The sequence below is a fragment of the Heteronotia binoei genome, chromosome 19 (assembly GCF_032191835.1).
Source record: "Heteronotia binoei isolate CCM8104 ecotype False Entrance Well chromosome 19, APGP_CSIRO_Hbin_v1, whole genome shotgun sequence".
Taxonomy (NCBI): Eukaryota; Metazoa; Chordata; class Lepidosauria; order Squamata; family Gekkonidae; genus Heteronotia; species Heteronotia binoei.
In genome coordinates, this window is record NC_083241.1 from 1,783,885 (window position 1) to 2,025,262 (window position 241,378).

The 241,378-nt window shown below is 49.9% G+C and overlaps 3 protein-coding genes and 2 non-coding genes across 8 annotated transcripts; all 5 read right to left on the reverse strand.

Annotated features, from left to right (window-relative positions):
• Positions 1–29,762: 29,762 nt before the first annotated feature.
• On the reverse strand, positions 29,763–63,634 carry KIF23 (kinesin family member 23). 2 transcript variants are annotated; one of them, XM_060260151.1, is made up of 24 exons: positions 63,559–63,576; positions 59,983–60,052; positions 57,556–57,678; positions 56,978–57,083; positions 56,146–56,282; positions 55,566–55,675; positions 55,319–55,489; positions 54,745–54,786; positions 54,322–54,434; positions 50,564–50,685; positions 49,617–49,719; positions 49,132–49,211; positions 48,932–49,051; positions 44,802–44,961; positions 43,957–44,121; positions 42,933–43,090; positions 42,484–42,657; positions 41,815–41,994; positions 41,257–41,535; positions 38,123–38,353; positions 37,247–37,329; positions 36,595–36,670; positions 36,145–36,215; positions 29,763–30,147 (listed from the first exon to the last, which is right to left on the reverse strand). In XM_060260151.1, the coding sequence occupies exons 1-24, from the start codon at positions 63,570–63,572 to the stop codon at positions 30,132–30,134; spliced, it is 2,904 nt and encodes a 967-aa protein (XP_060116134.1). In that variant the 5' UTR covers positions 63,573–63,576; the 3' UTR covers positions 29,763–30,131. The 2 variants fall into 2 exon arrangements, with proteins under 2 accessions (XP_060116134.1, XP_060116133.1); XM_060260150.1 differs by lacking the exon at positions 54,745–54,786 and having other exon boundaries at positions 59,983–60,049; positions 63,559–63,634.
• Positions 63,635–66,966: 3,332 nt separating this feature from the next.
• Positions 66,967–106,122, reverse strand: PAQR5 (progestin and adipoQ receptor family member 5). 2 transcript variants are annotated; one of them, XM_060259887.1, is made up of 8 exons: positions 106,056–106,122; positions 80,579–80,751; positions 78,315–78,442; positions 75,236–75,441; positions 74,047–74,173; positions 69,821–69,917; positions 69,331–69,472; positions 66,967–67,931 (listed from the first exon to the last, which is right to left on the reverse strand). In XM_060259887.1, exons 2-8 carry the CDS (start codon positions 80,627–80,629, stop codon positions 67,687–67,689), a joined length of 996 nt encoding a protein of 331 aa, XP_060115870.1. In that variant the 5' UTR covers positions 80,630–80,751; positions 106,056–106,122; the 3' UTR covers positions 66,967–67,686. The 2 variants fall into 2 exon arrangements, with proteins under 2 accessions (XP_060115870.1, XP_060115869.1); XM_060259886.1 differs by lacking the exon at positions 106,056–106,122 and adding an exon at positions 85,898–86,228.
• Positions 83,753–83,824, reverse strand: TRNAT-GGU (transfer RNA threonine (anticodon GGU)). The gene has a single exon. It is a non-coding gene; the product is annotated as a tRNA-Thr (tRNA).
• A 21,278-nt stretch (positions 106,123–127,400) lies between the features above and the next one.
• Positions 127,401–223,270, reverse strand: GLCE (glucuronic acid epimerase). 2 transcript variants are annotated; one of them, XM_060260156.1, is made up of 5 exons: positions 223,170–223,270; positions 189,742–189,809; positions 140,523–141,112; positions 138,147–138,392; positions 127,401–129,056 (listed from the first exon to the last, which is right to left on the reverse strand). In XM_060260156.1, the coding sequence occupies exons 2-5, from the start codon at positions 189,771–189,773 to the stop codon at positions 128,032–128,034; spliced, it is 1,893 nt and encodes a 630-aa protein (XP_060116139.1). In that variant the 5' UTR covers positions 189,774–189,809; positions 223,170–223,270; the 3' UTR covers positions 127,401–128,031. The 2 variants fall into 2 exon arrangements, with proteins under 2 accessions (XP_060116139.1, XP_060116138.1); XM_060260155.1 differs by lacking the exon at positions 223,170–223,270 and adding an exon at positions 191,180–191,200 and having other exon boundaries at positions 127,519–129,056.
• Positions 168,927–168,998, reverse strand: TRNAP-GGG (transfer RNA proline (anticodon GGG)). Its single transcript has one exon. It is a non-coding gene; the product is annotated as a tRNA-Pro (tRNA).
• Positions 223,271–241,378: the final 18,108 nt, after the last annotated feature.

The following is a 241,378-nucleotide window of genomic DNA, read 5'->3' on the forward strand; positions in this document are numbered from 1 at the left end:
CACTTGCCTCACAGGGTGTCTGTTTTGGGGAAAGGAAAGGAAGGTGATTGTGAGCCGCTCTGAGACTCTGAGTAGAGCCAGTTTGGTGTAGTGGTGAAGTGTGCGGACTCTTATCTGGGAGAACCGGGTTTGATTCCCCACTCCTCCACTTGCACCTGCCGGAATGGCCTTGGGTCAGCCATAGCAATCGCAGAGGTTGTCCTTGAAAGGGCAGCTTCTGTCAGAGCTGTCTCAGTCCCACCCACCTCACGGGGTGTCTGTTGTGGGGGAGGAAGATATAGAAGATTGTAAGCGGCTCTGAGTCTCTGATTCAGAGAAAGGGCGGGGTATAAATCTGCAATAATTCTTCTTCTAAAGGGTGGGGTATAAATTCACCACCTCCTCCCGCTTGTATTTCTGAGCAACCCAGCTGGCCCCATTTTGGCACCCCAATGGTGGTGGTCATAATTATTTATGATGTGGCATACGCGACGGTAAAATTAAAAGCAGAGGGTCTGAATATCAGGCTGCATTAAGAGTCAGAGAGAGAGCTTTACATAAACTAGAATAATTTCCCAAACACAGTTGATGTCATTTGACAAGTTCATCGCGGTGTTTGGGAAATTATTACAACTTACGTAAAGCTCTCTCTGACTCTTAATGCAGCCTGATATGCAGGCCCTCTGCTTTTAATTTTACTCTTGTGTACACCAAATAATAAATATTAATTTTGATAATATTTGCTCGATTGTAGCTTGACCCTTGCAGCATTCTCAGTATATTTCAGGTTGAGTTTTGTTCCCCCCTTCTATCCTTTTTTGTAGCAAAAAATACCCTGAAGTCACAACCAACCTTAGAAGAAAAGAAGAAGAAGAAGAAGAAGAAGAAGAAGAAGAAGAAGAAGAAGAAGAAGAAGAAGAAGAAGAAGAAGAAGAAGAAGAAGAAGATATTGGATTTATATCCCGCCCTCCACTCCGAAGAGTCTCAGAGCAGCTCACAATCTCCTCTCCCTTCCTCCCCCACAACAGACACCCTGTGAGGTAGATGAAGATATTGGATTTATATCCCGCCCTCCACTCCGAAGAGTCTCAGAGCGGCTCACAATCTCCTTTACCTTCCTCCCCCACAACAGACACCCTGTGAGGTAGATGAAGATATTGGATTTATATCCCGCCCTCCACTCCGAAGAGTCTCAGAGCAGCTCACAATCTCCTTTACCTTCCTCCCCCACAACAGATACCCTGTGAGGTAGAAGAAGATATTGGATTTATATCCCACCCTCCACTCCAAAGAGTCTCAGAGCGGCTCACAATCTCCTTTACCTTCCTCCCCCACAACAAACACCCTGTGAGGTGGGTGGGGCTGAGAAGACTCTCACAGCAGCTGCCCTTTCAAGGACAACTTCTGCCAGAGCTATGGCTGACCCAAGGCCATTCCAGCAGGTGCAAGTGGAGGAGTGGGGAATCAAACCCGGTTCTCCCAGATAAGAGTCCGCACACTTCACCACTACACCAAACTGGCTTTGGTGACCCCTCATGGGGTTTCCAAGGCAAGCAACGTTCAGAGGTAGTTGGCCCTTGCCTGCCTCTGTGCAGCAACCCTGGACTTCTTTGGCGGTCCCCCAACAACTACTAACTGCGGCTGACCCTGCGGAGCTTCTGAGATCTGACAAGGTCAGGTTAGCTTGGGCAACCCAGGTCAAGGCTAGTGACAAACACGGGTGGTTTGCCCTTGCCTGCCTCTGGGTTTGGGGAGGGACGGTGGCTCAGTGGTAGAGCATCTGCTTGGTAAGCAGGAGGTCCCAGGTTCAATCCCCGGCATCTCCAACTCAAAAGGGTCCAGGCAAGGAGGCATGAAAAACCTCAGCTGGAGACCCTGGAGAGCCGCTGCCAGTCTGAGTAGACAAGACTGACTTGGATGGACCGAAGGGGGTCTGATTCAGTAGAAGGCAGCTTCAGATGTTCACGCGTAGCAATCCTGGACTTCCTCTGTGGTCTCCCATCCAAGGACTTAAGCAGGACTGACCCTTGTTTAGCCTCTGAGATCTGACGCTGTCCCTTTCAACCAAGCCCCCCCCCCACCAAACTACATTTTCTTCCTTTTCCGCATCCTGGCAGCACGAGGGATGGGTGGTTTGGGGCATCGCTGGTGCAAGTTCTGTTTTGCAGAGCATTTGTTTGGGGGGGGGGGGGTCTAGCCAAGGAAGAGGGGTTGCTTGGGGGTTCTTGTCACTCTCAGAGACGCTTCGCCTACTTGGGGGTATGTGGAGCTCGTGAATGGAAGGAGGCCTTTCAAATGATTTGTATGCTAATGCATATTTATGAGATAGTCACAGATCAGGAATACCTCTCCTCCTGTATATGTTAAAAAAAATGCAATTATCTTCTAAAAAGTTTTGCTTTATTTTCATGCTAATGAACACATCGTTTTAAAGACAGTTAATTGGCTTTCTGTCTTCTCAGGCAACGGCTGCCGGCTCATTAGGAGCGCCTCCATTTGCAAAGAGGCAAATTCAAAAGGGCGTCTCTTTGCTTCAGGTGGAAGTTGGTCTCACTTCCAAGGGATGCGTCGCCCCCTCCTAGAGAAAACATAAATGCTTTCCAAGCCCCCGCACCAACCGTTCTTTGCCGGATGAAACAGCGTTTCACTCTCGCTGGAAACTTCTAAATATTAATTTAGTTTTAGTATGCAAGAACAGCTCGCTGCAAAGATAAAAGAGGACTGAGGGGGGGGGGATTTGGAAACGGCAGGTTACTCATTACTGTAGGGAACCCAACTAGAAAGGAGACATGTCACTGCAAAGAAATAAGGAGCGCAGAGTCCTCTTTGGCAAGACAGGGAGTGAAGGATGCCCACTTTAGTGGTATGCCACTCTTTTGAAGTTTGGAAAGACTTAAAGTTGTCCAATCGGGAGTGGGGAAGGAAGCTGTTTGTGGCATCAGCCTCTTACTTCCCACCAGTGCCGGATTAAAACCTGTGGGGGCCCCTAGGCAGTCAAAATCTCAGGGCCCCCCTTGCAAATTATCTCTGAGCTGGAACGACCGCCCTGCTTCTCAGGGCCCCCGCTGCAGCTGGCAGACCCCTTCTCAAAAGCCCCTTTGACAAAGCTGGGGGGAGATTCAGAGAGAGGCAAACTTGGTGATGACGCCAGTAGCAACCGCACCAGGCAAGTCGGGCAAAGAGCGGCTCAGTTGCTAGCTGCACTTGCAGGCTGGGAGGGCTGCAAGCAGGGGGGAAATTGGGGGGGGAGTCAGCCCGGGGCCCTTAAAGGCATGGGGGCCCATAGGCGAGTGCCTATTTGGCCTAGTTGTTAATCCGGCCCTGCTTCCCGCCATAGAGTTCAGGGTCTCCAGCTTTTTTGAGCCTATGAAACCTTCTGACAAAATTCTGACAAAAGCCAGTGGGCAGAATTACAAAATGGCTGTTGCAGGAGGCAGAGCCAATCACAAAATGGCTCCCATGTTGGGTGTCCCTGGCACACAAAAGCTCTCTTTCTGTGCAACATCTGCTTTGAAACAGAAGCCAAAGCTGAAGGGCTAGTACAGATGCAATGGTCCAGTTGAGGGACAGCCATTCCTGTATCTGGTCAGGAAGACACACGTTTAGGGTTGCCAATCCCCAGGTGGGGGCAGGGGATCCCCCGGTTTGGAGGCCCTCCCCCCGCTTCAGGGTCATCAGAAGGCAGGGGGGGGGGGAATGTCTGCTGGGCCCTCATTATTCCCTATGGAGACTAATTCCCATAGGGTATAATGGAGAATTGATCCGTAGGTATCTGGGGCTCTGGGGGGCTGTGTTTTGAGATAGAGGCACCAAATTTGCAACACAGCATCCAACACCTCTCCTCAAAAGACCCTCCAAGTTTCAAAAAGATTGGACCGAGGGGTCCAGTTCTAGGAGTCCCAAAAGAAGGTGCCCCCATCCTTCATTATTTCCAACGGAGGGAAGGCATTGAAAAGGTGTGCAGGCCCCTTAAATGTGAGTTCAATTATGCTTGTGACAACCTTTCTCCTGGCTCCATCCCCAAATTCTCCTGGCTCAACTCCCAAAGTCCCCAGATATTTCTAGAATTGGACTTGGGAATCCTACACACGTTTCCAAACATGGATCCATGTGAAGAAGACTGTACACACTCCGTTCCAGACCAGATTCATTGTGGGGAAGTCTGCAAATAAGAAAGACAGGGCCTTCCCTTCCTCTGGTTCTCTCTCCTGTGCTAAAAGGAACAGCTGGCTGAGGTCTTAGACTCACTCCGAGAGGACTGTATGCACCTTAGTTATATGCAGTAACTAAGGGGTCATTTATTCCTCCACACTATAAACTGGAAGCTGCGACCCTCAGAAGCTCCCAAAGTCTTGTTCTCTATGGTGCTGCTGGACTTGAATCCAGTTTGGTGTGGTGGTTAAGTGTATGGACTCTTATCTGGGAGAATCAGGTTTGATTCCCCACTCCTCCACTTGCAGCTGCTGGAATGGCCTTGGGTCAGCCATAGAGAAGGTAGAGAAAGAAGTACCTTTTCTCCCTTTCTCACAATACAAGAACTCGTGGGCGCTCAATGAAATTGCTGAGCAGTCAGGTTAGAACTGTTAAAAGGAAGTCCTTCTTCACCCAAAGGGTGATTAACGCATTGAATTCACTGCTGCAAGAGGTGGTGGCGGCTACAAGAATAGCCTGATTCAAGAGGGGATTGGATAAGCATGTGGAGCAGAGGTCCATCAGTGGCTATTAGCAACAGCGTATTGTTGGAACTTTCTGTCTGGGGCAAGTGATGCTCTGTATTCTTGGTGCTTGGGAAGGGCATAGTGGGAGGACTTCTAGCCCCACTGGTGGACCTCCTTATGGCACTTGGATTTTTTGGCCACTGTGTGACACAGAGTGTTGGACTGGATGGGCCATTGGCCTGATCCAACATGGCTTCTCTTATGTTCTTGTGTATGGGGCAGTGATGCTGTCTTCTTGGTGCTTGGGGAGGGGGCCACAGTGGGAGGGCTTCTAGTGTCCTGGCCCCACTGATGAACCTCCTGATAGCACTTGGTTTTTTGGCCACTGTGTGACACAGGGTGTTGGACTGGATGGGTCATTGGCCTGATCCAACATGGCTTCTCTTATGTTCTTATGTGACACAGAGTGTTGGACTGGATGGGCCACTGGCCTGACCCAACATGGCTTCTCTTATGTTCTTATGTGACACAGAGCGTTGGACTGGATGGGCCACTGGCCTGATCCAACATGGCTTGTCTTATGTGACACAGAGCATTGGACTGGATGGGCCACTGGCCTGACCCAACATGGCTTCTCTTATGTTCTTATGTGACACAGAGCGTTGTACTGGATGGGCCATTGGCCTGACCCAACAAGGCTTCTCTTATGTTCTTATGTGACACAGAGTGTTGGACTGGATGGGCCACTGGCCTGACCCAACATGGCTTCTCTTATGTTCTTATGTGACACAGAGTGTTGGACTGGATGGGCCACTGGCCTGACCCAACATGGCTTCTCTTATGTTCTTATGTGACACAGAGTGTTGGACTGGATGGGCCACTGGCCTGATCCAACAGGGCTTCTCTTATGTTCTTATGTGACACAGAGTGTTGGACTGGATGGGCCACTGGCCTGATCCAACATGGCTTCTCTTATGTTCTTATGTGACACAGAGTGTTGGACTGGAGGGGCCACTGGCCTGATCCAACATGGCTTCTCTTATGTTCTTATGTGACACAGAGTGTTGGACTGGATGGGCCACTGGCCTGACCCAACATGGCTTCTCATATGTTCTTATGTGACACAGAGTGTTGGACTGGATGGGCCACTGGCCTGACCCAACATGGCTTCTCTTATGTTCTTATGTGACACAGAGTGTTGGACTGGATGGGCCACTGGCCTGATCCAACATGGCTTCTCTTATGTTCTTATGTGACACAGAGTGTTGGACTGGATGGGCCACTGGCCTGATCCAACAGGGCTTCTCTTATGTTCTTATGTGACACAGAGTGTTGGACTGGATGGGCCACTGGCCTGATCCAACATGGCTTCTCTTATGTTCTTATGTGACACAGAGTGTTGGACTGGAGGGGCCACTGGCCTGATCCAACATGGCTTCTCTTATGTTCTTATGTGACACAGAGTGTTGGACTGGATGGGCCACTGGCCTGATCCAACATGGCTTCTCTTATGTTCTTATGTGACACAGAGTGTTGGACTGGATGGGCCACTGGCCTGATCCAACATGGCTTCTCTTATGTTCTTATGTGACACAGAGTGTTGGACTGGAGGGGCCACAGGCCTGATCCAACATGGCTTCTCTTATGTTCTTATGTGACACAGAGTGTTGGACTGGATGGGCCACTGGCCTGACCCAACATGGCTTCTCTTATGTTCTTATGTGACACAGAGTGTTGGACTGGATGGGCCACTGGCCTGACCCAACATGGCTTCTCTTATGTTCTTATGTGACACAGAGTGTTGGACTGGATGGGCCACTGGCCTGATCCAACATGGCTTCTCTTATGTTCTTATGTGACACAGAGTGTTGGACTGGATGGGCCACTGGCCTGATCCAACAGGGCTTCTCTTATGTTCTTATGTGACACAGAGTGTTGGACTGGATGGGCCACTGGCCTGATCCAACATGGCTTCTCTTATGTTCTTATGTGACACAGAGTGTTGGACTGGAGGGGCCATTGGCCTGATCCAACATGGCTTCTCTTATGTTCTTATGTGACACAGAGTGTTGGACTGGAGGGGCCACTGGCCTGATCCAACATGGCTTCTCTTATGTTCTTATGTGACACAGAGTGTTGGACTGGAGGGGCCACTGGCCTGATCCAACAGGGCTTCTCTTATGTTCTTATGTGACACAGAGTGTTGGACTGGAGGGGCCACTGGCCTGATCCAACATGGCTTCTCTTATGTTCTTCTGTGACACAGAGTGTTGGACTGGAGGGGCCACTGGCCTGATTCCAACAGGGCTTCTCTTATGTTCTTCTGTGACACAGAGTGTTGGACTGGAGGGGCCACTGGCCTGATCCAACAGGGCTTCTCTTATGTTCTTATGTGACACAGAGTGTTGGACTGGAGGGGCCCACTGGCCTGATCCAACAGGGCTTCTCTTATGTTCTTATGTGACACAGAGTGTTGGACTGGAGGGGCCACTGGCCTGATCCAACAGGGCTTCTCTTATGTTCTTATGTGACACAGAGTGTTGGACTGGAGGGGCCACTGGCCTGATCCAACAGGGCTTCTCTTATGTTCTTATGTGACACAGAGTGTTGGACTGGAGGGGCCACTGGCCTGATCCAACAGGGCTTCTCTTATGTTCTTATGTGACACAGAGTGTTGGACTGGAGGGGCCACTGGCCTGATCCAACATGGCTTCTCTTATGTTCTTATGTGACACAGAGTGTTGGACTGGAGGGGCCACTGGCCTGATCCAACAGGGCTTCTCTTATGTTCTTATGTGACACAGAGTGTTGGACTGGAGGGGCCACTGGCCTGATACAACAGGGCTTCTCTTATGTTCTTATGTGACACAGAGTGTTGGACTGGAGGGGCCACTGGCCTGATCCACAGGGCTTCTCTTATGTTCTTATTTGACACAGTGTGTCTGGACTGTGAGGGGCCACTGGGCCTGATCCAACAGGGCTTCTATTATGTTCTTATTGTGACACAGAGTGTTGGACTGGAGGGGCCACTGGCACTGATCCAAACAGGGCTTCTCTTATGTTCTTATGTGACACAAGTGTGGACTGGAAGGGGCCACTGGCCTACAGGGCTTCTCTTATGTTCTTATGTGACACAGAGTGTTGGACTGGAGGGGCCACTGGCCTGATCCAACATGGCTTCTCTTATGTTCTTATGTGACACAGAGTGTTGGACTGGAGGGGCCACTGGCCTGATCCAACAGGGCTTCTCTTATGTTCTTATGTGACACAGAGTGTTGGACTGGAGGGGCCACTGGCCTGATCCAACAGGGCTTCTCTTATGTTCTTATGTGACACAGAGTGTTGGACTGGAGGGGCCCACTGGCCTGATCCAACAGGGCTTCTCTTATGTTTCTTATGTGACACAGAGCGTTGGACTGGAGGGGCCACTGGCCTGACCCAACATGGCTTCTCTTATGTTCTTATGTGACACAGAGCGTTGGACTGGATGGGCCACTGGCCTGACCCAACATGGCTTCTCTTATGTTCTTATGTGACACAGAGCGTTGGACTGGATGGGCCATTGGCCTGATCCAACAGGGCTTCTCTTATGTTCTTATGTGACACAGAGTGTTGGACTGGATGGGCCACTGGCCTGACCCAACAGGGATTCTCTTATGTTCTTATATGACACAGAGCGTTGGACTGGAGGGGCCATTGGCCTGATCCAACATGGCTTCTCTTATGTTCTTATGTGACACAGAGTGTTGGACTGGATGGGCCACTGGCCTGATCCAACAGGGCTTCTCTTCTGTTCTTATGTGACACAGAGTGTTGGACTGGAGGGGCCACTGGCCTGACCCAACAAGGCTTCTCTTATGTTCTTAAGACGGACCAGCAGTGGTGGAGGGACTGCCTCCTACGTACATTTTATAAGGAAGCTGAACAAGTTGGTTTGTGATTGCTATGAAAAAAAGTAGGTTAGAGATCCAGGACAGATACAGTCATACCCTGAAGTCAAATGGATATAATAGGCACAAAATGGAGAGATCAACATCTTAATCCTCCAGGATTACAAGAACAGTCACTCCGACTATGTCACCCTGATACCTCCACAGTTCACTCACGGGACACTCCCCTCGAAACTCCCCTCCCTCACAGAGATGTTCAGCGTCCGGTCCTCGCTCCTGGTGTAGGAAGAAAGCTCAAAGAAGGTCAAGGGGCAGAGACATGAGTTCAGCACCCAGAAATCAGCCACCAAAGGCCTTCCTGTTCCCTCCCAGTTGAGGGGGGAAAAAGAGAAATAGGGCAAAGTTTAAATTCACCCCCACCCCCAAAATACAGCTGATCAACAGCAAGCTAGAAGACAGGTGCAGCATTAGAACTCACACCTAGAATCCTAGAGTTGGAAGGGGCCTCCAGGGTCATCTAGTCCAACCCCCTGCACAATGTCCTAGGCACAGGGGGCATTTGGCATTAGCAGGGACGAGATGCTCAGGCTGATGGGCTGCCCCAAACCCAAATCATTCTGCTTTGCTCCTGAGCCAGTTTGGGTGAGAGTCAGTTTGGTGTGGTGGTGAAGTGTGCGGACTCTTATCTGGGAGAACCAGGTTTGATTCCCCACTCCTCCACTTGCAGCTGCTGGAATGGCCTTGGGTCAGCCAGAGCTCTCTTTTCTGGGAGAACCGGGTTTGATTCCCCCCTCCTCCACTTGCACCTGCTGGAATGGCCTTGGGTCAGCCACAGCTCTCTTATCTGGGAGAACCGGGTTTGATTCCCCCCTCCTCCACTTGCATCTGCTGGGATGGCCTTGGGTCAGCCAGAGATCTCTTATCTGGGAGAACCGGGTTTGATTCCCCACTCCTCCACCTGCAGCTGCTGGAATGGCCTTGGTAGATCCAGGTGGGCAGCCCTCTTGGTCTGAAGCAGTAGAACAAAATAGGATTCAAGTAGCCTTGGATTAGCCATAGCGCTTGCAGAGTTGTCCTTGAAAGGGCAGCTGCTGTAAGAGCTCTCTCAGCCCCACCTACCTCACAGGGTATCTGTTGTGCGGGGAGAAGATATAGGAGATTGTGACCGCTCTGAGATTCAGAGTGTAGGGCGGGATACATCAAATTTCTTTCTTTTCTTCTTCTTCTTTCCCTCTGCTACTTACCATTGCCTGCAATCATTCATCCCAGCAATCCTTGTTCTCCATGTCCCCCCGCACCGCACCGCTGGAATGGTTCACCATCCTCCCCCCACCCCCCAATGACCTGGCAGTGTGCTCTGAACTGGAGCCTTTCTCTTTTGCTAGAGTATCACGAAGTCAAAGGGGGACCCTTTCAGTCCTCTCCCACTGGGAAGACAGCTGTGGTTACTAAAACAGCTGAGAGTCAGTTTGGTGTAGTGGTTACGTGTGTACACTCTAATCTGGGAGAACTAGGACTAATCCCCCCCCTCCTCCTCCACACGCAGCTGCCAGTGTGACCTTGGGTCAGCCACAAGTTCTCAGCAGAGCTGTTCTCTCCTGAGCAGTTCTCGAAAGAGCTCTCTCTGCCCCGCCTTCCTCACAGGGTGTGTGTTGTGGGCAGGGCTTTTTTTTTTAGAAAAGCCCAGCAGAAACTCATTTGCATATCAGGCCACATCCCCTGACATCACCATGGTTTCACACAGGCTTTTTTGGTAGAATTAATCCAGCAGGGACTCATTTGCATATTAGGCCACATCCCCTGACATCACCATGGTTTCACACAGGCTTTTTTGGTAGAAGAAGTCCAGCAGGGACTCATTTGCATATCAGGCCACACTCCCTGACATCACCATGGTTTCACACAGGCTTTTTGGTAGAAAAAGCCCAACAAGAACTCATTTGCATATTAGGCCACACCTCCTGAAACCAAGCCAACCAGAACTTTGTTCCTGTGTGTTCCTGCTCAAAAAAAACCCCTGGTTGTGGGGAGAGGAAGGGAAGGGGATTGCAAGCTGCTCTGAGTGAAGGGCGGGGTATAAATTCAATCTCTCCCTCCTCCTTCGAAGCAGATGGGCTGGAACCCAGGTGACGGCACAGAGAGGGGGCAATAGGCACCCACTGGCAGCAGTGCCTGTAAGCATTGCCATAGGGACTTGGCTTACCTCTGGCCTCCAGTAGCTCTCTAGGGCAGGTGCACGCCAGAAACTTTCCAGGTAAGTTAAAAGGTCAATCTCTCCCTTGACGGCCTTTTAAAAACACATCTGATTCCCCAAAACTGCAATTACGTATTAGTTTGATATTTCAGCAGGATCGTCCCTAGGAAACGTTTTCAACCTAGGAGCAAGATCAGAACAGAATAAAATATTGTACAAATATTTACATCAGTTCTGCCTTGACTTTCAAAAAGGGCTGATTATTAATATCGTCGGTGTGCATTGCCAAAGTAGTTAGCTGGCAAGGCTTGGGAAAATAAGAGTGAGAAATCGCATTTTTCCTGTAGGATATATTCCTTGCCAAGCAGTTTGTTTATTTTTCCCAGGCCTAGCCCAGATTCCGTCATTTCCCCTGCGTAAGAAATCCCATCTGTGCCCAGAACGTTCAAACAAGCAGGTGAGGGAGCCGCACACATGGGGCAAATCTATCAAAATTAAAGGGGATGGGGAAGGCGGGCGGGGCGTGGGTGCCTGGGGGAGATTGGGTTCGAGCCAGAACGCATTGCAAAGAATTTATGAGATGCGTTGGGTGGGGCACGCGGCAACAGGCCAGCGAGATTTAATATGGATCTGCATCCCACGAAACCATCTAGTTCTCCATAATGAATATTTAATTGGGCGTGGATCAAGCCCTTTCTGCCGAGGTAATTAAAGGCTTGCTTGTTTCTCCAAATTACAGGTTTCCTCACAACCTGCTGGGCGAGGAGGAACTGAAGGTTACCTGCTGACACGGCGTTATTAGAGGAGGATTCAAGCCAATTTCCCTCCCCCTCCTTGGTTAATAGAGCTGAAGATCTCTTGTCTTATTGGCCTATGGCGGGGAGGGTGAGTTCTCCCCCACCATGGAAGGAGAGGCCTTCAACATATGAATTTGGAAAGCCAACAAGAACATAAAATCTCCTTAAATACACAGATGCTCCTGGTTAATACAACCTGGACCAGGGGTGGCCAAACTGTGGCTCAGGAGCCACATGTGGCTCTTTTGCACATCTTGTGTGGCTCTTGAAGCCCCCAATGCCCTGTCAGCCAGCTTGGAGAAGGCATTTGGCTCTTTAAATCACTTCTTCAAGCCAGTTTGGAGAATGCATTTGTTCCCTCCTCCTTCCCCCCACCTATTTAAAAAACAGCACAAATATCTTCACAGTTGGGCTGAAGGTAAACTGGGTGTGTGCCAAAAAATAAAAACAGTTTTAATACGTTCATTTAAAAAGATATCCTGTTAATCGGAACTTAGCATTCCCTCCCTGGCATGTTGTGGTTGGCCCCGCCTCCTGCAGCAGCCATTTTGTGGTTGTGCCCACCACCCCTGTGTCAGAATCCCAAAGGTGCCTGCAGCTTCGTGAAGGTTGGAGAGGCTGACACGGTGCATTGCGTATTGCATGGCATTCAACAGAAAACTGTATTCCTCAGCTTAGCAATCAGGTTGAACCTGGGGCCAAATGCTACCTCTTTTTGCATGTTTCTAGTGCTGAAAGTCAGTGTATTTCCTTTCTGTAACTGGCTGCCTAAGTACCGCATTTTTTGCACCATAAGGCGCTCCGGACGATAGGACACACCTTCCTCCTGGGGGGCGATCCGCTGCCTCTGCCTTCGATCCGGCGCTTCCCCCGCGCCTCCCTGCCTGGCTCCATCTTCTTGCAGCAAGCGCTGGGATCGCTGCACGTGGCCCCACCGCAAACCCAGCGCTTCGCGAGCGCCGGCTGCGGAGGGGGCAGCGTGCTTCCTCCTTGCCTGTGTGCCTGGCTCCACCTCTGATGCTTAAAGCAAGCGCTGGGATCGCTCCCTCCGCCCTCCGATCCCAGCGCTTGCTTTAAGCATCACAGCTGAAGCCAGGCACACAGGCAAGGAGGAAGCACCCGCCCCCTCCGCAAACCCAGCACTTCGCGAGCGCCAGCTGTGGCGAGGGCAGTGTGCTTCCTCCTTGTCTGTCTGCCTGGCTCCACCTCTGATGCTTAAAGCAAGCGCTGGGATCGGAGGGCAGAGGGAGCGATCCCAGCGCTTTAAGCATCAGAGGTGGAGCCAGGCACACAGGCAAAGAGGAAGCACGCTGCCCCCTCTGCAGCCGGCGCTCGCAAAGCGCTGGGTTGCGGTGGGGCCACGTGGAGCGATCCCAGTGCTTGCTGCAAGAAGATGGAGCCAGGCAGGGAGGCGTGGGGGAAGCGCCAGATCGGAGGCAGAGGCAGCAGATCGCGCCCCCCCAGGAAGGTACGTACCTTTGCTCCATAAGACGCACACACTTCCCCCCCACACACTTTTTTTGGGGGGGGAAAGTGCGTCTTATGGTCCGAAAAATACAGTATATTCTGTTTTTAAATTGGAGGTCACTTGGATGGGAAAAGCTGGACAACTTAATTTGGGCAGAGGTGTCAATCTGCACAACTATAGGCCACAAAATGTTATCTCTATTGGGCATAATGACTTGCCTTGAGTCTCAAAGGTGGCAGATAAAGACCTCGATGCATCCAGAAGACTGTGAAACAGTGACACCTAGTGACAGAATTATGCATTAGCTCTCTGTGAAATTTTTTGCTTCGTTTCTACCCAGCCTTTGTCCCCAGTGGGAAACCACAGTAACCCCACATCATTCTCCTCTCCTCTGTTTTATTCTTAAAACAACCCTGTGAGGTAGGCTGGGCTGACAGTGTGACTGACCCAAGGTCAACTAGCAGGCTCCCATGGCAGAGCGGGGAATTCTAATGTGGGTTTCCCAGGTGCTGGTCTGATGCTCTAACTGCTACACCACACAGTGTCTCAAGGGCCAAGAAGAGAAGCCTCCAAACGTCTGCTTCCTTCCAAAACAAACCACAGTTAAGGCAGAAGAAAGCTTTCTTATCGAAGAACAAGGATATCTTTTTCCGTCACACGGCATCAGTCACACAGTCTTAGCCACAGCATATTATTGGAACTGTCTGGGGCAGTGATGCTCTGTATTCTTGGTGCTGGGGGGGCAAAGTGGGAGGGCTTCTAGCCCCACTTGTGAACCTCCTTTTTTTTTTTTTTGGCCACTGTGTGACACAGAGTGTTTGGCTGGATGGGCCATTGGCCTGATCCAACAGGGCTTCTCTTATGTTCTTATGTGACACAGAGTGTTGGACTGGATGGGCCACTGGCCTGATCCAACAGGGCTTCTCTTATGTTCTTATGTGACACAGAGTGCTGGACTGGATGGGCCATTGGCCTGATCCAACAAGGCTTCTCTTATGTTCTTATGTGACACAGAGTGTTGGACTGGATGGGCCACTGGCCTGATCCAACAGGGCTTCTCTTCTGTTCTTATGTGACACAGAGTGTTGGACTGGATGGGCCATTGGCCTGATCCAGCAGGGCTTCTCTGATGTTCTTATGTGACACAGAGTGTTGGACTGGATGGGCCACTGGCCTGTTCCAACAGGGCTTCTCTGATGTTCTTATGTGACACAGAGTGTTGGACTGGATGGGCCATTGGTCTGATCCAACAGGGCTTCTCTTATGTTCTTCTGTGACACAGAGTGTTGGACTGGATGAGCCACTGGCCTGATCCAACAGGGCTTCTCTTATGTTCTTCTGTGACACAGAGTGTTGGACTGGAGGGGCCACTGGCCTGATCCAACATGGCTTCTCTTATGTTCTTCTGTGACACAGAGTGTTGGACTGGAGGGGCCACTGGCCTGATCCAACATGGCTTCTCTTATGTTCTTCTGTGACACAGAGTGTTGGACTGGAGGGGCCACTGGCCTGATCCAACAGGGCTTCTCTTATGTTCTTCTGTGACACAGAGTGTTGGACTGGATGAGCCACTGGCCTGATCCAACAGGGCTTCTCTTATGTTCTTCTGTGACACAGAGTGTTGGACTGGAGGGGCCACTGGCCTGATCCAACATGGCTTCTCTTATGTTCTTCTGTGACACAGAGTGTTGGACTGGAGGGGCCACTGGCCTGATCCAACATGGCTTCTCTTATGTTCTTCTGTGACACAGAGTGTTGGACTGGATGAGCCACTGGCCTGATCCAACAGGGCTTCTCTTATGTTCTTATGTGACACAGAGTGTTGGACTGGATGGGCCATTGGCCTGATCCAACAGGGCTTCTCTTATGTTCTTCTGTGACACAGAGTGTTGGACTGGAGGGGCCACTGGCCTGATCCAACAGGGCTTCTCTTATGTTCTTATGTGACACAGAGTGTTGGACTGGATGGGCCACTGGCCTGATCCAACAGGGCTTCTCTTATGTTCTTATGTGACACAGAGTGTTGGACTGGAGGGGCCATTGGCCTGATCCAACAGGGCTTCTCATGTTCCTACCAACGTTTTGTTCTCAAGACAAAGAGCAGAACATCAAACCCTCCACAGGAAAACTGTATTTAAGCCCAACCACATGATTTTAATCATGGGAAGAGAAATGACACGGCTGCGTGAGAATGACTCAGTTCATCTTATATCTTATCTGGCATCTAATTCTAAGCCGGCTCCTCCCCCCCGGCCTGCAGACCAAAAAACCCACACCATGGGGCTAGGCGAGCCCCGAGGAAAGGGTTCTGCAAGCCTGCTTTTCATATGCACTAGATCTGAAAAATGATTTGTTGGTTTCCTCTCCAGTGTCTCAAAATGGGAATTTCCCAGATTGGCTCATCCGTTATCACCTGCAGTGCAACAGCTGCACCCGTGTGGGTCCTTCCATGGCTGAAGCCGGAAAAGTGGCAGCCGTTGCGGCCTTGAAGCGAAAGGCCTCTGACAGTCAGGTGCCGAATTATACCCATCTGGGCAACTGCCCCACCTCCTCCCACTGCAAATATTAGAACAAGAAGATATCAGCGTTGTTTGGCCAGAATGGCTTACAGGGGACTTTGAGGGAAAGAACCATTTGAGGCGCTCTCTGTGCCGTTCGGCCAAACCACGTTATCTTATGTATGCAAACGTTAACTCTGGTCACACAATGTAATTAAGATACGCATCCGGATTTCTAAGCCAAGCGCAGCTTCCTCAAGGTCAAAAAACAGGCCTGCGCCCATCCATTATCTCCAGTGTCATCACATCGGATTGCTTCATCTGCATAAGAAATGAAACATAATTAATATTTGCCAGTCAACGGCCTCCCCCCCCCCTTCCTCCCAGCCCCGCTCTGTTAAGAAGTATCTGGCCAGCTGCACAGGGCCTGATGGTGCTCCGTTCTCCCCTTGGAAGACTGAGAGGGGAATCCGTGACCTCACTGCAGACGCACTGGCTTAATGAGGAGAAAATGGCTTTCCGCTAGATTGGGTGGTTAATGAGTAACACCAGAGCAGGTCGAGGAAGCAGGTTTTTGCATGCAAGGAAATCAAGCAAAGGGAGCAATCCCCACCCCCCCCCCATCACACTGACATAGGGGTGCCATCCTCCCGTCTGGGTTATCAGATTGCCAGCATCAGCGTTTGGACTAACGCAATATAACAACAACAACTATCATCATCATGAGCAGTGACTCCAACTTTAATTGAGGGTGATTTGAAGACGGGAGGGCCTCTTGAAACACATCCTACATCAAACCTGGGAGATGTGCCATCACCTTTCTAAGCTAAAGTGCAAGAGAAATTACCACTGGAAATTGACCATTCTTGGAAATTGAGTAGCGTCTTCTATAGAGATTTCTAATATTGAAAATGTGGCTCTAGTCTGTAATACGACTCTGGAAAATGTAATAATGCATGCAGAGCTGCATAAATGAGTGAATACGTCCATAACACGCAATTACAAGCAAGTTATACAGTGTTGTTTTTCTGTTGTTGTGCAACCTGTACACTCAGGTTTCATGCGTTGCTGAGCCTTCAGGTGGGGGCCTGGAGACCTCCTGCTTTTACAACTGATCTCCAGCCAGCAGAGATCAGCTCCCCTGGAAAAAAGAGCTATTTTGAAGGGCAAACTCTCTGGCCTTGTGCCCTGCGGAGGCCCCTCCCCCTCCCCAAGCCCCGCCCTCTCCTGGCTCCACCCCCAAAGTCTCCAGGTATTTTCCAACACAGAGCTGGCAACCCTGCACTGGTACTGAAAGGAAGAAGGTTCACCATCCCATTCAGAGCCAGCCGTTCTCTTGCCACCCCGAAAAGAAACTCCTTTTTGTGGGACACACAAGTTACTTGCCGCATTTCTCCAGTTTTCTAATGATAAGAAATGAGAATGAATTCTGAGCCCCTCTGTTGGTGGAGCAGATCCCAGGGTCAGGGGTCATTTCGTTGAAAAAGAGGCGCCAGAGCTCATTAGCACAACTCATTGGCATATGCCACACGGCCCAGCCATCGCCGGAAGGTGTGCTAAATTAGACCAGCTCAGTATCTACCTTAAAAGGCTTCTTGAATTATAATGGTCATCCTAAAACCTTATTCCCCCTCAGATTTTCAAAATTCCTTTCTCCTATGTGGCCACAGTGGGATGATGAAGATTTCCGTCTGTCTGCTGTATATGTTCTGATTATTTCCCCAGTAACACGTGACTGTTCCACCTTCTCCATGTTTCTTAGGGCTCCAATAAATACATCCAAATTTTGCAGGCCGAAGGTCTTTGCGCATTTCAGAACCACTGTGCAGCTCTCGCTGGACAGCATCAATGGGGCCGCTGACCCACCCAGAAGGAGTCTGGGGGCAGGAAGGATGAGCTCAGGGGTTCCCAGGCACTAGTGACCTAGAGAATCCTTCTCTCTCACAACCCCCCCCCCTCATTTTTCAAAGCCTGGCGCCACACTGACATCTGCTGGTGGAAAGCCATCGTTGCAAAACTGAAAGGACCAGGAAGTCAGGAATCTTGTTCTCCCCCCCCCCCCCCCCGCCCCTAACAAGTGGGGAGGTCTGACTCAGGGGGGTGGCCGTGTCGGTCTGAAGCAGCAGGACAAAGGTTGACTCCTGTCAGGCACCTTTTAAGACCTGCCAAGTTGTATTCCGGGGATCAGCTTTCTCGTACCTGCACGTTTCGTCAGTTACTTCAGTGGAAAGTCTGACATCATTTTCCTTTGGAGAGGCACTTCTGGGCCCACAATGATATGGGTGGGTGCAAAATCTGCACTCCCAACTGCCTGGATGTGACTTTGGGCTATGCAGACCTGCTCTTCCAGCGCTTCCGCCAGACTGGAGTTGGCAACCCTAGCAGCAGGGCACCTTAATTTACGACTAGTCTCCCCCCCCCCCCCCCTTCAATCCTATGCATATGTAACTCAAAGACAGTCAGTTCTGTATTCAACAGGATTCACGCTAAAAAAAGTACAGGGCCGCCCTGCCACTAGGCAAAGTAGGCCACTGACCTTCTGGGGGCGCCAAATTGGGCAACCCCCCATGTGACTTGGTGATGTTATCAGTGCAAGGAGCTCCAGCAGTTAGCTTTGCCTTCCCCAGGGCGCCAGACGGTCTAAGGCTGGCCCTGAATAAGTGTCTGCAGGATCGGGCCAGGAAGGGTATGTTGGGATGGGAAGAAGGGTTGCCAACTTTGGATCTGGAAATTCCTGGGTATTTGGGGGGGGGGGAATAAGAGATTTATTCCCTAGCCTTCACTCAGAGCGGCTTACAATTTCCTTCCCTTCCCTTCAACAGACACCCTGTAAGGTAGGCGGGGCTGCGAGAGCTCCGAGAGAATTGATCTTGGCAGAACTGCTTTGTGAGAACTTGTGACCGACCCAAGGTCACACCAGCAGCTGCATGTGGGAAAGGAGGGGGGAATCAAACCTGGCTCTCCCAGATGAGAGTCCACTCCTTGTAACCACTTGTAAAGAATAGCCCTCATTAAGCCTTGGTGTTATTTAGGTATATTCGTTATCTTAGCCTGTAAGTCTTTGCAGGCCCCCCAGTCTGGCCTGCTAGAGGCAATGTGTTTGTTTTGACCGTATTCATTTGTGGCTTTGGGCTGCTAAGAGAATAATCCTCGGGAGTATCCCTAGCTTGTTTTCAACTCACTGGTGCCAATTAGCTAGCCGTGTCTTGACTGGCTGATCTGTTCACAAGCAGGGCCAGCTCGCCCACTAGGCAAACTAGATGGTTGCCTAGAGCGCTGGGAGGGGGGGCACCAAATTGGCACCCATGACAAATGCCTAGCTTGCCTGCCTGCCTCCCCCCCCCCACATTGCCGCCACCCCCTCCCTTCCTTTGTGCTCTGCCTCCCTGCCCCCTCCCCATGACCACAGGAGCACGCCAAGGCTTGGCCCTACCGGCTTCAACGTGGCCAAGATCTGATCCTTCTTTGAAGAGCACACTGGAGGAGGCTTCGCTCCCCCTTCACTTCCAGTTCCGTAGGTAAGTAATAAAATGGCACAAGCACAAAGATACTTTGACAATTTTTAAAACTTAAAACATGCTTTAAAAGACTAGCACTCTTGCTATGTTTTGTGTAACAGTCCCTGATAACTGACACCTCTTGCTCTGGATTATTGCATCACCATCTGGGGACAATGTCTGTGCTGTAGCAATCCTGAGTATGCTGTTCAGGCTTGAATCTGTAACTTGCAAACCTACTTGTGATTTATTGAATTCATTATAAAAATCTCGTGGTCAATGCTTTGGGTCTAAGACTCAGAGGAAAACATGAAAAGGCTGGGCATTGCAAGCTTTTGTACACTGTGCTGGTCAGCCAATGGGGGAAATGGAGGCTTTGCTTCTGTGTGATTGAGCAAGCCTGGCGAAGCAAGCAGTAATGCAGAAGGAAGCGAGAGAGGAAGAAGGAAGCAAAAGGCAGTGAGTTGCCCATGGGCCTGATAGGAGCCCCCCTGGGGGCCTGATCTAGCCCCCGGGCCACATGTTTGACAGCCCTGAGCTATACATTCTCTTCCTCTTAATTCCAGTTGACTCGCTCAGTCAGATGACGGATCCCTCTTCAGTTGCAGCTGGGGCTAGTTTGAGTCAAAATGCATAAGCAACTGGCCAAGAAGTATAGCTGAGAATGGATTAAATAATATGGTAAGGTCTGTGAATAGGAGCAAATTAGCTTATAAGAGTCAACAGACAGATGTGAGAACTAAACTTGAACTAACTTTGTAACTAGCTTTGTGGGTCTTAAAGGTGCCACTGGATTCAAACTTTGCTCTGTTGCTTCAGACCAACACGGCTGCCCACTCGGATCTACTTATGGAATTTTTATGAGGGAATCAGAACAGGGCAGAACTATGACCGCTTTGCTGAGAGCTAGTGGGACTGAGGAATGCGGAAAGGATCCCTCTCAGCTCCGGGAAAAGCTCGCTTTGACCCAGATCAGCCACCCCTGCCCCCTCCTTTTGCATACAATCTCTGCAGTAGGATGCTGCCCTTGAAGACCAGACCCAGCCCAGCAAGGCCTGCGGGGCAGGGCAAGGCAGGGCAGCCGCTTCCATCCAGTGGCGGCCAGCTAGAAAGGCAAACAGAGAGGACAAAGGAGGTGCTCTCCGGAGCGTGTTTGATCACAGGCCTCGACAAGCCGTCTGGAACATGCAATCTGGCTTGTTAAAGCACTTAGCAGCTGTCGTGTTACCAGAGAGAACAAAGCGAAGGTGTTCCAAAGTCAATATTTTTACAAACCAGCAGCAGGGAGAAGGGCCAGAGAGCTCCACAGCAAAAAGAGCTGTACCGCTCAGGGCCAAGTTTAAGGGGTCTCAGCTCCGGATTCAAGGCCCAGCTGTTGCGGGTGGGGGGGAGGGCAACACCCTCCATGGCAGAGACTGGCCAGTACACAGCCTCCTCTTCTTTTGGCTGAAGTTCAGTTAAGATCCAAAAATCATTTTTGGAAACTGGCCAAATGGGCAGAACTAAGCTCCCACATCAGAAGAGAACGCCTGTGTGAAGTCACATCTTGCTATTGTCTGCAAAGAAGACTGAGGCAGCTCTCTCCCCCCTGCCCCACAATTTCCGGGCACTACCTGAAAATGCAGGTGAAAATGAAGGGCTCTGTGCATAAGCAGAGTGCCTGCCTCTTCCCCATCCAACAAAACAGCTCCAGCTGGGGGGGGCAGGTAGGGGCTGTGGCTCAGTGGCATGCAGAAGCTCCCAGGCTAATGTGAAACACCCCTGCCTGAGGCCCTGGAGAAATGGGCTGCGATAGGGTCTGATTCAGTAGAATAAGGTGAGAACATTTGAATATCAGACTTCTTGTCTTCAGGTTGTTTCCACCACATGGAAACAGCAGCTTTGGCTTCAGCCATTCATGCTGAGCAACGCTGGCCACGATTTCCCATATCTCCTTTGCAGTCTTCCTCCCCAGCATATATATATATTTAAAAGCACCCAGACTTTCCGAGAATGTGAAAGCTGCACTCTCTTAAAAGAAAGCACATTTTTCTTTGACTGATGCAGTTATCTGGCAGACGCTCCATCCATGAAGAGCATTCAGCAAGAGCAAAACCAGCCCAAATACGCAGGCAAGAGTGCAGGAGAACAGATTTCAGAGAGGGAGGAGACTGTCAGGATGTGACCAAACCAAAATTAGGGGGCTCTGCCTTTTCACGACCAGGCAGCCATATGTGCATTCAGTCCACACAGGTTTCCTCGCCTCAGTTCTGCCCCTTCTTGCCAGTGGGCTGGCGTGACTTTCCTGAGTTGCTTAGCTCAGCAGCAGGCCTCTCGAGGTGCTCTTTTCCGGCACTGCTCTGCCCTCTTCTGGGCTCCAGACCGACTTTTATCTCAACAGCAACTTCACCATGTTGACATGGTTATAGCCTGCCGTGTCAACATGATAAAAAGTTAATTACATTTGGAGTACTGCTTCGCTTTGCAGATGGAAGCGATTAATAAGCTGGGATTGCCTCATCATTGCCAGGCTAGAGTTCTGGAAGCAGCGCTAGAAGAACAAGCCCCTGCAGATCCCGGGGCGTGGAAAGAAGGCAAAAGGAAAGGGAGCAGATGTCCTCCGCTGGGAAGGGAGGCTGCTCACTTGGAAGGACTCAGGGCCAGCTACTCACCAAGGGGCCCGGTTGCACCAGTGGGGCTGCACCAAGATCTCAGCCGGCCTGCAAAGAACCCAGCTGGGTCATAAAAACAGAAATGCCTGCAGCTCAGTCCCTTCTGAATGCACCCAACAACCCGGCAGAGGCTGCCTACATTCCCCTCACTTTTCACAATCACAAATCCACCAAAACACCGGCACCAGCACAGCTGTTTTGGGACATTGTCTGAAGACTGGTGGCCCGTGGAGCCCTCAATGGAGCAATTTGGTTTTGAAAGGAAAGCGCAACATACGAGGCTGCAGCGATTCAAGTCTGGCCCCGACCACTAACCCCCACTGACAGAAGACAGCCTGGTACATCACAACACAGTCCGCACGCTTCAGCCTTGCCCTAATGCGCTTCCTCTCTTCTTTGCCGGTCCTGCCCCCCCCCCCTTAATGCTTCTCCCTCCGTGTCAACAGAGAGAACAGACCAGGCAACAAGAGATAAGAACCCGCCCTTGTTAGCAGTCAGCTGTGTTTAGCTTGTGCCTTACAAGAACCGTTGCAAAGCAAACACGCATGCAATGGTCTTGCACTCCAAGAGGCCAGACTTGACTTTAGTGCTCTGCTGTCACAGGTGGAGACAGCCACAAAATAGCCAATGCTCCCTTCTAAGCTGCAGTCTTGTGAGCAAAAGTTCTACCTTGTGAGCTGCTGCATAAATTCTTGTGCTCTGGGGCCATCCTTCCTGAGCTAAGACAAAAATGTGTGAGCTGAAGGCTAAAAATCTGTGAGCTGGCTCACACTCACTCAGCTCAGAGAAAACACCGAAAACGGCAGCTGCAGTTTACCTTCAGTCACACAGTGCAGATCCTTTATGCGCTGGCAGAGTAACTGTCAAGTGCCCTGCCAATATTGAGTTAAATCTGGTACTGGCTTTAATGTTTCCTTTTCTGGAATGCAGCTTCTCACCCTCTTATCTGCCTTTCTCTGCCTGTCCCTTTTCCAGCCTTCTGTGGTTTTCGCACCTGTTGTTTTGACTTAGTATAGACTGGCTCAATTGCAACAATGTATGTCAAGATCGTAGCCTTGGGAATGAATGCTGTGTTCTTAAAGTATTGCCTCTCAAAGTAAAGCGACTAAGGGAAATGTAAGAGAAGGGGCTTGCAAATATTCCTGTGCTGTTTACTGTAATCGTAGATTACTGCCTCTATGCTCATTCATGTTCATGCTAACTCGGACCAAGTCCGGGCTGGTTACTCGCCTGGAGCTTTGAATAAACGGAACCTTTTGAAATAAATGGGCTCAATTGAGTGAACAGTTACCTGTAACTGATGATCTTCGAGTGGTCATCCGTGCAGTCCCACACATGGGTTTTCCGTCTGGAAACGAACTCGACCTCGGAGAATTCAAAGCTAGCCTAGGCGTTTTATTTTGGCGCGCGTCCCCCCTTGATCTGGGGAGCAGGCATCCACTGCGCATGCCTGGAACGAGGGGAAGGCGATCCACCCACTCAGTTTCTTTTAGCCTCTGTATAGAGAAGAATTTATATTAGAGAGAAGAATAAAACAGCAGCGGGGAAGGCTGGGTGGGCGTGTGTGACTGCACAGATGACCACTCGAAGATCATCAGTTACAGGTAAGCAACCTGTTTATCTTCATCGTGGTCTCTGTGCAGTCCCACACATGGGTGACTGGTAAGCTGGAGTGCACGGTTGGTGGGTGCTGGTTCAGGGATGAAAGAACACCTGTTAAGCATGCATATAAATGACATGAAATATTGTACTTACAGGGCATGGAGCTGAAGGTGTCAGTCAAAAATGGAGCGAAGTACAGCCTGCCTGAAGGATACGTCACACTGTGCACGAACGTCTAGGGCATAGTGCGTGGCAAACATAGATGGAGAAGACCAGACCGCAGCGGCACAGATGTCCTCCATTGGTACGCCTCTGCAGAAGGCTGATGATGTGGAAACGGCTCAAGTGGAATGAGCTTGTAAATGTCCAGGTAAGGGTTGTTTAGCCAGCTGGTAACATAAGGCAATTGCAGACACAACCCACTTCGAAAATCTCTGAGTTGAGATCTTGTAGCCCTGCTTATGTGTCCCATAGGCTACAAAAAGTCTAGAGTCTTTCCGGAAGGGACATGTCCTATCAATGTAGAATGCGAGGGCTCTACATACATCGAGATTATGTAGAATTTTTTGTCTTGCATCACTGGAGTTCTGAAAGAAGGAAGGAAGTGTAGTAAACTTCCTAGGTGGTAATGTGAAATCACCTTTGGGAGGAAAGTAGGGTCCGGACGTAGCACCATTCTATCATGGTGAAAGACAGTGTATGGGGCAGAAGGCACGAATGTCACTGGCTCTCCTGCAGGATGTAAGTGCCACCAGTAATGCCGTCTTCCATGACAAGAGATGCAGTGGGATGGATGCCATTGGTTCAAAGGGAGGTTTCATCAACTGGCTCAGGACAAGAGAGAGACTCCACGTTGGTTGAAGTTGACTGATTGGAGGGTGAAGATGCAGAATGCCCTTTAGTAAGGCTTTTGTCGTGGAATGAGAGAAGACAGTGTGTCCTTCAATATGTGGATGAAGAGCTGAAATAGCCGCCAAGTGAACCTTTAGGAAGGAGTAACTGAGACCAGAGTCTGATAGAAACAAGGTGTACGACAGAATTTGAGCTATAGAGGACGACTCAGGGAGGAAGTTGTGTTGAGCAGCGTATGCTGAGAAACGCTTCCACTTTTGTGAGTACGATTTCCTAGTGGATGGCTTTCTGGCGTTGAGGAGGACTCGTCGGACTTCAGGGGGGAAATCTAGAAATTGATTTTCCAGGCAGTCAGTCACAGAAGAGTTGGGTCGTGGTGCAGGACTTTCCCTTCTTGTTGGGAGATTAAGTCTCGAACTGGAGGGAAACGATGGAACACATTGTGTGAGAGGAGTAGGAGGGTGGTGAACCATGGCTGACGGAGCCACCAGGGAGTGATGAGCATACAGTTGGTCCGATCCAGTTGGATTTTCTGAAGAGTTCTGGTTATCATTGGAATTGGAAGAAATAAGTAGTGGAGTAGTCCCGACCACAAGTGGAGAAAAGCATCTCCCACAGATTGTGGAGACGGAGGGCCTCGAGTGCAAAAGCATGGGCATTGTGCGTTGGCCGGAGAGGCAAAGACGTCTATGGCCGGAAACCCGAAAGCCCTGAAGACTCTCTGAAGGTAGGTGTGGTTGAGGGCCCATTCATGATTGTTCACAAGGTGCCGGCTAAGCACGTCTGCTTGAACATTTTGGATTTGCGGCAGATGTACAGCTGTCGGGAATATGTTGTGAGCAATGCTCCAATGCCAGAGGGATAAGGCCCGTCTGCAAAGACGGATGGAAGCAGTGCCCCTGTCGGTTGATGTGAAATACAGTGGCCACATTGTCTGAGGTGACCTTAATATGCAGACCACGAAGGGACAGTAGAAACGACTTGAGGGCTCTGTGGTCCGCCAAGAGTTCTAGACAGTTGATATGTAGAGACTTCTCGTAGTCTGTCCACTGCCCTTGCACCGTCAGAGTTCCAAAGTGGGCTCCCCAACCCCACCTCGAAGCATCGGTCATGACAATGGCCGACAGAGGTATCTATATGAACGGTGTTCCTGCCAAATGATGTTCTGTTTTCCACCACTCAAGGGATGTGAGAATGTGGTGTGGAATGCTGAGTAAAGTCATTTGGTGTTGTCGATGAGGGCGGAAAGTCCGCACAAACCATAGTTGCAGAGGTCGCATGTGGAGTCTCGCAAAACACAGGACAGAGGTCATAGCAGCCATAAGTCCCAGCATGCGCTGGAAAATGAACGCTGTTTGGGTAGGGTGTGATATGATGGTAGAGGCCAGAGACCGAATGCGACGGGCTCTGTCTACAGGAAGGTAAACCTTGTGGGATATTGTGAATAGGCATGTGCCTATGAATTGAATGTCCTGCGTTGGAATCAGATTGTCAAGTTGACTTGAAGGCCCAATGAGGACAGGAGAAGCAGAGTGGTAGAGATGTCTTGTTGGAGTTGCTCTCTGGATTGTGCCACAATGAGCCAGACGTCTATGTAAGGATATATGGAAATTTTTTGTTGCCGAAGTGTCGCTTCCACCACCGCCATGCACTTTGTGAAAACTCTTGGTGCAGTAGAGAGACCGAAGGGGAGGGAGCAAAACTGGTAGTGTTGATCCCCAATGGCAAACCTCAAGAATTTTCTGTGATGGTTGATGGTGAGATGGAAGTAGGCGTCTTGAAGATCTATCAACACCATCCAAGCATTTTTTGGGATCAACGGAAGGACTGACTGTAGGGTAATCACGCGGAATTTTTTGTACTGTACATGGCAACTGAGTTTGCGAAGGTCCAGTATTGGATGTTGCCCTCCATCTCTCTTTGATACCAGGAAGTACCAGGAGTAGAACTCTGTGCGATGGAACTGTGGTGGAACTGGTTCTATGGCTGCCTTGTCAAGCAAGGTGCAGATCTCCGATTGAAGTGGAAGAGATGGAGGGGTACGTACAAAACAATGGAACTTCGGTGGAGAATCGAACTCTATGGAGTAACCTCTGCGGATTATCACCAGGACCCAGGAGTCTGAAGTTATGGATTCCCATACAGGGTAAAATGGAAACAGTCTTGTAATCTGATGTTGTGATGGGGTTGGAGATAGTGCCAGGAAGTCAAAGGGACTGCTTTGAGGCAGGAGTAGTCTTCTTTGTGCACAAGACCGTTGATGGAAAGGTTGTTTGGTTGGTGGAGCTTTGCGCTTCCAGTAGTCGGCCTGTTTTGGTAAGCGGGGACGTTTATAGTAGGACGGTTTCCAAACTCTCTGCCGATTGGGTTGAGCTTGTTGGTGACTGACTTCCGATCTCCTAGCCCTTTTTCTGCTATCATCGACAGTAGTCAGGATGTTGTCGGTTGCTGCATTGAAGAGGCCCTGACCGTCAAAGGGCAGGTCCTCGATCTTAAATTCAATGTCTGGTTGCAGTGAGGAGGATCGAAGTTAGGCATGGCGACATAAGGCGATAGATGTGGCCATGGTCCTGGACGAGCAAGTGACAGCATGACGGACCGTGTTAATCTGTTGTTTGCTAACCCGAGAAATTTCTTGTAGGAGTTGCGATGCTTGCTTCTGCGCAGAATCAGGTAGAGAAGGAACCAGCGTAGTTAGCTGTGAAGTTAAATTAAAAGTATAAGCCGAAAAGTATGCTAGATAATTATGAATTTTAGAGGTAGCAGTAGTGAGGGAATAAATATTTCTTCCTAGGGTGTCGAGTTTTTTTCTCCTCTTTCTCAGGTGTAACCAGATGTCGTGTCTGTTTGGACTTCGATGAAGAGTGGACAATCGAGTTGGGTGCAGGGTGATTGAACAAGAATTTAGAATCCGGTGCATGGATTTTATATAATGATTCGACCCTCTTAGATGCAGGAGGAACCGATGCAGGCTTATCCCAAGCTTTTTTGAGGCCCTCAAGGTGAAAAGGGAGCATTGGGAGGAAAGATCCAGCAGGTAAGTCAGCGTGGACTAGATCATGGACATCTGATATTCTAGGCAAATCGGTAGTGAGCTTGATATTTAGAGTGTTAGCCATGTTGGTTCGCAAGTCTAAATAGGCCTTGGAGCCCTCTGATAGTGAAAGATCTGCCGGTTTATTGATGTCAGAAATAGGCGATACAGGTGCAGATCATACAGATCTTGAAGAGTCGGAGTGTTCAGAGTCAGAATCTTCAGGTGCGTCCATAGGTGTAGTTGGACAGTCATGTGAAGGTTTGGCTGATATCGATATGGCCTTTTCTGGATGGATAAGTTGGCCAATTTGTTCTATCTGTTTAGATGGAGCAGACTGGGCAGCTGAAGTTGAAGCCACTGGTGATCGTGGTTTCGAATCCTGGCTGTAATGCCTTTGTCAATGTGGAGATAAACCCTCATGGTATTGGGAGTAGTAGATTTCCTCACGGTACCAAGGCAGATAAATTTCCTCACGGTACCGAGGCTGATAGGTTTCCTCACGGTACCAAGGTCGATGAGACTCATAGGAAGGTGATCGAGAAGTCCTATAATGCTGCCGGTATCTACATGGAGGCGAAGGTGATCCGGACCACAATGGACTATAATAGCGATCCGTGCGTCGGCTTGGAGACTGTGGGTCAGTATAGACTTGTGTGGAGAAATCTCTGTACGTTGGTGACCGGTGCAGCAGGGATCGTGAATGTCGATCATGAGCTTGGGCTGTAGGCTCTTGATATCGCGGAAAGACGGCTGAGTCCTTAAAGGTGCGGGGCGCCGATACTTCTTGGAATGGAGTTCAAGAAGATTAGTTCACTGTCCTCAAGGTCGAAGTGGTAGGTCGAAAGATTCAGTGGCAAGGATCTCATTTGGTAGTGATTCGTGGACAGAAGGGGATCGCGATAGGATGCGAATGACTTTGTCCGTTATTACATTGGTGGGAGCTGAGAGTTCCGCTGGAACATTAGGTTCCGATACCGCAGCCGTGGCCACCGACGTTGCTGAGTGTGAAGTCAATGCCATGGTATGGTCGGAGGGTCTTGAATCCGAAGACTTATGGTCGGTCTTCAGCTTGGATTTCGATGTTGTCGAACCCAATCAATGTTTGGAAGACGATTCCGGTCAGTGTTTTTTCTTGAAGTCGTCAGATTTCTCGGAGTGCTTTTCGGACTTATGCTTGCTGGGAACCGATGCCATGGAAGCTGATCGAACCACGTCCCTTTGTGTAGATAGGGAAGGTGGTGAAGTATGAGACTCAGAATCGGGCATCACAGGTCGCAGAGAAGATTCCAAAAGGTGGCTTTTGAGTCTAGCAGCTCGATCCTTTTTGGCCTATTTTCCAAATTGGCTGCAGTGAACACAAGTGTCGACTCTGTGGGCCTCCCCCAAACAAAATAAGCATAAAGAGTGTCTGTCGGTAGAGGGGATTTTGGTCCCACACCAAATATACTTTTTAAAAGTTGTTTTGCTGTCCTTCCCTTCCATACGCCCGGGGGAGGGATAGTAGTAAAGCAAAAGATAAAGTCTCTCTTTTTTTTTAGGGAGTAACGATAGTACGAAGAATTAAGATTAACGATACCAGTTGAAGAATAAAGATAGAAGAGGTTGTTGAGAGAATTGAGGAGACGCAACGAGGTAGGTCTATTCTGAGCGGCGGTTAAGAAACTGGGTGGGTGGAGCACCTTCCCTTCATTCCAGGCATGTGCAGTGGATGCCTGCTCCCCAGATCAAGAGGGAATGCATGCCAAAATAAAACACCTAGGCTAGCTTTGAATTTTCCGAGGTGGAGTTCGTTTCCAGGCAGAAAACCCATGTGTGGGACTGCACAGAGACCACGATGAAGATCTGACAGTAACGTTTAAAAAATCTGCACAGCCCATCCAATTTCTAGTGCCCAATCCCTGTTTGGCTCCACCTACTCTCAAAAAACACTTGGTGGGCACCAAGCGAGGTGTTGGCAGGCACTGTGGTGGCACCCATGCTAGGGAGCCCTGAGCTAGAGGAACACCCCGCCATTCGCTGAGGGGCACAACATGACCCACTGCTTGCACGCGGGAGAACAATTCCAGCCAAGGACAGAAAAGGGGCTATTTCTAGAACACCAATGTAACAGTTGATGCTAAGTCAAAAGAGTGTGCAGACAAGGCCATGCAATGTGTGTGTGAGCACAGTCCTTGCCCAGTGCCATTCTGTGAGGACTTCCTTTCCCTGCTTGGTGCAGATGGCACTCTCGGTTTCGACTCTATCTAGAAGACTGGGCTTCCTCTACCACCTTCAGGAAACGTATTCTCAGAGCCGAGGACCACACAGGCGGGTTCTGAATCGCTGCAACTTCTCTTCTCCTCAGGGGAGTGAGTCAGAGGGGTCGGGGTAGATGAGCAAGGTCCCAGAAAGCAAGCTGCTGTGTGTCAAGTTTTTATTTGCCATTTGAGACTTCTAAGAAGCAGAGATTTCTTTTCCTTTATTGCCGCAAGGTGTGTGTCGTATCTCACAAAGAGGTGAAGAACGGAGCCCAAATGCTGGCGGCTCAACATTGCCATAGCTCCGAGAAGCGGGGGACCAGGCCCCCGCCCGAGCAGGAACGGCCACACTCCCACATGGCCCCACAAGGAAGTTCAGGCAGGAACTAATGGAGACTGCAATTCTAACCGATTTATTTATTTGAGATTTAGCCTAGCACCCAAGTATTCTTTTAAAAACACTTCAAGAGAACTAAATAAATAGCATATTTTGATATAAAGTTTCTCAAAGGGACGTGGGGAAGGCAAGAGGAAAAAAAGAAGGTTGCGCTCATCTAGAAGAACACGTGTGGGGAATGAGAGGCGAGAGGCGGCTTTACTAAGTCAAGAGGTAGCAGCAGAAGCAGGCCCTCTTCCTCCACGTCACGATGGGCAGCGAGGCCACAAAAAAAGCTCTTCATTAATGTCTCTCCCTTTAGCTGCTGCCTAGCAGAGCCAGCTACGCAGTCTGAAGAAATCCCTGGGACAACGGAGCGGCTCCAGCAAAGGAGCTCATGGTTTCCTGCGCCTGCAAAGACAGAGAGAAAGTTTACTTTTGGGATGCTCCATCTCTCCCGGGAAACATGTGGACTTCCACCCAAAGCAAATCTCACACACCCCTCCTCTGCCTTGTGCTCTTTTTGGAGAGAACACACAACTTCTCTTTTTGGATCACAGAAGAACTGGTGCCCAAAGGCAGAGAGCATTCTTTCCTGGCAGGCAACACACTGCTTTTTCGACCCCACCCCTAGCAGTTCATCTGATGTCATCACAGAAGACAAGCCAATGGCTGGCTAGGAAGGAGTCGTACAGGGAGTGAGCACCTAGTGGTCTGCTTCGGCCAATTCCAAAAACCTTTATTGGTGTCGCGCTCTGGGTACCTCCCCGGGTCTCCCGGCGCCGCCGTCGCCCCTCCCGGGCACTCTGGGGCGTTCCCCGGAGGTCTCAGAAACAGGGGTGGGAGCCAGGTTACTTCACCTCAGGCCCCCCGTTCCCCTCTGGCTGTGCACGGACTCCTTTCTCTCTCTCAGGAGGCAGCCCCACTGTGCACTTGCCAGCTTCCTCCCCGACCTCCTCCTTGCCTCCCTTTATCCCCCCGTCTGAGTCCTCCCCCCTCCTGGGTTCTGCCCCTCTCTGGCTCCTCCCCCCCTTCAAAGCCCCAGACGCCCGGGAGAGGCGCGCCGGGGCTGGGCTGCCTGGGCGTGCCTCGGGCGTCTCGGACTTCTGCAGCGTGCTGGGGTGTGGCGTCTCTCGCCACCACGGGCCAGGCGGCTCTCCTCCTCTTCGCCCAGCGCTGGGCTCAGCTTCTCCCTCCTGCTTCCCAACGTCTCCCTCTGGCTGGGCTCCTTGGACCCGGAGACGGGCGCGGTGGCTGAGAGGCACCGTTCGGGTGGCTGTTGGCACTCCGTCAGCCCAGGTGAGGGCGGGGGCCGCCGCAGGGGCTTGGGAAGGCGTGGGAGGCTCTCGGGGCGGCGGCGGGGGCCGGGAGTGGCTGGCAGGCGCTGGGGGGTCCCCCTTGCGTAGTCCTCGCCCGGGCTGGGCGGGACAATTGGCATAACAGTTTGCTTAGGCAAGATGTCTGTGGGTAAGGGCAGCAGCCAGTATTCCGAGGATATGGCGAGAAAGCAAGCAAATTCCTCGCTTTTATAGCTGCAAATCTACTTTCACTTGCTGTATTTATACCACACCCTTCCCTCCAACGGGGATCCAAAGCAGCTTATAGCATTCTCCCTTCGTTCTGTTCTCACAACAACCCTGCGAGGTAGGTTAGGCTGAGTGACTGACAGGTCCCCAGCAAGGTTCTATGGCAGAGCAGAGATTCCACCCTGGGTGTCCCGCCTCGTAGCCCGACACCCTAACCAGCAGATGCCACTGGTTCTCTAGACTCGCGCAGGGCAGAAAGGCTCCAAGCACGGAGGGAGGGAAAGTCTTTGGTGGCCACCCACATCACTTGTCCTCTGTGCGGCTGGGGAACGGATCTACCTATCAGATTCACGTGGACACACGTGTGAAACTGCCTCCTACTGAATCAGACAGTTGGGTTCACGAAGGCCAGTATTGTCTACTCAGACTGGCAGCGGTTCTCCGGGGCTTCAGGCAGAGGTCCTTCACATCATTGACTGCCTGGTCCTTTTAACTAGAGATGCTGCTGCGGATTGGACCTGGGACCTTCTGCATGCCAAGCAGATGCTCTATCACTGAGCCATGGCTCTTCCCCCTGGATTCCAGAGCCAGACTCTCACCCACCAAATATACCTTTCAGGAACTTTTTTCTTTTCTTTTTATTACCCTTCCTACCTGTTAACATGCCTGGTAAAACTGCCCGCTTTCCCGATTGCTTCCACAGACTGGCCGCCACCTATCTGCAAGAGGCCAAACCTTGAGGTTTACTTAGCTATCTTTTGAAGAATTGGATCCTGCATTTGCCAAAATCTGCCTCAGACGGATTAAACGTCATTTTGAAACGAAAACAGAATTAACATAATCCAGAAGTTCTTAAAACTCCAAATCCACAGAGCTAGCATAATCGAGAGTAAAATTCAATTAAAACCAAGTGTGAGCAAAAACGTTTTGGCCTGACACCCAGAAGCTGGCTAACACAGGTGCTGACTGGACTTCAGGACAGAATCATGGAGTTGGAAGTGGAAGGGACCTCCAGGGTCATCTAGGCCAAACCCCTGCACAATGCAGGAAACTCATAAACGCCTCCCCCTATATTCACAGGATCTTCATTGCTGTCAGATGGCCATCTAGCTTCTGTTTAAAAACCTCCAAGGAAGGGGAGCCCACCACCTCCCAAGGAGGAAGCCTGTTAGAATCATAGAAGAGTTGGAAGGGACCTCCAGGGTCATCTAGTCCAACCCCTGCACAATGCAGCAAACTCACCAACACCTCCCCCTAAATTCACAGGATCTTCACTGCTGTCAGAGGGCCATCTAGCCTCTGTTGAAAAACCTCCAAGGAAGGGGAGCCCACCACCTCCCAAGGAGGAAGCCTGTTGGAGTGCACTCAAAGATGGGGCCACCAGCAAGGAAGCCCCACCTGTAGTTGTCACTTCCCTCCCCTCTGCAGGTACAGGGACAGAAAGGCTTGAGAAAAGGATCTTAACTAGCCAGCCGGACAGTAGGGGAGGGGGTGGTCCCTGCACGTGCCCCCAGCCCCTCAACCCAGTCAGAATAAAGTCCAGCACTCTGAATCGAGCCTCACGCCAAACCCACAGATGGGTCGCTCAGAGAGATGTTAAATAACATGGAGGCAGCCTTGTCCCCTAGCGTCACGACTGCGGCTCCTTCCCCAAAGCAAAGACCCAGCCTTGGCTTTCCTCTGCTTCCGCAATTAAGTCCCTCCAGCCAAGAGGAAAGGCAGGGGGTGTTTTATTAAGTGGGTGTAATAATAAACAAGAAGAACCCAGGAGACATCATGTCTACATCTGCAGGGAGCACATGTTTGGAATACGGCTGCCGCAGTCATAGCACTGATGTTTTTACATGCAGCAGTAGCCACAGACACAATTAGAAGAATTGCAGATTTATACCCCGCCCTTCTCTCCGAATCAGAGCAGCTCACAATCTCCTTTATCTTCTCCCCCCACAACAGACACCCTGTGAGGTGGGTGGGGCTGAGAGGGCTCTCACAGCAGCTGCCCTTTCAAGGACAACTCCTGCGAGAGCTCTGGCTGACCCAAGGCCATGCCAGCAGGTGCAAGTGGAGGAGTGGGGAAGAAGAAGACTGCAGATTTATACCCCACCCTTCTCTCCGAATCAGAGACTCAGAGCAGCTCACAGTCTCCCCCCGCAACAGACACCCTGTGAGGTGGGTGGGGCTGGAGAGGGCTCTCACAGCAGCTGCCCTTTCAAGGACAACCCCTACAAGAGCTATGGCTGACCCAAGGCCATTCCAGCAGCTGCAAGTGGAGGAGTGGGGAATCAAACCCTGTTCTCCCAGATAAGAGAGCTCTGGCTGACCCAAGGCCATTCCAGCAGCTGCAAGTGGAGGAGTGGGGAATCAAACCCGGTTCTCCCAGATAAGAGAGCTATGGCTGACCCAAGGCCATTCCAGCAGCTGCAAGTGGAGGAGTGGGGAATCAAACACGGTTCTCCCAGATAAGAGAGCTCTGGCTGACCGAAGGCCATTCCAGCAGCTGTAAGTGGAGGAGTGGGGAATCAAACCCGGCTCTCCCAGATAAGAGTCCACGCACTTCACCACTACACCAAACTGGCTCTCCAGTTTGAGATTCATGGAAGATAGGCAGTGGTTACTAGCCATGGTGACTAAAGGCAGTCAGCCTCTGAACCCATGCCAGAAGGCAAAATCAGGGGAGGTCCTCAGCCTCTGCCCCGTTGGCCCGTCACAGGAACTGGTTGGCTGCTGTGCGAGACAGGAGGCTGGACTAGAGGGACCCTCACTGGTCTGATCTCATGAGCTTATGGAGGGCTTAGCCTCTATGCCTTGTTGTTGGCTGTCTGGAGGAACTGGTTGGCCACTGTGTGACAAAATGCTGGACTAGATGAATCACTGGTCTGATCTAGCAGGGCTCTTCTGATGTTCATATGTTCAGCTAGTGCAGGGGAGGGGAACCTTTTTTCTGCCAAGGGCCATTTGGATATTTATAACATCATTCGCGGGCCATACAAAATTATCAACGTAAAAACAGTGCTCTGCCGAGGGAGAATGATTCAGGCTGGCAAAATTAATAAATGTTTTTCAATCTGAAGTCATGTGGGGAGAGCCTAATTTGGCACACACACACCTGGCCCGCCACCCTAGGCAAATGCTTAGGTCCAGGGCTTTTTTTTTAGAGGCCGCCACATGGCTCAGCTCGGCCCAGCAATCCCCCAGGGCCTGACCAAGTGATCTTGAGGGCCATAAACGGCCCTCAGGATGGACGTTCCCCACCCCTGGGTTAGTGGGACCTCCTAACATTCTAAATGCAACTTTTTGCAATCGAAGGGAGGTCTTGCCAGGACCGCTTTGTCATTGGCCCCCTCCCGCATCGCAGGCGGCTATCACCTGTAAAACCCTTCCTGGCCTTGAACTCCCATAGGCTGGGGGCCTCCTCTTTTGCTGTGCTCCCGAGAGAGCTTTGCTCATCCAAGCAGAGCCTTCTAAAGGTGCCACTCTGCAAAGGAGCGAGACCGGCAGCTGCCTGTTCATCTGTATTCTCAGGGGTGACTCGAGAGACTCTTGCCATCAGTCTGGGAGGACTTTCACTTTCCACTATCTCTGCTTTGCACCGCTCCTATCTCTGCGCAACAAGTGAAGCATTCTTTCTGCCGAGTTTTGGGGATGGCCAAGGTCATCTGTCTGATTATGTTCGCACCTGCAAGGGGCCTGGGAAAGGAGTATCAGAGGAGGGATTGTCCGCTTCACGCTTTCCTTAAGATTTGAATGTGTAACGGTTTAATTCTGAACTATAAGTAGAGGGCAGTTTTCGCAAGGACCATCTTGCTCTGCCCTGTCGTGTATCAATAAACAGCTATTCTCGCAATGGGCTGTCGTTGATCATTGAACTGTTGGGGACTTGACACCTTGCAGAAGAGCCTGCCTAGAAAGTTCAAGAGGTCTCCAAAACAGAGACAGGGGTCACTTTTTAGAAAAAGAGCTGGACTGCGGTTGAGAGCCACGAACCAGGAGGGCACCTTGATGGAACAGAATGGCAGTCTGCAGCAGTGATGACTGCAGGTGTCACGGAGTGGTCTTTAAAGCCTAGTGATTCCACTTGGCATGAGATCAGCCGTTCCCAAGCTAGAGGGCCAGGGATACCGGGGGGCGGGGAGCTTGGAGTTACTTTCACAAGAGCCCTCAGCATTGGCATTTTGATACTTTTGTCCTTATGCATTTTCTCAGTCAACAGATATGAACTATGCAACTACCCTCTCTCTTTGGGGGGGGGGGGGGTTTCAGACTTCTTTTAATATAAAAAGGGACCCTCGTAGAGTTGGTAACCCCTGCCTTGATCGCTTGCTGTTCACAATGTTCTCTAACCCTGGGAAGCTTAGCAGGGTCAGCCCTGGCTGGTGTTTGGGAGACCGAGGCTGGCCAGGGCTGGGAGGCAGAGGCAGGCAAGGGCAAACCCCACACGGTCGCCACAAGCCGGCTGCAACTTGACAGCCACAAAAATAAAATAAAAGCCCTATTGGAATTTTTGGTTCTCTTCCTGCAATCTGCCTCGAGCCTCAGAGGCAAGAAAAGCAGCCTTATAAATAAAGGCCCTGAATCCCACCCCAAACCCAAGCCTGAACTGACCTCAGTCGAGCGTCCCGTCTCCCCCAAGGTCTCCTGAAGCTACACAGCGGTCACAACCTCAAGCATCTCCCCTGGCCAGAGGGCAGCCTTTCTTGGGGTCCAGGGATGCTCCCAGCAGCCAGTCCACGGCATCAGGGCTCACCCACTGAAAAGGCATCCACGGAACTTGGACTGCGGACTGGCCTGGCTTCGATGCAGAGTGGAGGCAAATCTGCAAAGCGCCTCACAAAAGAATGACAGCCGGCCTGTCTGTTTTGCCTGGCCTGAAGAAGGGACTTACTTGGGCTGAGCGTGATGCTGGTACCCGGGTCCAAGGCCTGAGCCTGCCTTCATCTCCACCGCAACAGAACACTGGAAAGGAACACACACATTCCCTGGGGTCAAGAGCCAACCCTGCAGAACCTCCCTCCCTGCCCCCTTCCACTTGAGAAGACAACGACTGCAGGTTTATACCCCGCCCTTCTCCCTGAATCAGAGACTCAGAGCGGCTCACAATTCTTTTAGCTTCTCCCCCCACAACAGACACCCTGTGAGGTGGGTGGGGCTGAGAGGGCTCTCACAGCAGCTGCCCTTTCAAGGACAACCTCTGCCAAAGCTATGGCTGACCCAAGGCCATCTCAGCAGGTGCAAGTGGAGGAGGGGGGAATCAAACTCGGCTCTCCCAGATAAGAGGCCGCACACTTAACCACGACACCAAACTGGCTCTCCTCTCCCCGTTCTTCAGACTTACTCGGGTTTCAACATCCGTCCATTCTGACTCAGCAGCATCATTTGGAGGATGGGAGGGAGACGATCGCCGCTTTCGCCTGGAAGCAGCAGAGAACAGTCAGGGCCTGCATCCAACTGCGGTGGTTGGGACAAGCCACTATGAGGGGCTGAAGAGGGCCACCCACAGACCCCAGGGCTGAGGTCTCCCATGTCACCCTCCTGTCTCAAAGCAGCTAGCTGGCAATGGCAGGGGAAATGCCTCTCAAGTCAGCCAGGTTGTACCTGACCTGGGTAGCCCAGGTGAGCCTGATCTTCTCCGATCTCGGAGGCCAAGCAGGGGCGAGCCTGGCAAGTTCTTGGATGGGAGACCTCCAAGGAATACCAGGGCTGGGAGGTGGAGGCAGGTGATAAAAGCCACTTCTCCGAGTGTCCTCCAGGCCCCATTACGAGTTGCCAGAGGTCTTTGGGAGTTCTAGGAACCGGGGCATGTGCATGCAAAGGCGGCCACTTTAGTCAGGACTGAATCTGGGTATTTCTCGTCATGTCTCTGGATCTCTTGAAGAGTTTTTTTTTTCTTTTATTTGGAAAAAGGGTGGGGGGGGAGACCCTTAATCCCAAACGACCATCCTGGACTTTGAACCAAGCACTGGCAGTCTCTGCTCCTCCCGACTCACCCAGTTGGCGATTCCTGCTTCAGGGTCTCGACCTCTGTGAACTGGACTGCCTGGCCGCCCCCCCTGGTCTTGAAAACGTCGCCCTGGAAGCAAAACACAACTCAAGCTCTCACAGCAGGCGGGGCTTAAAGTAGGATGTCGTTCCAGCATTTGCAGGCTGTCTTCAACCAGCCTCTTTTCTGTTTAGACATTGCAGGCCAGGCCCAAAGGAGTTGTTCTCTTCTCTGAACGTCCAGCTAAGTTGTGCCAGGCCTTGGAGAAGATGGTCTAGCTCAGGGGTGGCCAAACTGTGGCTCAGGAGCCACATGTGGCTCTTTCACGCATATTGTGCGGCTCTTGAAACCTCCACTATCCCATCAGCCAGCTTGGAAAAGGCATTTGTCTCTTCTTCAAGCCAAGCCGGCTGGCAGCTTGGACAATGCATTTAAAGTTAAAGATGCTTTCTTTCCACCTCTCCCCCTCCTATTTGCTTCCCTTCCTCCCAGTCTTGTGGCTCTCAGACAGTTGACATTTATTCCATAGGGCTCTTACATTAAGCAAGTTTGGCCACCCCTGGTCTAGCTCAAAGGTAAGGCCCGCAGGAATCCCTCCTCAGCTGGTTTCTTCCACCCCTTGACCACTGGGAGACTACACACCACACTGCTTAGCACAGGTGCCCACCACCCCCTTCACCTTTTGACAAGACTGGAAGCACAAGCACGGCTGCTGCTTGGAGGCCAGATTCCCCACCACTGCCACCCAAAGCTGCTTGAGGCTGCATTCACTCTCTTCCACGTACAAGACAAACCTCCCCATTCTTTGCTTTCCCATCTGCAAGGGCTCGTGCTTCCCCGCCCCCCAACCCCGAGCACCGTGCCTGAGAGTTCCCCTTTCTACCTTGATCAGCCTCGTCTCGATCTCCCCGTCGGAAGCCAACTCCTGGTGGGTGAGCATGTACTTGTCGCACTTGGCCAGGGCCTTCTCGCTGGCAGCAGCCACGGTGATGGCGTTGGGCACGTGCGGCTGCATGACCGTTTCTGTCTGCAAGTTGGAGGGCGGCTTGTGGTCCACCCACCTCTCCCCAGCTGAACGAGAGCGCCTGTGCCGGAGACGGACTGGCAGGGCATTCTAGATCAGATGGCAAAAAGAACGGCAAGAGGCACTTAATGAAGGAAACCCCACCGACACAGGACAAAGGAGCACCCTTAAGATCAACGAAGCTTAATTCTGGGCATAAGCTTTTATGGGCACACTTTGTGCATGCACACAAAACCCAGAATTGACCTTTGTTGGTCTTATAGGTGCCACTGGACTCAAAACTTTGTTCTATTGCTTCAGACCAGCACGGCCACCCACCTCCACAGAGACTATGAAGCTGCATTCTAGCACAGCAGGCACCCCAGTAGATGGAGGTGGTCTGTGATGTAGCTAGCCTGAACAGCCACACTACACCGTGTGCCCCAGACACGACTTCATCGCATTGGCTAGACTTTCCACCAAAAGTTATGCTTGCTCTTAACACAGCAGTAACATGGGCTTAATGTCAAGTTAATCTGCTCTCATATTACACAGGCAAACATGAAACATGGGCTCTGCTTTGCAGCCATGATAGATCTTTGGGGTTTGTAGAATCTTTCAGGCTCAAGTGCCGTGTTCTACTAGAGAAAGTTTTTCTTCCAGACGTTTCGTTCTCGGCTGCGGAGAACATCCTCAGTGGCGATGCAACCGGAGCAGGCGCTCTGACCTTCTTGGCTGCTGTGCATTGAGTGAGGCCAGGGCTGCTGGAGAGCTGCTATTTCTAGGCTGGAGGGGGTGTGGCGAGAGGGCAATAGGTTTGTGGATGTGCCCATTGTTTGGTGGGGCTTCCGTAGTGATAAGGAAACTGGCTGTTGAATGTGACCATTGTTCTGGAAGAAAAACTTTCTCCAGTAGAATACGGCACTTGAGCCCGAAAGATTCTACAAACCCCAATGATGTTACCAGCCGTGAAAACCTGAAATCTTTCATGATAGATCTGATTGCCCAGATGAAGAACTCAGTTCCTAAAGGAACACATGTCCAGAGCTTGTGGTAGGCAGCAGGTTCAGACAGGCACGGAAGCCAACCACACAACAAGGGCTTTCATTTAAACTACGAGTTGTGAGCCACAGTCAGAATTAAACGCCAACCCTGCATTAATAAAGAAAGAGAAGCAGGAGGCAACAGAAGAGCCCTGCTGGAGCAGGCCAGTGAGGGCCCATCTAGTCCAGCAACCTTTTTCACTCAGTGGCCACACAAAAGATGCTTTGGGTATTTTTAATGGGGGGAAAAACGCCAAGAGTTTAAGTGGTTCAACTGAAGCCCTGTTAGACACAAACACAGAAGACTCTGCAGTGCTTGGATTGGCAAGGCTTGACAGCTTCCGTTTGTACCGGGGTTTAAGTTTTGACCAACAAACCCCAAACAAACAGCAGCTAGCTGTTGGAACACCCAAAGACTGTAACAGCCTCAGTTTTTCCTAGGCCAGAATTCAGAGCTACCTGCTTTTCTGACCCCGCTCAACAGAAAAGAGCAGAGGGACTCTCTGCACCTGTCCAAAGGGGACCAAGCAACAACTGCTAGCTGCCAAGCAGACAAGACAAAAGGAAGGGAACACAAAGCCTGAAGAAAAGGCAGCTTCCGAAGAAGACTGTACTAGAGAGACAGACAGACAGCGTATGTGAAGGGTTTGACTTCAGAGCAGCACAAAGGCCCAATTTGGAGGCATGAAGCTGCCCTAAACGCAATTAGATCCCTGGCCCGTCAAGATCAGTATCATCTACTCAGACTGGCAGCAGCTGTTCAAGGTAAAGAGGTCTTTCAAATCACCTCTTACCAGGTCCTTTAACTGGAGATTAACAGAACCAGGGGCTTTCTGCCTGCCAAGTAGAGACTCTTCCACTAAGCCACAGCCCTTCCCCAACTGCAGTAAAAAAGCCCCCACCCACATCCTGGTTTCAGATGCCTGCCGGATTCAGCAATCTCTTTGGAAGGTCTGAAGCTGTCACATAAGAACATAAGAGAAGCCATGTTGGATCAGGCCAGTGGCCCCTCCAGTCCAACACTCTGTGTCACATAAGAACATAAGAGAAGCCATGTTGGATCAGGCCAGTGGCCCATCCAGTCCCACACTCTGTGTCACATAAGAACATAAGAGAAGCCATGTTGGATCAGGCCAGTGGCCCCTCCAGTCCAACACTCTGTGTCACATAAGAACATAAGAGAAGCCCTGTTGGATCAGGCCAATGGCCCATCCAGTCCAACACTCTGTGTCACATAAGAGAAGCCCTGTTGGATCAGGCCAATGGCCCATCCAGTCCAACACTGTGTCACACAGTGGCTAACAAACCCAAGTGCGATCAGGAGGTCCACCAGTGAGACCAGGACACTAGAAGCCCTCCCACTGTGCCCCTCCCCAAGCACCAAGAATACAGAGCATCACTTGCCCCAGACAGAGAGTTCCAACAATTCACTGTAGCTAATAGCCACTGATGGAGCTCTGCTCCATATGCTTATCCAATCCCCTCTTGAAGCTGTCTATGCTTGTAGCTGCCGCCATCTCCTGTGGCAGTGAATTCCACATGTTAATCACTCTTTGGGTGAAGAAGGACTTCCTTTTATCCATTCTAACCTGACTGCTCAGCAATTTCATTGCATGTCCACGAGGTCTTGTATTGTGAGAAAGGGAGAAAAGTCCTTCTTTCTCTACCTTCTCTCTCCCATGCATAATCTTGTAAAACTCTATCATGTCACCTGCTCAGTCGACGTTTCTCCAAGCTAAAGAGCCCCAAGTGTTTTAACCTTTCTTCAAAGTATTCCAACCCTCTAATCATTCTAGTTGCCCTTTTCTGCACTTTTCCCAATGCTATAATATAGAACCGCCATTCTCAAGGAACAAGAAGCCAATTCAGCTTCTGAGGCATCACAGCCTCTTCTGCTCCTCTTCGGGCCAGACTCTGCACCCATTCGCCACCGGGAGCAGCTCTGACCCTGCGACGGAGGCCCTTGCCTACCTCGAGTGCCTCTCTACCGCTGGGGGCCATGAGGGCTCCAGTCCAGTGCATGCCCCGCCTCCTCTCCGCCGCAGCACAGGGCCTCGCCCGCTCTGGCTCTTGCAGCCTGCTCCTGGCTGCAGGCGTGCTGCCGCTGGGGCCAGGCCTCCTCTGCTCCCACTCCGAGATGCAAGAGGCCACGGAGATGCTGTCGCAGGAGTTGGAGCGCCTGTGCAGCTGCGGCTCGACTGCGGCGGGCAGGTGAGCAGGCAGCTGAGTGATGACACAGTTACTAGAAGACTGAAGAGAGGCGAAGTTAGTGGACGTGGCACGGAGAAAGCCAGGCAGCCACACAAAACCAACACAGCCACGGGACGCTGAGGCAGCAGAAGTTGGGTGCAGACTGGGAAGACTCAAGGGAAGGAAGGAAGGAAGGGGGGAGGCACGGGAACCTGCTGCCAGGTATTTGGGGAGGGGGAGCAGATCCACAGGCAGGACAGATTCTCTGCAGACGCACAACCAAGGGCAATGCCCAGCCCCTCAGAGTCATTTCCCCCATGAGAAGGAGAGGTTCCTTACGGGTACAGGTGGAGGCGACATGGACCGTGGCAGCACTTTCTCCCGGTCCTTCTCCCGCGAAGGCCTCTCTAGCTTGCTCCCTTTTGGTTCTGTGACGATGGCCTTCAGCTGCTTCAGCTTCTCGTCCTTCACCCAAAGCTTGTTCTGCATCTCCAGCTGCTTGGCCGCCACCCGCCGCTCCTACAAGGGACGAGGGGCGATCGGGCGCCAGTTGTCAAAAGACAGAGGCAAGAGCGCGCCAGCTGCGAGGGTAGCGCATGAAATGGACACGTGCCGGAATGCGCCAGGAGGCAAGCGAGCCCCTGTGGCAGGACAGCGCGTCAGACTTACAGCAGAGGTCCTGTCTGCACAGTTAGTAGGGTGGGGTGAATTCCTTACTCAAAAAGCCAGATCACCCATCCTGCCAAGGAATCTGACGCAAGGATGCAGACGACACTCCCAGCAAGCAGCCCCCAAACACTTATTTTTAAACTGACCATGCTGGGTTTTGGAAGCTCCTGTCAGCCGCTTTGGGTCCCTTTGTGGAGAAAAGCGACTTAGGAACACCTTAATCAAAAAAGCCTCATTGCGGGGGGTGCAGAGCACTTGCTCTTCCACTAGAAAAGCTTCTCCCTCCGGGCCTGAGAAGCTGGGCACCACCCACACTGGGACACACACACACACACTCACGCATTCCTTCTCCCACTTCATCGTGGTCTCCGTCACCACGCCCTGCAACCGCGCTTCCAGCCGCCGCTTTTCGGAAGTCTGGCGCTGCAGCTTCTGGTTCCTGGCATCCAACTCCTGCTGCAAGCCGCGCTTCTCCTCCTCATAGATGCCCGTCGTTTTCTCCAAGATATCGATCTGTTGAGGCAAACGGCAGCTGCTTTCCCCTGCATTTCTCCACGTTGTACACAACCAGCAGCCGCCCGCATTCCAAAGGATGTTCCAAGCCATCCTCTAGGGGCAGCAGCTCTCATCATTTAAGCCTAGGACAGAACGCCCGTTTCAGGTGAGCCCACCTTCTCAAACGGAAAGCAGAGCAGTCAGGCTACAGATGGGGCATGAGCAATGAGGACAGGCGGCCACCCTTTAGACAAGTGAGGCATGTATGGTTTCAACAGCCACTGCACACAAACCTTATATTCCAGAGTTTTGGCTTTCTTCTCCAGTCGCTCGATTTCCGATTTTTGTCCTCCTATTATCTTGTCTTTTTCGGCCATTCTCGCCTGAGCATAGTTCTCCTTGGAGACGAGGTTGGCGTCAAAGTCCTGCATCATGCTCCTCAAGGAGAGCACTGCAACGCAAGAGGAAAACTCTGCCAGGTCTCACCACCAACAGGGCTGACGGGGCTACTACAGCTAGACCAGCTGATGTTCACTGGAAATACCCAGCCGGGGCCAGTTATTCCTCTCCAGTCTGTACCCACATCTGTAAAACGGGGATCAGTGTGGAAGCCTAACTCAGATTTCACAAAACAGATTAGAAATGTCAAAGAGCTTCTTATGGCAGGGATGAGTGACCACAAGCCAGTCCAGGATCAGACAGCTTCAGCCCCATCAAGAAAACGAGGAAGCGACGGGATTTATACGCCTCCCTTCACTACTCGAAGGAGTCTCAGAGTGGTTTACAATCTCCTTTCCCTTCCCCTCTCCACAACAGACACCCTGCAAGGTAGGTGGGGCTGAGAGAGCTGCTCTGTGAGAACTGTAACTGACCCACGGCCACTCCAGCAGCTGCAAGTGGAGGAGGGGGGGGGAATCAAACCCGGTTCTCCCAGATTAGAGTCTGTGCACTTCACCACGACACCAAACTGATCAACTTTATCACTGGGACATGTTGAATTCTCTCCCACAAAAGGCTCAGGGAAATAAAATGTACAATTTCTGGCCAGACAGGGAATTATTCAGACACGTACAGTGAGTGCTGGTTGAAAAAAAGTCCTCCAAATGCCAGAAGCTAGCTGTGCAACAGAATGCTGACTGTGTCTATTGAGCAGAGGGCAACATCGCCATGCTGCCGTGGTCACCAGCAAGGCGAGAAGCGAGTCCCCACGGCCCAGGCCAGGTTCTCTAGAAAGCACTCCAGCTGTGCCACTCCTAAGAGAGCAGTGAGGCCACAGGTGGTGAACACAGCCTCCGGGGGGGGGGGGGGGGGGCTTACCGTTCTTGTTGAACTCTGCTGTTAGCTTCTGCCGGATGCTGTGGCGGGCCTCGAGCACTTCGATCAGCCGAGGAAGGGTCTGGTCATCGCTGATGTCCAAGAGCTCACAGGAAGGCAGTGGAGGGAAGCTCTGCATGAGCATCTCTGTGACGGCCCGCTCCCGATCTGCAAGAGGAAAAGCGGGTGGCTGCGGGGTTGGCCTCCCTTCCCTGCCATAAGGCTGAGCTGCCAGTGCCAATCACACCCTCACTTCCCCTGCTTGCCACACTAGCTTTGCCCCAAACGGCTGCACTGCACCCTGCTGAGTATAAGAGGGGTAGGAAGAAGTGCCCTCTGCATGGAGTCGCTCAGCATTGGAATCTGCATAGAACGTGACACTCCTGGTTGAACGGACGTCTGCAAGGAGGCCGCAGCTACCTCGTGGCATTGCTGAAATCACTCAGGGCAAAACTACATATCAGGGGTGGCCAAACTTGCTGAACGTAAGAGCCACATAGAATAAATGTCGGATGTTTGAAAGCCGCAAGATATGAAGGTCAGATGTTTGAGAGCCGCGAGACGGACGGAAGGAAGGAAAATGGGGGAGAGGTGGAAAGAAAGCAACTTTAACTTTAAATACATTCTCCAAGCCACCAATTGGCTTGGCGAAGTGATTTAAAGAGAGAAATGCTTTCTCCAAACAGGCCGATGGGGCAGTGGGGGCTTCAAGAGCCACACTATATATGTGGCTCCCGAGTCACAGATTGGCCACCCCTGCTATATATCATGCCGCAGCCACGTTTCAGGACAGGCTCCTCTGAGTTGTTTGTCAGCATTCGAGACACAGAAAGCTTCTCGGGACTCACCCCCGTCAATTGGGCCGCCTCGGATTTCCAGCTGCCGCGACAGCTCCTCCCGGAAGGCCTGATTCTTGAAGCGGCGGCCGGGTGTCAGCCCACACAAGGGCTTGTCAAGAGGCCTGGCCACCTCCACTTCCTGGGTGATCTCTGCAAACCTCATCACTTGCTGCACGGGAAGAATTTGCCAAAGTGAAAAGGACGCCCCCATGGGCTGGCGACATTTAACAGGGCACACTCAGGCTCAGCTGTATTAGGGGCCGTGACGGACGGTGCTTTCAAACCTCATAGGTGCTGTGCAAACCTGTGACGGACTGAAGGGCTAATGCCTCACAGAGCCAGGAGCCTTGGAGCGACAGGCTGCTCAAAGGGAACTCTGGGGAGAGCATCAGTGAAGAAGAAAGTGCTGGGAATTGACTGAAGAAGAGAACGCAGTTTAGCCGTTCGCTCAAACAGGACTGGGACTCCATCCCAGAAGGCAGATTGAAATGTTCTCCACTTTATCTGGGAATGAAGGACCCAACTCAATTTGATACGCCTCAATATGCAGGCAGTTCCAAAACAGGCCATCATATATGATCTCAAGTTGCACTGCACTGCCAACAGCCCAGATGAAGGGCGGTTTCCTCAAGATACCTTCAGATCATTGCCCTGTGGCAGCGGCTGAGTCACTGTCCCAGATCTTTTTCTACTGCCCAAAGTATCCCAGATCTTTTTCTACTGCCAGAGAGACATTTCTTAGAAAATGGCTAATTTTTAGCCACTTCTGACACCTCAAGATTAAGATTACTTCTGAGCAGCTTCTGCAAAAGCTACACTGTGGACATGGCAAACATCTGTTTTGCCATAAGGTTTAATTCTTAAATTGTGCTTTGTGGTGTGTGGCCTGTGGGCTCCTAAACTTGAATAAACTTGAGAGAAACTTGAGTAACTGACGGAGGACGGGAAGGCGGCAAGCGGGAGGATTGCTGAAGACCCCTGTTCAGAACAGGAAAAGGGGCAGAGCTCTAAAGAGTGAAGTGATTCCTCAGGAGAGAAAGGTTTTAGGGTACTTGGCTGTGTGTCCCTGTCTTCGAGGACTGGAAGAGTCTGTGAAGCTCAGAAATTTAAAATGAAGCGTTTAAACAGACAAGCCTCTCTCCTCAGAGATTCAAAGACTTTGAGGAAAAGCCAAAACTCTTACTTATTACATATTAACAGGAGTTTGTGAAACTACTAAGTTATCTCTGAGTTACTATTGACTGTTATTGATTCACCTCAGACATTTTACCTGATTCCACCTGACCTTTTCCCCTCTACAAGGAATAAAATATTTTATTTTTGAACTTGCAAAAGCCCCTTGTATGCCATTTTCAGAAGTATAAGCTGGTGAGTTTTGGCTTTTCCCTCAAGTCACTGGGTTGAGCTGGCATGAAAATATAATAATGTGACAGGGTAGAACAGCCATAAAACCTTCAAAGAAAAGAAATAAAGGGGCTCTGGACAAAGGGGATATTCCCAGCTCGCTGTTTTGTAAACGCACCAACGGCTGAACCACTCCTGACTCTCTCTAAAATAAAGAAGTTTTCCAAGTCCCAAGGAAAGCCAACAATTCCAGAAGTTGCACAGCTGGCTACACTCAACAGAAAGTCCCTGATGGGTCTCGATAGAAGGACTTCAGAGATTCCAGTGGACAAAATGTTCTATCTCTCAACTGTGTCCCATTGGAAAACTCTATTGATATTGATCTACGCTCTTGGGAGACTGGAACTTACTAAAAACTGTTTCCAATCACTTATAGAGACAGCAACTTGCCTACTTATCTCTAAGGATAATCCAATCCAAAATGGACATGGAAGTTTTACTATGGGAAACTCCCTTACTGAGACAAATTTAACTCAGCCTCCCAGTGAGCAGGCAGAGGAACATTCAGAGCAACCAGGTTTTTTAAATGCCAACTCCTCACCCCAACCTTCTTTTTCCGACTCATTCAACATGGACACAGTGACGGCCCAGCCTGAGACGCAGTCCTTGCAACGCAACGGCTGCATCTTCAATGATTCGCAGAAGTCATTGTATCCGATAACATGGATAGTGTGACTAACAAAGGAAACAGGAACTGGGAATTTACGATGTGTTTCCTGGAACACAGCAGGCTGGAGAAACAAACTGTCTGATTTAGATTCTTAACTTCCTAAAATCTTTTAATTGTATCTTTTTTTCAGGAAACATGGTCTACAGAAATGCTAAACTTTTGCAGATTTTAGAGTTTTTAATATTCCTGCTTACAGAATTCACTCAAAAGGCCGATGTAAAGGGGGTCTAGCAATTTTGGTGAAATCCCATTTACAAGTCCAGGTATCTGCTTTTAGTCCCTGTTCACCTGTAGCCCATGCATTGTTGCTGTCATTTACTGCACTTCATCTAATCATGGTTAAAGTGTACATTCCATCCTCTAATGATGAACTTGAGTTAACTGCTTATTGGGAGAAACTTTCTGAATACATTTTGTCTATATCCAGGAGGCACTCTTTAGCCCAGATTATGATTGTGGGTGATCTGAACGCCTGAATTGGCTCCGATAATAAAAAATGGATCTCCTCCTTGGGCTACGAGGACATAGAGACCTTACCTCTACAGCTTGGGCTGACGTACCACTCCAAGGATACACTACTTCACAAAGCTGGTTTAAGCCTACTAAAATTTTGTATCAAACATGATGTCCAAATACTTAATGGACTCCCCCATTTGTATCCTCTCGTGGTTGCAGTGTGATAGATTATTGTCTATGCTCACCAAATCTATTCCCATTTATTTACAACATTTCCATAGAACCGCGTACTGAAAGTGACCATCTTCCCTTAGTTTTTTCCTTAAAGATGAACCCAAGGAGAGTTCACTCTATACCATCTCAAAATGAAAACGTTTCTTGTGAGGTCATGAAAAGGATAAAGTGGTCTTTATCTCAAGAAAGAGATGTCATTGCTTTTTTTAAGTCTGGGAGGTTCAAAAAATTAGGAATGGCAGTTACAAATTCAAACACAGTTGCTGAAGCCCTATTTGAACTTGCCTTGCTGATTAATCTTTGCAGCTCTAAAGCTGAGGTGGTGAAATTAGGTAGTCCTAATATGTCCAAATGGTTTGACCAGGACAGCTGTTCTTGGAAAAAGAAATTAAGGGTCTTATTTAAGAAAGCCCAATATGGTAGAGATCCACAGAAGCTATATGACTATTTAGAATGTAAGAAATCCTTCTTAGAGGTAATTGCAAATAATAAGAAAAAGCATTTTCAACATAATTGGGACCAACTCCTTTATGCCATAAAATCTAATTACAGTAAATCCTTTTGGAGATTAGTTTCAGACAGCATGAAGCCTAGAGCATTTGCCAACCCTAACATTTCTCCACAAACATGGGTTGACCATTATTCAATGATTTTTGAAGATCAGGTCGTCCCCTCTACTGTGACAGGGTAAAACCTTCAAAGAAAAGAAATAAGGGGGGAATTCTGCCTATGAGGGAGGAGAGAGGGCGAGATCACCATAGGGGATTTTCCGTATCTTTATTCTACTTGCTTATAAGTTCCTGTTTCTTTGGGGGGGGGGTCTGTTCTGTGTATATTTTGCTCCCTTTATTCTACTTGCTTATAAGTTCCTGTTTCTTTGGGGGGGGGGGTCTGTTCTGTGTATATTTTGCTCCCTGAAGTGACTGATTTGATATCACACTGGTTAATGTCCAGCTTATCTCCCTACAGATTCAAACTGCAGGTTTTTACGCCACACACAAACCACTGACTGTAATATTGAATTGACCACTGGGGGGGGGGAGCAAAATATGCATGGCACAGAAAAAAATGCTGAAGAAATAAGCAAGGGAATGAGAATGCAGAAAAGCCCTAGAAGTTGTGAGTGCTGAAGAAGGCTCCTTTCTTCCAGTGCAGCTAAAGTGCCACAATAAATGAAGCATTCAGAATGTACAACCACACTGACACCTGCAGAGTTCTGCTCACAGGACTTCGTGACTCTTCACTGGATACAGTCTTCACACACACACACACACAAAAGCGCACTAACCCAACAAGCAGCACAATTTTCAAGTGCTCTTTGTTATCAAAAGCATGGGAATTTTAACCCTCCAGATTACAGTGAGACCTCAATTACCAAACTCTCATCGTAGTCTTCAGCCTTTGGGTTGACGCAGACAATCATCCGCACTTTCCCTTCGCCATCGAAGTAGTTCTTGAAAAGATGGGTTAGTTTAGAGTCACGATAGGGGACCATCTAAAGAAAAAAAAGTTTAATTAGAGCCAAAGCTGCAGGAGTGGACCATAGAAACGCCACAGAAAAGCCACGCCACACACCTTGTTGGTGCCGTAGGTCTGATTCTCTCGCAGAGCCTCGATGCAAGTCCTCAGCGTCATCAAGGACTGATTAATATTCCCTGTAAGAAAGAGCTGCTCTTAGAATCAAAGACCACCGCTTGCCTCCCCCCAAACACACTTTGAGGACACTGGTTTCCATGAGGACACCGTAAGAATTCCACAGCACAGCAGAGTACTCTGCCTCTGAGGTCAGTTGGCTGCGTAAAGTGCCGTTACATCACAGCTGACTTTCAGGGCAAGAGATAAGCAGAGGTGGCTGCTTCTTTCCTCCTCACAGCGACCCTGGACTTTCTTGGTGGTCTTCCAATCCAAGGGCTAACCAGGGCCGATCTGGCTTCATTTACGAGATCCAACAAGATTGGACCGACCTGAACCATCCAGGCCAGATGGCTGGCTCTATGATTTTGCTCCAGGCAAGAGTGGCCAAAAGGGAAGCCCCCACCCCAGCCGCATGCAGCACCTGCCTGCTTCGCGTAATCGGCTGCCTTCCGCTTTGGTTCGGTTTGTTCTTTCGCTTCCTGCCAAGTCGACCAGGGAAAGCTGGCTCAAGGTGATCAGCTCTTTATCCTGGGAGAGGAAAGAAGAAGATATTGGATTTATATCCCGCCCTCCACTCCAAAGAGTCTCAGAGCGGCTCACAATCTCCTTTACCTTCCTCCCCTACAACAGACACCCTGTGAGGTGGGTGGGGCTGAGAGGGCTCTCACAGCAGCTGCCCTTTCAAGGACAACCTCTGCCAGAGCTCTGGCTGACCCAAGGCCATGCTAGCAGCCGCAAGTGGAGGAGTGGGGAATCAAACCCGGTTCTCCCAGATAAGAGAGCTCTGGCTGACCCAAGGCCATTCCAGCAGCTGCAAGTGGAGGAGTGGGGAATCAAACCCGGTTCTCCGAGATAAGAGAGCTCTGGCTGACCCAAGGCCATTCCAGCAGCTGCAAGTGGAGGAGTGGGGAATCAAACCCGGTTCTCCCAGATAAGAGAGCTCTGGCTGACCCAAGGCCATTCCAGCTGCTGCAAGTGGAGGAGTGGAGAATCAAACCCGGTTCTCCCAGATAAGAGAGCTCTGGCTGACGCAAGGCCATTCCAGCAGCCACAAGTGGAGGAGTGGGGAATCAAACCCGGTTCTCCCAGAGAAGAGTCTGCACACTTAACCACTACACCAAACTGGGAGATCAAACTTGCACTTTCAATTAAGAGCCACTCTTAAACTCTCCGCCTCTCTCCCCACGGAAACGGTTCTCAGTCTGCAAGCTAGAAACAGCAGTAACTTGTCCAAGGCTGGTTGAGAGGACAAAGGAAAGGCTGCATCTGACACCCCAGCCATCAAACCACCCTGTATGCTGCGGGGGAGAGGGCAAGGAGGGTGCATGCAGGGAACACAGGTGCAGTGCTCGCAAGCCCCTCTTCATTTCACCTGTAGAACATTGTCTCCATCTGCATCCAGTGGAGCCTGGGCTAATTTAATTAGAAACACGCTGTGCGAACGGCTGGATTCCCGATTCAGCTGAGTGTTGGCGATGCGTCTCTTCTTTTGGCCTGTTAACAAAGAAGTTTAAAGAGGCCCTGAAGAAGTGTGCTGAAGACAAAACACCCAGTGTCCTTGTGCCTCTCACACACACACTGATGGTATGGTCACCCATGGAGCAGTAGGTAGTCCAAAGCCGCAAAAGCTACACAACAGGCAAATGAAAGGATCCAGAAGGTGGGACTTAACACCTGCAGAGCTTGTGGCTCTGAAGCTTTAAAAAACCCAACTAAGTGGAGACTAGCATAAAGGGGGCAAAGAAATGGATTATTCTCCCCTTCTCCACCAGTACTAGAACTCACAGTTACCCAGAGAAACTGGTCAGCAGGAGGTTCAAAGCAGACAAGCATTGCTTAATTGCTCTGCCTTTCCTCCATCACACCCTCCCATCAATCTTGTGAGACCTGCTAGGCTGAGACAATTGACTGGCCCAAGGTGAGGATCTGAACCAGCCTCCCCAGCCCCAAGCTAAGTGCTGCATCACACGGATTCTCTCATAACTGACAGAGTGGGCTAACGCAAAAATGTGCCAACGGCCACCGGGTCAGACAGCTTTAAAAAAGAAATTTATAGGCTCTCAGTGGCAGCTAGCCATTAATAGATCCAGTAGCTTTGCGAATCAGCGTAACAGTGAACTAGGAGAAGGAGAAGAAGAAGAAGAAGAAGATATTGGATTTATATCCCGCCCTCCACTCGGAAGAGTCTCAGAGCGGCTCACAATCTCCTGTACCTTCCTCCCCCACAACAGACACCCTGTGAGGGGGGTGGGGCTAGAGAGGGCTCTCACAGCAGCTGCCCTTTCAAGGACAACTCCTGCGAGAGCTCTGGCTGACCCAAGGCCATTCCAGCAGGTGCAAGTGGAGGAGTGGGGAATCAAACCCAGTTCTCCCAGATAAGAGAGCTCTGGCTGACCCAAGGCCATTCCAGCAGCTGCAAGTAGAAACCATTATCAAGGACAGAATGAGTAGGCACATTGTTGAACACGGGTTATTGAGGAAGACTCAGCATGGGTTCTGCAAGGGAAGATCTTGCCTCACTAACCTGTTGCATTTCTTTGAGGGGGTGAACAAACATGTGGACAAAGGAGACCCGATAGATGTTGTTTACCTTGACTTCCAGAAAGCTTTTGATAAAGTTCCTCATCAAAGGCTCCTTAGAAAGCTTGAGAATCATGGAGTAAAAGGACAGGTCCTCTTGTGGATCAAAAACTGGCTGAGTAATAGGAAGCAGAGAGTGAGTATAAATGGGCAGTCTTCGCAGTGGAGGACGGTAAGCAGTGGGGTGCCGCAGGGCTCGGTACTGGGTCCCATGCTTTTTAACTTGTTCATAAATGATTTAGAGTTCGGAGTGAGCAGTGAAGTGGCCAAGTTTGCGGATGACACTAAATTGTTCAGGGTGGTGAGAACCAGAGAGGATTGTGAGGAACTCCAAAGGGATCTGTTGAGGCTGGGTGAGTGGGCGTCAACGTGGCAGATGCGCTTCAATGTGGCCAAGTGCAAAGTAATGCACATTGGGGCTAAGAATCCCAGCTACAAATACAAGTTGATGGGGTGTGAACTGGCAGAGACTGATCAAGAGAGAGATCTTGGGGTCATGATAGATAACTCACTGAAAGTGTCAAGACAGTGTGCATTTGCAATAAAAAAGGCCAATGCCATGCTGGGAATTATTAGGAAGGGAATTGAAAACAAATCAGCCAGTATCATAATGCCCCTGTATAAATCGATGGTGCGGTCTCATTTGGAGTACTGTGTGCAGTTCTGGTCGCCGCACCTCAAAAAGGATATTATAGCTTTAGAGAAGGTGCAGAGAAGGGCAACTAGAATGATTAAAGGGCTGGAGCACTTTCCCTATGAAGAAAGGTTGAAACGCTTGGGACTCTTTAGCTTGGAGAAACGTCGACTGCGGGGTGACATGATAGAGGTTTACAAGATAATGCATGGAATGGAGAAAGTAGAGAAAGAAGTACTTTTCTCCCTTTCTCACAATACAAGAACTCGTGGGCATTCGATGAAATTGCTGAGCAGACAGGTTAAGACGGATAAAAGGAAGTACTTCTTCACCCAAAGGGTGATTAACATGTGGAATTCACTGCCACAGGAGGTGGTGGCAGCCACAAGTATAGCCACCTTCAAGAGGGGTTTAGATAAAAATATGGAGCACAGGTCCATCAGTGGCTATTAGCCACAGTGTATGGAGCACAGGTCCATCAGTGGCTATTAGCCACAGTGTATGGAGCACAGGTCCATCAGTGGCTATTAGCCACAGTGTATGTGTGTATATAACATTTTTTGCCACTGTGTGACACAGAGTGTTGGACTTGATGGGCCGTTGGCCTGATCCAACATGGCTTCTCTTATGTTCTTATGTTCTTATGTTCTTAAGTGGAGGAGTGGGGAATCAAACCCGGTTCTCCCAGATAAGAGAGCTCTGGCTGACCCAAGGCCATTCCAGCAGCTGCAAGTGGAGGAGTGGGGAACCCAACCCGGTTCTCCCAGATAAGAGAGCTCTGGCTGACCCAAGGCCATTCCAGCAGCTGCAAGTGGAGGTGGGGAGTCAAACCCGGTTCTCCCAGATAAGAGAGCTCTGGCTGACCCAAGGCCATTCCAGCAGCTGCAAGTGGAGGAGTGGGGAATCAAACCCGGTTCTCCCAGATAAGAGAGCTATGGCTGACCCAAGGCCATTCCAGCAGCTGCAAGTGGAGGTGGGGAGTCAAACCCGGATTTCCCAGATAAGAGAGCTCTGGCTGACCCAAGGCCATTCCAGCAGCTGCAAGTGGAGGAGTGGGGAGTCAAACCCGGTTCTCCCAGATAAGAGAGCTCTGGCTGACCCAAGGCCATTCCAGCAACTGCAAGTGGAGGAGTGGGGAATCAAACCCGGTTCTCCCAGATAAGAGAGCTCTGGCTGACCCAAGGCCATTCCAGCAGCTGCAAGTGGAGGAGTGGGGAATCAAACCCGGTTCTCCCAGATAAGAGAGCTCTGGCTGACCCAAGGCCATTCCAGCAGCTGCAAGTGGAGGAGTGGGGAATCAAACCCGGTTCTCCCAGATAAGAGTGCTCCGGCTCACCCAAGGCCATTCCAGCAGCTGCAAGTGGAGGAGTGGGGAATCAAACCCGGTTCTCCCAGATAAGTGAGCTCCGGCTCACCCAAGGCCATTCCAGCAGCTGCAAGTGGAGGAGTGGGGAATCAAACCCGGTTCTCCCAGATAAGAGAGCTCCGGCTGACCCAAGGCCATTCCAGCAGCTGCAAGTGGAGGAGTGGGGAATCAAACCCGATTCTCCCAGATAAGAGAGCTCCGGCTCACCCAAGGCCATTCCAGCAGCTGCAAGTGGAGGAGTGGGGAATCAAACCCAGTTCTCCCAGATAAGAGAGCTCCGGCTCACCCAAGGCCATTCCAGCAGCTGCAAGTGGAGGAGTAGGGAATCAAACCCGGTTCTCCCAGATAAGAGAGCTCCGGCTCACCCAAGGCCCTTCTTCCAGCAGCAGCAAGTGGAGGAGTGGGGAATCAAACCTGGTTCTCCCAGATAAGAGTCTGCACACTTAACCACTACACCAAACAGATTCAGATGAACTAGAAGGCCTTTCATCCACCAGGAAGGTGAGAATCCTGGGACAGCACACCACTTTGGTAGCAGGAGCATAATTACCTCTCCAGAAGACTTCAAAAGCTTCCTCTGTGGATTTCACTTCCACTTCCGTGCATCCCGCTACATACATGTTGTGATTCTGATCCTCCCGGAGTATTTTGGACTGGGGGGGCCTGCAACATGGAGGGTTCTCAGTGTACACCTTGGCCAGCACCACTTGCTATTTTGAGACGGCCACAGGACAAGCTACCAGACAGCGCTAACATTTAGATAAGCGGCAAGAGCTCGAGAGAGGTTAGCCACAAGTCATGTTTTACATATGGGAGGGAGGCAGTTGCTCTACCATGCACCAGCAGTCAATGGCAAGCCTCAGCACGAGAGAAGCAGAGAGAAATTCACAACCACGGGGGGGGGGGGGGGGAATGCCGGCTCCACAAATTATCTCTACTGCTAGTGAGAGGGAAAGAGTTCGTGTGCACATACACAAAGTCAACGGTTCGCACTGGGGTGCCACAGATGTTCCACCTACCAAAGGAACACAATTAAAGCGTTACACACTAGTCACCTCTCCCCTCCTCTCACACTTAGCTCTACAAACTGGAGAACACGTTCTAAAGAACGTCATACACAAGAACCGTGTTTGCGCTTCGAGAAAATATTTCTGCATTTGGTCAAGTGGGTGTATTCATCTGGCCTATTTAGGAACTGTCTCCCTATGCACTGGCAAGCAGAAAACTACCAGGAGAACAAGGTTTGGTTCTACTTAAGCTACGTCAGCCTCTGCAGCAAGTAGTGTCTGATGCTTCTAGGTAACCCTAGGAAAATGGATTTCCAACCTCTCCAAATCAAGTGAGGCTCAGTTAGGTACGAAAGCTAGACTGAAACCCGGCCGGCTGCTGGGGCAGACGTTAAGATTCCAAGCAAACTTTAGCAGCTCTACTCTGACAAAATTAACAAATATCCCAAACTCCCAAGCAGACAAAAACAAACCCCAAAATCCCAGGTAGACTTCAGTAGTTGTATTCTGACAAAATTAACAAAAACATTCCAAACTCACTTTGGTTTGATAGGATCTAGGGGCGCTTCATCCAGCAGGTCATAGATGTAGTTGTTATAAATCTCAATGTAAGAGACAAACACACTGTAAACGTTGTCTTCGTCAACATCTTCCAGCTTGCAATTATCTTGAACGTTGATCATGTCAGCAATTTCAGGGTCTATTGGCTGCCTGTGTAGACACACGCCAGAAATCAAGCGGGAGCATCTACAGTCTCACCCCCTTCTCCACTCCGGCAGCCACTTACTTGCCAGACGCAGTTTTTGGAACGGGTAACGCTTCCCTCTTCTGGCGTTCAAGTAGCGCATCGACCTCACACTGGATCTCAACCCCATTCTTCTCATCAAGCTTAAAAACCTGAAAGCGAGCACATCCCACTATAAGAGCTCTACCTCACGCATGAAAGCAAAGGGGGCAGCAAATCCAGGCTCCGGTGGCGCCCGAAGATTTGGAGGCGAAATATTTGCAATCCGAGAAAGAACAGTCTGTGGCAAGGTTTGACCAACCCCATATAAAAGGCTTGCAAGTTGTAAACCCTCTTCCAGCAAATCATTCTTCTGTCTACATTGCACATACCTAGCACAACACATGCATGTTGCTCAGATCAGCAGCATTTCTTTGGTGCCAAGTATCAAGGAGGAGGAGAAGTGTTGGTGTTCTCCCCTGCCTTTCACGACCCAAGGGAGTCTCAGAGTGGCTCACAATCACCTTCCCTTCCTCCCTCACAACAGATACCCTGCGAGGTAGGTGGGACTGAGAGAATGCCAAGGAAACTGAGCGGCCCAAGGTCACCCAGCTGGCTTCAAGTGGAGCAGTAAGAAACTTACATATCGTTTGGCCTGGAGAGGCCCTATGCTGTTGAAGATCATGTCTAAACACCGGGGAAGGAGTCCGCCGTCGCCTGGGGAGCCTGTCATCGTGTGGGTTTTCCCGCTCCCCGTAACACCATAAGTAAATAGGAGACCTAGGAGTCAGGGAGAAAGCCAATGCCAGAATTTAAGAGAACTTCACACAAGCACATGGCAATCAAAAAGAAGTTCCCTCTTTCACCTCCTATTTGCACCTCTTAACTGCAAAAGCTTGAAGGCTGTAGTGTTAATACCACAGAATAAGGGGCAGGACCACACTGTGGATCTGCAAGAATAAAATACTTCTCTAGACAGAGATATTCATTTATAAACACGCTTACAACATCACAAAGAATGTCCATAAGACTGGGAAGAGAAGTACTCAATCGATCACACCCATGAGAAACAGCCAAATTCAAAAAAGGAATTAGCGTGCTTTATTCTGAAGAGTCCAAAGAGGACTGACACACAGCATTTGGGCCTGTGCTTTGAGCCATGCGGATCAATTAACTGGAATGCTGGCCTCGTCAGGGAAAGGCAAGTTACCAACCGTATAACGAACTCGGTGATACAGCTTGCATGCATTCCTTTCAAGGTGAGCAACCCCACAACAGCCTACTTCATTCCAACTAGACATGTTGATTAGTTTTTTTAATGCACTCTGCCCTGGCAGCATTTCTCTCACCACCAAATAAAACAGATCTCCGACAACCTTAAGCAGCCAGTGTGGCAGAAAGTACAGTACGTACAAGAAAAATAAAAGGGCCAACAGGATCTAAAACACCAAATAATTCCAGCCATCCAAGCATACCATTTTTCCCACGGATGAGGTCTTCTACGAGAGGTCTAGCGACTGTCTCAAAAACCCATCTCTGAGAGACGTTGGTGCCAAACACTTCTTTAAATGAATACTGCATCTGAAGAGAAAGCCAAGGAGATGGTTTGGAAGCAGGACACAGGTATCTGGCCACAAGTTATCACCTCCCTCAGCCTGAGCAAATCTCGCGTCGCTTCAAGTTAAGTCAGGTGCTCTGGTCCACAACTTTGCTATTGCATAAAGCTTTCTGCCCAGCAGCTCTTCCTATTCCAAATCATGAAGGCAGATGTGGCACTTCCTCCATCCCGTCATAGCCCTTGCCAGCCCAGCTATGGACTGTCACTATTGCAGGAAGTCCATGAGCTCAACTTCTCACAGTCCATGAGCTCAGCTCCAGCAACATCAAGCTCTGGGCCTTCTCCCATGGCCCTGGCAAAATGAGCACACCTGTCCTTCAGCTGGTTTGGCGACCTGCCCAAGATCTATAACCGGCCTCCTCCATCTGCAGACCCAGACCTTCACTCCTCAGTTCTGAAGCAACCAAACATCTGGGTTTTCCCAGCATACCTCACCTCTTTGTACTCCCCATTGCGGCTGCAGCGGTATCCATCGGGCAGGTGAACCTGGACAGTCGTGCTGCTGATCACTTCGATGCAGCAATCTTGATCTGGCACCGGGCGCAACCGGCAGTACACCTAAGGAGTAAAAACTTGCCGTGACATACCTACTAAACCCAGATGCGCTTCTCTTAGCTGCTGTAGAAAGTTCATCAGCCGGTCAGGACAAGTACAGGGTTTTTAAAAATATATATTTTAACAGCCAGTTAACAAAGCTAAAGAAAAAAAGTAGAATTACCGGTAAAGTTCTAAATCTAGCCTTTTAAAATCTTGCTTGAGCAGTTAACGAGCATTATCAGATACATCAGATACACTGGCTACTAATAATGTAGCGGATTCGCTTCAAGGTGGTGGTCTTAACCTTTAAAGCCCTCTATGGCCAGGGTCCTACATGCCTGAGGGACCACCTTTCCCCGTATATGCCCCAGTGAGCACTTTGGCCCGGATCTCAAAGTCTGCTGGGAGTCCCCAGTGTCAAGGAAGTGAGGCTTCAGTCAAGTAGAGCCAGGGCCTTTTCCGCGGCTGCACCTAGCTGGTGGAATGAGTTGCCGGAGGACGTTAGGGCCCTGCAAGAGCTCCCACAGTTCCGCAGGGCCTGTAGAACGGCACTCTTCCACCTTGCTTTTCCATAAGCATAACTTACAGCAATGGACTAGACCCATAAATCTGAATTTAACATCATTCTGGACTTCCCACCACGCTATGGCGATTTGGGGTCCTATGGAACATCTAACACTGACTATCCAGCCATACAGCCGCCATCGAAACTTAATTGCATGATGAATCATTGTATTAGCATCTACTGTTATATTGTTCTTCACTGATATTTTAATACTGTTTTATGCTTTATGTATTACCAATGTTTTTATCTTGTTAGTCATTTTTTACCCTAACCTGTGAGCCGCCCTAAGCCTGCCTTCGGTGGGGAGGGTGGGATATAAATAAAATAAAATAAATAAAACATCTGCCTTTTGGAGACTGGACTAGATAACCCTGGAGGTCCCTTTCAACTTTATGATTCTATAATCTCATAACGTTATTTTGAGAACCAATTGCTTCTCTATAGAATCAAACACATGATAGTTATCATTTCTTTAAGGCAGCAGCTGCCACTTTCCCAATAAAAACATCACCGAGAGCTGCTCAGGTTTCCTGCAAAGGGGCTGTCCGGAAGAGGCAGGCTTCCAAAGCTTTCCGAAACATTCGGAGATAATTATTCCATTAGAAAGATATTTACTTTAAAGCATATTTATTAAATTATGTTTTAGAAATATTACAAAATTACATTTGGGGAACATTTTTTAAAAAATGTTCAGGTTTCTTTAGGGTTAACTTGTTCCTGCCTCTTATCATCTTGCCTAATAAAAACATTTATTTCTTTTTCAATAAAAGTTCATAGACTCACTGGAAGTTCATCTGGTTTAATGGCAAAAGGCCAAATACAGAATCCACTTATAAGGATTGTCCTATTGTAGATAAAGTCCCCTCCCCAATGGGTCTTATCTACGTAGATCCTTCTCAAGTCCCTGAAATTACTTGACAAGTAATTTTCAAAAAATAAGTGGTTCAGACCTTTAATAGAATACAAGATAACTCTCCTGTTACAAAACCATACTGCTTAGAATGCCAAATCATAATAATAAATTTATAGCCTTATGCAAGGAGAATACTTTCCCCTATATAAAAAAAAAAGTGGGATTAGCTTCCAGCTGTGTTCAGGTCCAGGGTACCAGTCAGAAAGCGATCTGAAACAGTTTTTTTTAAAAAACAAAATGAGACAAGGAAAGTTGAGCTAAGAGGTTATTGGGGTTTTTTGTCACATAAGTGCTGCTTATTAAACTAGAAAATAGGGCATTAGTGTTTTACCCAAATGTTTTAAATTTTCAGGCCTTGCTAAGCCTCAAGACTAACAAACCATTTCTATATCATCAGCGAGATGTCCAGCTACAACATAACTGAGGGATAGCATCAGAAGATCAGCCAGGCCGGCCAAGAGACACTGCTGACCGATATAATTACACAACAGAAGGAACCCAGGTCAAAAAAGGGAGGGGGTGCACATTCAATCCCAGGCATCTTCAGTTCACAGGAGTTGGGGACAACAGGAGGGAAAAACAGTTTTATTCATAAATTGCTTTGAGAACCTCAGGACCAAACACCAGGATATGAAATCAAACCGGTCTATCTTGCCTCAGAGGCTGGGAAGACCAATTTGCTTATCAAGCTCAGCTTGTGGTTGCTGTCAGAGAACTATTGTCAAGTACGTAGGAAGATGCATTGTATAAAACACTTCAAGTCTGTCCTTCTGTTCAATGGATTAATCTTAACAGGGACAGAGAGGCAGAGCAATGTGCTAACAAGGTTAGTCCTGAGCCCACTTACCCCAACAGGGTCCTTCTGATTGTTCCCGGAGACTTTCTTCAGCACGTTCCTTCTGGGGGTCTTAATTCTACTAGGAATAAAGAATCAAGATTCAGGCACAGGTTATACAACACATTCCTGCCCTGAAATCAGTGTGAAACAAGGGAGAAAAGAGTCCAGAACAGCTGCCTAAATCTCAGACAGTTGACAACAGTTAATGTAGCCCGTACTATAATTCATAACAATAACGAAGTCTGTTCAGTTTCAGAACATAAATAGCATCTCACATGCTCCTTCTCCTCTTCAAGGTTAAGACCGTAAGAGGAGCCCTGCTGGATCAAAACAAGGGTCCACATAGGCCAGCATCTCCTCCACTGGCTAACCAGATGCTGCACAGCTGGGGCAAAAAGGCCCAAACTTTCCCATATAGCTGCTTCCCATTGCTGGGAAGCACACCGACTCCAAACATGGACATTCCATCTACCAATTAATCTCTGCCAATCATTAGGGTTTGTAGAATCTTTCGGGATCAAGTGCCGTGTTCTACTGGAGAAAGTTTTCCTTCCAGACGTTTCGTTCTCAGCTGCGGAGAACATCCTCAGTGGTGTTGCAGCCGGGGCAGGCATTGAGCCAAGAAGGTCTGAACGCCTGCTCCGGTTGCAACGCCAGAGGATGTTCTCCGCAGCTGAGAACGAAACGTCTGGAAGGAAAACTTTCTCCAGTAGAACACTTGATCCCGAAAGATTCTACAAACCCTAATGATGTTACCAGCGGTGAAAACCTGAAATCTCTGCCAATCTCTCTCCTTCAGCAAGTTTCCAGTACAAACACTGGCTGATATTGATAATATGCATTTTTGTGCTGGGCACTAAGAACAAATTAAGGGTTGCTGCTGCCGCTTCACCATCTACCTGCCTAGCTTAACTGCACATGTCCTGGCTGAGCGGGCATGCTTGATACGCCTCTGGGCATAGAGCAGGGGGTCATGAAGGAGGGTGCCTGGGAATTTCCTGTATTGTGCAAGGGCGGTTGGATTAAATAACCCTGAGGGTGTCCCTTCCAGCTCTAGGTTTCTATATCTGGCTTGGTGTTGAGGATAATAATAATAATATAATAATACATTTTATTTATATCCCGCCCTCCCCGCCTAGGCGGCTCAGGGCGGCTAACAACAATTCAACATTAACATAAATAGGTAAAACACTGGATTTAACAATTAAAGTTAAACATATAAAAACCAGTTAAGTTAAAATACATAGTTTGAGGATCCCAAAGATGACTGTCCCAAGGAGTTTCAGCATCCACAGTGAGTCCAAGGTCAAGACTTCCTGGATGCCATGAAGACTATGGGACTGTCCCAGCCTGTTCTGTACTAAGTACATGAAAATGGTCATACAATGAATCATCTTTAAAACAACAACAGAGCGAGCTTTCAGTGATCTAGTGTCTGCAGAATATGTGTTGAGTCAGACAGGGCATGGCATAGAGCTCATTACAGGGATTATGAAGCATGAGTGAGCGAAACAACTACCACGTCTGCTGAACTCCACCTAGGGAACGTTTAAGAGAGCGCGTAGCTCAGTGACTCCTAGGATAGGGTCAGCTCGAGATAGGGATCTCAACAAGATCCTTTGCAACCAGAAATCTCTCAGACTCAAGATTAAGAGCAATTCTGGAAGCGGAGGTGTTGACAGCACCGTCTTGTCAGGCTGTTATCTGTTTTGCAGACAGCTGCTACCAAGGCTCTTGTGAAGACCCACCCCCTGCATTTTGGATCTCTACCCTTCCCAGTTTGCAAAACTTTCACTGGAAGACACTTAGAGCCCCATGGATTGCAATAATTATATGGCCAGAAATCTACACATATAAAGAAATGGGGTAGGCCAGCTCCACTGAGCATGCTAACTTCTCCATACCATTTGTCTCCTACAGCAGTCAACACTGCAGTGACCATTTGAGGGTTGTTTTTTTCCAGGGACAGACCTGGATTTAATTCACATTAACGGGCAGCCAGGGATCCAGGGCAACAACTGTATTGGTTTTAGACCAGCAGTTTTAAGACATCTGATGGAGCAGTCTGCTCACATTTCATATACTAGCTTGGGTTCCCTAGAAGGAAGGAAAGGTGGTATAATGCTATTCTAATGACTACATCTGTTTACTTCATTTATCTTTCCCCCAGCGGAGATCCAAAGCTCATATTGTTCTTCTCCATTTCAATCCTCACAGTCTAAGCCAAGTGTGTGCGTCTGGACTGAGATCACCCCAGCAAGGTTCCAAATCAGAATGGGGGACAGGAATCCAGGTCTCTCAAGTAAACAAAGAAGAGACTGGATTTATACCCCACCCTTCACTACCTCAAGGAGTCTCAGAGAGGCTTACAATGTTATCTCCCTTCCCCACAAAAGACTCCCCGTGAAGTTGGTGGTGCTGAGATGGCTCTGAGAACTGCTCTTTTGAGAGAACAGCTCTGCGATGACCGTGACTGGCCAAAGATCACACCAGCAGGACCCACCAGCCTGTGGAGGAGGAATGGGGGAATCAAACCGGGTGCTCCTAACCATTAGATCAAACTGGGCAGAGCCAGTGGGTGGGAGTAGGGTTGCCAATCCCCAGGTGGGGGCAGGGGATCCCCCGGTTTGGAGGCCCTCCCCCTGCTTCAGGGTCGTCAGAAAGCGGGGGGAGGGGAGGGAAATGTCTGCTGGGAACTCTGTTATTCCCTATAGAGATTTCTTCCCATAGAAAATCATGGAGAATTGATCCGCGGGTATCTGGGGCTCTGGGGGGGGGGGCTGTTTTTCGGGGTAGAGGCACCAAATTTTCAGCATAGCATCTAGTGCCTCTCCCCAAGATACCCCCCAAGTTTCAAAAAAGATTGGACTAGGGGGTCCAATTCTATGAGCACCAAAAGAAGGTGCCCCTATCCTACATGATTTCCTATGGAAGGAAGGAATTGAAAAGGTGTGCCGTCCCTTTCAATGTGATGGCCAGAACTCCCTTTGGAGTTCAATGATGCTTGTCGCAGCCTTGATCTTGGCCCCACCCCTAATGTCTCCTGGCCCCACCCCCAAAGTCCCCAGATATTTCTTGAATTGAGGTGGGAGTCGTCGAGGTCCCTGCTGGGGCCGAAGAGCTGGCTGGGCAGCGGAGCCCCGCACCCTTCTTCTTGCCTTCGGAACGCAGGAAAAAGCCCGAGGGCGGTCTCCGCCGAGCTGGCTGGGAAGGGCGGGGTATAAATCTGCAGCCGTCTTCCCTTCCTGCAGCCTGCCCCAGGCAGCTCACAGCAGACATCAGTTTTAAAAAAAACCCAAATTATTAAAACCCCCAACCCAAATACGGCTGGCGAATTCCTGGAAATCTTTCTTGGGGGGGGGGCGTGGTTCGCAGCTTGCAGAGGTCGGGGCTGGGGAGAGACCCGAGCAGGGCCTTACGCCGCACAGCCCCTCTCCAGGGCAGCGGATCCCGGGAGACCTCCCGGCCCCACCGGGAGGCTGGCAACCGCAAGGCAAGCGAGGCCCGTCAAGCCAGGAGGAGGCCTCAGCCGCCGCCCCACCCGGGCACCCCCCGCCCTGGGAGAGAGCCCGCGCCGCCACTCACGCCGCCGCCTTCATCGTGTCCCGCCGAGGCTTCGGGGCGACTCCCGCCCGCCGGCCGCCTCGCGAAGGAGAGATTCGGGTTTGAACGTTCCCTCCCGCTTCCCGGCATCCCCCGCGCGGCCGGCTGCGATTCAAATCCGACCAATCAGGAGGGAGCGGGGTTGGCAGGGCGCCTCGCGACCCTTTCCTTTTCGCCGGCGTCATCAGCGCGCGCCGGGGGCGAAGCGAGAGGGCAGGGGCGTCGCTCTGTTGCCGCGGCAACCCTGCGGCCTGGGATGGGTCCTGCAATATTCTTCGTGGGCGGAGGTCGTCTTGAGCTGGGGACCCCCGGGCTGAAGTCTGGCCTCTCAAGCCTGCGGCTCTCACCTCCGAACGCGCAAGAGATGTGCTGCTGCTAAGGTTGCCAAACACCAGGTGGTGAGGCAAGGAGAGAATGACGGAAAAATCAGCAAGTCGAAAGAAAGAAACCCGTGCAAAATTTACTAATGCAAATTAAAGCCACAATTCATATAAATGTCAAAAATTTATGGATGAAAGACCACAATGATTTTGTCACAATAGCTTCACAATACGCAGAAGCGTTTAGAGGTAAGTTTTACATAGACAAAGTGCTAGTGCAATACTGAAAAGGCTTCAGACATTTCCCAAATTGTGTACAAAAATATCAAAAATATTGTGCAAAAACACACACTCTTGACTAGTTTATACAAAATTAAGTAAATTGTATTATATCATATAATGAACAGCCTACAAAAGTGGGCATACATTCATACAGTAGAAATTAAAGCCAAACAAGAGTCTCAAATACAATATTACAGGGAGAATTACACAGTCTCTTAATTTTCCAAGCAAAGTACTAAGACTGAATAATAAAGTTCCACAGGAGTCCTTCCGTTGCTTGTTGGCTTCTGAAGGAAAATTTGAGACTCTTGTTTGGCTTTAATTTCTACGGTATGAATGTATGCCCACTTTTGTAGGCTGTTCATTATATGATATAATACAATTTACTTAATTTTGTATAAACTAGTCAAGAGTGTGTGTTTTTGCACAATATTTTTGATATTTTTGTATTCTATATATTGTGCTGCCATTGTTCTTTTGCATTTCCCAAATCGTGTGCAGACGTCCTGGAAGACCCTCAGCGTGGATAGCCAGTGTTTTCTTCACGTTTCAGTGAGACCACACCTTCATCGAGGAGGGATGCGCCAGTCAGTCCACCAAAGATTTCAATAATGATTTTTTATAGAGTATCCAGCACAGTGTCTCAGCAGTAGAGAAAGCTCATTGAACATATGACATTGAACATATGAAGCTGCCTTATACTGAATCAGACCCTGGGTCCATCCAAGTCAGTATTGTCTGCTCAGACTGGCAGCGGCTCTCCAGGGTCTCCAGCTGAGGTTTTTCACACCTATTTGCCTGGACCCTTTTTTGGAGATGCCAGGGATTGAACCTGGGACCTTCTGCTTACCAAGCAGATGCTCTACCTCTGAGCCACCATCTCTCCCCATGAACATATGAAGCTGCCTTATACTGAATCAGACTCTGGGTCCATCCAAGTCAGTCTTGTCTGCTCAGACTGGCAGCGGCTCTCCAGGGTCTCCAGCTGAGGTTTTTCACACCTACTTGCCTGGACCCTTTTTAGTTGGAGATGCCAGGGATTGAACCTGGGACCTTCTGCTTACCAAGCAGATGCTTTACCACTGAGCCACCGTCCTTCCCCATTGTGCTAGATACTCTATGAACAATCTACTAACCTTCAGGCGGTGGCTGGAAAACTTCTTCAATTGCCAGTGATCTCCAGGGGACAGATCCCCGTGGGCAGCCGTGTTGGTCTGAAGCAATTGAACAAAGCAGGAGCCAAGTTTCACCTTTAAAACCAACCCATTTTTTTTTTAGAACGTAAGATTTCGTGTGCTCTTCAGATGAAGTGTGCTTAAGAGCACACAAAAGCTTACGTTCTAAATAAAAATGGGTTGGTCTTAAAGGTGAAACTTGACTTCTGCTTTGCTCAACTCCAGAGGACAGAAATCCTGGAGAAAATGGCCACCTTGGGCTCTATGGCATTATGCCAACCCTTAGGCTCCACTCCCAAATAGCCAGGGAGGGGAGGGCTGGGTGCTGCTGGCCTGTTCTGGGGCAGGGCTTAAGGACCGCGGCTGGCAGTTTCCAAGAGAGCCGTGCTCATGCCGGCTGAAGCAGGCACAGCTGTCTTCATGGAACTGAAGCTGTGGTTCTTGCATGCACAACAGGCCAGGGCTGAGATTTGGGAGAAATGGAGCCCTCTGCTGGCCCACTGACACAGCAGATCCCTTGATGGTCAGAATGACTTCAAGGGACTTTGGTGGGTCCCCCTAGGGCTGAAGTGCCTCCCCATGGGGTGGGAGGGGAGCTGAAGGAGGCTGCAGGCGTTGGGGCACCCACTGGAGGCTTGCTCTCTTTGCAGATGTGGATTTGTCACAGCCCTCTGCTCTCAGGTTGTGTATGAAGGCCTGATCAATGACACCTTCCGCATCAAGTGTGGTAAGTTCCTGAGCCCTGCGGGCTGCCTTCCCATTGGCCAGCCTGACTCTTTGGGGCCAACTGGGGGTTGAGCTGCCTCCTGGAACAAACACTCAATGGCTAATGGGTCACTCAACTGGAGGGAAGGGGCCACCTGCAAGCCAATAATAGGTGTTTGGGTGGGGATAGCATCCTGGCTCATTTTTGTTCTCTGTAGGGAGTGTGGATTTTGGCCCAGATGTCATCTCCTCTGAGTGGAACATCAGAGTCCTGCTGAATGCCCAGGATAAAGTAAGTCTGCCTGCATCAAGCTTGGCTAGAAAGTTAAAGGACTTCTATGTGCCCAGGTGACTGTCTGGTGAGGATGGCGGCTTCCCTGGTGGAAGCTGCAGCTTCTTGAATGGGTGAGTGCTGAGGGACAGGTGCGAATTTGGCTCCCTGTGAAGAGACTGCTGCTGAAGGCCTGGTGACTAATCAAACCTGGGCATACCTTTTAGATACCGTACTTACTTCATTTAAAGGACGCAGTTTTAATCCAGTGGCATCTTTAACATGAACAAAGTTTTATTCTGGGCTTGTGCGCATGAAAGCTTATACCTTGAATGAAACTGGACTCAAACTGTGGAACTGAAGCTGTGGTTCTTGCATGCACAACAGGCCAGGGCTGAGATTTGGGAGAAATGGAGCCCTCTGCTGGCCCAGTCAGGCCTTGAGTCCAGATGCCTGACTGGACTCAAACTGTGTTCTGCTGCTTCCGACCCCCCTGAATGGACTTCATTTATACTTTGGCTTTTAGCCATGATTGCTCAGTGGGTTGTCAAGCCAATCAGGAATCTAAAAACTGAACTCATGCTAAGCGTAAGTATTATTGCAACACGTTAAACGATGCAAAAAAAAAAAATCCATCTTTATCCCAAAATTGACTTTATTTTTTCATTATTACTGAACAGTGACTGTGCAAAACCTCAGCAGAGGCTATTTACAAAAACATGAGCTAATACAGTTTTGAAGAAGCTGGGTAATGCTTCATGGCAAGGTTGTGTCTTAGAAAACCATATCAATTATTATTTATGCTCTAGACACGTTGCATCCAGGTATGCTTGACAGTGCTGTGTCTTCCCAAGCATGGAAAATGGAAGGTTGTGGCATCTCTTTGGTATGAGCCAGGCTTTATACTTTGCCAGTAGAAACTGGCTCTTGATCAACGGCCACTGGTAGAGTAATTAAGGCTGCTGAGATGGCCAGTGCTTGAATTTCTTTGGAGGTCCCCGGCTAGCAATTCTTATTTGTATTTGAGGAAGTGCGCTTGCACATAAAAACTCATACCGTGAATTAAACTTTGTTGGTCTTAAAGGTGCCACCGGGCTTGAATTTTGTGCTCGCAATTCTTAAGGCGTTACAAAGAGGTCAAATCCTACCTAGGCATTTGAAAAGCCGCTTCCCCGATTGTGTCTTTAATTTCAGCTAAAGCGACAGAAAAATTACAGTACAAAATCTCACTAATAAAAAGCCCTTGATTCAGAAATTTCTCAAAGGATAGTTTCAACACCTTCATCAGAGAGTAATGAGTAGCACCCGATAACTTCTATACATGTGAACAAAAGTATGGGTCTTTTTTTAAAAAAAATTAGTCCCTGTGTTTTTCTCTCCTGGAGAATTTTGGCACTGAATAGAGTGTCGTTGAGAAAGCCGCGATGATGAGCAGACTGATGGTCAAGGAAGTCACCATGGGGCCCACAGTCTGAGAGAAGGAAGGAGTTGGGGAAAAAGCCAGCAGCCGGTCCCGACGATCTGTCATGTCTAGAAGGAGCGACTCCATTTGGAAGTGTGTCCCTGTGATCCCACAGATGTGGAAAAGCTGGTGGCTGTGCCCTGGAAGAGAGAGGGAAACCACAACATTCAGCAGGTGGTCTTTGGACTCTTGGGAAACATCCAGCATCCAAGCCATTTGGAACTGAAGCGAGCTAGATCGTGCTCTTCCATAGCTCTTGCGTATGGGGCCTTGGCTTGTACAGAGAGTGAGTTCCTGGAGGCTGGTGCCCCGGGACATGAGAAGGAGAGGTCAACAACTCTTTAAAGAGATGGTGCAAACCACAGCATAAACTAGGGTTGCAAGGTCCGAGTCAAGAAATACCTAGGGACTTTGGGGGTGGAGCCAGGAGATTTTGGGGGTGGAGCCGGGAGCAAAGTCGTGACAAGCATAATTGAACTCCAAAGGGAGTTCTGGCCATCACATTTAAAGGGACTGCGCACCTTTTAAATACCTTCCTTCGTTGGAAATAATGAAGGATGGGGCAATTTTGGGGGGGACTCATAGAATTGGACTCCCTGGTTCAATCCTTTTGAAACTTGGAGGGTGTTATGAGGAGAGGCATTGGATGCTATGCTGCAAATTTGGTGCCTCTCCCTCAAAACACAGCCTTACCAGAGCCTCAGATACCTGTGGATCAATTCTCCATTATACCCTATGGGAATCTGTCTCCATAGGGAATAATGAAGTGGCCAGCAGATATCCCCCCCCTTCCTGCTTTCTGATGACCCTGAAGCAGGAGGAGGGCCTCCTAACTGGGCGATCCCCTGCCCTTATATGGAGATTGGCAACCCTAGCATAAACAGCTTTTATTTAGAAATGAAAACTAAGTTCCTAGCCCTTATGAACACAAAAATGTTTTTGGAAATGCACTGGTTAAAATTGCTGAAGAGTCTGAAAGAAGAAAATGTATGAAAAAGCTTGCAAATTCATTTACTTAATCTGCATTCCTTTGTTGCATAGTTGTATATATCGGCAGATGTCCGGTATAGCCATGGCTAAGCCATCTTTTTTTAATATTTCAAGATATTCCCTTCTTGAAATAGAATTGCGTATATGAGGTTTACCAGCTGTGCATTTGCATCTCTGGGTACCTTAAAGCCTATAGGCGAAGTCAGAAACTTTCCTTCTGTCTGTCTTATCCCTCAAGCCGCCCAACTTCAGCATCGCAGCATTTATTTTGTTACTTTCCTTCTATCCGACAGGAGTCAAGGCATCTCACAAAATATTAAATACAATACAAATTTCCCAACTGGCACAATAGCCTAGCAAAAGGCAACCTTTAGATGCAACATCTGGCACAATTTCCCTTTCGTTGTGTCATTTGGTTATTCCCACTGGTCATAACAACACTTGTCCCAAAAGTTTCCAATGAAAGAGACCAAAACGCTGTGCCGCGTGCATTGGTTTCAGTGGCATTGGCAGGAGAAACCCTGTCCTGTTTGTTTGTTTTGTTCTCACCAAAGTAGTCGAAGAGGCCTGGTACCAGTCGCTCTGGCAGGTGCGTAGCGTAAATGAAGCAGGTGAGGAAGGCAAAGAGGACGTGGCTGTAGTGGGTGGGGATGACGCTCTCCGAGCAGCCCCTTGTGGTGCACAAGTAAAGCTGCAGAAAAGAAAAGAATGCGGTTGCAAGGAGCTGACCCCCAAGAAAGTCCAGGGTTGCTACGCAGAGGCAGGCAACGGCGAACCACCTCTGAGCATCGTTTGCCTTGAAAACTGTATGCGGGCCCCATAAGCTGGGACCTTTCCCCCGCACCAAGTTTGCAGCCACGATCTCTGTACTGCAGGTGAATTCTTCCTTCCTGGTGTGTTTTGTCAAATATTTAGACGCGCACGTCTCCCCATTCCATGCTCAAAGTTCCAGTCTTTCAAAACCCGCATTATGCTAGCCAATACACCAATATGCACACAAAAAACACAGTCTGGGAGGGAAATAGTTGTAAATCCATACCCGGTAGAAGAGTGGCAGGCTGTCAAACGCATAAGGATATGCAAAGGCTACAATACGAATCGCTTTGGTGAACCTGGGCCGCTCTGCTTCAGTGAACCTGAATAAAACAATAATAAATCCCAGTGAATTGACAAAGAACAAGAGTTTTGCTTGCAGAATGCCTGAAGGCCGGTGCGTGAATTGCTGGTGGTGCCGCATGTAAGCGAAAGGAACTGCCCGCTGGAGAAGGGAAGCAGTTAAGTTGATTTGTATTTAGAACAAAAAGCCTATTCTGCTCCTGCAGGTTCCTGAATGTTCAGCTAAAATAGACAAAACAGATGGAAATGGCTGACTGGAAAAGTGACAGCGTTTGTCCATGTTGACAGCAGATGGTTGAGCGGGGGCCAGAATGCCCAGTGTCAGCCTGGGCGTGTTCACAATAGTACCTTGGCACCCTGTCCTTTACCTGAGATATAAGAACATAAGAGAAGCCATGTTGGATCAGGCCAATGGGCCCTCCAGTCCAGCACTCTGTGTCACATAAGGACATAAGAGAAGCCCTGTTGGATCAGGCCAGTGGCCCCTCCAGTCCAACACTCTGTGTGACATAAGAACATAAGAGGAGCCCTGTTGGATCAGGTCAATGGCCCCTCCAGTCCAACATTCTGTGTCACTTAACTTAAGAGAAGCCCTGTTGGATCAGGCCAATGGCCCCTCCAGTCCAACACTCTGTGTCACATAAGAACATCAGAGAAGCCATGTTGAATCAGGCCAATGGCCCCTCCAGTCCAACACTCTGTGTCACATAAGAACATAAGGGAAGCCCTGTTGGATCAGGCCAATGGCCCATCCAGTCCAACACTCTGTGACGCATAAGAACATAAGAGAAGCCCTGTTGGGTCAGACCAGTGGCCCCTCCAGTCCAACACTCTGTGTCACATAAGGACATAAGAGAAGCCCTGTTGGGTCAGACCAATGGCCCCTCCAGTCCAACACTCTGTGTCACATAAGAACATAAGAGGAGCCCTGTAGGATCAGGCCAATGGCCCATCCAGTTCAACACTCTGTGTCACATAAAAACATCAGAGAAGCCATGTTGGATCAGGCCAATGGCCCCTCCAGTCCAACACTCTGTGTCACACAGTGGCCAAAAACCCAGGTGCCATCAGGAGGTCCACCAGTGGTGCCAGGACACTGGAAACCCTCCCACTGTTGCCCCCTCTCCAAGCACCAAGAATACAGAGTATCACTGCCCCAGACAGAGAGTTCCATCTATCCCTTGTGGCTAATATCCACTGATGGAGCTCTGCTCCATATGCTTATCCAATCCCCTCTTGAAGCTGTCGATGCTTGTAGCCGCCATCTCCTGTGGCAGTGAATTCCATGCGTTAATCACCCTTTGGGTGAAGGACTTCCTTTTATTTGTTCTAACTCGACTGCTCAGCGATTTCATTGTGTGCCCACAAGTTCTTGTATTGTGAGAAAGAGAGAAAAGTACTTTCTTTCTCTACCTTCTGTATCCCATGCATAATCTTGTAAACCTCCACTCACACTGTCTAGTTTTGACCCAGTCTGTACTTGGACTTCACCAAAGATTTCCTTTTTTTTTTGCTGAAATCTTTACACATTTGAGCTGAGTTTGTGCAGTCAAGGAGAATCAGAGCAGGAGTAGCCGATCCAAACACCTAGATCAAGAATAAATGTTCTGACGCGGTCGGTGGTCTTGCTGTCCTCCCCAAACAACATATCGAGAAATTCCTCAAGCAACCAATTGTCCAGATGTGCTTAAGTGCTGAGATCATCTTCAAGGCTGTAAAAAACAAACAGACCCAAACCTCCTGCACTGTCAGATTCTCCATACTGATTGCACATCAGAGAGGATTGGGAACAGCCAGTGCATGTGCCCCGCAGGAACAATTCATCCGAGCGCTCCTTAGATTGATCGGGGGTGGGGGGGAGTCTAAATGTGAAGAACTGTCAGATGAGGAGACCCTGACTTAGACTCAACCTTGGTCAAAAAGGGAGGTTTTTTCAATAAGGCAGCTAGACCTGAGTCCAGGAGCACTTTAGAAACCAACAAGATTTTTGGGGTATCAGCTTTTGAGAGTGAGGGATCCCTCTGTCAGCTTTCAAGCTTTGACTTTCAAAAGTTCATACCTTGAAAACCTTGTTGGTGTCTCTTGTGTCTATCTATGAGAGCCAGTTTGGTGAAGTGGTTAAATGCGCAGACTCTTATCTGGGAGAACCGGGTTTGACTCCCCACCTCCACTTGCAGCTGCTGGAATGGCCTTGGGTCAGCCAGAGCTGTCTTATCTGGGAGAACTGGGTTTGATTCCCCACTCCTCCACCTGCAGCTGCTGGAATGGCCTTGGGTCAGCCAGAGCTCTCTTGTCTGGGAGAACCGGGTTTGATTCCCCCCTCCTCCACTTGCAGCTGCTGGAATGGCCTTGGGTCAGCCATATCTCTCGCACAAGTTGTCCTTGAAAGGGCAGCTTCTGCGAGAGCTCTCTCAGCCAAACCCACCTCACAGGGTGCCTGTTGTGGGGGAGGAAGGTAAAGGAGATTGTAAGCTGCTCTGAGAGTCTGATTCAGAGAGAAGGACGGGGTATAAATCTACGGTCTTCTCCTCCTCCTCTTCCTCCTGGACTCGAATCGAGCTTTTCTACTGCAGAACAACCTGGCTGCCCCTGAATTCTTTTCCAGGAAGGAGGGTTATAGCCAGATGGAGCCGCATGACCTTTTACTTTTGTAATTTATTAATTTACTTGTGAAAATATACCTCGTCTATACTCTTAAGAACATAAGAACATAAGAGAAGCCATGTTAGATCAGGCCAATGGCCCATCCAGTCCAACATTCTGTGTCACACAGCGGCCAAATATATATATATATATATACACACACACAAACACACACTGTGGCTAATAGCCACTGATGGACCTCTGCTCCATATTTTTATCTAATTATCTAATTTATCTAATTATCTAATTTTATCTAATTTGGCTCAAAGCAGCTTGCAAGTAGCTAGTAAAATATCTCTGATCTGTGCTGCCGGGCTTACATCACTTAGCAGGGCAACGACACCAGACAAATGCGTTCCCGGTGGCTCATGCAGCTGCCACCGAATGTCACAGATTTAATTGGAATGTTGCTTCAGTGTTCTGGAATGAGCACATCTGTCGGGATGTGCTACAGAAGAGGGTGTGGGGATGCCACTGTGATAAAGGGCAGCCTGAACCAGTTGCTTACAGACATCCAGTAAATGCACAAGGGATGCATCAACCTCTTAACAGACCAGGTGTTTTTTTAAAAAGTGCATCTGTCTAAGCTGCTCAGTGTTTAGGGGCAGACATTCTGCTCCTATGTAGGGCTTTTTCCTTTTCCTTTTTTTTTTTAGCAAGAACTCCTTTGCATATCGAGCCACACACCCCTTATGTAGCCAATCCTCCAAGAGCTTACAGAAGGCCCTGTAAGAAAAGCCTTGTAAGCCGCAGGAGGATTGGCTACATCAGGGGTGTGTGGCCTAGTATGCAAAGGAGTTCCTGCTACAAAAAAAACCCCTGCTGCTATGTACAGATTCTTTTCTAAATTCCCAGTTCTTTTCCCTTAGTAACATCAGCCTTGCCCATTGGTAGCAGTCACACACCAAGATCCATTTATAGCTACTATTTTGAGGCATGAAAAGCCGGTTTGGTGTAGTGGTTAAGTGTGCAGACTCTTATCTGGGATAACTGGGTTTTATTTCCCACTCCTCCACTTGCACCTGCTGGAATGGCCTTGGGTCAGCCAGAGCTCTCTTATCTGGGAGAACCGGGTTTGATTCTCCACTCCTCCACTTGCACCTGCTGGCATGGCCTTGGGTCAGCCATAGCTCTGGCAGAGGTTGTCCTTGAAAGGGCAGCTGCTGTGAGAGCTCTCTCCAGCCCCACCCACCTCACAGGGTGTCTGTTGTGGGGGAGGAAGGGAAAGGAGATTGTGAGCCGCTCTGAGACTCTTCGGAGGGGCGGGTGGGATATAAATCCCATATCTTCTTCTTTTTGGCCTTGTTACCCTGCAAACCGCCAGATGCCCAGATGTGTTTCAACACACTATTTCACATGCTCTGGGGGCAGGGAAAGAACTCTCTTTCTAGTGCAGTGGTTTCCTTTACAGGCTTTTTGAGTCTGCGAGCACCTTTGGCATTCTGACACCGGCTTCCACAAGTTCCAGGGCTCCCCTTTGCACACTAGCGACAAAGCCCACAATACCTGGAATAGCAGGAGAGACTTGTGCTCAGAACTGCGTTAAGCACAGCGATAAAGATGTAGCCCTGGTGGAAGGCGCTGTCAATCCATTCCTCTGGGAAGACGTAAGCAGAGTAAGCGATTGCAGAGCCTAGGAAAACACCAAAGGCATGCCCTGGTTAGGTAACCCAAGCTCCCACCCTGATTTGATGATCATGATTCACAGCCATCAACGCAATCTACAAACAGCTCGGGGCAAATGTGCTTTTCGCCCTTTCCTTCCTTCCTGGGGCTATAATCCAGGTCAGAGCAATATATGCTTTTTTTCCTTAGGTCTTTTCAGACCCCAAACAAATTTCTCTCATAGAAAAGAAACGTTGAGCAGCCAGGGCAGCTGTATGGAAAGCAGGCCAAACTGTGGGTGGAGGCCAGCATTCCTGCTCCGTGAAAGGCCCTGAGTCCCATTCCTCAGAAGAGCCAACACCTGCGATGCGATGGGGCACCTCAGCCAAAGGAAGGGGAAGATCACTCATTCAGAGGCCAGAAGGTCACAATTCCGATGGGGAAGCGTCTTTCCCTTCAAAAGAAAAGGGAGCCAGTTTGGTGTAGTGGTTAAGTGTGCGGATTCTTATCTGGGAGAACCGAGTTGGATTCCCCACTCCTCCACTTGCACCTGCCGGAATGGCCTTGGGTCAGCCAGAGCTCTCTTATCTGGAAGAACCGGGCTTGATTCCCCACTCCTCCACTTGCAGCTGCTAGCATGGCCTTGGGTCAGCCATAGCTCTGGCAGAGGTTGACCTTGAAAGGGCAGCTGCTGTGAGAGCCCTCTCCAGCCCCACCCACCTCACAGGGTGTCTGTTGTGGGAGAGGAAGGTAAAGGAGATTGTGAGCCGCTTTGAGACTCTTCAGATTCAGAGTATAAGGCAGGATATAAATCCAATATCTTCTTAAAGACCAAAGTGGTTACTTTGACACACCCTTCAAGACTGATGAGGTGTTTGCCTATCACTCTGTGTTTTGCTTGCTCAGGTACAAAATTTCAAAAAAGAATGCAGGACGGGAAACGGTTATTATGCAAAATGTGTTTGTGACTCTTGGGCAACTGCATCTCAGTGGTGGAGAAAAACACATCCCCTACGTTTTGCAGCTTCAGGGCTAGAGAGACGCGCTTAAGGTTACCTAAACACCTTTACGCTTCCCCCCCACCCCTCACCTAGGCTGTACAGGGCGAGAGCACCGTAGTCGAAGAAATAGCAGATGTGTCTGGCTTGGCTGGACATGGTGCTGAAGGTGTGAGCAAAGGTGGAGGCCAGCGGGTAGAGGCAGCAGGTGACCATGTAGGTGAGGAAGGGCCAGGTGAAGGGGTCGTTCCAGACGTCCCACGCGAAGAGCAAGACAAAGAGCTTCCATAGGAAGTACCTGAAATGCAGAACAGCCAAGTCAGCCTTGTTCATGGACGACTGCTCTCCAAATCAACAGGGGGACGCCTTTCTTAGAATCACAGAATCATAGAGTTGGAAGAGACCTCCAGGGCCATCTAGTCCAACCACCCGCACAATGCAGGAGATTCGCAAACACCTCCCCCTAAATTCACAGGATCTTCATTGCTGTCAGAGGGCCATCTAGCCTCTGTTTAAAAACCTCTAAGGAAGGAGAACCCACCACTTCGCAAGGAGGAAGCCTGTTCCACTGAGGAATCGCTCTAATGGTCAGGAAGTTCTTCCTAATGTTGAGCCAGAAACTCTTTTGATTTAATTTCAACCCATTGGTTCTGGTCCTACCTTCTGGGGCCACAGAAAACAATTCCACCTCATCCTCAATATGACAGCCATTCAAGTACTTGAAGATGGTGATCATATCACCTCTCAGCCGCCTCCTCTCCAGGCTAAACATCCCCAGCTCCTTCAACCTTTCCTCATAGGACTTGGTCTCCAGACCCCTCACCATCTTCATTGCCCTCCTCTGGACCCGTTCCAGCTTGTCTGTATCCTTCTTAAAATGTTGTGCCCAAAACTGAACACAATACTCCAGGTGAGGTCTTACCAGAGCAGAGTAAAGCGATACCATCACATCACGTGATCTGGGCACTAGACTTCTGTTGAAAAAGCCCAAAACTGCATTTGCCTTTTTAGCCACTGCATCACACTGTTGACTCATGTTCAGTATATGATCCACTAAGACCCCTAGATCCTTTTTGCACAGACTACTGCTAAGACAAGTCTCCCCCATCCTATAACCATGCATTGGATTTTTCCTACCTAAATGCAGAACTTTACATTTATCCCTGTTAAAATTTATTCAAATTCTTAGGGAACGGGAGAGCCAGCAGGAGTAAAGGTTGAGACTCCCGGGCAAGGATCTGGGAGAAGGGCGTTCAAATTCCCCGATCTGCCATAAAAGCTCGCAGGATGAACTTGGGCCTGTGTCTCAACTAACCTGCCTGTCCCAGGCTTGTTGTGAGGATACAACAGAAGAGAGGAGGTTGGTGTCGGCCACTCTGGGTGCCTGTTGTGGGGGCGGGGAGAAAATTGGGGTATAAACCTGTGAATAAGTCTGGCTATTCGGGTAAGTTATAACTTTAGTTATACTGACCTGGCACTGATACAGTGGAAGTGATACAAACCTATAAAGCAGAGGCTGGATGGCCACCTGACAGCGAGGCTGATTCTGGGAACTGAGGCAGGTCATGAGAGGGAGGGCAGCATCCGGGCTTAGTTCTCGTGGCCCTTTCTTACATGCCCAGGGAAGTGGTGATCACAACTCTGGGGTCAGGAACCAATTTTTCTCCAGCCCAGTTTGGCCAGGGATCCTGGAGGGTTTTGAGGTTTTGCCATCTTCTGGTCATAGATTACGTTTTTATTGTTGTTAATGTTCATTTGCCTGATAAAATGTCCCTGTGTTCTCTCTGGGACCGCTTGGTTTTATCCCTTGAACATCTAGGACACTGTTTCCCCATGGTAGACATCCTACTCGGTGATTTTAACACCAGAATTGGCAAAAATGACCTTGATCTTCTGGTTGCCTTGAATTTAGACTCAAATGACTCCCTTTTTTTTTTTTTTTAAGATTCTCCTATTAACCAGGCTGGCTATATCCCTTTCTAAATTTTGTATACAGTTTGATGAATTGATTTTGAATGGTTCTCATACTGGCTACATTGCTGGGGAATTTACTATCACATCCACTAGAGGTTGTAGCGTGTTGTTTGGGTTGTAGCGTGTTGTTGTAGCATGTTGTTTGGAGAGCCAGTTTGGTGTAGTGGTTAAGTGTGCGGACTCTTATCTGGGAGAACCGGGTTTGATTCCCCACTCCTCCACTTGCACCTGCTAGCATGACCTTGGGTCAGTCATAGCTCTGGCAGAGGTTGTCCCTGAAAGGGCAGCTGCTGTGAGAGCCCTCTCCAGCCCCACCCACCTCACAGGGTGTCTGTTGTGGGGGAGGAAGGTAAAGGAGATTGTGAGCCGCTCTGAGACTCTGAGATTCAGAGTGGAGGGCGGGATATAAATCCAATATCTTCTTCTTGTTGGTCATGGAGCAGAGGGGATTGGGTGGGGGGGGGGAGGAAGTATCTGTGAACTTCCTGCATTGTTCAGGGGGTTGGACTAGATGACCCTGGGGTTCCCTTCCAACTCTGTGATTCTATGAATCATAACAACAAAAGACTTTGGATCAGTGAAGTCTTCAGGGTTGGCGGGGGGCAGGATACTGCCGTGATCTTCCTTAGCCCACCTGTGACCACGCAGGGATGGTCTTTGTGTGTGTGTTGCAGCTCTCACAAGGGATACCTTGATGCCCCCCTCCCTTTGGTGACCTTCATGACGTGTGTGTACGGTTGCTCTCGGTAGCAGTATTGACTTTTTTAGAGTTTTAATAATCCCTCCTCTCATATAACTTCTGTACAAACAGATGAGTGTTCATGTGACCGGAAAACATAAGCACACCCATCCTCTCTCTATCCACAGCAATTTCCTCACCATTTCATCTACCTTTTACTTTGAGGCTGAGAGGGGGTTTTTTGGGAGGGGTCTAGAAAAATTATCCTTTCTCCCCTGGAGCAAGGTTGCCCACACCTCTTCTGGGCATCGCAGGATAACGAAAGACTCAAGAGATTGGGGATTGCGCTATTAAGGGGGGGGGAGAGTCCCCTGGAGAGCCCCAAAGGATCTTCCATAGCCTGCAACATGTCATGTTCAGCTGCCTAATAATGGCACAGCCTCACATCAGGAAACCCAGAGAGGCCTCAAGGCGAATGGGAAGGGGATTGGGGGCGGGGAGAGAGCCGAGAAACAGACCCAGAAGGGAGCAAGTGCGTCCATATATTGACCGTTTCGTTGGTCATTTGGAAGAGGCTGAAGATGCAATCTGTGGCAGAGCTCCTCGGGTGACGGTACCCAAACAGGATGCCCTGCTCCTGGAAAACCTGCAAAAGAAACAGAACCGAGAATTCCTGATGAGCTTAGACCGTCCCAGGTCTTTACTGCTTGCCTCCTCTTGGAATGCTGGGATGTGAGCTGAAAAGGGATTTGGGAGGTGCAGAATGAATCATCTCAGAGATGCCACCTCTGAAGTGGGTTAAAACAGGGGGGTTATTCTCATTTGGTATGAGGGCCGGATCTGACATAAATGAGACCTTGTTGGGCCGGGCCATGTGTGTACCTATGTATGATTAGGTAGCAGAGATATAAACGTTATAAAGGACACAGACAAACACAATTAAATATTTTTTTAAAAAAACCCTTAAAATAAAACATGATTAAAATATTAGCACTCATCGGTTTTTAATGTGCTTTCTTTGTATCTGTTCCGTGTGCTCTGGGGAACTGGGCAAAGGAAGCTGTAGTTCTTACCTTCTTTCCCCAGGGGGCCAGGAGGGAGTGGAGCCTCAGCCAATAGAAGGAAGGCAGGCTTAGCTCAGTAGCTCTGCTGTGCAATTGAGAGAGCCTGGCAAAGCAAGCTCTTCCTCCGCTAGGGAGGAGACTCAGCCAATGGAGAAAATAAAGGTGTAGCTCTGTCGCTCCTGTGCGATTGAGCAAGCCTTGCAGAGCAAGTTGAAATGCAGAAGGAAGTGAGAGAGAAGGAGAAGGAAGCAGACAAGAGCCAGTTGCTCAGGAGCCTGATAGGAGCCCTCCGAGGGCCTGATTTGGCCCCCAGGCCGAATGTTTGACACCCCTGGGTTAAAAGTTTTCAAGAGAAAAAATGGCCAGTCGGATGAACCAAGACTCTACTCTCTCCTTTTGCTTTCTGAGTGTCCACTGGATGTCCAGCACCCCAGCAACAAACAAGAGAACCCACAACAGCAGAGTCTGGGTGTTCTGCTTGGTACTCCCAAAAAAATGAAAAATGGGATGGCGAAGATCCCCATTCCTCTCTGAGAGGCACATTTTGCATCTAGATGCCAAGCAGGCAATGGCGGACAATACCATTTAAGGTCATGCCAGTACACCACAAACCTTCCAGGTATTTTGACTAAATGTCCCCCCCTCCCGTCGGCCAGTTTTTGACTGACCTGTCAAAAACTGACGCAGGTGCAGTTGGGTCAGTCCTACGAAACAGCCACAACAAAGAGTTTTCTAGCATCTTACAGATGAACCAAACATTTTTGTTAGCCTCAGTTCACGTGGCCAAACGCACTCGGGGTCACCAAAGGTTGCCAACAGGCCAGTATTGTATTGGCATGACTTCCTCTCCCCCTTTTGCCATGTTGCCAGATGACTTAAAAAAAAAAAAGTATAAATGCGGGAATAGAAAATGAGCATGTTTTTAACAGTTTAGTTCCTTTTAAGAGCTGGACCCCTCAGGCCTTTACAGTGTTGGGCTTGTAAGCAATTTCATTTTCATTTTCAGCGCAGGTTATCCTGGGTCTCAAAAGCAACTTCTGTAAACGCCGTAGCTGTCCTTGCCTGCCCTCCTCAGATTTCCTTCACCACAGACAGAAGAAACATGCAGTCTGTGCACTTTAAATGGGTTTGCATTTTTTGTGGGCTCAACCTCTTAGCTCCTCACTTCCACTTTTGGACTCGTGTGCTCTGTCCCTGGAAACACGGACCCCTCTACTCCCTTGGCCTCACCAGTCCTGCCCCTGGTTGGGTGGGTGAGCTGGCCCTGTGCTAGATTCACCTTCTGCACACCTGAGGAGAGACGGTTACTTCCTGCCGTAAAACCAGCAGCCGGGCCCACCTCCACAGCTTCAGATGTGCTGATGAATTCCCATTCGGCAGCCTCACGCTGGAGTCTGCCTTTGAAGCCGTTCTTGAAGAAAGGTGACTCTGGAAGGTTCCCCATCTCGTTTCTCTGGGCTGCAGCTTCCATGTGCGATGCTTGTGTCTGACTGAGACGAAAACTCCCCTCTCCTCTGCCTGAGCAGTGGCTTCCTTAGAGGAGCGGATGGCCTGCGTGGGGGTCCCCTCTTCCCCGAGGGTCAGCAGCAAAGTGCAATTGCAGGGAGCCTAACACAATCAATGCCATCTGAGTGGCATCGATGGAAATATAAAGGAACCAACATCCAGGTGTTTTCTGTGCAGAAGCTGCCTGTTCAAGAGATCCTGTCCTTACTTACTTTGGGAACTTGGTGAATGCTGAGGAGTCGGGGAAGCTTCAGGCCCAGCATGATCAGGGATCGAGCAGGGCTGGTCTTGGTTCGGGGTCCGTCTCCCCACTCTGCCTTAGCTTAGATTTGGCCTTCCGGGGCACCTCCCCTCATCTCTTACTGCTGAGGCCCCCCCTTGTTCTCTGAGGGAGAGAAAGAGAAGGAAGAAACAAGTGTCGGCAAGGGAGCTGTAGGAATGACATTCATCCGGAGGCGAGCTGGTTCTTGCTCAGCGCAGGATCCGTCTCGCCAGAAGTTTGGTGCTCGAGGCTGAAGCTTTGATCCCCCGCCCACACGCTGCTCTGGGAGGAGCCCTGTCTCCCGCGTGAGCCTCCCTGCGAGGAACAGAAGCTAGCTGGCAGCTTGGAGAATGCATTTAAAGATAAAGTTGCTTTCTTTCTACCTCTCCCTCCCTCCTATTTGCTTTCCTCCCTCCCTGTCTCGTGGCTCTCAAACATCTGGTGGTCACGTCCTGTGGCTCCCCAGACAAGAGAAGAAGGCTCAGACCTGTCACCCATCGCTTAAGAGGGGGCCTGGAGAGACCACTGGGCCAGATCTGTGCTACTTGACTGGGGGGCTTTTTGCAGACCAAGAGATGGCAGGAAAGGGGGCTGTTCTTTTTTTAAAAAAAATAGGGAAGATTCAAATGGGCCCCTTCCTAGCCCAGCTCACTGTTCTAGACTCTGAGTATATATTGGAGTGGCCAAACTGTGACCCGGGAGCCACGTGTGTCTCTTCCACACACATTATGTGGCTCTTGAAGCCCCCACCGTCCCATCGGCCAGCTTGGAGAAGGCATTGGTCTCTTTAAATCACTTCTCCAAGCTAGCTGGCAGCTTGGAGAATGCATTTAAAGATAAAGTTGCTTTCTTTCTACCTCTCCCTCCCTCCTATTTGCTTTCCTCCCTCCCTGTCTCGTGGCTCTCAAACATCTGGTGGTCACGTCCTCTGGCTCTCAGACATCTGACATTTATTCTGTGCGGCTCTTAAGCGAGTTCGGCCACCCCTGGTATATATTGTACGTGCCCAACTGAGCCACCATTTATACCTTCTTATGATTTGTTAAATTGTATTGCTTGATTTGTTTTTTAACTGTTGTTTTATACTGTTTTTAGAATGTTGTCATCCGCCCTGAGCCCAAATACATAAATTTGCCAAAAGGTCAGCGCACAAACACATTTTAGATTACCAATAAGACCATCCAACGTTATTGCCAAGTTTGAACTAAGGCTGAATTAGTTCCCTGGGGGGTTTACTGGCAGCTTCCCAGACAGAAGGAGAGTTGCCAAATTCCAGGCTGAGAAATACCTGGAGGTTTGGGGGTGGAGCCTGACAGAGGCAAGGCTTGGGGGTCGGAGAGACTTCCATGGGGTAAAATGCCAGAGAGTTCGCATTCCAAAGTGGCCCTTTTCTCCAGTGGGAACTGATCTTTGTTGCCTGGAGTTGCGATCCCAGGAGGTCTCCTGCCACAATCTGGAGGTTATTGTAACAAAAGGGAAAAAACTGTATGAATAACTGTTGATACCAGTCTTGACTTGCTACTCTGTATTTTTTTGAAACAAACCGTTTATTATCAATATGATTGACAGAAAAAGCACTACACACTAGATGCCAGATTTTCACAACGTTGGCAAAATGACAATAGAAGGTTGCTGTTACAGCAGCAGCAATGGATTGCCTAGGTAACTATCCATTTCGTTCGCCTTCTTCAGGCTGCAGTACACTAGGTGAAGCTGGGCATTCAGTAATGGCATGCCCAGTATTTCCTTCAAATTTATATTGAGACACTCTCCAGCTTTTCCAATTGTTGTGTAGACAGTTGCAGTTGGAGCCTCGGAGACCAGCAGTCTTCCATTAGGGGTTCCCCTTCGTCAGATTCAAAACGTCTCTGTGCTAAGCTCTAAAATCCATTGCTGCTGCTGCTGCTGTAACAGCAACCTTCGATTGTAATTTTGCCAACGTTGTGAAAACCTGGCATCTAGCGTGTAGCGTTTTTCTGTCAATAATATTGATAATAAATCGTTTTGTTTCAAAAAACATAGAGTAGCAAGTCAAGACTTGTATCAACAGTTGTTACTTTCATATAGTTTATTCCCTTTTATTACAATATCACTTTTCTCTTTCTGCACAACCTGGGGATTGGTAACCCTGTGGCAATGGGGGGTGGAGGGATAGGGCCAGATCCCAGCTGGGAAACTCCTGGAGATTTGGGGCTGGAGCCTGGGGAGAACAGGGACTCCGGGGGTGTGTGTGTGCAATGCCATACAGTCCAGCCTGTAAAGGTGCCATTTTCTCCAGAGGAACTGATTTATGGAAACCAGCTGCAATTCTGGGGTATCCCCAGGTCCCACCTGGAGGTTGGCATCTCTATCAGAGGGCTTAACCAAATTCCTGGCCCGGTCTGATCGCTGGTATCTGAGTGACATCATTTCCACTGATGTTCTTATTGTATTTTTGCAACGCATTGTAACCGCCTTGAGTCTGTTAGAGAAAGCTTAAAAATGTCATAAATAAATACAATATGTCAGGAAAGAATCTTACACATCAGACACCCCCCTTCCTTGCCCCTCCACACAGGCCCCTGCCCTGCCCTGTCTTCGCGAGCTTTTCCATGGGCTGAGCTGAGAACGGTACAAGCCCCCGGGGGCCACCACAACACAGCCCACACCTCAGCAAAGCGCAGGCAGGCCTGGCAAGGACGGGTTCGCCCTGGAGCATGACCATTAAGCAATTAGTGAACATTTAATGAGATACTTTGGCTTCCTGGTGCATCCTAGGACTGAGGCCATGTCTCAAGTTCATCGGCAAAAACACCACATCTTTGCCATGACTCTGAGATCTCGAAGTGGCTGGAAGCACCAAGGGAAGGAACGTATGAAGCTGCCTTCTACTGAACCAGATCCCCCCTGGGTCCATCAAAGACAGTCTTGTCTTCTCAGACTGGCAGCGGCTCTCCAGGGTCTCAAGCGGAGGTTTTTCATGCCTACTTGCCAGGACCCTTTTTTAGTGGAGATGGCAGGGATTGAACCTGGGACCTTCTGCTTACCAAGCAGATGCTCTACCACTGAGCCACAGCCCCATTCATGGCTCTCCAGGGTCTCAAGCGGAGGTTTTTCATGCCTATTTGCCAGGACCCTTTTTAGTTGGAGATGCCAGGGATTGAACCTGGGACCTTCTGCTTACCAAGCAGATGCTCTACCACTGAGCCACAGCCCCATTCATGGCTCTCCAGGGTCTCCAGCTGAGGTTTTAGTTGGAGATGCTGGGGATTGAACCTGGGACCTCCTGCTTCCCAAGCAGATGCTCTACCACTGAGCCACAGCCCCATTCATGGCTCTCCAGCTGAGGTTTTTCATGCCTATTTGCCAGGACCCTTTTTAGTTGGAGATGCTGGGGATTGAACCTGGGACCTTCTGCTTACCAAGCAGATGCTCTACCCCTGAGCCACAGTCCCATTCATGGCTCTCCAGGGTCTCAAGCTGAGGTTTTTCATGCCTATTTGCCTGGACCCTTTTCAGTTGGAGATGCCGGGGATTGAACCTGGGACCTTCTGCTTACCAAGCAGATGCTCTACCACTGAGCCACCGTCCCTCCCCTAAATTTTCTGCCTGGGTGAGAGCAGGTAGGGACAATAAAGAGATGACAGGTAACAACAAAGGAAAAAAAAGGCATGTCAGAAAGGGAAGATTCTTGGCATTCTGTCCTCCAGCCCCTCTCCTTTCAGGCTCCAAATTTCCATAGATAAAAACCCTGCACAGTCCTCTTGCCTCCTCTTCCAGCTCCTTGGGACAGGGGGAACAACAACAGAAACCAGGCAGCCCACCATGGCGTTTCTGTCTCCTCCCTAGGCAGCCACTCCGATATTTCCTCATGGGATTCTTCCCCTGTGAACAGCAACCCAAACTTGAACAGGATTCTGCTGGGAACGCACAGTCCCTGAGCCAGTACTGGACTTTGAAGGGAAGAAGAAGAAGACCACAGATTTATACCCTGCCCTTCTCTCTGAATCAGAGTCTCAGAGTGGCTTACAAGCTCCTTTATCTCCTTCCCCACAACAGACAGCCTGTGAGGTGGGTGGGGCTGAGAGAGCTCTCCCAGAAGCTTCCCTTTCAAGGACAGCTCTGCAAGAGCTATGGCTGACCCAAGGCCATTCCAGCAGGTGCAAGTGGAGGAGTGGGGAATCAAACCCGGTTCTCCCAGATAAGAGTCCGTGCACTTCACCCCTACACCAAACTGGCATCGATTCCCCAAGCTACAGGAACCTGCACCACTCCAGCCTGCTTTTTCCCACCCCTCAATTACCTGCCACCTGGCTCTTCAAAACAGCGTCCTATCCCCTCGAATGAGGAAGTCTGCATGCACACGAAAGCCTCTATTCTGAATAAAACTTCGTTGGTCTTAAAGGTGCAACTGGACTCCAACTTTGTTCTACCCCTTCTTCTAGGGTTGCCAAGTCCAATTCAAGAAATATCTGGGGACTTTGGGGGTGGAGCCAGGAAACATTGGGGGTGGAGCCAGGAGTAAGGTTGTGACAAGCATAATTGAACTCCAAAGGGAGTTCTGGCCATCACATTGAAAGGGACGGCACCTTTTCAATGCCTTCCTTCCATAGGAAATCATGGATAGGGGCACCTTCTTTGGGGGCTCATAGAATTGGACCCCCTGGTCCAATCGTTTTGAAACTTGGGGGATATTTTGGGGAGAGGCACTAGATGCTGTACTGAAAATTTGGTGCCTCTACCTCAAAAAACAGCCCCCCCAGAGCCCCAGATACCCGCGGATCAATTCTCCATGATTTTCTATGGGAATAAATCTCCATAGGGAATAACAGAGTTCCCAGCAGACATTTCCCTCCCCTCCCCCCGCTTTCTGACGACCCTGAAGCGGGGGGGAGGGCTTCCAAACCGGGGGATCCCCTGCCCCCACCTGGGGATTGGCAACCCTACCTTCTTCCCTGTCGTTCTGGTCTGCACCTTTGCTCCTTGTGACAGATTTCCCCCCAGGGGACGGGGAGCAACGCCCGCCCCCCCAGCCAAGCTGAAACTCAGCACTGAGGTAGGACCTGTCAAGGGAGATGAGGGGCCCCCAGAAGGCAGGCAGAATTCATCTCCCGTCAGGGACTGCAGTTGAGAGAACTGAGGCTGGCTTCGCTTTCCAGCCTGAAGCTGAGACTTCCCAGCCCAGATCCTCAGCCCCAAGTCCATAAGCATCGTGCTCCTTCCCTCCCAAAGCCCCTCTCCGGCCTCCCTCGCCCTGCACCTGGTTGCCGGCAAGGCTGTTGCCACATACCTGTCCCGTCCAGGTCAGCAAGAGGCACCCTGGCGGCAAGGGGCCATTCCTCTCTCTCCGGGCTCTCGCTGCAGATCTGCTTTTGCCAGTCTCCCCTCTCTGGGTGTTTCTCTCCAGGCACCGGTGTCGTGCGTGCAAGCCCGTGCAGAGCAGGGTGGAAACACACCAGAGCCACGGCGAGGAAGCTAGAACCACACCCGCTTCTGCAGAGACAAGTTTCCCCCTCCTCTCCTGCAGGGAACCTGGCTGCCAGGCTGCTGAGGACAGGACCCCGCCTGCTCTCCAGAGGGGAAGTGGGAACCTTCGCATCCCCAGCTGGGCACCTGCAAAAAGGCTCCAAACTCTGGGCAATTGCCAAAGCTGTTTAATGAATAACTTTTTACGACTTGCCGCTACGGCACTGAAGGCTGGGAGGCACGGAAGTTTGGGCCCGAGCCACCCCACGGAGCTCACTGAACCCTGCAGGGCAGGAGAGGTGAAGGAGACCGAATACGTGGGGCTCTCGCACAGGAGAAGCGGGGGCTGGCCCAGTGATGGGTCCTCTCTGGCCTCCTGAGTAACTCTAACTCCCTCCCGGGGCCTCTTCGGCCTGCACAGGCCCGTCCTGAACTCCTGCACCAGGCCGTCCCCTAAACAGCCGGCCAAGGTTTCTGCTTTTCCTTTCGCCAGCCGTGTTACCTAAGTGGGGGCCAAACTCTTGAGAGAGGGGTCATCAAGTTAAGGAAGCCCCGTGAGGCTTTGCACCGCTTTGGGCCCTGGGTTTAATGCGAGCCAGAACAGCGGAGGGGGGGGGAGGAGGAGCAGCAGAAGAAGTTTGGATTTATACCCTGCCTGTGAGGCAGGTGGGGCTGAGAGAGCTCTGACAGAAACTGCTCTTTCCAGGACAGCTTCTGGCAGAGTTATGTCTGACCCAAGGTCACTCCAGCAGCTGCCTGCAGAGGAGTGGGGAATTGAACCTGGTTCTCCCAGGCTCATGCACTTAACCACGACACCAAACTGGTGGAAGAGGACGAGGAGATTGGATTTATATCCCGCCCTTCATTTGGCGTCTCAGAGCAGCTTCCGGTCTCCTTTCCCTTCCTCTCCCCACAACAGACACCCTGTGAGGCAGGTGGGGCAGAGAGAGCTCTGAAAGGGCCATGACTGAGCCAAGATCACCCAGCTGGCTGCCTGTGGAGGAGAAGAAGGGATCTCTTCTCCGGCTGGGAGGTGCCTTGAGGAGCACTGCCCAGAGAGACGGCACTTTGCATGCATTGGTGGGAAGGGGAGAGAGCCCAAATCTCAGGATCTGCACGGGGCCCAGTCCCCAGACAGAAAAACAACCCCAGTGCGCAGACCATAGGGTTGCCAATCCCCAGGTGGGGGCAGGGGATCCCTCCTCCCGCTTCAGGGTCATCAGAAAGCGAGGGGAGGGGAGGGAAATGTCTGCTGAGCACTTCATTATTCCCTATGGAGACATTCCCATAGTAAAAAATAGAGAATTGACCTGCGAGTATCTGGGGCTCTGGGAGAGCTGGTTTTTTGAGGTAAAGGCACCAAATTTTCAGTATAGCATTCAGTGCCTCTCCCACAAAATTCCTCCAAGTTTCAAAAAGATTGGACCAGGGGGTCCAATTCTATGAGCCCCAAAAGAAGGTGCCCCTGTCCATTATTTCCTATGAAAGGAAGGAAGGCATTTCAAAAGGTGTGCGGTTCCTTGAAATGTGATGGCCAGAACTCCCTTTGGAGTTCAATTATGCTTGTCACAGCCTTGCTCCTGGCTCCACCCCTATGTCTCCTGGCTCCACCCCCAAAGTCCACAGATATTCTTAAATTGGAGTTGGCAACCCTAGCAGACCAAGGTGCCTCTCGTTGAGTCAAGCAGAGTCGGCATTTACCTGTAGCCAGCCGGAGGCCTCCAGAGAGACCAGGAAGCCTTCCTCCCTGGAATCTGTCTGCCAGCAGAGGTAGACTGCTACTGACCATGGAGGTTACCCCTGGCTGCTTCATGTCTCTGTTGGGCCCTGCCTCCCCTTGCAGATCCTACAGAGCGAAGGCATCTTGGGATGGGGTGGGGAGAAGGAGTTGTGCAAACCAGCCCAGGCAACCTCCATGGTGTGTGTGTGTGTGAGACCAGAGCCTTCTTGGACAGGCATGCAACAACCAGAGGTTGCCCCGGGGAACAACGCAAGGTCAGAATTGCCATGGCAGGCGTCCAAGGAGGGGACAGGCGCTCGACAAACAAGGCCAGCCGGCCAGCAGGTGACAACTCCCCGGCAAAGGGAGCCTCCAGCATGGACGAGAGGGCTTTTAATGTTTAAGCCGAGGAGTGCTTTATATGTTTGCAAAAGCTCTGCCCGGAAGTCACGGCTCTGGAGGAAAGGCTGCCAGTCCCAGCATCCCTCTGTGTGCCTGGAAGGGAGCATCAGGGCACAGCTGGCTGGTGGTGGCCCCTCGAGGGGCTTTCAAGGCAAGAGACGGGCAGAAGCGGTTTGCCCTCGCCTGCCTCTGCGCAGCAACCCTGGGAGGGAGAGAAGGAAGGCAAGCAGAGGAGGGAGGGAGAGGTGGAAAGAAAGCAACTTTGGCTTTAAATGCATTCTCCCAGCCATTGGCTAGCTTGGCTTGGAGACGTGATTGAAAGAGCCAAATGCCTTCTCCAAGCTGGCTGACGGGGCGGTGGGAGGGAGGGCAGAGGGGGTGCTTGCCCTGGGTGCCACCGGAGGGGGGGATACCGAATTGGGTATGGGGTCCATTCTATTAAATGGGCCCATAAGGGGGAGCATCTTTTAATCCCCTTCCCCCTCAAAAAATATGTAGATCCAGTGCTGGCTTGGCCACTCCGGCTCTAAAACACCTAGATTCGAGTCTGGGAGCATCTTAGAAACCAGCAAGATAACTGAAGAATAAAACTGCAGATCTGTACCCCGCCCTTCTCTCTGAATCAGAGACTCAGAGCGGCTGACAATCTCCTATATCTTCTCCGCCCACAACAGACACCCTGTGAGGTGGGTGGGGCTGAGAGGGCTCTCACAGCAGCTGCCCTTTCATGGACAACTCCTGCGATAGCTCTGGCTGACCCAAGGCCATTCCAGCAGCTGCAAGTGGAGGAGTGGGGAATCAAGCCTGGTTCTCCCAGATAAGAGAGCTCTGGCTGACCCAAGGCCATTTCAGCAGATGCAAGTGGAGGAGTGGGGAATCAAACCCGTTCTCCCAGATAAGACAGCTCTGGCTGACCCAAGGCCACTCCAGCAGATGCAAGTGAAGGAGGGGGGAATCCAACCTGGTTCTCCCAGATAAGAGAGCGATGGCTGACCCAAGGCCATTCCAGCAGCTGCAAGTGGAGGAGTGGGGAATCAAGCCTGGTTCTCCCAGATAAGAGAGCTCTGGCTGACCCAAGGCCATTTCAGCAGATGCAAGTGGAGGAGTGGTGAATCAAACCCGTTCTCCCAGATAAGACAGCTCTGGCTGACCCAAGGCCACTCCAGCAGATGCAAGTGAAGGAGGGGGGAATCCAACCTGGTTCTCCCAGATAAGAGAGCGATGGCTGACCCAAGGCCATTCCAGCAGCTGCAAGTGGAGGAGTGGGGAATCAAGCCTGGTTCTCCCAGATAAGAGAGCTCTGGCTGACCCAAGGCCATTTCAGCAGATGCAAGTGGAGGAGTGGGGAATCAAACCCGTTCTCCCAGATAAGACAGCTCTGGCTGAACCAAGGCCACTCCAGCAGATGCAAGTGAAGGAGGGGGGAATCCAACCTGGTTCTCCCAGATAAGAGAGCGATGGCTGACCCAAGGCCATTCCAGCAGCTGCAAGTGGAGGACTGGGGAATCAAACCCGGTTCTCTCAGTTAAGAGAGATCTGGCTGACCCAAGGCCATTCCAGCAGCTGCAAGTGGAGGAGTGGGGAATCAAACCCGGTTCTCCCAGTTAAGAGAGCTCTGGCTGACCCAAGGCCATTCCAGCAGATGCAAGTGGAGGAGTGGGGAATCAAACCTGGTTCTCCCAGTTAAGAGAGATCTGGCTGACCCAAGGCCATTCCAGCAGCTGCAAGTGGAGGAGTGGGGAATCAAACCCGGTTCTCCCAGTTAAGAGAGCTCTGGCTGACCCAAGGCCATTCCAGCAGATGCAAGTGGAGGAGTGGGGAATCAAACCTGGTTCTCCCAGTTAAGAGAGATCTGGCTGACCCAAGGCCATTCCAGCAGCTGCAAGTGGAGGAGTGGGGAATCAAACCCGGTTCTCCCAGTTAAGAGAGCTCTGGCTGACCCAAGGCCATTCCAGCAGCTGCAAGTGGAGGAGTGGGGAATCAAACCCGGTTCTCCCAGATAAGAGAGCTCTGGCTGACCCAAGGCCATTCCAGCAGCTGCAAGTGGAGGAGTGGGGAATCAAACCCGGTTCTCCCAGTTAAGAGAGCTCTGGCTGACCCAAGGCCATTCCAGCAGCTGCAAGCGGAGGAGTAGGGAATCAAACCCGGTTCTCCCAGATAAGAGAGCTCTGGCTGACCCAAGGCCATTCCAGCAGCTGCAAGCGGAGGAGTGGGGAATCAAACCCGGTTCTCCCAGATAAGAGAGCTCTGGCTGACCCAAGGCCATTCCAGCAGGTGCAAGCGGAGGAGTGGGGAATCAAACCCGGTTCTCCCAGATAAGAGAGCTCTGGCTGACCCAAGGCCATTCCAGCAGGTGCAAGTGGAGGAGTGGGGAATCAAACCCGGTTCTCACAGATAAGAGAGCTCTGGCTGACCCAAGGCCATTCCAGCAGCTGCAAGTGGAGGAGGGAGGAATCAAACCCGGTTCTCACAGATAAGAGAGCTCTGGCTGACCCAAGGCCATTCCAGCAGGTGCAAGTGGAGGAGCGGGGAATCAAACCCGGTTCTCCCAGATAAGAGAGCTCTGGCTGACCCAAGGCCATTCCAGCAGCTGCAAGTGGAGGAGTGGGGAATCAAACCCGGTTCTCCCAGTTAAGAGAGCTCTGGCTGACCCAAGGCCATTCCAGCAGATGCAAGTGGAGGAGTGGGGAATCAAACCTGGTTCTCCCAGTTAAGAGAGATCTGGCTGACCCAAGGCCATTCCAGCAGCTGCAAGTGGAGGAGTGGGGAATCAAACCCGGTTCTCCCAGTTAAGAGAGCTCTGGCTGACCCAAGGCCATTCCAGCAGCTGCAAGTGGAGGAGTGGGGAATCAAACCCGGTTCTCCCAGATAAGAGAGCTGTAGCTGACCCAAGGCCATTCCAGCAGCTGCAAGTGGAGGAGTGGGGAATCAAACCCGGTTCTCCCAGTTAAGAGAGCTCTGGCTGACCCAAGGCCATTCCAGCAGCTGCAAGTGGAGGAGTAGGGAATCAAACCCGGTTCTCCCAGATAAGAGAGCTCTGGCTGACCCAAGGCCATTCCAGCAGCTGCAAGCGGAGGAGTGGGGAATCAAACCCGGTTCTCCCAGATAAGAGAGCTCTGGCTGACCCAAGGCCATTCCAGCAGGTGCAAGCGGAGGAGTGGGGAATCAAACCCGGTTCTCCCAGATAAGAGAGCTCTGGCTGACCCAAGGCCATTCCAGCAGCTGCAAGCGGAGGAGTGGGGAATCAAACCCGGTTCTCCCAGATAAGAGAGCTCTGGCTGACCCAAGGCCATTCCAGCAGGTGCAAGCGGAGGAGTGGGGAATCAAACCCGGTTCTCCCAGATAAGAGAGCTCTGGCTGACCCAAGGCCATTCCAGCAGCTGCAAGTGGAGGAGGGAGGAATCAAACCCGGTTCTCACAGATAAGAGAGCTCTGGCTGACCCAAGGCCATTCCAGCAGGTGCAAGTGGAGGAGCGGGGAATCAAACCCGGTTCTCCCAGATAAGAGAGCTCTGGCTGACCCAAGGCCATTCCAGCAGCTGCAAGTGGAGGAGCGGGGAATCAAACCCGGTTCTCCCAGATAAGAGAGCTCTGGCTGACCCAAGGCCATTCCAGCAGCTGCAAGTGGAGGAGGAGTGGGGAATCAAACCCGGTTCTCCAAGATAAGAGAGGTCTGGCTGACTCAAGGCCATTCCAGCAGCTGCAAGTGGAGGAGTGGGGAATCAAACCCGGTTCTCCCAGATAAGAGAGCTCTGGCTGACCCAAGGCCATTCCAGCAGCTGCAAGTGGAGGAGGGAGGAATCAAACCCGGTTCTCCCAGATAAGAGAGCTCTGGCTGACCCAAGGCCATTCCAGCAGGTGCAAGTGGAGGAGCGGGGAATCAAACCCGGTTGTCCCAGATAAGAGAGCTCTGGCTGACCCAAGGCCATTCCAGCAGCTGCAAGTGGAGGAGTGGGGAATCAAACCCGGTTCTCCCAGATAAGAGAGCTCTGGCTGACCCAAGGCCATTCCAGCAGCTGCAAGTGGAGGAGGAGTGGGGAATCAAACCCGGTTCTCCCAGATAAGAGAGCTCTGGCTGACCCAAGGCCATTCCAGCAGATGCAAGTGGAGGAGTGGGGAATCAAACCCGGTTGTCCCAGATAAGAGAGCTCTGGCTGACCCAAGGCCATTCCAGCAGCTGCAAGTGGAGGAGAGGGGAATCAAACCCGGTTGTCCCAGATAAGAGAGCTCTGGCTGACCCAAGGCCATTCCAGCAGATGCAAGTGGAGGAGTGGGGAATCAAACCCGGTTCTCCCAGATAAGAGAGCTCTGGCTGACCCAAGGCCATTCCAGCAGATGCAAGTGGAGGAGTGGGGAATCAAACCCGGTTGTCCCAGATAAGAGAGCTCTGGCTGACCCAAGGCCATTCCAGCAGCTGCAAGTGGAGGAGAGGGGAATCAAACCCGGTTGTCCCAGATAAGAGAGCTCTGGCTGACCCAAGGCCATTCCAGCAGCTGCAAGGGGAGGAGTGGGGAATCAAACCCGGTTCTCCCAGATAAGAGAGCTGTGGCTGACCCAAGGCCATTCCAGCAGCTGCAAGTGGAGGAGAGGGGAATCAAACCCGGTTGTCCCAGATAAGAGAGCTCTGGCTGACCCAAGGCCATTCCAGCAGATGCAAGTGGAGGAGTGGGGAATCAAACCCGGTTCTCCCAGATAAGAGTGCTCTGGCTGACCCAAGGCCATTCCAGCAGATGCAAGTGGAGGAGTGGGGAATCAAACCCGGTTGTCCCAGATAAGAGAGCTTTGGCTGACCCAAGGCCATTCCAGCAGCTGCAAGTGGAGGAGAGGGGAATCAAACCCGGTTGTCCCAGATAAGAGAGCTCTGGCTGACCCAAGGCCATTCCAGCGGGTGCAAGTGGAGGAGTGGGGAATCAAACCCGGTTCTCCCAGATAAGAGAGCTCTGGCTGACCCAAGGCCATTCCAGCAGCTGCAAGCGGAGGAGTGGGGAATCAAACCCGGTTCTCCCAGATAAGAGAGCTCTGGCTGACCCAAGGCCATTCCAGCAGATGCAAGTGGAGGAGTGGGGAATCAAACCCGGTTGTCCCAGATAAGAGAGCTCTGGCTGACCCAAGGCCATTCCAGCAGGTGCAAGTGGAGGAGAGGGGAATCAAACCCAGTTGTCCCAGATAAGAGAGCTCTGGCTGACCCAAGGCCATTCCAGTGGGTGCAAGTGGAGGAGTGGGGAATCAAACCCGGTTCTCCCAGATAAGAGAGCTCTGGCTGACCCAAGGCCATTCCAGCAGCTGCAAGCGGAGGAGTGGGGAATCAAACCCGGTTCTCCCAGATAAGAGAGCTCTGGCTGATCCAAGGCCATTCCAGCAGATGCAAGTGGAGGAGTGGGGAATCAAACCCGGTTGTCCCAGTTAAGAGAGCTCTGGCTGACCCAAGGCCATTCCAGCAGCTGCAAGTGGAGGAGAGGGGAATCAAACCCGGTTGTCCCAGATAAGAGAGCTCTGGCTGACCCAAGGCCATTCCAGTGGGTGCAAGTGGAGGAGTGGGGAATCAAACCCGGTTCTCCCAGATAAGAGAGCTCTGGCTGACCCAAGGCCATTCCAGCAGCTGCAAGTGGAGGAGTGGGGAATCAAACCCGGTTCTCCCAGATAAGAGAGCTCTGGCTGACCCAAGGCCTTTCCAGCAGCTGCAAGTGGAGGAGTGGGGAATCAAACCCGGTTCTCCCAGATAAGAGTCCATGCACGTCACCACTACACCAAACGGTGGGGTATAAATCTGCAGTCTTCTTCTTCTTCTTCTTGGCCAAGGCAGAGACAAGCAGAGGTGGTTTGCTGTTGCCTGCCTCTGCACAGCAGCCCTGGGCTTCCTTCCCATCCAAGCGCTAACCCTACTTAGCACTTCTGAGATCTGTTGAGATTAGGCTCGCCGAGGCCATCCAAGTCAGGGCCCAACAATCCTACAAGCAGCTTTTCTCTCTGCATGGCTATGCCAAGAACCAACTTGCCCACTTTCAAAAATGCCAGCTGTTCAGGATGGGCACTTCGGTCTGCGGCTGTGGTCCCCACACTGCAGCAGGGGGGAGGGCAGGAAGCCCACAGGCAAGCAACGCACTCTCAGCCTCCCATCGGCAATATTGTGAAAACAGTACAACCACCCTGCAAGGTAGGTCCGTAGGGAGCACAGCGAAAGCAGCATTTTGAACACTGGCGCCACACACTGCCCAGGACCCTGTGAAGGGGGCTAATTTTTGTGACTTTAAAGAAGAAGAGGATGATATTGGATTTATATCCCGCCCTCCACTCCAAATCTAAGAGTCTCAAAGTGGCTTACAATCTCCTTCATCTTCCTCCCCCCGCCACCACAACAGACACCCTGTGAGGTAGGTGGGGCTGAGTGAGCTCATACAGCAGCTGCCCTTTCAAGGATAACTCCTACAAAAGCTATGGCTGACCCAAGGCCATTCCAGCAGTTGCAACTGGAGGAGTTGGGAATGAAACCTGGTAAGAGTCCGCAGTCCAAGAAAATTGGATGGCAACTTTTTTTTGCTGTGTTCTCATTTTTCCATTTTGGCACAAGCACACGCAGGTGAAATTCTGGCTGAGCTACAGCTGTCCGGGCCAGCTGGCAGCCGAAGAAGGGAAGCGGAGACCGACGGAACGGCCCCCTTCAGACATCAGTTTGTGCTGCATTTGGCGACGTTTCATGCTCCAAATAATCTTTAGTCCCTGTCCTTCGGTGGCTCGCGGGCGGGGTGGGGGGCCCGGGGGTAGACCTTCACTGCACTTTCCCCATGAAACGCCAGTTCTTGGATTCCCTTCCCACAAAATCTCCATGCCCAGGATCTCTGCCCCTGGCCAGAGTCTAAAGAAGCTGTTTTCAGTGCTACAACTCTGCCCTGCAAGCAGTAAAGGCTGAAAGGCCTCTGAGCATGGGATAGCTCACTCTCCCCCATGTTGACTCACATTTGCTTTGAGTTGTTCCCCTACTTGCTTCATTTTTTTTTTTCAAATTTATATTCCGCCTTCCCCATGAGCGGGCTCAGGGCGGATCACAAGTAAATACTTAGACCAGGGGTGTCGAGTTGATTTGTTATGAGGGCCGGATCTGACATAAATGAGACCTTGCTGGGCTGGGCCATGTCGGGTCGGACCATGTGTGTGTACCTATTTAAGATTAGGTAGAAGAGATATAAACTTTATAAAGGACATATTTAAAAATGATTTATACCTTGCCCTTCTCTCTTAATCAGAGACTCAGAGCGGCTTACAATCTCCTCTGTCTTCTCCCCCCACAACAGACACCCTGTGAGGTGGGTGGGGCTGAGAGGGCTCTCACAGCAGCTGCCCTTTCAAGGACAAGTCCTGTAATAGCTATGGCTAACCCAAGGCCATTCCAGCAGCTCCAAGTGGAAGAGTAGGGAATCAAACCCGGTTCTCCCAGATAAGAGTCCGGGCACTTCTCTCTCTCTCGGCTTAACTTCGCGAACGAAGATTTAAGAAAGGTGTAGTAGTCCACGTCTGCTGCAGGCTCACTGGTGGGTGACAAGACCAATGCGGGACAGGCAGGTCCGGCCACAGTGGCTGCAGGGAAAAGTCTGATTTGGGGTTGGTGCTGTAGCAGTACGATTCTTCCTCAATCTCCTTTTGTCCTCAAGACCAGCTATGCGTGCGTTCTCAAAGGAAGAGACGGCCTGGTGGATGGTGTGCCTCCATGCTTTGCGATCTGAGGCTAGGTCAGACCACTGGTGATGGTTAATGCAACAGGTACCAAGGGTGCTTGAATCATTAGCACTCGTTGGTCTTAAAGGTGCTTTCTTCGTATCTCTCCCATGGGATCCAGGGAACTGGGCAAAGGAAGCTTTGGCTCTTTCCTTCCTTCCCCAGGGACCGGGTGAGGCCAATAAAAGGAAGGGAGGCTTGGCTCCGTAGCTCTGCTGTGCAATTGAGAGAGCCTGGCAAAGCAAGCTCTCTTTCCCCCCTTCCTCCCCAAAGAAACTTCAGCCAATGGAGAAAATAGCTCTGTAGCTCCTGTGCGATTGAGCAAGCCTTGCAAAGCAAGCTGTGATGCAGAAGGAAGCAAGAGAGAGGGAGAAGGAAGCAGATGACAGCCAGTTGCTCGGGGGCCTGATAGGAGCCCTCCGGGGGCCGAATTCGGCCCCTGGGCCGCATGTCTGACCACCCCTGACTTAGACTATTTGCCAGCACAACATAGAAATGCATTAATAAAATAATTTAAATGGTTAACACCATCATTTCAAAACCAGTTGCACTACTTATTATACGCCCATCTCCCAACTGGAGCTCCTCCAACCATCTGCCTATCACCTGCTGCTCAGTAAATCAAGGGTCAATCCTCCTTGCTACATGAAGGACACTCTGGGAGAGGGGAGGGTGTTCAGAACCCGTCACATCCACGGGGTCAGCTCTGTTTCCCGTGAGTTGCAAAGGCTGCGCTGGGGATTATTGGAAAAGGGGCTGAAAACAAAGCTGTAAGTATCATAAGGCCCCTGAATAAATCGATGGTCTGCTCTCCTTTGGAATACTGTGTACAGTTCTGGTCACTGCACCTCAATACAAATATTATAGCATTGGGAAAAGTCCAGAAAAGGGCAACTAAAATTAATACGGGGTGGAATGCCTTCCCTCTGAAGAAATGTCACAGAGGTTAGGCTTTTTAGCTTGGAGAAACGATGATTGAAGGGTGACATGAAAGGTTTACAAAATTATCCCAATCCCAAAATGTCTAAGAAGAAGAAGACGACGACTGCAGATTTATACCCCGTCCTTCTCTCTGAATCAGAGACTCAGAGTTGCTTACAATCTCCTTTACTTTCCTCCCCCACAACAGACACCCTGTGAGGTGGGTGAGGCTGAGAGAGCTCTTACAGCAGCTGCCCTTTCAAGGACAGAGTCTCAGAGTGGCCTACAATCTCCTATGTCTTCTCCCTCCACAACAGACACCCTGTGAGGTGGGTGAGGCTGAGAGAGCTCTTGCAGCAGCTGCCCTTTCAAGGACAGAGTCTCAGAATGGCCTACAATCTCCTATGTCTTCTCCCCCCACAAGAGACACCTTGTGAGGTGGGTGAGGCTGAGAAGGCTCTCACAGCAGCTGCCCTTTCAAGGACAACTCCTACAAGAGCTATGGCTGACCCAAGGCCATTCCAAACACTACAAGTGGAGAATCAAACCTGGTTCTTCCAGGTAAGAGTCCGTGTACTTCACCAACTATACCAAACTGGCTCTCAAAGAAAGTCTAGGGCTTTAAAGTACAAAATTTATGCCTTGATTCAGACCCTTGACCAGCAGTCCGGCCACAACATTCTGTACTCGCTGCAGCTTCCAAGCGCTCTTCAAGGGTAGCCCCAAGTAGACTGCATTGCAGTAGTCTAGTCCTGATGTAACTAAAGCGGGGATCACTGTGGCTAATCTGACTGAACCAGAAACAGACGCAGCTGACACACCAGCCAAAGCTGGGCAAATGCACTCCTCCGAGCCACCGTAGCCACCTGGTTTTCTATGGTGACGCTCTGTGTCAAGCATCACCCCCATGCTGCAAACCTGGCTTTGCCGGAGGTGTCTAACCCCATCCAAGACAGAAGAGCTCTGAAGCCCTTGGTCTGCCTTTCTGTTAACCCAGAGAACCTCTGAGTTGTCAGGATTCCGTTCCAGTGTAATAATCTCAGCCGCACAGGTTCTCTTTGCAAGGAGTCCTTGGCCAAAATTATGCAATGAAACCAACCACTGTTTTTGTAATCCAGGATATTTCACAGTCTCCCTTCTTGGGGTGGATTACTAAACAGCCACAGGAACCAGGAAGAGACAAGGCGCTGCCGGCTACTTCCCTGTTCACAAAGCCCAGAGGAATCCCAAAAAGCCAAACCGCAGCACTGGCTGCCCGTCAGTCAAGAGCAGAGAAAGAGCAGAATGTCAACAGTTCTTCGCTGGAGGGGCGTGAAGGGTTCTTGCCCAAGCAGCCAGCGGGGATTATATAACAGCAGCTCCGCCAGGGCAGCGTCGGGCCACGCCCGGCAAAAAATGTTTTCTTCGAGCTCTGAATGAGAATTGCTTTTCGTTTAGGAGGAGCCGATGCAGGCCTTCCTTTGCAGAGAAAGGGAGTGGAGGCAGGGGCGGATTAGGGTTGCCAAGTCCAATTCAAGAAATATCTGGAGACTTTGGCGGTGGAGCCAGGAGACTTTGAAGGTGGGGATAGGAGACTTTGGGGGTGGAGCCAGGAGACTTTGAGGGTGGGGATAGGAGACTTTGGGGGTGGAGCCAGGAGACTTTGAGGGTGGGGATAGGAGACTTTAGGGGTAGAGCCAGGTTTTGACAAGCATTGAACTCCAAAAGGAGTTCTGGCCATCACATTTAAGGGGACCGCACACCTTTTAAATGTTTCCCCTCCATTGAAAACAATGGATAGGGGCACCTTCTTTGGGGGCTCATAGAACTGGACCCCTTGGTCCAATCCTTTTGAAACTTGGAAGGTGTTTTGAGGAGAGGCACTGGATGCTATGCTGAAAATTTGGTGCCTCTACTTCAAGAAAACAACCCCCTGAAGCCCCAGATACCCACAGATCAATTCTCCATTATACCCTATGGGAAGCTGTCTCCATAGGGAACAAGAGTGCCCAACAGACATTTCCCTCCCCCTCTCCCCGCTTTCTGATGACCCTGAAGAGGGGGAGGGCCTCCAAACCAGGGGATCCCCTGCCCCCACCTGGGGATTGGCAACCCTAGCCCTGGTTTCTGGGTAGGGCTGACTTGATCAGAGGATTTGGCAAAGCACACAAGGCACTGAGGGCAGATTCTTTGCATTTAACCACAAGTTTCCAGAGTGGCAGAAATTCTGGCAGTGTAGCTTTTCCCTGCACCAAAGGACAGCAGCGAAGAGAAGTCAGATCCGTTGAATTTCTGCACGTTGCACAACTGCTACAGATGTGTCTTGTCAGGAGAAAATGAGAAGCAGATTGAGTGCAAGCGGTAGGTTGCAGCATCGGCCTCCCTCTGAAATTCCTCCCAACCCCGTTTGACTTGAAGGGGCAGAAAGCCAAGTGGTTTTGTCTTCAAAAATAGATTCCCTTTGCTCAAACTATCTGCATCCCACCTTTAGCCTAGGTGAGAAAGGCAAAGATGGCACCTCAGAAATTCCAGAAGGCACACCTGGGCTTCACTTAGCAGAGATAACCAGAGCATGAGCATTAGTAGGTTTGCTGTCAGTACCAAGGGGCATTTAGTAGAAGAAGAGGTGCCGGAGCTCATTAGCACAATTCATTTGCATAGCTTATTTGCATATTCTGGTGATGCCCTGACATCACCGGAAGGTGGAGTAAATTAGATCAGCTCAGCATCTACCTTCAAATGCTTCTTGAATTATAACTGTCATGAGAAAACCTTACTCCCGTCATACTTTTTCAGTTACTTTCTCCTCTGTGGCCATAGGGGCATGATGAAGATTTCCATCAGTCTGCTTTCTATGTTTTGGTTATTTTCCCGAGGTTTTTATGTGGGGAAAAATATTAGAAAGTTTGTCAAATCTTTTAAAAAGGTAAAGGTAGCCCCCTGTGCAAACACCAGCTGTTTCCAACTTTGGGGTGACGTCACCTCATGATGTTTTCTTGGCAGACTTTTTGTGGGGTGGTTTGCCATTGCCTTCCCCAGTCATCTACGCTTCGCCCCCCAGCATGCTGGGGACTCATTTTACCAACCTCGGAAGGATGGAAGGCTGAGTCAACCTGGAGCCGGCTACCTGAACCAGCTTCCGCTGTGATCGAACTCAGGTCATGAGCAGAGGGCTCCGACTGCAGTACTGCAGCTTCACTCTGCGCCACAAGGCTCTTTTGTCAAATTTTAGAGTTCAGCAAAATTCTCACAGGGGGTTTGAACAATGGAGCCCAGAAGCAATTATTTCTTTTTGGGGGGGCGGGGGGGAAGAGCACAATAAAATGTAGAGCTCCCGGAGTTCTGCTCCTGTGAGCTCCTGCCCCAAATGAGGCCTGGCTATTACAAAGCGTATTAAAAATGTAGTCCCTTGTGCAAGCACCAGTCATTTCCGACTCTGGGGTGACGTCGCATCATGACATTTTCACAGCAGACTTTCCACAGTGTGGTTTGCCATTGCCTTCCCCGGTCTTGCGCCTTGTTTAATGTGAACAGCCTCAAAGAGCTGACTGTGGCTAATCTCAATATATAAAACAAAGACCTCCGCCAAGTGCTATCAGCCACCCCTGTTTCCAAGAAAGCAGGGGTGGTCTGGAGAAAAACAGGTGGTGGAGCTCATTAGCATATACCACTCCCCCCCCCCCAGCCAAAAGCAACTCAACACAAGAAAGGAGAGCCCCAGGCAAGTGAGATCTGCTCAGGCTGGCTAGAGATCCAGTCAGCCCAAGCAGGCCTTGCTCGCTGGGGCTCTCTTGCCCCAGCTCAAAAGGCCAGCAAGCCACTAGCTGCCCAAAATCGCAGAAGTGGAGAAAGAGTGGCGTGGGCTTCTCCAGGGGTGAATGAGGGCTGCTGGGGGTGTGGCAAAGTCCCTGGTTGGCTGGCCGGCTGCCCCCTCTCCTAATCCAGGGATTGTTATGCAGCTGCACCTCCTATTCAATGGACAAGGTAGGTGGTGGGGAGGAGGAGGGGGCCAGGAAGGTTCAGGAGCTGCACTCCTGTGAGCTCCTGCTGAATCGGAGGCCTGCAAGGGAGGGTCACGGGGCTCTTGGAGGAATTTCCTTTCCAGAGCTCCCAGGCGTCCGGTCCTTCAGGCTCTACAGAAACTGACTGAACAGGTTTGAGCAGGTGGAGATGGAGCTGAGGGCTGCTTCCTGAACTGTTGCCAGCTGATTCGATTTAATATATATATATATATAGCAAGTGCAAGGCAGGACGAGCACGCAGTCCAGCATAACAAAGCCGAGGAGAGGCAGCCCAGTCCGAGAGCAGCCAGGAACCTCCTGCCCTTTCGTCCTGGTTGGAACCACTGTCCTCAGCGTCTTCGTGCTCCGACAGGGAGGAGCTGGTCTCAACTCTTAAAGCGGCGGCCAGGCTGTTAGTGGGACTACCCCGGTGGGAACACGTGCAGCCTAGGTTGCGGGAGCTGCACTGGCTGCCAGTTGTGTTCTGAGTTCGTTACAAGGTGCTGGTTATTACCTTTAAAGCCCTAAATGGCCGAGGACCTGCCTACCTTAGGGACCGCCTCTCTCCATATATCCCCCAGAGAGCACTGAGATCTAGCTCCCCAAATCTCCTAAAAATCCCTGGACCAAGGGAGGCCAAACTGAAAACAACACGAGCGCAGGCCTTCTCAACAATGGCTCCCCATTGGTGGAATCAACTACCAGCGGAGGTTCGAGCCCTGCGGGACGATAATCAGTTCCGCAGGGCCTGTAAAACTGTCCTTTTCCAAATGGCCTACAAGATGGAATCCTGAAGTGACACCTAGCCATCTGATATATACCGTGTTGTACTATAGCACCTTTAACTATTGTGGTTTTAGGCTTCCCAACCCTCCCGCCCTGGCGGGGGACCCCAGGATTTCCACCCTCTTTCTCCGCTCCCCAAAAAAACGGAAGCGGGGGGAGGGGGGAAACGGCGCCGGGGAGCATGGCGAGCCGCCCCATCCTGGAGCGGGCGAGGCTGCCGCCGCCCCCTCCCCGCCCACCGCAGCTGCTCCTCCGAGATGGGCCCAGGCTGAGCCCATCTCGGAGGAGCAGCCAAGAGGCGGCAGCAGCGCAGGCAAAACCAGGGGAGGGCGGAGGCAGGCCAGGAGCATGGCAAGCCGCGAATCTGGGCCCTTCTAGGACCCGGACTCATGGCTCGCCACGAGAGACAGGATAACAGCACCAAGTGAGTAGCCGTGTTGGTCTGGAGCATGGCTTTTTTTGAGCAGGAACACGCAGGAATGCAGTTCCGGCTGGCTTGGTGTCAAGGGTGTGGCTTAATATGCAAATGAGCTCCTGCTGGGCTTTTTCTACCCCAAAAAAGCCCTGGTCTGAAGCAATGTGGCATTTGTTCGATGAAGTCTGCCTATGCGTGAAAGCTTATAGTCTGAATAAAACTTGGTCCGTCTAAAAGATGCTATCCCTTGATAACTTTGTCACGGGATAACAACATTTCTGCGTGGTGGCAGAAGCTTCTGGAGCAGCAGCATTTGCATTTTCAAAGCCCATCACACCACACCCACCCACTTTCTGGAAGCACTTGGCAAGCACCACGTTGGGGTCCCAGGGAGTTTTGGGCACACCCCAGAGCATCACCCTTACAAGATGATGGTGGTGGTGCCAGCAAGCCTACCCCCGCCCCCGTAAGGTGTGTTGCCAGCCTCAGGCTGAAAACCCTACTGGTCTGAAGCCAGGGAGGTCCAGGTCTTCCCCACTGAGACTCTTTCTCCTGGGTTTGATGTCGTTGGGCAGCAGGATTCCTGCCCCCACCCCTTTTCCACAGCACCGTAGTGCATTTACCCACCTCCCGGGCTTCCCTCTCTTCCCTCCCGTCTTTCTCAAACCTGCTTTGCTGGGAAGTTTGGGGGAGGAGTACAGCAAACCCGGGCTCTCTGCCATGAGAATGGGAGAGGTTGGGGCTTCCCAGTCCCACCCACAGGGCGGACACTTCCTCAGCCTGCCACCAGAGGGAGAGCTTTTTTGATCATGGTGACACTTCCTCTCTTATAGCTCCACAACAAAAAGGGGTAGAGACCAACGCTCCCTGAGTCTTGTCAGCAAGAACTCTACTTTGTGAATGACTGGCATTAAAGCTGTGAGCTTCTGCACCAATCAGTGTGCTCTGGGGCCATTTTTAAGAACATCAGAGAAGCCATGTTGGATCAGGCCAAAGGTCCATCCAGTCCAAGACTCTGTGTCACAGAAGAACATAAGAGAAGCTCTGTTGGATCAGGCCAGTGGCCCATCCAGTCCAACACTCTGTGTCACATAAGAACAGAAGAGAAGCCCTGTTGGATCAGGCCAATGGCCCATCCAGTCCAACACTCTGTGTCACATAAGAACAGAAGAGAAGCCCTGTTGGATCAGGCCAATGGCCCATCCAGTCCAACACTCTGTGTCACATAAGAGAAGCCCTGTTGGATCAGGCCAATGGCGCATCCAGTCCAACACTCTGTGTCACATAAGAACATAAGAGAAGCCCTGTTGGATCAGGCCAATGGCCCATCCAGTCCAAAATTCTGTGTCACATAAGAACATAAGAGAAGCCCTGTTGGATCAGGCCAATGGCCCATCCAGTCCAACACTCTGTGTCACATAAGAACATAAAAGAAGCCATGTTGGATCAGGCCAGTGGCCCATCCAGTCCAAGACTCTGTGTCACATAAGAACACAAGAGAAGCCCTGTTGGATCAGGCCAGTGGCCCATCCAGTCCAAGACTCTGTGTCACAAAAGAGAAGCCATGGTGGATCAGGCCAATGGCCCATCCAGTCCAATACTCTGTGTCACACAGTGGCCAAAAAACCCAGGTGCCATCACGAGGTCCATCAGTGGGGCCAGGGCACTAGAAGCCCTCGCACTGTTGCCTCCCCACCCGGCACCAAGAATCCAGAGCATCCCTGCTCCAGACAGAGAGTTCCATTTTTCCTGAGCTAAGACAAAAATGTGTGAGCTGGAGGCTAAAAAACTGTGAAGCACCTCGCACTAACTCAGCTTAGAGGGAACATTGGTTGGGACTTACTTTTTGGGAAAGGGATGCTGTGAATTCAGAGAATCTGTTATGTTATAATGATGTAATGAAATTCCAGTTGTGAGTTTTTAAAAAGGAACTGGAAAATTCTTGGTGACCCTTGAGGGCACGACCGCTGCCAGGAAGTTGGAGGAGGGCAAACGTGGGGAAACCCACCCTGCGGAATTCCTCCTGCTATGATGCGCTGGATCAACAGCAACGGAGAAGCCGCACAAGCTTGTCTCCATGTGGAAAACTTCACAATCCCCCCCAGCTCCATAACTGTAGATGATGTAAATTACTGAAGAAGGCAGAAAAGCTGGCATAATTTCCCCCCCTCTGGATTTCCCCCCCCCCAGCAACATCCACATTAAAGGCAAATGAGAGGCATTTCCTGTTGGCTAATTCCTCCTCCCATCCCTCAGCTCTAGTTGATAGGCAAGAGCAGAAATGGAAGCCCCCTCCCATGTAAAATGGAGGGGTTTGGGAGACGGAAAGGGCTGATTTATAGACCACCCTCCAACCCAAAAAGCACATAAGAGGAGTCCCGCTGGATGGTTGAGAAGAGTGGGGGTCCCTCGAGGTCATCCTCCTGTCTCCCGCAGTGGCCAACCAGCTCATCTGGGCACAGAGGCCCAGCGCTTGGCAGATAAGCAACTTTTTAAAAATAAATGCATTTAATTTATTTTAAAAATAAATAAATCGGCAAAGGGTGGGGGGGCCAGAAAATCAGGGGCGAGTTTTCTCTTGTAGGAAAGAGGTTGACGAGGCCTTCTATTTGTAAGTCCTGCCAAATGCCAAGCTGGGGCCCAGTCGACACATGAGCACTTCAATGCGCAAAGGAGGCTGGAGCTCTTCCATGGGTGTGGGAAATGCAGTCTGTGCATGCTCAGAAGTGCTTTTTCGCTGGGAAGCTTCTTGCAAATAAACTCCTAGCTAAACCCGGCAGAGGATTTGGCGCAAATTAATTCCACAAGATCTCTGTCACCTGAAGGCTTATAGATTTATCGTCGCGTGAAGTTTCTGGCTTAGAGCTGCTTCATCACAAGCATGAAGCGAACCCCCAGTCAGCGGTACGGCTGCCAGGTCCAATTCAAGAAATATCTGGGGACTTTGAGGGAGGAGCCAGGAGACTTTGGGGGTGGAGCCAGAAGCACAGTTGTGACAAGCATAATTGAACTCCAAAGGGAGCGCTGGCCATCACGTTTAAAGGAACTGTGCACTTTCCCTCTGTTGGAAATAATGAAGGATAGGGGCACCTTCTTTGGGGGCTCATAGAATCGGATCCCTTGGTCCAATCTTTTTGGGACTTGGAGGGTGTTTTGAGGAGAGGCATTGGATGCTATGCTGGAAATTTGGTGCCTCTACCTCAAGAAACAGCCCCCCCCCCGAGCTCCTGAGCCCTACTCCGCCCTGAGCCCTACGGGGAATGGGCGGAATAGAAATTTACTAAAATAAAAAATAAAGATACCCGCAGATCAATTTTCCATTATACCCTATGGGAATCGATCTCCATAGGGAATAATGGAGTGCTCAGCAGACAGTTCCCTCCCCTCCTCCGCTTTCAGATGTCCCTGAATTGGGGGCGAGGGCCTCCAAAATGGGGGATCCCCTGCCCCCACCTGGGGATTGGCAACCCTAGTCAGCAGACACAAAGCTACACCCTACACCGTGTCTGTGTGGGGTGCTGAACATTAGGGATGCAAAGGCCATGAAATGTATGAGGCAAAACTCAAAAGGATACCAGATACGCACGGGTACTCCTTCACAACAGCCAGAACCAGTGTGTTCACAACAGCCTTCACAACAGCCAGAACCTGAACTGTGTTAATTTAAAAAGGTGGTGTGTGTGGGGGGGGAATGTTTAGTCTAAACTAATACATTGTGAATTCCAATGCCACAATTATTTCCATTTCCATAAACCTGTTCGTCTTCACAGTGCCACCAAACTACATTTTTGTTTGCAAGGAAGAGGCCCAATTGTGACATTCGCTTTTTGAAATATTATGCTATTTATAGTCCACCTTTCTGACTGAAACTCAAAGCAAAAAGCATTTTGCAAAAACCAAAACGACGACCCTTTGCAATGCATTAAAAAGTACTGCACACTTACTACTGAACGCATTAAAATAAAAAGTTTTTAGCTGTAGGGTTTTCCACTCCCCCTCCCCTTGAGCCACCAACTTGTGCAGTTCAAGGAAGGGGGGCAAGATTGTACCTGAGTGTGTGTGGGGGGGTGATGCAGTCTCTGGGGCGGCCGGACTCTCTGGAAAGTTCCCTCCTGCAAAGGCCCAGCTTCACCCCACCTGCCCCCTCCCCAGCCCTCCTTGCTCAAATAGGAGGGCGTGTTCTTATCAAGCATTTCCATGTATCAAAAACGGGTAACGGTTCCTGGAACGGCAGCTAAATACAGAAGCAAAGAGGGACTGCACAGCTGTGAAGCAGGCAAGCTCCTGTGGCTTCTGGGGGGTGGGGAGGGAAGGAAGCAGAGTTTGGGGAGCCGCCTTCCTTCAAATCAGGACCCCCGCCCCCACCCCAAACAGAGATCCCAAAGGTGCAAACTCACATCTGTACACTGGACAAGGTACAGCAGCTTGTTAGTGCAGAGAGTTTCTGCAAGCATGACAGGCACAACCCCTGAAGAAGTGAGCAGGGACTCCCAAAATTTTCCTACTCTAGAAGGTGCTGCTGCATTCTTGCTCTTTTCTAAAGCAGCCCCTGCCGACATTGCCTCTCGCCTTGGCAGCAGTGACGTCGCTAGGGTTGCCAAGTCCAATTCAAGAAATATCTGGGGACTTTGGGGGTGGAGCCAGGAGACTTTGGGGGTGGAGCCAGGAGACATTGGGGGTGGAGCCAGGAGACATTGGGGGTGGAGCCAAGATCAAGGCTGTGACAAGCATAATTGAACTCCAAGGGAGTTCTGGCCATCACATTTAAAGGGACGGCACCTTTTCAATGCCTTCCTTCCACAGGAAATCATGAAGGATAGGGGCACCTTCTTTTGGGGCTCATAGAATTGGACTCCCTGGTCCAATCTTTTTGAAACTTGGGGGGTATTTTGGGGAGAGGCACTGGATGCTATACTGAAAATTTGGTGCCTCTACCCCAAAAAACAGCCGCCCCAGAGCCCCAGATAACCGCAGATCAATTCTCCATGATTTTCTATGGGAATAAATCTCCATAGGGAATAATAGAGTTCCCAGCAGTCATTTCCCTCCCCTCCCCCCTGCTTTCTGATGACCCTGAAGCGGGGGGAGGGCCTCCAAACCAGGGGATCCCCTGCCCCCACCTGGGGATTGGCAGCCCTAGACGTCGCATCGGGTCAGCTCCGAAAAACCCAGAACTTCTTTGGGCCTGAGGGCAAAGATGGCACAGTGGACATAGAGAGAGTGGGACTCTTTGCAGTTATCTTTCAGACAGGGATGCCAGCCTCCAGGTGGGCCCTGGAGATCCCCTGGAATGGCGGTTCATCTCTAGACTAAGGAGACCGGTTCCATTGGAGAAAATGGATCCACAGAAGTCAGCCCTGGCTGCGATCACACATGCTAAATAATGCCCTTTCAATCCACTTTCCAAACTGGATTTTACTGTGTAAACGGGCAAAATCCAGTTGGAAAATGCATTGAAAGCTGATCAAAAGTGCATCATTTAGTGTGTGTGATCCCAACCCATGTTAGTCTGTTGCTGCAAAATAGTAGAGACCGATGGGACCTTTAAGACTTAAGAAAAACAAAGGCGGGAAAGAAACTTAACCCAAAAACTGGAGTAAGAAACCTAAAAGGTTAATATGCAATTAACGGGTCGAACATTAAAAACGAAGTGTAAAAAAATCATAAATCAACATACATGTATTTATCATAGAAAGCTAAAACCATTCAAGGGCCCATCATAAGCCTCTATCCTTGGTAAAATCATAAAACCTTGGCACACAGGCTCTGACTTTACTTGATCAATTCTGGACCACGTGGCATACAAAAACACACTGAATGCTATAGGTATTATCTTGATAAGGCTATAGAACAAGAGGCCTCAAGAATATCTCCAAGCCTTTGTCACTTCACTAAATTTCCTTGTGGTCCACCATTGTTCTATTGTTTTATTCTGTTCTATATTATGAGCCAATATGTGTACTTACCTTTCTGTCCTCTGAAGACCAATCTAGGTCGAAACGCGTCAGGTTAAGTTGAGTGGGTTCCCATTGAGGTTTTATGATTTTACATAGGACAGAGGCTTATGATGGGCCCTTGAATTATTATTATTATTATTATTTATTAATTTATAGCCCTTCCCAACAAGTGGCTCAGGGCGGCTCACAGCATAAAATTCCACATAATAACATTTAAACATAAAACAGTTAAAATTAATTAATACATTTAAAATTATAAAATATTTAAAATTATAAGACATTTAAACCATTTAAAACATTAGGGACAGCAACCTCTAATATAACTACACCTGGAGTTCTTGTACCAGCTAGTCATAGGCCAGCCAGAAGAGGGTTGTCTTACAGGCCCTGCGGAACTGGGCAAGGTCCCGCAGGGCCCTCACCTCCTCCGGCAACTGGTTCCACCAGGAGGGGGCCGCCACAGAAAAGGCCCGGTCCCTGGTGGATTTTAAGTGGGCTTCTTTTGGCCCGGGGATAACTAGGAGATTTCGAGTTCCCGATCTCAGTACTCTCTGGGGCACATGGTTTTAGCTTTCTACGATAAATGAATGGTTTTAGCTTTCTACGATAAATACACGTATGTTGATTTATGATTTTTTTTATACTTTGTTTTTAATGTTCGGCCCTTTATTTGCATATTAACCTTTTAGGTTTCTTACGTACCTTTAAGACTTAACAATTTTTATTGCAACATAAGCTTTTGAAAAACACAGCTCTCTTGGTCAGATGCATCTGACCAAGAGAGCTGTGTTTCTTAAAAGCTTATGCCACAATAAAATTTGTAAGTCTTAAGGTGTTACTGGACTTTTTACTACATTGGAGAAAGTGGATGCTGTGGAGGGTGGACTCTTATGGCATTGCACCCCACGGAGGTCTGTGTCCTCCGCCGGCCCCACCCCCCAAATCGCCAGGAGTTTCCCAACCTGGAGCAGGCAACTCTACCCCCCCCCCGCCCCCCATCTGACAGTCCTACTTTCAGAGGGGAGCCATGTTGGTCTACAGAGGAACAGCTTAATTCAACTCTGGCAGCACCTCTGAGACCAACAAAGTTCTCAGGGTAGGAGCTTCTGAGAGTCAAAGCTCCCTTGGTGAGACTTATACGGATGCTTATATGGAAGAGTCACATAGAATAAGTGTCAGGTGTTTGAGAGCCATAAGACACAAACAAATATTAAACACGTGCCTTTCTAAAACCTCTTAATACCTTCTTTGCACAGACAGATAAAATACATTTGTATGCACTTTACAACATGACCATGCTAGGAGGAGACTTTTTAAAAAAAACAAAAGCTGGAAATAACAGTCCCCATAAGACCAGCATAAGGAAAGGTTAGGGAATTATTTTTTGGCACCAGTGGGAGAAGGAAACAGACATGTACCATATAAATCACTGACCACCATTTGCATCATTAGGCATCTCTCTTTGCCTTGACACCAAAGTTAGTAAATACAGCTCCTACAAGAGCTATGCAACTAAGGGAGAGCCCTGCAGCACCCTCTTTAATTCCATCCCTCCTTCCAGCGGCTCCCTCGGCTCTTGCGCTCTTTCCACACACTCTGGGCAACCTCTATGGTGGAGAAGAGCTTGCATGCCTGCCTATTTCCCCCTCCATCCCCACTTCACAGACAGTGGAAATAGTCCCCTACGTCTGTGCTAGAGGCTGGCTCGGCTTACCTCCAACTCCGCTCAGGGAAAGAGGCTGGTCCTGCTCTGCTTGGGGACAGCTCGTCAGGCCCCCCTCCCGTTAAACTGCTGGGGTGGGTGAGTGGGGATGGATATTCCACCAATAAGCAGGGGGCAGCTGGAAACAGCTCGTGCAGAACAGGCGATGGGGCAAAGCCGCCACTGCGTCCCCAAGCCTTTTCCTCGTGCTTGCAATGGGAGGGCCGAGAAAAGCTGTCTTTTGAAAAATCAGCTTGCAAATGCTTGCTGCATTAATCACTCATTAACTGAACATCTTCAGCATAAGAGATAGCCAAGGTGTCAGCAACGGAGAGCCAGTCTTTCTAGTTCCCCATCCTAACCCGCAGAAGCGGAAGAAACAAGACGGGTTCTGCATTCGTCCTCTGGTGAACTGAGCCGGTTGCAGCCAAAGGCAAAGGCATCCAAAACAGAAACACGCACAAGGGTGCTTGTGGTCTCTCGTTGTTAGAATCACAGAGTTGGAAAGGCCTCTGGGGTCATCTAGTCCAACCCCCTGCACAAAGCAGGAAATTAACAAATACCTTGTCCCCCACCCCGCACACTTCCATTTACCCCTGCTCTACACCCAGAAGATGGGAAAAAACCTCTAGGATCCCTGGCCAAACAGGCCTGGAGAAAATTGTATCCGGACCACAAAGTGGCCGTCAGCATTTCCCTGGGGATGTAAGAAAGGGCCACGAGAACTAAGCACTGATGCAACCCTTCTGCACTCCTTCTCATGATCTTCACAGGATCCTCATTGCTGTCAGATGGCCATCTAGCCTCTGCTTGAAAACCTCCAAGGAAGGAGAGCCCACCACTTCCCGAGGAGGAAGCCTGTTCCACTGAGGAATCGCTCCAACTGTCAGGAAGTTCTTCCTAACGTTGAGCCAAAAACTCTTTTGATTAAGTGTCAACCTGTTAGAATCATAGATTTGGAAGGGACCTCCAGGGTCATCTAGTCCAACTCCCTGCACAATGCAGGACACTCACAAATACCTCCCCCTAAATTCACAGGATCCTCATTGCTGTCAGATGGCCATCTAGCCTCTGTTGAAAAACCTCCAAGGAAGGAGAGCCCACCACCTCCCGAGGAGGAAGCCTGTTCCACTGAGGAACCACTCTAACTGTCAGGAAGTCATACTCTTGCTGTATATTTTATGACTTCAAGCTTTTATTATATTATATAAAGACTTTTTTCTTGTGTACACTGCCTTGAGCCCTGTTCCATGAGGGAAGGCTGTTTAAAAACTGAATAAGCAAAGAAAGCAAGTGCAGACTTGTGTTTGCTGACTGGCAGCTGGCCAGGCCCTCCAGCCCAGGTTCAATCTTTTTTCAAGTGTGTGGTGGGGGGGCAAACTTCTCACCTGTTTTCCAGATGGAGGTTGACTTATGTGTGTTCCTCTTTGGGATGGCTTTGACTTTGGCTGCAACCTGTTCAGTTCAGCAGAAGACAGAATTTGGGCAGGTGTCTCTCTTTGCCTTTCCGCAAGGCTCCAGGAGGCTTACAGAACACCCCCCACACAATTCAACACATTCCTCAAGTGAAAGCTTAATTCAGATGTCCACTAACGTACATCAAGATAGATTCAGGGCAGGGGGCTGGCCGGGTCTCCGTGAAGCAGCAGAACAAAGTTGGAATCCCGCAGGTGCACTTGGAAGACCAACCAAGTTTTATTCTGGGTATAAGCTTTGCGTGTGCCCATGCAGGCTTCTCCCCAGAATAAAACTTTGCTGGGGTTGAAGGTGCCACTGGACTCAGACTTTGTTCTGCTTTGAAAGGTTCTCAGTCTAAAACAATCGTAGCCCGACTAATTCACTTCCCAGTTTATTTCTTGATTGCACCTCTCCTGAAGGTAACCAGTTTCTTCATCCAACTTCAATCTAGAAGTCATGAACGCAGAGGGTGGGTGGGGGGGAGTTCCCACTTGAATACAATTAGAAAAAAAATCTAGACAAATCAGTTTGCACCCTGGGCATTCCCAAAGTGGACAAGAACATCGCATGCCCTTTTGTTTCACCTAGGCAACAGCAATTAACCGGCCACTGTTATTAGCTTTTATTGCAATCCAGACCAAATGGTCTCCCAGTTTATTAAACCATTTGATTCTAACTTGCTCTTTTCTCCCGCTACAGACAGACCCACCTTGCTCCACCTCTGGCGATTTTGGTTTTGCCCCTTTGCAGGGACGAGACGGTGGACTAGCACTCGAGTCCCCCACATTTCTGCACCTGTTCTTCTTTGGAGAAAAGCGACAGGCAGGCAGCCCAATCAATCATTGACAAGTGGCAGAAGCTGGATGGGACCTGCCAAGTTTATTGCCTCTCAGCTCATCTGGGCTGCACCGGCCTAAGCGGGTTGGCCCACAGCAGTTCGCCCTCTCTGGGGCCCAAGCTCTGCTGCCACCCAGGAAGGTATTTCCCGACCCAGAGCTGGGTTTCATCGGTTCACCTCATCATTCCCCCAATTCCACACACCTCCTTCCGTGAGCATGGGCCACTCCTCCACTCTGCCTGGGCATGCACCAAAGAGCGCCCCCAGCTTCCAAATTCCCTCTGGAGCCCCCCCCCCCTCCACTCAAAGAAACCCGGACAAGAGGCTGGATTAGAGAACAGAATTTGGGACCCGAAAGTGCCCCCCCCCCAGCCACAGAAAGTCAGTCGGACCCCCGAATTCTTTTTGCACATAGATAGATCCAGGTGGACAGCCGTGTTGGTCTGAAGCAGCAGAACGAAGCAGAGTCAAGTCGCACCTTTTAAGACCAACAGCATCCTACTGTCTGATGGCGTGTGCTCAGAGCACACAAAAGCTTACATTCTGAATAAAACTTCGTTGGTCTTAAAGGTGCTCCTTGACGCCTACTTTGTTCTTTTTGCACGGACAGTGTTGGCGCTGTTTCGATTCCGAGCACCAGGTGGCGGTGGTGCTCTGCCCATTCATTCTCTCCGGGATTAGTTCAAAACTAGCTGGATTGAACATATGAAGCTGCCTTATACTGAATCAGACCCTCGGTCCATCAAAGTCAGTATTGTCTTCTCAGACTGGCAGTGGCTCTCCAGGGTCTCCAGCTGAGGTTTTTCACACCTATTTGCCTGGATCCTTTTTTGGAGATGCCGGGGATTGAATTTGGGACCTTCTGCTTCCCAAACAGATGCTCTACCACTGAGCCACAGCCCCATTCATGGCTCTCCAGGGTCTCCAGCTGAGGTTTTTCACACCTATTTGCCTGGATCCTTTTTAGTTGGAGATGCCGGGGATTGAACTTGGGACCTTTTGCTTCCCAAGCAGATGCTCTACCACTGAGCCACAGCCCCATTCATGGCTCTCCAGGGTCTCCAACTGAGCTTTTTCACACCTATTTGCCTGGATCCTTTTTTGGAGATGCCGGGGATTGAATTTGGGACCTTCTGCTTCCCAAGCAGATGCTCTACCACTGAGCCACAGCCCCATTCATGGCTCTCCAGGGTCTCCAGCTGAGGTTCTTCACACCTATTTGCCTGGATCCTTTTTAGTTGGAGATGCTGGGGATTGAACTTGGGACCTTCTGCTTCCCAAGCAGATGCTCTACCACTGAGCCACCGTCCCTTCCAACAGGGTCCCCTCTCAGCCTCTTGGAAACGGCACCAACTTCCCCAAACAGCCCTAAAGTCCGTTGTAATCTTAATGTAAGAAATAACAGAGGAGGATTTTAAAGTATGAGAACCAAGTAGTCTAAAACATAAAAAACTATGATAGAAAAGCGATACAGCTGGAAGTCCTTTCCCAGAAAACAAAATGAAACTTCAGGTCTGAACAATTTGCTTGCGGGGGAGACTCTGACTTTGCCCCCTCTTCCTTAGCTGAGAAACCAGCTTCACAAGCTGCCTTTACTCCAGGAAGCGGAGAAGCAGACACCAGAATCACCTGCTCCTTTTCAGGGCAACCAAGAAGGATCGAGGCTCAGCATGGGGTTGCCAAGTCTGTGTCAGAAAATACCTGGAGACTTTGGGGGTGGATCCAGGAGAGGGTGGGGTGAGGGGAGGGGCCTCAGCATGGTCCAATGGCATAGAGCCTGCCCTCCAAAGCAGCCCTTTTCTCCAGGGGAGCTGAGCTCTGCCAGCTGGAGTTCTAGGGTTGCTAGGTTTGAGCTGGAAAATCCCTGGAGGCTTTGGGGTTGGATCCAGGAGAGGGCGGGGCTTGGGGAAGGGAGGGGTCTTTACAGGGTCAATGCCCTAAAGTCCCCCCTCCAAAGCAGCCCTTTTCTCCAGGGGAGCTGAGCTCTGCCAGCTGGAGATCAGTCGTATAAGTGGGAGATGTCCAGGCCCTGCCTGGAGGCTGGCAGCCCTATGCTGACCTGCTAATTAACGGCCTGGCTGCCACGTGTCAATATGAAGCCAAACCACACAGCAGGCTGGTGCTTCAGGCAGTTCCACGGGCACTCTGGCAAGCCTAGTGGGTAGCGGAGGGTTTGGGGAGGGGAGAAGAGGACCTTTGCAGAGTATGAAGCCATACAGTCCACCCTCCAAAGCTGCTAATCCTCTAAGGAAACAGATGGATCTCTGGAGTGGGGTTGCCAGCCTCCAGGTGAGGCCTGGAGATCTCCTGCTTTTACAACTTATCTCCAGCTGGCAGAGATCAGCTTCCTGGAGGACGCTTCTATCCTTGATCCCCGCCAGTCTGGTTTTCGCCCGGGCCATGGGGCGGAGACAGTGCTGGTTGCCCTGGTGGATAATCTTCAACGGCATCTGGATCAAGGCGGCTCGGCGGTGCTGATGTTGTTAGACCAATCAGCAGCGTTCGATACGGTCGACCATCGGTTGCTGGCTTGCCGCCTTGCCGACGCAGGGATTCAGGGGCTGGCCTTACAATGGCTTTCCTCTTTCCTTGACGGTCGGGGACAAAGGGTGGCGATTGGGGACGAACTGTCCCGGAGACACACGCTTGATTGCGGGGTGCCTCAAGGGGCGGTGCTTTCCCCGATGTTGTTTAACATGTATATGCGCCCCCTTGCCCAGATTGCCTGAAGGTATGGGCTGGGTTGTCACCAGTATGCTGATGACACCCAGCTCTATCTACTTATGGACGGCCGGCCTGCCTGCGCCCCAGAAACCTGGACCGGGCGTTTCAGGCGGTGGCTAGGTGGCTTAGGCTGAGTGGGCTGAAGCTGAATCTGGCAAAGAAAGAGGTCCTTAGCTTGGGTCATCATGGCCCGAGAAGGGAAATTCCCCTGCCAGTCTTTGATGGGGCGCCGTTGACAGCGGCACACAGGGTCAAGAGTCTGGGGGTACTATTGGAGCCTTCATTGACAATGGAGGCTCAGATAGCAGCCACTGCCAAGTCTGCATTTTTTCATCTTAGGCGGGCGAGGCAGTTGGCCCCCTTCCTGGAGCACGACGTTCTAGCAACGGTGATTCATGCTACGGTCACCTCGAGGTTGGACTACTGTAATACCCTCTACATGGGGCTGCCCTTGTGCTGAACCCGGAAGTTGCAGTTAGTGCAGAATGCCGCTGCCCGGCTGTTATTAGGGCTCCCAAGATGGGAGCCCATCCGGCCGGGGCTTCGGGATCTGCACTGGCTGCCAATAATATTCCGCGTCCGGTACAAGGTGCTGGGCATTATCTTTAAAGCCCTATATGGCCTAGGACCTGCCTACCTTAGGGACTGTCTCTCCCCACACGTTCCCCAGAGAGTACTGAGATCGGGTTCGCAAAACCTACTTGTAATCCCCGGGCCAAGGAGGCCCGTTTGAAATCTACCGGAGATCGGGCCTTCTCGGTAACGGCGCCTTACTGGTGGAACCAGCTGCCGGAAGAGGTGAGGGCCCTGCGGGACCTAGGGCAGTTCCGCAGGGCCTGCAAGACAGTCCTCTTCCGGCTGGCCTACAATTAACCGACACTGAGAAATTTGGATGGAGCTAGTGCATTCTGACAGACCGCTGTTTTTTTTATGTTTTATTAATCTATTGCTGCTATGTAATTGTTTTTAAGCCAAACCTATGTAAGTTTTATATGTTGTAAGCCGCCCTGAGCCACTTCGGTGGGAAGGGCGGGATATAAATCAAAATATAAATAAATAAATAGGAAAGGGCTGCTTTGTAGGGTGGGCTCTATGGCGTTGTATCATGCTGAGGCCCCTCCCCTCCCTAAACCCCGCCCTCTCCCAGACCCACCCCCAAAGCCTCCAGGTATTTTCCAACCCAGACCTGGTAACCCTACCGTAGTCTGGAGATCACTTGTAATTCTGGGAGATTGCCAGGCCCTACCTGGAGGTTTGGCAACGAAACGAGGGAAACACAGCCAAGGCTGAGAAAGACGTAGGAGGCTGTGAAAAATTACTGTGCAAAGAACAATTACAACTCCTGTAACACAGCTTAAGACGAGAGCGACACGCCCTCCACCAACAATATAGCAGTGCGTAATTGTACTCTGCGATATATGGAGTATTTATGTTCGCGGCGTTTAAAGGGGAAACGCAATAAACTTTTTTAACAACAATACTTCTAAGAAAAACACGCGTGGTTTGCCGGGTTGAAACAGCAATTGCTTCTGTATGCAGTGTGCAAAGTTTGCAGTTTTCCTTGAATGAAGCAGACCGTTGTCTTTGCTGGTCAAGTATACTGCAAACTTTGCATGCTGCCTACAGAAGTGCCACGTTATTGAATCGATACATGTGCACAATCAACAGAAAAACAACCTTTGATTCATTCTTCTAAGCCTACACTTAGTTTAAGGGCTGCTGTCTTTGTAGGTCGAGTATGCTGCAAACAGCCTCCTACGTTTTTCCCTACCTGGAGGTTGGCAACACTGGGGGACGAGACCAAGTCACTCTGGGCTACGACCTTCTCCACTTTGGAAAAGTCCCTCTGCTTAGAAGCAGCAGCAGAGACGCCCAAACTACTCCAAGCAGTTTTAAACAGGACCAAAACTCTCTGTCTTGTGAACAAAAATTCAGCTTTGTGAGCTCCTGGCATGAAAGCTGTGAGCTGCTGCATCAATGCTCCGGGGTCACCTTTCCCGAGCTAAGACAAAACTATGTGAGCCGGTGGCTAAAAAAACGTGAGCTAACTCACACTAACTCAGCTTGGAGGGAACACTGAACGGGACTGAAGCAGAGATTCACCTCTTGCCCCGCCAGCTTAGCCAAAAGCAGGGGTGGAATTCTAGCAGGAGCTCCTTTGCATATTAGGCCACACACCCCTGAGGCAACCAATCCTCCAAGAGCTCACAAGGCTCTTTTTTGTAAGCTCTTGGAGGATTGGCTACATCAGGGGTGTGTGGCCTAACATGCAAAGGAGCTCTTGCTAGAATTCCACCCCCCGAGCAAAAGCAAATATTCCCCCCCTCCTCCACCCGGAGTCGCTCTTATTCCCCCTCCCAGTTCCTTGGTCCACTTTAGAAGTGGCAGAATCCAGGCCTTCGCAATGCAGGGAGCCTCTTTTGGGGCAGTGGTGGTGCCGGGCTGGAGGCTACAAGCCCTTCTGCCCCCTGCCCCGGGCCCTGCGGCTGCAGCTGTTTTTCCCTCTCTTGCCCCTGCCCTTTGGAGAGGCAGCAGTGCCAGGAAGCCGGTCCCAATTACCTTGCCACCCAGCGTGACCCTCGGTGGGCCCTGCGCCATCGTCTTCCTCCTGGAGCCGCAGCAGGGCACCCTGCCCTGGCAGCCGGGGAGGGCAACTGGACCAGGCCGAGCCCTCCGCTGGCTCGGCCTCCTCTGGACACTGCAGCATAGTGCAGCTGGGGCACTGCTCCCCCCTGCCCAGTCAGCAAATAGATTCCGCTTCCCAAAAAAGGCAGGGCTGAACGCCGGGTGGGAAGTGACCCTGAAATAGCTCCCGTCTCTCCCTCTTGTCATCACACAGGCGGTGGGGATCGAGGCGAGAGATTCGCTTTGTCTGAGTCTGGAGGGACGCTCAGGGAAGCCTTTGCAGGCCCTTTGGCACAGCGGCCGCCCCCAAAGCTGCCTGCCTGCCTGGCTGAAGCTTGCTTGGAAGAACAGAGAGCCCACTGTCAACCTGCGAGGGCCTTGGCTCTGCAAGCAGGGCTGCCAACCTCCAGGCGGTGGCTGGAGAACTCCTAGAATTACAACTCATCACCACACAACAGAGAACAGCTTCCCCCAGGGGCGCAGACTTTTTTGTTTTCTTGGGGGGGGGGGGCAGCCAGAGACATTTGATCCAGTGACATCATAGGGAGGGGCCTCCATCATCACTACCGATGAATTTATGGAGAAGCTCCCTCCCCATAAATTTAGGATGCACCCCCCCCAACAATGCCCATGGAACATCCCCTCTTCTGCCCCGTGCCAGCTAGGCTGCAGAGCATGCTGGGGGGAGGGGGCAGGAAGATCCGTGGGGAGGAAGGAAGATCCGTGGGGAGCAGGGGTCTCCTGAAACACAACTACTTGGCAGATAGCCCAGCCTCTTGTCCCCAACCCTGACACCTCTTCACGTGGACAGGCGTTTCAAATCCATCCTGGCGGCTGCGTCTCCTTCTCAGCACCCCCAGAACGTTGGCACCTGCCAGCTCTTTGGCATGCCCACATTCCACCGGGAAGTACTCTTGAGGGATTGCTAAGTGTCCAAGGTGCAGACTTCCTTGCTGCTCTTCCATCCAAGGACTAAACAGTGTGGACCCTGCTTGGCTTCCACTCCTACGAGAGCTCTGGCTGACCCAAGGCCATTCCAGCAGGTGCAAGTGGAGGAGAGGGGAATCAAACCGGTTCTCCCACATAGGCGTCTGCACACTTAGCCACTACACTAACCTGGCTTCAGGGCCAGGAAGCGACAAAAGGGAGGAGCCACAGAACATGGGAGGAGCCTTTCAAGGCAAGAGCAAACGGGGGCTAAAGGGGCTGCCCTTTCTCCTTAGTGGGCTGCTGAGCAGAGAGGAAAGCAGAGCTCAACCACTGGAAGAACCCGGCAGCCAAGAAGTGGGAAGCGTGGTGGGGATTTGTGCTATGGGGAGGTGGGGAATTCAGCTGGGTTTCAACAGCGCACCTTCTGACACAAGGGGCCTTGGCCCAGATATGGGGCTATCCCACTAAGAGACATTCTGCCTCTGGGGGCCCACACAGGGCGCAGCCCTGCCTTTGGGCAGAGCCCCACAGAGACTTCCAGCCCCTTGGTAGCCACCAGTCAACATGCCAGAAGTCGTCCTCTTCCCCACAGACTTGTTACAGCGCACGGGGGAGGCGCATGATACCAGACCCAGACATAAGATTTGTGCAGAATAGTCCTTCCCTAGTCACTCAGGAAAGCCAGGAATATCTTCCTCCTTTGGGGGAGGGGAGTGAAGAAGGAGAAGGAGAAGACGAGGACGACTATGATGATATTGGATTTATATCCCGCCCTATACTATATAATAATAATAATACTTTTTATTTATATCCCGCCCTCCCCGCCGAGGCAGGCTCAGGGCGGCTCACAACATAAAAACACATTATACATCGACAGTTATACTTATAAAATCATGATTAAAAATAGATTACAGATTATATTAAAATTAACATTATGGTGCTATAAACATCAAATCTTCAGTAAGATTCGGTAACTAAAAGCATTTCCAGCGGCACTTTCTTAACTTGTCATTAGTTGAAGGCTATTTTGAAGAGGTGGGTTTTACAGGCCCTGCGGAATTGATCTAAACATCGTAGGGCCCGTACCTCCTCTGGGAGTTGATTCCACAGCAGTGGAGCTGCAATAGAGAAGGTGGCCTTCAATCTGGCCTCCCTTGGCCCAGGGATATTCAGCTGGTTTTTTCCAGCTGACCTCAGCGCTCTCTGGGGCTCATATGGGGAGAGACGGTCCCTCTGAATCTCAGAGCGGTCACAATCTCCTTTACCTTCCCATCCCGTATTTTCTAGCAAGGGCCGCGGAACGTTGACGGAGGCAAACGATTCAATATGCCAGCCACACGAGCCATCCATCGTTCTCAGCAGATGGCAAGTGTATCTCTCCTTTCACCACAAATTGAGCAGCAAACACTCAGATTCATCACCAAGACAACATATTTAAATCCTTCTTTTTTTCCACGCAGCCCTTCTTAACAAATTGCCAAGTAATGAGAATCAATATTGTCATCCAGAGCGCAAGCAGGGAAAAGGCAGAGAGGCTGGTGGGGTAATTGCTGGGGGTCTGGGTTACAGACACTGGCACTCTTAAGTTACTCTAAGTATGTCCCCGCTACTGGTCTCTGCATCGTTTAAGATGTTGCATCAATACTTACAGTTTGTTTTCAGATTTCTGCGATCCAAATCCTGCAACGTTGTCCCATCCTGTTGATCGTATCGACCCTTGCTGTGTAAATCCATCTTGAGTCTCGCTGATAAAAGCAGATTGCGAAGAACGTAAATGGAATCATACAGTTGGAAGGGACCCCCCAGGGTCATCTAGTCCAACCCCCTGCACAATGCAGGAAACCTCACCAACACCTCCCCCTCACTCAATAAATAATCGTGTTGGGGGATAGCTTGCAATTGCTGCAGAGCAATCGTCTGCCTTGTTTACCAGCAAGTCCCCATGTTGAGTTGACCAAAAATGTTGACGGGGACAAACCCCAAGATTTTTCAACAGACCCAGGTCTGCTCCATAACACAGATCATACTGCATCTAGGTGTTAAACCTCTGGGCATGAACGGATCGTTTCCTTCTAGAACGGTTTCATATATATAGAACGGTTTGGATAGACATGTCCTTTTGTGATTCACCTAGATTTGCAGAAACACCAATTGGCAGGGAATTTTATTACCTTTTATGGCTATCCAGACCAAATGGCCAAGCCACACTGTTTTAGGTGACCAGGTGATCAGTTAGTTTGCCCTCTGAATCAACAAACTGCTTGTATCCCAGCCACAATACCTGATCCCCTCGTCTGATGAAGCGAGCTTAGAGAGCACACGAAAGCTGACGTTCTGAATAAAACTTGGTTGGTCTTAAAGGTGCCACTTGACTCCTGCTTTGTTCAACTGCTTCAGACCAACCCGGCTGCCCGCCTGGTTCTATGCAAGGCAGAGGGTGGCATGGGTTCCTGAGACTAGGGTGAGGCCAGTATGCTCATGAGACGCAGGCCTATCCACTGGGCTTTGAAGAAGCCTCCAGAAAAGCGGTTGTCTTCTCCCCACCCCAGCAGAAAGGCCGCTGGTCAAGTGGTTGAGGGGGGACAAGCTAAACCCACATCCAGAGAAGAAGACCGCAGATTTATACCCCACCCTTCTCTTTGAATCAGAGACTCAAAGCGGCTCACAATCTCCTTTATCTTCTTCCCCCACAACAGACACCCCAAGAGGTGGGTGGGGCTGAGAGAGCTCTCCCAGAAGCTGCCCTTTCAAGGACAGAGCGACCTACAATCTCCTTTCCCTTCCTCCCCCACAACAGACACCCTGTGAGGTAGATGAAGATATTGGATTTATATCCCGCCCTCCACTCCGAAGAGTCTTAGAGCGGCTCACAATCTCCTTTCCCTTCCTCCCCCACAACAGACACCCTGTGAGGCGGGTGGGGCTGAGAGAGCTCTCCCAGCAGCTGCCCTTTCAAGGACAACTCAGCTGACCTAAGGCCATTCCAGCAGCTGCAAGTGGAGGAGCAGGGCAGGGGTGGCCAACAGTAGCTTTCCAGATGTTTTTTGCCTACAACTCCCAGCAGCCCCAGCCAGCATGGCCAATGGCTGATGGGAGTTGTAGGCAAAAACATCTGGAGAGCTACCGTTGGCCACCCCTGGAGTAGGGAATCAACTCTGGTTCTTCGAGATAACAGTCAGCACACTTAACCACTACGCCAAACTAGGGGAGGGGAGGGAGAGGTGGACAGAAAGCAACTTTAAATGCATTCTCCAAGCTGCTGGCTGGCTTGGAGAAGTGATGTAAAGAGAGAAATGCCTTCTTCAAGCCGGCTGATGGGGTGGGGGGGGGGGCTTCGAGAGTCGCACGATATGTGTGAAAGAGGCACAATTTAGTCACCTCTGTCCTATATGATCCACCTCCGTCAAATGCATTCATGGTCATTTGTCTCATCCGACATATTAATACATCTTTCCTTTAAAAACAATCATTTCTCCCTTCCCGTTAGGCTATTTCATAAGCAGCCTGAGACGGCTGCCTGTCTTAGAGCAGAATTAATCACGGCGAAGGACCTTTTAAGATTAAAAACTCTTTTTTTTATTTCACAATATAAAGCAGCTTTACATGGAGCACGAAGGTCGATCGGTTTACTTGAATAGTTTTTTTTCCTTATAGATATATAAACATAATAGCCCCCCCCCCACCCGTGTCCCCCTGCAAAAAAACCCACATCTTGTTGTGTATAAAACTAACCTGTGCAACCTTGTGCTTAACCCACCGAGTCTGTACAGCTTTACAAAGGTCTGGCAGCCCCCAAAGGGCACCTTGTAAACAATTTATTGCATATTTAACACATGGTGTAAAATCCCACATGTGAAAGGAAAAAAAAGAAATCGACACAAGGCCGGTCACAAAGTGGACGAGGAAAGCAGCCTCCCGGTCTGCGAAGAGTCTTACGAGGACAGAGAAGGAAACGGCCGCTGCTGCCCTTTCCTTTCAGCGGTTGTGCTTGCGTCCCACTGCGCCGGGTCTCCCGACGTGCACTGTGTTGCTCGTGAGTAAACACTTGCCGTGTAGTGATGAAACGGAAGAAGGTGAGAGCCCTCCAAAAGGCATCCGTTAGCTCTGACAGTCCGACACACGCCTGGCACCTGCCTTATCACAAACGCTCCCCAACCTCACCTTTAAAAAAATAATAATTACAGGACGTGCAAGAGTCAACTCCTTGGAATGCCGTCACCAGCCATCTCGCGCACACACACACACACACACACACGCTCCGAAAAACCCAAGACAGGCCGAGTGCAGACAACGGCATTCCCAAAGTCAAATGTCGGAGGGCCTGGATCCCCCCCCCCCACATTCTCCACCTCCCCTCAATTAATAATATCCTCCCCTCCCCTTTTTGAGCTAACCAGAATTCAGCACCGAAGTCAACACAAACTGTGGTTACCAGGGCTTTCAAACCTTGGTTTGTCAATTAACCATGATTCGTGTTAACACTGTGTCAGTGATTAGCTATGAACAGAAGACGACGACGCCTGCAGATTTATACCCTGCCCTTCTCTCTGAATCAGAGAGGCTCACAATCCCCTACATCTCTCCCCCCACAACAGACACCCTATGAGGTGGGTGGGGCTGAGAGGGCTCTCACAGCAGGGAGACGGGAATTCACACAACAGGGATGGGAAAGAATGGGAATCCACGCAAAGGGGAACGGAGGGGGAAATATGAGATTACAGCATGTTTCTGACGTAACCAGGTTTAGGAGATTGGGAACGTCAACACAAACCGTGGTTACCAGGGCTTTCAAACCTTGGTTTGCCAATTAACCATGATTCGTGTTAACACTGTGTCAGTGATTAACTATGAACAGAAGACGACGCCTGCAGATTTATACCCTGCCCTTCTCTCTGAATCAGAGAGGCTCACAATCTCCTACATCTCTCGTCCGACAACAGACACCCTATGAGGTGGGTGGGGCTGAGAGGGCTCTCACAGCAGGGAGATGGGAATTCACACAACAGGGATGGGAAAGAATGGGAATCCACGCAAAGGGGAACGGAGGGGGGAAATATGAGATTACAGCATGTTTCTGACCTAACCAGGTTTAGGAGATTGGGAACGTCATATCTGCACAGGATCCTGTGAAAGGCCTCGAGGAACAAATGTTCACCAGCCCCATTTTGCGGATGATAAATGCCCCATCGCATCAAGCCTGCAGGCGAATTTGCTCCTTTCCTTCTGGATCGAGGTTATTCACCAGCACTTGGTTGGGCGGCTCACGAGCTCTGGCTGCCACGTTTCTTCTGCTGCTGGTCACGTCAGCCACGGAGAGAAGCCGGCTCAGAGCCAGCCCCAGGGGCCAGAACCCATCGTTCAAGCAGAACAGAGCTCAATTTTCTCACCCGAACCACTTGGCCGTTTGAGGTCAAGAAACAGGCAACGAATCCACACAGCCGGAAGCCCTGGGAATGCCAAGGCGGATCAGAGCACCACCGTTGCTGCTACCGAACCGTCATTATGCCTGCAGCAGGAAGCCCCATCGTTAAGGCACTAACGTGTCGCCAAAGTGGCCCCCTCCCCCTAACGTTTGGGTCAGCCACTCCAAATGCAGTTAACCAGGGCTTTTTTTTTTGTAGCAGGAACTCCTTTGCCTATTAGGACACACCCCTGATGTAGCCAGTCCTTCAAGAGCTTACAGGACTCTCAGTGCAGGGCCGACTGAAAGCTCACGGAGAGCCTGGAAATCTGACAGACATGTTTTGAACCTTGTTGGTCTTCTGTGAATGTATTGTAAAGATTGGGTTCCAGTGATAAATAAACCTCCTAGCTGAAGAAAGGCGGATGGAACGTCTTGATATCTAGAACAGACGTCTTTGGAAGGGCTTCCTTAAGTTCTTTGAACTAAACACTAGAATATCGTTACTCCTTTGTGATTGGAAAGACTGTTTTTTGAACCGTCTTCTGTGAATGTCTTTTTGCTACATTCTCTTGCCTATTTGAAGTTCTATGCGCAAGCTTGGTCAGAACACCACTGACCTCTACATTACGCTGTCTGGTTGTTTAAAACGTATGGCGTCTCTTAGCGGTTTTATTTACACGGCTGTATGCTAAGATCCTATAGTTTCACTACAAAAAAAGCCATGGAAGGACCTCCTATGCATATAAGGCCACACACCCCGATGTAGCCAATCCTCCAAGAGCTTACAGGGCTCTTCGTACAGGGCCTACTTTAAGCTCCAGGAGGATTGGCTACATCGGGGGATGTGGCCTAATAGGCAGAAGAGTTCCTGCTACAAAAAAAGCCCTGCTTGAGTTAACCACACTTTGCAAAAGAAGGAGGGACGTAAGTCTTGTAGAAGGGGCAGTTCTTAGAAAGCCCTCTTTTTGAAACAATTCAGCCCCATTACCAAGGAGGGACTTCGAAGGCTCATATCTGCTTTTGCTACCAATCTGTGCCCCTTTAGGCTGATCAACACGCACTGGCAGAGAGGGAACTGTCGGGATCTAAGGACACGTCCTCTCTTTGTTCTCTTTTCTAAACTTCTCTTGCCTTCTCAAGGAAAGCTAACCTTCTCTTTGCAGTTTGGACTCTTTCCTCCCTCATTTCTCCAAGTTCTGCTTCCTTCCACAATTCAAACCCTGAACCGCCAAAGGTCGTATGCCTCCATGTTTCTCTGAAAGGACACAGCAAATCACTCCAGTCATGAGACTTGTGGATGGGGACAGAGCGAGAAAAAAGATCTACTTGGTCAGAAATCTGCAGTTTTTCTACCCCTGCGTGCAGAAAACATAAAGGGAGTCCCCTGTGCAAGCACCAGTCGTTTCCGACTCTGGGGTGACGTCGCATCGCAATGTTTTCACAGCAGACTTTTTACGAGGTGGTTTGCCATTGCCTTCCCCAGTCATCTACACTTTCCCCCCAGCAGGATGGAAGGATGGAAGGCTGAGTCAACCTGGAGTCGATTTCGTGAATCCAGCTTCTGCTGGGATCGAACTCAGGTCGTGAGCAAAGAGCTCAGACTGCAGGACTGCAGCTTCACCAATCTGCGCCACAGGAAAAGATGAACCCTGGGAAATGGGAAGCCCAGACACCTCTCCAAGCCAGATAGAATCATAGAATTGGAAGGGACCTCCAGGGTCATCTCGTCCAACCCCCTGCACAATGCAGGAAACTCACAAACACCTCCCCCTAAATTCACAGGATCCACATTGCTGTCAGACGGCCATCTAGCCTCTGTTGAAAAACCTCCAAGGAAGGAGAGCCCACCACCTTCCGAGGAGGAAGCCTGTTCCACTGAGGAAACGCTCTAACGGTCAGGAAGTTCTTCCTAATGTTGCGCTGGAAACTTTTGATTTAATTTCAACCCCTTGGTTCTGGTCCTACCTTCCGGTGCAGATGCTGTAATCCCAAGTGATACACCGAGGAGGAGGAGAAGGAGGGAAGGACGAGCAGGAGACTGGATTTATATCTCACCCTTTACTCAGGAGTCTCAGAGCAGCTTACAATCCCTTCCCTCACCACAACAGACACCCTGTGAGGTAGGTGGAGCTGAGAGAGCTCTTTCAAGAACTGCGACTGACCCAAGGTCACTCCAGCAGGTGCATGTGGAGGAGGAGTGGGGAATCAAACCCGGTTCTCTCAGATTAGAGTCTGAGCTCCTAACCACTACACCAAACTGGCTCTCTGTCTCAGTTGCCTGGATCCCACTGAACAAGTATTTCTGATGATGGAACCATTAATGCCGTGTGAGTTCCTCCCCTTCTCTTTTCTGATGAGGCCCAAAGTGCCCCCTTGAAATGCTGGTCTTGGAGAAGGGCAGGGTACCCCCAGAAAAAGCAAGGGGGGAATTGGACACCTGCAATGGGAAGTGGTGGAAATCACTTTGCTCCTCCATCTGCAGAAATCCTTTACTTCCCAACCCAATAACTGGCCCACACCCTTTCCAAAGTAATGCAGAGATCCAGCAATTACAGTCTGTAGTAATATGAGAAGGAAGTGAATGGCTGCCAGCAATGCATATGCCTCTGACTTTGCTGAAATGCATCTGGAGCTTGTGCTTTGGTGACCGGCCGAGCGATTTGCAGAAATGTCAACCTAGAGCCATAGGGTGGCATCGTGGACTGGCAAGGCACATTTCGCTTGGTCTTCCTCGGGAAGGAACACCTTTCATAGACTTATCCAAACTCACACAGCCATCTGCTTGGATTCCTCAAACCTCTACTTTCTCCGAGGCTGGGAATCAAGCGGGCGTGGCCAAATGCAGGGCATCTGACTGAGAAAGGGGTTTTCTAAGTACGGGCAGGGGTGGAATTCTAGCAGGAGCTCCTTTGCCTATTAGGCCACACCCCACTGATGTAGCCAATCCTCCAAGAGCTTACAAAAAAGAGCCTTGTAAGCTCTTGGAGGATTGGCTGTATCAGTGGGGTGTGGCCTAATACGCAAAGGAGCGCCTGCTAGAATTTCACCCCTGAGCAAGGGGAAGGGAAACTCCAGGTGGCAACAGCAGAGCCTTACGCCAAAAGTCACATTAACGGGAAGTCCTTTTAATGGGAGGAGCCTGGGACGTCGCAAAGGAGGGCACGTCTGCAACCACACAGGGAGGCTGTTTCCACCCAGAGCTGCCAAGCCCCGATGGACTGACTGCCCAGTGGATTTTGCCCATGGCCAGCCTTTGTTTGGGTCACTGTGACCAACATTGGTCCAAGCCAGATGGACGAAGTGGCCACCAGCTCTGCGGGCCTACACCAAGCACAAGAAGGCAGGAGAGGTATGACTTACAGGCAGCCAGCCACTAACACTCAACTTGCTTCCCCAGCAATGAAGAAAAATAAAACGCACAGGAGCAATTGCAAAACCCAGGTGGGTTTCCTTGCAACAACAGCTGGAAAGATTAAGCTTAAAATTCCGACTCTGGGACCAGCTGGAGAGCAGGCGGCCGTCTTTTGTGCAGTCGGCTGCCGTTGTGCTTAGAGAGCAAAGGCTCACGATCGCCGGTGGGCAAGATCCAACGAGCACCTCTCCTGGGCAAAGAGCGAGGAAGTGTGCAAGGAGGACCCCGAGGGGCTCTTCTGGGCAGTTTTGAACCCCAGACGGCACTATGATTTCCCCATTTACACATCTTCAAATAAATGAAGCGTTTAAAGGACTTATTTTTAAACAAATAGCTCCAAATTCCCCCAGAAGGAAACAGAAGTATATTAAAAAAAACTGCACTTTTTCCCTCCAAAAGAGGAACACTGTCCACTGTCTAGGATCCAGAGGTGTCCTGTAAAAAATAACATTTTTTCCCCAATGCTGTTGCAAACAGAATTCTATTTTTTTTTTAAATTTTAAAGAGGCCACAATCTATTTTTCCTGCCAGACACTGAATTGTGAAAGCCACCTGTCCATTCCTTCTTTTCCCCTAAAGAAGGGGGGAAACCCTCATGAGGACACACGCATGACAATGGAACAGCACAATCCTCAAGCGGAGCTGCTCCAGTTCAAACCCGCCGTGGGCTTGACCTGGAGCAAAACTGCCTAGGACGGCACCGGACACTTGGAGCCACGCTCCTTTCTTGGCTTGAACGTCTGCTTTGCGATCCCCGCCTTCCCACGCTCAAGTATTTCTCATTGGAATGCAATCGGTTAAAAAGATGGGTTTTAAGGACCACTTCTTTGAAACAGAGCCCCGTTTTCAAAAGCTGACAAACGCACGCACACACATACGCGCGCCACCTTTTCAACTGTGTCGCTCGAAAGACGGCCGTTCACCAGCAAAGCGGTCGGTTGGGGGGGAAACGCCCCTTTTGGCTCCGGGCTCGGCTCAGTTGTGCTTGGCCTTGCTCCCTCTCAGGTAGCTCTTCCACCGCTTGAAAAACTCTCTGAAGACGGCGGACTCGTCTATCGTGCTGAGCAGCTGGAGCTGGTTGATGTGGGTGGTGTGGTAGTCCCACCGGGCCAGGTTGGGGGACGTGCCGAGCATGAAGTGGCGGAGGTCGTAGATGGTCCCTGAGCCCGTGTCGTACAGCGGAAGCATGGCCTTGAGGGACTCCATGCCCCGCTCGTACAGAAGCTTCGCCTCCCTCCCTAGCTTCTCCCCCGCCACTTCCTTTAAGTCGTACAGCCCGATCAGAGAGTACACGAATCCGTTCAGCACGAAGGAGCTGGGCCAAGTCGGGTATTCCTCGTACCAGTCATACTTGTTCATGAAGACGGCCTTCACGCCGCGTTGCTCCGACGAGAGCTTGTAAGGTGCCGTCGCCCGCAAAGCCGAACTGAGGAAGGTGTGGTCCTTGGTCAGCAGGTAGGCTCGGACCAGGGTGGAGATGGCCTGCCCTTGGGCCATGGCGGAGTACCAGCCTGGGTCCAAAGACCTGAACCCCTCCCCCAGCTTCCGAGTCACCATGATGGGCCACCCGCCCTTCTCGTCCTGGTTCCTCACCAGCCAATCGCTAGCGGCAAAGAAAGCGGCCATGTGGGCCGTGGTAGAGATGGTGACGTTGTCGAGGAAGCCCTTCCCCTTCACCACCAGCCTCACCACCCGCTTGGGCATGAGTTTGGTCTGCTTGACGGCTTTCGTGTTCGAGAGGCCGACCCCCTTCCGGAGGTCTGTCACCAGGTCTCGGGTGAGCGTGCTCCAGCTAGTCCGCGGCCCGATGCCGTAGGTGATGCTTTTATCCTTGAAGGCAATCAGCTGAGAGTTCGTGACATAGTGCACCGTGAACAGCTGGTTCTTCTCGGTCGTCTCCAGAACCACCGAAACGCTTCCGTTCGTTGCGAACTTGAGGTCAAAAGAAATAATGAAATCCCTCGCGTTTCCGAGCTCCAGAGACGCCCCCTCAGAGTTCTCTAAAGGAAATAAAAAGAATAGGGTGCCATTTGGGAGGAAAGTCCAACAAGGTGTTTTGTTTTGTTTTTGGTCTGCAGATGCATGAAGACAGCAAGGCCTCCGAGCCTGCCGGCCTGTCTAAGGCAGGGGGGGCCAAACTAGCTTAATGTAAGAGCCACACAGAATAAATGTCAGATGTGGAGGGAAGGGAAGGGAAGGGAAGGGAAGGGAAGGGAAGGGAAGGGAAGGGAAGGGAGAGGAGAAAGAAAGAAAGAAAGAAAGAAAGAAAGAAAGAAAGAAAGAAAGAAAGAAAGAAAGAAAGAAAGAAAGAAAGAAAGAAAGAAAGAAAGAAAGAAAGAAAGAAAGAAAGAAAGAAAGAAAGAAAGAAAGAAAGAAAGAAAGAAAGAAAGAAAGAAAGAAAGAAAGAAAGAAAGAAACTTTACCTTTAAATGCATTCTCCAAGCTACCAGCTGGCTTGGCTTGGAGAAATGATTTAAGGAGAGAACTGTCTTTCCCAAGTCAGCTGACGGGGCGGTGGGGGCTTCAAGAGCCACACAATATGTGTGAAAGAGCCACAGGTGGCTCCTGAGCTACAGTTTGGCCACCCTAGTTCTAAAGGCTTCCAAACCGATTAAAGGTTCAATTGGCTCATCACTGCTAATTAACAGCAGCTCTCCTGCAAAGATCCAGAGTCCACCTTTCACCCAGACAAGCAGGGCCCTGCCAAATTCAACACCAGGCATTCGAGACACACGTGGACAAAGCTCTTGTTTGACCTGGCTGAATAGGGCAAAACTGTTCTCCCTCAGTGTCAGAAACCTCTTCCTTCTTCTTTTGACCGGGGCTGCCGGTTGGTGGGCTGGGGCCAATGAGATTGGAGAAGCTACCTTCGCCGCTATGGCTTCAGACCAAAGCCAGGAGGGCAAGGCCCAGGACAATTCCCAACGAAGTGCCACTTGGCACAAAAGACATTTGCACAGTGCAGCACTGACAGGCCTGCAAGCCAAAAGCCTGCTCCCAGAGGGCACTAGGACCAGCCCGGCCCGGTCCACCAACACTCGCCCAAACCCACCACGGGGTGGGAGACCTGTAGCTCTCTCTCTCCCCCTCCGGCTGCCTTGCCTTGAAGACCCCAGGTGAAAGCACTGGCTAAAATCACTTCATGGTGTTTTAAGGTAATGGACTCATTAATCCTAATGGCTATTGATTAGATGGAGGAAATGCACGAGGCCCCTACTAATGAGCCTGTCTGGTTAACGAAGTGGGGGGGAGGGGGAGGACGTCACACATGAAACAGTAAATTTGAGTCAGAAAAGGCAGCTTCCTTTCAGCATGAAGGGAAAAATTGGGGAGGGGGGGAGCAAAGATTGTGTGTTTGCTTCCAGGGGTTGCTATGCTGGTCTGCAGAAGAATCCGCACAGACTGTCCAGGTACAGAGGCTGACAAGACTGGGGAGGGACGGTGGCTCAGTGGCAGAGCATCTGCTTGGGAAGCAGAAGGTCCCAGGTTCAATCCCCGGCATCTCCAACTCAAAAGGGTCCAGGCAAGGAGGCGTGAAAAACCTCCGCTTGAGACCCTGGAGAGCCATGAATGGGGCTGTGGCTCAGGGGTAGAGCATCTGCTTGGGAAGCAGAAGGTCCCAGGTTCAATCCCCGGCATCTCCAACTCAAAAGGGTCCAGGCATGAAAAACCTCAGCTGGAGACCCTGGAGAGCCATGAATGGGGCTGTGGCTCAGTGGTAGAGCATCTGCTTGGGAAACAGAAGGTCCCAGGTTCAGTCCCCAGCATCTCCAACTAAAAAGGGTCCAGGCAAATAGGCGAGAAAAACTTCCGCTTGAGACCCTGGAGAGCCATGAATGGGGCTGTGGCTCAGTGGTAGAGCACCTGCTTGGTAAGCAGGAGGTCCCAGGTTCAATCCCCGGCATCTCCAACTAAAACCTCAGCTTGAGACCCTGGAGAGCCATGAATGGGGCTGTGGCTCAGTGGTAGAGCATCTGCTTGGGAAGCAGAAGGTCCCAGGTTCAATCCCCGGCATCTCCAACTAAAAAGGGTCCAGGCAAGTAGGCATGAAAAACCTCCGCTTGAGACCCTGGAGAGCCATGAATGGGGCTGTGGCTCAGTGGTCGAGCATCTGCTTGGTAAGCAGAAGGTCCCAGGCTCAATCCCTGGCATCTCCAAAAAAGGGTCCAGGCAAGGAGGCGTGAAAAACCTCAGCTTGAGACCCTGGAGAGCCATGAATGGGGCTGTGGCTCAGTGGTAGAGCATCTGCTTGGTAAGCAGAAGGTCCCAGGTTCAATCCCCGGCATCTCCAACTAAAAAGGGTCCAGGCAAATAGGCGAGAAAAACCTCAGCTGGAGACCCTGGAGAGCTGCTGCCAGTCTGAGTAGACAAGACTGACTTTGATGGACTGAGGGGGGTCTGATTCAGTAGAAGGCAGCTTCAGACGTTCATATGTCCAGGTACAGAGTTTTGACAGACAGGGAGCGTTTCAGACTTGAAAGTTTCTGCCAGGGGTGGGACACAGGAACGATGCCCCCAATAGAATCTGCAGCAGCACCACCCAATCTCCCCCAATTTGCCCTTTCACTGAAAGAAAAGATTAGGGAAGATTGGGTGGGGGTGCCACATATTCTAGAGGGGGCACCGCCCCGTGACCCTCTGCTGGCCCCTCTCAAACCTAAGCTTCCTCCTTCAATGACACCCTGTGAGGTAGGGGTGGCTGAGAGGGCTCTCACAGCAACTGTCCTTTCAAGGCAGTTCCTCCCCCTATTGTAGAGGGTGATTGTGTGTCTAGGGGCAGAGACTCAGTTGCCCAACGACATCTCTCAAACTCAAGGAAGAGATAAGTAGAGATGGAAAACGTCTGGAAATCTTTAAGGTGGTGGTTGGAGAAATACTGGCTGGGGAAAGACTGAAATATATGGAATCACTGTTTTCCTCTCAAACCTAAGCTTATTTCACTGCTCTAACAAGATAAAATGCATTATTTATAATGTAGTTAGCACCTAAATAGTACTGTTTGGCATATTTATAGAATTTAAAAGGTCTGGTTTTTCTAGGAGCAGACCTGCAAATATACTCAGCACAAGCTGCTGTGCTCTGCACTCCCTTCGAAGATGCATCTTAATTTTTGCTCTCTGACAGGCAGGAAATAAGTCAGAAAGCGGAAAACAACTTTCTGTAGCCAACCAATGAAAGTGTATTGCTTGGGCCGAAATGGCTTTGGAGCAGGGGCAGTAGGATTAGCAACATACTAGGATCTAAACATTGCAACATGGAAAGCGTTGAACTCTTGGGAATCTATTTATCAAACCTATTGTCGTTTATTAAAAAGGTAAATGGTAAAGGAAAGGTCCCCTGTGCAAGCACCAGTCGTTTTCGACTTTAGGGTGACGTTGCTTTCACAGCATTTTCATGGCAGACTTTTTACGGGGTGGTTTGCCATTGCCTTCCCCAGTCATCTACACTTTCCCCCAGCAAGCTGGGTACTCATTTTACTGACCCAGCTTCCGCCGGGATCAAACTCAGGTCGTGAGCAGAGAGTTCAGACTGCAGTACTGCAGCTTTACCACTCTGCGCCATGGGGCTCTTCTGCAGTTTATTAACTGCTGCCGAAATTATTCACATTTATACATATAAACATATTCTTGAAAATGTGCTGCATATGGCTACAGAATACATTGGAATTATCGTTAGCTAATGCTGCAGATTGCCTCACAAAAACGTACCTTACAAAGCTCTTTGCTCGTTCATAGAGAAGCTATTTCACAGGAATTTATTTCAAACACACCACCACCAACCCCCCGGGAAACTTCCCAGTTTTTTTCATTAGAAAAAGGGGAAAAAGTCCTTTGGGAAAATGATTTTTAAAAAACCATCTGTTCTAGAGGTGAGATTCAGATGGGGACAGGGTGGCTCACAATCTCAGTTCCGACATTACAACATAACGAAAGCTCTGGTCCCTCAAACTCCTTTGCCTTCCTCTCTTTCAATCACTTCCCCCTCTCATTTCCTGCACGAGCACACACACAAGTCCTTCCCCTCTATTGCTCCTGCCTTTGTCCTATGCCCAAAGCAGCAACCTCTGTTGTCTCTCCCTTTTTCTCCAACCCCTCTCTTTAACAAAAGCTTCCCAGGGCCATCCGTGTCTCACTACCATATTAATTTGAGCATTTCTACCCTGCTGTTCCATCTCAGTGGAGACCAAAAGGGGCCCTAGAAAAAGAAAATTAAAGAGAAAGAAAACACAATGGAAGGAACAAGAACAAGAACAGGCTCTTGGCCTGGGGGCTGTGTAAGGACCAGGAACTTAGATCCCTATTTTCCTTGTGTTCCCAGTAAGGTAAGTAGACCCTCCAGAAGGAGAGCCACATAACCCCCCCCCCCCCCCCCCAGGATTTAAAAGGGGACTGTATATTTTAAAAAAGCTATCATGAAGGTAGAATGCCAGCAGGGGGGTGGGGGCTTTCCAGTGTTTTGCACTGAGTGCCACATGTATGACTATCTGCCCACAGGAGAGAAGTCTTGGGTGGGTGCTCGATGCAAGGAGCTCCTGGTCCTCAGGGAACGAGTTCATACCCTTGAGGCCGAGGTGACTGACCTGGAGAAGCAGAGACAGTCAGTTAGGCACTCGGAGAAGACACTCAGGGACTTGTTAGATGAGCCCCACTCTAAACGTGGCAGCCCCGTTGCTGCCAGGGAGCATGAGGGTCGAGAGGGAACAGGGCACCGTGCTGAGGATAAGGGGAATGAGCCCTCAGAAGGGACCTCTTGGTGAGCGGGTATCCTTTCGCACCAAGGAACCATCCCTGGGCACGGAGAGAGGGGGGAGGTCTTAGTAGTTGGTGATTCGATCCTTAGGCAAGTAGACAGCTGGGTGGCAAAACCGCGTACTGACCGTATGGTGACTTGCCTGCCTGGTGCGAAGGTAGCGGACATTACGCATGTTGTAGATAGGCTGATAGACAGTGCTGGGGAGGAGCCAGTGGTCGTGGTGCATGTTGGCACCAACGATGTGGGGAAATGCAGTCGTGAGGTCCTGGAGGAAAAATTTAGGCTGCTAGGCGGGAGACTTAAGGCCAGGACCTCCAAGGTAGCCTTCTCGGAAGTGCTACCTGTTCCACGTGCAGGGCAGGAGAGACAGGCACAAATTAGAAGTCTCAATGTGTGGATGAGATGATGGTGTAGGGAGGAAGGGTTTAAGTTTGTTAGGCACTGGGATGCTTTCTGGAACAAGCGGGAGATGTACAAAAGAGACGGTCTCCACTTGTCCCCAGATGGAACCAAGCTGCTGGCGCTTAAAATCAAAAAGGTGGCAGAGCAGTTTTTAAACTAAATCTTGGGGGAAAGCCGACAGGAGATTAAATGTCTCTGGTTCGGGAGGACTCATCTCAAAGAGATGAAGGGTTAGCTGTTACTTTTCTACTGGGTAATGGATCAGAGTTGCCACTGAGATGGTGACAAACAGTATGGAGTGTCTGCCAAAGTCTCGAGGCAGCAGGAGGAAGGTTGCTGGCCTAACTTGCCTGGGAAATTATAGATGTTTGTATACAAATGCTAGAAGTGTTCAAAGTAAAATTGGTGAGTTGGAATGTTTAGTGTTGGGGGAATTTCAGAAACTTGGTGGAATGAGGAGAATCAGTGGGACACGGTGATTCCTGGATATAAGTTATATCAGAAGGATAGGGAGGGAAGGGTTGGAGGTGGGATGGCTCTGTATGTCAGAGGGGGTATACAGTCCAGTAAGACTGAGGTCAAAGAATTAGATTCTCTTCTAGAAATGCTTTGGGTCAAAATAGAGGGCCCCAAAGGAAATTTAACTATGGGAGTTTGTTATCGCCCACCAAATCAAAAGATAGAGGATGATTATAATATGATGGAAGGATTAAAGATAGCGGCCAAATGTAAAAACAGTGTCATAATAGGTGATTTTAACTACCTGCAGATTGATTGGGTCAATATATGTTCAGGTCGAGAGAAAGAGACTGAGTTTCTAGATGCTCTCAATGACTATGCTATGGAGCAGATGGTCACAGAACCTACCAGGGGTGGGGCGATCCTGAATTTGGTCCTAAGTAATGCCCAAGACTTGGTGAGAGATGTAAAAGTGATCGCAGTGCTTGGAAGCAGTGACTATAACATTATTGACTTCACCATTTGTATAAATAGGGAGTTGCCCCAAAAGACCAACACAACCACGTTTAACTTTAAAAGGGGTAAATACACTGAGATGAGGAGGCATGTGAAGAGGAAACTGAAAGGAAAGGTAAATACAGACAAAACCCTTGGGGAAGCTTGGAGGCTATTTAAAACTACAATCCTAGAAGCTCAGAAAAAATATATACCACAAGTTAGGAAAGGCACAAACAGGTATAAGAAAAGGCCTGCATGGTTAACAAACAAAGTAATGGAAGCAGTAAAAGGTAAGAAGGACTCCTTTAAGCGGTGGAAAGCTAGTCCAAGTGAGATTAATAAAAGGGAACACAGGCTGTGGCAAATCAAATGCAAGACTGTGATCAGGCAGGCAAAAAGGGACTATGAGGAGCATATTGCAAAAAACATAAAGAACAACAATAAAAATTTCTTCAAATATATTAGAAGCAGGAAACCAGCCAGAGAGGCAGTGGGGCCCTTGGATGACCAAGGGTAAAAGGATTACTGAAGGAGGATAGGGAAATGGCTGAGAAGCTGAATGCATTTTTTGCCTCCGTCTTCACTGTGGAAGATGAGAAGTGTTTGCCCGCTCCAGAACCACTCATTTTGGAAGGGGTGTTGAAAGACCTGAGTCAAATTGAGGTGACAAGAGAGGAGGTCCTACAACTGATTGACAAATTAAAAACTAATAAGTCACCAAGTCTGGATGGCATAGAGTCAAGAGTTCTGAAAGAACTCAAAGTTGAACTTGTGGATCTCCTGACAAAAATATGTAATCTTTCATTGAAATCTGCCTTCGTTCCTGAGGACTGGAAGGTAGCAAATGTCACCCCCATCTTTAAAAAGGGTTCCAGAGGAGATCTGGGAAATTACAGGCCAGTAGTCTGACTTCAATACTGGGAAAGTTGGTAGAAACCATTATCAAGGACAGAATGACTAGGCACACTGATGAGCACAAGTTATTGAGGAAGACTCAGCATGGGTTCTGTAAGGGAAGATCTTGTCTCACTAACCTGTTACAGTTCTTTGAGGGGGTGAACAAACATGTGGACAAAGGGGACCCAATAGATGTTGTTTACCTTGACTTCCAGAAAGCTTTCGATAAAGTTCCTCATCAAAGGCTCCTTAGTAAGCTCGAGAGTCATGGAGTAAAAGGACAGGTCCTCTTGTGGATCAAAAACTGGCTAATTAATAGGAAGCAGAGAGTGAGTATAAATGGGCAATCTTCGCAGTGGAGGACGGTAAGCAATGGGGTGCCGCAGGGCTCAGTACTGGGTCCCATGCTCTTTAACTTGTTAATTATTTAAAGTTGGGAGTAAGCAGTGAAGTGGCCAAGTTTGCAGATGACACTAAATTGTTCAGGGTGGTGAGAACCAGAGAGGATTGTGAGGCACTCCAAAGGGATCTGTTGAGGCTGGGTGAGTGGGCATCAACATGGCAGATGAGGTTCAATGTGGCCAAGTGCAAAGTAATGCACATTGGGGCCAAGAATTCCAGCTACAAATACAAGTTGATAGGTTGTGAACTGGCAGAGACGGACCAAGAGAGAGATCTTGGGGTCATGGTAGATAACTCACTGAAAATATCAAGACAGTGTGTGATTGCAATAAAAAAGACCAACACCATGCTGGGAATTATTAGGAAGGGAATTGAAAACAAATCAGCCAGTATCATAATGCCCCTGTATAAATCGATGGTGCAGTCTCATTTGGAGTACTGTGTGCAATTCTGCTCACTGCACCTCAAAAAAGGATATTATAGCATTGGAAAAAGTGCAGAAAAGGGCAACTAGAATGATTAAAGGTTTGGAACACTTTCCCTATGAAGAAAGATTCAAACGCTTGGGGCTCTTTAGCCTGGAGAAACATCGACTGCGAGGTGACATGATAGAGGTTTACAAGATTATGCATGGGATGGAGAAAGTACAGAAAGAAGTACTTTTCTCCCTTTCTCACAATACAGGAACTCGTGGGCATTCAATGAAATTGCTGAGCAGTCAGGTTAAAATGGATAAAAGGAAGTACTTCTTCACCCAAAGGGTGATTAACATGTGGAATTCACTGCCAATCAGGGCCAAGGCCTGTGAGTTACAGCCAGAGGAAAAACCTGGTCACCCCCTAAGCTGAGTGGCAGGTATGTAACAGGAAATCAAACGACATGAAGGGTGGGGCCAGAGTTATGACCTTGTTGGTCCATGGGTAGCCGAACCAAAGAGTGGGACAGGAAATCCCAGCTAAGAACCGGAAGAAGAAGATGATATTGCATTTATCTCCTGTCCTATACTCTGAATATCAGAGCAGCTCACAATCTCCTTTACCTTCCTCCCCTACAACAGACACCCGGTGAAGTGGGTGGAGCTGAGGGAGCTCTCACAGAAACTGCCCTTTCAAGGACAACCTCTGCCAGAGCTGACCCAAGGCCATGCTAGCAGGTGCAAGTGGAGGAAGGGGGAATCAAACCCGGTTCTCCCAGATAAGAGTCTGCACACTTAACCACTACACCAAGCTGGCTCTCAGAAGGTGTGCCATCTTGAGGAACAAGGGGAATCTTCTCCACTGCTGCGTGGTCTCATCTCACTGTCCTGCCGCTCGGCTCAGCAGGTGCACAAAACGAGGCAGTAGGAGGTCTGGATCCCTCTGCTTTCTATGCAGCAGCCTCCCCCTCCCCAAAAATGGCTGTGGGAGCTGGAGATCCACGATAAAGCCCCTCCTGACCCACAGGTTGAAGACCACTGACGTAAATGAGAGGGTGAGGCCTTTGCTATTTCTCTTTATCTGTGCAGCCGAGGACACCATGGGCATGCAACAGAAATCTTGCAAGGGGAACAGCGAAGACATTTGACTTCCCTTGAACCAAACTGCCTAGCTTTCCTCTGAGAGACAATCGGTCATGGGCCATGGGGAGAAGGATGGGAGGTGTGAACCTTCAGGAGACCGGCTCCTTAGCACTTCACCCACCTGGAACAACAAACTGCTTGACGTTTGTGAATCTGGACTTGTCAGGCAAGGTGGTGACGGAGCAGCCTTTCGGGACGGTCCAGTCGCCCGGCCGGCTGCTTTGGTCCCGCTCCTCGGCTGTTTCATACACCTCGATGTGAGGCGGCTTCTCAGTCAGGTTCTTGCTGTAATGGCTGAGCCCGTACTGAGCGATCTGGATGGGGTAGAAATAGCCTTGAGGCCCCCACTGGGTGGATAACGGCACGCCTATGACAACAGAGGAAGAGAAGACACAGCATGAACACCATTGTAAGAACTGCAGAAAGCCCTGCTGGGGCAGACCGAGGCAACTCTTGCTAGCCCAGTCCTCTGCTTCCAACTGCGGTCAGCAGCACATAACACTTCTTACTGGAGAAGAAGATGATATTGGATTTATATCCCACCCTATACTCTGAATATCAGAGTTTCAGAGCTGTCACAATCTCCTTTCCCTTCTCCCCCCCACCAACAGGCACCCTGTGAGGTAGGTGGGGCTGAGAGAGCTCTTACACCAGCTGCCCTTTCAAGGACAACTCCTATGAAAGCTATGGCTGACCCAAGGCCATTCCAGTAGGTGCAAGTGGAGGAGTGGGGAATCAAACCGAGTTCTCCCAGATGTCCACAAACTTAACCACTACACCAAACTGGCTCTCCTACACCAAACTGACTCTCATTCTGCCTAAATGTGCCTCTGTGTACTGCATACAATTCTGGTCGCCACACCTCAAAAAAGGTATTATAGCAGTGGAAAAAGTGCAGAAAAAGGCAACTAGAACGATTAAAGGGTTGGAATACTATCCCTATGAAGAAATTAAAACGCTTGGGGCTCTTTAGCTTGAGAAACGTAGACTGCGGGGTGACATGACAGTTTACAAGATTATGCATAGGATAGAGAAAGTAGAGAAAGAAGTACTTTTCCCCTTTTCTCACAATACAAGAACTCGTGGGCATTCGATGAAATTGCTGAGTCAGGTTAGAACAGATAAAAGGAAGTACTTCTTCCCCCAAAGGGTGATTAACACATGGAATTCATTGCCACAGGAGGTGGTGGCGGCTTCAAGAGGGGGTTGGATAAGCATATGGAGCAGAGGTTCATCAGTGGCTATTAGCCGTACGTACAGATGGAATTCTCTGTCTGGGGCAGTGATGTTCTGAATTCTTGGGGGGGGGGACAGTGGGAGGGCTTCTAGTGTCCTGGCCCCACTGATGGACCTCCTGATGGCACCTGGGTTTTGGCCACTGTGTGACACAGAGTGTTGGACCGGATGGGCCATTGGCCTGATCCGACGTGGCTTCTCTTATGTTCTTATGTTTTGCCTTTATGGTACTACAGAATGAAGCTGCAGGGGTTCTTTTGGGGGCAGGAATGCAGTTCCACCTAGCTTGGTGTCAGGGGGTATGGCCTAATATGCACATGAGTTCCTGCTGGGCTTTTAATACAACAAAAGCCCCGTGAAACGGTATTCTCTAGAGTCAGACCTCTGCTCCATCTGGCTTAAGTTATGCTTACTGTGGCCTCCCAGGAAGGCTTCCCGAGATCCTTCCAACGGGTCATGTATCTCTCTGTTTCACCTCATTCATATCCCACTCTTTCTCCCCAGCAGGGACTCAAAATGGCGGATACCATCCTCCTCTCCTCCACTTTATCCTGGCAACACTCCTTATGCTGAGGATAAGTGACTGGGCCGAGGTTCCCCAGCAGAGTGGAGACCTGAACTGGGGATTTCCTGATCCTCACCTGATGTTCTAACCATCAGACCTCACTGGGTCTGCCTCCCAGGCTGTTCTGGCCAGCTGAAGACCAACCCCTGGAATGTTTCTCTTCACAGCAAAACCTGTGAAGCCAGCATTTCTATACTGACTGAGGAATGATGGCCCGGGGAGGGGGGAAGGAGGAGGAGGAAGAAGACTGCAAATTTATATCCTACCCAAATGGCTGCTGCAAGAGGTAGAGTTGACCACAAAAAAGTAGGGAAAAAGAAGAAGACTGCAGATTTATACCCCACCCTTCTCTCTGAATTAGAGTCTCAGAGTGGCTTACAATCTCCTTTTATCTTCTTTCCCCACAACAGACACCCTGTGAGGTAGGGCAGGGCTGAGAGGGCACTCCCAGAAGCTGCCTTTTCAAGGACAACTCCTGCGAGAGCTCTGGCTGACCCAAGGCCATTCCAGCAGCTGCAAGTGGAGGAGTGGGGAATCAAACCCGGTTCTCCCAGATAAGAGAGCTCTGGCTGACCCAAGGCCATTCCAGCAGCTGCAAGTGGAGAAGTGGGGAATCAAACCCGGTTCTCCCAGATAAGAGTCCGCACACTTCACCACTACACCAAACTGGCTCTCAGAAGAGGAGGAGCAGCTGACCTTCGACACCACTGATGCACTTCACACGGTCCCGGACCTCCACGTTGTAGCCTTCGAAGGACATGAAGACGCCATCCGGATGGTAAGGAGCTCTCTGGGCATACACCTTCGAGTAGCTGTGCGAGAACTCAAAGCGGTCGTAGCCATCGTACTGGGCGACCTTCCCGTAGACCTCGAAGTACTTCTCCACCCACGAGAACGGCAGGAAGACCTCGGCCCCCTCCTGCCGGCCTTTGATGGTGTACTCCTCGTTGATGAGGCAGTCGATCTCCTCGTACTTCAGCCCTGGGACTTTGTTCCCGTTGAAGCCCCCGACCACGGGGGGAGCCTTCTGCTGCTCTTGCGGGGAGGCCTCCTCGCTCTGCTGCTTGGCCAGGCTGTTCACATCGTTGTCGCTCTCCGAGGCAGCGGCTCGCTTCTCCAGTCCCTCTGCTCGGAGGGCGCTGTTGGCGTCACGTGGGAACGGTGCCGCTCGGTTGCTGGAGCATCGGTTCCAGAGCAGGACAGTGACCAGGGTGAAGAGAACACAGATGATGATCAGAGTCTTATAGTTGACCCGAGCCGCCAAGCAACGCATATTCACATCGTACCTAAAAAGGAGAAAAAGGAAAGAGGGATAAATACAGGGGAAGCCCGTCTAACCGTAAATTGGCTTGGTTCCAGAAGTGCTTAGACTAGAAGGGAGGAAAAAGAACACACAAATTTAGAATTCTTTCCTTTGCGTCCCAAAAAAACTTGACTGAAGGGAGAAAAGGAATATGTGGACACAGATGCAAATCTAAAAATTTGATTGAAGTTCATACTACAGATGAAGATTATAAAATTGAAATGGACTACAGGCTAAAAGGATTCCACATAAGAGAAGCCATGTTGGATCAGACCAATGGCCCATCCAGTCCAACACTCTGTGTCACATAAGAACATAAGAGAAGCCATGTTGGATCAGACCAGTGGCCCCTCCAGTCCAACACTCTGTGTCACATAAGAACATAAGAGAAGCCATGTTGGATCAGGCCAGTGGCCCATCCAGTCCAACACTGTCACATAAGAGAAGCCCTGTTGGATCAGGCCAGTGGCCCATCCAGTCCAACACTCTGTGTCACATAAGAACATAAAAGAAGCCCTGTTGGGTCAGGCCAATGGCCCATCCAGTCCAACACTCTGTGTCACAGAAGAACATAAGAGAAGCCCTGTTGGATCAGGCCAATGGCCCGTCCAGTCCAACACTCTGTGTCACACAGTTGCCAAAAAACCCAGGTGCCATCAGGAGGTCCATCAGTGGGGCCAGGACACTAGAAACCCTCCCACTGTGGTCTCCCCCCAAACACCAGGAATACAGTGCACCACTACCCCAGATGTAAGAGAAGCCCTGTTGGATCAGGCCAATGGCCCATCCAGTCCAACACTCTGTGTCACATAAGAACATAAGAGAAGCTCTGTTGGATCAGGCCAGTGGCCCATCCAGTCCCACACTCTGTGTCACATAAGAACATCAGAGAAGCCATGTTGGATCAGGCCAGTGGCCCATCCAGTCCAACACTCTGTGTCACATAAGAACATAAGAGAAGCCATGTTGGATCAGGCCAATGGCCCATCCAGTCCAACACTCTGTGTCACATAAGAACAGAAGAGAAGCCCTGCTGGATCAGGCCAATGGCCCCTCCAGTCCAACACTCTGTGTCACATAAGAACATAAGAGAAGCCATGTTGAATCAGGCCAATGGCCCATCCAGTCCAACACTCTGTGTCACATAAGAACAGAAGAGAAGCCCTGCTGGATCAGGCCAATGGCCCCTCCAGTCCAACACTCTGTGTCACATAAGAACATAAGAGAAGCCCTGTTGGATCAGGCCAATGGCCCTTCCAGTCCAACACTCTGTGTCACATAAGAACATAAGAGAAGCCATGTTGGATCAGGCCAATGGCCACTCCAGTCCGACACTCTGTGTCACATAAGAACGTAAGAGAAGCCCTGTTGGATCAGGCCAGTGGCCCATCCAGTCCAACACTGTGTCACACAGTGGCCAAAACCCCCAGGTGCCATCAGGAGGTCCATCAGAGTGGCTAGAAGCCCTCCCGCTGTGCCCCCCCAATGTTGAATTATTGCCTAGTGTTGATTTTCACTTTGTGTTAATCACACCTTGCCCAGCCAGAGAAAGAACTAGAAGCTCATGCAGGGGCAGAGAATAGACGTGTTGCTTCCACAGGGTTACCAGGTCCTGGGTGGGAGCTATATGGGAGTCTTAATCAATGTGCTCCCTGGGTGGCATTGACTCTGCTAGAACTCAGGGCTGAGAGAACTGAAGCATCAGCGTGCCTCATGTCTTCACTCTGAAAGCTCTTTCCGGAGCCTGCTTTGAACTCTTGAGATGGGAGGAGGAGAGCTTGGAGGAGACTGATCGTCAACAGCTGACACTGGTGCCTGAAGAGTGACTGATGGGCCAGCTGCTATTTGTTCAGCTGAGGAACTGGCTGGCAACTCTTCCAGGTCTGTTAACCCTTCCAGCTCCTCCTAGTCAGGGCTCATGACATCACCACTGAATCTATGTCTGCCGAAGGGAGCGTTGATTTGGAAAAGCTGATACCTGAAAATCTTGTCTCTAAGGGCAATGGACTCAAATCTAACTCTTCTCATTCACTGCATGATACTGCCTCAAACTCCACCTGGGCATCCCAAATTGAATCTTCGCTGGGCACGAGTCCCACACGCTTAAAACACAGTGTTCATATCAAGTTTCTGCAGAGAAAGCCAAATTATCCAGCTGCACTTTTTAGAAGCTCCACAAGGAACTCCCAGAGTGCGGCCATCTTGGTCTGCAATAGAAGAGCAAGGCTGGAGCATTTTAGAGACTTAATAAAATTTGGGAGGGGGGAAGACACTCAAATCTAGCAAAAATAAACATTGGGTGCCTTCATACACACTAAATAACACACTTTGCAACTGGATTTTTACTCTGTGAAAAGGTAAAGGTAGTCCCCTGTGAAAGCACCAGTCGTTTCCAACTCTGGGGTGACATTGCATCACGATGTTTTCACAGCAGACTTTTTATGGGGTGGTTTGCCATTGCCTTCCCCAGTCATCTACACTTCCCCCCCAGCAAGCTGGGGACTCATTTTACCGACCTCCAAAGGAAGGAAGGCTGAGTCAACCTTCAGCTGGCTACCTGAACCCAGCATCCGCTGGGATTGAATTCAAGTTGTGAGCAGAGAGCTTCGACTGCAGTACTGCAGCTTTGCCACTCTGCGCTACGGGGCCCTCTTTTACTGTGTAAGAATAGCAAAATCCCCTTGCAAACAGTCACTGTGTGAATGCACCCACTCTGTCTACTGCCATTTAAAAAAAAAAAAACTATTCTTTTTAAGATGAACCCAACAAATACATGGGTTTTTTCCCCTTCTCTGGCCCCCACCCAAGATAAAGGTCACTTCAGTAGTAAACATATTTTAAATTTAGTTAAGCTATTACAGGAAGGAAAATTGCCAGACAGATATATGTTTTTCAATATATTTTTACATGCACATTACTATACTTTTTTAGAACAGGGTATTAAGAGTCATGTCATGATGGAGAAGAGACCCCTCCCCAACTCCCATCATTAAGGTTAAAAATAGTGTCTGCAACCGAGGCTGAAGTGTCGAACGCTTGAGGTGGAAGCATTCCTACTCTCCAATACATTTGCCTGGCACATGTGAACATCCACTTAGCTGTCGTGCACGCCCTTTGAGTCTTCCTGATGAAGATGAAGAAGAAGAAGAAGATGATGATGATATTGGATTTATATCCCGCCCTCCACTCCAAAGAGTCTCAGAGCGGCTCACAATCTCCTTTACCTTCCTCCCCCACAACAAACACCCTGTGAGGTGGGTGGGGCTGGAGAGGGCTCTCCCAGCAGCTGCCCTTTCAAGGACAACCTCTGCCAGAGCTCTGGGTGACCCAAGGCCATGCTAGCAGGTGCAAGTGGAGAAGTGGGGAATCAAACCCGGTTCTCTCAGATAAGAGAGCTCTGGCTGACCCAAAGCCATTCCAGCAGGTGCAAGTGGAGGAGTGGGGAATCAAACCCGGTTCTCCCAGATAAGAGTCTGCACACTTAACCACTACACCAAACTGGCTCTCCTAGCCGCAACGTGGGGAGGGCTCTCCCATCTCTGGAGACGCAAAAGGAGATGCTGTTATCCTCATGGCTTGGGCTTGTCAGATTCTTAAACTGTAGGTCAGAGTGACCACTTGTGCAACTGTGGAAGGCTTTACCGTTCCGTATAAATTATCGATCCCAGCCCTTGAAAAAGACCATACTTTCGGATCATTGGCCAAGGGACCCCAAGATCAAGAGATTTCAACGTTTTATTCAAGCTTATAGCAGGGATGGAAGGAAGGAAGGGACGGAGGGAGGGAGGGAGGAGTGGAAAGAAAGCAACTTTAACTTTAACTGCATTCTCCAAACCACCAGATGGCTTGGCTTAGAGATGTGATTTAAAGAGACAAATGCCTTCTCCAAGCCAGCTGATGGGGCTTGTGTGAAAGAGCCACATGTGGCTCCCGAGCTACAGTTTGGCTACCCCTGGCTTATAACACGAATAAAACTTTTGTTGGTCTTTAGGTGCCCCTGGACTCAAAGTTTGCTCTGCTGCTTCAGAACAACATGGCCGCCCTCCTGAATTTCTGTTAAAAGTAAGTGAGTGAAAATAATCGTTTTCAAGCAGGTTTATTCCTGAGCATGCAAGGAGGGCAAGAACACAAGCCACAGTCCTTCAGATGTTTCCCGCAGTTTGATGCAGCCTGTGTGTATTTCAGCCTTGATCTTACGCACAGAGCCTGTTAATTAAAGCACAAGGTAATAGAACATTTTATAGGCAGAAGCTCCCCCAACTCATTTATAGCAAGCAATTTATTTCAATATGTAATGAAGCAATTTGAGTCTGGCAACCGGGAAGTGCCAAGGATTCAGAGACATTCTTCAGCACAAAGCAAGAAAACGAAGGAAAACGAAATCTTTAAAAGCCAGAGCTGAGGCCGCTGGCCTATGAATTCCACCAGCAACCCAAGAAGCGCCATGAATTACAGCCACACCTCCGTCCCTTATGCTGACTGTCAGAATGAGTCAAGTGGCGCACTCATCGCTGGGCACACGGTTGTGTTGTGTTCCATAAAAAAAGAAAGGGAAAAATCGAAGTTATCCTCCTTTATGGAGTGCTGTACAAGAACCTGGAGAAAGCTCAGAACTGGGCTTTCCTTTATGCACCCTCTTTATCAGCAAGTCTGTTGAGGGAAGTCATAATAACATAAGAACGTAAGAGAAGCCATGTTGGATCAGGCCAGTGGCCCATCCAGTCTGACACACGGTGTCACACAGTGGCCAAAAAAACACCAAGTGCCATCAGGAGGTCCACCAGTGGGGCCAGGACACCAGAAGCCCTCCCACTGTCCCCCCGCCCCCAAACACCAAGACAGAGCATCACTGCTCCAGACATATGAACACAAGAGAAGCCATGCTGGATCAGGCCAATGGCCCATCCAGTCTAACACTCTGTGTCACATAAGAACACAAGAGAAGCCTTGTTGGATCAGGCCAATGGCCCCTCCAGTCCAACACTCTGTGTCACATAGGAACACAAGAGAAGCCATGCTGGATCAGGCCAATGGCCCCTCCAGTCCAACACTCTGTGTCACATAAGAACACAAGAGAAGCCTTGTTGGATCAGGCCAATGGCCCCTCCAGTCTAACACTCTGTGTCACATAGGAACACAAGAGAAGCCATGCTGGATCAGGCCAATGGCCCCTCCAGTCCAACACTCTGTGTCACAGAAGAACACAAGAGAAGCCATGCTGGATCAGGTCAATGGCCCATCCAGTCCAACACTCTGTGTCACACAGTGGCCAAAAAACCCCCAGGTGCCTTCAGGAGGTCCACCAGTGGGACCAGGACACCAGAAGCCCTCCCACTGTTGCCCCTCCCAAGCACCAAGAATACAGAACATCACTTGCCCCAAACAGAGAGTTCCAACAATACGCTGAGCCTAATAGCCACTGATGGACTTCTGCTCCAGATGTTTATTCAATCCCCTCTTGAAGCTGGCTATGCTTGCAGCCGGCACCACCTCCTGTCATGCATCTGTGCCATTGAGGGCTGTCCCACCCCCTTGCATTCAAAGAATTTTATAGCACGTGAAATTGTTTGATTTTTATGCCTTTATGTTTTTATCTCTTAATGTGATTTCATGTTCCATGTATTTACATGAGTGTGTAAGCCGCCCTGAGCCTGCTTTTGTGGGTAGGGTGGGATATAAATTAAATTAAAAAATGAAATTGCCTCAAAGCACAGCACCTCACTGTGGCCAAGAGGAGTGGATAACAACTGCTCACACATACAGGGTGCAGTTTGGGACGCCCACGAAGGTTGGACGAAGCCTGCCCTCTGGCCCTAGGAACCCCTGAAGAAGAAGAATTGGATTTATACCCCACTCTTCACTTGGAGTCTCAGCAGCTCACAATCTCCTTCCCTTCCTCTCCCTACAACACACACCGCATGAGGCAGGTGGGGCTGAGAGAGTTCTGAGAGAACTGCTCTGGAGAGAACACGTCTGAGAGAACTGGGACTGACCCACAGTCCCCAAGCTGGCTGCATGAAGTGGAGGAGAGGGGAATCGAACCCGGTTCCCCAGATTAGAGTCCTCCTTTCTTAACCACTACACCAAACTGGCTCTCCACAGAGGATCATAAGAGCATAAGAAAAGCCATGTTGGATCAGGCCAATGGCCCATCCAGTCCAACATTCCGTGTCACACAGTGGCCAAAAAACCCAGGTGCCATCAGGAGGTCCACCAGTGGGGCCAGGACACTAGAAGCCCTCCCACTGTTGCCCCCTCTCCAAGCACCAAGCACACAGAGCATCACTTGCCCCAGATATAAGAGAAGTCATGTTGGATTAGGTCAATGGCCCATCCAATCCAACACTCTGTGTCACACAGTGGCCAAAAAACCCAAGTGCCATCAGGAGGTCCACCAGTGGGGCTAGAAGCTTTTCCACTGTGCCCCCCCAAGCACAAGAATACAGAGCATCACTGCCCTAGACAGAGAGTTCCAACAATAAGCTGTGGCTAAGAGCCACTGATGGACCTCTGCTCCATATACTTATCCATATGACCAAGTCAGCTTCCACCTGGTCACATTTCAGACTGCTGAGTGGCCACGACTCTGCCTGGTGCGCAGATGATCCCAGGTTCAACCCCAACAGCACTTCCAGGAGAAAGCCCAGGCAGCAGGTGGCGTGAAGGACCTCAGCGCAACCAGAGTAAGGCAGCTTCACGCGTGTCCATTTGTGACTGGCCTTGCTGTATTAACGTTAGGCAACTGCTGCTTCAAAAGCAGAACACAACTGCAGGAAGGTCAAACTGGTTCACTAACTTATCCTGGACACCTACGGATTGTTAAACATATTTACACCCCTCCAGTCACCACCCTAAACACACCAAAGGATCCGCTGTCTACAGCTACTCTGCTCTGCAGCCGCGTCTGTTCTGATGCCTCTCACAGAGATTCTCACCTGCATGATCTACAGACACTTTGGGAATTATAATACCCGCCTAAGACAACAGGTCAACAAAGCTAGAAAGATACTGAGAGAGAACTTCCTACAAGAAAGGTCCAAATGAAACAACAACAACAACAAAAATGATGGTCCAATATAGCTTTCAGATCAAACTGATCCAACAGATCACAAACAACATATAACCTATGCTGGACAGAGATACTCCTCTCTCAAAGGCATTTGCCCCCCCCACACACACTTTTAATCCTAACTTTAAACGACTTCCCACTCACTCTAATGCACTTCCTAGCACAGACCCTGAGGCCAGGACCTGAAGAACTAAGATGCCAACTTTTGCCCATATCCACTCTGACAACACAATCCCTGGACTGAACATCAGCAGCCAAACCATCTCAGGTTCACTCACTTGTTCCTCTTCTTATATCAGCATTGCCCTTCCGCTCTCAGCATTTGAGAGCCAGCTTGGTGAAGCGGTGAAGTGCCCGGACTCTTATCTGGGAGAACCGGGTTTGATTCCCCACTCCTCCACTTGCAGCTGCTGGAATGGTCTTGGGTCAGCCAGAGCTCTCTTATCTGGGAGAACCGGGTTTGATTCCCCACTCCTCCACTTGCAGCTGCTGGAATGGCCTTGAGTCAGCCAGAGCTCTCTTATCTGGGAGAACCGGGTTTGATTCCCCACTCCTCCCCTTGCACCTGCTGGAATGGCCTTGAGTCAGCCAGAGCTCTCTTATCTGGGAGAACCGTTTTTGATTCCCCACTCCTCCACTCGCACCTGCTGGAATAGCCTTGGGTCAGCCATAGCTCTCTTATCTGGGAGAACCGGGTTTGATTCCCCACACCTCCACTTGCAGCTGTTGGAATGGCCTTGGGTCAGCCATAGCTCTCTTATCTGGGAGAACGGGGTTTGATTCCCCCCTCCTCCACTTGCAGCTGCTGGAATGGCCTTGGGTCAGCCAGAGCTCTCTTATCTGGGAGAACCGGGTTTGATTCCCCACTCCTCCCCTTGCACCTGTCAGCCAGAGCTCTCTTATTTCGGAGAACCAAGTTTGATTCCCCACTCCTCCACTTGCACCTGCTAGCATGGCCTTGGGTCAGCCATAGCTCTCGCAGGAGTTGTCCTTGAAAGGGCAGCTTCTGCGAGAGCTCTCTCAGCCCCACCCACCTCACAGGATGTCTGTTGTGGGGGAGGAAGGGAAAGGAGATTGTAGGCCGCTCTGAGACTCTGTCCTTGAAAGGGCAGCTTCTGTCCGAGCTCTCTCAGACCCACCACCTCACAGGGTGTTTGTTGTGGGGGAGGAAGATAAAGGAGATTGTGAGCTGCTCTGAGACTCTTGAGATTCAGAGTGAAGGGTAGGGTATAAATCCAATACCATCTTCTTCTAAAATTAATTACTTTACAAGATCAGGTCACGTTTTCATAAGATCAGCTCATGTGGATGGTTAGTAGAGAATCACCCTTTTGAAACTGGGAGTGGAAGGCGGGATATAAATCCAATATCTTCTGTCTTCTTCGTCTACATCAGACAAACAGAGTAAATGCACATAGCTCTGATATTAAAAATCACAGCACTGAAAAACCAAGGGGCAAACCTCTTTATCCCCCAGGACCTAAGAGCGGCAGTCCTCACACAGAGAAGCGTTGAGGGGAGACTCCCAAACTCAAGTTCATACAAGGACCCCTTTCCCTCTGAATAGGGACACAGGATTCTGTCTCACTGCAGATACTAATTTGCTGCCCATAAGCGTTTCTCCTCGGCTCTAATCAAGCTGACGCTGCACTGTACCTTTGCATCCAAATAGGGGCCCGGGATTCTGACATCGCTACAGATGCTGATTTCCTGCCCCTGAGCTTTTCTCCTCGGCTCTAATCAAGTCGATTACATTTTGCATCCCACTTTTGTGCCCCCGCTCCCTTCCTTGGCAACATCCCTCCCACCTTCCAACTGGGATAGAAGGACCTCACAGATATGGCCAGGGACCAGAATACCTTCGGGACCACCTTCTCCCACGGTTCCCGGAGAGCGCTTTGGTCAGGGTCACGAAACCTGCTCTCAACCCTTTGTCCTAAAGAGGCCAGGCTCATGTCAACCAGAGGCAAGGCCTTTTCTGTTGTAGCCCCATGCTGGTGGAATGAGCTCCCTGCAGAGGTTAGGGCCATGCAAGAGCTCACACAGTTCCGCGGGGCCTGTAAGATGGTGCTCTTCCACCAGGCATTTATTAAGATCACAGGCTACAACAGACCTCGAAAAATCTGGACCACCTCTAGCATGAGCCCAAGATCTGTTTCTATACACAACATCCAGCTGGAATGGCAGAACAGTAAAATGTGATATAAAAACAGGTTAGGCAGTACCCATCTTACCAAACAGACTGCCATCCAAAGATTAATATAGCACTTGGAATGTTTTGATTTTTTATGTTTTTGTTTTTATGTCCTCTAATGTACTTTTAAGAGCCCCGTAGTGCAGAATGTTAAAGCTGCAGTACTGCAGTCCTAAGCTCTGCTCACGACCTGAGTTCGATCCCTGGCGGAAGCTGGGTTTTCAGGTAGCCGGCTCGAGGCTCACTCAGCCTTCCATCCTTCCGAGGTCGGTAAAAGGAGTCCCCAGCTTGCTGGGGGAAAGTGTAGATGACTGGGGAAGGCAAACCACCCCGTAAAAAGTCTGCCGTGAAAACATTGTGAAAGCAACGTCACCCCAGAGTCGGAAACGACTGGTGCTTGCACAGGGGACCTTTCCTTCCTTTCCTTTTCCTAATGTACTTTTATATTTCATGTATATTCATGAACATGTAAGCCGTCCTGAGCCTGCTCTGGCGGGGAGGGTGGGATATAAATCAAATAAATAAATCTCCATTCTGACCTGTACCTGATGAAAAGAGAGCTGACACTCAAAAGCAATTACCTTGCTGGTCTCTAAGATGCTCTTTCCTTCCTTCCTGCCTACCTACATCTGATGCTCATGTCTTGCTGCTCTCAAACTTCTGATGTTTATTCCATGCAGCTCTTATGCTAAGCAAGTCTGGCCACTCCTGTTTTAGAGTGACACCGTCCGCACCAGTGAAGCCCTGCACTCTTTGCTATCCCCCCCAGCCCCACGCCTCCATCTTCACAGCCCCAAGTTTACCGCAGCTCCTTCCCTGCATCCTTAACGCCCAACTTGCGAAGGCGAAGAGCTGTCAGAAGGCTGCTGTCAGAATTTGATTAGCACTTCAAACGGCATCTGGAGAGATGCTGCCGCCCACCTCAGCTCCACTCAGCGCCTCCAGGCTGCGTTTGTGAGCTGAGAGCCACGTTCTGCTTGTCAGAGAGAAGCTGGGAGCTGCAAACTGAGACGCCTGGTCAGCAAGATGTTTACTTTCCACCCGCCCTGCATTTACCAGCTATTAATTTGTTTTAATCTAACTGGGCTGTGAACGATACCTCCATTTGCTTGACCTGGTGCTTCCATTTGCCAACAGCTCGAAGCTCTTATGATGTTTTAAAGAACCAGTCGCTTGTGCAATTCTCACTTTCCAGATGTGGCAGAGGAGAGCTCTGATAGAGGTGCCTCCCTTCAGTCTGCAAGGGCCTTCCACACTATAAAGTGCATCAGAATTCAACCTCTTCCCCTCGTTCTCAGCCTCCACCCACCGTTTTCCTATCACTGGATCCATTTTCCACTGCCAGATGGGAGATTACTTCTGTGGGTTGCTGCACAGGATTAGTATTTTGGAGGTCACAAATACTGAATTATTAAACACGCCATATTAGCTCCACTAAATGAAGCTTCTACTCCTTCCCTGATCGGTATCTGGAATAAAACAGGGGCAGAGGGAGGGGGGTTACAGTGAAGTTCAATGGGAATGGAGGAAGAAACTGCTCAAGGACTCCTTCCCAGCAACTAGAGAGGATACAGGATAGCGGAACACGGTGAACTTGTCTACCCCAGGGGTGGCCAAACTTGCTCAACATAAGAGCCACACAGAGTAAGTGGCAGATGTTTGAGAGTTGCAAGGCATGAACGTCAGAGGTCTGAGAGCTGCAAGGGAGGGAGGGAGGAAGGCAAACAGACAGGGGGAGGGAGAGGTCAAAAATAAGGAGCTTTAACTTTAAATGCATTCTCCAAGCTGCCATCTGGCTTGGCACGGAGGAATGATTTAAAGAGAGAAATGCTTTCTTCAAGGTGGTGGGGGCTTCAAGAAGAAGAAGAAGGAGAAGATATTGGATTTATATCCCGCCCTCCACTCCGAAGAGTCTCAGAGCGGCTCACAATCTCCTTTACCTTCCTCCCCCACAACAGACACCCTGTGAGGTAGATGAAGATATTGGATTTATATCCTGCCCTCCACTCCGAAGAGTCTCAGAGCGGCTCACAATCTCCTTTACCTTCCTCCCCCACAACAGACACCCTGTGAGGTAGATGAAGATATTGGATTTATATCCCACCCTCCACTCCGAAGAGTCTCAGAGTGGCTCACAATCTCCTTTACCTTCCTCCCCCATAACAGACACCCTGTGAGGTGGGTGGGGCTGAGAGGGCTCTCACAGCAGCTGCCCTTTCAAGGACAACCTCTGCCAGAGCTCTGGCTAACCCAAGGCCATTCCAGCAGCTGCAAGTGGAAGAGTGGGGAATCAAACCCGGATCTGCCAGATGAGAGTCCATGCACTTAACCACTACACCAAACTGGCTCTCCAGAAGGATATTGGATTTATACCCCACCCCTCACTCTCAGAGTGGCTTACAATCTCCTATATCTTCTTCCCCCACAACAGACACCCTGCGAGGTGGGTGGGGCTGAGAGGGCTCTTACAGCAGCTGCCCTTTCAAGGACAACCTCTGCCAGAGCTCTGGCTAACCCAAGGCCATTCCAGCAGGTGCAAGTGGAGGAGTGGGGAATCAAACCCAGTTCTCCCAGATAAGAGTCCGCACACTTAACCACGACACCAAACTGGCTCTCATAATACGTATGAAAGAGCCACGTGTGGCACCCAAGCTGCCGTTTGGCCACCCCTGGTCTACCCCATGCTTTCTTTCCTTCCATCAAGTCAGAGCTGCCTCCTGGTAGCCCCGTGGGGTTTCCAAGGCAAGAGACAGTCAGAGGTGGTTTGCCCTGGCCTGCCTCTGAGTAGCAACCCTGGGCTTCCTTGGGGGTCTCCTAACACTAACACTTACCAGACAGAGAGTTCCATCAATACGCTGTGGCTAATAGCTACTGAAGGGTCTCTGCTCCAGATGTTTATCCAAGAGCTGCGGTTGAGTGGACACCAATGTTCCCTCTAAGCTGCAGAGTCTTGTGAGCAAAAATTCTACTTGGTGAGCTGCTGGCATTAAAGCTGTGAGCTCCTGCATAAGTTAGTCTGCTCTGGGGCCATCTTTCCTGAGCTAAGACAAAAGAACATAAGAAAAGCCCTGTTGGATAAGGCCAATGGCCCCTCCAGTCCAACACTCTGTGTCACAGAAGAACATAAGAGAAGCCATGTTGGATCAGGCCAGTGGCCCCTCCACTCCAACACTCTGTGTCACAGAAGAACATAAGAGAAGCCATGTTGGATCAGGCCAGCGGCCCCTCCAGTCCAACACTCTGTGTCACATAAGAACATAAGAGAAGCCCTGTTGGATCAGGCCAGTGGCCCCTCCAGTCCAACACTCTGTGTCACATAAGAACATAAGAGAAGCCCTGTTGGATCAGGCCAGTGGCCCCTCCAGTCCAACACTCTGTGTCACAGAAGAACATAAGAGAAGCCCTGTTGGATCAGGCTAGTGTCCCATCCAGTCCAACACTCTGTGTCACATAAGAACATAAGAGAAGCCCTGTTGGATCAGGCCAGTGGCCCATCCAGTCCAACACTCTGTGTCACATAAGAACATAAGAGAAGCCATGTTGGATCAGTCCAATGGCCCATCCAGTCCAACACTCTGTGTCATACAGTGGCCAAAATACACACACACACACACACTGTGGCTGATGGACCTCTGATGGACCTCTGCTCCATTTTTTTATCCAATCCCCTCTTGAAGCTTGCTATGCTTGTAGCCGCCACCACCTCCTGTGGCTGTGAATTCCACATGTTAATCACCATTTGGGTGAAGAAGTACCGTATTTTTTTGGACCATAAGACGCACTCCCCCCCCCCAAAAGGGGGGGAAGTGTGTGCGTCTTATGGAGCGAAGGTACATACCTTCCTCCGGGGGGGGGGCGATCCGCTGCTTCCGCCCCCGACCCTGGCGCTTCCCCCGTGCCTGCCCGCTCGGCTCCAGCCTCTTCCAGCAAGCGCCGGTACCGCTCCACATGGCCCCACCACAAACCCAGCGCTTCGCGAGCGCCGGCTGTGGAGAGGGCAGCGCTACTCCTCCTTGCCTGCCTGCCTGGCTCCAGCTCCGATGCTCACAGCAAGCGCCAGGATCGCTCCCTCCGCCCTCCGATCCCAGCGCCTGCTCCAAGCATCAGAGCTGGAGCCAGGCAGGCAGGCAAGGAGGAAGCACGCTGTCCTCTCCACAGCCGGCGCTCGTGAAGCGCTGGGTTTGCGGAGGGGGCGGGTGCTTCCTCCCTGCCTGCCCGCCTGGCTCCAGCTCCGATGCCTAAAGCAAGCGCTGGGATCGGAGGGCAGAGGGAGCGATCCCGGCGCTTGCTGCAAGCATCAGAGCTGGAGCCAGGCAGGCAGGCAAAAAATGTCTGAGCTGGAGGCTAAAAAAACTATGAGCTAGCTCACACTAACTCAGCTTAGCAGGAACACTGGGGTGGGCACACAAAACACACACTCCGGTTTTGTTCATCAGCAATTACTCAGCGATGAGAACCCTCCAAAAACAGTTGGGTTAGAGATGACCCGTGAAGAGGAGGGTGGGAAAATTATATTTTGAATATTTGCACTTTTAAAAATGGATGTTTGAAAATCTGAATTCATCCGACGACAAGATTCCAGATTGATGGCCAAAAGAGTAAATGTTTCTCCAAGAAATTCAGTGCAGTGTCGTCTCAGCAGTCGCATCAAGAGAAGAAGAAAAATTACCCCTTCAGTGTAAAGATCAGGGATTTCTGCTAGACCGAGATAAGGCACTTGCTGACTTTCAAAAATTCTTTCCCAGTCTAATCTACTTTTAAAACACACAAAGATGCCACCACCATGTGGCAGTGCCGCCTTTGTGGTACACCCTGCCAAGGTGTCCGGCCATCAGGTTCACAAAGCATTCATCCGGATGGCCTTTTGGGTTTCAACTTGCAGCTGCTTGGTCGCGTAGCTTTCTTTGACTCCCTGAAATCTTAATTGTGCTTTTATATAGAAGCCGCAGCTCTTTTCTGCCTTTAGAAGCTTAGAAGTGGCTCGTTTCTTGCTTAGAAGCTGCCTGGGGATTCTATGGGAGCAATCTTACAGAAAGAGGCTGCAATAGACCAGCTCGCCACCACCCGTATCAGCTCTGCCTGAATTGTGGGCAAGGAGGGCTCCAACTGAGGAAACCCCAGTTCATGGCAGAAGATGATGATGATACTGGATTTATATCCCACCCTATATTCTGAGTCTCAGAGCAGTCACAATCTCCTTTCTCTCCCCCCCCCCGGCACACACACACCTGTGAGGTAGGTGGGGCTGAGAGAGCTCTTATAAGCAGCTGCCCTTTCAAGGACAACTCCTGCAAGAGCTATGGCTGACCCAAGCCCATTCCAGCAGCTGCGAGTGGAGGAGTGGGGAATCAAACCCGGTTCTCCCAGATAAGAGAGCTGTGGCTGACCCAAGGCCATTCCAGCAGCTGCGAGTGGAGGAGTGGGGGGAATCAAGCCCGGTTCTTCCAGATAAGAGAGCTGTAGCTGACCCAAGGCCATTCCAGCAGCTGCAAGTGGAGGAGTGGGGAATCAAACCCAGTTCTCCCAGATAAGAGAGCTCTGGCTGACCCAAGGCCACTCCATCAGGTGCAAGTGGAGGAGTGGGGAATCAAACCCGGTTCTCCCAGATAAGAGAGCTCTGGCTGACCCAAGGCCATTGCAGCAGCTGCAAGTGGAGGAGTGGGGAATCAAACCCGGATCTCCCAGATAAGAGAGCTCTGGCTGACCCAAGGCCATTCCAGCAGGTGCAAGTGGAGGAGTGGGGAATCAAACCCGGTTCTCCCAGATAAGAGAGCTCTGGCTGACCCGAGGCCATTCCAGCAGGTGCAAGTGGAGGCGTGGGGAATCAAACCCGGTTCTCCCAGATAAGAGAGCTCTGGCTGACCCAAGGCCATTCCAGCAGCTGCAAGTGGAGGAGTGGGGAATCAAACCCGGTTCTCCCAGATAAGAGAGCTCTGGCTGACCCAAAGCCATTCCAGCAGGTGCAAGTGGAGGAGTGGGGAATCAAACCCGGTTCTCCCAGATAAGAGAGCTCTGGCTGACCCAAGGCCATTCCAGCAGCTGCAAGTGGAGGAGTGGGGAATCAAACCAGGTTCTCCCAGATAAGAGAGCTCTGGCTGACCCAAGGCCATTCCAGCAGCTGCAAGTGGAGGAGTGGGGAATCAAGCCCAGTTCTCCCAGATAAGAGAGCTATGGCTGACCCAAGGCCATTCCAGCTAGTGCAAGTGGAGGAGGGGGGAATCAAACTCAGTTCTCCCAGATAAGAGAGCTCTGGCTGACCCAAGGCCATTCCAGCAGGTGCAAGGGGAGGAGTGGGGAATCAAGCCCGGTTCTCCCTGATAAGAGTCCATGCACTTCACCACTACACCAAACTGGCTCTCATGTTACGTAAGCCTGTTAGTCTGTAGCAGCAGTACAAAGCTCAATTCCAAAAGCGAGAGCAATGAAATTTCCCAGGGAATAGGTTTCCATGAGTTCTCATTAGAAGGCTGGTACGTGGATAAAATGACTCCAAATTCTGTCAGTCTCCAAGATGCCTGCACTCTAACCTGGATGGCCCTGACCTGAGGCGACCCTGACCCCATCAGATCTCAGAAGCTAAGTAGGGCTGACCCTGGTGAGTCCTTGGATGGGGGACCACCAAGGAAGTCCAGAGTTGCTTTGCAGAGGCAGGCAATGGCAAGCCACCTCTGAACTTCACATGCCTTGAAAACCCTCCGGGGTTGCCTTAAGTTTGCTGCAACCTGATGGCGAAGGAAAAGTGTGAGCGGACTCAAGTTTTGTCCCATTAAAGACAACATCACAAGCAATCTTACTTCTAAGCGGCAGTCTTGCGAGCAAAAATTCTACTCTGTGAGCTACTAGCATTAAGGAAGGCCGAGCGCAGAAGAACAGATGCTTTTGAGCTGTGGTGCTGGAGAAGAATCTTGAGAGTCCCTTGGACTGCAAGAAGATCCAATCAGTCAGTCCTGAGGGAAATCAACCCAGACTCTTCCCTGGAAGGTCAGATGCTGAAGCTGAAGCTCCAATACTTTGGCCACCAAATGAGAAGGGAGCCCTCCCTGGAGAAGACTCTTGAGAGTCCCTTGGACTGCAAGAAGATCCAATCAGTCAGTCCTAAGGGAAATCAACCCTGACTGTTCCCTGGAAGGTCAGATGCTGAAGCTGAAGCTCAAATACTTTGGCCACCCAATGAGAAGGGAGCCCTCCCTGGAGAAGACTCTTGAGAGTCCCTTGGACTGCAAGAAGATCCAATCAGTCAGTCCTAAGGGAAACCAACCCAGACTCTTCCCTGAAGCTCCAATACTTTGGCCACCAAATGAGAAGGGAGCACTCCCTGGAGAAGACCCTGATGCTGGGAAAGACAGAAGGCAAAAGAGGAGATGGCTGGACAGCGTTACTGATGTAACAAACACAAATTTGAGCAGACTTCAGAGGATGGTGGAAGACAGGAGGGCTTATGGACATATGAAGCTGCCTTATACTGAATCAGACCCCCCTTGGTCCATCAAAGTCAGACTGGCAGCGGCTCTCCAGGGTCTCAAACTGAGGTTTTTCACACCTCTTTGCCTGGACCCTTTTTTGGAGATGCCAGGGATTGAACCTGGGACCTTCTGCTTCCCAAGCAGATGCTCTACCACTGAGCCACCGTCCCTCCCCACCGTCACTCCCCTTGGAGTGACTTTGTCCATGGGGTCGCAAAGAGTCGGACTCGACTGTGCGACTGAACAACAAAGCATTAAAGTTGCAAGCTGCTGCATAAATTATGGTGCTCTGGGGTCAATTTTTCTGAGCTAAGACAAAAATGTGTGAGCTGCGGGCCAAAAATCTGTGAGCTAGCTCATGCTAGCTCAGCTTAGAAGGAACACTGCTCACAAGGCATTTCTGCGCAAAGTAATACCAGCTTCAGTCCACATCTTATGACAGAAGACAAATGCCTAATTTGGACAAACTGAAAGAAAACGTTAAGTTTTTCTGCATGGGAGCACATTTCTAAACCAAATTGCAGAGGTTTCATAATGTAAGTATGGCAGAGTATGCCCAGGGGTGGGTGGGTGTCTGGGGTTGTTGCCGCAGCCAAAATGCCCATGAGTTGCTTCAACCCTTCGCCATTCCAGATGCGCAGTTATCATGCCCTACACCTGCCGTTAGCAAGATAATTGAAGCAATTTGCACAGGGAGAAGAACGGCTTCTCAGGTTTACTCAAGGCTTGGCTTTAACATGATGCAATCAGTATTGCTACGATACAAACTGCAGCGGCCAGAGAGCAGCGAGGATGCCAAGGAAAGTAAGATTAGGGGCTGGCTTCACGTCAAGCCTTGCAGAGCTAAGAACGCAGGTCCTCTCTTAAAAAATAAAAAAAAAAGATTTGAATATACAAATGCTTAATGGTTTATTCGCAAATTAATCTGCCTTTTAATCTGTTTGCTGTGAGCACCCTAAGGCATCCTGACTAAATTCTGCCCTGCCTTTCTGTTTAGGCCAGGGGTGTCGAACTCATTTGCTTTGAGGGCCGGATCTGACATAAATGAGACCTTGCCAGGCCACGTGTATACCTATTTAAGATTAGGAAGCAGGGATATAAAGCTTTTTAGAAGACACAGACAAACACGACTAAAGATTTTTTAAAAACCTTAAAACATGCTTAAAACATTAGCACCTGTTGGTCTTAAAGGTGCTTTCTTTGTGTTTCTCCCATGGGATCCAGGGAACTGGGCAAAGGAAGCTCCGGCTCTTTCCTTCCTTCCCCAGGGGACCAGCAGGGGGAGGAGCCTCAGCGAAAAGAGGGAAGAAAGGCTTGGCCCAGTAGCTCTGCTGTGCGATTGAGAGAGCCTGGCAAAGCAAGCTCTCCCTTCCCTCTTCCTCCCCAAGGGAGGAGCCTCAACCAATGGAGAAAAATCAAGATTTTGCTCTTAGCTGTTGTGCAACTGAGCAAGCCTTGCAAAGCAAACTGAGATGCAGAAGGAAGCAAAAGAGTGGGAGAAGGAAGCAGATGACAACCATAAGACCATAAGAGAAGCCATGTTAGATCAGGCCAATGGCCCATCCAGTCCAACACTCTGTGGCACACAGTGGCAAAATTTTTTAATATATACACACACACTGTGGCTAATAGCCACTGATGGACCTCTGCTACCGAGGGGACCCCCAGTTACCCAGGGGCCTGATAGGAGCTCTCCGGGGGCCTGATTCAGTCCCTGGGCCGTATGTTTGACACCCCTGGTTTAGGCAGTGCCTGCAGTTGAGATCCTGCCCCAATACCAGTGAGTGGAGCTCACTTAATTGAATCTACATCGTGGCTTTCCAAGCTGGCCGACTTCATACAGCAGGTTTACTATTTAATTCCATCTGTGAGTCACATTCCATCTGGGTTTGAAAGGAACAATCCCAGGTGCTGCTCAGCAAAAACGACAGAGGAGCCAGCAGCATTCCCTGCATATCTGCAGCTGGCTGTTCAGCACCAGAGTCGGCCAAAAAAGTCTCCTTCTAGCGCTTCCAGCTCTAAAAGTGAAAAGACAAAATGGCTGTGGGTGAGCAGGCAAAGTTAATTTTTCCTGTACGCTCCCCAGTCCAAAGTATTTATTAACTTCATTCATACCCCAACAGGGAACGAAAGCACCTTCCCTCATACTCTGCTAGGGTTAGACATTTTATCCTCACAACGACCGTGTGAGGTAGGTTATGTTGGAAGTGTGTGACTGGCTAACATAAGAACGTAAGAGAAGCCCTGTTGGATCAGGCCAGTGGCCCATCCAGTCCAACACTCTGTGTCACAGAAGAACATAAGAGAAGCCCTGTTAGATTAGGTCAATGGCCCATCCAGTCCAACACTCTGTGTCACATAAGAACATAAGAGAAGCCATGTTGGATCAGGCCAATGGCCCCTCCAGTCCAACACTCTGTGTCACAGAAGAACATAAGAGAAGCCTTGTTGGATCAGGCCAATGGCCCATCCAGTCCAACACTCTGTGTCACATAAGAGCATAAGAGAAGCCATGTTGGATCAGGCCAATGGCCCATCCAGTCCAACACTCTGTGTCACATAAGAACATAAGAGAAGCCCTGTTGGATCAGGCCAATGGCCCATCCAGTCCAACACTCTGTGTTACAGAAGAACATAAAAGAAGCCATGTTGGATCAGGCCAGTGGCCCCTCCAGTCCAACACTCTGTTACACAGTGGCAAAAAACCCCCCATATGCCATCAAGAGGTCCACCAGTGGGGCTAGAAGTCCTTCCACTGTGCCCCCCCAAAAGCACTAAGAATACAAAGCATCACTGCCTCAGACAGAGAGTTTCATCCATACCTTGTGGTTAATAGCCACCGATCAACCTCTGCTCCAGATGTTTATCCAATCCCCTCTTGAAGCTATCTATGCTTGCAGCTGCCATCAGGGTTTGTAATCTTTTTAATGGAACTGATTTTATATGTGTGTTTTGTTTTTTTAATGTTGTACATCGTCCAGAGTCTGGCACTAGCCGGGACAGGGCGATTCATCAAATGCAATCAATAACAACAATAGTCATGAAAGACTGATTCGGGGGATAGCTGTGTTGGTCTCAAGCAGCAGAACAAAGTTTAAATCCTGTGGCAAAGTTTGCGTCCTGTGGCATCTTTAAGACCAATGAACAAAACCCACAATAAAATTTTGTTGGTCTTAATCGGTGCCGCAGGAATCAGACTTTGTTCCAAGAAAGACTGCTTCTCCTATACTCTAAGGAAGGGGTGGCCAAACTTGCTTAATGTAAGAGCCACACAGAATAAACATCAGATGTTTGAAAGCCGCAAGACATGAATGTCAGAGGAAGGAAGGAAGGAAGGAAGGAAGGAAGGAAGGAAGGAAGGAAGGAAGGAAGGAAGGAAGGAAGGAAGGAAGGAAGGAAGGAAGGAAGGAAGGAAGGAAGGAAGGAAGGAAGGAAGGAAGATGGGGGAATGTAAGGTGGAAAGAAAGCAACTTTAACTTTAGATGCATTCTCCAAGCCATTGGCTAGCTTGGCTTGGAAAAGTGATTTAAAGAGACAAATGCCTTCTGCAAGCCAGCTGACAGAACAGTGGGGGCTTTGAAAGCCACACAATGTGTGTGAAAGAGCCACATGAGACTCCTGAACAGCAGTTTGGCCCCCCCTGTTCTGTGGCAATGTAAACCTACATTACTGGAACACGCCATGTTTTTTACCCAGAGGCCAAACCTGGGGGCTGTTTGCTTCATTGCCTTCCATTCCATTTTCAGTACCCACACCTATCAGTCTGACTTACCACACGCAGGCAAAGGTACACAATAGCTTCCCCTACACTGCCTGCTACCACCGCCACCACCCAGTCCTTCCGTCAAACAGAAGATGAAGATATTGGATTTATATCCCGCCCTCCACTCCAAAGAGTCTCAGAGCAGCTCACAATCTCCTTTCCCTTCCTCCCCCACAACAGACACCCTGTGAGGTGGGTGGGGCTGTAGAGGGCTCTCACAGCAGCTGCCCTTTCAAGGACAACCTCTGCCAGAGCTATGGCTGACCAAGGCCATGCTAGCAGGTGCAAGTGGAGGAGTGGGGAATCAAACCTGGTTCTACCCAGATAAGAGTCCGCACACTTAACCACTACTCCAAACTGGCTCTCCAAACACACAAACACCCATGAAGCTGACTTGTACTAAATCAGACCATTGGCAGGTCACTCTCAGGCAAAGGTTTTTCCCGACACCTACCACCTGATCCTTAACTTAATCCTAAGAGAGCCAGTTTGGTGTAGTGGTTAAGTGCGCGGACTCTGATTTGGGAGAACCGGGTTTGATTCCCCACTCCTCCACTTGCAGCTGCTGGAATGGCTTTGGGTCAGCCAGAGCTCTCTCAGCCCCACCCACCTCACAGGGTGTCTGTTGTGAGGGAAGAAGATAAAGGAGATTGTGAGCTGCTCTGAGACTCTGAGATTCGGAGTGGAGGGCGGGATATAAATCCAATATCATCATCATATTATTATTATTAACTGGAGATGCTGAAGATTGAACCTGGCATCTTCCACGTGCCAAGCAGAGTCTCTTCCACTGAGCCACATCCCCTCCCTGTACATTTCAGCTACAGTCACTGCATTGTCAGAGACGGGCAGAAACCTCCTCTATTTGACACCCTTCTCCCTCTCCACAACCCAGCATGGAAATGGCTGTCGTAATTATGAGCCCATTTAGCGTGGGGACCAATAAATCTACTTGTCTCCAGATGGATGAGACTATTAAACCCCCTCTGCTAATGGCACGAACAATAACGCCAAACTCTGCCAGCTGCTTGCAAAGACATTAGAGCTCCCTCCCCTCAATCAGAACAGCAACACACCAGCAAAGGACCTTCACTCTGTTTAACAGCCCTCCCTCCCTATTCAATCTCACGCGTGCACAAACACGTGTGCATTTCTGACCCCCTTGAACAGACTTGGTTCCCGGTGCGCTGAGCTGCAATAAACCCCATGCACTTGGCCTATCCTGCGTGGAAAGAAAGTCTGGTGTAGTGGAAAGCCAGTTTGGTGTAGTGGTTAAGTGCTCTCATAGGAGTTGTCCTTGAAAGGGCAGCTGTTGTGAGAACTCTCTCAGCCCCACCTACTTCACAGAGTGTCTGTTGTGGGGGAAGGAAGATAAAGGAAATTGTGAGCTGCTCTGAGATTCGGAGTGGAGGGCAGGATATAAATCCAATATTATCATCATCATCTTCCTCCTCCTCTTCTTCCCGAGGGGGTCAAATGCTTCCAACAGATGAAATGGTAACCACAGAACATTTCCACTTACAGAAAAAGCCTGCCCATACCTTACAGCACTGGTTGGGAGTTCCAGCTTCTGAGGTTTCTCCGAGACCATTGAGAGGTTCCACCATTCAGCTGTAAGAAGCCCAGTAAGCAAACTGCTTAGGAGAGCAACTGTACCACAGCGCACTGTGGAGATACATAAGTGCCATGAGCCACCGGCACCCTCCTGGGTTGAACTGGGAGCACAGCATGGGAGGGGAGGCATACTGGCAGAGGCATAAGACTCTGTTGGCATCTTCAGTCAGTCTTCTGCAGACATCTCACCTCTTGTGCTGGCACAACGTTACAATGGCAAATATACTGCTGGGTGTGTCGAAATGAGCAAGAATCCAGCAGCACCTTGAACACTAACAAAATTTGTGGCAGGAGCTTTTGTGAGTCACTGCTCACTTCTTCCGAATCACGAAAGCTCACACTCCATCACAAATCTGGTTAGTCTTGAAGGTGCTGCTGGATTCACTGTTCTCTATAAATCGATGGTGCGGCCTCATTTGGAATACTGTGTACAATTCTGGTCACCGCACCTCAGAAAGGATATTATAGCACTGGGAAAGGTGCAGAAAAGAGCAACTAGAATGATTCAAGGGCTGGAACGCTTTCCCTATGAAGAAAGGTTAAAACGCTTGGGGCTCTTTAGCTTGGAGAAACGTTGACTGCGGGGAAACGTGATAGAGGTTTACAAGATTATGCATGAGATAGAGATGGGCGAGTCCTTTTCTCCCTTTCTCACAATATGAGAAGTTGTGGACATTCAATGACATTGCTCAGCAGTCAGGTTAGAACGGACAAAAGGAAGTCCTTCTTCACCCAAAGGATGATTAACACATGGAATTCACTGCCACAGGAGGTGGTGGCAGCTACAAACATGGACGGCTTCAAGAGGAAATTGGATCAACATCTGGAGCAGAGGTCCATCAGTGGCTATTAACCACAGCAGATTGCTGGAACTCTCTGAGGCAGTGATGCTCTGTATTCTTGGTGCTTTGCGGGAGGGGGGGGCAACAGTGGGAGGGCTTCTAGTGTCCTGGCCCCACTAGTGGACCTCCTGATGGGTTTTTTTGGCCACTGTGTGACACAGAGTGTTGGACTGGATGGGCCATTGGCCTGATCCAACAGGGCTTCTCTTATGTTCTTATGTGACACAGAGTGTTGGACTGGATGGGCCATTGGCCTGATCCAACAGGGCTTCTCTTATGTTCTTATGTGACACAGAGTGTTGGACTGGATGGGCCATTGGCCTGATCCAACAGGGCTTCTCTTATGCTCTTATGTGACACAGAGTGTTGGACTGGATGGGCCATTGGCCTGATCCAAAATGGCTTCTCTTATGTTCTTATGTGACACAGAGTGTTGGACTGGAGGGACCATTGGCCTGATCCAACAGGGCTTCTCTTATGTTCTTATGTGACACAGAGTGTTGGACTGGAGGGGCCACTGGCCTGATCCAAAATGGCTTCTCTTATGTTCTTATGTGACACAGAGTGTTGGACTGGAGGGACCATTGGCCTGATCCAACAGGGCTTCTCTTATGTTCTTATGTGACACAGAGTGTTGGACTGGATGGGCCATTGGCCTGATCCAAAATGGCTTCTCTTATGTTCTTATGTTCTACTGCTGCAGATGGACTAATGGCTACCCATCTTCAAAAATGCTGCTGGACTTATAAGACTGCCACTGTGGGGGCACATATCCATTCACTGCCCCCCCCTCCACATGCCACCCTACATAGCTAAAGTGCAGCTCAGGATCTCAGTTCAGCCTGCAGTCGATCCACAGCTCACCAACACCACATTGGATATTGGATATATATCCCGCCCTCCACTCCAAAGAGTCTCAGAGCGGCCTACAATCTCCTTTCCCTTCCTCCCCCCACAACAGACACCCTGTGAGGTAGATGAAGATATTGGATTTATATCCCACCCTCCACTCCGAAGAGTCTCAGAGCGGCTCAGAATCTCCTTTATCTCCCTCCCTCACAACAGACACCCTGTGAGGTGGGTGGGGTTGGAGAGAGCTCTCACAGCAGCTGCCCTTTCAAGGACAACCTCTGCCAGAGCTATGGCTGACCCAAGGCCATGCCAGCAGGTGCAAGTGAAGGAGTGGGGAATCAAACCCGGTTCTCCCAGATAAGAGTCCACGCACTTAACCACTACACCAAACTGGCTCTCCTTGAATCCCAGCCAGGATACCCGCCCAGCAAGAATGAAAAATGGAGCAAATTATCCTGTTTTCATTTGGAGACAAAGGAAATAAATAATAAAAATAAATGTTATTCACAGCCTGGTGTTTTTTTTTTCTTAATGACAATCTTCAGTGCAGGCAAAACATGGTCTGAATGTTTTAATTTTTGTGTGTGTGTGAAGAGATAAGAGATTAAGCTAAGATTAATCACGTCTGAAACATGACATTAACAAACAGCTCAAGGGCAAGGAACAGCCAGATACAACCGCTGATAAAGATATCAGCTGTATTATCTCATTAAGGGGCAAGGCTCTTTTGGCTACACCTCTGATTTGCATCTCCACCAAACAAACAGCAGAAGCTCTTCCTGGTTTTTTAAGCCACCAATGGAAAAGACCCATCCTGCACATGGCAAACGCAATAACCGCCCATAATCCTGCATTCTGTTGTGGCCCCCACCCTATGGAATGGCTTCCCTGGTGAGGGGAGGAAGGTCCCCACACTCCCACCTTTCCACCAACTGCAAAGCAGAATTATTCAAGAGGGCTTTTTTCACAGGAGCGTTCTGTAACAAAATGGTCAGAGAGTGACACTAGGACAGCGGCCCACAACCCCCAGTAACGGTCCATGGCCTGTCAGCAACTAGGCCATATCATTGTTTCATTATATATTGCAATGTGGTAATAATAATAAGGCGACAACACTGGATTTATATCCTGCCCTCCACCCCGAATTTCAGAGTCTCAGAGTGGCTCACAATCTCCTTGACCTTCCTCCCCCACAACAGATACCCTGTGAGGTGGGTGGGACTGAGAGAGCGCTCCCAGAAGCTGCCCTTTCAAGGACAGCTCTGTGAGAGCTATGGCTGACCCAAGGCCATTCCAGCAGGTGCAAGTGGAGGAGTGGGGAATCAAAGCCGGTTCTCCCAGATAAGAGAGCTCTGGCTGACCCAAGGCCATTCCAGCAGGTGTAAGTGGAGGAGTGGGGAATCAAAGCCGGTTCTCCCAGATAAGAGAGCTCTGGCTTAACCATGGCCATTCCAGCAGGTGTAAGTGGAGGAGTGGGGAATCAAACCCGGTTCTCCCAGATAAGAGAGCTCTGGCTTAACCATGGCCATTCCGGCAGCTGCAAGTGGAGGAGTGGGGAATCAAACCCGGTTCTCCCAGATAAGAGAGCTATGGCTGACCCAAGGCCATTCCAGCAGCTGCAAGTGGAGGAGTGGGGAATCAAACCCGGTTCTCCCAGATAAGAGAGCTATGGCTGACCCAAGGCCATTCCAGCAGCTGCAAGTGGAGGAGTGGGGAATCAAACCCGGTTCTCCCAGATAAGAGAGCTCTGGCTGACCCAAGGTCATTCCGGCAGCTGCAAGTGGAAGAGGGGGGAATCAAACCCGTTTCTCCCAGATAAGAGAGCTCTGGCTGACCCAAGGCCATTCCAGCAGGTGCAAGTGGAGGAGTGGGGAATCAAACCCAGTTCTCCCAGATAAGAGAGCCATGGCTGACCCAAGGCCATTCCAGCAGCTGCAAGTGGAGGAGTGGGGAATCAAACCCGGTTCTCCCAGATAAGAGAGCTCTGGCTGACCCAAGGCCATTCCAGCAGCTGCAAGTGGAGGAGTGGGGAATCAAACCTGGTTCTCCCAGATAAGAGAGCTCTGGCTGACCCAAGGCCATTCCAGCAGCTGCAAGTGGAGGAGTGGGGAATCAAACCCGGTTCTCCAAGATAAGAGAGCTCTGGCTGACCCAAGGCCATTCCAGCAGCTGCAAGTGGAGGAGTGGGGAATCAAACCCGGTTCTCCCAGATAAGAGAGCTCTGGCTGACCCAAGGCCATTCCAGCAGCTGCAAGTGGAGGAGTGGGGAATCAAACCCGGTTCTCCAAGATAAGAGAGCTCTGGCTGACCCAAGGCCATTCCAGCAGCTGCAAGTGGAGGAGTGGGGAATCAAACCCGGTTCTCCAAGATAAGAGAGCTCTGGCTGACCCAAGGCCATTCCAGCAGCTGCAAGTGGAGGAGTGGGGAATCAAACCCGGTTCTCCAAGATAAGAGAGCTCTGGCTGACCCAAGGCCATTCCAGCAGCTGCAAGTGGAGGAGTGGGGAATCAAACCTGGTTCTCCAAGATAAGAGAGCTCTGGCTGACTCAAGGCCATTCCAGCGGGTGCAAGTGGAGGAGTGGGGAATCAAACCCGGTTCTCCAAGATAAGAGAGCTCTGGCTGACCCAAGGCCATTCCAGCAGGTGCAAGTGGGGGAGTGGGGAATCAGACCCGGTTCTCCCAGATAAGAGTTTGCACACTTCACCACACCAAACTAATAGATATAAAGTGCAGAACTGCATCATCCTGAAACCATCATTCCCCCCCACCCAGGTCCACAGAAAAATAGTTTTCCACAAAACAGGCCCCTGGTGCCAAAAAGGTTGGGCACTGCTGCTGCACTAGGACACCAGTCATTAGAACAAAGTCGGAGTCCAGTGGCATCTTTAAGGCCAACAAAGTTTTATTACGGGGATAAGCTTTCGGGTGCACGAACTTTGTCCATGCACCAAGCATGGACCCAGAATAAAACTTTGTTGGTGCACATAAACAGAACTTTGTGCATGCAGAGAGAAGCTTAGAGCCAGAATTAAACTCTCTTGGTCTTCAAGGTGCCTACTGGACTCAGGCTTTGTTCTGCTGCTTCAGACCAACATGGCTTCCCCACCTGGAGCTCTCTATCACTGTTACGTATGCGCCAGGCTACCTAGTTCTGTGCCACGTCGAAAAGCTCATGCTCTGTTTGAGATTTCTGTTTGCTTTCCGACCTCCCTCGTCCAAACCCCGCTGCACTGCTGACTCGTACTGCATAATCCACCGTGAGTCTCAGCAAGAGAGGCAGACGATAAATAACCCAATAATAATAAAATCCACCCCACGAGCCAGAGACGCTGCTGCTAAATAATCTACCTGACATCCCAAGTGACCTGTTAATGGTTGCTTCGCACATGATTACTGCTGCCAGGCTGGTCTTTGTAAGGCAACGGGGGAAGAAAATACTCCTAAATGACAGGGACGGATGGTTGAAAACAAGAGACGTAAACCCTTGCGAAATGAACAGAAAAGCAAAGACGCACTCCGATTAGACCTACTGTGGCCAGTGCCTATACAGACAATGGAACCGACGGAACTGATACCATAATTACTCTATGCTGATAATGGGTATCTTTGTCCATGGTTATAAAGAGGAAAAGGATGGTTATGTATTTTCATGTGTTGTATTTTATAGATTCGAGTGAGTTGCTGCGTTGGTCTGAAGTAGCAGAACGAAATCTGAATCCAGTGGCACCTTTATGAACATATGAAGCTGCCTTATACTGAATCAGACCTTTGGTCCATCAAAGTCAGTCTTGTCTTCTCAGACTGGCAGCGGCTCTCCAGGGTCTCAAGCTGAGGTTTTTCACACCTATTTGCCTGGACCCTTTTTTGGAGATGCCAGGGATTGAACCTGGGACCTTCTGCTTCCCAAGCAGATGCTCTACCACTGAGTCACAGCCCCATTCAAGGCTCTCCAGGGTCTCAAGCTGAGGTTTTTCACACCTATTTGCCTGGACCCTTTTTTGGAGATGCCAGGGATTGAACCTGGGACCTTCTGCTTCCCAAGCAGATGCTCTACCACTGAGCCACAGCCCCATTCAAGGCTCTCCAGGGTCTCAAGCTGAGGTTTTTCACACCTATTTGCCTGGACCCTTTTTTGGAGATGCCAGGGATTGAACCTGGGACCTTCTGCTTCCCAAGCAGATGCTCTGCCACTGAGCCACAGTCCCTCCCAAGACCAAGACCAAGAGAGTTGTATTTTGGGAAAAAGCTTTTGTCTGCAGGCACAAAGTTCTATTTATGTGCACCAAAAAAGTTTTTTTGGGGGGTCCAAGCTCTCATGTGCATGGACCAAGCACGTGCACCCAAAACTTGGTCTTAAAAGGTGCCACTGGACTCAAACTTTGTCCTTTGTATTTTCGTTTGTGTTAATAAAGATTACAGTGACAGTAAAGGTAATCCCCTGTGCAAGCACCAGTCCTTTCCGACTCTGGGGTGACACTGCTTTCACAATGTTTTCATGGCAGACTTTTTACGGGGTGGTTTGTCATTGACTTCCCCAGTCATCTACGCTCCCCACCCCCCCAGCAAGCTGCGTACTCATTTTACCAACCTCGGAAGGATGGAAGGCTGTCAACCTTGAGCTGGCTACCTAAACCCAGCTTCCGCCAGGATCGAACTCGGGTTGTGAGCAGAGTTTAGACTGCAGGAATTGAAAACAAATCAGCCAGTATCATAATGCCCCTGTATAAATCGATGGTGCAGTCTCATTTGGAGTACTGTGTGCAGTTCTGGTCGCTGCACCTCAAAAAGGATATTATAGCATTGGAGAAAGTGCAGAAAAGGGCAACTAGAATGATTAAAGGGCTGGAACACTTTCCCTATGAAGAAAGGTTGAAATGCTTGGGACTCTTTAGCTTGGAGAAATGTCGACTGTGGGGTGACATGATAGAGGTTGACAAGATAATGCATGGGATGGAGAAAGTAGAGAAAGTATTCTTTCTCACAATACAAGAACTTGTGGGCATTCGATGAAATTGCTGAGCAGACAGGTTAAAACGGATAAAAGGAAGTACTTCTTCACCCAAAGGGTGATTAACATGTGGAATTCACTGCCACAGGAGGTGGTGGCGGCCACAAGCTTGGCCACCTTCAAGAGGGTTTTAGATAAAAATATGGAGCAGAGGTCCATCAGTGGCTATTAGATGGGCTATTGGCCTGATCCAACATGGCTTCTCTTATGTTCTTAGTACTGCAGCTTTACCACTCTGCGCCACGGGGCTCCACAGTGACAGTAAAAAAAAAAAAAAGGTAAAGGTGCAAGCACCAATTGTTTCCGACTCTGGGGTGATGTTGCTTTCACAACGTTTTCACAGCAGACTTTTTACAGGGTGGTTTGCCATTGCCTTCCCCAGTCATTCATATTTCCCCCCCCCAGCAAGCTGGGGACTCCTTTTACCCACCTCGGAAGGATGGAAGGCTGAGTCAACCTCGAGCCAGTTACCTGAACCCAGCTTCCGCCGGGATCAAACTCAGGTCGTGAGCAGAGAGCTCAGACTGCAGCTTTACCACTTTGCACCCCAGGGCTGCTTCCACAGCAACAGCAGCACGCCATAAAACCATGAGCAACAGGAGGGAAGGCATCAGGAAAACCTGCAGCCCTCTTCCAGCATCTTCACAAGGAAGGGATTCCTGGCCCAAGCAGAACACGCTCAACATCTGCTTACCCACAAGACAAGATCAGCTTCTGCGCCAGTTTATCCATCACAGCTGATAAACCCGATTTACCTCCCCTGCTCTAAGAAATTACCTCGCAAATGAAGGCCCTCTGTCAGACGAAGGCCACACTACCTTCTGTTACCTGGGAGCCACCACCACAGTTATCGCCAGGAATTACTCAACCCCGGCAGCTGTTCCTCAATCAGCTAACAAAGCTAAGCGGCCAGGCTCCAATGACCTCAGTTAATGGCACTGCCTGGAATATCCATGCCTACCTTACCTAAGTGACAGGTGTCATTTAAGAGGAGAGGCACAGAGGGGGGGGGGGGGAAATGGGGCATAATTGGAGGTTCTGCCCTGTCTCCTGCAGGCAGAATTTAACTAATGCACGGGGGAAACCACTTAGGAGCTCAATACCTTCGTGTTGCCTGGAAATCTCTGGAATAAAACCTTGTTCGTAGGTGACGGGAGGGCTTTCTCCTCTGAGATTCTGCAGCCTCCCCTGATGTTTCCAAGAGGGAAGGGATGTAAAAAACAGCAGTTCATCTGCACGGGGTTTTGCTAAATCCAGTAGCAGCGTCAGGCTTCCTCTAGCGGGAGTCCCCCCTGTTCGTGGGAAACTTTTACTGCTCCTCTTGGGATGAGTTCCAGAATTCTCTAGGGACCGGCCCTTCCAGATCCCAGGGACAGGGGGCTGATGCAGTGGTTCAAGTTCTGGACTGGGACCTGGGAAAGCCAGGTTCGAATCCCTGCTCTGCCGTGCAAGCTTGCTGGGAGATCCTGGGCCAGTCAAAACCCCCTCAGCCTAACTGGCCTCACAGGGTTGCTCAGGGACGAGCTTTCGTGAGTCACTGCTCACTGCTTCAGAGCCCCAAAGCACTGGCTGTGGTGACTCCCAAAAGCTCACACACACACACACACACACCCCGGCCCCAGATTGTGCGAGTCTTTTAGGCACTGCTGGACTTCGGGTTGCCAATCCTAAGGGGGGGGGGGCATTGGATCCCCCAGTTTGGAGGCCCTCCCCTCACTTCAGGGTCATCAGAAAGCGGGTGGGGGGGGAATGTCTGCTGGGCACTGCATTATGCTCTATGGAGACCGATTCCCATAGGCTATAATGGAGAATTGATCTGTGGGTATCCAGGGAGGCTGTTTCTTGAGGCAGAGGCACCAAATTTACAGCATAGCATCCCCAAAATACCCTCCATGTTTTGAAAAGATCGAACCAGGGGACCAATTTTATGAGCCTCCAAAGAAGATGCCCCTATCCATTATTTCCATTGGAGGGAAGGCATTTAAATGGGGTGCGGTCCCTTTAAATGTGACGGCCAAAACTCCCTTTGGAGTTCACGGATGCTTGTCCCGACCTTGCTCCTGGCTCCACCCCCAAAGCCCCCAAATATTTCTTGAATCGGACTTGGCAGTCCTAGCTGGACTCCGGCTCTTTTCTGCTGCTCCAGACAGACTGACACGGCCACCCATCTTGAGCTGTCTTCACAGGGTTGTTGTATGGCTAAAACAAAGGAGAGAAGGATGCAGGCCGATCTGGAGTCCCGCTGGGGAGAAAGGCTGGGTATAAACAAGCGCAGAAATACAAATAAAGAGTACCCAGAAGCACAATGACAGGGGGCAACGGCAGAGGAAGTCAAGGCAGCTGCCCCTGTGGAGTGCTGAACGTCAGAGAACGGAGCTCTGGGTTGCACAGACCCTGGAAAATTAGACCAGGCAAAACCCTTTCAGTCCTGTTTGCTTAGGAAGGAGGCCAGGCACCAAGGACAAGGACCGAATCTCAGCTCAGTCACAAACTCACTAGCTGGGTTGAGGAAAAACGTCTCTCTTGGCCCCACTGGTGAACCTCCTGATAGCACCTGGTTGTTTTTTGGCCACTGTGTGACACAGAGTGTTGGACTGGATGGGCCATTGGCCTGATCCAACAGGGCTTCTCTTACGTCTGGGGCAAGTGATGCTCTGTATTCTTGGTGCTTGGGGAGTCACAGTGGGAGGGCTTCTAATGCCCTGGCCCCACTGATGGACCTCCTGATGGCACCTGGTTTTTTGGCCTCTGTGTGACACAAAGTGTTGGACTGGAGGGACCACTGGCCTAATCCAACATGGCTTCTCTTATGTTCTTATGTTTTCTTAGCTCCCCACCCCCAGGACATGCTCCTGCAATACAGGCCTGCCTTATGGGGCTACTGCATGGTAAAGATTACTGAGCTGACGTGTGTTCAGCACTTGGTCCTTCACCGATGTTCCTAGGTTACAAACCCAGCTTCTTAGACTTCGCTATTTTTATGGATCACATTATAACGGTTTGCAGGCCTATTTTCGTGTACTGTTACCTGCCGGAAGGCTTAGACAGAGGAAGCAATTTTACTCAAGAAAGCAGGACTTTTTTGTAGCAGGAACTCCTTTGCATATTAGGCCAAACACCCCTGATGTAGTCAGTCCTCCAAGAGCTTACAGTAGGCCCTGCACTAAGAGCCCCTGTAAGCTCTTGGAGGATTGGCTACATCAGAGGTGTGTGGCCTAATATGCAAAGGAGCTCTTGATAGAATTCCAAGCTCTTGGAGGATTGGCTACATCAGGGGTGTGTGGCCTAATATGCAAAGGAGCTCTTGCTAGAATTCCAAGCTCTTGGAGGATTGGCTACATCGGGGGGGTGTGGCCTAATATGCAAAGGAGCTCTTGCTAGAATTCCAAGCTCTTGGAGGATTGGCTACATCAGGGGTGTGTGGCCTAATATGCAAAGGAGCTCTTGCTAGAATTCCAAGCTCTTGGAGGATTGGCTACATCAGGGGGTGTGTGGCCTAATATGCAAAGGAGCTCTTGCTAGAATTCCAAGCTCTTGGAGGATTGGCTACATCAGAGGGGTGTGGCCTAATATGCAAAAACATCCCTGCTGCAAAGAAAACCCTGCTAGAAAGTAAGCATGTCACCACAACACATTTCATATGCAGTGTGACTAGAGTGCCTAATACTAGGATTTGGAAGGCCTGAGTTCAAATTCCCACCATGCTGTGATGTTTGCTAGAAGACTTAGGGTCTGTCATGCACGTTCTAGCCTACCTCGCAGGGTTGTAAAATGATAAAATGAGAAAGAGTTGAGCAACACACAAGGCTCTGAGCTGCTTGGAGGAACAGGCAGGAGAAGACACTGTCAGTGTCCAAAGATCCTCTTTTAAAAAAACAGGACTGGGGGAGAGATACGGCCAGTATTCCCTCTAAGCTGAATTAGTGTGAGCTAGCTCACAGGTTTTTTGCCTCCGGCTCACACATTTTTTTTCAGGAAGGATGGTCCCAGAGTAAACTAATTTATGCAGCAGCCAAATCACTCGCTCACAACTTTCATGCCAGGAGCTCACAAAGTAGAATTTTTGCTCACAAGACTCCACAGCTTAGAGGGAACACTGGATACGACTGCTGGAAGCTTGGAAATAACCGCTGGTTCTTCTTCTATCTTGTTCACACGCTCTCTGGGGCTCAAAAATCTGCACCCGCTAGATCAAGGAGGGGCGCGTGTGCATCAACAATTCTTAAAGCACTCAACCAGATACAAACTGCATTATTTATATTGATTTTATATTATGCCATGATTTGCTGCCGCAGTAATTGCAAAGGTTTCGGGAATAATTAAAACCGTTCCCAATTTTCCACCAGCAACCAAGCGCTTATTTTTCATGACTGAGCGTCATTTTAATGACAGAGCTACTATAATTCACACCGTTGCCAGAAACCGAGAAAGGAGAGGAACTAAGAACTGTCCTGCAGTGAGGCGTGTGTCAAGCGCGCTCATTTCTGTAACATAATTGTTTCTTGAGCAGGTCACCAGCTCTCTACTGCTCCCCCCTTATTTACAACCATTGGGCAAGTAATAAATCCATCTGGCCCAAGGATGTTTATGCTACAGCCTGGCTGGTACCACTTTCAAGTTGCCTCTCCCACAGGTTCACACAGACAGCTCTTGCCTTCTGCTAGAGAAGTGTGAGAATGGGAGATATTTTTAATAGCCTAAATTCCTCAGTAATAAAAGAGATAGTGTTTAGCAACCTTTGAACCCGTGACTCAAGTATGCATCTGTAATGTAACCTCTGAAGATATCCTATATAGCAAATGTGTAACCCTGTATACGTCATTACTCCCAAGGCTTGTGTCCTTGTACAGCTTCTGAGTTTCTAACAGTAAAACAGTTGTTGTTGACGAACTGGGAGAAGATGCCTGGGAAGACGAGCCAGTGGCTGCCGAGCAGCAGTTCATGGAATTAACGGCGCCGCTGAGGGTGACAATTACTGGGATCTTGTTTTTCATCCCACTGACTTTACTGCATCCTAGACTTAAAACGTTTTATACACGTCCGAGCACTACTAGATTCGGGGTGTACCAGAGAGAGCTTCGGTGAATTCTACTGTTTTAACACCCTTAATACATTTTACTCCACTAAGCTCAGAAGAGGCCAACAGCAAGGGCTCCTCTAAGGACAAACCCTTCTAGGACAGAGGAGTCAAACTCATGGCCTAGGACCTGCCTACCTTAAGGACCCATATGCCGTCTCTTCCCATCTCTTCCCGTCTCTTCCCATATGCTCCCCAGAGAGTGCTGCGATCCGGCTGTCGAAATCTGCTTGTAATCCCCCGGCCAAAGGAGGCCCGGTTGAAGTCAACTAGGAAAATCTAGACCTGGCATTACAAGCCGTGGCCTCTTGGCTCAGACTGAGTCGGCTGAAGTTGAATCCGACGAAGACGGAGGTTCTCTACCTGGGTCGGGGCGGTCCGGGGAGAGAGATCCAGCTGCCGGCCCTTGACGGGGTGCCACTGATACCAGTCCCCAAGGTCAAGAGCTTAGGCGTGCTCCTTGAGTCCTCCCTTACAATGGAGGCTCAGGTGGCAGCCACTGTTAGAGCTGCCTTTTTCCATCTTCGGCAAGCGCGGCAGCTGGCCCCTTACCTGGAGCGCAACGACTTAGAGACGGTAATCCATGCTACGGTCACCTCAAGAATAGATCACTGTAATGCTCTCTACTTGGGGCTACCCCTGACGCTAACCCGGAGACTACAACTAGTGCAGAACGCTGCAGCACGGCTGTTAATGGGGCTACCACGACGGGAGCACATTCAGCCAGTGCTGAGAGAGCTGCACTGGTTGCCTGGTGTGTTCCGAGTTCGCTTCAAGGTGTTGGTATTAACCTTTAAAGCCCTATATGGTCAGGGACCTGCCTATCTATGGGACCACCTTTCCCCATATATCCCCCAGAGAGCACTGCGATCAGGGACAAAAAATCTGCTGTCTGCCCCTGGCCCAAAAGAAGCCAAGCTATGCATAACAAGATCTAGGGCTTTCTCGGTGGCAGCACCAGAACTCTGGAACACCCTCCCAGAAGCTATAAGGGCCCTGCGGGATTTCTCGGCGTTCCGCAGGGCCTGTAAGACCGAACTGTTTAAACAGGCTTTTGTGGTTGATTGAAAATGGGCTGCCACCGGACATCCCACAGAATGCTGGCGAGCATAGGCAGAAGTCAATACCGCCTAGATTGGACTGAGACAGCGCTAATAGTTTTAAATTGATAAGTAAATTATGGTTTTATATGTTTTATTGAATTGATTGTTTTTATGATGTTGTGAGCCGCCCTGAGTCCGCTTGCGGAGAGGGCGGGATATAAATGTAAAGTAATAAATAAATAATAAATAAATAAATAAACTAGGGACAGGGCCTTCTCAATCACAGCCCCTTGCTGGTGGAACCAGCTACCAGAAGAGGTCAGGGCCCTGCGGGACTTTGGACAGTTCCTCAGGGCCTGTAAGACAGTCCTCTTCCGGTTGGCTTATAACTGACCGGCATTAAATATTCTGAAGGAAGACAATAAGATAGCATATTGACATTGACTGATAGATCGATATACTGGTTGTTTTTAATTATGTAAATTATTATTGTATTTCAATTTTTAAACCTTATTGTTAGAATTATTATAGCAAATAGCAAGCCTTTATTGGCATAAATCAGATTTAGCAGTAAAATAGCAATATAAATAATATAAAATCCTAGATTATAAAGTACATAGGGAGCTAAAATACATAAAATAAGTAAAATATATATGAGTTGAGTTTAGCCAAATTAAATAATTAAAAGATAAAATGTGGTCATTCCAGAACCATTCTCTGTCGTATTTCCATGGCCTGTTGGAGAAATCTAGCCACCATTAAAGTTACCTCAGCGCAAGTGTCATTTAAAAGTTTGTGGACTTTGCCTGAATCAGCACAGCCCAACATATCTGCTAAGATATCTTTCAAGTATATACAACGAATATCTTCATAAAGAGGACAGTTCAGTAGTACATGAGAAATAGTTTCAATACATTTGGAATTACAAAGACAGTGTCTATTAGAGTACTCAATCCTGTTAAATCTACCAAATACCTATTTGGTAGAATTATTATGTTGTGAGCCGCCCTGAGCCCGCCTCGGTGGGGTAGGGCGGGATATAAATCAAATCAAATCAAATCAAATGAAATGAGGGCTGGATCTGACAAAAATGAGACCTTGCCAAACCAATGCCAAGTAGCAGAGATATAAACTTTATAAAGGGCACAAACACAAAGATTTTTTAAAAGCTTAAATAAACCATGCTTAAAACATTAGGACTTGGTCTTAAAGGTGCTTTCTTTGAATCTCTCCCATGGGATCCAGGGAACAGGGCAAAGGAAACTCTGGCTCTTTCCTTCTTTCCCCAGTGGATCAGGACAGGGAGGAGCCACAGCCAACAGAAGGAAGAGGGGCTTGGCAAACTATGATACAGACGGAAGCAAGAGAGAGGGAGAAGGAAGCAAAAAATAGCCAGTTGTTTGGGGGCCTGATTTGGCCCCCAGGCCACATGTTTGACACCTCTGTTCTAGGACTTCATCTCAAAGCTCAGTGACCTGCTAACTCAGTCTGCACTTTGCTCCTTCCCAGGAGGATGTCAACAAAATAAGTCAGCCGTGCCAAAAAGGGCAGGCAAGCTTCAAACCTTTTGGGATGTGTGAGCAGAATAAATTAGTCCAAATGAGCTTTTGGAGGGGAGGAATAACTGAAAACAAACTGCACAGAGGGAAAAATGAAATGGATGCATCCCTGAAACTAATACCACCGAAGTACTTGTGTTGGTAGGCGGCATTACTGTCTTTTCCAGGGACTCTTATCTTCTCATAGTGTGACCAAATTATGATAATCTCAGTTTAGTCATTTTAGCTTCTAGTGAATGAACATACGGACATCTGAAGCTGCCTTCTACTGAATCAGACCCCCCTCGGTCCATCAGTCAGTATTGTCTACTCAGACTAGCAGCGGCTCTCCAGGGTCTCAAGCTGAGGTCTTTCACGCCTCCTTGCCTGGACCCTTTTTAGTTGGAGATGCCGGGGATTGAACCTGGGACCTTCTATTTACCAAGCAGATGCTCTACCACTGAGCCACAGCCCCATTCATGGCTCTCCAGGGTCTCAAGCGGAGGTTTTTCACATCTCCTTACCTGGACCCTTTTTAGTTGGAGGTGCCAGGGATTGAACCTGGGACCTTCTGTTTACCAAGCAGATGCTCTGCCACTGAGCCACTGTCCCTGCCCTGTTCAAGCTTGATTTGATCTAGAACCCATTATTTGTCTTTTTTGTTCAGTCCACAGTATCCCTAAACTCTTTTCCAACACCAGCACAACTCTGAATGTACCAGGTCAAAAACGATTTCCATTTCAGAAGTACCAGGCCCAGATCTCAGAGAGGCAGGATTCCAATAAGGTTTTTTGGGGGGTGGGGGGGGTGGTAGAATACCATGTTTCCCCCCCAAAATTGAATATCCTACTTTTCTTTTGAGAGGGAGCCAAAGACAGTTAACAGGATGATAAGATCAGCCAAATCCAAAGCCTGGCAACGTCTTCCAGGCTAAAAAGCTGCCTCTGAGTCCTTTTCTCTCCTGCCTTTTAGTAAGAATTTAATCTTCTGCACACACAGGCAAGATGGCTTGGCCCAGGGGCGTCAACCATGCAGCCTGGGGGCTGAATCAGGCCCCTGGAGGTCTCCTATCAGGCCCCCGAGCCACTGGTTGTCATCTGCTTCCTTCTCCCTATCTCTTGCTTCCTTCTGCAGCACAGCTTGCTTTGCCAGGCTAGCTGAATCACACAGGAGCTGCAGAGCAAAACCTCTATTTTCTCCATTGGCTGAGGCTCCTCCTTTGGGGAGGAAGGGGGGGAGGGCGAGCATGCTTTGCCAGGCTCTCTCAGTTACACAGCAGAGCTACTGAGCCAAGTCTGTCTTCCTTCTATTGGCTGAGGCTCCCCCCTAGCCCCCTGGGGAAGGAAGGAAAAAGCCAGCGCTTCCTTTGCCCAGTTCCCTGGCTCCCGTGGGAGAAATACAAAGAAAGCACCTTTAAGACCAATAAGTGCTAACGTTTTAAGCATGTTCTGGGGTTTTTTTTAAAAATCTTCAATTGTGTTTGCCTGTGTCCTTTATAAATTTACATCACTGCTGCCTAATCTTAAATAGACACACATGTGGCCTGCCCCGACATGGCCCAGCCCAACAAAGTCTCATTCGTATGAGATCCGGTCCTCATAACAAATGAGTTCGACACCCCTAGCTTAGCCAATACTTCCGTGAGCTCCTCTTGTAAAGTCTGCGCCAGGTTACGGAGTCACCACAGTCACCTGCCACAGCGACCCAATGCTCAAGATTTTTATCTGCTCCATCCTTAGGTGGGGTCCCTCTCCCCAAAAGACGCCCGAGGGGCTCTAAAGTCTTGTACAAAAGCATCACGGCATTCTGGGCCTGCAACACAAGCACCAGGGTCCTGCTGTTACCGGCACATCAATTTGACCCACCAAAATGCAACTCTCAGCAATGTAACTCTCCCCACCCCAGCAGGGATGCTGCTATACGGGGCCCGTGGCACTTCACAGAGAACTGCAAGAGGAACAAATAATGGGAGGAAATCCAGGCAGGCCCTTGCGGGGGAGCTGCTGAATCCAGGCCACAGGGCAGATTAGGCAGCCAGCCCACGTGGAAGTTTCCAGACACTCCTCTTTTCCTACACGCTTAGCAGCTGCATTGCTAAATCCTTATTTTATTATGTCAAAGGGAGAGGTGGAATTAAGCAACGCCTTCTAAACTGTTTTCACAGAGCATTCTGGAAGCCGGGATGGGGGTGAACATATATGAAGCTGCCTTATACTGAATCAGACCCTCGGTCCATCAAAGTCAGTATTGTCTACTCAGACTGGCAGCAGCTCTCCAGAGTTTCAAGCGGAGGTTTTTCATGCCTACTTGCCTGGACCCTTTTTAGTTGGAGATGCTGGAGATTGAACCTGGGACCTTCTGCTTACCAAGCAGATGCTCTAACATTGAGCCACCATCTCTACCCTTAGACATATGAACATATGAAGCTGCCTTCTACTGAATCAGACCCTCGGTCTATTGAAGTCAGTATTGTCTACACAAACTGGCAGGGTCTCAAGCTGAGGTTTTTTACGCCTGCTTGCCTGGACCTTTTTTAGTTGGAGATGCCGGGGATTGAACCTGGGACCTTCTGCTTCCCAAGCAGATGCTCTACCACTGAGCCACAGCCCCATTCATGGCTCTCCAAGGTCTCAAGCTGAGGTTTTTCTTGCCTCCTTGCCTGCACCCTTTTTAGTTGGAGATGCCGGGGATTGAACCTGGGACCTTCTGCTTACCAAGCAGATGCTCTACCACTGAGTCACAGCCCCATTCATGGCTCTCCAGGGTCTCAAGATGAGGTTTTTCACGCTTATTTGTCTGGGCCCTTTTTAGTTGGAGATGCCGGGGATTGAACCTGGGACCTTCTGCTTCCCAAGCAGATGCTCTACCACTGAGCCACAGCCCCATTCATGGCTCTCCAGGGTCTCAAGCTGAGGTTTTTCTTGCCTCCTTGCCTGCACCCTTTTTAGTTGGAGATGCCGGGGATTGAACCTGGGACCTTCTGCTTACCAAGCAGATGCTCTACCCGAGTCACAGCCCCATTCATGGCTCTCCAGGGTCTCAAGATGAGGTTTTAATGCCTATTTGCCTGGACCCTTTTTAGTTGGAGATGCCGGGGACTGACCCTTGGACCTTCTGCTTACCAAGCAGATGCTCTACCACTGAGCCACAGCCCCATTCATGGCTCTCCAGGGTCTCAAGCTGAGGTTTTTCTTGCCTCCTTGCCTGCACCCTTTTTAGTTGGAGATGCCGGGGATTGAACCTGGGACCTTCTGCTTACCAAGCAGATGCTCTACCACTGAGTCACAGCCCCATTCATGGCTCTCCAGGGTCTCAAGATGAGGTTTTTCACGCCTATTTGTCTGGGCCCTTTTTAGTTGGAGATGCCGGGGATTGCACCTGGGACCTTCTGCTTACCAAGCAGATGCTCTACCACTGAGCCACAGCCCCATTCATGGCTCTCCAGGGTCTCAAGATGAGGTTTTTCACACCTATTTGTCTGGGCCCTTTTTAGTTGGAGATGCCGGGGATTGAACCTGGGACCTTCTGCTTCCCAAGCAGATGCTCTACCACTGAGCCACAGCCCCATTCATGGCTCTCCAGGGTCTCAAGCTGAGGTTTTTCACACCTATTTGCCTGGGCCCTTTTTAGTTGGAGATGCCGGGGATTGAACCTGGGACCTTCTGCTTCCCAAGCAGATGCTCTACCCCTGAGTCACAGCCCCATTCATGGCTCTCCAGGGTCTCAAGCAGTGGTTTTTCATGCCAACTTGCCTGGACCCTTTTTATTTGGAGATGTTGGGGATTGAACCTGTGACCTTCTGCTTCCCAAGCAGATGCTCTACCACTGAGCCACAGCCCCATTCATGGCTCTCCAGGGTCTCAAGATGAGGTTTTTCACGCCTATTTGTCTGGGCCCTTTTTAGTTGGAGATGCCAGGGATTGAACCTGGGACCTTCTGCTTCCCAAGCAGATGCTCTACCACTGAGCCACCGTCCCTCCCTATGAGGGGGATGGAGTTTAACAGAGCAAAGGAAGAAAGCAGCAGAAATGCCAAAAAAGCATGAGTACGTAAGATCTAAGAGCACAGACGACCGAAGACAAGTTCACGGTAACGACTCTCGTTTCTATGGCACGCAAACTGCATCTGGACTGCACTGTGCAGAAAGTTGCCTGTGCAAAAGCTCTTCTCTGCATCTTACAAAACCACTGCAAACATCAAAAACAAAGGCCCAGTTTGAATTGATGCTGGTGGACTGGAACAGAACAATGTACCTGAGCCATGCTGCACATGCCACCGTCTTGCTTAAACTGGGCTGCGCCGTACGCCGCATTAGCACGCCAGTGGAAAGTGTGCCCAGGAAACGGCCCTTTGGGCATGGGAGTGCTTTGCGCATCACGGCTGAGTGCCAAGCTTCGACAAGTCTCGGGGTGTGCCCAATGCTGCACTTTGAAGCTCTTGCCTGCCAACGGTACATTCAAGTTACGTCCCAGTATCAGAGAGAAGAGCTCCTGGCCCTCTCTTGAACACACTGATTCTGTCTGGGCAGAGATTCTTGGAGAAATGTTGACTGAGGGGCGACATGATAGAGGTTTACAAGATGATGCCTGGGATAGAGAAGGCAGAGAAAGAAGTCCTTTTCTCCCTTTCTCACAATACGAGAACTTGTGGACATTCAATGAAATTGCTGAGCAGTCGGGTTAGAACAGATACAAGGAAGTCCTTCTTCACCCAAAGGGGGATTAACACATGGAATTCACTGCCACAGGAGGTGGTGGTGGCTGCAAGCATAGCCAGCTTTAAGAGGGGAATGGATAAACATATGGAGCAGAGGTTCATCAGTGGCTATTAGCCACAGCTTATCATTGAAACTCCCTGTCTGGGGCAGTGATGCTCTGTATTCTTGGTGCTTGGGGGGGGCACAGTGGCCCCCTAGTGTCCTGGCCCCACTGATGGACCTCCTGATGGCACCTGGTTTTTTTTGGCCACTGTGTGACACAGGGTGTTGGGACTGGATGGGCCATTGGCCTGATCCAACATGGCTTCTCTGATGTTCTTATGTCTGGAGCAGTGATGCTCTGTATTCTTGGTGCTTGGGGGGTACAGCGGGAGGGCTTCTAGTGTCCTGGCCCCACTGATGGACCTCCTGATAGCACCTGGTTTTTTTGGCCACTGTGTGACACAGAGTGTTGGACTGGTTGGGCCATTGGCCCGATCCAACATTGCTTCTCTGATGTTCTTATGTCTGGGGCAGTGATGCTCTGTATTCTTGGTGCTTGGGGGGCTCAGTGGGAGGGCTTCCAGTGTCCTGGCCCCACTAGTGGACCTCCTGATGACGCCTGAGTTTTTTTGGCCACAGAATGTAGGACTGGATGTACCATGAGCCTGATCCAACATGGCTTCTCTGATGTTCTTATGCTGATTCTCCCCATGGTAAAACATTCGGTCTAGTAAGCCATCCCCTCTTAGCAAAGGCATGCCGTCTCTAGTGATGCAGTTCTAACTCCTTTGTCTTCTTATGTAAATTAGCCTCAAGTCTCTCCTACACGGCTCTGAAGGGATTCACAAGCAAAGCCCCAAACCCAAGACAAAGCAAAGGAAGTTCGGATTTCTCAGTGACAGCAAACCACCCACTGAAACGTCAGGAGGAATTAAAGACCCCAATTAACTTTGTTGCACGACCAAGGTTTGAGGTAGGAGAGTCATAACCCAGATACTTTTCCCCCAGAGCTCAATTAGTCTGTCAAAGAACCATCAGTTTCTTAGCCACAGTTGGCCTGTGAATAAAGACCCATGTGATGAGAAGCAATCCGTGTGACTGCAGTAGTTAACATTTCCAATAACTGCTATAGTCAACCGCCGGCGCACCCTTCAATGTCGCACTAACTTTTCCATCTCTCCAGTGGAACCTGGTCGGTGGTAGTGGAGTGGTTGACTGAGACCCGCTTCCCCTGCAAGTCTGTTTGGAAGGACCTGACTGCTTGAGAAATGTGTGCTGGTCTCCTTGACCTGAAATCTTGCAAAGCTTGAGGGAGTGATGGAATAACTGAACATAAGAGAAGCCATGTTGGATCATGGCTCATCAAGTCCAAACACTCTGGGTCACAGAGTGCCCCCCCCCAAAAAAAAGACCCAGGTGCCATCAGGAGGTCCATCAGTGGGGCCAGGACACTAAGAAGCCCTCCCACTGTCCCCCCCCCCAAGTACCAAGAATACAGAGCATCCCTGCCCCAGACAGAGAGTTCCAACAATATGCTGTGGCTAAGAGCCACTGATGGACCTCTGCTCCATATGCTAATCCAATCCCCTCTTGAAGCTGTCTACACTGCTACACTTGAAGCTGTCTACCACCGCCACCTCCTGTGGCAGGGAATTCCATGTGTTAATCCCCATTTGGGTGAAGAAGGACTTCCTTTTATCTGTTCTAACCCGACTGTTCAGCAATTTCATTGAATGTCCACAAGTTCTCGCATTGTGAGAAAGGGAGAAAAGTCCTTCTTTCTCTCCCTTCTCTATCCCAGGCAGAATCTTGTGAACCTCTAATCTTGTATACTGGACTCTCCTTGGGCCTCTTTATCCTCCTTCCCAGAGCTGAGAAGCAACATCAGGGGAAGGCCTCAGCCTCTTTGCCGTGCTGTCGGTCCTTCGTATTAGCCACTGTGTGAGGCTGGACTGGATGGACCCTCCCTGGTCTGATCCAGCAGGGCTCTTCTGATGTTCTTCTCAGAGGAAGGCCTCAGCCTCTCTGCTCTGTTATTGGCCCTCCAGAGGAACTGGCTGGCCCCTGTGTGAGACAGGAGGCTGGACTAGATGGATCCTCCCTGGTCTGATCCAGCAGGGCTCTTCTGATGTTCTTCTCAGGGGAAGGCCTCGGCCTCTCTGCCTTGAGGTTGGCCCTCCAGAGGAACTGGCTGGCCCCTGTGTGAGACAGGAGGCTGGACTAGATGGGTCACTGGTCTGTCTCATTCAGCAGGGCTTTTCTTATACCTGAATTGTCAACAGGAACCTCCTTAGGAGAACTCCAGAGAGCCCTAGGTTTGCTTTGGATGCAGTATCTACCTGCTGACGCTTGAGCCATTATACTGCCCTGAATGAAGAAGGATACAGCCTTTCACCTGGCAGAGAACTGAAGAGAATCAAGGCTGGCACCTGCTACATAAGACGTCACCAGTGGCTTCAGTTTGCTCTTCTTTGGGGGATGCTTCTCACGGGTCCCTTGCCCAAAGGACTACCGCAAGGGTCAAGGCTGAAGTTGCTGGAAAGACTCTAATTGCCAGGGCCTTTTGTGTTTTGCACCAGGACAGTCTGTTTTTCTCATTCTCTGGGATTTTAAGGCCTCCCTCCCCATCCTTTGGGAGTGATGCACTGCAGCTGCTCGCAGTGTCTGTAGAGGTCCACAATATCCTAAGTGAGCACGTAGCATTTCTTTGAAGACACCTGCTGGGGAACGTCAGAGAATCTGATGCTGCCCCTTTAATCTGGGATCCTTGAGAGAGATTCCTGCTGATCGTGTGTCCCCTTCCTGCAGGAAGAAGGCAACAGGCATGGGGAAAGAGCCCCCTCTCCTTGCAAGTGATACCCCTTATAGAGCCCAGGAAGCTGGGTTAGCTCCATCCCAATTCCTGAAAGCCCCTTAGATCAGAGGTGTCAAATATGCAGCCTGGGGGCAAAATCAGACCCCTGGAAGATTCCTATCAAGCTCCCGAGCAACTGTCATGCTTCCTTTCCCCTCTCTCCTGCTTCTTTCTGCACCACAGCTTGTTTTGCAAGGCTTGCTCAATCGCACAGGAGCTTCGAAGCAAAGCCTCTATTTGGAGAGTAACAGGGGAGGAATAGCTTGCTTTGCCAGGCTCTCTCAATCACACAGCAGAGCTACTGAGCCAAGCCTCTCTTCCTTCTATTGGCTGAGGCTCCTCCCCCTCCTGGTCCCCTGGGAAAGGAAGGAAAGAGCCAGAGCTTCCTTTGCCCAGTTCCCCGGATCCCATGGGAGAGATACAAAGAAAGCACCTTTAAGACCAACAAGTACTAATATTTTAAGCATGTTTTATTTTAAGGGTTTTTTTATTTATTTATTTATTTATTTATTCCGGGATTTATATCCCGCCCTTCCCACGAGTGGCTCAGGGCGGCTTACAACAAACAATAAAACAATAAAATCGGAATAAGATAGTTACATTTAAATCAAACATTTAAAAACCTAAAAACAAAATCTTTAATTGTGTTTGTAAAAGTTTATATCTCTGCCTCCTAGCATTCCATATTATGACACACATGGCCCGGCCTGACAAGGTCTCATTTATGTTGGATCCGACCCTCACAACAAATGAGATCTACACCCATGCCTTTGATGGTCTGAGGCTGCGCCTAATCTCACTTGCTGTGAGACCAACTGCTTTTAAACACAATATCAATGCGTCCTTGTGCCTTGCAATTTCCGATCCTGTTAATCTACTGCTGCTGCTTGCTAGCCGGAATATTTATCAGCAGCCTCCAATTTCTTCCTCCACTGTATTATCCAGTTCACTGTCATTTAAAATATATTAAAGCTTGCAAATCTAGAAACGGGGTGGGGGGGGGGGAGATGAATAATTCATGACCGCCAAAAATAAGTTACAGAAAACACAGATATTTTGCGATCATTGCTCATTTGCACAGTATATTCCAACCCTCCCCCACCTTGGCACTAAACTCAGGGCAATCAAAGTCTGCAATACAGTCTTTGCAAAAAGCAAAATCATTTTCAAAAGCTCCTTTACTGTAATGTTCCGACAACACACATCATTTTTTTAAAAAGGGGAGATGCCAAGACAGAAGCCAATGAATAAGAGTGCTTTCCCTCCCCCCGCAGCCGCGGGATTCAATCTCACCTGCTTCTAAATATGTATAATGCCAGAATACTAAAGCATGCGAAGCTGCCATTAGTCTTCCCGCAGTTTAATTCCATCTTACCTTTGCAATTTGCATCTGCAAACACTCCTATGCTTTTGAAAAAGCCATCATTCCAACTGAGAACTGAAAACTTGCAAAGGTGCCACAAAGCAGAATGCTGAAGTGCCCCGATGTTGATGCTCAACAGCAAAGAGCAAAAATTCTGCACACGCATTTGCCTTTTTTTTTAAATGCAGAAGTTAGTTTTTAAAAAATCTACTATTAGTCGATAAGGTTTCACAAGTCTGAACGATCCAATTCCCCTGAGCATCAGGCGCAAAACAGTAAGAAGTACTGAGAGAAAATTTCCAGACTCTTGGCTTGAAGGGCAGGAAACGACAAGGTTGCATAAGAAGTTTTTGCAAGACGTTACGCTCTTTGCTGGCTGCTTTAGGCAAGTTCTTAAGGGAAGTGTATCACACTTTTCCTTACATTTAAAAGTAGGAACATTTTGACATTGAAAAATGTTAGTGGAAAGCAATGCTCCCTCTAAGCTGTGGAGTCTTGTGAGCAAAAATTCTGCTCTGTGAGCTACTGGCATTAAAGTTGTGAGCTACTGCATGAACTAGTTTGCTTTGGGGCCATTTCTCCCAAGCAAAGACAAAAATATGCAAGCCTGAGTTTTAAAAACTGTGAGCTAGCTCACGCTAACTCACCTTAGAGGGGACACTAGTGGCAAATTGATTAGGATATCACAGGGTACTGAATATCAAAGTGTAAAACAGAGGCTAAAAAACTGTGAGCTAGCTCACGCTAACTCACCTTAGAGGGGACACTAGTGGCAAATTGATTAGGATATCGCAGGGCACTGAATATCAAAGTGTAAAACAGAGGCTAAAAAACTGTGAGCTAGCTCATGCTAACTCACCTTAGTGGGAACACTGGTGGCAAGTTGATTAGACCTCACAGGGTACTGGATATCAAAGGGCCTTCATTCCTGAATGTCGCAGTTACACTTAAAAAAAAAAAAAAGAGGATGACTTAAATTGAAAGTTATACTCCACTAGAAAATAAGATTAAACAGTTTGTCAATCTTAGTTCTTCCTGCCAATTCCGCGTTTCTATTAAACTGTCAATGTGGAGCTGAACTGACACCTGAAACAAATCTGTCTTGCTTTATTTTGGCTCCCCAGACTATCCGGGATGCTCTCCGCCCCAAAGCACTGCAGGGAATAGAGATCTCAAACAAACGTCCGGAAATTGCTAAGCAAGGTTGCCTTTACAGAAACGACGCTCCCAAAGCTTCTAAAACCTGCAAATTATTTTCATGCATCCCTCCTCCAAGCGATTTGTTTACTTTTAAGGAAACATCCATTCATTATTCTGTGACTTAACCTATAATGAAAGCCTTTCACGGAAGGTTACAGTTAAGAAACTGAACAAGCCTATTCATGCATTGGGAAAGGATAGTTCCAAGACTGAGAGAGGCGGGGCTTTTTTTTGAGCAGAAACGCACAGGAACACAGTTCCGACTGGTTTGGTGTCAGGGGTGTGTGGTCTAATATGTAAATGAATTCCTGCTGGGAATTGTCTACAAAAAAAGCCCTATGTGAAACAATGTTGACATCAGGAGGTGTGGCCTAATATGCAAATGTTCCTGCTGGCCTTTTTCTACCAAAAAAGCCCTGGAGAGAGGTATAACCCATTTGACAACTGCACAGTGCAGGGTACCAGGAACCGCTGCTTACCTTGATCCTGAGTTTTAACACTTAGCGCTTCAAACGAAGGCAGCTTTTAAAACAAACAGCTAATTTGGGTTTGTAGCACCTAGTAGCTTCGGAAAGCTTATACCCCAAAAATCTTGTTGCTCTATGAAGTGTTGCGGGAGGTGTGATGAACCGCTTTGAAGTTTTTTGTTTTAGTTGCCATCTTGTTTCTGGTTGTTCTAAATTCGGTTTTTAGATTACGTTTTGATGTTTAGGATGTTCCTTATACGTAGCGACCACCCTGAGCCGACTTGTGGGGCAGGGCGGGATATAAGCCTAATAAAAAAAATAAATGTATAAATAATCTAGCTGTTCTACCACAGACCGATGCGGCCACCCTCTGAAAGAGTTCTCGAAAAGAAATTAGTCTCTTTTTAAAAATCATGCCATCTTTCTTCCCCCCGCAGTGAGCCTGTTTATTGAAGGAACAGGAAGACCATGTTTCAGATCAAAACGACCTTCAGCTCCAAGAGGCAGAGGTGAAACCATCACCCAAAACATGATTAAGAACATAAGAACAAAAGAAAAGCCATGTTGGATCAGGCGAATGGCCCATCTAGTCCAACACTCTGTGTCACATAAGAACATCAGAGAAGCCATGTTGGATCAGCCCAGTGGCCCATCTAGTCCAACACTCTGTGTCACATAAGAACATAAGAGAAGCCATGTTGGATCAGGCCAATGGCCCATCCAGTCCAACACTCTGTGTCACATAAGAACATAAGAGAAGCCATGTTGGATCAGGCCAGTGGCCCATCCAGTCCAACATTCTGTGTCACATAAGAACATAAGAGAAGCCATGTTGGATCAGGCCAGTGGCCCATCCAGTCCAACATTCTGTGTCACATAAGAATATAAGAGAAGCCATGTTGGATCAGGCCAATGGCCCCTCCAGTCCAACACTCTGTGTCACATAAGAACATAAGAGGAGCCCTGTTGGATCAGGCTACTGGCCCATCCAGTCCAACACTCTGTGTCACATAAGAACATAAGAGAAGCCCTGTTGGATCAGGCCAATGGCCCATCTAGTCCAACACTCTGTGTCACACAGTGGCCAAAAAACCCAGGTGTCATGAAGAGGTCCCCCAGTGGGGCTAGAAGCCCTTCCACTGTGCCCCCCCAAGCACCAAGAATACAGAGCATCACCTACCCCAGATAGAGAGTTCCATCAATACGCTGTGGCTAAGAGCCACTGATGGAGCTCTGCTCTAGATGCTTATCCAATCCCCTCTTGAAGCTGTCTATGCTTGCCGCTGCCACCGCCTCCTGTGGCAGTGAATTCCACATGTTAATTAATGTTCACACCCTGTGATAAGCAGTCTTCCTTTTCTCACTTCTGTGGGCCAGTTAGTAGCACAACAGCCCTAAACACACCCAAGGCTAAGGCGCTGGGCAGCTGAGAAGTTCCAAAAATGGAGCAAGCGTTAGGTATTTTGAGAGCGACAGCCCACTCGCTGTGTCCTTCCTGGCCCCAAGCTTTTTCAATCTGGCTGCAGACGGACAGGTGTTCAGAGACCGATCTGATTGAGACTTACCTTAAGTCAAAGGGAGGCCTCCAAACGCTCATGCATCTCAGACTCCAAGCTGGACTTCAAACAACCACCTGGCAGATAAAAATAAAGATAATTAAGGCTCCTCAAACATGTTCTGCTGCGTGCAGCTCCGCCTAGTCTGAAAGGGGGCCCTGATGATAAATTTGAAGACTTGACAACAGAGATTCCAATAATTTTTTTTAAAGAATCCAGAGCATCCATTTCATCTCCTCCAGGCGGCTGCAAAGGAGTGTAATCGGCTTGGCCTGCCACAATCCTGCCTAATTGAAGAGCTAATCCCGGCAGTGACATTAGAGGCAGGGGCTTCATTAAACGTCAAGAAGCTGGAGGGGTCAAATCTGCTCCCATCTCTCCCCCCATGTTTAAGGAATTCTTTCTTTAAACAAATCTGCCCAAGACTAAGAGCAAAAAGCCGAACCCAACATTCTCTCGTCTCTTCTAATTTCATCAGTTTTGTGGACAAAGAGTAGCCAGCAATTTTTACTTTTTGGTGTTTTTCTCCTTTAAAAAAACCCAAGTCCAAGTAAGAGAGATTCTTCCTCTCCCTAAAAAGACACTAAGATTTTCCATCGCATGCCTATTTCTCACGAAGGTGTGTGTCAGTATCTCAGCAGAAAGTGGCTCCTTGTTTAGAGGCAACAAGGACCCACAGATAAACAGCAAGAAAGACTCAGAGCAGCCTACAACTACACAACCAGCTTTTAATTGCAATACTTAACATTTTGCTACTTATTTATTATTAACCGGTGTGGGGGGGGGGGTAGCTATTGTAGGAGATGTCTGGAATAACCGCCATCGTGGAACGATGAGGAACATCTAATGTGTTAGCACCAAACTGTATATTGTTTTAATTTCTGGGTTTTACCTATTTAAATGGTTTTATTCTATGATGGTGATCACAGCATGCTACGACTTGGAAGTAAGCTGCCCTGAGCCCGCCTCGACGGGAGGGCGGGGTATAAATCGAATTAAACATTCAACATTCCACAAAGAGGAAGCTTCATGCCCTCCCGTTCTGAATGTGATCTGGTTTGTTCTTCTGTTCAAGATGTACCAAACCTTCACACAGCAGCTCTTATTTGCATCCAGTGCAATAATAATAATAATAATAATAATAAGGACCTCTTCTATTAAAATGTCCATTATAAAGGATTTCTCATTTTGACAAAAATTTCCAGCCTTCTCCCACCCAGCACACCCTCTCCAGGAGGCAAGATTTCTGGGCAGAACAGTTCTTCAAGAGGCACACGGAGAAATTCTCAATCTGACTACATGTGTCTCGCAGCAAGATACACATTTCTTTAAAAGGAGCCATTAAATATGATGCCTAATAGGACCCAGGTCTGTCTTCCTCTGATATCCCTCTTGTTGGGGGGCTCAATTTAACAAACAAAGGCAGCTTTAATAATTCAGGACTTACTTTGCCAAAGACGGGAGAGGCCTGCCTGAATCCTTCTGCAAGACAGTCGGTGGATTTCTTCAAGCCTCTGAGCCGTTCGCAAAGATTTAAGTCAGTGCCTCTGCTGTTTGAATACTGATAAGTGAAGCTCTCTTTTCTCCTCTTTAAAGGATTAAGCATACCCACACAGGCATCTTTATTAGTGAATCACACACCATTAAGTTGTCAGGTTTCCTTCCACAGTCCTTAAAGATACAGTCACACAAAAGCTGCATTTTCACAGCCGTTTCTTTTCGTTCCAAGGGAAGGGGGAAGGAAAAAGAACGAGCTCACGGTTTTTCTCTTCCAGCTGGAAGGGGGAAGAAGAGCAAAGGGGAGGGGGAGGGAACCAGATTTCAGCAACTTGCCTACATATTGAATGAATTTTGAATTCAGTGGCACCTTTAAGACCAAAATTTTATTCAAGGTATAAGCTTTTATGTGCAAGCGCACAAGAGACAAGAGAATGTTTCACTGAACCTGAAGACGTGTGCATGCACACAAAAGCTTATACTTTGAATAAAATTTTGTTGGTCTTAAAGGTGCCACTGGACTCAAGTTTTGTTCTGCTATTAGTATCATCATCACCATCACCATACAGAATTGTGTATAGTGTAGCCAGGAGATCCTAAAACTGTCTGGCAGCCAGAAGTTCCAGATCTTTTAGCATTATGCACCAACAGGTGGCGAGCTAGACTTTTTTTTTTAAAGCAAAAGATATTTCAGAGGTGGTTGGCATTGCCTGCCTCTGCCTCCCAGCCCTGGTATTCCTCGCGGATCACCCTTCCAAATACTAGCCAGGGCCAGCCCCTGCTGAGCTTCCAAGATCTGAGGAGATCGAGTCGGCCCCGGCTGCTTCAGGTTCTGCTGCTTCAGACCATCACAGCTACTCAGCTAATCTATCTGATATATACAGCAGATTGCAAAGCTCTCCAAGAGAAGGGATACAGTGATCATGGGAGATTTCAATTACCCGGACATCTGTTGGAAGTCCAACTCTGCTAAAAATGAAAAGTCAAATAGATTCCTGACTTGTCTTGCTGACAACTTCCTTTTCCAGAAAGTGAAGAAGGAAACAAGGGGATCTGCTATCTTGGATTTGATTCTCACCAACAAGGAAGAATTGATTGAAGAAGTGGAAATAGTGGGCACCCTGGGCAGTAGTGACCATGTGATTTTGGAATTTACAGTCTTAGGGAAGGGAAAAGCTATGCGTAGTCAGACTGACAGGTTGGACTTCAGAAAGGCAAACTTTGATAAACTTAGAACTATGCTGGGTAAAACCCCATGGTCAGAAATACTTAGGAGGAAGGGGGTTCAGGAGGGGTGGGAGTTTCTTAAAAGCGAAATACTGAAAGCACAATCACAGACAATTCCTATGAGAAGAAAAAATGGAAAAAGTCTAAAGAAGCCGAAGTGGCTCCATAAACAGCTCTCTAAAGACTTGAGAAATAAAAAAGACTCCTTTAGGAATTGGATGGAGGGCCTTATAACCAAGGATGAATTTAAACAAATCACCAGTGCTTGTAGAGAAAAAGTTAGGAAAGCTAAAGCTCAGTATGAGCTTAGGCTGGCCAAAGATGCTAAAAACAACAAAAAAGGGTTCTTTTCTTATGTTCAGAGTAAGGAAAAGAGCAAAGACACGGTAGGCCCATTGCGAGGGCAAGAAAGTGAAATTGTAACAGGTAATGAAGAGAGGTCGGAACTGCTCAATTCCTACTTTTCCTCGGTCTTCTCTTCTGAGGGAAACGGTGCTCAACATGGCAAAAACAGAACCTATAAGGAGGGTATGAAGTTCCAACCTAGGATCAGCATAGGGGTAGTACATAAACACCTAATTTCTTTAAATTAAGTCCTCAGGGCCAGATGAATTGCTTCTAAGGGTTCTAAAAGAGCTTGTGGATGTAATTTCTGAGCCTCTGGCTATTATTTTTGAGAATTCTTGGAGAACAGGGTGGCCAAACTGTGGCTCAGGAGCCACATGTGGCTCTTTCACACATATTGTGTGGCTCTTGAAGCCACCACCATCCCACTGGCCAGCTCGGAGAAGGCATTTCTCTCTTTAAGTCACTTCTCCAAGTCAAGCCACAGCACTTTGGAGAATGCATTCAACGTTGAAACTGCTTTCTTTCCACCTCTCCCTCCTTCCTCTCTCTCCTCATCTATTTGCCTTCCTTCCTTCCTGTCTTGAAGCTCTCAAACGTCTGATGTTCATGTCGTGTCATCAATTTTGTTGTTGTTCAGTCGTACAGTCAAGTCCGACTCTTTGTGACCCCCTGGACCAAGTCACGCCAGGCTCTCCTGTCTTCTACCATCCTGTCTGCCCAAATTCGTGTTGGTTATATCACCTGATGTTTATTCTATGCGGCTCTTTCGTTAAGCAAGTTTGGCTCTAGCTCTTTTTCAGCTTTATGCAGTGAGCTAGGCTTATTTTAGAGCTGTGACTGACCCAAGCTTGCCTTCAAGTGAAGGAGGGTGGAATTGAACCAGATTCTCCAGATTAGAGTCCATCACTCTTAACCACTACACTGCCCTCAAACCCAGTCTGTATGGATGGGGCCCAGTCAGTTCACCCACATCCAGGTGGCTTTTGTGCTTATGGGGGAAAAAAACCTATCAGAAACAGTTCACAAAACCCATTCAAGATGGCTCCCCTATCAGAAGGGTCCTCCCATTTCTTTCCTTGATCTTGCATTCCTTCAGGTTTGCCTCAACCAATTCCTTTACAATCTCATATTAACAGGACATAGTCCAAAGAATTCTATCTCAACCATGCAGACCCAGAGCAGAACACGGAGCCCAATTGGAGGAGTTATCAAAACACAGAACGAATAGATTTACTAAAACACAATCTTGTGACCAAGTCGACATTGACAAGGTTCAGACAGTGACCAAAGCAAAACAGCGAGCTCCAACATTCAGACAGTAGCCAGCAAATCTAGAAAGCATCAATGAACCTTGCCATTTTCTCCCAACTTAGCTCACTGTGAGAGCCACATCAGTCCTAGCTGTACCCAGCTGTAGTTGGCATTAAGAAAGGAAAGACCAGGGCTGGGAAAGACTCCTCAGTCCACCCTTGGGCTCTCTGAGAGGGGGTGGCGTTCATGAAGGCACTTTCTTTGAATGCCCCCCCCCCCCGCAAGTCATGGCAAGCAGCTGGTGCCGATCTGAATGCCCTTCTGTTTGTGGTTGTTCGGGAAGAGTTTTACGGTTTGCGTCCTACTTCAGGGAGGAGTTCCAAGAGGTGCTGGAAACTGGAGATCGATACTAAAGGCTGCCCATGAATTAGCGCAAAAAAAGAGGCTCTTTCCAGAAATCCACTTTCCCTGAACAGTCTCCAGAGCCTTCCTTCTCCCTGCTATAAAACCGACGAAGGGGGAAAAAGTTTTAATCAAGTTTTTTTCAAAAATGGTTGGAAGAAGACAGCTGCTCAAACAAAAACTGGTATACGCCACTAGCTATTTCATCTTACAACTAACCTTTAAAAAAAAACCATGGATGTGTATTTAATACAGTACATAAAGTTCCAGAAATAGCACTTTGATTTTTCAAACACTTCAGTTGCTAGCAAAAACCATGAATTAATTAGCACCCGAACTCAAAAAGTCATAAATTTTAAACAAGGCACTGAGATTATTTTTCTTTCGCCTTCTCCCCTGAACCGCAAGAGCCAGAGACAAAAAAGAAAAGATCTTGCAGGAAAAGAATCCTGAATTTCCAGTTCTTCATTAAAAATAACCCAACAATGTCATAGGGCTATTGCTCACACCATGTTTTATGTAATTTCCTAACAGCTCAATGGCAAGCAATGAACCAAGGGATTAATCCTGCCTACAATATGCCTTAATGATTCAGTGTTTATTCAAGTTCTCTTTCCGTTAAAATCCATGAACGCCTGGAAGATCCAGCCAGACACAATGGCAAAAGCTGCAGAAACATAGGCCTTCCAGCCAGACCCTGGGAAGCCCAGAGACAAAAGCTGTGAAGATGTGAAGGTCCACAAAAGAAAATTTGTGGATTTGTGAAATACGGTGTACAATTCTGGTCACCGCACCTCAAAAAAGATATTATAGCATTGGAAAAAGTACAGAAAAGGGCAACTAAAATGATTAAAGGGTTGGAACACTTTCCCTATGAAGAAAGGTTAAATTGGTGCTCTTTAGCTTGGAGAAACGCCGACTGCGGGGTGACATGACAGAGGTTTACAAGATTATGCATGGGATAGAGAAGGTGGAGAAAGAAGTCCTTTTTCTCCCTTTCTAACAATGCAAGAACTTGTGGACATTCAATGAAATTGTTGAGCAGTCGGGTTAGAACAAATAAAAGGAAGTACTTCTTCACCCAAAAGGTGATTAACATGAAGAATTCACTGCCACAGGAGGTGGTGGCGGCTGCAAGCATAGCCAGCTTCAAGAGGGGACTGGATAAACATATGGAGCAGAGGTCCATCAATGGCTATTAGCCACAGCATATTGTTGGAACAGTGCTAGGGCTTCTAGCCCCACTTGTGGACCTCCTGATGGCACTTGGGTTTTGTTTTGTTTTTTGTGGCCACTGTGTGACACAGAATGTTGGACTGGATGGGCCATTGGCCTGATCCATCATGGCTTCTCTTATGTTCTTATGTTATGTTCTAAAATCCAGGGTTTTCTAATTTTTTCCTGCCCAAGAACTTCCTCTTTTTTCTAGCGGAAAATGTGAAGATTTTGAATAATCCTATGATGCCTTGTTGGCCTTAAAGGTACTACTTCACTCCTACTTTGTTCTACTGGAATAACCGAAAAGCTTTACGGTCAAGTTTTACTCAAACTGTGTAGCGTGGAGTTCTTTTTTAAATGTAAGCCCATCAACAGCATTAGATAACCCTGTTTTTCTCTTCTTGGGCCTTCACGTTTCAAAACATACACGGCTCTCCTCTCCTCAGTTTTATCTTTACAACAACCCTGTAGAAATAGAGGTATGAAGAACCAAAACACCTTTTCACATCTGACAACTTTTTTTTTTCTCAGAGAAAAAAGCTGGGAAATTTTGAAGAACACTAAAAAAAACCTCACATATTTTTTTCCTTTTTGGAATGATTAAAATGCTTTGTAGGACAATATTGTATTCACCTAAAAAGCATTGTATGCACATGCTTATGTGAGATGACAATTCCTGTGTTTGCTATACATGTGTATTCTTTAAATATCAAAATAATTAATATACTACGATGTAATCACTGATGATAGAGTTCAGTTTTCTATGTTACAATGTTTAACGATATCTAAATATGCTGGCAGTCCTATTATGACTATATGAGACAGTTTCTGTCCAAAAAGGCCCTTATTTATGACAAAATCTGTCTTCCCAGTTTCAGCTTTTATATTTTCCTACCTCTCAGATGGCAAAAATTAAGATACATATGTTAAGACAACATATGAGTGCAGTGCGGCAGTTTGCAGCTTTCTTGAGTAATGGATATAGAAGAAATTTTAAAAAGCGAGAATGACTACATTTATGTTTTTAAATTCCATAAATATGCCAACTTGTACAATTTTATATGCCAAATTAACAAATGATATATATTTTTATGTTAAAGCAGCAAAGTTCGGGTTAGATAAGAAAATGCATTTTTCGGTTTGTCCCCAAAATTCCATTTTTTATGGGGGAGAAAACCCTCTAATGGTTTCAAAATTCCCACCACTACCCATGAGGCAAGCTAGACTTGGAAAGACTCCCTGAGCCAGGGATACCCAGTTTGTACCTGGCCATCTTTGTTGCAGCCGACATTCTAAGAACGACATTTCCATTGATTTCTGGCTTTAGGAGAATTAAAGAAGCCATAACAAATCATTGTCTTGCTCAGTACTGTCAACATCAGGCCCCAACAGATCCCGGAGTCAGGTCCTCACAGTGCTTAGAAATCGCATCATGTGGTGTCTTGGAAATCTGCCAGCAATCTTATTGCGGCATCTCTTGGCAATCCTCAGTGGGAATACAAAGCTTATTTTGTCATGTTTGCATCAGAATCTGTCCTGGGGAAAGGCAAAAATAAACACAGCCATGATGTTCTTAAAACTGTGTGTTTATATGCAAACTTCAGATTACACCATTCAGAGGTGACAGATGAATCCATTTCTTAGCCAGTCGCTTTCTCTAGTGTCTCTGCTATTCAATTAAATGGCATTTGCTAAAATCAACAAGGAAATTATGGGAGAGAAGCTAAGATTGGAGTTAGAGGTTAGTTGTTTGTTATGGGGATTGTATTTATTTATACGCAACACTTGCCGCAGTATTAATAAAATTACAAGAAACTGGGCAAAGAGTTGGGGATGAGGTTGTGTTAGCAATTATCAGGAAATGTGGTCATTGAGACATGAAGCTGTGAAGGTTGAAACGGAGTCTGGCCCCTAAAATTCAGGGCTGGCTCTGAGAGCCAAGGAGCACTTATTTGTCAAAGTCTGGTCTCTATCCGAGATCCTGAAGCAGTCAGAGTTTGAACCAGGGTGCTGACTAAACACAAACCAACAACTCAGACTTGTGCCAGAAGCTTACAAATTACTGTTCCATAGGGGAGTACCACTCTCTTTCCATAATGCTAGAACTCAAGGTCATCCAATGAAAACAACGAGTAATAGACTTCCACAATGAATACCCAACTTCCAAAGTTTGCTGTCCCAACACATGGTGATGGCCACATGTATGGCTGGCTCACAGACTCACTGGCCAGCTCTGTCACCGACTACCAGCTATCTACAGGCAATACGCTACTACCAGGCATTGACTTAAGAGCCTGCTGGATCAGACCAGGGAGGGTCCATCTAGTCCAGCCTCCTGTCTCACACAGTGGCCAACCAGTTCCTCTGGAGAGCCAACAACAGGGCAGAGAGGCCAAGGCCTTCCCTTGAGAAGAGCATCAGATGAGCCCTGCTAGGTCAGACCAGTGAGGGTCCATCTAGTCCAGCCTCCTGTCTCACACAGAGGCCAAACAGTTCCTCTGGAGGGCCAACAACAGGGCCCAGAGGCCAAGGCCTTCCCCTGAGAAGACCATCAGAAGAGCCCTGCTGGGTCAGACCAGTAAGGGTCCATCTAGTCCAGCAATCTGCCTCAAACAGTAGCCAATCAGTTCCTCTGGAGGGCCAACAACATGGCAGGGAGGCTGAGGTCTTCCCATGATAAAAACATTAGAGGAACCCTGCTGCATCAGACCTGGGGTCCATCTAGTCCAGCATCCTTTCTCACACATTGGCCAGCCAGTTTCTCTGAACAACCAATAACATGTGATAGAAGCCGAGGACTTCTGATGTTGCCTCCTGGTTTTGGGATTCAGAGCTTTGGTGCCTCTGAATGTGGAGTCTCCCCTCAGTCCCCATGGCTAATAAAAAGGTAAAAAGTGGTTTGCCATTGCCTTCCCCAGTCATCTACACTTTCCCCCCAGCAAGCTGGGTACTCATTTTACCGACCTCGGAAGGATGGAAGGCTGAGAAAACCTGGAGCCGGCTACCTGAACCCAGCTTCCACCAGGATCGAACTCAAGTCTTGAGCAGAGAGTTTACAGTATTGCAGCTTTACCACTCTGTGCCACGGGGCTCCTTCCATGGCTAGTAACCATTGCCAAACATTCTCCATGAATCTATCTAAACCCCTTTTAAAGCTGTTTATTCCTGCGGCCCCCACTACGTCCTCAGGCGACAAATTCCGCATCTTAATCACTCCCTATGTAAAATGGTATTTCCTTTTGTCCGTACGGGACCCACTGCCCATCAGTTTGATTGAATGCCAGCGTAACTCCTTCCAATAAACATGGGTTTTATTTTGTTGCACAGCATCAAGAAACCTTGCACTGCACTCCTTTTGGGTTTCACCTGCGCCAAACCACCATTCAGACTATGGCTCCATACTGAAGGTCAGCTTCACCTTGAGGTATTAGAACTGCCATCATTAATAGCCGTGCAATTCGGCAGGCCGCTGTACCTTTAATTACTTGCAATTCAAAGCGATGCACCATTAGCAGAACAGCAGGGGGCCCGCTGAAGCTGAGGAGCTAATATCTTGCAAACTTCTTAGAAGTCCAGCATATTCATATCTTTTAAAATTGCACAGAGAGCAGGAAAAGAGAGCTGACAGATTCTGGAAGCCACAAAGCCCTTCTTGAAAGTTTCCAACAAAGCAATGCGCGTCAACCACTTGATCTGAGCATACAAATGAGCCAGCAGCATGATCCTACCTATCTATACATTTTAATTGCAGAGAAGATGTCACCAAGTTTGGAATTATGCATGGGATAGAAAAGGTAGAGAAAGAAGTTCTTTTCTCCCTTTCTCACAACACGAGAACTCATGGGTACTCCATGACATTGCTGAGCAGTCGGGTTAGAACGAATAAGAGGAAGTCCTTCACCCAAAGAGTAACACATGGAATTCACTGCCACAGGAGGTGGTGGTGGCTACAAGCATAGCCAGCTTCAAGAGAGGATTGGATAAACATATGGAGCAGAGGTCCATAAGAACGTAAGAGAAGCCATGTTGGATCAGGCCAATGGCCCATCTAGTCCAACACTCTGTATCACACAGTGGCCAATATATATATATATAATAGACACACACACTGTGGCTAATAGCCACTGATATCCCCTCTTGAAGCTGGCTATGCTTGTAGCCGCCACCACCTCCTGTGGCTGTGAATTCCATATGTTAATCACCCTTTGGGTGAAGAAGGACTTCCTTTTATCTGTTTTAACCTGACTGCTCAGCAATTTCATTGAGTGCCCATGAGTTCTTGTACTGTGAGAAAGGGAGAAAAGGATTTCTTTCTCTACTTTCTCCATCCCATGCATTATCTTGTAAACCTCTATCATATCACCCCGCAGTCGACATTTCTCCAAACCAAAGAGCCCCAAGCGTTTTAACCTTTCTTTATAGGGAAAGTGTTCCAAACCTTTAATCATGCTAGTTACCCTTTTCTGCACTTTTCCCAATGCTATAATATCCTTTTTGAGGTGCGGTGACCAGAACTGCACACAGTACTCCAAATGAGACCGCACCATCGATTTATACAGGGGCATTATGATACTGGCTGATTTGTTTTCAGTTCCCTTCCTAATAATTCCCAGCATGGCGTTGGCCTTTTTTATTGCAATCGCACACTGTCTTGACATTTTCAGTGAGTTATCTACCACGACCCCAAGATCTCTCTTGGTCAGTCTCTGCCAGTTCACAACCCATCAGCTTGTATTTGTAGCTGGGATTTTTGGCCCCAATGTGCATTACTTTGCACTTGGCCACACTGAACCTCATCTGCCACGTTGACGCCAACTCATCCAGCCTCAACAGATCCCTTAAAGTCCATCAGTGGCTATTAGCCACAGTGTATTGTTGGAACTCTCTGAAGTGATGCTCTATATTCTTGGTGCTTGGGAGAGACAACAGTGTGAAGGCTTCTAGTGTCCTGGTCCCACTGGTGGACCTCCTGATGGTACCTGGGTTCTTTGGTCACTGTGTGAAACAGAGTGTTGGACTGGATGCGCCATTGGCCTGACCCATCATGGCTTCTCTTATGTTCTTATGTCTGGGGCAGTGATGCTCTGTATTTTTGGTGCTTGGGGGGGGGTGTGTGGAGTGGGAGGGCTTGTAGTGTCCTGGCCCCACTGCTAGACCTCCTGATGGCACTTGGGTTTTTTTGGCCACTGTGTGACACAGAGTATTGGACTGGATGGGCCATTGGCCTGACCCAACATGGCTTCTCTTATGAACATTTTGGCAAGGCGCAGCCAGCAGCCAGAAAGATGTCGTAGTGAAGAGTGTTGGGTCTGGCATTTGAGAGACCCAAATCTCACAGAAGCTCACCTGGGTGACCTTGGGCCAGTTGTATTTCTCAGTCTAACCTACCTGGCAGGGTTGTTGTGAGAGTAAAACGGAGGGGAGAAAACTATGTAAGCTGTTTTGAGTCATCAGTACCTTACCATCTAGGTGCATACGTTATGTTGGATACTATTTTGCTAATTCTGTGATTCTGTAATTTTACAGATTTTGTAATTATGATATTGTCTAGTCTGGATGTGGTTTGTTTAATGTTTCTGTAAGATTTTAATGTTGTTAGCCGCTCAGAGCCCGCTTGCGGGATAGGAAAGGAAAGGAAAAAAGGAATGGTCCCCTGTGCAAGCACCAGTCGTTTCCGACTGTGGGGTGACGTTGCTTTCATAACGTTTTCACGGCAGACTTTTTATGGGGTGGTTTGCCATTGCCTTCCCCAGTCATCTACACTTTCCCCCAGCGAGCTGGGGACTCATTTTACCCACCTTGGAAGGATGGAAGGCTGTCAACCTCGAGCCAGCTACCTGAAAACCCAGCTTCCACCGGGGATCGAACTCAGGTCATGAGCAGAGCATAGGACTGCAGTACTGCAACTTTAACACTCTGCGCCACGGGGCTCAGGACAGGGCAGGGTATAAATTGAAAGATTAAACTATATGAAATTAGTAGACACAGTTTCCTCTAAGATGCATTCAGGAGGGTATCTGGACTCAAACAATGTTTCTGGAGCAACAGAACATGACTTGAGTCCAGCGGCATCTTTAAAGCCAACCAAGTGTTATTCTTATACCCAGAATAAAACTTTCTTGGTCTTAAAGGCGCCACTGGACTCAAACTTTTCCTCACACCACCAAGAACAACAGAAACACGCCAACCCCCTCAAATTAAGGGGCGGTTAACATTGAGCAAAACATCTTTTAAATATAAATGTAAGAACTGTCAGGACTCAGTAAAGAGGACAGGCAGGAATAGAGATGTGGCCATTTTCCCCGCTACCAGTCCTGACCCTACATTGGAGAGTTACCAGTTCAGCCTCAAGTGAAGCAATTCTGTTTGTTTTTTGATGAGTGAGTGTGTGTGTGTTTATATGCACAGGCCTGCTAGTCAGGGTGATTTCTGGCAATCCCTAGTGGGACTATTCGGAGACGTGGCTTGCTATTGCCCGCCTCTGCCTCCCCGTCCTGTTATTCCTTGTAGGTCTCCCATATACTTGCCAGGGTTGGCCCTGCTTAGCCTGTGAGACCTGAGATGATGGGGATTGCCTGGGCTATCCAGACCTGTAGCCATTATTTAATTCTGTTTCTAAGCCGCACTTCCCTGGAGCAGAGTTCAGGGTGGAGTACAACCAAAAGACAGATATGATAAATAGAAATCAAATCAACATTAAAAAAATCTTGAACGCTTCCAAGATCATACAGTCTGAAGTCATGAGGTGCTTTCAAAGGGCAATCCGATCCACATTCAGCGCCCACCTCCATCCTAACAGCCCAACACCTGAACATGCAGAAAGCTGCCATACTGAATCAGACCGCTGGTCCATCAAGGTTTGTTTAGACTATCTGCAACTCTCCAGGGTCACAGGCAAAGGTCTTTCTCATCATCTCCTAAATCAGGAGTCCCCAACCCCCGGGCCATGGACCAGTACCAGCCCATGGCCTATTAGCAACTGGGCCATTAGTTGTATAATTATTTCATTATATATTGCAATGTAGTGGTAATAATAATAAGACGACGACGAAACTGGATTTATATCCTGCCCTTCACTCCAAATCTCAGAGTTTCAGACTGGCTCACAATCTCCTTTCCCTTCCTCCCCCAAAACAGACACCCTGTGAGGTGGGTGGGGCTGAGACAGCTCTCCCAAAAGCTGCCCTTTCAAGGATAACTCCTGCGAGAGCTATGGCTGACCCAAGGCCATTCCAGCAGGTGCAAGTGGAGGAGTGGGGAATCAAACCCGGTTCTCCCAGATAAGAGAGCTCTGGCTGACCCAAGGCCATTCCAGCAGATGCAAGTGGGGGAGTGGGGAATCAAACCCGGTTCTCCCAGATAAGAGAGCTCTGGCTGACCCAAGGCCATTCCAGCAGCTGCAAGTGGAGGAGCGGGGAATCAAACCCGGTTCTCCCAGATAAGAGAGCTCTGGCTGACCCAAGGCCATTCCAGCAGCTGCAAGTGGAGGAGTGGGGAATCAAACCCGGTTCTCCCAGATAAGAGAGCTCTGGCTGACCCAAGGCCATTCCAGCAGCTGCAAGTGGAGGAGTGGGGCATCAAACCCCATTCTCCTAGATAAGAGTCCGCACACTTAACAGCCACACCAAACTAATAGAAATAAAGTGCACAAATGCATCATCCCGAAACCATTGCCCCACCCCCAACCGGTCCGTGGAAAAATTGTCTTCCACAAAATCGATTCCGGGTGCCAAAAAGGTTGGGGACTGCTGTCCTAAATGATCCTTTTACCTGGAGATGCTGGGGACTGAGCCTGGGACCTCCTGCATGCCAAGTAGATGCTCTACCACTGAGCCACAGCCCTTCCGCTTGTGCCGCCGAAGGGGGAAAGACTAAGCGCAGCGAAGCACCCATTTTCCATCCGAAGCCAGGTCTGCTATGCTGCTCTCCAACAGCACTGTTGGGTGTTCCCCCCCTTCCTCCCCCACCCCCAACCCATTATCCCCTACGAAGGAGCATTGATAAAATAATCATGACTTAAAAATAACTGACCTACTTTACGCAGCCACCTAGGATTCGGCATGTGCCGCCATCCACATGGTGCATTAATCACAGCGCCAACAGGACAGGAGCGCCTGCATCGGGCCGGATGCGAGAGCCAGCTGGCTGAGCCGCTGCCGACCCGACGAGTTACGATTTAATTCACCAGAAGGCGGAGAGAGGGCAGGGAACGCTTCGGCAGCCAGCTCAGGGCCTCTCCCGTTCGGCCCAGCTAAGAGCAGAGACGCACAAGGGAAGCTCTGCAAAGTGAGACTTTGCTTTAGACTATTTGTTTATCCTTTTATTCGCTGAAATATTTATATCCTGGCCTTTCCTTGTGTTTCAAGGCAGCTTACAATAATACTTTAAAAACGTTTTCCGTTAAAAGTCAAAGTTGAAGTAGCAAGCCCCAAATCTCTCTCACCCTTAAAAGATGCTGGTTGCTCAAATCCCCTCAAAAGTCCAGGGGAACAGGGAGGCCTCCAAGGAGCCCAGACCACGGAAAAGGCCCCAGGGGGGCTTTGGATGATGACGGATGGGCCACCCTGAGTGGTGGGAGAGGCAACAGCCGTCTGAAGACTGTGCTTGGAGCAAAGGAATGTCTGGAAAGAGATGGTCCCTCAAACGGGTGGGACGAGGAGTTTCTATCCTACCTCTAAAGCACTCAGTGGGCACCCAGAATTCTGCACGTTAAACATCCTGGCCCTTCAAAGGAGAGTGCCGCAGAATAAGAGAAGAGAGAGAGAGATTGGATTTCTATCCCGTCCTTCACTGGGAGTCTCAGAGCGACTCACAATCTCCTTTTCCTTCCCTGCCCCACAACAGTCACCCTGTGAGGAAGATGGAGCTGTGAGAGAATTGCTCTTGAGAGAACAGCCCCGAAGAGAACTTGTGATTGGCCCAAGGTCACACCAGCAGCAGCATGTGGAGTGAGTAATCAAACCCAGTTCTCCCAGATTAAAGAGCCAGCTTGGTGTAGTGGTTACGTGCGTGGACTCTCATCCGGGAGAGAACTGAGTTGATTCCCCATTCCTCCACTTGCAGCTGCTGGAATGGCCTTGGATCAGCCATAGCTCTCACCGAGTTGCCCTTGAAAGGGCAGCTGCTGTAAGAGCTCTATCAGCCCCATCTACATCACAGGTAGGGTTGCCAAGTCTGACTCAAGAAATATCTGGGGACTTTAGGGGTGGGGCCAGGAGCAAGGGTGTGACAAGCACCAGTGAACTCCGAGGGGAGTTCTGGCCATCAGATTTCAAGGGACCGCACACCTTTTAAATGCCTTCCCTCCATTTGGAATAATGAAGGATGGGGCACCTTCTTTTAGGGCTCAAAACAACTAGTGCTCAAAACAACAGTGCGTCTCAAAACAACTAGAGACAGGGCCTTTTCCACAATGGCCCCTATGTGGTGGAACCAGCTACTGGAAGAGGTGAGGGCCCTGCGGGATCTTACTCAGTTCCGCAGGGCCTGTAAGACGACCCTCTTCCGGTTAGCCTACGCCTGACTGGACAAATGTAGCTTTCTAGATTTTTGTGATTATACTGTATAGCTTCAATGTAAAAATTTTAAGGTTTTTAGGTTTTTAAATGCTTGATTTTAAATGTAATAACTTTGTTCCGATTTTATTGTTTGTTGTAAGCCGCCCTGAGCCACTTGTGGGAAGGGCGGGATATAAGTTACGGAATGAATGAATGAATGAATAAATAAATAAATAGAATTAGACCCTTTGGTCCAATCTTTTTGAAACTTGGGGGATACTTCAAGGAAAGGCACCAGATGCTATACTAAATATCTGGTACCTCTAACTAAAAAAACAGCCCCCCCCCCGAGAGCCCCATATACACATGGATCAATTCTCCATTATACCCTATGGGAATTGGTCTCCATAGGAAATAATGGAGTGCCCAGCAGACATTTCCCTCCCCCTCCCCCGCTTTCTGATGACCCTGAAGCGAGGGGAGGGCCTCCAAACTGGGGGATCCCCTGCCCCCACCTGGGGATTAAAAAATCAAAGGTACATAACCCACCGTGAAAACCAGCTTCTATATTAAAATATACAAGGTCAACAAAAATAAACACAAATTCCACCATCATAAATTACAAAACCACCATAACTTTTAGTCCTTAATAGAAAAGGAAGCAATAGCAGCAAGAGTCCTTTTCATCCTATGGTAAAACTTCCCATCTCATTCCATGAAATCCTGGTGTAGAACTCCAGATGTTTTAATGTCTGTCCAAAGATGCAGCCAATAATCCAAGTTTCCAAGGACAAGGTCGTACTGAACCCTTGTTTCCCGTGAGCTTCTTCAAGCTGCAACAATCCTCTTAGCAATTTCTCTTAAGGGTTAGGCCAAACAGCCAGCATGTTTGAAAGAACACCTGGGGATTGGCAGCCCTACTCACAGGGGGGAGGGAGGAAGTAAAGGAGATTGTGACCACTCTGAGACTCTGAGATTCAGAGTGAAGGGTGGGATATAAATCCAATATCTTCTTCCTCTTCTTCTCCACTACACAAAACTGGCTCTGAGCTGGAGACATTGGTGAGCCATTAGCAAGCACACTAAGCACAATAAGGAAGTTTGAGACCACGGGCACTTTTAAGACCAACAAACTATAAGTTTTTGTATTGGAAGAAGTGTACTGCTGGACTCCAACTCTGTTATGCTGCTAAAGCCCAATACGGCTGCCCACCTCAAGCAGTCAGAAGTGAGCTAAAGAGGGTCACACGCTGCGGGAAAGCAGCCGCACAATCTGTATCACAAGGCTGCCTAAGCAGGTTTCCAGAGGCCCAGCCAGCTGCACTGAAACACACCAATGAAACTTGTGCAGCTCTGCCTAACAGCCGACTCTTGGACCGACGGAGAATAAAAGGCCGGGCTGAAAGGTGGAAATCGTGAGAGCCAACAAAACACGAGCTTCGTTTGCTTCTGATCTACAACAGACTACAGAACGGCAGTGGATAAAACGTGCAGGCTCAATAGCACACTCTGTACCAGATTCCAATTTCAGAAGCCCAGGAAATGATTTGGAATCCGTATGCATATACAGTCCACAGAATCATAGAGTTGGAAGGGACCTCCAGGGTCATCTAGTCCAACCCCCTGCACAATGCAGAAAACTCACAAATCCCTCCCCCTAAATTCACAGGACCTGCATTGCTGTCAGAGGGCCATCTAGCCTCTGTTTTAAAACCTCCAAGGAAGGAGAGTCCACCACTTCCCAAGGAGGAAGCCTGTTCCACTGAGGAACCGCTTTAACAGTGAGGAAGTTCCTCCTAATGTTGAGCCAGAAACCCTTTTGATTTAATTTCAACCCACTGGTTCTGCTCCTACCTTCTGGGGCCACATGAAACAATTCCACACCATCCTCTCTATGACAGCCTTTCAAGAACTTGAAGATGGTGATCCTATCACCTCTCAGCCATCTCCTCTCCAGGCTAAACATAACAGTGCGCAAGCTTTCAAGTTCTCCAGAACTCTCCATTAAGCCAGATGTTACAAAATTTAAAAAGACATGGGGACCAGATCTTTCAGATCGTCACGCTCGTAAGACGATCTCATGCCAAAGATTTGGGGGACTTCCTGGCAGGCAAAGGAGATAGACATTTTGGCCAGGGGCCAGAAAAGCAAGAGGCAATAAATCTATAGCAGTGACACGTCCATATAAAAACTTGATTGATCCCGGATAAATTCCCTATGATGGCAGGTAAACCGTGGGAAAGATGCCATCTCGCACAAGAAAGCACAAGTTAGCAGGCAGAGGCTCTGAGACTTCACTGCATGAGTATGCCAAGCGGGTGCAATTTGGCCGGGAAACTCCCAGCCACAAAGATCACTGGATAATCTGGGGCCAGCTGCCGAGTTGGAGAATGCATTTAAAGTTAAATGCCTCCTGCCTCCCCCACCTATTTGACTTCCTTCCTTTCTCCCTCCCTCCCTTCCTTTCCTTCCAACATCTGATGTTCATGTCTTGCTGCTCTCAAACATCTGACATTTATTCTATGTAGCTCTTATGTTAAGCAAGTTTGTTAAGCCACCACCCCTGCTCTTGACTTCAGAGCCTTGGATTAGCCATGGACTCGCAAGAATTGTCCTTGAAAAGGCAGCTTCTGGGCAAGCTCTCTCAGCCCCACCTCACAGGGTGTCTGTTGTGGGGGAAGACGATACAGGAGATTGTAAGCCGCTCTGAGTCTCTGATTCAGAGAGAAAGGCGGGGTATAAATCTGCAGTCTTCTTCTTCAGATACAAGAGTCTATTTGCAAGGCAACTACATCTACATTTCCCTTTAAAAGAAAGGCAGCAAGAACAATTTGATGCTGCTGGCATTTGGTTACGGCTTTCTTTCCTCTCCTCTAATGAAGAGGATAAAAGCAGTTTATACCTTAAGATGTGCTTCCACTCACTCCTGCATCAGACGAAAGCCTCTTCTGCTGACAATGGTGAGGGAAAGAGAAACGTGACATTTTATTCTGCTGCTGATCCCTGAAGAGGTGCGAAAGGAACTGGACAGTTTTGACATTTTAGACTGTGCAAGGAATATCAGACAATTCTCTGCCATTTGTGCTACTCCCCTGGGGTTCAAAGTGCACAGCTTACAGCCAACCTGACACTTGGTTATTGGAGGCACACTGAGAAACGTAGAAAAAAAAAGAATCCTTTTCTTGTAGATACGGTGCCAAGAAATGGCTTGGATCTTACAAACCAGACTTATGCATATGCAATTATAAACTTCAAGCAACACAGAAGAGCACCTGGATTGTCAACTCTCCCCAAACGGAGAGATTAATCAGTTAAACCTTTTAAAGGAAGTCTGAGAACCGACCCAGCTGTCTTCCTGCTTCAAGAGTTAGCCTGTGAGAAGAGAAAACACAACCTCGAGACAGACACAGACCCACAAAAGATCTTACTCTTTGCTGCAACAGCCGGTCTCAACTGGGGCCACCGTGCTCAGCAAGACACCACAAAGGACTTTTTAACTCCCCCACTCCACCGAGAATGCAATGAACTTGCCCCAAAGTCTTCTGGAAACGGGCACCTCTCACTCCAAATCAGACCCGAGTCAGACAAAGAAGCACGGCTTCCAAGACGCAAGAGCCGTTCACCCCCATCTGCAAGAGGACGACCGCAGCTGGAATTACTTGGAACCCTACCCTTCCAGAGCCGCACCCAGGATCCAAACAAATGAAAGCCTCATTTGCTCCAGAATGCAACTGCCACAGCTTGGAGCTCTTGGCTGCGCTTCAAATGAAGATTTCAGTCGCTGTTACAACGCTGCATAAAATAACCGAAGGGCTTTTTCTTTTATTTCGAAAGGAAATTTTGTTTTAGAGGCGATGGAGCAGCTATTCGATGTTCAATACCCTGGCCAGGCCAGGCCACGAAAAGCATAATATAAAATCCTGCAAGTCAACATCTTCATGCTCTTTAGAGATCCTCTGGGGTGAGAGAGGGTGTAATCCTCGCCGGTACAGAAGGACAGGGCACATTTAATTTGCCAAGTATTGTCGCCCTCCTTAATACGCTGGCCCACACAAAACACAGCAAAGGGTTTTAACTCCAGTACGAAAAAAAGAAAGCAGTTTATACCGTACAGAAAGCAGTCACAGCTGCTTAACGCTAGGGTCAGGGGTGTCAAACTCATTTGTTGTGACGGCCAGATCTGACATAAATGACACCTTGTTGGGCAGGTCCATGTCGGGCCAGGCCATATGCGTATCTATTTAAGATTAGGTAGCAGAGATATAAACTTCATAAAGGACACAGACAAACACAATTAAAACATCCTTAAAACATTAGCACTCATTGCTCTTAAAGGTGCTTTCTTTGTGTCTCTTCCATGGGAACCAGGAAACTGGGCTAAGGAAGCTCCGGCTCTTTCCTTCCTTCCCCAGGGGACTGCGGAGGAGGAGCCTCAGTCAATAGAAGGAAGAGAGGCTTGGCTCAGTAGTTCTGCTGTGGGATTGAAAGAGTCGGGCAAAGCAAGCTCTGCCTCCCCGCCCTTCTTCCCCAAGGAGCCTCAGCCAATGGAGAAAATAGAGGTTTTGCTCTGTAGCTTGCAATTGAGCAAGCCTTGCAAAGCAAGCTGTTACGCAGAAGGAAGCAAGATATAGGGAGAAGGATGACAGTCAGTAGCTTGGGGGCCTGATAGGAGCCCTCCGGGGGCCTGATTTGGCCCCTGAACTGCATGTTTGACACCCCTGCTCTAGGTGGCACGGAGTCCAAGGGAGAGAAAGGACCCAGAATCTTCTCCATAAGATTTGCCCACCTGTCCATGTAACTTTAAGCAGTACTCAAAGCCACACTACTGGGGAGGTACCAGCAAAACTGACCCACCCAACAGAGCCCAGCTCCAACCAGAGGTTCAATAAGACTACCTCTTGACAAGGGCTGGCGGGCCAGTCAAAAATTCCAAAGCTAAAAATGGCATTGTGTGGTGACAGCTTACCTTTTTAAAAAACGCTAATTTCAGGGAGGCATCCTTTACCTTTTTATCTTTTGTTACCAGGGGCTTTCTGCCCTCTCGCCTGGCAGCTATGGGGCGGGGGGGGGGGGGACAGAGCTGGCAGGGAAGCACAGCTCCTTCTACTGACCACCTGCTCTACCTGCACACAGGAAGATTTACAGGGCAATCCTAAACAGAGGTAAAAAGGTAAAAGTAGTCCCCCTGTGCAAGCACCAGTCGTTTCCGACTCTGGGGTGACGTTGCTTTCACAACGTTTTCATGGCAGACTTTTTACGGCAGGGGTGGGGAACCTCCATCCTGACAGCCGTATGCAGCCCTCGAGGTCACTTGGTGTGGCCCTCAGGGATTGCTGGGCCAAACTGAGCCATGTGGCAGCCTCCCTGGGGCCTGGCTGGCCAGCAAGGATTGTGAGGCCCAGCCGCGCAGTGCAGCAGCCTCCCCAGGGCCAGGCAGGGATCACAGGGCTCAGATGTACTGTGCGGCAGCCTTTCTGGGGCCTGGCTGGCAGGCTAGAAATGCTGCAGGGCCTGGAAGAGTTACTGTCACAGTTCAGCTTGCACTTGATTATCTCAGATGGTGTGGCCTAATATGCTAATATGTGACCTAATATGCTAATATTAGGGGGTGTGGTCTAATCTGCTATTGAGTCCCTGCTGGGCTTTTTCTACAAAAAAGCCCTGGACCTATGCATTTGCCTAGGGCGGCGGGCCGGGTATGTGTGTGTGTGCCAAATTATTATTTATTTTATTATTTATTTTATTCGATTTATATCCCGCCCTACCCCACCGAGGTGGGCTCAGGGCGGCTTACAACATAAAAACCAACAAAATCAATTTAAATACATTAATAATACATTAATAATTATAATTACACAATAAAATACATAAAATACCTATAAGATACATAAAAACACATAAAGCTCACTTCAGTATGTACTATGCTACCTTCCTTAAATCAATTCTTCAATATTCCAATATTAAATAATCTGGTGTTCGAGATTGAGTGTTCAGGCATTCCGATAACAATTAATTGTATGCCAACCGGAAGAGGGCTGTTTTGCAGGCCCTGCGGAACTGTTCAAGGCTCCGCAGGGCCCTCACCTCCTCCGGGAGCTGATTCCACCAACAAGGAGCTGCAATCGAGAAGGCCCTGTCTCTGGTCACTTTCAGATGGGCCTCCTTTGGCCCAGGGATTGTAAGAAGGTTTTGAGACCCCGATCTCAGCACTCTCTGGGGAACATGTGGGGAGAGACGGTCCCTAAGGTAGGCAGGTCCCAGGCCATAAAGGGCTTTAAAGGTCATAACCAGCACCTTGTACCGAACTCGGTACCGAAATTAGGCTCTCCTCACATGACTTCAAATAGAAAAACAATTATTTGCATTAATTCTGCCAGCCTGAATCATTCTCCTTTGGCAGAGCACTGTTTTTTAAGTTGATCATTTTTTATGACCCGCGAATGATGTTATAAATATCCATAATGGCCCTTGGGAGAAAAAAAGGTTCCCCATCCCTGTTTTACGGGGTGGTTTGCTATTGCCTTCCCCAGTCATCTACACTTTCCCCCCAGCAAGCTGGGTGCTCATTTTACCGACCTCGGAAGGATGGAAGGCTGAGTCAACCTCGAGCCGGCTACCTGAACCCAGCTTCCGCCGGGATTGAGCTCAGGTCATGAGCAGAGTTTGGACTGCAGTACTGCAGCTTTACCCCTCTGCGCCACGGAGCTCCTTAAACAGAGGTACATCCTTCTAAAAGCACTGAAGTTGAGAGTATAACTTGATATGACTTCGTTAGACCTGCGCTGAAGCCGCTTTAGCAGAATGCTTTCCTCTAAACCCCTGACTTTTGCTTATTTCAATATCTAACTAATTAATTCTTGAAATTAGCACAGGTTGCACCAAAGTTAATGCTTTAATAGGACTTAACCAATCAACTAGAGGTCTGCTGCAGGGCCAGAAATCAGCGCATCCCCTTCGGATCCATCTCAGGGAGCACATACAGCCGGGGCTGCGTGAACTGCACTGGCTACCAGTTATTTACCGGATTCGTTACAAAGTGCTGGTCATTACCTTTAAAACCCTATATGGCCGAGGACCTGCCTACCTTAGGGACCGTCTCTCCCCACATGAACCCCAGAGAGCACTGAGGTCAGCAGGGAAGAACCTGCTGACTATTCCCGGGCCAAAAGAGGTAAAACTCCAAAGTACCCGCACTCGGGCTTTCTCTGTTATGGCTCCACAATTATGGAATCAACTTCCAGAAGAAATGCGGGCCCTGCGGGACTTTGAACAGTTCCGCAGGGCCTGCAAGACCACCTTGTTTCGAATGGCCTTCACTGATTAGAACTGCTAAGTAAAGTTCGCCATCTAGGTAATAGCACAAAATATTAATTTTATTGTTTTTAGAATTGTAATAGATTTTAATTAATTGTAGTTAAAATGTTGTATTGTACAATGCATATTGAATTTTTGTTGTTAGCCGCCCTGAGCCTGCTTCGGCGGGGAGGGCGGGATACAAATGAAAGGTGATTGATTGATTGATTGATTGATTGATCAAGAGGTTTAAAATCTCACTCCACCTGGTGGTTTACACCAAAGCTGTAATACAGAAAAGGCATCCACGGACACCCACACAAGGAGTGAAGCAAGTCGAGTTCCAAGCTGATAGCTCAAGTTCGGTTTTAATGCACCCATCTTACATGCTCAGAAATCAGAAGCAGGAACAAATTCCACTACGGGAGGTTGTGTCTGAACTCTGTTCTGCTGCCGTCTGCAAGGAGGCAATCAGTCTTCTGCAAGAGGACTTTTACTTACATGCATGGCTTTCTACTCTGACTACCTGTATGACTCGCTCCTATTTGCACTGTCTCATTATGAAATTCACTGCCAGAAGATCTTCTGAGCCCAGAAGATAGGCTTTTTTTAAAAAAAAGAGGACTCTGAGGGAAAAAATTACAGTTAACCCGTGTAGCCTGTTTATTGGTTACAGTGCAAGAATCATAGAGTTGGAAGGGACCTCCAGGGTCGTCTAGTCCAACTCCCTGAGCAATGCAGGAAACTCACAAACACCTCCCCCTAAATTCACAGGATCTTCATTGCTGTCAGATGGCCATCCGGCCTGTGTTGAAAAACCTCCAAGGAAGGAGAGCCCACCACCTCCCAAGGAGGAAGCCTGCTAGGATCATAGAAGAGTTGGAAGGGACCTCCAGGGTCATCTAGTCCAACCCGCTGCACAATGCAGGAAACTCACAAACACCACCCCCTAAATTCACAGGATCTGCATTGCTGTCAGATGGCCATTGAGCCTCTGTTTAGAAACCTGCAAGGAAGGAGAGCCCGCCACCTCCCGAGGAAGCCTGTTCCAATGATGCCTGGTCCACTGAGTTTTTGGACCAGGACTTGGGAAATCCAAGTCCATATCTCTACTCTGCCACAGAAACTTGGTGGGCAACCTTGCGCGGCTCACACACACTCTCGAGCCTAACCTACTACACAGGATCGTTGGGAAGACAAAATGGAGGAAAGAAGATTGATTTAAGCCACTCCCCGTTGAAGAAGAACGTAGGGTTAGATGAAGAAGCTCAACTCTGCTTCCATGTACACGGACAGTATACACCTGGATATCACACACCTGGGTACTCAACAGAAGGTCAATTTTCACTAAGCCTTCCTTGAAAGTTTCCTGGGACATTTGGCCGGTCACTTTTTCAACACAGAAAGCAGGACTTTTGACCTAACCCTGCACAGCAATACTTACGCTTGTTCTATCATACGAGGCTACCAAGGGACGGTTTTCGTATGCATCCTACAGATGCAGCAGCGAAAACTGAAATGCACTCCCTGACAATGGAAGGGACAGAATTTCACCTGCAGGGTGCAGACATTAACTCTCCCACACTGCTGGCTTCAGACAAGCTCATTCCATTTCAGCCGGGGAAAGGAGGGCGGGCAGGGAGTCCAGGGGGAAGAGAAACAGCTTAAAATACATGCAGCCGGGATGGTTTGAAAACAGGTGCGCAATTTAATTAAAAGTTGCTAAAGAGAGCTCGGAAATGGACGGGTGACAATCCAGGCGGTCTCCTTTTCCTTTGGCAGCAGCCTGAGAGAATCGGCCATGTAAACAGAAAGCTCTATTGTCCAAGAATCGATTTGATAATAAAAAGAGCTCAGGGACCAAAGTCTTGCAAAAAATGACTGCCAAGTGTCGCCGGACTCAGCGTTGCGCCTTTCTGGGTTATTGACCAGCTGCTAATCATCGTGGGCCTCTGCTAATTTTAAGCCCTGGAAATAAACTGCACAACCCCAGAGGCGGCCTGAACAAAGTCCTCTCCTATAGGCTGTTATTGAACACCATCACGTATTCCGGCTAACCTTTAGCGGTCTAGAGAGGCTGCAAAATTAAATGCGTCGAGGAAAGGCTGGCGGCTACCTTGAGGAAGTCTCCGGAGGGGCAACATATAAATTCTCAAAATGAAAACAAAATATCAAAGACAACTGTAACACCAATGGGGATTTTCCTTCTGAAAATGAAGTCCAGCCAGTTCATTTTGCTTTAGCATTCGTTTTCATGCTAAAAACAGACAACAAAAAACTGACTGAAACCAAGGAAGTTTTACTATTTAACATTGATCACGTGCCAGGCGCTGTACAATTTTGCAGTTTACCTCAGCCAGACCAGAAAAAAAGAAGTCTGAAACAGACTAAGCGAGTTTGATTTCAATCAGATTTCAGTTCTGGAGCAAAAGAGGGAAGAAGATGATATTGGATTTTATATCCTGCCCTATAATCTGAATCTCAGAGTCGTCACAAGCTCCTTTACCTCCCCCCACAACCACAACAGACACCCTGTGAGGTAGGTGGGGCTGAGAGAGCTCTTACAGCAACTGCCATTTCAAGGACAACTCCTACGAAAGCTATGGCTGACCCAATGGCCATTCCAGCAGGTGCAAGTGGAGGAGTGGGGAATCAACCCGGTTCTCCCAGATAAGAGAGCTCTGGCTGACCCAAGGCCATTCCAGCAGGTGCAAGTGGAGGAGTGGGGAATCCAACCCGGTTCTCCCAGATAAGAGAGCTCTGGCTGACCCAAGGCCATTCCAGCAGCTGCAAGTGGAGGAGTGGGGAATCAAACCCAGTTCTCCCAGATAAGAGAGCTCTGGCTGACCCAAGGCCATTCCAGCAGCTGCAAGTGGAGGAGTGGGGAATCAAACCCGGTTCTCCAGATAAGAGAGCTCTGGCTGACCCAAGGCCATTCCAGCAGCTGCAAGTGGAGGAGTGGGGAATCAAACCCGGTTCTCCCAGATAAGAGAGCTCTGGCTGACCCAAGGCCATTCCAGCAGCTGCAAGTGGAGGAGTGGGGAATCAAACCCAGTTCTCCCAGATAAGAGAGCTATGGCTGACCCAAGGCCATTCCAGCAGCTGCAACTGGAGGAGTGGAATCAAACCTGGTTCTCCCAGATAAGAGTCACTTAGCCACTGCACCAAACGGGCTCTCTCTCAAACTGGCTTTAAAATGTCTATCTTTAAAGCCCTATCGTCTTGGAGCTGGACAATGTGATGTTAGAACATGTTCTGTCTGAGGAAACTGTGGTTTTTTTCCTTTAAAAGGACTGTGAAGCATGCTCTGGTGCGATTATAAAGCAACGCTATGCCTGCTAAGACAGCGCAACATAGAAAATGGCATCTAAAGAGGGATTCTCAATTGGCACAGTATTAGCAGGGCTGCAGCCAGCAAAGAGTTGCATCTATTTAGTGAAATTGCTCTGCTTGGCTTAAAACGAGGAATGGCAGGAGCAGAAGAATTGATCATTACCAGATACTTTGGCACAAACTGCTGGGAATCTCTCCCCGAGAAAGTCTTGGGCACAAAAACCAGCTGTGCAAGAATTGGTCTTCAACCAACACGAATTTCCAAATCAGCGTCAGTACAATTCACCTTGAATTGCTCAAATAACGTTTCCCACAGATTACCAGAATTGGGCCAGCAGGGGTACATCCTGTTACACGCTCAACGGAAAACTCCTAAGTAGAACAATCACACTCTACTGCCAATCGCATGGGATTCTTTCGCTTGAAACTCTTTCTCACTGGGCCACCATTCCTGCTTTTGCTCAGTTCTGAATTCTAGACACCACCATTCTTCATGTAAGGATCGGGAAACACGTAAACAGTTGCTTCTCCCATGCACGTTTGTTGCCGCGCGGCCTCAAAAGAACGAACACAACGACACGGTGGAAAAGCAGCAAAAACCAAACTGCCGTCCACAATGAGGACCATTCAAGGCACTTCCAACCCTGCTTACATCCCACAACAGCACTGTAGCTTTTAAAATGCCTCAATCTCAACACTGCTTCCAAAAGAGCCCCTGGCACCCATCTGGTAAGAGGTGCTAAATTAAGGCTGAGGAAAGCGGACTTCTCTTTTCCCCACCAGTGTGCTCATGTGACACCATTTTAAGATGTCTGCTGTGCTATCTCAATTCCACGTGAGCAGGTGCTGGCAACACACAAAGAACTATTCACAAACTTGCTCTGAGCCCAGACAGCACCTGTACCGAAGCAATACACAAAAGGCAAGGCGACGTTTGGCCAAGTGCACGGAGTAGGTACACAATGCCAAAGTTTGCAAGCTAAAATCTCGCAGCGGGTGCTCAGCTTTTCATACGCGGGTGAGGCACACATCTCTGCAAACCTGCTCATTAAAACTCATTTTCTCACACTGTTCCCTCTTCATCATCACCAAGGTTGACACTTTTCTGCCTCATCACCCTAAGCATCAGAGGTTTAAGAACCATCCACCTCCACCACTATTCCACCATCCTGTTTTTACAAACCCCAAGGAAGCACCCTCCCATCCCAAACCCAGAATTTCGAACTACTCCAGACCTGGATGTATTCTCTTTGGCTCCCAGTCCAAAAACTTACTCCTATGCATTTTGCAATTGAATGACCTGATTTCCTAATCATCGCTATCACAAAGCCTAACCCTAACCTCTTCAAAGCTTCTTGGAAATTTTATTAAAGCGATGATAAAAGCGTTCTGCACATAAATAGCAGGACGACCCTGACATTACAATCAAAATAAAAACTTTTAACCCATGCATGCACATGAAGCTGTTTTTACTAATCAGACTCAATCTATCAACGTCAGAACTGTCTACCTGAAATAGCAAGGTCTCAGAAAGAAGACTTTCATGTCCCTTACTTTTTGACTGGAGATGTCGGGGACTGAACTGGGAATTGAACCTGGGGCCTTCTGTGTTGTCAAGCAGATAATCTGCCCCCTGAGCCACAGCTCTCCCCCCCACTCCAAGCTATCTTAGATCACACCATCATATTGGTCAGTCTCGTCTCCTCAGACTGGTGGAGGCTCTCCGGTGGAGGTCATTCATGTCCCCTTCTGCCTCGTCTTCTTCGTCAGCTTGGTGTAGTGGTTAAGTGTGAGGACTCTTATCTAGGAGAACCGGGTTTGATTCCCTACTCTTCCACTTGCAGCTGCTGGAATGGCCTTGGGTCAGCCATAGCTCTTGCAGGAGTTGTCCATGAAAGGGCAGCTGCTGTGAGAACTCTCTCAGCCCCAACCACCTCTATTGTGGGGGAGGAAGAACATAAGAACATAAGAGAAGCCATGTTGGATCAGGCCAACGGCCCATCAAGTCCAACACTCTGTGTCACACAGTGGCAAAAAATTTTATATACACACATACACTGTGGCTAATAGCCACTGATGGACCTGTGCTCCATATTTTTATCTAAACCCTTCTTGAAGGTGGCTATACTTGTGGCCGCCACCACCTCCTGTGGCAGTGAATTCCACATGTTAATCACCCTTTGGGTGAAGAAGTACTTCCTTTTATCCGTTTTAACCTGTCTGCTCAGCAATTTCATCGGATGCCCACGAGTTCTTGTATTGTGAGAAAGGGAGAAAAGTACTTCTTTCTCTACCTTCTCCATCCCATGCATAATCTTGTAAACCTCTCTCATGTCACCCTGCAGTCGACGTTTCTCCAAGCTAAAGAGCCCCAAGCGTTTCAACCTTTCTTCAAAGGGAAAGTGCTCCAGCCCTTTAATCATTCTAGTTGCCCTTCTCTGGACTTTCTCCAATGCTATAATATCCTTTTTGAGGTGCGGTGACCAGAACTGCACACAGTACTCCAAATGAGACCGCACCATCGATTTATACAGGGGCATTATGATACTGGGTGATTTGTTTTCAATTCCCTTCCTAATAATTCCCTTCCTAATAAGGGAAAGGAGATTGTGAGCCGATCTGAGACTCTGACTGAGAGAAGGGCGGGGTTTAAATATGCAGTCTTCTTAGCCAGAGATGCCAACGATTGAACCTGGGTCGTTCAAGCAGAGGTTCTCTGAACCATAATCCCTAACTCTAGCCTAATTCTGGGGGATCCTCAGCTGCCCTGAGTCCGGGGAGGGTGGGATATAAATTTGATAAAGAAATATTTCCCCCACATTTTAAAAAATCGCATTAGCACTTCAAAACACTCTTATTTATACCTAAGTATTAGAAGCCGTACAGGAGGCAGTGGGTGAAGAAAGGAATTCACCCACCACTAATGAGGCATTAAGATTCACCTACTGACAACTGAAGTCACTGCTGGAAATTCCAGACACCGCAATCAAAATTCTGGGCCCCGTGGCAACCTGGGGATTTGTTGTGCCCTGCAGCACACTGCCAATCATGCAGACTTCACACGCAGAGAGACAGCATCAGCTAAGTCAAAACTCAGCAAAAGCCAACTTTGACAGGCCCTATGGAGCCCTTAAAATTCCCAGACAAAAACCAGACCCAGGTCGGGAGGTCCAGCGAAAGCTGTGCAAACCGAGAGGTCCTCCCAGTCTGGCTCCAGATTTGTGGGCTTCACTTCGGTGGCTTCTTCTTCTTCACCTTTACAGGCATTCCTAAGTAGGTATTCCTACTGGGGCCTGACTAGTGCTGGCCCCCAGGACCTATTGGTCTCCCTGCTAGAGATGCCAGCCTCCAGGTGGGACCTGGGGATCCCCCAGAATTCCAGCTCATCTCCAGAAATCAGTTCCCCTGGAGAAAAGGGATGCTTTGGAGGGGGAGTGGATTCTGTGGCATTGCACAGCACCTCTCCAGACGCCATCCCCAAATCTCCAGGAGTTTCCCAACCTGAGATCCGGTAACCCTGCCCCCCTCCCCATTCCCTGTCAGTGGCCAGAGAAGATCCAGTGAACCCACAGGCTTGTTTATGAGGGGGTGGGCACATGGGCAGAACCCCAGCCACCCCGTCCCTTGGCCCCCTCTGCCCCCCCAAAGCCACAAGCCCCAGCCAGGCTGCAACGAGGGCCCAGCCTCCCCCCGCTTCCCACTCAGGGAGCACCGAGGCCAAAGACCCCCCCGCCCCACTCCAAGGAAGACCCCCAGCCCAAGGCTTGGCCCTTGTGGGACCCCACCCCACGGAGGCCACTAGCCCCTCCGTAACCCCCCTAACATAGGGGAGGGGGTCACAGGGCAGAGCCCCACTTGTGGGCAGGGCGGGATATAAATTCTAAATAAATAAATAAAATCCCCTCCTTGGCCCCCCCAAGCCACAGAAGCCTCAGCTCAGGCCCCCCCTCCTTCCCACAAGCACCACTCAGGGAACTCCAAAGACCCCCCCCTCTCCTGGGAGGCCCTCCAGATGCCCCCCAACTCTTAGAGGGACCTCAACTCACCCTACCGCAAGGGGACCACTGAGCCCTCCAGACCCCCCCCCCAACTCTCAGGAGGGATTCAATTGGGGAGGAGGGGAGGCACATGGCTGGAGGGGAGGGGCCACACCCATCCTCTCCTGGGCCCCCACTGCCCCCCAAAGCCACAGAAGCCTCAGCTCAGGCCCCCCCTCCTTCCCACAAGCACCACTCAGGGAACTCCAAAGACCCTCCTCTCTTGGAAGACCCCCACCCCACCCCAAGCCTTGGCCCTGGAGGGACCCCACCCCAAAGAGGCCCTGCAGAAACACCCCAACCCTCAGGTGGGATTCAGTGTGGGGGGAGGAGGGCCAGTCAGAGGGTCCCGCTCAATGCTGCGGGGGGAGGGCCTGTCGAGAGGGGGCTCCAATCTTGAGGAGAAGGCAGCCCCCCCGGCCTCTGAGCGCAGAATCCTTGGGGGGGGGAGGAGAGAGACCCCCCCTGAAAAAGAGTCCTGCTCAATACTGGGGGGGAGGGGGAAGGGCATGTCAGGAGGGGCTCCAATCTGAGGGGGAGGCAGCCCCCCCCGGCCGCTGAGCGCAGAATCCTGGGGGGGGGGAGAGAGACCCCCCCTAAAAGAGGGTCCTGCTCAATGCTGGAGGGGGAGGGCCTGTCAGGAGGGGGCTCCAATCTGAGGGGGAGGCAGACCCCCCCGCCTCTGAGCGCAGAAGCCTTGGGGTGGGGAGACCCCCTCTCAAAGAGAGTCCCATTCAATGCTGGGGGGGAGGGCCTGTCAGGGGGGGGGGCTCCAATCTGAGGGGGAGGCAGACCCCCGGCCTCTGAGCGCAAAATCCTTGGGTGGAGAGGAGAGACCCCCTCTCAAAAGAGGTTCCCGTTCAATGGTGGGAGGGGAGGGGGGAGTGCCTGTCAGGAGGGGGCTCCAATCTGAGGGGGAGGCAGCCCCCCCCCGCCTCTGAGCACAGAATCCTTGGGGGGAGGAGAGAGACCCCCCCCCTCAAAGAGGGTCCCGCTAAATGGTGGGGGCAGGGGGGACGGCTTGTCAGGAGGGGCCTCCAATCTGAGAAGCCAGCCCCCACCCTCTCAGAGCACAGAATCCGTGGGGGGGGGGTGAGAGAGACCCCCATTCAATGCTGGGTGTGAGGGCCTGTCAGGAGGGGGCTCCAATCTGAGGGGGAGGCAGCCCCCCCAGCCTCTGAGCGCAGAATCCTTGGGGGGGGGAGGAGGGGGACCCCCCCCTCAAGGAGGGTCCCATTCAATGCTGGGTGGGGGGGCCTGTCAGGAGGGGGCTCCAATTTGATGGGGAGGCAGCCCCCCCTCCCTCTGAGCGCAGAATCCTTGGGGGGGGAGGAGAGGGACCCCCCCTCAAAGAGGGTCCCCTTCAATGCTGGGTGGGGGGGGCCTGTCAGGAGGGGCTCCAATCTGAGGGGGAGGCAGCCCCCCCTCCTCTGAGCGCAGAATCCTGGGGGGGGGGGGGTGGAGGAGAGAGCCCCCCAGGAGGGTCCCCTTCAATGCTGGGGAGTGGGCCTGTCAGGAGGTGGCTCCAATCGGAGGAGGAGGCAGCCTCCGCAGCCTCTGAGTGCAGAATCTTTGGGGGGGTGGAGAGAGACCCCCCCTCAAAGAGGGTCCCATTCAATGCTGGGGGGTGGGGGGCCTGTCAGGAGGGGCTCCAATCTGAGGGGGAGGCAGCCCCCCCTCCTCTGAGCGCAGAATCCTGGGGGGGGGAGGAGAGAGACCCCCCTCAAGGAGGGTCCCATTCAATGCTGGGTGGGGGGCCTGTCAGGAGGGGGCTCCAATTTGATGGGGAGGCAGCCCCCCCTGCCTCTGAGCGCAGAATCCTGGGGGGGGGGAGGAGAGAGACCCCCTCAAGGAGGGTCCCATTCAATGCTGGGTGGGGGGCCTGTCAGGAGGGGGCTCCAATTTGATGGGGAGGCAGCCCCCCCTGCCTCTGAGCGCAGAATCCTTGGGGGGGGGAGGAGAGAGACCCCCTCAAGGAGGGTCCCATTCAATGCTGGGTGGGGGGGCCTATCTGGAGGTGGCTCCAATCGGAGGGGGAGGCAGCCTCCGCAGCCTCTGAGTGCAGAATCCTTGGGGGGGGGAGAGGGACCCCCCCTCAAAGAGGGTCCCCTTCAATGCTGGGTGGGGGGCCTGTCAGGAGGGGGCTCCAATCTGAGGGGGAGGCAGCCCCCCCTCCTCTGAGCGCAGAATCCTGGGGGGGGGGGGGAGGAGAGAGACCCCCTCAAGGAGGGTCCCATTCAATGCTGGGTGGGGGGCCTGTCAGGAGGGGGCTCCAATTTGATGGGGAGGCAGCCCCCCCTGCCTCTGAGCGCAGAATCCTTGGGGGGGGGGAGGAGAGAGACCCCCTCAAGGAGGGTCCCATTCAATGCTGGGTGGGGGGGCCTATCTGGAGGTGGCTCCAATCGGAGGGGGAGGCAGCCTCCGCAGCCTCTGAGTGCAGAATCCTTGGGGGGGGGAGAGGGACCCCCCCTCAAAGAGGGTCCCCTTCAATGCTGGGTGGGGGGCCTGTCAGGAGGGGGCTCCAATCTGAGGGGGAGGCAGCCCCCCCTCCTCTGAGCGCAGAATCCTGGGGGGGGGGGAGGAGAGAGACCCCCTCAAGGAGGGTCCCATTCAATGCTGGGTGGGGGGCCTGTCAGGAGGGGGCTCCAATTTGATGGGGAGGCAGCCCCCCCTGCCTCTGAGCGCAGAATCCTTGGGGGGGGGAGGAGAGAGACCCCCTCAAGGAGGGTCCCATTCAATGCTGGGTGGGGGGGCCTATCTGGAGGTGGCTCCAATCGGAGGGGGAGGCAGCCTCCGCAGCCTCTGAGTGCAGAATCCTTGGGGGGGGGAGAGGGACCCCCCCTCAAAGAGGGTCCCCTTCAATGCTGGGTGGGGGGCCTGTCAGGAGGGGGCTCCAATCTGAGGGGGAGGCAGCCCCCCCTCCTCTGAGCGCAGAATCCTGGGGGGGGGGAGGAGAGAGACCCCCTCAAGGAGGGTCCCATTCAATGCTGGGTGGGGGGGCCTGTCAGGAGGGGGCTCCAATTTGATGGGGAGGCAGCCCCCCCTGCCTCTGAGCGCAGAATCCTTGGGGGGGGGGAGAGGGACCCCCCCTCAAAGAGGGTCCCCTTCAATGCTGGGTGGGGGGCCTGTCAGGAGGGGGCTCCAATCTGATAAGGAGGCAGCCCCCCCTCCCTCTGAGCGCAGAATCCTTGGGGGGGGAGGAGAGGGACCCCCCCTCAAAGAGGGTCCCCTTCAGTGCTGGGGGCGGGGCCTGCTCCTCCTCCTGCCCCCCCCCGCAGCGCAGCCCTTGGCCTCTCCCGCCCCCCCCCCCGGGGAGATGGTCCCGCCCTCTGACCTGCGCGAGCCGCTCCGCGAAGCCGAGGCCCTCCTTTCCGCTGCTCTGCTCCGCTCTGCTCTGCTCGCGTCTCCCGGGCGGGCAGGAGGCGAGACGGGGCTGAGAGGGCGGGCAGAAGCCTCGGCGACGAGACCCCGCCCACTTCCCGCGAGAGCCAACGAGGCCGAGAGGGGCCGAGGGGGCGGGGCCCGGAGTTGCCGCCGCGCCCGTCAAGCGCCCCAATGGCGCGCCCGCCCCGCCGCCCCGCCCACCAGCCCCGCCGCTCCATGCGCCCGTCCAATCAGGACGCGCCCAGCCTTTCTGCTCAGTCGCTGTCTGGTGGGCGGAGTGAAGGCGGCGGTGACCAATCGAGAGGAAGGCCAGGCGCAACCCGCCAATCGCGTCGTGCGAGGGGCGGGTCCTCTTCCACTGCAGAAAAAAAGGGATGTTTGGCTTTGCAGGCGGACCCAATAGGGACCTTGGGCGGTGCTGCGTGCTCCGGCCCCATCAGGGATTTGCATATGCAAATAAATGGAAAGCGCTTTTTCCCCTCCTCGGCGTGAAGGCTGAGCCGGGCATGGCCTCGCCTGCAGGGCTGCGCTTCCCCGCTTGCACCTGCACCTGGGCAGGTGGCCTGCAGGTCGGCTGGGGTCATGCACGGGCTTTGGAGGCCCTTCCCCCTCTTCAGGGTCATCAGAAAGCTGGTGGGGGGCGAGAGGGAAATGTCTGCTGGGCACTCCATTATTCCCTATGGAGACCGATTCCCGTAGGGTATAATGGAGAATTGATCTGTGGCTGTAAGGGAGCCTGTTTTTTGAGGCAGAGGCACCAAATTTGCAGCATAGCATCTGATGCCTCTCCTCAAAACACCCTCTAAATTTCAAAAGGATTGTCCCCGGGGGACCAATTCTATGAGCCTCCAAAGAAGGTGCCCCTATCCTTCATTATTCCCTATGGAGGGAAGGCATTTTAAACGTGTGTGGTCCCTTTAAATGTGATGGCCAGAACTCCCATTGGAGTTCAATAATGCTTGCCCCAACCTTGCTTCTGGCTCCACCCTCAATGGCTCCTGGCTTCATCCCCAAAGTCCCCCAGATATTTCTTGATTTGGACTTGGCAACCCTTCAATGGATTGATGTCTCCAAAGTGTGTGTGCAATTTCAGTAAAAATTATTAGCCCTGAAATGCTGCGGTGGCGATGCAACCACTGGAAGTGATGAGGCCAGATTAGCACAGGTCCCACTGGCTACCGGGAAAAGAAGACCACTTGGAGACCAGCGCAGACATGGCCTGGCTTCTGGGGAATGCAACTCTGTCCAGTGCACGGGTGGCCACAGAGACAGCCCTGCCTTCAGCAGAGAGCCTGCATTTCCTTTCTAATCCAGAGACGGACACACTGCTTTTCTCCCAAGCTTCCTTCCAGCATCATTCTTCCCTCCTCCAGTCTGCCGTACCAACAACAACCCTGGGAGATAGGTTAGGCCGAGAGGGTGGAAGTGACTCGAGACCCTCTGGCCAGCTTCTGTAGCAGAAGGGGGATTCGATCTCGAGCCTCCTCGCAGATGTGAGTCCAGCACGCTAACTGCGCCACGCTGGCTCTTGGCTGCACTTTCAAAGGTGGCTCATGACTCTGTGTGGCATCAGTGTCCTTTCACTAGTTTTTAGGAAACAGGGAAACCAAGACTGTGCCACACCATTGCGCTTGGAGAGAAAGCTCCTGGTGCGTGGACTGGGTGTGTGCACAAAGCACACCTCTGGCTTGTGTGGAGCACATCTTTGTCTCTGAGCACTGTTTGTTTCCAAAAGGCCTTCCTACTTCAAGGCGGGGGGGGGGGGGTAGGGCTCAGTGGCAGAGCATCCGCTTGGCATGCAGAAGGCCCCATGTTCAATCCCGGACGCTGGCAGCAGCACCCCTAGTGAAAAGAATCAAACAGGTGATGTGAAAGACCCTTTTCTGCCTGAGACCCTGGAGAGCGGCTGCCAGTCTGAGTAGACAATACGGACCTTGATGGGCCCAGGACCTGAGCCAGTAGAAAGCAGCTTCATGTACTTTACCCAACTAAGAGTGGTAATGGGGCTTTGACCTTTAACTGATTTTAAATTAAGTGAGCAGAAAACCCAAACAACCCTCGGTAAGTTGTCTTAATTAGAGCATCGTTTTAATTAGCCACCATTAAGCCCTCCGCAGATGGGAAGGGGTTTTGTATAGACTGGTTCAGGCGCTGTTGCTGTACCAAAAGCAGTTTTGCACATCAAATGCAACTTCATCAGCGTTATATTTTTAAATAATTTACCGCCCCCCCCCCCCGCCGCCATTCCCCCAGAATCTCTACGGTTCCACATGCCGCAGCTTTAGACAAAATGGTTTGAAACTTGCCTCCCTTCCCCTCACACAGACTGAAAACAAATGGCCCTGCAAAAGCTGCAAAGAGATGCAGGGATAATGAGAGGCTATCGCTTTTTTCAGGAGCATAAAAGGTACGTCTAACTTCAACTGTTGCAAGGAGTCATTTCCAGAAATTACCATTGCAAATGCATTTAAAAAAAAAAACAGCAGCAAAGCGTTGAGGTGCCCATTGCCGAACGAAAGAATTCGCACCCCGTGTTGCCTTTGTGCTCCACACTTTTCAAAAGAGAACGTCTCAGCAAGGGCTGCCTGGGGAAGACTGACTTGTCACACCTTTTTATTTCTTTAATGTCATTCTGTATGAAACCAGAGCTCCCTCCTTCCTTTGTGTGCGTCTTTGTGGGCAAGGCTTGCATCTCTCCACCAACGCAGTCGCTTTGTGAGACGAGAAGAGGGAGGTAAACACAATAAAGAAAAGAACAATTCCCACCTGAGCCAGCAAGAAGCCCCGTGACAGTCCTGAATACAGCTTGGGCGTGAGGGCGCTTTGAGGAAGAGGACTAACCTGCCCTGCCCCAATCCTTTAGAAGGGGCCACGGCCCAGTAGAAGAGCCTCTGCTTTATGTTCAGAAGGTCCCAGGTTCAATCCCTCGCAGCATCCCCAGTTAAAAGAATCAGGTAGAAGAAGAACACTGCAGATTTATACCCTGCCCTTCTCTCTGAATCAGGGAGCGGCTTACAATCTTATCTTCTCCCCCCACAATAGACACCCAGTGAGGTGGGTGGGGCTGAGAGGGCTCGCACAGCAGCTGCCCGTTCAAGGACAACTGCCAGAGCTATGGCTTACCCAAGGCCATGGTAGCAGCTGCAAGTGGAGGAGTGGGGAATCAAACCTGGTTCTCCCAGATAAGAGAGCTCTGGCTGACCCAAGGCCATTCCAGCAGCTGCAAGTGGAGGAGTGGGGAATCAAACCCGGTTCTCCCAGATAAGAGAACTCTGGCTGACCCAAGGCCATTCCAGCAGCTGCAAGTGGAGGAGTGGGGAATCCAATCCGGTTCTCCCAGATAAGAGTCTGTGCACTTAACCACTACACCAATCTGGTAGGAAGTGATATGAAGGTTTCGGCCTCAGTGTCTGGAAAGCAGCTACCAGTCTGAGTAGACGATACAGACTTTGATGGACCAGTAGGGTCTGATTCAGTGCCTGCCCCCACTGAACCATGAGTTGTGCTCAGGTCACCAAAGGAGGGCAGCTTTCTGGCCACAAGAGAGAGCGTGGACACCTCCCATTGACTCTGGAACTGTGAAGCACGCAGTAGCTGCTAGTCCCACGTGGTGAGTGGTCTGGTCCAGGAGAACGAGCCATGTGGGTTGCACCCTCCAAACTGAACGTCACAACTGAGCGAACTATAAACTTCTGAGCTCAATGAGACTAGAGCAGGAGTGGCTGAACTTGCTTCATGTAAGAGCCACATAGGATAAACAGATGTTTGAGAGCTGCAAGACATGAACGTCAGATGTTTCAAGGAAGGAAGGAAAAGAGATGAGGGAAGGAGGGAGAGAGGTGCAAAGAAAGCAACTTTAAATGCATTATCAAAGATTCACCCTGCTCCTGTGGTGCAGTCTACATTGGCACTACCCAACGCAGTACCAACACCCGCCTCACCGAACACAAGAGACACTGTCACTTGTTTCAGCCAGAAAAATCAGCTGTAGCTGAACATGCACTTCAAGAAGGAGACCACGTCATCCACTTTGAAAGAACTGAAGTCCTTTCTGCGGTCTCACATTATCATACCCGCCTGAACAGAGAAGCTATTGAGATTTACAAACACCAGCACAATTTTAACAGAAAGGAAGAAGGCATTTTCATCCACCAATCTTGGTACCCAGCTCTGCAAAACACCCTACAGACTATAAATTGCAGAAAGTCTCAGAACAACCAGCAAATTCCACAGAACAATCAGCACAGTCAACAACCATCTTCCTTATCTTCACACCCCTTCCAACCCTCCCAGCAATTAACACAGAACAATGGTCACATTCAACAGCCAGTTTCCTTATCACTACCCTTCCAGGAAGCCCCACCAAACAATGGGCACATCCACAAACCAATTGCCCTTTCACCACACCCCCTCCAGCCTAGAAATAGCAGCTCTCCAGCAGCCCTGGCCCCACTCAATGCACAGCAGCCAAGAAGGTCAGAGCGCCCGCTCCGGCTGCAACGCCACTGAGGATGTTCTCCGCAGCCAAGAACGAAACGTCTGGAAGGAAAACTTTCTCCAGTAGAACACGGCACTTGAGCCCGAAAGATTCTACAAACCCTAATTTAAATGCCTTCTCCAAGCCAGCCAATGGGGTAGTGGAGGTTTGGAAAGCCACACAATATTTGTGAAAGAGCCACATGTGGCTCCTGAGCCATGGTTTGGCCACCCCCGGACTCGATGTGTGTGTTCCCTTTCCCAGACTGTACATCATTGCTGTTACAAATAGGGACCCTGACGTGGATGACCGAGGCTGGCCCAGTCTCATCAGATCTGAGCAGCTCTTCAGGGCCAGCCCTGGTTAGTACTGAGATGGGAAATAGGGTTGCCAGCTTCCAGGTGGGGCCTGGAGATCTCCTGCTTTGACAACTGATCTCCAGCTGGCATAGATCAGCTCCCCTGGAGAAAAGGGCTGCTTGGAAGGGGGGAACTCTGTGGCATTGTCCCTTGCTGAGGCCCCTCCCCTCCCCAGACCCCGCCCTCTCCCGGATCCACTCCCAAATTCTGCAGGTATTTTCCAACACAGACCTGGCGACCCTAATGGGAGACCACCAAGAATGTTGGGTCGCTCTGCAGAATCAGGCCATGGGAAGCCACCTCTGTTCAATCTCGTGCTTCAAAAACCCGATGAGGGCTCACGATAAGTCAGCCATGACTTGACAGCCCTTTCCAGCACCACAGAGGAAGAGCCCACAGTTCCTTGTATCCCACCTGCTCTGAAGACCTGTCAACGAGTCGATGAATGAAGGAGGGACCTCGCACACGTCACCTGCCTCTTCCTGCCGTCCTCCCCCTGCCGTCCATACCCTGCACCTTGATAATGGTCAGTTTGTGAGGTGCTGGACCCTGGAATCTGTTATTAACCTTCATGTGATGCCTCCAGCAAAGGAGAACAGAAGGTGGTTAGGGGTAGGGTTGCCAATCCCCAGGTGGGGGCAGGAAATACCCCGGTTTGGAGGCCCTCCCCCCGCTTCAGGGTCATCAGAAAGTGGGGGGAGGGAAAATGTCTGCCAGGCACTCCATTATACCCTGTGGAGACCGATTCCTATAGTGTATCATGGAGAATTGATCTGTGGATATCTGGGGAGGCTGTTTTTTGAGGCAGAGGCACCAAATTTGCAGCATATACCAGTGCCTCTCCTCATAACACCCTCCAAGTTTCAAAAGGATTGGACCAGGGGGTCCAATTCTATGAGCCCCCAAAGAAGGTGCCCCTATCCTTCATTATTTCCTATGGAAGAAAGGCACTTAAAAGGTGTGCGGTCCCTTTAAATGTGATGGTCAGACTTCCCTTTGGAGTTCAATCATACTTGTCACACCCTTGCTTCTGGCTCCACCCCAATGTCTCCTGACTCCACCCCCAACGTCTCCTGGCTCCACCCCCAAAGATCCCAGATATTTCTTTAATTTCGACCTGGCAACCCTGGGGAGAGCAGAAGCGCGTTGCATCCTCTGATCTCCAGACTTTGCTTCCAGACAATCGACTGCAAAAAAAAGGTCACGTCTGTATCCAGTTTTTGCCTCTTGCCTGCTTTAGCCAACTACTGAAGGAGAAGCCCCAAAGTGACCAGGTGGCCTGTTTCTCCGCACGGTGCCAAGGGAGAAACAAAATGTGGGCTTTGCAAGCAGAGCGCTGGCACCTGAGTCTCAAAATGCTGCCATGGTGGGCGGGGGTGGGGGGGAGGGTGCATTGTGCAAGAACTCTTTGAACTCCCCTTCTCCCCCCCCCCACTAAAGAACAGAGCGGGTCTGGCAGGAGCAAAGGACGCCCCTGGGGGCCGATTCCAGGGCTGCTGGCGTAGAACTCGCTAATTGGTTTAGTGGACATCAAGAGCTCCAGCCTCTCCATTGATCGGCTCCACACAGAGCTCCAACTTTCAATACCAGGCAGTAAAGAATAATAGAGTCGCTAATATTTTATTCCCTGCAATAAACTCCGGAATGTGGAGCTGCATTCCAGTTTGGCCTCTTTGGACCTCCTGAGTGGGAGAACCCCGTAAAATTCAATGTGCCGTTTATCAGACGGAGTCATCCTAGGGCTTCTCTCCGCATCCTTAAGGGCCACTAAGCCCATGATAGGACCCCGTCCCCCATCTTTCCCCACGAGGGTGGTCAAGTCCAGTTCAAGAAATATCTGGGGACTTGGGGGTGGAGCCAGGAGCAAGGTTGTGTGACAAGCAGAATTGAACTCCATAATTGATGGATGACAAGCAGAATTGCCGTTCCCTTCTGCCATTGAAGGGCATGCTGAATCATATAATCTAGAATTGGAAGGGACCAGGGGTGGCCATGCTGTGGCTCGGGAGTCACATGTGGCTCTTTCACGCATGCTGTGTGGCTCTCCGAAGCCCCCACCATCTTATTGGCCAGCTTGGAGAAGGCATTTGTTTCTTTAAATCACTTCCCCAAGGCAAGCCAGCCAGCAGCTTGGAGAATGCATTTAAAGTTACTTTCTTTCCATCTCACTCTCCATATATTTCCTTCCTCTTCCATCCATCCCTCCTTCCTTCCTTCCCCCTCCCTCCTCCCTCCCTCCCTTCCCACTAGACCACACAGAGTGTGGTCAACGTGACGCCCACACTGGGTGAGTGGGCGTCAACGTGGCAGATGCGGTTCAATGTGGCAAAGTGCAAAGTAATGCACATTGGGGCCAAGAATCCCAGCTACAAATACAAGTTGATGGGGTGTGAACTGGCAGAGACAGACCAAGACAGAGATCTTGGGGTCATGGTAGATAATTCACTGAAAATGTCAAGACAGTGTGCGTTTGCAATAAAAAAGGCCAACGCCATGCTGGGAATTATTAGGAAGGGAATTGAAAACAAATCAGCCAGTATCATAATGCCTCTGTATAAATCGATGGTGCGGTCTCATTTGGAGTACTGTGTGCAGTTCTGGTCGCCGCACCTCAAAAAGGATATTATAGCATTGGAGAAAGTTCAGAAAAGGGCAACTAAAATGATTAAAGGGCTGGAACACCTTCCCTATGAAGAAAGGTTGAAACGCTTAGGGCTCTTTAGCTTGGAGAAACGTCGACTGAGGGGTGACATGATAGAAGTTTACAAGATAATGCATGGGATGGAGAAAGTAGAGAAAGAAGTACTTTTCTCCCTTTCTCACAATACAAGAACTCGTGGGCATTCGATGAAATTGCTGAGCAGACAGGTTAAAACGGATAAAAGGAAGTACTTTTTCACCCAAAGGGTGATTAACATGTGGAATTCACTGCCACAGGAGGTGGTGGCGTCCACAAGCATAGCCACCTTCAAGAAGGGGTTAGATAAAAATATGGAGCAGAGGTCCATCAGTGGCTGCTGTGTGACACAGAATGTTGGACTGGATGGGCCATTGGCCTGATCTAACATGGCTTCTCTTATGTTCTTATGTTCTTAGAGAGCCGTGCAAAGGATGTGGCCATTTTGCTGGAAGGCAGAGAAGAATGGCTGTTTGGCTGAGCCTGTGAGGTCTTAGCGGAGACTGGCATCAATGTAACATCTCTCATGTGCAGCGGTGCCCTTCCGGTAACTTTGCCAGCCTCCACGTGAAGCCCAGAGATGTCCTAGAATCACAACTTGTCTCCGGTGCGCAGAGATCCATTCCCTTGGAGGAAATGGCTGCTTTGGAGGGTGGAGTCTATGACACTCAATGAAGTCCCAGCCCTGAGTCTCCAGGAATTTCCCAACCCAGAGTTGGCAACCCTGCCTACTGGTTTATTGACAGCACCAATCACAGCTGGGCCCACCCACCACATGGTATCACTCCCTTCCCTCCACTGAAAGCATAACCTAGCAATAGCTCTGGGGGGGGGGGAAGCACAGTAGGAGCTCATTTGCATATTAGACCACACCCCCGGATGGCGCCATTGTTTTGCACAGGGCTATTCTGTAGAACGGGGGTGTCAAACATGTGCCCCAGGGGCTCAGTCAGGCCCAGAAGGCTCCTATCAGATCCCCAAACAACTGTCTTTGGTCTGCTTCCTTCTCCCTCTCTCTCTATCTTGCTTCCTTCTGCATCTCAACTTGCTTTGCCAGGCTCACTCAATCGCACAGGAGCTACAGAGCAAAACCTCTTTTCCTTCTATTGGCTGAGGCTCCTCCCCCTCCTGGTCCCCTGGGGAAGGAAGGAACGAGCCAGAGCTTCCTTTGCCCAGTTCCCTGGATCCCATGGAAGAAATACAAAGAACGAGTGCTAATGTTTTATGTATGTTTTATTTTAAGGTTTTCTTTTAAAAAAATCTTTGTGTTTGTCTGTGTCCTTTATAAAGTTTATATCTCAGCTACCTAATCTTAAGACAGGTACACAAATAGCCCGGCCCAACATGGCATGGTCCGGCCAAACAAGGTATCATTAATATCTGATCCGGCCCTCATAACGAATATGTTTGACACCCCTGCTTAGATAAAGTCCAGCAGGAACTCATTTGCATATTAGGCCACACCCTCTGACACCAAGCCAGCCAGAACTGCATTCCTGTGAATTCGTGCTCAAAAATAGCCCTGGCTCTGGGAGACGACAATGGATTTCCCAAATTAACAATGTGTTGCTTTCGGTCTTCTGCTGTTTCCACCACTTTGCCTCAAACCCCAAAGCCATCCCTTCACAAAGCCTCCCTTCTTCTTCTTTTGGGGTCACGAGCTTTCGGGGGCACTAGCAGCTTAAGCCATCACTCTATGATCCTGCAAATCATTAGTTTTGCATTGTCATTTTTACTGTAAAGACATGTCGTTCTGCTCCAGTCAGGAATCGCAGCCTTCCCCGCACCGGAGAGCATGGGGAAAGCGATTTTAGGAATATAAAAGCATTAGTATTTCAGCAAGCATAAAGACAGATTTTAGAAATCTCTCTTGCGAAAAAAAAAAAGACAGCACTTTGCCCCACCCATCTGTTAATTTCAGCTCCCTACAGAGATCTGGGTCCTACCTGGTTTATTAGCCTTCCGTAGGGCCTGTAAAATGGAGCTGTTCCGCCAGGCATTTAGTTGAGGCTGCGGGCGTCTATTCTTGATCTCGTTGGCCTCCCCTATTGGCAATGTCGCCTGTGCTATAAAATGGACTAATATCTGCCATCTCTATGGGTTAACATGATATGAGACAGCCAGACTGGGCAATAGGTGATGCTGTGGAAAATTTTCTGAGTGCTGTTGAGTTGTCTCTTTATAAAATGTTTTTATTGTATTTTATTGTTTTATCATATGTTGTACTCCGCCCTGAGCCCTACGGGGAATGGGCGGAAGAGGGATATACTTAACTAAATAAATAAAATTCCAGAAGATGCCGCAAGGGTGGCTATCATTACATTCTGTTGCAGGAATTCCAGAGAGCCCCGTGCGTCAGCTTGAAAACAAAACCTGACATTTCTAAACCTTACTGTGCACCAAAGCAATACCCTTTTGATAACTCCTCCTCCCCTCCCCTCCATTTCAAACCTGCATTCTTCCTTCTCTTCGCTGGCGAAAATATGTCTGAATATCACCTGTTACTCAGGAAGTGGTCTGTAGAGATGCCGTGGCTAAATGCACATTAGCAGAGCAGATGAAGGGCCAAACGGATTTTCAGCAAAAACATGATGATGTTCACTTCAAAGGGCATACCCAATCAGATCATCGCAGGAGGGAGACGCCGCAGTCCGGTTCACTGGCGGCAGCCCGGAGCTTTTAAGTGGTCTGTGTTTTATTCAACGTTGTCTGTTCCAGTTTGACGAGATTTTGGCAGGAATGCAAACCTTCAGCGAAGGCATCCGCTTGTCAATCACGGATGTTCTAGGAAGCCAGAGATGGCCAGCTGGACACATTCTTGCTGGCCCAGAGGTAGGTGACTTTTTGAACCACAACAGAAGAAGTCAGTTGCTGGGCTCATGCCAGCACTACCCAAAACAGACCAGTATATTTCAGCTCTCTGGCACTCATTCTTACGAATCCCAGATCTGGTTCTTGAGTTCAACTGAACAACTTGAAAAAACTCCAACAAATCTTCCTCTGCAAAATGTTAACTCTACCACCATGCATCGCTTCTTCAGTTGCACGACTCGAACTAGGTCTCCCAAAAATGTCTAGGCTAATCTGGAAGGCACTTCAGATATCTGTGCATGAAATGATCATACCTTGAATAAAACTTTGTCGGTTTTAAGGTGTCATTGGACTCTGACCTTTGTTCTGTTGCTTCAGACCAACATGGCCGCGCACCTGGATCTGTCTTCTTTAATACGCACATCTGTTTCCTTTAATTGCTTCTTTGCAGAGTGGCAGAATTACCCCCCACACAGAATAAAATTCTACATGCCTATATTTGTTTTATTAAGTACCAGACTAAGGACCAGGGCTTCCTTTGTAGCAGGAATTCGTTTGCATATTAGATCACACCCCCTGATGTAGGCAATCCTCCAGGAGCTTACAGTAGGTCCTGTGAGAAGAGCTCCATAAGCTCTTAGAGGATTGGCTTCATCAGGGCTGTGTGGCCTAAGATGCAAAGGAGTTCCTGCCACAAAAAGTGCCCTGCTAAGGACACTGGAATTCATCAGCAACCATAAATACTTGGGCTTTTTTTGAGCAGGAACGCAGTCCCGGATGGCTTGGTATCAAGGGGTGTGGCCTAATATGCAAATGAGTTCATACTGGGCATTTTCTACCAAAAAGCCCTGTGTGAAACAATGGTGACATCAGAGGTGTGGCCTAATATGCAAATGCAGGGCTTTTTCTTGAGCAGGAATGCACAGGAACGCAGTTCTGGCTGGCTTGGTGTCAGGGGGTGTGACCTAATATGCAAATGAGCTCCCACTGAGTTCCCTATGCGAAACAATGTTGAAGTTGGGGGTGTGGTCTAATATGCAAATGAGTTCCTGCTGGGCTTTTTCTACCAAAAAAAAGCCCTGCTTCAAACATTTGAAATGCTGGTTAAGTATCTGGAAGCTGTAGAGACTGCATGGTTTTGAATGCTTGGGTTTTTTTTAAATTGAAGAAGCTTGGGAAAAGGGGCCGGTGAGACAGGAGCTGTGTGCCTTCTGTTATACATGGAGTTCCCAGGCCCTCCCCCGGCTACCAGCAAGGGATGGGGGGGGTGAGGTAGGGTAGCTGGCTTCAGGTGGGGAAGCTCCTGGGGAGTGGGGCTTGAGGGGAGGACTGGGACTTCAGTGGGGCACAGGGCCAGGGGCTTCACTCTCCAATGTAGCCATTTTCACCAATGGGAAGAAAGGTGGGTGGGGCTGAGAGGGCTCTCACAGAGAAGGTGCCCTTTCAAGGACAACTCCTGCAAGAGCTCTGGCTAACCCAAGGCCATTCTGGCAGCTGCAAGTGGAGGAGTGGGGGATCAAACCCGGTTCTCCCAGATAAGAGAGCTCTGGCTGACCCAAGGCCATTCCAGCAGCTGCAAGTGGAGGAGTGGGGGATCAAACCCAGTTCTCCCAGATAAGAGAGCTCTGGCTGACCCAAGGCCATTCCAGCAGCTGCAAGTGGAGGAGTGGGGGATCAAACCCGGTTCTCCCAGATAAGAGAGCTCTGGCTGACCCAAGGCCATTCCAGCAGCTGCAAGTGAAGGAGTGGGGAATCAAACCCGGTTCTCCCAGATAAGAGAGCTATGGCTGACCCAAGGCCATTCCAGCAGCTGCAAGTGGAGGAGTGGGGAATCAAACCCGGTTCTCCCAGATAAGAGTCCATGCACTTAACCACTACACCCAACTGCCTCACAAGCTGTTCTTCGGCAGACCAAGGTGGTTGCGCTCTGAAAAGACCTTGCTGGCCCATGCCAATCCACCTACGGTGCTGGTGCTGGGAGAGATCTGGGAGGACAGAATTTGCCACCGCTCCCTGCTGCTCTCTGCAGCACCAAAGGCCACCTCTGAAGAGCCGGTGGGGTGGCAAACGGTGCCGGCACCGCCTCCGCAGACAGGGAAGAGGGGAAGGCATTAATTTTTCATGGCCGCAGCAGAGAGGAGAGGCGCTCGGGCGTTCTTCAGGTCTGCACTGACCTTGCAGCCGTTTCCTTCTCCATCCCCCACCCCAGCTCCTGGCTACCATCTGCTTCATATTAAAGCCGGTCTGTGACGGACAGGCGGGCAGCTCCCTGGCGGAGAGGCAAGGGCTGGCACAAGAGCAGGGCCAGCTGCCCAGACCTCGGAGGCCGAAGCCAGCCTGAGCCCAGCCAAGCCAGGAGAAGCCAAAAACTTGCGTCAACTCTCTTGCATGCCCTTCTGGACTCCTCGGCCTCTCTTTGCTGTCAGCCTTCCTCCCCAAATTTAGGTTGGAAGGTCTTCTGGGTAAGGGCCTGTCTCCTTTTGTTTTCTTTCTGTCACTCTACAAAGTGCCACCGTGGGATCAGGGCACAACATCGACCTAGGACTAAGCCGCACGTTCAGGATCTGGCTGGGGGCCGGAGCTGTCAGTTCTCACTGCTGGTGATCTCCGGCAAGACCTTTCGCCTCTCAGCCTGTCACTTGACAGAAAGCACCAGGGAAGATGTGACAGACGCAGTGCCTACAAGTGCGCCTTCTCATGCTCTAAACAAGGACAGCCTCCGCCTCCTCGGTGCAAGGGTTGCCAAGTCCAATTCAAAAAATATCTGGGGACTTTAGGGTGGAGCCAGGAGCAAGGGTGGGACAAGCACGACTGAACTCTAAAGGGAGTTCTGGCCATCACATTTAAAGGGACCGCACTGTCAAGCATCGATATTTCGCAATAGTCAAACTTTTGTTCTTTAATCAAAGACTTGTTTTATGGAGAACTCCATGACTTAAAATATGCTGAAAACATTAGCACTCATTGGTCTTGCTTTGTATTTCTCCTGTGCGATCCAGGGAACTGGACAAAAGAAGCTCTGGCTCTTTCCTTCCTTCCCCAGGGGACAAAAAGGGGAGGAGCCTCAGCCAACAGAAGGAAGAGAGGCTTGGCTCAGTAGTTCTGCTGTGCGATTGAGAGAGCCTAGCAAAGCTAGCTCTCCCTCTCCCCCATTCCTCCCCAAGGGAGGATTTCAGCCAATGGAGAAAACAGAGGCTTTGCTCTGTAGCTCCTGTGCGATTGAACGAGCCTAGCAAAGCGAGCTGTCAAGCATCGATATTTTGCAATAATCAAGCTTTTGTCTTTAATCAAAGACTTGTTTTATTGAAAACTCCATGACTTGCTCCAAGGATGGATTCCTTGGAAGTAATGGCATACATAGTATTGAACAGTATCTTACAGACAAACTTCAAAAGGCAGGGTTACAGATAACTTCAAAAGAATAACTTAAAGATGCAAATTGCGTTGAAGGTTCAAAGGCTACTCTCTAGTATCTCTTTTATGGCTACAGAATACTAACATCTCCATTTCTCACACATTCTCTGCGAGCTGATAAGGCATGGCTGTGTGAATCTGGGGGAGAGGCACTCTACACCGTTAATACAAGGTTACACTAAACATCCTGGATCTAGATGGATTTAGGGGGGAAGAGAAGAAAAGTATGGATAAAAGCAACACTTAGAAATAGCATGCTTGACACACACACCTTGTAAATGCCTTCCTTCCATCGGAAATAATGAAGGATAGGGGCACCTTCTTTGGGGGCTCATAGAATTGGAGCAAAAAGCCCAAAGACAAAAAGTTATGGAGAATGGACTTGGTCGGGAAAGGATTAACTGGCTCAGCTCCACCACTCTTTGCAGCTTGCTCCCACCCCCGTTCTCTCTCAGGAAATCCCTTAGAAAACAGTCTGCATATTTACCCTTATACCTCTGCACAGAAAATGCCTAAAGATTTCATTTATATACTGAGAACTGGGCATTCAGAGAGGTAGCAGGGCACATTTCTGAGGGTACCCAGTCCCCATGTATTCCTGGTAGCTGTGGACCTCAAGAAAAACCACATTTCAGCCAGCCAGAGCACACATCCATGGCTTGACTACCCTTTCGCTCTCCCCTGCCTAAAGCTCTCCTTGTCATCCAAGAACATGAGCTGGCCCTGAAATGTTTATCCTCTAACGGGGACCCAAAGCAGCTGTCACCATTAGTCTCCTCCATTTTATCCGCTCAACGACAGCATTAGAAGGTGAGCTGGACAGAGAGTGTGTGACTGACCCTAGGTCACCCAACAAGCTTCTCTGTCAGAGCAGGGATTCGAACCTGGGTATCCCACATCCTAACCTGCCACTCAGCCCACCACATTCAGCTGGAGGAACAGAGGGGGAAATCCAGCAGTTATTTATTAAAGAGACGGTGCCCAAGAGAGCAACCAAACGGCAATCGATAAATACAAGATCCAATAGAACAGCACCTACGAAACCGCCGCCAACTCAAATCCCAATTTAGAATTTTGGAAGAGTCCAGTAAGATAATCGCATTCATCAATCCCTTTCAAGAGGCAGCCAGTCAGTTGAAGGAAGGAAGTCATGACTGTATGAAACGCAGGGCTTTTTTTTAGCAGGAACACAGTTCTGGCTGGCTTGGCACCTGCTGGACTTTTTCTACAAAAAAAGCCCTGTGTGACCCAATGGCAATGTCAGGGGGCACGTCCTAATATGCAAATGAGCTCCTGCTGGGCTTTTTCTACAAAAGCATCGGCTGCCAAGATCTCAGCACAAGAATCAGCTGCTTTTAAACCATGACTTTTGGCAAAACATGGAGGGCGTCCCTTGCAATGATGCGGCACTTTCCCATCCTTGCATGTTTCCGGCGGTCTGCTATAACCTCCGGCTAAACAGGTTTGCAGGGAAGTTACCAAACTTGCCAAGCCTACTGACCAGGAAAAGATTATTTAGAAAATGGATATGCTGCCTCTAGCAATCTAGTGATCCGTGGTACATGGGGAAAGGGATGGTAGCCTTGAGTTGGGAGGGGCGAAGGCCAGGAAAATGTTGGGGGAACTGCAGCGTGGATGCTCTGTTTGAGGGTCAGTTCCAGGCTCTGGGATAGAAAGCCAGTCTGGTGTAGTGGTTAAGTGTGCGGACTCACACTGGGAGAACCAGGTATGATTCCCCACTTTTCCACTCGCAGCTGCTGGAATGGCCTTGGGTCAGCCATAGCTGTCGCGGAGTTGTCCTTCAAAGGGCAGCTGCTGTGAGAGCTCTCTCAGCCCCACCTACCTCCCAGGGGGGGGGTCCGTTGTGGGGGGGGAAGGTAGAGGAGATTGTGACCGCTCTGAGATTCTGAGTATAGGGTGGGATATAAATCCAATATCTTCTTTTTCTTCCCAGGGCCCCCGTCCCATTCTCTACTTACCCCCAAGACCCTTTGCTTGTGCCCTCCTTCCTTCCCTCCCCACCCATGTCTTTCCCCCCTTGGTGTGTTCTGCTCAAGCACCCTCCCAATACTCCTGCTCACAGCTGCCTGTAGTGGCCCTTTGGCACAAGGGAAGAATTGGTAGCGGAGTGTTAGAGAGTTGACTATGCCAACGGCATCAGTAGCTATGGGCCCTTCCAGAGACTCCGGACCTCGACAGCTGCCCCAACTCCGAGTGGGGCAGCCTTGCTCTGTTGCCCCTGTGGGTGACTCTGTATTTGCAGCTGCAAGAACTGCTCAGGATGGAAGCAGCCGTACTTTGCAAAGCTGAGCGTGGTTAGCTGTAAGCACTGTGCTACTTACGGTAATGATTCGTGGCTGTACCAAACCAGAGAATCCAAAGGTTACGGGCCCAGCAAATTCCACCCATTGACTTCAGTTGACTTAAAGGGTGCAGCTCTGCTAATAGAGCTTCACTGTTTCCTCATTGCATTCCAGCTAGGGAAAGCCTGCGAAGCATCTTTGAAGACACGTGAACGGACTTGAGTGAACTCGCCTATTCTTGAACTCACAAACCTGCTTTCCCTGAATGAGCCCCTCAGTCCATCAAGGCCGGTTTCAGATTGGCAGCAGCTCACCAGGGTCTCAGGCAGAGAAAGGCCCTTCACATCACCTCCTGCCTGGTTCCTGCTGCCAGGGATTGCCCGCCAAGCACAGGCTGTACCACGGCGTCACAGCCACTTCTGAGGAACATCTGCTTCCTTCAACTGCTAGGGAGGCCCTGCCCCTCTGTGCTACTTTTGAGAGGATGCAAAACCATGCTCGGCTGCACGCAGAAATGACTCAAAGGAGAACATAGCTGGATCTTCCTACCCTGTGCTGCTAGTTTTCTGTGTGCAGGGAGTTCTCCAAGTATTCAGTCCCATGCATTCTGCAGTCCAGACCCCAGACTCAGGCTGTCCCCTTTCAGAGAGTGCCAAGTAGGATCCGAGGCCCTGAGCAGAAAGTTCGGGGGAGGGGCTTCCCCCCACACTCTCCCATGTGTCTGTCTCACTTTGAGCCCAGGCGTCCGTCCCTTGCCCCGCTGGCAAGCCCTCCTGCTGTCCCCACCCACAACCCTCTGCACTGCCCCGCAGCTCGTTTCCTGATGGGACAGGGCAGTGTGTGTCGCAGAGCCAGTTTGGTGTAGTGGTTAAGTGTGCAGACTCTTATCTGGGAGAACCGGGTTTGATTCCCCACACCTCCACTTGCAACTGCTGGAATGGCCTTGGGTCAGCCAGAGCTCTGGCAGAGGTTGTCCTTGAAAGGGCAGCTGCTGTGAGAGCCCTCTCAGCCCCACCACCTCACAGGGTGTCTGTTGTGGGGGAGGAAGGGAAAGGAGATGGTGAGCTGCTCTGAGACTCTTCAGAATGGAGGGCGGAAAATAAATCCAATATCTTCTTCAACTTCTGTGTGCAACTCAGGTTGCACAGCACTCGCAAGCAAGCAGCCAAGGAAAGGGTGTGTTGGTGTGGGATCAGCAGCCCTGGGCCCTGCCACAGGGCATGCTGATGCCAGCCCTAGAGCTATCCCCTCTGTCGCCTCCTTTGTTGTGCCCCTGAAGAAGACTGCAGATTTATACCCCGCCCTTCTCCCTGAATCAGAGTCTCAGAGCGGCTCACAATCTTCTTTATCTTCTCCCCGCACAACAGACACCCTGTGAGGTAAGTGGGGCTGAGAGAGCTCTGACAGAAGCTGCCCTTTCAAGGACAAATCCTACAAGAGCTATGGTTAACCCAAGGCCATTCCAGCATCTGTAAGTGGAGGAGCGGGGAGTCAAACCCAATTCTCCCAGCTAAGAGTCCGCGCGCTTCACCACTATGCCAAACCGGCTCTCTCTGCTGGTCCTTTTGGGGCCAGAGCTTTCTGGATCTAGTCCCAGAAAGTCTATTCAGGCTCACAAAGGTTCAGCTGCAGGCGGGAGTCCCTGAAAGGGGAGGGGGGAAACTGCCTGAAGGCTGAAGCAAGAGCAGCATCTGGGAAAGCCATCTTCAGCCACCCCGCCTCCTCCCAGAACAGGAACTTCCTGGCCACTGGATTGGCTGCAGAATGAATGGCCAGAGCCGGAGGCAAGAGGGAGCTGGCAGGCTGGCTGGCCTCATCCTGGCTGCTCACGCTGGTGCCAAGAGCCATAAATCTTGAGGGAAGGTGGAGGCAGGAGACAAAACAAAGAGGGAATCTGGAGGAGGAAACCTGAGCTGAGAAGCACAGCATCTTGGAGAAGAGGCCGTGGAGCACCTGCTCTTGACAACCCGATTGATCAGAAGAGAGCGGCTAAGAGGCTGAGCACAGGCCAGGGAAAAGGCCCTGCTAAAATCTCACCTCCAGCCCCCCTGCGAAACTGTTTGGCTCACCTTGCAGGGTTGCTGACAGATGACGGACAGAGTGCACTTTGAAATTCAA

What these genes read in the sequence shown, in the direction of transcription:
- GLCE (XM_060260156.1), bottom strand. Translation starts at nt 189,773, where the DNA reads ATGAGCGTTTGGAGGCCTCCCTTTGACTTAAG. An exon ending in GTGCATCAGTGGTGTCGAAG is followed by an intron (nt 138,393 to 140,522) that starts GTCAGCTGCTCC and finishes CTGTTGTCATAG; the next exon opens with GCGTGCCGTTATCCACCCAG. An exon ending in CAAGCAGTTTGTTGTTCCAG is followed by an intron (nt 129,057 to 138,146) that starts GTGGGTGAAGTG and finishes TATTTCCTTTAG; the next exon opens with AGAACTCTGAGGGGGCGTCT.
- PAQR5 (XM_060259887.1), bottom strand. Translation starts at nt 80,629, where the DNA reads ATGCTGGGCCTGAAGCTTCCCCGACTCCTCAGCATTCACCAAGTTCCC. An exon ending in GCATTCACCAAGTTCCCAAA is followed by an intron (nt 78,443 to 80,578) that starts GTAAGTAAGGAC and finishes TTTCTTTTGCAG; the next exon opens with GTTTTCCAGGAGCAGGGCAT. An exon ending in ACGCACTTGCTCCCTTCTGG is followed by an intron (nt 75,442 to 78,314) that starts GTCTGTTTCTCG and finishes TCTGCATTTCAG; the next exon opens with GTACTTCCTATGGAAGCTCT.
- KIF23 (XM_060260151.1), bottom strand. An exon ending in CCTCATCCGTGGGAAAAATG is followed by an intron (nt 56,283 to 56,977) that starts GTATGCTTGGAT and finishes CCTGACTCCTAG; the next exon opens with GTCTCCTATTTACTTATGGT. An exon ending in GTGCGAACCGTTGACTTTGT is followed by an intron (nt 54,435 to 54,744) that starts GTATGTGCACAC and finishes TCCATGTTGCAG; the next exon opens with GCCCCCCCAGTCCAAAATAC.